General features: G+C 43.9%; 3 protein-coding genes across 17 annotated transcripts; 2 read left to right on the top strand and 1 right to left on the bottom strand.

The window, feature by feature from the left end:
- Nucleotides 1-5,303: 5,303 nt before the first annotated feature.
- On the bottom strand, nucleotides 5,304-31,729 carry RNF113A (ring finger protein 113A). The gene is made up of 10 exons (XM_077460195.1): nucleotides 31,583-31,729; nucleotides 27,516-27,592; nucleotides 26,122-26,232; nucleotides 23,715-23,822; nucleotides 22,175-22,284; nucleotides 21,079-21,185; nucleotides 19,676-19,765; nucleotides 12,015-12,108; nucleotides 8,117-8,223; nucleotides 5,304-5,439 (listed from the first exon to the last, which is right to left on the bottom strand). The coding sequence occupies exons 1-10, from the start codon at nucleotides 31,677-31,679 to the stop codon at nucleotides 5,369-5,371; spliced, it is 972 nt and encodes a 323-aa protein (XP_077316321.1). The 5' UTR covers nucleotides 31,680-31,729; the 3' UTR covers nucleotides 5,304-5,368.
- A 36,194-nt stretch (nucleotides 31,730-67,923) lies between these two features.
- Nucleotides 67,924-83,748, top strand: MYL4 (myosin light chain 4). The gene is made up of 7 exons (XM_077460194.1): nucleotides 67,924-68,105; nucleotides 73,295-73,322; nucleotides 75,853-76,002; nucleotides 78,930-79,103; nucleotides 79,804-79,881; nucleotides 81,728-81,768; nucleotides 83,519-83,748. Exons 1-6 carry the CDS (start codon nucleotides 67,995-67,997, stop codon nucleotides 81,754-81,756), a joined length of 570 nt encoding a protein of 189 aa, XP_077316320.1. The 5' UTR covers nucleotides 67,924-67,994; the 3' UTR covers nucleotides 81,757-81,768; nucleotides 83,519-83,748.
- A 45,671-nt stretch (nucleotides 83,749-129,419) lies between these two features.
- LOC143935951 (microtubule-associated protein tau-like) lies at nucleotides 129,420-246,754 on the top strand. Of its 15 annotated transcripts, XM_077460188.1 has the most exons (15): nucleotides 129,649-129,803; nucleotides 184,164-184,337; nucleotides 196,198-196,284; nucleotides 199,153-199,230; nucleotides 202,095-202,883; nucleotides 214,355-214,404; nucleotides 217,853-218,041; nucleotides 219,175-219,280; nucleotides 222,500-222,544; nucleotides 227,779-228,050; nucleotides 229,891-229,983; nucleotides 232,079-232,160; nucleotides 235,585-235,697; nucleotides 239,412-239,562; nucleotides 245,241-245,469. In XM_077460188.1, exons 2-15 carry the CDS (start codon nucleotides 184,181-184,183, stop codon nucleotides 245,243-245,245), a joined length of 2,217 nt encoding a protein of 738 aa, XP_077316314.1. In that variant the 5' UTR covers nucleotides 129,649-129,803; nucleotides 184,164-184,180; the 3' UTR covers nucleotides 245,246-245,469. The 15 variants fall into 15 exon arrangements, with proteins under 15 accessions (XP_077316309.1, XP_077316314.1, XP_077316313.1 ...); XM_077460183.1 differs by lacking the exons at nucleotides 129,649-129,803; nucleotides 239,412-239,562 and adding an exon at nucleotides 129,420-129,442 and having other exon boundaries at nucleotides 245,241-246,754; XM_077460187.1 differs by lacking the exon at nucleotides 239,412-239,562 and having other exon boundaries at nucleotides 199,156-199,218; nucleotides 245,241-246,754.
- Nucleotides 246,755-255,710: the final 8,956 nt, after the last annotated feature.

The following is a 255,710-nucleotide window of genomic DNA, read 5'->3' as shown; positions in this document are numbered from 1 at the left end:
CCTTAAGAGCCCAGTTCCTGAAAAAACAAGCCCACACCATAATCCACCCTCCACCAAATGATTTGGAGTGGTGGCTCTATACTTTTGGCATTATAGTGTGTACAAGCAAGGTTGGGGGGGGGGGGGCAGGGAGGAGGAGGAGGAACTTGACTGGCCTGCAACCCGATAGCACACCTTTGGGATGAATTAGAGCGGAGACTGTGAGCCAGGCCTTCTCATCCAACATCAGTACCTGACCTCACAAATGCACTTCTGGAAGAATGGTCAAATATTCCCATAGACACACTCCTAAACCTTGTGGACAGCCTTCCCAGAAGAGTTGAAGCTGTTATAGCCGAAAAGGGTGGGCCAACTCAATATTGAACCCTATGTCATTAAAGTTCATGTGTAAAGGCAGGTGTCCCAATACTTTTGGTAATATAGTGTATGACTGCTGTGAGTTGAGGGTGCAATGTGACACCTCAGCCTTCGCATTTAGGCTACTTTCACACTGGGGCGGGCAGGTGCCCGGCGGTAAAGCGGCGCAGTTTTAAGCCCCCGCTATCGGTTGCAAAACTGCCCACATACCGCCACTGCCCCATTGTTTTCAATGGGAAGGGGCGCTTTAGGAGCAGTAAATAACACCGGTCCTATAGCGCTGAAAAGATTCAGCTTGCAGGACTTTTTTTTGACCATCCTGCAAGCGCACCGCTCCAGTATGAAAGCCCTCGTGCTTTCATACTGGAGACATAGGAGAGGCGCTTTACAGGTGCTATTTTTAGTGCTGTAGCGCCTCAGTGTGAAAGTAGCTTGAGTGCTTCCTCTCACACCCCATGCAACTTTGTACAATGGGGCTGATCCTTCCCCTGGAAAGGAGATAATTAGTTGCAGCGGGTTCAAAGAATGGTAAAGTTTTACAGCCCAATTGGATTTGTTAATTAAAGCCTATCATTTCAATAAAAGGGCCCCACATTTTAAATCGGATTTGATGCATAGCCATTTTCAGATTCCTGAGCACAGACCGCTCATCATTGGGTTTTAATTGCTGCAAAGTCCCATCGCCATCCTCTCATCAGGGGACACCTGATCATCACCCCTACCACAACAACATCCATCAGGGGAAAGAATGGAAGTAACATTGCTGCAGCACAAGTTAGGGATGAGTCTTTACACATGGGGCTCTGTATGATCTGTCAAGATTATACTACTACCATGACAATCATTTTCCTAAAGGCTTCACACAGCCAAAAAGTAACCGCCCTCAGAACTCCTTGGATACAGCACCCCCTAAACAAAGCTGCAGCTGGGTTTTTTTTTTTTTTGATTATAAACCTCTTTGCATGTCTACCACCCTCAAGTCTTAACTATGGACAAACCTGTTGTGAACAAGTGCACAGACACGAGTCATCTGGTGTATTATACAATGATATGGAGATTCTCTGTTACACATTCTGTTGCCAAAATAAAAAAATAATTTTAAATACTTTCAACCAATTCTTCCTAATCAGCTGTAATGATCACCAATGGTAAATGATAATTAATATGGGAATAATTGCATGTGACTGTTTTTAAAGCTGAATTCAAGGCAAACTGCTAAATACATAATGACTGTAATAATATATATATATACACATTTGTGTAAATATTTTATATCTTTTCATGTGACAACACTGAAGAAATGACACTTTGCTATAATGTAAAGTAGTGAGTGTACAGCTTGTATAACAGTGTACATTTTCTGTCCCCTCTAAATAACTCAACACACAGCCATTAAAGTGGTTGTAAACCCTTACAACACACTTTGACCTACAGGTAAGCCTAGATTAAAGGGATTGTAAAGTGAATTTTTTTTTTTTTTTAAATAAAAAACATGTCATACTTACCTCCACTGTGCAGCTCGTTTTGCAGAGTGGCCCCGAACCTGCTCTTCTGGGGTCCCTCGGCGGCTGTCTCGGCTTCCTCCCGCAGGTGCTTCTCATGTTCATGCGAGCTCCCTCGCGTGGTGAGAAGCATCTGCGGGCGCACTCCCATGATACAGCGAGCGCTATAGCCGCTCGCTGTATCACACGGCCCCGCCCCCCCGGTGTTCCGCGTCAGTGGATGTGATTGACAGCAGCGCGAGCCCATGACTGCACTGCTTTCCATCCATCCACTCCAGCCAATCAGCGGCCAGGCTGAACGGTGGAAAGGACGTTGGGGGACGAGCGAAGGACTTTCGAGGGGTGAGGTAAGTAAAATGGGGGGGGGCTGGGGGCGCAGGCACTGTCAATGTTTTTTCACCTTAATGCATAGAATGCATTAAGGTGAAAAAACATTCACCTTTACAACCCCTTTAAGGCTTACCTGTAGGTCCAAGAAATATCTCCTAAACCGTATAGGTTTGCCCGAAGACAGGCACCGCTGTCTACTGAGCGCGGCATCGTCAACGGCGAAGATGCCGCGAGTGGTGGCTCCCGTGCGCATGCGCCGAATGACAGTGGCGGAGCAGCGAGACCCACCGAGAAGATGGAGGCTCCGAACTACAGGGGGACAGCGGTGACTTCACTGGCTCCTGTGTCAGGTAAGTGACACATAATGGACTACTATGCGATGCATAGTAGTCCATTATGCTTTGCCTTTGCAGGGAATGAAAGAGGAAGTAAACTCATCAGGGTTTACTTCCTCTTTAAATAATAAAGCCATTAAATTTACTAAATAAATTGTTATAAGGATTTTATATTTGTCTTGTTAATCGATTGTGTACTTTTGATGCGCACTGTAATAGTCCTGTAGCTCCCCTTTCTCTGGTATGTCTGGTTGGGGACCAGACTGTCCAAATGTTTATTGCACAGCCATTAAAGCAGAGTTCTAACTAAAACAAATTTAAAAAAATTAAAAGTTGGCAGCTGCTGACTTTTAATCGCCCCCTTCTTGTCTCTCCCTCATCTCTGCTACGCCGGCATTGTCACTGTGGGCATGCACTGCGCATGTTACGTGTCCCAGATGATTGCTGAGAGGGGAAGAGGTGAACTTAGGTTAAAAGAGGGTTTCTGCCCCCCCCAGAAAATGAAATGCCAAATGTGGCATGTCAGGGGGTCCCCTTGAAGCTGAAGTTCCATTCTTGGGTTGAACTCCAATTTAATTTATAAACTGTTGGCAACAAAAGTGAGTATACCCCTAAGTGAAAATGTCTAAACTGGGCATGGGGTTCACCAGAGCTTCACAGGTTGTCACTGGAGTCCTCTTCTACTCCATGATGACATCACAGAGCTGGTGGATGTTAAAGACCTTGCTCTCCTCCACCTTCTGTTTGAGGATGCCCCACAGATGCTCAATAGGGTTTAGGTCTGGAGACATGCTTGGCCAGTCCATCACCTTTACCCTCAGATTCTTTAGCAAGGCAGTGGTCTTCTTGAAAGTGTGTGTTGGGGGTCGTTATGTTGGAATACTGCCCTGCGGCCCAGTCTCTAAAGTGAGGGGGGATCATGCTCTGCTTTAGGTCACAGTACATGTTGGCATTCATGGTTCCCTCAATGAACTGTAGCTCCCCAGTGCCACCACCATGCTTGACTGTAGGCAAGACACACTTGTCCTTGTACTTCTCAACTGGTTGCTGCCACACACGCTTGACACCATCCAAACAACCAAATAAGTTTATCTTGGTCTCATCGGACAACAGGACATGGTTCCAGTAATCCATGTCCTTAGTCTGCGCTGCACTTTTTGTCTATTTAAATGTCCTTAGTCTGCTTGTCTTCAGCAAACTGCGGGCTTTCTTGTGCATCATCTTTAGAAGAGTCTTCCTTTCTTTGACGACAGCCATGCAGACCAATTTTATGCAGTGATCGGCGTATAATCTGAGCACTGACAGGGTGACAGCCCACCCCTTCAACCTCTGCAGCAATCCTACGTCTATTTCGCAAAGACAACCTCTGCATATGACGCTGAGCACGTGCACTCAGTGGAACAGGCCTGTTCTGAGTGGAATGTGTCCTGTTTAACCGCTTGTATGGTCTTGGCCACCATGCTGCAGCTCAGTTTCAGGGTCTTGGCAATCTTCTTATAGCCTAGGCCATCATTATGTAGAGCAACATTTTTTTTTATTTCAGATCCTCAGTTCTTTGTTGAACTTCCAGTGACCAGTATGAGAGAATGAGGGCAATAATACCAAAATTTAACACACCTCCTCATTTACACCTGAGACCTTGTAACAATAACGAGTCACATGACCCCGGGAGGGAAAGTGGCTAATTGGGCCCAATTAGGACATTTTCACTTAGGGGTGTACTCACTTTTGTTGCCAGCGGTTTAGACATTAATGGCTGTGTGTCGAGTTATTTTGAGGGGACGGCAAATTTACACTGTTATACAAGCTGTACATTCACTACTTTACATTGTAGCAAAGTGTCATTTCTTTAGTGTTGTCACATGAAAAGATATAATAAAATATTTACATAAATGTGAGGGGCGTACTCACTTTTGTGAGATACTGTGTATATAGAGCTGTTTTAGCCATCATAGGAGTTGTATTTCTGCTCATCCAATGCTGGGATTTACATGGCTCTGCCACAAAGCACAGCCCTATCTGGCAGGGTAAAAAGACAGTTTTTCTTTACTGCAGTTAAATGCTTACAGGTCTTGTCTCATTGGCAAGTAAAACAGCTCCCATATATCTGTATATCTAGCAGCTTTTGCCTGGAGCCCAGCTTTAAAATATACCAATCGCCTGAAAAGAAAAGCTTAAAGCAGAGTTCCACCCAAAAATTGAACTTCCGGTTCCTCCCCCCTTCCAATGTCACATTTGGCACCTTTTAGGGGGGAGGGGGGGAGCAAATACCTGTTTAATACAGGTATTTCGCTCTCCCACTTCCGGGCATAGATACCCGAGCCACCCGTGGGTATCTACACCACTTCTGGCACCTTCACCTTCTGGGAGACACACAGGTCCTAGACGACAGCAGGAACAAGTGGGGTTGCGCATGCGCAGTAGGGATCCAGGAAGTGAAGCTGCAAGACTTAACTTCCCAATTCCCTTACCAAAGATGGCGGCGGCAGCATCTCACAGCCAAGGGATAGATCGGCTTTGGCTGCCAACATCACAGGTGCCCTGCACAGGTAAGTGTCCTTATTTTAAAAGTCAGCAGCTGCAGTATTTGTAGTTTTTTTTTTTTTTTTTTTTTTTTTTAAATTGGCGGACCTCTGCTTTAAGTAAATTTAAAAAAAAAGCCTCTAAAAAGGCTCCTTGCTTCTACACATCATCTAACACCTTAACCTATAGTGTAATCCAGACCCATGATGTGGGTGCTGTGGATATTCAACCTCCATTCTAAAATTCAGATAAACAATTTTTATCTAAAGTTTTTATTCATATTAAAAAAAGGAAAAATAAAGTCAGGAAATGGAAGCAGCGTTATCCCTCTTCTGCAGGCGAATCACTTTCATCATGGTCAGCCTTGTGCTTCTCCATCTTTACAATCAATTCTGGAGGGGGAAAAAAAAATGACAATTAGCACATACACTGTACCTAGCAATTCTACATAACGATCATGTAAAGATTTACAGATTTTATTAATTGATTACACACGAAGGGTGATTTAATTTTTTTACAATGCATCCACTTGCTGAAAAGGCCTTTTTCTGACACTTGTAAAAATCTATTTTTTTTCTGGAAAATTACTTGGAACCCCCAAATTTTTTATTTTTTTTGTAGAGACCCTAGAGAATAAAATGGAGGTCATTGCAATTTTATGTTATGTGTTTTTTAGGCATTTTTTTGGGGGAAAAAAAGAATTCAGTTTAATGAATTAAAAAACAAAACACTGTACCCTGATTATTTTGTAAAACATGAAAGACGTTATGCAGAGTAAATAAATACCTAACATGTCATGCTTTAAAAATTGCGAGTGCTTGTGGAATGTTGCCAAACTTCGGTACTTAATCTCCATAGGTGATGCTTAAAACGTTTCTACAGGTTGCCAGTTTAGCGTTACAGAGAAGGTCTTGTGCTAGAACTATTGCTCTCGCTCAGACGTTCGCAGCAATACCTCAACGTGTGGTGCGAACACCATTTACATATGTGGGTGTGACCTACGTATATGTGTACCAGCTTTAAATTCTTTTTAAATTATTTTATTGCTTTTACATTATCCCTTTGATAAAACATTTTTCGATTTCTTTTATTGCTAAACCTCCCTTGCGATATCAATTCAGCATGGAGAGATCTGGGGGGACCCCCCAAAAAAATTAAATTTTTTTTTTTTAAAAGCAAAAGGTCTTGTTTACATGGAGCTGGAACCGGTAGTGACATCATGACGTCGCTCCGGGCCTCCTAGGGCAGGGGTAGGCAACCAGTAGCCCTCCAGCTGTTGTGGAACTACATTTCCCATGAGGCAGTCAGTGCCAGATCGGTTTTGGGGCTCCCCATCCACCAACTAAGTAAAACCACCAGAAAGCGGTGCATTTTTTCCCAGTTAGGCACCGATGTGGACAACAAGGCCTAGCTTACAGTCTCTGCTCCAATTCATCCCATAGGTGTTCTATTGGGTTGAGGTCAGGACTCTGTGCAGGCCAGTCAAGTCCCTCCACCCCAAACTCGCTCACCCATGTCTTCATGAACCTTGCTTTGTGCACAGTCTTGTTGTAACAGGAAGGGGCTGTTCCCACAAAGTTGGGACCATGAAATTGTCCAAAATGCCTTGGTATGCTGACGCCTTAAGAGTTCCCTTCACTGGAACTAAGGGGCCAAGCCCAACCCCACACCATAATCCCCCCTCCACCAAATTATTTGGACCAGTGCACAAAGCAAGGTCCATAAAGAATGGATGAGCGAGTTTGGGGTGAAGGAACTTGAGTGGCCTGCACTCCACCTGATAGAACACCTTTGGAATGAATTAGAGCACCACAGACTGTGAGCCAGGCCTTTTCATCCAACATCAGTGCCTGACCTCACAAATGCACTGCTGGGAAAAAAAAAAAAAACGGTCAAACATTCCCATAGACACAGTACTAAATCTTGTGGACAGCCTTCTCAGAAGAGTTGAAGCTGTTGTAGTTGCAAAGGGTGGGTCAACTCAATACTGAACGCTATGGCCCATACACGCGATCTGAAAATCATCGCTTCCAAATCGATTATATGATAATCTGATCGTTAGTACACAGCATTCGATAGCCGATCACGACAGATTATTCTACTGTACAACCATGAAAACTTTTCTTGTATGATTTTTGTTTAATCCGTATAATTGTCTGAAAATACAATACAAATACAGTACAGTACATGACATTGCGTCAATTTTTATTCTGTTGTAAGAGAATTTTCATAACTTTAGTAACCGATTCAATTTCTACTTGCGACTAGCAAGCGAAAAATGTCGGATGATCTATCGTCCGATTTTCGGATCGTGTGTACGGGGCATTAGACTGAGATGCCATTAAAGTTTGTGTGCGTGTAAAGGCAGGCGTCCTAATAGTTTTGGTAATATAGTGTAATATGTGTGATCTTCTCCGAGTAACATTGCAAAATAAATAAACATTCTGGGACTTTCCCAAATAGTCTATTCTCTATAATGGCATATTCAGCAAAATCAACCTTCATTCATTTGCATAGGCCCAACACTAAGTCAACCTCCCCACTTCAGGAATTCCCTGCATTCATTTTTCTTTTATGTTGTGCCTGTAGTATTAGGTCCCTTTCACACGGGATGGAGGGGGATCGCTCAGTTGATCCCCACTGAGCAGGCGGCTGACAGGTCCGTCTCCGCTCACTGTGCCGACATGGCCCTGTCCGAGCCCCGCTCTCCTCTATAGGGAGATCAGATGAAAACGGGCAGTCTGTCTTCATCCGACTTGAGGTCTCAATATTACACAGGCATTGCTTAAAGTCAGTCAAAATCGCACGACTTTTAGGTCGCAACAAGTGTGAAAGGAACTTAAATCATAAGACAATATTCTGTACTTTCAGAAATATAAACAGGTAAAATGTGCTTATTGCGGAGCTATAATGCTTGTTTTTTTTTTTTTTTTTTTGGCCAGACAGTTATTGTAATACACTTAACAACCTATCCCACAACAAATGTCATTTACTTCTATAATGTGTGGCCAAAAACCACCATCCATCTCCCAAGCTGGTTGTAGCCAGGACACAGAACGCAATGCATACCTTTAGCAGGGTTAAAAACACCATTTGTTTGTGTGTTGCACACGTAGCAACGTTGGGATTTCCGATAATGTTGCAGCGCACAGGTTTCACAGAAATAGTGTTTACACCTAAGAGAGGAGAAATCATTACTTATTATTGGAATCCAATATTTGTCTGCCTTCCAGCAGTAGAAAGAGAATACATGTGCAATGAGTAAACCAAGTGCTTAAAGCTGAACTCCAGGCAGATATAAAAGACACAAATTAATACGACTCTTTATATTATTAAGTGTATTTGTTTAAAGCGGAGGTCCACCCTAAAGTGGACCTTCCGCTCATCGGAACCCTCCCCCCCTTCGGCGCCACAATTGGCACCTTTCAGGGGGGAGGGGGGTGCAGATACCTGTACAGTACAGGTATCTGCACCCACTTCCGGGATAGCTCTCTGCGGAAAGGGGCGTAGATTACGCCCCTTTCCGCAAGTGCCCGCCCCTTTCCGCAAGTGCCCCGCTGCCTGCTGGGAAACACACAGATCCCAGAGGCAGCCGGAACCGTCCTTATTGCGCAGCGCGACTCGCGCATGCGCAGTAGGGAACCGGGAAATGAAGCCGAAAAGGCTCCACTTCCTGATTCCCATACCCAAGATGGCGGCGGCAGCACCCGAGAGACGATCTAGAGATCGGCTTCAGGTGCCGACATCGCGGGCGCGCTGGACAGGTAAGTGTCACTATTTTAAAAGTCAGCAGCTGCAGTATTTGTAGCTGCTGGCTTTTAAAAAAAAAAAAAAAAAAAAAAAAAAAAACGCGGAGTCCTAGCGGACTCCCGCTTTAAGTGCAAATACCTAAATTTGACTTGGTAACAGCCTCTTGCAATCTACCCTGTACAGCAGAACTTAGACTGGGACTGCCCAAAAATTAGGATTTTTTGGGAGGGAGTGGCTAAATGGATAGAGAGGATAACAGCAAAATCAATAGAAATGACACCCTTACAATATCTGTTTCATGGGACAGAAGGATCCATTAAATCTTATAAAAAAGGAGTCATACCACATCTGCTGAATGCAGCCAAAATACTAATACCTAGATATTGGAAGCAGAAAACATGTCCCACTCTATTGGAATGGAAGGGGGAAGTAGATAAAATAATGGAAGCTGAAAAAGGGATATATGATATAAAAGAACAACAAGAAAAATATAAAAATATATGGGCGGGCTGGAAGCATTACTCCCGAGAAATAGAGAAAGAGTAAGTTATACCAGATTAAAAAATTTGATAATCCCTCCGGAATCACCCAGAGATCCCTGATAGGGAGAGGGAGAAAGGAAGGGAAAGAGATAAATCAAAAAGCTGCTGCGCAAGCTCGTGTCCTCCAAAGGTACATCGTAGAAAGGGTAAAGGGGAAATATGAATCCGAACCACAACTTATAAATTTTGTTGTTTGTAGTATGTTTTAAGGTATATGGGAAGTGAATAAATGATGGAAATATAATTGGAGGGGTCTGGGGGAGGGGGGTAGGAGGAGAGACAACCAGTGGGGGAGACACCAAAACAAACAACACAATTATTAGGAAACATAAAGGAAAGCTGAAGACTTTCCTAAGCACAAACACAAACACACTAAGGGGACACAAACGGAATAAAAGCACGTAATAATGATTAAAGGAGAAAAGATTATTATTTTTTTATTAAAAAGAAACTCTCCTTTTTTTTTTTTTTTTTTTTAAATATATAAATAAAAGGAATCACAAGGGCACAAAAAAAACACATAAAGAAGGGAAATAACACAGGGGAGAAATTTAAACCTCCCCCATTTTTTTTTTTTTTTTTTTCCCCCTCTCCTACACACAGGTTGACTCTCCCCCAAATACCCCCACCTCTCGGGCCACCACCTAATATTGTTATAGATATGAAGTGGAAAAGTACGCATGTAAATGTGAAGACATTGGGGGATCTGTGTAAACCTCAATGCTTCAGGATTGAATGTAATTGTTTGCTGAATTTTATATAAGAAAATAATAAAGACGATTTAAAAAAAAAAAAAGACTGGGACAGAGAGAAGCAGAACAAAAAGACCATATGTTGTGTTGCTGTGCTAACAAATCACATACTAATACAGTGCACACGGAAAGTATTCACAGCGCTTCACTTTTTCCACATTTTGTTATGTTACAGCCTTATTCCAAAATAGATTCAATTCATTATTTTCCCTTAAAACTCTACAAACAATACCCCATAATGACAATGTGAAAGAAGTTTGTTTGAAATCTTGCATATTTATATTAAAAAATCTCGTACGTAAGTATTCTCAGCCTTTGCCATGACACTCAAAATTGAGCTCAGGTGCCTCCTGTTTCCACTGATCATCCTTGAGATGTTTCTACAACTTGATTGGGTCCACCTGTGGTAAATTCAGTTGATTGGACATGATTTGGAAAGGTAAACACCTGTCTATATAAAGGTCCCGCAGTTAACAGTGCAAGTCAGAGCACAAACCAAGCCATGAAGTCCAAGGAATTGTCTATAGACCTCAGAGACAGGATTGTATTGAAGCCCAGTTCTGGGGAAGGGTACAAAAAAAAAGGTCTGCAGCATTGAAGGTCCCAATGAGCACAGTGGCCTCCATCATCCGTACATGGAACTAGTTTGGAACCACCAAGATTCTTCCTAGAGCCGGCCGCCTGGCCAAACTGAGCAATCGGGGGAGTAGGGCCCTAGTCAGAGAGGTGACCAAAAGCCTGGTGGTCACTCTGACCATCTCACTCCGGCGTTTCTCTGGAGAGAGGAGAACCTTTCAGAAGAACAACCATCTCTGCAGCACTCCGCCAATCAGGCCCATATGGTAGAATGGCCAGACAAAAGCCACTCCTCAGTAAAAGGCACATGACAGCCCGCATGAAGTTTGCCAAAAAGGCACCTGAATGACTCTCAGATCATGAGAAACAAAATTCTCTGGTCCTGAAACAGAACTCTTTGGCCTGAATGGCAAGCGTCATGTCTGGAGTAAACCAGGCACCGCTCATCACCTGGCCAACACCATCCCTACAATGAAATATGGTGGTAGCAGCATCCTGCTGTGGGGAAGTTTTTCAGTGGCAGGAACTGGGAGACTAGTCAGGATCGAGGGAAAGATGAATGAAGCAATGTACAGAGAAAATCTGCTCCAAATTTGCAAATATTTCAAACAAACTTCTTTCCTGTTGTCATGTATTTTTTGTAGAATTTTGAGGAACATAATGAATTGAATCCATTTTGAAATAAGGTTGTAACATAAAATGTGGAAAAAGCGAAGCGCAGTGAATACTTGTCAGATGTACTGTAGGTGTAAATATCAGAATGATACAGAGGGGAGCACATCAGTCTACTCATTCTCTTTTTACTGTCCAGTCACAGGCTGCAATTTTGTTTGGGAGCCACGTCGCACGACTGCGCAATTGTCAGTTAAAGCGACACAGTGCCAAATCGCAAAAAAAGTGCTCTGGCCTTTGGCCTGCAAAATGGTCCAGGCCTTAAGTGGTTAAAGGGGTTGTAAACCCTCAAGGGGCACTAAAGAAGAGGAGGAGCCAGGAGTGCCACTGAGGGAACCCAAGAAGAAGAGGAGGATCGGGGCCACTCTGTGCAAAACCAACTGCACAGAGGAGGTTAGTATATCTTTTTTTTTTTTTTATTTGCCTTTAGATATCCTTTAAGTTGTACACGATTTCTAAAAGAAAAAAAAAAAGCGAATACTTCTTCCTACATCTGCATGCATTATGGCCTGGCACATAAGTGGCACACTGATGCTATACACAGAATGGAACAGGTCACTTTTTAGGAAAACTGGTCTGCCACAATAATAAAGTGAACTCGGGAAGAGATTTGAGAGAATCCCGTTTTGAAAGGTGGTTGTATTTCTGGTGTGCACTCTATCGAGGGTTACTTACTTGGTTACAATCGGGTTCTTGAAGGAGTGTCTGCATATAAAACATTTAAAGGGAAGGTCCTCCTCATCGCTGCTCACTTCATAATTCTCTTCATCTAAGCAGTACAAGATAAGAGAACAGTAGGATGTTAACTTCATCATTGCTGATTTAGTGGCATCACATTCTGTAAAAAGGGTGTTGCTTCCTACCATCTAATAGGAAAACTAGTAAACTAGTAAAGGCAGAAGTTTTTTTTTTTTTTTTATCTTAAGCCTCCCCAACACCCCTAATACTTACCTGAGTCTACTTTCTGTCCAGGAAAGTGTCAGCCGTCTCATATTCTCCTTCCTCATTGGCTGAGACACAGCAGTGGAGACATTGACAGCAGCGGGGGCCAAAGCCAGCTAGCCAATCAGGGGACAAAGGAGGTGGGGATCGGTGTCTGAATAGACACACGGAGCTGTGACTCGGCTCGAGTGCACTCGACAGGAGGAAGGGGCCAGGATCACAGAAGAGGGACCCGAGAAAAGGAGGATCCGGGCTGCTCTGTGCAATTCCACGTATTCCAAATTCCAAGTATGTCAGTTATTTTTATGGGGGAAAAAAAACAAAAACAAGGACTACCATCACTTTAAACACATTTCTGTATCCAAGATAAAAAGGAAAAAACAAAACAAAAAAAACAGCAATCTTTCCCTAAACTAAGTGGGCTTGGATCCCTGAACCAATAAAAGCTTTCTATCATGTGCTTTATGGGTTAGTAATAATGGCACATAGTGTTAGACACACATACACCATAATCCCATGGTTTGGAAGAGTGACATACAGTTGTGTGAAAAAGTAATTGCCCCCTAAACCTAATAAATGGTTGTGCCACCCAATCAAGCTTTTGTGATAACTGGCAATGAGTCTTTCACATCGCTGTGGAGCAATTTTGGCCCACTCTTCTTTGCAGAATTGTTTTAATTCAGCCACATTGGAGGGTTTTCCAGCATGAACGGCCTGTGCAAGGTCATGATACAGCATCTCAATTGGATTTAAGTCCAGGCTTTGACAAAGCCACTCCAAAACCTAAATTTTGCTTTGTTTGAACCATTTGGAGGTGGACTTGCTGTTGCGTTTCAGATCGTTGTCCTGCTGCATAACCCAAGTGCACTTGAGGTCACAAACTAATAGCTGGACATTCTCCTTTAGGATTTTCTGGTAGAGCGCAGAATTTGTGGTTCTATCAATTATGGGAAGTCATCCAGGTCCTGAAGCTGCAAAGCAGCCCCAGACCATCACGCTACCACCACCATTGATGTTCTTGTTATGAAATGCTGTATTTGTTTCATGCCAGATGCAACAAGATGCACACCTTCCAAAAAGGTACATTTTTGTCTCATCAATCAACAGAATATTTGCCTAAAAGTCCAGGGGATAATCAAGATGTTTTTTGGTAAATGTGAGGTGAGCCTTTGTGTTTTTGGTCAGTGGCTTTGGCCTTGGAACTCACCCATGGATGCCATTTTTGCCCAGTCTCTTTCATATTGTTGAATAATGAACACTGATCTTACCTGAGGTAAGTGAGGCCTGCAGTTCTTTAGATGTTGTTCTGGGTTCTTTTATGACCTCGTTGATGAGTCGTCATCGTCGTGCTCTTGGGAGCAATTTTTGTAGGCCGGCCACTCCTGGGAAGGTTCACCACTGTACTGAGTTATCTCCATTTGTGGATAATGACTCTCCCTGTGGTTCAGTGGAGTTCCAACGCCTTAGAAATGGCTTTGAAACCCTTCCTAGACAGATACTTGTACATTACTTTGTTTCTAACCTGTTCTTGATTTTTTTATTTTATTTTTTTAGATGGTGGCATGACGTGTGGCTTTTTGTGATCTGTTAGTGTGCTTCACTTTGTCAGACAGGTGCTATTTATGTGATTTCTTGATTCAACAGGTCTGGCCGTAATCAGGCCATTTAACTCAGCTTTCCACAAAATTGTGGTTAATCACAGTTCATTCATGATTCAGCACGGGAGGAGGCAATTACTTTTTCACATAGCGCCAGGCAGGTTTTTTCTCTTATATAGTTGGTGAGGTTGAAAAAAAAAAAAAAAAAAAGACAAGTCCATCAAGTCCCTCCTATATGTGTGATTATATGTCAGTATTACATTGTATATCCATGCATGTTGTAGTCCTTCAGGTGCTTATCTAATAGTTTCTGGAAACTATCAATGCGCCCCCCCCCCCCCCGCTGAGACCACCGCCTGTGGAAGGGAATTGCACATCCTTGCAGCTCTTACAGTAAAGAACCCTCTACATAGTTTAAGGTTAAACCTCTTTTCTTCTAAATTTTAATGAGTGGCCACGAGTCTTGTTAAACTCCGTTCTGCAAAAAAGTTTTATCCCTATTGTGGGGTCACCAGTATGGGATTTGTATATTGAAATCATATCCCCTCTCAAGCATCTCTTCTCCAGAGAGAATAAGTTCAGTGCTCGCAACCTTTCCTCATAACTAATATCCTCCAGACCCTTTATTAGCTTTTTTGCCCTTCTTTGTACTCTCTCCATTTCCAGTACATCCTTCCTGAGGACTGGTGCCCAGAACTGAACAGCATACTCCAGGTGCAGCTGGACCAGAGTCTTGTAGAGTGGGAGAATTATTGTTTTATCTCTAGAATTAATGCCCTTTTTAATGCATGCCAATATTCTGTTTGCTTTGTTAGCAGCAGCTTGGCATTGCACGCCATTGCTGAGCCTATCATCTACTAGGACCCCCAGGTCCTATTCCATACTAAATTCTCCCAGAGGTTCTCCCCCCAGTGTATAGATTCATATTTTTGCCACCCAAATGCATTATTTTAAATTTTTCAACATTGAACCTCATTTGCCATGTAGTTGCCCACCCCATTCATTTGTTCAGATCTTCTTGCAAGGTTTCCACATCCTTTGGAGAAGTTATTGCCCTGCTTAGCTTAGTATTATCCGCAAATACAGAGATTGAACTGTTTACCCCATGCTCTAGGTTGTTTATGAACAAATTAAACAGGATTGGTCCCAGCACAGAACCCTGTGGGACCCCACTACCCACCCCTGACCATTCCGAGTACTCCCCATTTATCACCACCCTCTGAACTCGCCCTTATAGCCAGTTTTCAATCCATGTACTCACCCTGTGGTTAATGCCAACAGACCTTATTTTGTACAGTAAACGTTTATAGGGAACTGTGTCAAATGCTTTTGCAAAATCCAGATACACCACGTCTACGCACCTTCCTTTACCTAGCTGGCAAATCACCTCCTCATAGAAGGTTAATAGATTGGTTTGGCAAGAATGATTCTTCATGAATCCATGCCGATTACTGCTAAAGAAACCGTTCTCAATACTATGTATATACATTGTATATAGTCTCTTATCATCCCCTCCAAGAGTTTACATACTACTGATGTTAGGCTAACTGGTCTGTAATTCCCAGGGATGTATTTTGGGCCCTTTTTAAATATTGGTGCTACATTGGCTTTTCTCCAATCAGCTGGTACAATTCCAGTCAGTAGACTGTCTTTAAAAATTGGTCTGGCAATTACTTGACCGCGTTCCCCAAGTACCCTTGGGTGCAAGCCATCTGGTCCCGGTGATTTATTAATGTTAAGTTTCCCAAGTCTAATTTTATTTCTGTCCTCTTATCCATGGAGGTGCTTACTGTTATGTCACAGGAGGATAAACACTGAAGTTTTGGTTACTGAAGCCCTTCAATTCCCTCGTGAAGACTGAGGAGAAGAATAAATTCAATACCTTCGCCATCTCCCCATCCTTTGTAACCAGATGTCCTTCCTCATTCTTTATGGGGCCAATATGGTCTATTCTCCCTTTTTTTACCATTTACATACTTAAAGAATTTCTTGGGATTTTTTTTTGCTCCCCTCCGCTATGTGTCTTTTATGTTCTATCTTAGCCGTCCTTATTGCACCCTTAAATTTCTTGTTGCATTCTTTATAAAGTCTGAATGCCTATGATGATCCCTCAACCTTGTATTATTTTTTGAAGGCCTTCTCCTTTGATTTTATATGCATTTTTACATTGAAGTTAAGCCATTCAGGACTTTTGTTCACCGTTTTAAATTTATTACCCAATGGGATGCATTGGCTAATGCGCTTATTTAACCTCCCTGGCGGTATGATTCAGTCTGGAATTAGGTGCTGAAAGCGGTACAATTATTTTGCACAGAAATCTGGCTTTTATTTTGTAGTCCTGTAATTCTTAGGAATAACGCTCTTAAATCTGTTCAAACCAGAGTCTAGCAGACATCCCGGGTATGATAAAGTTTATAATATAATAAAGAATAATAAAAATTATTCAATAATGTAATCAAATCCAAAAACACTGACAAATTGACACTTTTTGGTTGCTATGGACAATCTCCAAAATTCCAGGCAGTAAAAAACAGTATTTATAATATAAAAGTGGATGCAGGGCACTGCACAGACCACTAGGGACAAAGGGGGTGTGTATTTTTTAATACAGCACTGTAATCTGTAAGATTACAGTGCTGTGTGTGTTTTGTGTCTTTTTACTTTTTTGAATTTGCCGCCGTTCTCCGCTCCTGTGCGCCGTAACGCCGCAGGGAACGGAGCTCGGCGGCATTCGGCACTGTGAATCGAGCGGAGGACGGCTAGATCACACAGCGCGGCGGGCATCGCTGGATCCAGGGGACAAGGTGAGTAACTCTCCCTATGTCCTCCCCTGCATCGAGCGAAGCCATCCCGAGTCTGGCTCGGGGTTACCGCTCCTATCGGTATATTCCTACCCCGAGCCAGACTCGGGATTACCGCTAGGGGGGTTAATATGCTCTTAAAGCAAACCCATCTCTCCTCCATGTTCTTTGTTCCTAAGATTTTATCACAATTTATGCCTTCTAGCAAGGTTCGTAGTTTAGGGAAGTTGGTCTCTCTGAAATTCAGTGTCTTTGTATTGCCCTTATGTTTCCTATTTGTGTGATTTATACTGAAGCCAATTGACCTGTGATCGCTGTTACCTAAATTGCCCCCTATTTCCACATCCGTGATCAGGTCTGTATGGTTTTTAATCAGCAGATCCAGTATTGCTTTATTTCTAGTTGGTGCGTCTACCATCTGACCCATAAAATTGTCCTGCAAGACATTTAAGAACTGGTGAGCCTTAGATCAATGCGCAGTTCCCTCCACCCAATCTATGTCTGGATAGTTAAAATCCCCCATTATGATAACACTTTCCATCCTTGCTGCTAATCCAAATTGTGATAGGAGATCTGTCTCCCCTTCCTCCCTCAGGTTAGGGGGCCTATAGCATACCCCCAGTATTATTTTCCCCTTAGCTTCATCCCTTTGGAGCTCTACCCATAAGGATTCCACCTCCTCCCTAGCTCCCTTTATGATGTCTTCTCTCATTCTGTTGTACATTATTCTTGATATATAGTCATACCCCTCCCCCTTTTTTACCCTCTCTATCCTTGCGATAAAGGGAATACCCTTGAATATTTGCCAGCCAATCATGAAAGCTTCGTCCCTTCTATAGTACCAGTTATCGACTGAGAAGTCAGTCAAGTCCTCTAGGAACCTAAACCCCTCCATACTACACCAGCTCTTCAGGCACTTGTTTAGTTCCCTAATCTCCCTCTGCCTTTCTGGTGTGGCTCGATGTACCGGTAGTATTCCTGAGAATACAACCTTGGGACATAGCTCCTAAGTCCCTAAAAAAAAAACAGGAAGAAGATCTGGACAGCTATGACTAAGCACTACATCGAAATGTGAAACGTGTTAGCTCCTGTCTGGCATTGCCGGCACCTGGGCTTCCAAGCTGGATGAGAAGGTTTTCCACTGTCGCTTGACCTACCTGGAGCAGTGATATCTCTCTTCCTAAGTCCCTAAAATCGTTCTTTAGGACACTCCATCTGCCTCTGAATTTGTCATTGGTGCCAACGTGCACCATGACAGTTGGGTCTTCCCCAGCCCCTCCCAGTAATCTGTCCACCAGATCCATGATGTGCCGAACTTGAGCACCCGGTAGACAACATACTGTTTGGCGATCTTAATAAATGAAATCATTTTAAAACTGCATCTTGGATTTACTGAGGTTATCTTTGTGCAATATTAAACATTTGATGATCTGAATCATTTAAGTGTTAGAAATATGCAAAAAAACAAAAAAATAAAATTAGGAAGGGGGCAAATACTTTTTCACACAACTGTAAATATTAGCAGCCACAGAAAATTACAAATGCTAACAGGTTACGTTTCAAGACCTAGACAGCTCTGTCATTAGAAACTAAAAAATAAGAAGGTGTTGCCACTGGGGATCTCCTTTAAAATGCAGGCAGAAGCAGGCATTACTGAAGGATCCTGAAGCGTATACAAGCAAAAAATGACAATAAAAAAAATAAAATAAAAAAAATGGTAACCATCCTCTAATTTCTATCTTCTGTGTAAAACTGAGCGTACTGTAAAACTTACTGTACAGATTGGTTGACACGTATGCTTTACAGCTTTTGTCGATTAAGGGCTACCCCACCTTTTTGACTAACTGGGAGAAAGACCTTCACAGTGAGGTTTCGGAGGCACAAAAATCTACTTTGTTAATTATGGCTCATTTATCATCTACGGCCTCTAAAACAGCAGAAGTGAACTATAAACTGTTGACGAGATGGCACTATACCCCAGTTGCCCTACATAAGTTGTTTCCACAAATGCCACCTCTCTGTTGGAGAGGCTGTGGGGAATGTGCCTCACACACCCATATCTGGTGGTTCTGCCCACTCATCCAACCTTACTGGCTAACTATCCTACACTGGATGAAAGTCATTTTGGGTTATGAGATACCCAATAACCCATGGGTCATACTTTTTCACTGTGCAGGCTCCCCAGCAGGATCCTATAAAAAATCCTTGACTCCACATTTGCTTAATGCTGCAAAAGCACTTATTCCACGCAGGTGGAAGCAACCCACGGTACCCTCTTTAGGTCAGTGGTTGATGGAGGTAGATCGCACATATCATTTGGAGGATCTTACTTACCCCCTACGGAATAAATCGGACCTGGGGAAAAGGATTTGGTCCTGCTGGTTAGCCTTCAAGTGTACATCTGTGTATGCGGACATTATGTCACAAAATGGATAAGATATTGTACTAACATGTATTTCGTCTCCCAGGCGGGGATAGGACCGAGGCAGACCCTTACTCTCTCTTCCCCTTCCTCCCCTCCCCTTTCTTTTTTTTTTTTTTTTTTTGACCTTCCTCTCTTTATCTTCTCTTTCCATCTTTCTTCTCCCCCCCGCTTCCTTTCTATCAGCTTGGTTCAATGTCATTTGATTGATGCAACAAGGAACTCTGCAGTCATGCAGTTACAGCCCCAATTCTTGGTTGGTGACTGATCTTTCTGTTAGGTTGGGTGGGATTAGAATATAAACGGACGTTTATTGTCGAGTTGCTAGCAATTTGGTGTCCTACGCCTTGACCTATGTCATCTGCAGCTCTTGTCTCACTTTGAAATGTATATTGTATGTGCCAAGCTTCCTGTTATTGTTTCTTTGTTTTCTTTTCAAATAAACATAAATTAAAATAAAAAGATTGGTTGACACGTCTCAGCTGCTGGGTTCAGTGCAAAAACAAAAGATGTGTTATCTATGCCATATCCTTCTGCGAAGACACATCTGTCACACCTAAACATCTATCTCACCATTAGCTCCATATCGGCCCTCTTCCAGTTCTCGCTCCAACTGCCAGCCATGCTTGTAATCTGAACGGTCGTGCAGGAACTTACAGCTGTCTGGAAGAAACATGAAGAACACTGGTAAGTATAAACAGCAGCTAACCTAAGGAGGTAAGAGATAGGAAGAATGATTTCATAGTTACACCCACTTCTAATGTCAGTTGCTAACAAAGTATGATGGGATCCTCTCCTGTCCTCATGGCCTTATAATGAACCTGTGCTTCGCCCATATGCAACATGTTCATATTAAGGACTGGCGTTGAAGGGATTATGTTTGTGTCAGTAGAGCATACAGCATATTTAACGCATATTTAGAGAATATTTAGCATACAAGTCTATGGGAATGCAAAACCCACACAAAGTAGGTCAAATGCAGGTCAGAATCAGGTCAACCGCAAGTTGAATACAAATGTCAATGAATTCTGAATGATCTCGGAAGAGTCTCAGACAATGTCATCAGCACAGGCCCTAATGTCAGTCTTTGCAGCTATGTGAAATGCCAATCTGTTGGCCTATAGGAGGAAGGAGAGTAGGCCAGGTGTATAATCCATGACCTAGACATTACAGTGATGAGGACCCATGTGACAGTACTGGGTGCCTCAGCAGCCAATCACAAGCTCCATAAGAGGAAGAGCTTGTTCAATCAGAAAATGCAAAGCCATCTCTAAAGCCTGGTACACACTATCAGGTTTTTTAATTCAGAAAAAAACAAAAAACCTGAAGCTCTTGAGAGGAGCAGAGTACAGCAACCTCCCCACTGAGCTAGGGTGTTCTGACTAGGGGACACCCACTCCCCCCCCCCTTTCCCAGAACACACCCGTCAGCTGAGAACGCTGATAAAATGTCGATCGGCAGACCTTTTTTTGGTCAGTCCCCTTCGTCAGAAGCCGGGCGTTCGGCCAGCTTCTTTCGGACCAGCTGCTGTACACACAGGCCAAATGTCGGCCAGTTTCTATTGAACCAGCTCATATGGCCCGATATTCAGGTCCACAGGTACGGGGCTAAAATGGTGCTGTGCGGAGCGGCCAACCCCCTGTGTTCAGAATGCAGGCCAGTCACTGAGCACAGGACCCAAAGTGGAGATCACTGGAATAGCTGTATCTCCTTCCAGGGACATCGGCCAAGTATGGTATATGCCTAGTGTGACTCAGAGTATTGTTTAGGGGACCCGCTCTGGAGACCATAATCCTGTCAAGTGGAAGGGGTTTGTGAGGGTGCTGGCTGGGAGGGAGTCCGTAGACACCCTCCAAGAACTGGATGACCGCGTTGTAGCTGTCTTTTGGCTATAGTGTAGTCGGGAACTGATTAAAGAGAGCCTATTACAAAGCAAAATCCCTTTGAGAAATCAAAATTAAATGCGATTGGCTCACCTCCAAACCCACAAAATCCAGTCTCCTTGTAATCTTTACAGATATCAGGCTGATAGTCCCATCGTACGGTAGCTCGAAGATGTTCGGGAGCTCTGATTGGACCTTTCCTGAATTTAAGACACCACAATACAATTAATACTGACAGTCTTAAAAGAAAGAAGGTAACAACACTGTTATAGATAAAAGTTATCCTACATATGGAGTCTAGTTGGCTATCCTAAATCAGGTTTCTGGTTAGCTGATATAGACAACAGACACGCCCTCTGAATTAGATTTATAGACAAGTACCAACATTTTCATGACATAAAAGATTATACGATTTCATTATAATTTATAGATTAGGACACAGTTTTGGACTCGCATATGCTAAAAGAGACTCACTCTCAATGCAGGAAGTGAAGAAATATTCTCCTAACAGAGACACAGAAGGAAATAAAAACATGATAAAAAGCTATAAATAACCCTTCCTCACCCTATACAAAACATGGCCACTGATTAGGTGACTACTGTACATGTCTCCAGAAGTTACGCCATCCCCAGCATCAGCTTCATTCTTGGCATCTTACAGATCCTAGAAATGGGTCAGAAGTGTACACTGCATGGAAACGTGTGCTGTACAGTGTACACAGAAAAGAAAACTTGCTAGGGGAACTGTGCAAAAAGTTTCTTGTCAGAAGACATTCTATGTCGCTTTCAAAAATCTCTACCTCCTAGCATTTTTTGTCCACATTTTTAGAGATGAATTCTGCTTTAACCGCTTAGCAGCCGCCCCATGTACATTTACTGCAGCAGAGCAGTCACTCTGCCAGATCACGTACTGATCTGATACTTCTGGGTCTAGGTTGCGCACCGGCGATTATACACAGTGGAAGCCCATTGAAGGGTACCGCAGACTTGATGGCCGCCGAATAAACAGTAGAGGCAGAAACAAGGCAGGTTGTCATTCTGTCAGAGGGGAAGGTACTGAATCTGTTTCTGCAAAGCAGGAACACAGATCTCTGCCTTCCCCTGGGGGGGGGTAAACCTTCCGGAGCTGAAGTGGGTAAGCAAATGTTACAAGGGCAACCAGAATGTGATCAGTGACTGGCCAGCATACCTCACCATACCAGAGGAAGCATTTCCCATTGATGTGTCTTTAGGCTTTACAAACTTCTGATAATTGTGTATTCCACGATAGAGCTTGTCGTCTTCTTTTCCTTTTAACTCCTGACATCAGGGTAAGAGAAATTCACACGTCACATAAGTCAATTGTGTTTGTGTCAACATTATAAAATTCACTTTTTGTTATGTAAAAATAAATAAAATGTAATCTTGCTTTCAATTGCTGAGCAGCATCATGTGACCCAATCTCTAGGTGATCACATGGCACTCAGCTAACAGGAGCCAAGTCAATTCATGACAGACATAGATCTGTAGCTTTCAATTAAGAGAGATCCTAGTGGGCTTGAAGTGAGAAAAGGAGATCAGCAAGGACCCCCAATACAAGCACAATGGTTTCCTTTCACAGTGTAAAATGAGTAGACAGATAAACTAGTTTCCTTTCCCATCCAAACAGACCTTCTCACATGTAGGCCAGTATAGTGATGGCAAGGACACTATGCTGGAATCTCCTTGGAGAAAAGAAATGAGCTACATTGTCTATGTATGTTATGCTGTGGATTTTGCAGGCTGTATCATCAATACAGGAAATTACAAAACGTCAACAGGTCCAAACTACTTTTAAAAATAAGAATACAAACTAGAGCTGCACAATTAATCATTAAAAGATAGTGATCTTGGTTCGACACACCACACACACAATCTTAATCCAGCATTTTCAAGTTTCCCTGGCTCAAGGCTGTGAAAAAAATAAATAAATAAATAAACAGCCCGCAATGTTTATCAACAATATTGCTCAGAGCTGAGGGTAAAAAGAAACACTGTAACTTATCTGTCCATCTGTTTATTAATTTCAGATCAAAAGGGATGAACTTCAGTCTGCAAATGAAGTCATTTTAAAGCAACCTTGTCAAGTAAAAAAAAATATATAATTTTTTTTTGTTTTTTTTTTTTATTAAATTGTTTCTCTGTTTAACCCATTATAAACCCTTACTTTACACTAATCAGCCCTATTAACTCCTTATTCTCCATTTAATTATTTTCATTTTATTTTTTTTACTTCTATTTTATAAACTATTTTTTTGCTTGCTTTGTTCATTATTATTTTTAGACCTTTCCCAATAAAAAAAGCCCATTTTTTTTTTTATGTATTTAATTTGTAATTTTTCAATGCTTTGTACCATTGCTGACAGCTGAAGTGTAAACAAATAAGTTGCAGTAGGTATCGGCGGGTACTAGAAAAAACCCTAATATAAAACTTGATGATTTTTTTCATTTCTTTATACATTACATTATTTTTCATTACATTTCTTTAAATTTGATTGAAGCAAAGAGTATTATGTCTTATTTTACTGCCATCCTAATGTTCAGGGGTTGTAAATCTTTGCAATAAAAAAAAGTTCTTCATAATCATGAGAGAATCACGATTTTTATTCTAAGCAAAAAAAAAAAATTGTGATTCTCATTTTATCCAGAGTCGTGCAGCTCTAATACAAGCTAGATATCAAAGTCATCCTGAAACAAACACTCTCTCTCACCTCTTGTACTTTCTGGCTCCGCTCAAAAATTGCCTGGGCGTCTTTGTCTTTTTCTGTATCCAGCTCGTATGTGGCTGTGGCCCCCATATCATCAGGCCCCACAGGTTTCTGAGAAAGAAATACACATCACATAAACATATTAGACCCCCTGCATGTCACAGGAAAGTTCAGCCATGCCATGTTTTCCAACACATATCCCAAATTATGAAACGAAGTACCGTATTTATCGGCATATAACATGTACCTTTTAACCCTTAAAATCAGGGGAAATTGTGGGTGCATGTTATACGCTGATCCCCGCTATCTGAGGGGGAGAGGAGCGAGCTCCACCGAAATACACATAGCCGAGTGTACTGCGTATTCGGCTAGGCTCGGCTCCTCCCGCAGTCACGACCAGTCCCGCCACTGGACCTGTGTTATGTCCATCATAGGAGAAGGGCCAAGGGGTGGGACTGCAAGAGGAGCCAAGTACACAGGACACCTGGCTCTGTGTATCTCGGCGGTGCTAATTTTAAACAATTAGGCAGCAATCAAACTGGACAAGGCTGCAGATGGACACTGATCATTCTGCAATGATGGACAAGGCTGCAGATGGACACTGATCATTCTGCAATGATGGACACTGATCAGGCTGCATTGATGGGCATTTAAATGTAAGTTTTTTTTCCTTAAAATTCCCTCCTAAACTTGGGGTGCATATTATACGCCAGCGCGTGTTATACGCCGATAAATACGGTATATGTTTTTAAAATGGTGAATAATAAGAAATAATGTTTTAAAAACTAGAGACTCATATGTTAAACTGGTGTTGCCACCAAAAAATAGTTTAAAATTCTTAAAAAAAAAAAAAAAAAAAAATTTTGGAGAAATTTTTTTTTTTACTCACCTCTAAATGCCTGTTGCTAGGGGGTCCCTCGTAGTCTGCCTTCTTCATTGCCCGGGCTGGTGACATCACTTCCCCTCGCGGCGCACAGTCATCTGGGACCTGTCACGTGTCCCAGATGACTGTGCGGCGCATCACGGTGCCCTGCGCCGCTCACGCATGCGCAGTGGGTGCCCGGCTGTGAAGCCACAACCGGGTGCCCACAGTAAGAATAACAGCGCCGCGGAGTGGGGAACGCTGGACCCTGGGACAGGCAAGTGTCCGATTATTAAAAGTCAGCAGCTGCAGTATTTGTAGCTGCTGACTTTTATTTTATTTTTTTTAGGGGGCAGCCCACTTTAAGTTGTAAAGAATCATGTTCCACTAAATTATTAAGGTCACTACACACATTGCAATCAGATTGTACAAACTCCTTTAGATCTATTTCAATAGAAATAAATGGATTGCATAGTTTATGTAGGTCCTCATACTACATGGTTTTAGAAGAAGGATGATTATAATGTGTATGGTGAGCCTTGAAGTGATATTAAAGTCTGTTTTTTTGTGTGTAAAAATAACAAACATGTCATACTTACCTGCTCTGTGCAGTGTTTTTTTTTTCTCTTCTTGGGTCCCTCGTCGGTGCTCCTGGCCCCTCCCTCTTGCCGAGTGCCCCCACAGAAAGCAACATGCTCTGTGCTCTGGGCACCCAAGCCAATCCGCTGCTCTTTTTGTCCATTCAGACACAGAGCCGTGGCTCGGCCCTGTGCCCTCTCATTGACAGCAGCGGGAGCCAATGGTGCCTGCTGTGTGTCTCAGCCAATCAGGAGGGAGTGTCCTGAACAGCCAAGTCTCTCATGAAACGTCGCTGGATCGAGATGGGGGCTCAGGTAAGTATTAGGGGGGGGGCTGCTGCACACTGAAAGTTTTTTTTATCTTAATGCATAGAGTGGATTAGGATAGAGAAAAACCTTCTGCCTTTAGAACCACTTTAAGCTGCCCATTTACTGAGAAAATTTCTTTCCTGCAACCACGGTCAGTGTTGACAGGTGAATCCCTCCCACCATGCCTTTGTATTCTCCCAGCAGGAGAAGCATCCCAGTTGGGAGAACACAGTGATTATATCAGCTGCTAGTGATAAATGCATGTGAAATCCGGCAGGCTGGTTGTACCCAAACTGATCGATCGTTTAACCTGGTACATTCAGCCTGCCCATACATGGTTCAAATCTCGGCTGGTTCCTGCTGAATTGACTGAGATTGGAACCGTCTATGGCCAGCCTTACAGGTGTGTCAGAGATCACAGACCTGTAGCTAGGTAAATAACAGAAAAAATAAAAAAATTCTGAATTCTTTCATAAGCCCCAACTCTCCAACCACCACAGAAGGAATAGAACCATAGGGAACCCCCTGGAAAATGAAACACTGACATAAAAAAACAGCACAATGAAAATATGTCACATCAAGAATTACAGAGTATAAATGAACACAGAATGTGTACTTGATATAAAGTGGGGTGAGGGTATCAAAGTGACAAGAGACTCACCGCTGATCTTGTAGATTTATAGGACACAGTTATGGACTTGGAGGAGACCTTCTCTTCCTCCTCACTGCTGCTCGCTTTGTGGTCAGCTTCCTCTTTGGTGCTTTGCTTTGTCTAAAAGAGATCACACAAGTTTCAGAAAACAATACAGCGTCACATAGACACAGTCCTGACACTTGTCCCTTATATTACGGTTATGGGGAATCTTTTAGGAAAAACCCTATTTCCTGGCGCCAACACGGCAACATACATGTAGTAGTAGGAAAATTATGGTAAGTATTCGATACAATTTTCCAGGCGCCAAAATGGCAGCATACTGCCACATGTGTTCTTCCATGGATTGGCACCAGGAAAAGAAAATTACGGTAAGTATTTGATATAATTCTCGGTTTTCCGGGTGCCAACATGGCAGCATAATACCACGTATGTTGCCATCGTTTGGCGTCAGGAAAGGAAAACTATGGTAAGCATGTGATCCTATTTTCTGTTTTCCTGGTGCCAACATGGCAGCATACCAACACATGTATTCTGTCATAGATTGGCGCTAGGAAAACTTAAAATGATGGTAGTATTTGATACAATTTTCAATTTTGTTGCCCAAAGCAACCAAACCCATCTATTATTCACAAGATAAATAGCTCATAAGTTCCTATAAGAAACACCTCCATGCTACCTCCATCTCCTTGGGAAAATGCAAACTGGTCTAATATTAGATGTAAACCCAACCACTAAAAATTCTTATAAACTCTGACAAATAAGTGTAATTCACAAAGTCATTTTCAAGGTCTTAAAACTGTATACCTGCTGACCCTGCCATGAAGGTCCTTGTTTAGACTTCTTCTCTTACAAGACGACAAAGCTTTATCCATCTCTCAAATGTCTTCCAGCTTTGTCACCCTTTCACACACTCTCCCACCCAGATTACTACAAGCCACTGTGCCGACATATTATACAGGCATGCCCTTCTGCAGTATGCAATGGCACTGCCTCCCCTCCCAAGTATGGCAAACAGAGGAGTAGCGAATGTCACCACAAAAAAAAAACGCCACACCACCGTGACTCTCCCCAAGCATGGAAAAGGGGAAGAAAATCTGGCACCCCCCCTGCCCATAAAAAGGGGATGCTTAGGGGTCTCACGTGCACCCACACAACCTTGCACAAAGTGGAGCCAGTACTACCAAAGCCATATAAGGGAAAAAGGTTTGGGGGGGGGGGGGGCACATTTCACAGGATAAGGCCAGATAAGAGCAAACACTAAAATCGGAGGATCTGTGGGAAAGAGACTGCATTTAAAGATGAATGTAGCAGGGTTTCCTGTAAGAAGTGGGAGGAGCTACTCTCAGGTGCTGTCTTAAAAGATATTCTATTAGTCATATGACCTACCTCTGAACACTTACCCTCTGCACCATGGGGTTGAGGATCTCCCTCTTCTTCCTCCTGACCACAGGAGCACCCTCATCATCGTCACTGCTCTCTGCGGAGACAACATGTCAGTATGACTTATCAATGAGTGACCCAGCCTGGCACACACAGATCCTCTGACACTTCATCACATATAGGAGATAAGAAACATTTCCTGCCAACTCCTCATACTAAAAATGCTATCTGCCTGGCTGCCATGCTCCCTAACCCAGAACAGCAGTGCAGATAAGGACCTCAGACATTACTTCAGCTTCCCTAGATCTCTGTACTTCTTCCAGATCAGGGAGTGTGAAGGGATTGAAGGCAGAGGACCGGCCAACAGCATTTGCACAGATCAGCAATGGAGGCCTCTGAATTCCTCTAAGGAGAGGAAGTCATATCAAACCCTCAGTTCAGTTCGTAATGTCAGAAGCTGATTTAGGCTCGATTTACATCTATGCAGGTTGTTTTTGAGCGTTTCTGCAGTGCTTTTTACTGTGCTTTCCGTGTTTTTTTTAACTGTGATTTTGCCACGAGCTGCGTTTTTTTTTTTTGCTTTCCATTCACTGTATATAGCTGGTTGCTAAGGAGTGGGCCTGGAAGTCGGCCGCTGTGTCCTTAAAGAGGAAGTAAACCCTGATGGGTTTACTTCCTCTTTTTTTCCCTGCAAAGGTAAAGCATAATGGACTACTATGCATCGCATAGTAGCTCATTATGTGTCACTTACCTGACACAGGAGCCAGTGAAGTCGCCGCTGTCCCCTGTAGTCCGCCGCATCCATGTTGCTTGTGGCGTCTCGCAGCTCCGACGAATCACAGCGGCGCAACCGCGATGACGTCACTCCCGCGCATGCGCACGGGAGTCGCGCCTCGCAGCTCCGCCGCTGTCATACGGCGAAGCCGCGATGACGTCACTCCCGCGCATGCGCACGGGAGTCGACAAATTTGGCAAATCCATTCTTGGATTTGCCGCATTTAGTGCGCATGCGCGCCGCTGTCTACGGCGCATGCGCCGTAGACAGCGGTGCCCATTTTCGGGCAAATATCTCCTAAACCATATAGGTTTAGGAGATATTGCTTGGACCTACAGGTAAGCCTTAATCTAGGCTTACCTATAGGTCCAAGTTGTTTGGAAGGGTTTACTTCCTCTTTAAGAACTGATGAGTCTTTAGCTGTCAGCGGGGGTTCCCCACTGACAGCTGAATGTAAAAAAATAAAAAATAAATAAATGTATCGGCTTAAAAAAATTCAAGAACAAACAAAACAAAATGGCGTGGGTTCCCCCCAAAATCCATACGAGGCGCTAGCGCTGCGCGATTCTGGCTAAAATGAGAATCACAATTTTTTTTTTTCTTAGAAGATAGATCACGATTCTCGCAGCGTAACATCATCTTTCACATTAAAACAAAAAACAATTGGGCTAACTTTACTGTTTGTGTGTTTTTTTATTTTTTTTGTTTTTTATGCATTGAAGTGTATTTTTTTGCGTTTGAAAGACCGCTGGGGGAAAATACAGGTTGACATAAAATATTGCAGCAATTTACATTTTATTCCCTAGGGTCTCTGCTAAAATATATATAATGTTTGGGGGTTCCAAGTAATTTTCTAGCAAAAAATATTGATTTTAACTTAAAGCGGACCTCCACCCTGAAGTGGACATTCCGCTCATCTGATCCCCCCCCCCTCCGGTGCCACAATTGGCACCTTTCAGGGGGGAGGGGGGTGTGCAGATACCTGGATAATCCAGGTATCTGCACCCACTTCCAGGACAAGCTAGCCGCAGCTGACCCCCCCCCCCCGTTGTGTTCTGGGAAACACACAGTTCCCAGGACACATCGGGGACCAGTGGAGACGCGCATCGCGACTCGCGCATGCGCATTAGGGAACCGGGCAGTGAAGCCGCAATGCTTCACTTCCCGATTCCCTGACAGAGGATGGCGGCGGGGGCAGCGGAGAGACGAGCATTTGCTCGTCATCTGCCACCGACATCGCTGGACCCTGGGACAGGTAAGTGTCAATTTATTAAAAGTCAGCACCTGCAGTATTTGTAGCTGCTGGCTTTTAATATTTTTTTTAAAGGTGCAACTCCGCTTTAAGAAAGAAGTGTCAGGAAAAGATTTAGACTTTAAGTGGTTAATCTTCCTGCATTTACACCTTGTTTAAAAACTTGGCAGACTGCCCAGATTATTTTTTTCACACAGAAGTTTTTTCCTTTGATCCAAGAAGGAAGAGTCAGTTACAATGTTTCATTTTAAACTTGGCAGACTGCCTCCATGTTTTCTTTTGACAGCTGAGTGAGCAGAAAAGTCTCTCCACTTGTTATTTGAAAGAATCGGCAAACTCTGCAATAGAGATGGGGGGAGGTTGGATCGAGATCACAATTTTTTAACGATTAATTGTTCAGCTCTACCAGACACTTATCAGAGCATGCAGCCCGGCAAGCCAGGAAGCGGGGGGGTCCAAACCATACCAGGCCACATGCCCTCAACATGGGGGGGGGGGGGGTCTCTGTGGACAGGGGGGTTATCAAAATCTGGTAGCTCCCAGATTCTCCCCTCCCCTCATGTGAAGGAGTATGGGTTACTGTATCCCTAAGCATTCACCCCCCAAAAAAAAGCGTAGTGTGTCAAAAAAAAAAAAAAAAAAAAAAAACACACACACACACACACACACACACACACACACACACGAGACAGCTTTTGACAAATCCTTTATTAAAAACTTCTTCATCTTCCACTTTTTCCTCAGTCACCGAGTATACGGCTTCTTTATATTTTAATCCTTGCCTATGTTCCAGTAATCTACCACGATTGTCCCAGGTTTCCTGTTTTAGGGTGGCTCATTTCTCTTGCAACATTCTATGGAGTCCCCTTGTATGCAGGGCCTAGAGTTGTGTCTCCCGCACTGTATCAATAGAAACACACAACCCTATAGCTTAGAAAGGAAAGGAGCTCCACTACCCCTCCCTCCTCTTCCACACTGACTGCACTGTCCACTGCTAAATCTTTCCTGTGAAGACTACAATTTCAGGGAAGCAGCACTAATGCCTTGTACACACGGTCAGACATTCGGACAACAAAATCCATCGGGTTTTGTCCTAAACTGATGTTGCATACACACGGTCGGACAAAGCTGTCAGAAAATCCGATCGTTTGGAATGTGATGACGTTCGTTCATTATGACGGGACTACATTGAGGCTAGTAGCCAATAGCTTTGGTCTCATAATTTGATCTGAGCATGCGTGGCACTTTGTCCGATCGGAATTCTCTACAAACGATCAAAAAAAAGTCTGATTGGATTTATTTTTTTTAAAGAAAATTAGAGAAAAAAAATTTAGGAAATTCCAATGGAAAAAATTCTGATAGAGCCTAGACATGATCGGATTTTCCGACAATATAATTCGATCTGACCGTTTCCGTCTGAATTTCCGACGGTGTGTACAAAGCATAAGAGAGCAGGAGCCAGCAGCATGGGAAATTTTAAAAAATGCCAGGTGCTGGGGTAAAAATGTAAACAAACAGATTACTGGGGAATGTTTATTTTATTGTGGTCAACGTGTTAGGATAAGAAACCACTGAGGGTTTAAAGCTTAATTGCAGGTTTGTTGCTTCAATCACAAATGTGCGGTCTTCTAGCGTTAGGTTGGGGACTTCCTGGTATGTTCCTGCTACAAAATCAAGTTGGGCTGAGCATAACAGTCACAAGCTGAGGGCGACCCCAGCCGAGGGTGGCGCAGGCCCAGGACCCAGCCTGAGGGCGACTCCGGGCGGGCGCAGGATGGGGGGAGACCTCAGGGCAGTGCTACCAAACCCACACTTCCTCCTACCCTCCCCCGACTGGCCCCAGAGCCACTAAAACCATGCCCTCCAGGTGAAGCCACACATACATCATTAGCCTCATGCCTGTGGACAAAAGATGCATTACATTTGCTCTCCCCCAACACACAGTGTTACACCATCCTCCCATCGCAAACCACTTCTCCTATCATGTCCCTTTAAATGGAGCTCCACTTTAAGTTCCCACAATGCCCCACACGGCCCGGCAGCAGGCAGACCCCGCTCACCCCGGTCCTCCTCTCTCCGTTTCCGGCCGGCGAATTTCCGGTTGCTCTTCTTAAACATAAAACTGCACACCGACTTCTTCTCCTCCGGCTCCGCCATCTTTCTCTGAGCGGGGCGATAGAAGAAGCGGAAGTTGGGATAGAGAGGCCATAAAGAGAGCTGAGCGAGACAGGGCGACACCTGCTGGGCGCCGGGGATATTGCACGGTGTGGTGGGGAACTGCAGGTGATAGTGTTCTATGGATGAGCAAAGAATAATCAAGGGGACCTGTCATTAGACACATACAGGGGATGACATTGCTGGCTTGTATGTGAAGGTGCAGACTGCAGGACTGTCATCTTTATCCTTGCTTTGCTGCTTGCACACCTGGAACTACAATGTGCATATCATATTCACTGGCTACATGCTTGGTGGGGGGAGGGGAGTCCTAAGCAGAGCCATACCTCCAACTTCCTGATATGGTTATAGGAATAGAATTAAAATATAAATAAATGCAAAACTTTTTTTTTTTTTTTTTTTTTTTACTTTTTTTTTGTTTTGGATGGAGTGGAGATGGGTTATAAGCCCTGTCGGGTTGTATTGCTTTCTGTGTCCCCATTAAGGAGATTTACTCTTTCTATTTGCCCTGTTTACCATTATTATCAAAGTGAAAGAAAATCCCAGAACAGGAATAGAAGGGAAATCGTCCAATGGGGACACCCAGGCATTCCTTCACTTTGGCTTTGAGACAGGAAGTGAAGGGAAATCTCCCCAATGGGACACAGATGGCAAAAAAACTTGACCGGGGGTTATAACCCTCCATTATGCTATGAAAAATAAAACCAATTTGCCTTTAGCTCTACTTTAATATGTTGAAAATATTTGGTTAAACCCACAATTCTTTTTTTTTTTTCCCACCTCTACTTTCCCTTTATATCGGCTTTTAAAAATAACAAATGCAACAGTGGGATGAAAGGTGTAGTATGTTATAACACTTATGGGTGGAAATAGAGCTCTGTACATCAGACATAGCCCCCCCCATTCACACTTGTGCGTTTTCTGATGCAGCCACTGTCGTGGTGCTTTTTTGGTGCAGTAGCAGTACAATTTTTGCCCTATACACTTTAATAGAAGCGCACCAAAAACACATGTAAAATGCATGTACATGCGTTTTTATTGTGGTTTTGACAGAATTTTGTGTAGGTTGTTAATAAGCCGGCACCGACCACATCCTAACAACCATTGGCTCATCCATGCACCGCTCAGTCAGCTGTCAGCTGGGGATTCCTAGCTTGGGGGGTGTCCTTTGGCCTTTTTGATTACAGGTGTCTCTTCTCCCATAAAGTTGGAGGTATGACAATGCTAAAGCCTCGTACACATGATCAGATTGTTGGCTAACAGAACCGCAGACTTTTGTCCGAAGGGTGTTGGCCCAAACTTGTCTTGCATACAAACGGCAAGGAATTGTCGGTCAACAAATATGAACATAGTGACGTACTACGTGTTTTTTCAGCTCTTTAGCACCACCCTTTGGACTCCTTCTGCTAATTTTATTTGTTAGTGGAAGTTTGGTGAGTGTTGATTCACACTTTTCAATTTGATTCTGAACGGCAGTTCATCAACCAGCCATGTTTCAGAATCAGAGGAGATAAAGTGTTATTTATTATTGGCCTTGGAGTTATTGCTTTGACCCAAATCCAGTCCAAGAACAGGAGGAGGAGGATTTCTTGGACCAAAAATTGGTTGCTTTATTAATCGTGACCAGTTATGTCATTTGCCTTTGCTGTGGGAGCTCCAGGAGAATAATCCTGATGATTTTCGGAATTATCTCCAGATGACGGACCCCTGCTTTCACCAACTCTTGGCATTGGTGACCCCCTATATTAAGAAGCAGGACACATGCATGAGGCTTTTACTTTATTTTTAGGTTGAATAATGACTTGATTTGGTATATTTTCTATATTATTGGATGCACAGAATGCACTTTTTGGTTAAGTTCTATTGGCAGATAGCATGTCTAATTTTATTTGTTTTCCTTTTTTAATGCACAATAAAAAAAAAAATGTGGAAAATAATACTTGGCTATGTGTTTTATTTCAAATGACAGTTTGGGAGTAGGCAGTTACATTTAAAAAAAAATACAATGTAAAATTGACAAGGGACACCAACATAGTTGTATCTTTGATCTTAAAAACTACAGGATAATGGTGTTGCGGTAACTTGCCCAAATAAAAAAAAGCATAATAATATTATTCTTGAAAAAAGAAAAAGCTTTTGAAAATTTGTTTGCAATAACTCCATCAGTATCACCAGCAAAGCAGCTTCATTATTATCCCATTAAAGAAGAGAATTGTGCACTGCATTTCTAGATTTCATAATTTGCCACGTCACCAATGTTAATTCTCCATTATGAACGCTAGTTTACAAGACCGACCGATTCTGACTTGTCCTTGCTTCCGAGCATGCGTGTTTGTACTTTGGACTTTTGTCCGACGGACTTGTGTACATATGAGCGGAAAATCCGACAACAGACATTTGTCCGCGGAAAATTTTAAAACCTGCCATCCAACATTTGTCCGTGGAAAATCCAACAATAATTGTCCGATGGAGCATGTGAACGTTTGGATTTTCCACCAACAGCCTGTCATCACACATTTCCCATTGGAAAATCCGATCGTTGTTCCCATGTTCATGAGGACAAGATCCTCCTCCTCACAACCCTGGCCCGCTGGCTGTGCTGGTCTGCGGGCGTGGGGGGGCTTATCTAAATCTGGAAGCCCTGTTTAACAATAAGGGGTCCCAAAATACCAGCCTACCCCATGTGAATAAATAAGGGGTAACTCATAAAAAAAAAGTCAAGTAAAAAAAAAAAGCACAGTTTTTGATAAGTCCTTTTAAAAAAAATGTTTTTTAAAAGTGACATCCATCTTCAATCACAGTGTCAATCATGATGAACAATGGCTGCCAACCCACAAAAGCCAGGTGCCAAAACATTACTTCCCTTGTGCCGAATGATATCTCCAGGTCCCCGCCTCTGAAGTAAACAAACAAAGGGGCAGGGTCACCTGGGTGACATCATTGACCAAATATGGTAAGCGCTCCTACTTTCCCAACGATGAAGCCCCTTGCCTTGCCCCCTCTCCTCCCGCAGTCTCCTGGGACATGTCACAAGTCCCTGGAAGCTGCAGGAACAATTCACAAAGCGCCGTGGGAAGGCAGTGCTGGATCCAGGCACTGGGAAGTACCTGATTTTTAGCAGCTATGGTTTATTTACTAAAGCTGGAGAGTGCAAAATCAGCCTCACTTCTGCTTAGAAACCAATCAGCTTCCAGGTTTTTTTGCCAAAGCTTAATTTAAGAAGCTGAGGTTAGAAGCTGATTGGTTTCCAAGCAGAAGTGAGACTGATTTTGCACGCTCCAGCTTTATAAGCCTATAGTAGCTGCTGACTTTTAACCACTTGCCACCCGCCATATAGCAATATGACATCGGCAAAGTGATTGAGATATCCTGACTGGACATCACATGACGCCGCCAGGATATCAAGCCGCGGGGTGCCCCCAGTTGCTGTGATGTGTCAGTCTGACACACCGCAGCTCCATTCTCTGACAGAGACTCTTTACCACGGTTTTTCCAATCTTCAGGGGCAGATCAGCCGACTACGATGTAAACAGGAAGAGCCGTTGATCTGACAGATGCAAGTAGAGGAGAACCGATCGGCTGCTCTTCTGACAGGGGGGTCTGTGCTCATTATCAGCGCAGACCCCCCTGAGGATGTATACTGGACCACCGGGGATGCCACCAGGACCACCAGGAATGCTCACTACTAGACACCACTAGGCAGTGGCGGCTTGTGAAGTTTTAGGATGGGGGGGCGCAAGTACTAGCCTCTCCACTTTTGGTCCCTCCCACTTCTCATAATCCCCACCCCTTATAGAATCCACATCATATACCAGGCTGCACATTATACACAGGGCTCTGCACATCATATACCAGGCTGTACATTATACACCGGGTTCTGCACATCATATACCAGGCTGCACATTATACACAGGGCTCTGCACATCATATACCAGGCTGCACATTATACACAGGGCTCTGCACATCATATACCAGGCTGCACATTATACACCGAGCTTTGCACATCATATACCAGGCTGCACATTATACACCGGGTTCTGCACATCATATACCAGGCTGCACATTATACACAAGGCTCTAAACATCATATACCAGGCTGCACATTATACACAGGACTCTGCACATCATATACCAGGCTGCACATTATACACAGAGCTCTGCACATCATATACCAGGCTGAACATTATACACAGGGCTCTGCACATCATATACCAGGCCATTATACACAGGGCTCTTCACATCATATACCAGGCTGCACATTATACAAAGGGCTCTGCACATCATATACCAGGTTGCACATTATACAAAGGGCTCTGCACATCATATACCAGGCTGCACATTATACACCGGGCTCTGCACATCATATACCAGGCTGCACATTATACACAGGGCTTTGCACATCATATACCAGGCTGCACATTATACACAGGGCTCTGCACATCATATACCAGGCTTCACATTATACACAGGGCTCTACTAAAGCAACCTGTAAATCGCACATATCTGCATTCTGCAACCTGTAAATCATACATATCTGCATTCGCGATCGATCGCGCCACAGAACTAGTTTTTTTGGGGCAAATTAAGCGCCTCGTCTGCAATCTCGTGATTGCATAGACATGGCGCTTCCAATATTGCACTGTGCCCGGCACCAGGACATGTTTAAATAAAAAAACTAAATTTACGGTGGGGGGTGTGGGCGCCCGGGTGCCCCCTATGGACGGGCCGCCACTGCCATCAGGTATGCCACCCATGGCCACCAGGGATGCCAATCATTGCTCATAATGGATGCCAATCAGTGCCCACATCACTGATTGATATCCAGGGAGTGGTCAATATAGGCTCCGCAAGCTGGGTCCTGTGACTCCATTTATTAGGTCTTATCACATACCCCATTTAAAGTCTCAAAACTCCCCCTTGTGTTTCAGGTCCCAGAAGATTGCCCGGCCATTCAGAACGTACAGCGCAACTCACGCATGCGCAGTGCACATCTGGGTGTGAAGGCGCCGGGTGCCCGCTCTTTCAATGCCAGCGCCGGGGAGAGGAGAAGGGCACAAGCGAGGCTTCAGTAGGCCGCATCGCTGGACCAGGGGACAGGTTAGTGTCTGTTTATTAAAAGTCAGCAGATACACATTTTGTTGCTGCTGACTTTTAACTGGTTGCTGACCAGTGCACGACCATATACATTGGCACAATGGCAGGGCTGCGCAAATGGGCTTACAAGTACGTCACCTATGAAACACAGCTTTGTGGATACGCGTGCACACCCGCAGTGTGCTCCGTGACCATGCACGTGGGTCCCACGGACTCGATGTTAGTCGGTGTCCTGCGATCGTGTCACAGAGCAGCAGAATGGGGTAAATAAGGCATTTCCCCATTCTGCCTAGTGACATGACAGAGATCTACTGCTCACTGTCATCGTGAGCAGTGATCGCTGTCATGTCCTAGGTAGCCACACCCCCTCCACAGTTAGAATCACTCCCTAGGACACACTTAACCCCTTGATCGCCCCCTAGTGGTTAACCCCTGCCCTGCCAGTGTCATTTATACAGTAATCACTGCATTTTTATAGCACTGATCTCTGTATAAATGACAATGGTCCCAAAAGAGTGTCAAAAGTGTCAGATATGTCCGCAATAATGTTGCAGTCGCGATAAAAATCGCAGATCGCCACCATTCCTAATAAAAAAAAAAAGAATAATAAAATTTACCAAAAATATGTAGAAGAATGCATATCGGCTTAAACTGAGGAAAAAATTCATATTTTTTTATATATTTTTGGGGATATTTATTATATTAAAGTAAAAAATATTTTTTTTTTTCAAATTTGACGCTCTTTTTTTGTTTATAGCGCAAAAAATAAAAACCACAGATGTGATCAAATGCCACCAAACGAAAGCTCTATTTGTGGGGAAAAAAGAACGTCAATTTTGTTTGGGTGTAACGTCGCAAGACCACGCAATTGTCAATTAAATCAACGCAGTGTCGAATCACAAAAAGTGCTCTGGTCAGGAAGGGGGTAAATTCTTCAAGGGCTGAAGTGGTTAATAAACACAGAAATGGGTGAAGCTCTGCTTTAAAGAGTAACTCTACTTTTGTTGAGAGAAAAAAAAAAACATTTCCCTCTGGGTGATCTATGTACATTGCAGGAATTTTATCTTTGTAGCAGGAGCCTTATGTTGCTCTCAAGAAATAGCTGTTTGTTTCATCATGTCCTGTGCAGACTGATTCTGAATGAGAGGGTCTGGTTCATTATAACCCGCTGGTGCACTCTTGGTGCTCTGATGAGGAAAGCTGCAGCATTTAAACCTTGAGGAGTATTTCACCAAAACTGACACTTATGCTGCATACACACAGTCAGATTTTTTAAAGGAAAATGTTCGATGGGAGCTTTTTGTTGGAAATTCGTGTGTAGGCTCCATCGGACATTTTCCATCAGAAATTCTGACACACAAAATTTGAGATCTGGATCTCAAATTTTCCAACAACAAAATCCATTGTCGGAAATTCCGATCGTGTGTGCACAATTCCGAAGCACAAAGTTCTACGCATGCTCGGAATCAAGCAGAAGAGCCGCACTGGCTATTGAACTTCAATTTCCTCAGCTCGCCGTACACCACGCGTTCTTGATGTTCGGAATTTCCAATAACATTGTGTGACCGTGTGTATGCAAGTCTGAGCCAACATCCGTCAGAAAAAATCCCATGGATTTTGTTGTCGGAATGTCCGATCGTGTGTACGTGGCATAACAGAGGATGCCTAGAATGTGAATCTTAGGCCGCGTACACACGGGCGGACTGTCTATCCAACTTAGTCCGCTGAAACACATTTCAGCGGACAGTCCGCTCGTGTGTGGGCTTCAGCTGACTTTTTCAGCGGACAGTCTGGCGGACTAAGTCTTTCGGAATTTCCGTAATACAGTCCGTCCAACTTTGGTTTCAGCGGACAGTCCGCTCGTGAGTAGGCAAGTTGGACGGACTAAGTATGGCGCATGCTCAGAAAAGATTTACACGGCCGAAGGTTGCATTGCAGTGTATTGGACGTCGTATTTCTAGTCCCGTCGTACGTGCTGTACATGTCATCGCGCAAGCTTTCAGCGGACTGTCTGTTCATCGTGTGTGGTCAAGTCCGTTCATTCAAAAGTAGGACGGACTGTCCGTCGGATTGTCTGACGGACTTAGTTGGCCAGACAGTCCGCCCGTGTGTACGCGGCTTTAATGCAGACTGCTGGGAAAATCAGTGAGCCAATCACACAAGCAGGAAATTACATTTCTGGGGGGGGGGGGGGGTGGTCTGTACACCAATCACGTACAGAACAACTCCAGGTAGACATATTGCATTGCATTTTACAGAAAATGACAACTGCTGGAGATTGGAAAGGAAAGGACATTTTTAATAACATTAAATTACAATATGACTTGTGTAGCAATTGTAACGCTGGCTCCTGACGAGCAGGCGCTATGGTTTTTTCAAATTTTCAAACTTTCATGAAACCACAGTTTGGTTTTGGGGCTAATTTACAAAATTTGTGGTTTCAGTACCAGTCCAGCTGGGTTGCACTGGGTTTCTCCTTAGCTGCAGGTGTCGCTGTCACCGCGGGCAAGGGTAAGAACGCAGTCTAGTTGGGTGTATTGAATGCCACGTTTCTTTCGGAACCAGCCCAGTGGCAGTGTTCTGCTGCTGCGCATTCTGGGAGGTGGTATTTAAGGTACCGACATGATGTGTCCGGGGGTTCCGGAGATTATTTTCTGTCCGTTTGGTTCTGGTCCTTCTGACAAGCCCCATGGCCCTCCTGGCCTGGGGTGCGGAACCATGCATTTCTAAGTCTCGGGGCTGGCTAGCCCGAGGCGGTGCGACTGTAGGGACAGACCTGAATGGATCTCGGGGCCTATTGATTCAAAAGTGGTCTGGTGCCATCTCATCTAAGGGAGAGGCCCAGCAACTGGAGAAACCCCAGGGGAGGACTCTTCAGGAGAAGGCCGTGCGCAAGGCTGGCTTCTCTGAAGGAGCCTGGAGGCTCAGGCCGCGTACACTCGCGGGGACTGTTCGCTCAACTTTGTCCGCTGAACAGTGTTTCGGTGGACAGTCCGCTCGTGTGTGGGCTTTCAGCGGACAGTTTCAGCGGACAGTCTGCTGAACAAAGTTTTTCGGAAATTCCGAAAAACTGTCCGCTGAAACTTTGTTTCAGCGAACAGTTCCCTCGTGTGTAGGCTTGTTCGTCAAACTAAGTTCCGCGCATGCTCAGAAAGGATTTACACGCCGAAGTTTGCATTGCAGTGTATAGGACGTCGTTTTCTAGTCCCGTCGTACGTGCCGTTCACGTCATCGCGCACGGTTTCAGCGGACTGTTCGTTCGTCGTGTGTGGGCAAGTCCGTCCATGCTAATTTTGAGCGGACTGTCCGCTGAAACTGTTTGACGGACAAAGTTGAGCGAACAGTCCCCGCGTGTGTACGCGGCCTCAGTTGAAGGACACTTCATGGATCTTCACTCATACTGTATCGCCGGTTTGGCTGAGAGATACTGGTACCGTATGATAGCTCTTTAAATTTGTCTATGTCCCTCTTTTACTCAAGTATTCTACGCTCAAGTCTGTGGCAGAGACTTTCCTTAGCACCCTACCGGCTGCTAGGCCTAGTGAGAGGAGGTCTATCTGGGGGTTGTAAAATCCAGGTTACTATTCTCCGGATTTTTTCTATAAGAAACTTTCTATTTTTTGAAGTCCAAAGTACCTGAACTTATTGCTAACCCTCTACCCTGTGAGACTCTGTTTCTGTTTCAAATAAATAACCCAAAAGAAGATTCAGTGTCAGTTTCCACATTCTTTGGGCCATCTACCACGGGAACCCCTAGACGGAGAAGCACTCAAGAAGGTAACAGAAGGCCCAATAAAACCAGCAGCTCCTTCGGGGGTCAGTGTGGGTTTAAAGGGATGAGGTGGCAACTCTAGCTACACAATGTTAAATGCTAGATTATTTTTTTTTTATTTGCTATATTTTGTTACATAAAACTGGAGTTACCCTTTAAATAAAGTGGTCCCAGATAAGTCTATTACCTGTATACAGTATATATACTGGTACCAATGAGTGTCCTTGTGTCCTTCATGCTGTGTGAGGGGGGCACATTACACCCCCCCCACCAGGGATCTGGTTTCTTCTGTCTCTCGTGACCGTGTGTGAAGGTAGCTTGGGCTGGCACAGGGGGGGCGGCAAGACATTCTTTAGAGCCTCCTGACATGGCGGGTGTGAATTCCAGGGAGGTCGAACGAAGGGGAAATTATTCTGTCGTCCACAGATCAACTGACACAATGAATGGAGGTACAGTATGTTTATAGATCGGAGCGACGAATCAGTGAGAGGTCGCCCTGTGCCCGAGAAAAGGACAACCGCCAACCTTAACTACTGTGGAACATTCTCTGACCCAGCTTGGCCAGCAAGACTTTCTAGTCTGCCAATCACATAGTGGAGACATTTCCCATCGTGACCTGTCACTCATTGTCATTTCTCTACTGGAAATAAAAAAAAAAGGAAATCTCTACAGTTTATATTTCATTTTTTTTTTTTTCACAAACTTTTTATTAGGTACATAATGGTGGTACAAAAAATTTGACATAAGTCCAGTAAATTACAAAATATAATAATCATCGGAAAATATGGAATATAGTGATTTAAAAACAAAGAAGAATAATAATTTCTTATATTTAATACATATGGAAAACGAATAAACAAGCAGTGATTTAAGTTTTATATTTAATTTTAGGGCGTGTGTTTGTTCTGTTTCATCTCAATAAAATCCTTTTTGAGAAAAAAAAAGGCTTTTAAATTTTTTTTTGAGGTTTGGGAACTGGTTTTGACCCTGAGTCAGCCAATTAGCAGTCCCGCCTAAAATTTGATCCTCCCCTATTGGCTGAAATCACGTGATTGGAGACCATAGCATTGAAAGGGAAGTATATCATGACTTCCTTTAACATCCATGGAAAAGCTCATTTGCACAAATTTTGCCCTCAGAAGAGCGATCTGCATTTGACATGCGCTGAAGAGACAATGAGGTTGATTTACTAAAGGAAAATAGTGCATTTCCGCTCTGGAAGTGAAGTTGCTCCAGAGCTTAGTAAATGAACGGTTTGTAAAATCCATGACTTTTACATCTTTCCGTGAATGTCCATCATGGACATGTAGTCTGTATGTCAGTAACGGACAGATGTAAAAATCACAGATTTTACAAATTGTCCGTGAATTTACTGATGGTTGGGGTGGGGGTGGCTTTTGGGACTATAGCCCTGAATCTGGGGCCCCTAGCCCAGAGTCTCTGCAGGGGTCCACGAAGGGGAGGGGAGGCTCTCTGGGGTCCCAGATGTAAGTGGGGGGCTCTCTGGGGACCCTGATGTAAGGAAGCTCTCTGGGGACCCTGATGTAAGTGGGGGGCTCTCTGGGGACTCTGATATAAGTGAGGGGCTCTCTGTGAAAATATATATATACAAACACATACGCACACACAAATATTACTGTATATACATTAGGGCTGGGGAAAAAATCGATTTAAATCTTGAATCGAGTTGAGAGGTCAAATCGATTCAAAATTTCAGCTTATCAATTTTTTTAGATTTTTTTTTTTTTCACCAGGACCGGCACTGACCCGCACCAGTCCTGAGGTGCTGTGGGCAGGAGTTTTTAGGGGAGGCTGCGGCTTCGGCCTAGTCTGCAGTGTCTGGCCTCATGGACTAGGCCTAAGCCTTGGCCTCGCCTAAAAACTAATGCCTGCAGCTCCACAGGACCGGCGATTTTGAGAGGTCAAATCGATTCAAAATTTCAGCAAATCAATTTTTTTAGATTTTTTTTTTTTCACCAGGACCGGCGCTGACACTGCGCCGGTCCTGAGGAGCTGCAGGCAGGAATTTTTAGGCGAGGCCAAGGCTTAGGCCTAGTCCGTGAGGCCGGACGCCGCAGACTAGGCCGAAGCCGCAGCCTCGCCTAAAAACTCCTGCCCGCAGCACCTCAGGACCGATGTCCATCAAAAAATAAATAAACTTTTTTTAAAAAATCGCCCAGCTCTAATATACATGTGTATGCCCACCCAAGCTTTTGACTTTGTTTACTACGCTGCTATGGGCTCTAGCCCCAGATCTTTTGTAGACCTAGCAACGCCCCTGGCTCCCTCCAAAGGCACTTTGAAATCTCTAAACTACGGTGCCCGATGCGGCAATACCAAAATCTGGAGAAAGCTGTAAGAAAACCGTCTCTGCTCATAATATATACTCTGGAGCCCCAACTGCTGTGCAAACCCAGTGTCCTTTTCTCCTTTTCTTTGTAATCTCACACCGTGGCAAAGTCTCGCACTATCACTATGGGGTTGATTTACTAAGACCGCATACACACTATACATCTTTTGTCTGATTTCCTTTAGATTTACCAAAACCATGTAGTGCAAGGGCCTGCCTGATTGCATGCAAAGTTAACCGCTTGTCGACCGTCGCATGGTGATTTACGTCGGCAGAATGGCACAGGCAGGCAAAAGGGCGTACCTGTAGGTCCCTTTGAATATGCCGCCTAGCGGGCGTGTTCCCGCAGTCCCCGCATACTCAAAAGTTGGCCTGTGGCCTGCGATTGCGGTGAGGAGAGGCAGAACGGGGAGATGCCTATGTAAACAAGGCATTTCCCTGTTCTGCCTAGCAATATGACAGGGATCTTCTGCTCCCTGTCATCCAGAGCAGTGATTTCTGTCATGTTGTAGTGAGCCCATTCCCCCTACAGTTAGAACACATCCAGGGAACATACTTAACCCCTTGATCGCCCCCTAGTGTTTAACCCCTTCCCTGCCACTGTCATTTATACAGTAATCAGTGGCTATTTGTAGCTCTGATCACTGTATAAATGTCAATGGTCCCAAAATAGTGTCAAAAGTGTGCGATCTGTCTGCCATAATATCGCCGCTATTGCTAGTAAAAATAATAATAATAAAAATGCCATAAAACTATCCTCTATTTTGTAGACGCTATAACTTTTGCGCAAACCAATCAATATACACTTATTGTGATTTTTGTTACCAAAAATATGTAGAAGAATACATATCGGCCTAAACTGAGAAAAAAAAATGTTTTTTTAATATATTTTTGGGGATATTTATTATAGAAAAAAGTTAAAAATATTGCTTTTTTTCAAAATTGTCGCTCTTTTTTTGTTTATAGTGCAAAAAAAAAATTGCAAAGGTGATCAAATACCACCAAAAGAAAGCTCTATTTGTGGGGAAAAAAAAGTACGTCAATTTTGTATGGGTACAACGTCGCACGACCACACAATTGTCAGCTAAAACGACACAGTGCCGAATCGCAAAAAATGCTCTGGTCGGGATGGGGGTAAATCCTTCCCAGGGCTGAAGTGGTTAAACTATTAAGGTTTGACCTCATATTATATGGTTTTGGTAAATCTGAAGGAAAAAATATACAGAAAATTGTATAGTGTGTATCCAGCTTTTGGACTGGAGAGTGAAAAATCTGGTACTGCTCTCCACGTAAACCAATCAGCTTCCAGTTTTTTTTTGGCAAAGTTTAATTGAAAAAGCTGAAGTTAGAAGCTGATTGGTCTCTATGCACAGCTGCACCAGATTTTGCACTCTCCAGTTTTAGTAAATAAAACCCAATACACACTATATTGTCAAAAGTATTGGGACACCTACCTTTACACGCACATTAACTTTAATGTCCCAATCTCCTTCCGTAGGGTTCAATAAATGGACCAGTGAAGGGAACATTTAAGGTGTCAACATACCAAGACATTTTGGACAATTTCAATTTCATTCTCCCAACTTTGTGGGAACAGTTTGGGGATAGCCCCTTCCTGTTCCAACATGACTGCTCACCAGTGCACAAAGCAAGGTCCATAAAGACATGGATGAGTGAGTTTGGGGTGGAGGAACTTGATTGGCCTGCACAGAGTCCTAACCTCAACCCAATAGAACACCTTTGGGATAAATTAGAGTGGAGACTGTGAGCCAGGCCTTCTTGTCCAACAACAGTGCCTGACCTCACAAATGCGCTTCTGGAAGAATGGTCAGACATTCCCATAGACTCCTAAACTATGTGGACAGCCTTCCCAGAAAACTAGAAAAAGGAAGTTCGATACCCAGTAGCCAATAGCTTACGTCTCGTAGTTGAATCTGAGCATGCGCAAGTTTTTGCGTGTCGGAATTGCATACACACGATCGCAATTTCTGGAAAAATTGGGAACATGCTCTCAATCTTTTGCTGGTGGAAATTCGGCCAGCAAAATTCCGATGGAGCGTACACACGATCGCATTTTCCGACGAAAAGCTCTTATCAGTCTTTTGCTGGCTGAAATTCCGACCATGTGTACGCGGCATAAGACTGGGATGCCATTAACGTTCATGTGTGTGTAAAGGCAGGCTGTTCCAATACTTTTGGTAATATATATATATATATATATATATATATATATATGTATATATATATATATATATATATATACAGTATATATATATATATATATATATATATATATATATATAGATAGATAGATAGATAGATAGATAGATAGATAGATAGAGAGAGATTCGGAGATGGACCAAAGCCAGCAGCCAGGAAGCCAGTGAACCTAACCGTTGGCTCCTAAAAAAAAAAAATCATTTGCTCCAGAATTGGACAGTATTGCCTTGTTTCCACTGAGCGGATCGGTTCGGTTTGGTTTGGAATGGTACGCTATTTTGAGCGTTTCCATTATGAAAGCGGCGCATACAACCAAACCATACCGCACCATTCCTGGTCCTGCTTCAGATGTGGGGCCATAGAAAATGGTATGGTACTGTTAATGCGGAGCTACTGGCATCACACAATACATTTCGCTGATTGGCGGACAGAAAAACGTCAATGCTCACGTCAATGGCATTTTTTACAAACCCCGTATGGCCCCTGGTGGACCGACTTGCAGTGGAAAGGCTCACCTGAATAGGCCCGGACCATTCTAACCCTTCCAAACTGTACCGCCCTGAACCGATCCACTCAGTGGAAACGAGGCATATGGTTCCTGAATTCCGATAAATGTGTGCACCCCTGGACTTTAACATGTATAAAAATTGAGATATGGCAATTTGCATAGTAAGACGGGCAAAGCTACAGAAAGGCAAGACTAAAGCCGTCCATACATGGATCAAAATGAATCCTGTTCAGCAGGGACCGGCCAAGTTACGATTAATGTACAGGAAACCTGGTTGTACACAGGTTGATCTATTGATCGACTTGTGTAAACCCGTCTGTAAAGTTTTTCCCAAACGACTAGTGCCATCAGCTACAGCTGGCAATGCTAATCCTTGTGTTCTGCCAGCAGGGAAGGCTCCCCGCAGGCAGTACACTATAGCACTTCGGGAGGGATTCCCTCGTCAATACTGAAGCTGTATACACACTATACAATTTTCTTTAGATTTTGTTTCCTTTAGATTTACCAAAACCATATGGCCTGCATAGGCGAGATTGATGAGTGTGCATTGACGGGGTGATTAGGAGTGAGTTATCTCCAGACGGGAGAGAGCGTGTGGAGACAGAGAGGGAGATCTGTAACTGCTGGGGGCAGATGACACTTGTCATTCTCAGCTATGTCCTCCAGGCAGAGGTCAAACTAACCGAGAAATAGTTCCCTGAAAGGATTAGGTGCCCATACACTCAGGGGCCAGGGTGCAAGTCCCAGATCAATAAAGAACGAGGTAAAAGTGGGGCCCTGCAATAAAACATTTGATTTTGAGGTGTACTCGTTGGAGGTCAAAGGACCAGAATATGCAGTCTGACTTCTGTCCAGACGGTCGGACGGTCATACTTATCCTTCCTTCAGAAGCCTGGTATGAACTTGCTTGTTTTAGATCAGGGACTCATCAGGTGATAAGGATAAAAGCCTTGGAAATTGTAGTTTTAAAAACAAGTCAATAATGGCATTTCTGCAGTTGGCCAGCCTGAACATTTTCTGCAATATCTACAAACCAAGAATCAGTGTTTTAACCACTTCAGCCCTGGAGGATTTTACCCCCTTCCTGACCAGAGCACTTTTTGCGAATCGGCACTGCGTCGATTTAACTGACAATTGCGCGACCGTGCGACGTTGTACCTAAACAAAATTGATGTCCTGTTTTTCCCACAAATAGAGCTTTCTTTTGGTGGTATTTGATCGCCTCTGTGGTTTTTATGTTTTGCGCTATAAACAAAAAAAGAGTGACAATTTAAAAAATAAATAAAAAAAAGCAATAGTTTTTACTTTTTGCCATAATAAATATCCCCCGAAAAAAAAAAAAAATAAATTAAAAAAAAAAAAAAAAAAAAATATATATATATATATATATATATATATATATTCAATATTATTTTTTATTTTATTTCCATTTTTAAATACATATATACCACATAACAAAAATATACTACAAAATCCAGAGATGCAGGTACATAATTCTTTCTATGTCACAATTATCAATTAAACCTCTCATACAATATTCTATCTTTGAGCTTTTTATACCCCTTCCTCCAACCCTCCCTTTCCTCCACTCCCCCCCCCCCCCCCCACCGCACCCCTAAAAATATATAAAAAAACTATTTTTTTCCACAGTTTAGGCCAATATGTATTCTTCTACATATTTTTGGTAAAAAAATATTTTTACTTTTTTTTTACTATTTTTTACTTTTTGCTATAATAAATATCCCCAAAAATATATATAAAAAAACAAAAGTTTTCTTAAGTTTAGGCTGATATGTATTCTTTTACATATTTTTGGTAAAACAAAATTGCAGTAAGTGTACATCGATTGGTTTGCGCAAAAGCTATAGCGTCTACAAAATAGGGGATATATTTATGTCATTTTTATTATTATTTTTTTTTTTACTAGTAATGGCGGCGATCTGCGATTTTTATCGGGACTGTGATATTATGGCGGACAAATCGGACACTTTTGACACTATTTTGGGACCATTGTCATTTATACAGCGATCAGTGCTATAAAAATGCATTGATTACTGTGTAAATGACACTGACAGGGAAGGAATTAACCACTAGCGGGTGGTGAAGGGGTTAAGTGTGTCCTTGGGAGTGATTCTAACTGTGAGGGGGATGGGCTTCAACACACAGGACAGTGATCCCTGTTCTCAATGACAGAATGTCCTGTCATTAGGCAGAATGGGGAAATGCTTTGTTTACAAAAACATCTCCCCTTTCTTCCTCTCCGTGACACGATTTCGGGCATACCACATACAAAAAATATACTACAAAATCCAGAGATGCAGGTACATAATTCTTTCCATGTCACAATTATCAATTAAACCCCTCATACAATATTCTATCTTTGAGCTTTTTATACCCCTTCCTTCAACCCTCCCTTTCCTCCACCCCCCCCTCACCGCACCCCCAAAAATATATAAAAAAACGATTTTTTTCCACAGTTTAGGCCAATATGTACTCTTCTACATATTTTTGGTAAAAAAATCGCAATACATGTATGTGGTTTGGTTTGCGCAAAATTTATAGCACCTACACAATAGGGGGTAGTTTTATGGCATCGTTATTTTACATTTTTTACCCCCATCCTGACCAGAGCATTTTTTGCGATTCGCACTGCACCGCTTTAGCTGACAATTGCGCGTTCGTGTGACGTTGCACCCAAACAAAATTGACGTCCTTTTTCTCACACAAATAGAGATTTCTTTTGGTGGTATTTGATCACCTCTGCGGTTTTTATTTTTTGAGCTATAAACCAAAAAAGAGCGTAAATTTTGAAAAAAAATAAATATTTTTTACTTTTTGCTATAATAAATATCCCCAAAAATATATTTAAAAAAATGATTTTTTTTCCTCAGTTTAAGCCGATACGCATTCTTCTACATATTTTTGGTAAATTTTATTATTCATTTTTTTTTTATTAGGAATGGCGGCGATCTGCGATTTTTATCGCGGCTGCAACATTATTGCGCACACATCTGACGCTTTTGACACTATTTTGGGACCATTGTCATTTATACAGAGATCAGTGCTATAAAAATGCAGTCAATTAAAAAAAAAAGCAATATTTTTTTACTTTTTGCTATAATAAATATCCTCCAAAAATATATATAAAAAAAACAAAAGTTTTCTTCAGTTTAGGCCATTATGTATTCTGTTACATATTTTTGGTAAAAAAATATTGCAGTAAGTGTACATTGATTGGTTTACGCAAAAGTTATAGCGTCTACAAAATAGGGGATAGATTTATGTCATTTTTATTATTATTTTTTTTTTTACTAGTGATGGCTTCAATCTGTGATTTTTATTGGGACTGCGACATTATGGCGGACAGATCGGACACTTTTGACACTATTTTGGGACCATTGTCATTTATACAGTGATCAGTGCTATAAAAATGCATTGATTACTGTGTAAATGACACTGACAGGGAAGGGATTAACCACTAGCGGGTGGTGAAGGGGTTAAGTGTGTCCTTGGGAGTGATTCTAACTGTGAGGAGGATGGGCTTCAACACACAGGACAGTGATCACTGCTCTCGATGACAGAATGTCCTGTCATTAGGCAGAATGGGGAAATGCTTTGTTTACAAAAACATCTCCCCTTTCTTCCTCTCCGTGACACGATTGCAGGCACCCGGTGGACATCAAGTCCGCGGGACCCACGGTCACGGAGACCGTGGCGGACGTGCACGCGCCCCGCGACAACGCTTCTTAAAGGGGGCGTACCTGTACGCCCTTTTGCCTACCATTTCCATTCTGCCAACGTAAATCTGCGTGCGCTGGTCAACAAGCGCTTAATGTAAAGGTTTGCCAGAAGTGTACAAGGGTATAGCATAGCATGTAGAGCAGGGGTCTCAAACTGGCGACCCTCCAGCTGTTGCAAAACTACAAGTCCCATCATGCCTCTGCCTGTGGGGAGTCATTCTTGTAACTGTCAGCCTTGCAATGCCTCATGGGACTTGTAGTTTTGCAACAGCTGGAGGGCCACCAGTTAGCTGAGTACCTTCAAGGCCCATGCAGCCATATGCAGTGCAGGAAACAAAGGTTTACCATGAGGTTTTGTGCAGTTACAAAAGTCCAGCCTGCCATACTTTTTGCACATTAAAACAAATGGGCTGTCAAAAATAGAATGCATAAACATGTGCATACCAGTTTACCTGGCCCTGAGGGCCCATACAGGTGTATGCATTGTAGCAACACAATCGCTGCTTATCTAGAGCAATGTTTATCAAGCCAGCTGCCATTTGGGTTCTCCCTGGGTGTAGCAAGCACGGCACCCGGTTTGCCTTGGATCAGAGTCATGAGTTGACACGGTGCAGGCAGGCTGTCCACCAGCAAAATAACAACCAATGACGCCTAGAGCAGTACATATGGCATCATTTGTTGCTATGTTATTGGTGGCTGGCTGCCTGTACCCACTCATGATTCTGATCCAGGGCAAGGTGGCATGCAGAGCCACCCCCACCATTCAGAAAAGGATGGAAGTCTAGTTCCTCCAACTCCCACCCTCTCATAAGCTGCTGCCAAAGGGAAGGATTCTGATGTTACGAGGGGACTTTGTGATTAGGGACCTGTGATGGGTGGGGGTCTCTGATTTCAGGGGGCTCTGTGATAGGGGACTTGATTGTGATGAGAAGACTTGTGATGGGGGGGATCTAATGTGATGAAAAGACTCTGTGATGGGGAGCAGTGACGGGACAAGGTCATCTAGAGCCCAGTGCAAACATGCCAAATTGCACCCCCCCAAGATGTAGAGAGCATTATGTGTTAGCAAAAATCCCCTCTCCTCAAAAAAAAGGAATGGAAATCTGCATGCTTACCTCAAGTCATCTTATTCCACGTATACTCCCAGCACAATTACCCCCTCCCAAAAAAATCCCCCTTCCTAGCACAAATCCTCTATACCTCAAATTTCCCCTCCGGGAACAAATCCTCTATCCCCCACTCCAAATCCCCTTCTTAGCACAAATTACCCTCCCCCAATTTCCCCTCCTAGCACAAATGCCCCCCAATCATCCCCACTAGCACGACTCCCCCTAAAAAAAAAGTCCCCTCCTAGCACAAATCTACCACCATATTACCTTTCCTAGCACAAATCCCCCATCCTAGCACAAATCTTCTTCTCCTATCTCCCCTTCAACACCCCTCCCCCCCCCAATCACCACTCTTAGCACACCTCCCCAATTTCCCCTCCTAGCACAAATGCCCCCCAATCATCCCCACTAGCATGATTCCCCCTCAAAAAAAGTCCCCTCCTAGCACAAATCCACCACCATATTACCTTTCTTAGCACAAATCCCCCATCCTAGCACAAATCCTCTTCTCCCATCTCCCCTTTAACACCCCCCCATCACCACTCCTAGCACACCTCCCCAATTTCCCCCTCTTAGAACAATTCCTACCTCTTTTTGCCTCCCCCAAATCCCCCCTCCTAACACAAATCCCCTCTCTCCGATTTCCTTGAGGTGCCCCCGAACCTCACATAATACAACAGTGCCCAGGGCAGCCGTCCCTCCTGGCCACCCCCTGTGTCCTGGCTCTGATGGGGGGGAATCTGTTGTTATGGGAGGACTTTGATGTAAAGTGGGAACTCCTATGTATCGGGGGTACTCTGATGTGATGGGGGAACCTAGACATGATTGGGGGGGGGGGACCTATGATATAAAGGGGAGCTTTTGATGTAAAATTAATTTAATCAAGGCGGTTTTGTGTTTTATCCCATTCTCAGGTTTCCCATGCATAAGTAACATAAATTTTTTTCTGTTTTAGGTTGGGGTGCCTCTGGATTTTGCCTACTTTTAAAGAGGAAGTAAACCCTGATGGATTTACTTCCATTTTGTCTCCCTGCAAAGCTAAAACATAATGGGCTACTATGCCCATTATGTGTCACTTACCTGATCGATGTCACCTCTGTCCCCTGTAGCACGAAGCGTCACTCCAGCACATGCGCACGGAAGCCACCACTAACGGCATATCGCCGTTAGCAGCGGCATACTCAGTGCGCCTGTGCGCCGCAGTCTATGGCGTATCTCCTAAACCATGTAGGTTTAGGAGATATTTCATGGACCTGTAAGGGTTTACAACCACTTTATTGGGGTGCCTACCCCGCTCTAGAATGATACTTAAATCTACCTTGCGCTACAACAGAGTCTCATAGATATTGAGCAGCTACTACCCCCCAGCATTTAAGGTACCAGAGGGTTCTCATCTGCAACTGGTCCCGGGGTCCCAGGCATCCATAACCAAAATACAAAACAGCGCCTATCACATGAAAGCTTACATATAAAGAGGCCACTAAGTTTTAAGCCTTGTACAGATGTACTAAGTACACAACATGCAACCGGAGCAAGGGTGCTAAATATTGCACTCGCTAATGATCTATGGGTTGCATTACATTTAAAATGTAATTAGTTATTAATAGACAAGCAAGAAAGAGATTGTCACTTAAGTGCTACCTAAGTTGTCACATTGTCACACAGCATTAACAAGGAGTCCGTCCCCCCCTTACAATTAGTGACCGGTCAGGCTACAGGGGGGGGGGGGGTGAGTGCCTGGACTCAACATGCCACCAATGGGAATGATGCTTGGCATTATACCTCTAATAATAGAAGCAGACCTTCGTACGGCTAACCCCCTCCTAGCCGGTAGCCAGCCTCTAATGCCGCACAGATATTATATTTATATAAGCAGGCTAATGGCTGCAGCTGTTCTCAGCAATGACCTTGAAATTCTGACAATAGCCACCGACAGCTGCCACCCCCATTTTTCCCTGGCACCAGGGATGGGCAGAGAGCGTTCATCGAAATTGATCTCGCCGCAAAATTAATGATCCTGCCTACGCCACAATGACGAAACTGGCCTTTGTTTTTTTTTTTGTTTTTTTGCTTTGGCGAAACTGCCTTAAAAAATATCTTTAAGAAAATCTTCCTATATTGCTTTGTAAATTGTATTTTTTTATTTTATTTTGTGTTTTATTGTTATTTGATGTTTATTTTCACAAAAAAAAATAAAAAATGAAATGCAAGAATGTCCTTGATGTTTTTACTGTGTTCTATTTTTTGTCTAGCTAAAGCCTCGCGCACATCATCAGATTATCGGACTAAACATTTTTTGTGGCATGCTAATCTCATACTGAAAGTGAAGAGGTTACTCAATTTATGAAAATTCTCATACGACAGAATACAACTACGGAAGTGATGTAATGTATTGAATAGTTTTGTATGTATTCTTTCGTTTTCAAGTATACGTAGTCTTGCTCTTACGATTTTTTCCAGAAGAAAACTGTACTATTTAACCACTTGCCGACCGCCGCACGCCGTTATGCGTCAGCACAATGGCAGCGGTGGGCAAATGGGCGTACCTGTACATCCCCTTTAAGAGGCTGAGATAGCAGGCCCACGCTCCTGCCGCATACAGCGTGACCGTGCCCGCGGGACTGGCGGACTCAATGTCTGCCGGTCTCCCGGCGATCGTGTCACGGAGCCGCAGAACGGGGAGATGCCTATGTAGACAAGGCATTTCCCCGTTATGCCTTGTGTCAAGACAGAGATCACTGCTCCCTGTCATCAGGAACAGTGATCGCTGTCATGTCCTAGGTAGCCCACCCCCCCCCCCCCCCCCGCACACACAGTTAGAATCACTCCCTAGGACACACTTAACCCCTTCATAGCCCCATAGTGGTTAACCCCTTCCCTGCCAGTGTCATTTACACAGTGATCGGTGCATTTTTATAGCACTGATCGCTGTATAAATGACAATAGTCCCAAGATAGTGTCAAAAGTGTCCGATGTGTCCGCCATAATGTTGCAATCCTGATAAAAATCACAGATCCCCGCCATTACTAATAATAAAAAATAAATAATAATAAAAATGGCAGAAAACTATACCGTATTTTGTAGAGTCTATAACTTTTGCGCAAACCAATCAATATACGTTTATTGCGATTTTTTTTACCAAAAATACGTAGAAGAATACATATCGGCCTAAACTGAGGATAAAAATTGTTTTTTTTTATATATTTTTGGGGGATATTTATTAAAATTTTAAAAAGTATTCAAAATTGTCGCTAATTTTTTTGTTTATAGTGCAAAAATAAAAACCGCAGAGATGATCAAATACCACCAAAAGAAAGCTCTATTTGTGGGGGAAAAAAAGAATGTCAATTATGTTTGGGTGCAACGTCACACGACTGCGAAATTGTCAGTTAAAGTGACGGCTCTCATAGGGAACCATTGATTTTGACATGTCATGCAGCTTGTGCTCACAAAGTCGGAACGTATGTCGCACCAGTGTGTATCAGCCCTTAGAGCCCTTTTTACCCTTAAGTAGTGATGGACGAACTTCCGACGGGACGTTTCGCGAACGCGAAACGCGAACGGACACAAACGTTCGCGAAAACGACCGTTCGCCGCGGGCTCCATTGACTTCAATGGGAGGCGAATTTCGCAAACCTTTAGGTCGAATTTGCGGCCACGGGGTAATTATTAGGGGGTAGCACGTAGTCCCACCACCTGGACAATAGCATAATACATGTATGAGGTGAATTTGGGATCGATAACTACAAGCATTTTTTTTTTATTTGGGAAATTGTTCTGACAATTCAGGACTATGGAGCTAATGAAGGCAATGGAGGAGAGGGAAGGTCAGGGACCAGGGTAGGCAAACAAGAGGGTGCAGGAGATACAGAGCACTGACAGCAGCACCGTAATACAGAGCACTGACATCAGCACCGTGACATACAGCGCTGACAGCAGCTCCGTGACATACAGCGCTGACAGCAGCTCCGTGACATACAGCGCTGACAGCAGCTCCGTGACATACAGCGCTGACAGCAGCTCCGTGACATACAGCGCTGACAGCAGCTCCGTGACATACAGCGCTGACAGCAGCACCGTGACATACAGCGCTGACAGCAGCTCCGTGACATACAGCGCTGACAGCAGCTCCGTGACATACAGCGCTGACAGCAGCTCCGTGACATACAGCACTGACAGCAGCTCCGTGACATACAGCGCTGACAGCAGCTCCGTGACATACAGCGCTGACAGCAGCACCGTGACATACAGCGCTGACAGCAGCTCCGTGACATACAGCGCTGACAGCAGCTCCGTGACATACAGCGCTGACAGCAGCTCCGTGACATACAGCACTGACAGCAGCTCCGTGACATACAGCGCTGACAGCAGCTCCGTGACATACAGCGCTGACAGCAGCACCGTGACATACAGCGCTGACAGCAGCTCCGTGACATACAGCGCTGACAGCAGCTCCGTGACATACAGCGCTGACAGCAGCACCGTGACATACAGCGCTGACAGCAGCTCCGTGACATACAGCGCTGACAGCAGCTCCGTGACATACAGCGCTGACAGCAGCTCCGTGACATACAGCACTGACAGCAGCTCCGTGACATACAGCGCTGACAGCAGCTCCGTGACATACAGCGCTGACAGCAGCACCGTGACATACAGCGCTGACAGCAGCTCCGTGACATACAGCGCTGACAGCAGCTCCGTGACATACAGCGCTGACAGCAGCTCCGTGACATACAGCACTGACAGCAGCTCCGTGACATACAGCGCTGACAGCAGCTCCGTGACATACAGCGCTGACAGCAGCACCGTGACATACAGCGCTGACAGCAGCTCCGTGACATACAGCGCTGACAGCAGCTCCGTGACATACAGCGCTGACAGCAGCTCCGTGACATACAGCGCTGACAGCAGCTCCGTGACATACAGCGCTGACAGCAGCTCCGTGACATACAGCGCTGACAGCAGCTCCGTGACATACAGCGCTGACAGCAGCTCCGTGACATACAGCGCTGACAGCAGCTCCGTGACATACAGCGCTGACAGCAGCACCGTAAGCAGCCCCAGGAGGAAGTCAGCACAGCACAGGGATGGTGTGATCCCCTCATAATAAGAACCCCCAGGAGGAAGTCAGCACAGCACAGGGATGGTGGGAGCCCCTCATAATAAGAACACCCAGGAGGAAGTCAGCACAGCACAGGGATGGTGGGAACCCCTCATAATAAGCAGCCCCAGTAGAAATATGACACCGCTCAACCTCTTCAAAGAGGAGGGTAGGGGCATATAGTACGGTGTGCTTTTTTGGGTCAGGGAAGTGAGCCAAATGAATTAAGAAGGTCTGTGTGCTTGATTCCAAAAATTGTTTATAGACATATACATGGTCTACTGATCACATGTGTTGAATTCCTCCGAGATCCATGCCTCATTCATTTTTAGAAATGTGAGGTAGTTAACACTGTCGTGAGCTAGGCGAGTACGCTTATCGGTCACAATCCCCCCTGCTGCGCTGAACGTCCTTTCGGACAGGACACTGGATGAGGGGCAAGCCAACAGTTCGATTGCAAATTGGGCAAGCTCTGGCCAGAGGTCAAGCCTGCCCACCCAGTAGTCTAGGGGTTCATCACTCCTCAGAGCGTCCACATCGGCCGTTAACCCAATGTAGTCGGACACCTGACGGTCTAGGCGTTCCCTGATGCTGGATCCGGATGACACCTGTCGATGGGTCGGCTGAAAGAATGACCTCATATCCGAAGTCACCAACACATCTTCAAACCGGCCTCTTCTTGCAGGCGCTGTTGGATTGGTACCCGCAAATCCTTCTCTGGGAGTGGGAATTGCTCCTCTGCCAGCGCACGCAAAAGCAGAATGCAGCATTTCTCGAAGCAAGGCCTGGAAGTGCTGCATTCTGACAGCCCTCTGCGACGGCGGTAACATTTCCGCCATTTTGTGTTTGTACCGGGGATCTAAGTACGTTGCCACCCAGTACTGGTCCTTGACCCTCATGCTTTTTATACGGGGGTCCCTATTAAAACACTGGAGCATGAAGGCCCCCATTTGCACTCAAGCGGAAGGTATGTGGTGGTGGTGGTGTTGTTGGTGGTAGTGTCTTTGGGGGTGCACATAGCAGAGAGTGAAGAAGAGGGTGCAGATCGAGAGGATGAGGAGGGTGCAGAAGAATAAGGCTGAGTGAGCCACTCAACCAAGTCTGGTGCGTCCTTTAAAGTAATTGAACGCACCTTCTGCAACTTCCCACTTTGGCTCAAGGCTGTTGCTCCTGCCCTACCCCTACCACCCGTGCGGAAGGGCCTGCCTCTTCCTCTGCCTGTCATTTTTTAAATCACCCTGTGACAAAACTCTTAGTCCCTATACCGCTGAAGGACTGCTGCAGTATAGGGCAGCGGTCAGCAGTAGTGCACGTCAACCCTATGTATTGTGGACCGATAGCGGTCCTTACAGAACAGCAGACTGTACTGCACTCAGGCCTATGTACCGTAGCACCCTATACCAAGTTACCAGTCCTTATAAAAACTTTTGTGGACCAAGCAGGTTGTGTGTTAGTGTTTAGCAGACTGTGCGTCAGTCCCTATACCGCTGAAGGACTGCTGCAGTATAGGGCAGCGGTCAGCAGTAGTGCACGGCAACCCTATGTATTGTGGACCGATAGCGGTCCTTACAGAACAGCAGACTGTAACGCACTCAGGCCTATGTACCGTAGCACCCTATACCAAGTTACCAGTCCTTATAAGAACTTTTGTGGACCAAGCAGGTTGTGTGTTAGTGATTAGCAGACTGTACGTCAGTCCCTATACCAATGAAGGACTGCTGCAGTATAGGGCAGCGGTCAGCAGTAGTGCACGGCAACCCTATGTATTGTGGACCGATAGCGGTCCTTACAGAACAGCAGACTGTACTGCACTCAGGCCTATGTACCGTAGCACCCTATACCAAGTTACCAGTCCTTATAAAAACTTTTGTGGACCAAGCAGGTTGTGTGTTAGTGTTTAGCAGACTGTGCGTCAGTCCCTATACCGCTGAAGGACTGCTGCAGTATAGGGCAGCGGTCAGCAGTAGTGCACGGCAACCCTATGTATTGTGGACCGATAGCGGTCCTTACAGAACAGCAGACTGTAACGCACTCAGGCCTATGTACCGTAGCACCCTATACCAAGTTACCAGTCCTTATAAGAACTTTTGTGGACCAAGCAGGTTGTGTGTTAGTGATTAGCAGACTGTGCGTCAGTCCCTATACCGCTGAAGGACTGCTGCAGTATAGGGCAGCGGTCAGCAGTAGTGCACGGCAACCCTATGTATTGTGGACCGATAGCGGTCCTTACAGAACAGCAGACTGTAACGCACTCAGGCCTATGTACCGTAGCACCCTATACCAAGTTACCAGTCCTTATAAGAACTTTTGTGGACCAAGCAGGTTGTGTGTTAGTGATTAGCAGACTGTACGTCAGTCCCTATACCAATGAAGGACTGCTGCAGTATAGGGCAGCGGTCAGCAGTAGTGCACGGCAACCCTATGTATTGTGGACCGATAGCGGTCCTTACAGAACAGCAGACTGTAACGCACTCAGGCCTATGTACCGTAGCACCCTATACCAAGTTACCAGTCCTTATAAGAACTTTTGTGGACCAAGCAGGTTGTGTGTTAGTGATTAGCAGACTGTACGTCAGTCCCTATACCAATGAAGGACTGCTGCAGTATAGGGCAGCGGTCAGCAGTAGTGCACGGCAACCCTATGTATTGTGGACCGATAGCGGTCCTTACAGAACAGCAGACTGTACTGCACTCAGGCCTATGTACCGTAGCACCCTATACCAAGTTACCAGTCCTTATAAAAACTTTTGTGGACCAAGCAGGTTGTGTGTTAGTGTTTAGCAGACTGTGCGTCAGTCCCTATACCGCTGAAGGACTGCTGCAGTATAGGGCAGCGGTCAGCAGTAGTGCACGGCAACCCTATGTATTGTGGACCGATAGCGGTCCTTACAGAACAGCAGACTGTAACGCACTCAGGCCTATGTACCGTAGCACCCTATACCAAGTTACCAGTCCTTATAAGAACTTTTGTGGACCAAGCAGGTTGTGTGTTAGTGATTAGCAGACTGTACGTCAGTCCCTATACCAATGAAGGACTGCTGCAGTATAGGGCAGCGGTCAGCAGTAGTGCACGGCAACCCTATGTATTGTGGACCGATAGCGGTCCTTACAGAACAGCAGACTGTACTGCACTCAGGCCTATGTACCGTAGCACCCTATACCAAGTTACCAGTCCTTATAAGAACTTTTGTGGACCAAGCAGGTTGTGTGTTAGTGATTAGCAGACTGTACGTCAGTCCCTATACCAATGAAGGACTGCTGCAGTATAGGGCAGCGGTCAGCAGTAGTGCACGGCAACCCTATGTATTGTGGACCGATAGCGGTCCTTACAGAACAGCAGACTGTACTGCACTCAGGCCTATGTACCGTAGCACCCTATACCAAGTTACCAGTCCTTATAAGAACTTTTGTGGACCAAGCAGGTTGTGTATTAGTGTTTAGCAGACTGTGCGTCAGTCCCTATACCGCTGAAGGACTGCTGCAGTATAGGGCAGCGGTCAGCAGTAGTGCACGGCAACCCTATGTATTGTGGACCGATAGCAGTCCTTACAGAACAGCAGACTGTACTGCACTCAGGCCTATGTACCGTAGCACCCTATACCAAGTTACCAGTCCTTATAAGAACTTTTGTGGACCAAGCAGGTTGTGTGTTAGTGTTTAGCAGACTGTGCGTCAGTCCCTATACCGCTGAAGGACTGCTGCAGTATAGGGCAGCGGTCAGCAGTAGTGCACGTCAACCCTATGTATTGTGGACCGATAGCGGTCCTTACAGAACAGCAGACTGTAACGCACTCAGGCCTATGTACCGTAGCACCCTATACCAAGTTACCAGTCCTTATAAGAACTTTTGTGGACCAAGCAGGTTGTGTATTAGTGTTTAGCAGACTGTGCGTCAGTCCCTATACCGCTGAAGGACTGCTGCAGTATAGGGCAGCGGTCAGCAGTAGTGCACGGCAACCCTATGTATTGTGGACCGATAGCGGTCCTTACAGAACAGCAGACTGTACCGCACCCAAGCCTATGTACCGTAGCACCCTAGACAGACCAAGTTACCAGTCCTGATAAAGAGCTTTGTGGAACAAGTGAGTTGTGAATGATTAGCAGACTGCAGCAGAAGGGCAGCAGTCAAGTATAATATTCTTTCTATATTTGGAAGAAAGAATATTATACGTGTACAAGCCTATTACCGTACCACTGATACCAGTCCTGAAAAGAACCTTTGTGGAACTAATAGTAACAGCAAGTCTTTAAAATTATCCTCACTGCCTGACACACTGCTTCCTGCCTGTCCCTATACAAATTGGCAAAAAAGAGTAGGCTGGAACGATTAGCTGGAACAGCTCTTTTGTGGACCTGATAGTAACAGCTAATGATGATGATGATGATGATGATGAAGAAAGACTAATCTGGCTGAGCTGTCCCTAAAATAGCAGCATACAGCGCTCTGTCCCTTTATCTAAACTGACAAAAGAAACTCAGGCTGCTGACCTAACACCTATACCAGTCCTGAAAAGAACTTTTGTGTACCAAATAGCTAGCGTTTTCTCTGTCCCTACTCCACACAGGATCCTTTCCCTACAGTGACAGAAGAAAGAATGTAAAATGGCCACCGGATCGGGTGTATTTATAGGTTAGGGGGAATGTCCAAGTGTCCATGAGCTGTCATGTCTCAATTGGTTGTCCTGTAACACATGATAAACGTGTCACGAAAGGTTAAAGTTCTTGTATACATTAAACACGTAAGTCCGCCGGGGCGAACGACGGAAAAAGGCGTTCGAACCCGCGGACGGCGAAAGTCGGAAATTCGCCGCGAAACGACCGCCGGGCGAAACGTTCGTCCATCACTACCCTTAAGCACCTTCCCTGTTGACTCCAATGCATTTTGATGGAAGAGTGAAATTTTGTCAAAAGTTTTCGATTTTCAGCATAATTATAACAAAGCAAAAATAATGATTTCAGCTCATCCCTACTTGGCACCCCTAGGGGCACAGCTTGCTTTGAAAAGTTTTATACGTTATCCATTGCAGCAAGATTGCAGAGCTCCTAACATGTGCTGGATGGGTCTACTGCCTATATCTGTGCTTTACAATTTCCCCACTCACTTTAATTGATGTATCACAGATCAGATTCATAACTCCAAGGCATGGTTGTTGGATGTAATTAATTTCCCAATAATGACCCAATGATACCCCAGGCTTTCAATATGTAAAACTACAAGGAGCCTGCGGTGGATGTGTTTGGGAACAGTTCACGTGCATCACAAACAGGTGACTGCTGGCTCCTGCTCGCTCTGTGCTGCTGTCCTTAACTTTCGGTCCTCACAGGAAGGAGTTAACAGTCTCCAGCTAGTCTGTTAGCTTGAAGAAGGGAGGGGGAAGGAGAAGGCAGGAGAAGGGGTGTGCTTTGCTACCCCAGGCTATGGGGCTGTGTGTATCTATTGATGTACACATCCCTGCATGTACAGGTGTCTCCTCCGGATGCAGCAGGAGAAATGAGCCACCCTGAAACAGGAAACCTGGGGCTGTGATCATGGCATCCACTAAAACACAAGAGCAGTACCGGTACAAGTTCATCTAGTGTCCAGGGCAAAGATGTGGAACTGCGTCCCCTCCCTCGATGCATGCCAAAAAATGGGTTTACTGCCCTGTGTCCATTCTCTGCCCCCTTGCTCCGCTGTGCCCAGGGCAGCTTCCTCTCCTGCCCACCCCTGGCCCTGCTGGAGAGTGCTTAACCACTTGTTTACTGGGCACTTAAACCCCCCCTCCTGCCCAGACCAATTTTCAGCTTTCAGTGCTGACGCATTTTCAATGACAATTGCGCGGCCATACAACACTGTACCCAAATTAAATTTTTATAATTTTTTTCCCCACAAATAAAGCTTTCTTTTGGTGGTATTTAATCACATCTGGGTTTTTTATTTTTTGATAAACAAACAAAAAAAGCTGAAAAATTTTGAAAAAAAAATCTTGTTTAATAGTTTGTTATAAAATTTTGCAAACAGGTAATTTTTCTGCTTCATTGATATGCGCTGATGATGCAGCGCTGGTGGGCACTGATAGGCTGCACTGATGGGCACTAATAGGCACAGTTAAGGCGGCACTGATGGGGACAGATAAGGTGGCACTGATGGCCACTGATAAGATGGCACTGATGGGCCCTTATGGGTGGCACGGATGGATGGCACAGATGGGTGGCACTGATGGGCACTGATAGGTACCACTGATAGATGGCACTGATGAGCACATATAGGTAGCACTGATGGGTGGCACTGATGGGCACTGGTAGGTGGCACTGATGTGCAGCACTGTTCTTCAGGCACTGATTGTGGGCACTGATAAGTAGCACTGTGGGCACTGACAGGTGGCATTGTGGGCACTGACTGGTGGCACTGGTGAGCACTGGTAGGCGGAACTGTTGCCTACTGCTAGATGGCACTTGTAGGGGGCACAGGTGGGCACTGAGGAGCTAGCGGCAGCTCGCAGTGATCAGGATTGATGTCCCTCTCACTGCCGCCGGTGATCGGTTTTTTTTCCTCGCACTGTCAGAGCGAGCAGAAAAATAGCCGATTACCGGCTGTGTTGACATCACATGATCAGCTGTCATTGGCTGACAGCTGATCACGTGGTAAGGGGTCGGAATCAACCCCTTACTCCGATCTGTGATCCAGCGAGTCTCATAGACACGCTGATCACAGAGCGCCGCACGTGCACGGGTCAATAGACGTCGTCCCGGCAATGCAGGTCCATGCTGTAGCTGTCATTCGGCTATAACGCGGATCTCAAGTGGTTAAAACTTCAGCTTATTCAATTAAGTGTTGACCATAAACCTGGAAGCTGCACTCTACAGTTTTAGTAAATCAACCCATTAAGTATGATATTAAAAATATTGTACACTAATAATAATAAATAATAATTATAATGTTGTGTACTAATGTGAATATATGATTTTTTTGCCTATTTATTACTTACTGATACCCCAGGCTATGGGGCTGTGTGTTTCTATTGATGCTCACAGCTCTAGTCCCTGCATGTAAGGGTGTCTCCATAGGATTCTGTAAGAGAAAGAAGCCTAGCGGAAACAGGAAACCTGGGGCTGTGATCATGGCATCAGCTTAAACTGGAACCTAGGCAAGGATTAGAAGACAAAGAAGCTGCATATTCAGTAAACGATTCAATCAGCTGCTGAAGATGCTTAAAACACTTGCCGACCAGCCGCCGCAGTTACACTGCGGCAGAATGGCAAGGGCAGGTGAATCGCTGCCATGTTACGTCGGCTCCTAAGGTGGCCACTAGGGGCGCACGCGCCCACTGCTCAACCCTGGAGCCGATGCAAGATTCCGGTTCCCTGAGGAGAGAAGTGACAGATTGTCTGTTTATACAAAGTATGAACAGCGATCTGTCATCTCCCCTAGTCAGTCCCCTCCCCCTTCAGGTAGAACACACATTAGGCAACACAATTAACCCCTTGATCGCCCCCTAGTGTTAACCTCTTCACTGCTAGTGACATTTTTACATTAATCAATGCATTTTTATAGCACTGATCGCTGTATTAATGCCAAGGGTCCCAAAAATGTGTCAAAATTGTTCAATGTGTCTAGCATAAAGTCTCAGTCACAATAAAAATCGCAGATTGCCGCCATTACTAGTAAAAAAAAAAAATAATATTAAATATGCTATAAATCTATCCCCTATTTTGTAAACGCTATAACTTTTGTGCAAACCAATCAATATACGCTTATTGCGATTTTTTTTTTTTTTTACCAAAAATATGTAGAAGAATACATATCAGCCTAAATTGAGAAAAAATTGGTTTAAAAAAAAAAAATGGAGATATTTATTATAGCAAAAGTGCAAAATATTGTGTTTTTTTCAAAATTGGCGCTTTTTTTTGTTTATAACGCAAAAAATTAAAACCGCAGAGATGATCAAATACCACCAAAAGAAAGCTCTATTTGTGGGGAAAAAAGGACGTCAATTCTGTTTGGGTACAACGTTGCACGACAATTGTCAGATAAAGCGACACAGTGCTGACATCTGCCGCTATCCGATCTGGTCCTCTCCGGTCCTATTTTCCTTCCGTCTGGTGGATCGGATCAGATAGGATCGGAAGAAAACAGACAAGCGGTCCCTTTTTACCCGATTTCCCCATAGAGGAGAGCTGTACTGGGTCTGCTCTGCTCTGCACAGTGAGCGGAGACGGACCTGTCATCTGCCTGCTCAGCGGCGATCAGTGGAGCGATCTCCCGCTGAGCACGCGAAATTAAATTCATATAACAGAGGCAACCATGTGAAAGGGGCCTTAGGGTTTCATATTACTTTAAATAAGTTAGATAAAATCTATGCAACTGGATGTACAGGTTGTCAATGATGTAGGACTTTCCATTTCAGGAAAAAAAACCAGAGATGTACTTAAAGTGTATGTAAAGCCAAATTCTTTTTTTTAGGTTTGGATTTGCAGGGATTAGAACAGGGTTTTAGTGCCGTCTGTGTCCCTCTCTATAGGTCTGTCGGCTGTACAGAATGTGATGAGAAATCCAACATTCTTGAGTTATCACAGGAACAGGAGGTGAGGGGGAATCTTTCACTGGGGACACCTGTTCTGGTGACACCAAAGAAGGGATTTCCCTTTGCTTTGGTGAGATCTCCTCTTACCCTTCCCTGTGTCTCATGGACAGGGAGCGAAAGGAAATCTTCTTCACAGAACACAGATGTAGGTCCTAATCCTTCCTTACTACATTCAAAACTAGAAGAAAAAAAAAAAAAGTAAGAAATATTTTAAAAAATCTGTAATTTCAGAAAAATCCAAGACATACCTTGAGGAGTTCCAATGATCATGAGAACGATGATCAATCTTGTCAATGATCTCAAGGCAGCTAGGACCATAGTCACCAAGAAAACAATTGGTAGCACATTACACCGTGGATGACTGAAGTACATGTACAGGCCCGTCTGAAGTTTGCTAATGAACATCTGAATGATTCAGAGGAGAACTGGGTGAAAGTGTTGCATACCTCCCAACTTTTTGAGATGGGAACGAAGGACACTTATTAGCAAAAGTATGTAGGCATAGGACACACCCCCCTGCCACACCCCTCTAAAGGCGAATTATACAACAAAATAAAAAATAGTTAAACCCAAGTGCTTTTTTTTTACCACTACTATTCCTTTATATTGGCGTTTTTTAAAACCAAAATCGAGCTCTTTGGCATCAACTCAACTCACCGTGTTTGGAGGAGGAGGAATGCTGCCCCTGACCCCCAAGAACACCATCAACCATGGAGGTGGAAACATTATGCTTTGGGGAAGTGGCGGCTGGTGCTCTAAATGGGGGGGGGGGCACAAACTAAGGTCACCCCACGCACCACGGGAGCAAAACTGAGGCGATAACCTGATTTCTGATTGGCCGGGAGGAGGATCAGTGTGTAAATAGCGAATATTCATTCGCTATTGTCACACAAGTGGGTGTGCTCGGGGTACAGTGCTCTATGCCCCAAGCCCCCCCCCCCCCTTTTTTAAGCCTATTAGAGCCCCTGGTTCTAATCACGTGCATAAAAAAAAAAAAAAACTGGCCATTGGAATCCATAGTCTGGCACACAGGCACCCTGTATGTAGTTCAGGGGCCCAGACGCATGGATGGGGGGGGAGGCAGCTACTGCTTTGGGGGTGTTTTTCTGATAAGGGGATAGGACAACTTCACCACATCCAAGGGACGATGGACGGGGCCATGTACTGTCAAATCTTGGGTGAGAACCTCCTTCTCCCAGCCAGGTCATTGAAAATGGGTCGTGGATCGGTATTCCAGAATGACAAAGACCCAAAACACATGGCCAAGGCAACAAGGAAGTGGCTCAAGAAAAAGCATATTAAAGAGGAACTGCAGACTGCTCACATAATTTATCAAAAAAACATATTTGCCATTCTGAAGCTTCCCTCCAACCACTTTGCATATTATTTTATATATACTGTGATTCTGTACTTGCCAAATATGCTGCTGAAGTTTTCACTCCACTAAGTCTGGCTGCAACAATTTTATCTGTGGGCAGCTGAAGCTGCTGCCTGTTCACTTCCTGGATTTACACAGACACACAGAGGCACACCTCCAGCTCTGCAGCCCTGCAGTTCTCATTAGCTCTATTATGACTCATCCCCCCTCCCTTCCTGGCAAACACTCACAAGAGTGAGAAAGAGAGCTGTGCATGATGTCATAAGCCTAGGCCAGTGAACCTTGGCACCCCAGATGTTTTGGAACTACATTTCCCATGATGCTCATGCACTCTGCAGTGTAGTAGAGCATTATGGGAAATGTAGTTCCAAAACATCTGGGGTGCCAAGGTTTTCCATCATTGGCCTAGCCTAATGACCAGACAAGAAACAGGAAGTGGGCTGTATAAAGTATTTACTGGCAGAAAAAAAAACATGTTTTACTATCCAAAGTTAGAATAACAAGGACAGAAAAGTTAATAGATGGAAAGTTGAACAAATGACTGAAGGCCCAGCTTAAGGTCCTGGAGTGGCCTAGCCAGTTTTCAGACCTTAATCCCATAGAAAATATGTGGTGGGAGATAAACGTTCGAGTTACCAAACGTCAGCATGGAAACCTTAATGACTTGGAGAGGATCTGCAAAGAGGAGTGGGACAAAATTCCTCCTGAGATGTGTGCAAACCTGGTGGTCAGCTACAAGAAACTTCTGACCTCTGTGATTGACAACAAGGGTTTTTCCACCAAGTACTAAGTTATTTTTTGCAAAGGGGTCAAATACTTACCGTATATACTTGAGTATAAGCTTTCCAGCACATTTTTTATTCTGAAAAAGCCCCCCTCAGCTTATACTCAAGTGAGGGTCTCCAGTGAGGGTCTCCAGTGAGGGTCTTGAGTGAGGGCGCAGCCTCACTGTGCCCATCTGCAGCTGTACCTTTGATAACCAAAACAATGGCTGTCTCCCGCTGTGTTATGCAGTCTGTTCGGTGGCCGTTCACTGTAAAAAAGCCCCGCCTCCTCCTTGCCCTTGATAAATGGAACACTGATACAATGCTGGGAAACGGAATCAGTGTTCCGTCTATCACGGACGAGGAGGAGGTGCTTTGTTACAGTGAACGGCCGAATGAAACAGCAGAAAATACCCGCTGTTTTGGTTATCAAAGGTACAGCTGCAGATGGGCACAGTGAGGCTGCAGATGGGCACTGATGATACAGGTGGGCACAGTGAGGCTGCAGGTGGCCACAATGAGGCTGCAGATGGGCACAGTGAGGCTGCAGATGGGCACTGATGATACAGGTGGGCACAGTGAGGTTGCAGATGGGCACAGTGAGGCTGCAAATGGGCACAGTGAGGCTGCAGATTGGGCACAATGAGGCTGCAAATTGGCACAGTGAGGCTGCAGATGGGCATCGATGATACAGGTGGGCACAGTGAGGCTGCAGATGGGCACAGTGAGGAATGAGGCTGCAGATGGGCACAGTGAGGCTGCAAATGGGCACAATGAGGCTGCATATGGGCACATAGAGGCTGCAGATGGGCACAGTGAGGCTGCAGATGGGCACTGATGATACAGGTGGGCACAGTGAGGCTGCAGCTGGGCACAGTGAGGCTGCAGATGGGCATTGTTTACACAGTAGCTGCTGCATTTCCCACCCTTGGCTTATACTCGAGTCAATAAGCTTTCCCAGCTTTTTGTGGTAAAATTAGGTACCTTGGCTTATATTCGGGTCGGCTTATACTCGCGTATATATGGTATATTTCACTTATTCAAATGCAAATTAATAACTTTTTTGAAATGTGTTTTTCTGGATATTTTTGTGTTATTCTGTCTCTCACTTTTAAAATAAACCTACCATTAAAATTATAGACTGATCGTTTCTTTGTCAGTGGGCAAACATACAAAATCAGCAGGGGATCAAATACTCCCCCCCCCCCCCCCCCCACTGTATATGGTATTGAATTGTATTATAACTGTACTGTCTGCCCTCATGTTGTAAAGCGCTGCACAAACTGTTGGCGCTATCTAAATTCTGTATAATAATAATAATATCTATATACTATATACTATGGGTTATTGCACCATGCAAAGTGCAATAATCCAATCAGATCAGAGAATGATACCTTTTGACGCTATTAGTGCACCTAGTCCTCTGAACATGCACAGCTGTGACTGCATGGAGAATGAATGACAGCCTGCCAGCAATGCTGAGGGTGTGTGGCAGGGCTGGTGTTAATACGTGAGCGGAGCCAGGGGCTGATAACAATGAATACTTGTGTCCTGTAGGGCATCTCCCTGTCAGGCTTCCTTTTATAGTAACACAGCTCCCAGTCCTTGCATATAAGAGGGAGCAGAGTGACCACCCTGGCTCTGTCATTCCTGTCCTCTTCTCCTTCTCATCCCCAAGCTGTCCTCACTCACATATCATGGCCCCCAAGAAGCCTGAACCAAAAAAGGAAGCCCCCAAGGCGGCCGCTGCACCGGCACCTGCCCCAGAGCCCCCAAAGGAGATTGCCTTTGACCCCAAGAGTATCACGGTGAGTACTGATGAACGAGGGGTGGTGCAGATATTTGGTAAATAGCAGAGTTACCATCACTTTCTGATTTCCAGGGCTTTAAAAATTAGGATAAGCAAAGTGATTTCTGATAAATTGATTTCCCAACAAAATTTCCAAAATTCTCAATTTCGCTCAGGTGTTTGCCTAGGCAAAAATTTGTTTGGAAAGCAAAAAAAAAAACTTTTTTTTAGTTAAGTTTATTTATTTATTTAATTTTTTTGTATGTGATTATTATTTGTATACTTTAATTTTACTTTTTTATTTTTATTTGCTTGTTTATGTTTTTCTTTCTGTGAAAAAATGTAAACTAAAGATGCTAAAGATGAGGAGTTCTTTTATTTTTTTAAATTTTTTAATTTTTTTTACAAAAGAGCAAGCCCAATAGCAGAGTTACCATAGCTTTCTGATTTCCAGGGCTTTAAAGACTAGGATGAGCGAAGTGATATATATATTTTTTGGGTGTGTATGTGTTTTTATTTGTTTATGTTTTTCTTACTGTGAAAAAAATGTAAATTAATGATGCTAAAGAAGAGATGAGGAGCTCTTTTTTTTTTTTCACAAGAGCAAGTCCAATAGCAGAGTTACCATCGCTTTCTGATTTCCAGGGTTTTAAAGAATAGGATGAGCAAAGTGATTTCTAATAAATTGATTTCCCAACAACATTTCCAAAAATTCTCAATTTCACTCAGGTGTTTGCTTGGAAAGCAAAAAAAATAAAAATACTTTTTAGTTTTTTTAAGTTTATTTATCTTTTTTCCTTTTTCTGTGTACGTGATCATTATTTGTGTACGGTAATCTTACTCTTTTATTTTTATTTGTTTAAAAAATAAAAAAAAAAGTAAAATGATAATCCTAAAGAAAAGATGAGGTGCTGGTCCTTCTTTCTTTTTTTTTTAATACACAAGAGCAAGTCCAGGATAGTTGGATGGAGCTTCTGTAACCTGAAGAAGCCATTTAAAAAAATACAAAACATTTTTTAAAGAAATAAAAAAAAACACCAAAGGCCACCTTTGCTTTGCCTTCTCTAATGACTCCAATACATCTTACCAACTTTGGCTACAATCTCTGAGTTTCCGATGAGATTTAGGGGAAATTACAACTTTTAATTTCTCTCATTGCTATTTGAAATCTGTCTCTGGTTTTACCACCAATATTTTTGTATTTTAGATGTAATCCCCATCATCCATTAAGGTGCTAAGGCCGATAGCTACCAATATTTAAAAATGACTTGGGGACTGTTTGCTATTGGAACACACAAGTCTGTAAAAGAATCAAAGAAAAAGGGTGGAAGTCCTACACTTCTAGCAATAATGCATGTTATCTTGTACTTTAAGGCGCAATGCATTCATTTTTAATGGGCTGCCAATGCACCCTAACATCCTTAAAATTACCATTTGTTTGCAAGTGCATTGTCTTACTGCATTGGGATGCCATTAAAAATGATTGAGATTATCACGATTTGGAATTGCGAATTTTTACATTTAGATGTATAAGAGTTCAAAACAAAAAGGAAAAAAAAAAAAACATGACCTCTCTCTCTTTCCATCATGCATTCCTTCACACTGATCTCACAATCTGTTCTGCATGTCGTGGGCTGGTGACCACACACACAGCATTAGCGTCCCGAATGATGGGATCAGCAGGTCCCAAATGAAGATTAGAGAAGTATAAACCTATACTATACATGAGAGGCTACAACTGGGGCATATATAGACATACAGGAATGTGCAACAGACTGGGAGGAAATTCCAGGCTTATCAAGAAACACTTGCTTTACTATTTATAAAATTGTTAGTGGGCTTTGATTCTACAAGTATCAGTAGGAAAAAAATAGCAAATATAATACCTAGAGATATTCAGATGCTAGCCTTAGTTTCATTATTATTTTAGCAAACAATAAATCAACTACTGAAGCCTATCCTGTAACTATAAAAAAAAATATGTTTTTTTTGTAACCTGTACAGATTTTTGTTAAAGTGTATTTAAAGACAAAACTTTCTTATTATTATCATTATTATTTCTTCTTCTTCTTATTAATGTAATTATTGATTTAATAAAAAAAAAAAAAAAAATTATATATATATATATATATATATATAAAATATATATACACTATATTACCAAAAGTATTGGGATTGCCTTTACACGCACATGAACTTTAATGGCATCCCCGTCTTAGTCCGTAGGGTTTAATATTGAGTTGGCCCACCCTTTGCAGCTATAACAACTTCCACTCTTCTGGGAAGGCTGTCTACAAGGTTTAGGAGTGTGTCTATGGGAATGTTCCAGAAGCACATTTGTGAGGTCAGGCACTGAAGGTGCTCTATCAGCCTGAGGTTAAGACTCGGCCAAACTTGCTCATCCATGTCTTAATGGACCTTGCTTTTTGCACTGGTCCAAATCATTTGATGGATGGGGGGGGGGGGTTATGGTGTGGTCTAGTTTTTCAGGGGTTGCGCTTGGACCCTTAGTTATAGTAAAGGGAACTCTTAAGACCTCAACATACCGAGAAATTGTGGACAATTGCATGCTCCCAGCTTTGTGGGAACAGTTTGGGGATGGCCCCTCCCTGTTTCAACATGACTGCGCACCAGTGAACAAAGCAAGGTCCATAAAGACATGGATGAGTGAGTTTGGGTTGGAGGAACTTGACTGGCCTGAGTCCTGACCTCACAAATGCGCTTCTGGAAGAATGGTCAAGCATTCCCATAGACACACTCCTAAACCTTGTGGACAACCTTCCCAGAAGAGTTGAAGCTGTTATAGCTTAGTGGGCCAACTGAATATCAAACCCTACGGACTAAGACTGGGATGCCATTAAAGTTCATGTGCGTGTAAAGACAGGCATCACAATACTTTTGGTAATACAGCTTCAACTATTCCCAGAAGAGTTGAAGCTGTTATAGCTTAGTGGGCCAACTTAATATTGAACCCTACGGACTAAGACTGGGATGCCATTAAAGTTCATGTTTGTGTAAAGACAGGTGTCACAATACTTTTGTTAATATAGTGTATGATGTATCCCCGTAACAAAGCCATTAAGGGCCCCCATCTCTCCAACCTTCATCTCAAATCCAGGTCTTCCAGCAGGGCTGAACAAGAGAAATCTTAACGTGTATGTCTAGACATACTCTGGTACTGTCCTGGAAATGCTCAGTCCAATAGAGCTAAGCACATTATAGTCAAGAAAGATGTCACAGAGAGGGAAGACCGGTGACACAGAAAGTGCTTACTAGCTAGCACATCATCACATAACCAAATTAAATACTCAGCATGCACTGATCCCGCTGCTGACTGATGCCAATTACACTTCCAGAAAGGGAGAAACTATTAGCACTGCACCAACAGAGAAAATTCCATGTAACCCATTACTTCAGACTTAGCAAGGAAGGTGCACTTAGAAGGGGCAATTGACTTAATGTTTCAGCACTTTGTGTCCCCCAAATTTAGCCCTGCCAGCAAAGAAACCTAATAAAAGTGTTTGTTAAATCAATACTTTTTTTCCGTTTAGGATAGGATGTGGAAGAGTTAGAACCCATGTCAGGTTTTTGATGCTATCTATGTCTCATCTGGGGAGATTAAGACTCTTTATTGGTCCAAGTGACCACTGTTTTCAATAAAGGAACTAATAGAAATCCAAGAATGGGGAGTTGTCACAGGAACAGGATGTGAAAGGAAATCTTCTATTTGAGAAAATTGTTCTGGTGATAACTGTCCTGGAAGAGATTGAGATGTCCTCTTATTTCCCGATGTGTCCCTGGGACACAAAGTTGAGGGGAATCTCCCCTAAGGTGCACAGACAACAAAAAGAATCTCTATAAACTATACAAAAGTGGCAACCAACATCTCCCTTGTTCAGCTCTCGAAATTGTGATTAAAGTGTCAGTCCATCCTAAATTTATATTTTAGCTATATGTCAAACCTGGTGGCCTGAGTTAGCCCCTAGCTTCTTCTATGTCTTAGATCATGGATGCTCAACCTATGGCCCCCCAGCTGTTGTGAAACACAAGTCCCCAGAAGCTTCGCAAGGCTGACAGTTTCAAGCATGACTCCCAAAGACAAAGGCATGATGGGACTTGTAATTCCGCAACAGCTGAAGGGCCAAAGGTTGAGCACCCATGTCTTACATACTGCAACAATGAGAGAACTCCTGACTCTGTTCCTACCCACCTAAGAAGTTTAGGGTGTCCCCACCCAACCTTGTGTGTTTCATCTCCTCTTGGTACATTCTCCATAATATAAACTAAACATCAAGTAGGTAGGGGGGGTCACTTGTAATGGGCACAGGAAAACTGGGGCAGATAACAGAGAGCAATGTTAAAAATATGTTGATGACAGTCACCCGATAGACCTATGATGTTGACCTATTATACCGCGCGCGTACACATGGTCGAACTGTTTGACGTACTTAGTCCGTCATACAATCCGACGGACAATCCGTCGTACTTTCCACTGAACGGACTTGACCACACACGGATGCACAAACAGTCCGTTGAAAGCTTGCGCGATGACGTGTACAGCACGTACGACGGGACTAGAAATAGGAAGTCCAAGACACAGCAAAGCACCCTTCCGCCGTGTAAATCCTTTCTGGGCATGCGCCATTCTTAGTCCGTCGAACTAGCATACTGACGACCGTATTGTCCGCTGAAACCAAAGTACGACGGACAGATTTTTGGAAAATCCGAAATTCTTAGTACTCCAGACTGCACGCTGAAAAAGTCCGCTGAAGCCCACACACGAGCGGATTGTCCGCTGAAATGTGTTTCAACGGACTAAGTACGTCAAACAGTTCGACCGTGTGTACGCGGCATTACTTCCACTTAGGGTCTGATATAACCTACCTGGGCTCTGAAACACTCACTCCCCCTTCCCCACTCCTTTCTTATCCGTTTCTCACTAACACCTGTTCATTTCTAGCTGTTTAGGTTTAAGATATTTCCAAATTTCTGATTTGGTTAGGCTCTCGCAAGCATTTTGTATGTTGCTCTTCAATGTAACTGAATGCTATGTTGTATTCCTGTATAATGTTATCAGTGGGTTTCCAATTGTCTGTGTACTCTGATTTGGACAAACATATTGGACAGGAAACCCATATTGATTTAGTATAGTGTTGTCTCTTCATTTAATACAATCAACTAACAGTCATAACTTTCTTTTGTCTGCAGATTGAGTACAGCGCTGACCAGATTGAAGGCAAGTCCTTTTTTTATAAGCGTTTAAGCATTTGCCACAATTTACAACTGTGCCCTTTGGCTTCCTCCAGCTTTAGGTTCATCTAGGTCAGTGATGGTGATCCTTGGCACCCCATATGTTTTGGAACTGCATTTCCCATGATGCTCCACTACACTGCAGAGTGCATGAGCATCATGGGATATGTAGTTCCAAAACATCTGGGGTGCCAAGGTTCGCCATCACTGGTCTAGGTTATAAAAATTAATTATCCATGTTTTAACTCTTTAGGAGGTTTTCTGTTATATAACTAGGCTAAAGGGGGAATTGGGCTCCTTCATAGGGGGAATTGGGCTCCTTCATAACAACAACAGCAGGTGTGTGTTAATATTTAGGTATGGTAATACTTCAGTTGCCAGAATTTGGTGGGCTTCATCCGAAAAGGAGCTCCCCGATTACCCTCCAAACTCTCTCATATAAACAATCCTTTGAGAAAAAAATGTCTCAGGGCCTAATTGGATTTATGTGTGTGCAAAAAGGTGCACTTTATAGTGTTGGGCAGGTGTGTGTTTTAATGTGTTAACATGCATTTCCTTTGTATGTTAACTTGTTTTAAATTTCCTAAAGTTGTTTTATAACCTCTTTAAATATGCATATTTTCGTTGTGATCCTGCCTTGAAGGTCATTGCTCAGGCACTTCCTGTTATAGGATGACAACTGAATCCCACTTGGTTTGCTTTGTTGTCACCCTGCCACATTCACCCCTGGTAGGGACTACAAGCTGCCATGTCAATACAAAATACATGGCTGGAGGAGGTCAGCAGGAATTGAGATGCCAAAAGGGATAAAAAAGGCTAAAAACAAAATGTAATTTAAAGGATAACTCCACTTCCATGTGGAAAAAAATAGCAAGTTAAAAAAAAAAGCATATACAATTGTGACACAAGTCATATTGTAGTTGAATGCTATAAAAAATGTCCTTTTCTTTTCGATCTGCAGCAGTATAACTCTATGTAAAATGCAATGCAATATGGCTACTCAAGGGTATTCTACAGAACACCCCCCCCCAAAAAAAAAACCCATAATTTCCTGCTAGTATGATTGGCTCACTGATTTTCCCAGGAGTCTGCACTAAGATACACGTCAGATATAAGGCATCCCCTGCAACAAAACTGTCATTTCTGGTAACATACTGCCAATAGGAAATCATGTCTGAAGGGACGCAGACCCTGCAATTTTCCTCATTAGAGCTGCAGGTGCAGCAGCTGATTGATAATTATGAAACCACTCTCATTAGATTAACATTCCACATGGGCACAGAAAAACACACAAGGATTTCTTAAGAATAACAAAAGGTAGGAATCTGCAACAAAATTTGTTAAAATCCTACATAGATCACCCAGAGGGGAATGTTTTTTTTCTCAACAAATATAGAGTTAATCTTTAATTATTTTAATTTAAGAGTTAATAAGACATGGTGCTTTAGCAAATGATTGTCACCTAGTTAGACTGTAGATGTCCGTTAATTGTGGATACTGTAGCAGGAATAATGGCACAGCCGACAGACAAATCTCCAGCAATGTCTGGGGATTAAGGGGCTAATGAAGAAGCTGGAATGAAGAGAATGCCCAATGGAATAATTCTACTGCATGTATAATGTATATTGTAGTAAGATGATACTATAGAGTCTAATTGCCGTGGCAAGGAATACCTCTCAGCTGTCTAGGGTATTCCATGGAGGTCATGGTGTTGACACAATGCAACTTGTTTTCCTAGAGTACAGTCCTTGGCATAACGGAAACTATGTATTGAAGTGGATATGTACTTTAAAGAAAGAGACCAGGTTCTCTTGAAGTCCATTCTCCAACAGCTTGCATGGACTGTTCTTCTGCTGGGTCGAGTGTAGGTCTAAATAATGTGAAAGCTCCATGACAGACAGTGTCAGAGCTTACACAGGGTTAATGGCATCCCCACCCCCCTCACATGGCAGAGATTAGATCTGGTGATTGGTCATCCAAGCGAAAGCACTGCATCCTGGGAGGAAGAAAAGGATTGTCTGATGCACTAACTATTTGCAATGGGTCTAACAGATGAATGAAACAGCAGGGAAGAGCAATAAAGATGAGTAATGGGGGCAGGAGGAGCTTTTAAGAGAACCTGTTGCTTTAGCCTTGATGTCAAAGTGACAGATTCTCTATGAAAAAGCATACCAGCATTTTGGAAGCAGGAACCATAAGGGTGCCTTGTCCTGCTTGGTCCATATTACCCCACTGTCTATTACACTACAGACCAGGCACTTCTAGGTCACAAGACACCCCTCTCCTAGCTGCCTCCCACAGCTCAGAATCCATTCCCAAGACCCAAGTCCTGTTAAAAAAGGAATGGAGAAGCTTTCTTAACTCGTAGGTTCAACTTTTAAGAAAGCCAAACCTTGCATAGGAATTCTTTTGGGAGCTGTGATGGCCAAGGTGGTGTAACTACCTACCATATAAAAGCTGCACTTGTTCTGAGATCTATCAGTAGCAGTTATACTTTTCACTCCTCCTATTTCCAGAATTCAAAGAAGCCTTCCAGCTGTTTGACCGTACCCCTGGAGGAGAATTGAAGATCACCTATGGACAATGTGGAGATGTATTAAGGGCTCTGGGACAGAATCCCACCAATTCAGAGGTGTTGAAGGTCTTGGGAAGACCCAAACCAGAAGGTGAGTAAGTTGTTTGCTGTGGACGGCAGGGGGCTTTCCGAAAAACAAGCATTCATAATACGGCTGTGGTGCAATGTTTGGGTCAGGTCATAGACATTTACACCCTTATTGGTCTATTACACTTAATGCCTGGTGTATACCAGTCAAGCAAAAATATTCCATCCAACCAATTAACTGAAGGGTTGAAGCCTGGTAGACACCACTAGCTTTTTTTTTCATTTAACCCAGCGGGTTGAACAAAAAATAAATAAATAGATCCGGTTGGAGCCACTGTACAAACAATTTGATGTTAGTACAACCATCTCCCCTGCTGTTCTATTGTGTTCTGACAGGGGGATGGCCCCCGTTGGCTGAGAGTGCTGATCGGCTGCTGGTTCTCCGGCATGCACGTTCCGACAGAAGCCAGCTGACACACACACGGGGCGAATGTCAGCTGTTTTTTTTAATGACCTGGCCCATGTCGCCCGACGTTCGGCCCGCTTGTACTAGGCTTTACAGAAGTATTGTAGTTCAAGGGTTTCATAAGCATTTCCATAATCACCTGAATAATTAGTTAATGTGTCTCTTGAAAAGGGTGTAGATCCATTGAATGATACCAGTAGCTGAGACATCCAGTGACTGGATTCTAATGCTTTAGTTGTCATTTTGGTTACATATCTGAAAAAAATAACCAAAGTCATGGATCTAGCCGTACAATTGTATAAAACAAAAACATGAATTGCAACCATTTCAGAAGCAAAATAACTTTGTAGTTAAGAGGGTTAGTTCAATGTTATAAACATCATTTCATAACCCTGAACTAATGAACACTCTGGGAATTATCTTTTTGTTTTTTTTAATTTACATTGGTCCTGTTTAGTTAAATTAAATTTGTAATTTCTCACTTCTGAATGGTGATGCAGAAATTCACTGTAGTAGTTTGCGCTTTCATCATGCTTTGAGTGACCTATCTACTGTATACTGAACACAGGGGATCACTCACTTGCCATCACCACTACCAATCAGAGAATGTCTTGTATTTTTTTGAATGAATTCAAGATGTAGATGATGTCACAATCTACACCTTGTACAACCAGCGAATGCCTTGTATTCATTGAAAGAATACAGGATGTTCTCTGCCGAGTGAGCGACCAAGTTCAGTATAAAGATGGCAACTCTACTGGGCAGCGCCCGGAAGAGACCAGTGCTGACTGCATGTAGCACAGGCTCCTACAGCGAATTTCTGCAGTCCTCTGGATGTGAGATATGAAGAATTAGATGTAATCCAGCTGGACCAATGGCAGTTTTAAAAAAAAGAAACAGATAATTCCTGGAATTCAGGTTTAAGAAAACAGAACAGCATGTGTTTGAATTAAGTTTTTTTTATAAATCACAGCCATAGAATGGACAGCAAGGAAGGGCACAAGACCTACCATATAAATAGTATTGCTTTTGTAAAATGATATGCTGGTCCCGAGGATTTCTGGCTCAATGTGACATACCTTCCATGTTGAACAAACGCTCAGCCTTGCCCACCTGGCGTTAGGGCTCTTTCTATTTCAGCGGCAGGGATTAATGCACCCTCAAGGCCTGAGCACAGAGGGAAGGGTGGGCACCACGCCGAGAGGCCTTTATAGAATTGTGGGTATTTCACTCAACCTATTTGTAGGAGGTGTAATCATTGCTATACTCAGAGGAATTAAATTCCCAGTATTAAGAGTACAGACCAGGCCCATACCATGAAGAGCGTTACATTCCCAATGAGGACCCAGGGGAGGGCCAGTGACATTTCAGCAAGCTGTGGTATGTGTGCTATTATCTGTGAATGCAGTCAATGCCGGAGAACAGAAAATCTTAGGAGCCGAGGTCACAAATGTTCACTTCTAAGACTTTAGATTTAGTGACTTAATACCCAGAGTCCGCCAGTTGTCTCGCTGTAGATCCCAGTCAGATATCCAATACTCTAAAGCATATTCAGAATACAATACAGCTTAAATCATAGCACTTTAAAGGACTACATGAATCTATCATGGCAAAGACTATAGAAAAGGTGGATCAAGGCCAAGACAACTGCCTTAAGGCAAACCTGTAATGTGAAAAACATGATGGCAGCCATTGGTGATGTCTCCTTCTGGAAATGCTAATTGCCTGGCTGTCATGCCAATGACTGTCACTAACCCAATATAAGATCTTTATACTTGTTCAAGATCAGTGGCTCAAAAAATATTAAATCTACATGTAGATGCCAATTTTTGGAATCTTTCGCTGGCTTTTTAATTCTTTTGTGGCATTTTCTGAACCTGGATTTCCTGCCCTTGGTGCCTACTACAGCCATCATAAGAAGATCTCAATATTCTTCCTGAATTTTTCACTTTTAATTTATTGGAAAGTGCAGCAAAGTGATCAAGGCTCCTCCCAATGCAGTGGGTTAATTATTAAAATAATTATTTACTATTTGATTATTATTATTATTTTTTTTGATTGTGGAAAATGTTTTCATTGCTGTCTGTGTTCCCTTTAGAGAGATCTCCCTCACTTTTCAGTTCAGGTGACCAAAGAAGAAGTAGGGTAATTTGCCTGTTGGGAACACAATGTCTATTCACATTATTGCACAGTTCTAGTCCCGTTAACCACTCAGGAAGCGAGGGAACATCTCCCAGATGGCTACAAAAACTGTGAAAAAAAACCTGTTTAAAATTTTAGCTCTTCAATGCTTTTTGTATTTTTTTTGGAAAGGGTTTTGGCTGGAATTATGCTTTAAGTTACAAAAAATATTAAACAAAAGTAAGCCACTGGGTAATTTAAGTTATTGGCATTCACCCAACAGCAAAATATCTGTTTTAGGTGGACTATATTTTTATCTATTAATTCAAATGTATTTAATTCTAATTAAGCGGTACTAGTGATTAGTAGCAAGTAAACCTCAGACTTGTGTTTCTGCATTTCAGAATTAAATACCAAACTCTTGGACTTTGAGACCTTCCTTCCAATGCTCCAGCACATCTCCAAAAGTAAGGACCAGGGCTCTTTTGAGGACTTTGTGGAAGGACTTCGTGTTTTTGACAAAGAGAGCAATGGCACTGTAATGGGAGCAGAACTGCGTCACGTTTTGGCCACATTGGGTGAGTCACGGCCACTTGCCTCCTCATAATAAAAGGACAGTTAAAGAAATTGTAATGGGTCAATCTGGTATATGAAAAACACAATTTTTAGTTTGAAAAAAAGTGAAGTACCAACGAAATTCAGAGGCTTGAAAACACTTCCTTCTTCAGGTCCTATGAAGAGGAACACGGCCTAGGACTGCTTATTGTAGATAATTCATTGCATGCATGTAACGTGTTCTAGCCAGTTTGCAGATGATAAATGTAAGCAATGTGGTGGCAAGTGTAAATTCACATTAACAATGTCAAACAAAAGCTTTTCACCAGACTGCTTGCAACTATTAAATGTCTAAACCATGTTGGAACTTTTTATCTGAATACAAATGGATTTACCATATACTGGTTTGACCAACCATTTTTTCTATGGTTCTCCATATGTCTTCTCTTTTTTATGATTGCACCCAAGTTTCTTTGGTTGGACCATGGATTCTTTTGGTTTTGAAAACAGCCTTGCTAAAGATTTATCCACTTCTGGGACTTTAGAACATTTTAGCAGAATGTACCTCGGTATCAGCATCCAGTTTTTTCCACATTGCCCTTTGTTTGTCTTCTCATAACGGCCAACATCAGTCATGTCAATGTACCCCCACTAGATGCAACATGTGCTAAAGCTTGTATTCTTCAGAAACCACCAGGGTTTTCTTTTCTCTGTCCCATATAGGCGAGAAGCTACAAGAGAGTGAAGTGGAGCAGCTCCTAGCAGGGCAAGAAGATGCCAACGGATGCATCAACTATGAAGGTAAACCACCACATACAGGCCTGCCACTGGCCCCAACAGACATCTTTATAGTCTTTGTTTTGCTGCAGTGTTGGTTATTGTTTCTGAATAAATAAAAAAAAAAACTTTTTCAGCTGTACTTACTTTGTGTCTTATGCTGGCCATACATTATACCATTTTCTTATTCAATTTACTTTAAAGTTACCTTCAACTATGTGTCAGAAACCATGAATCAGACCGAGACAGAAGTACAGTTAAATCACAACTGTTTAATATTAAAAGTTAATAGAACAAACGCAGTCAAAACATAGCCAAAGTTCGGTAACCGGAACGGATAATCAGCCAAGCCAGAAAGTCAGGGATCAGTGTAGTGGAACAGCAAGCAGGGTGTGGAGCCAGAAGGGATGTCAGCCAAGCAAGTCTTTAACAGGAACGCAGGAGATAGTCTCTGTGATGTTGACCAAGGCAAAGGCAGAGATACTCTGGGCTGGATGGTTTAAGTAGGCAAGACTGACGAGCAGGATATCATCAATAGGTGAGTAACTCTGGAGAGATAGGAGCTGGCAATAAGCTGACAGAAGAGCGGCCAGCTCAGAGAAGGAAGGGCTGAGCCCAGACCTGATACTATGTAGTGCAAGGGCCTGCCTAATCGCATACAAATTGAAAGTGTTTAGGTTTGACCTCATATTATATGGTTTTTGTAAATCTAAAGGAAAATTGTAAAAGAAATTTGTATCATGTATTGCCAGCCTTAAGCCCCATACACACTATTAGATTTTTTGCTGATTTTTGTCTTCAGATTTACCAAAACCATATAATATGAGGTAAAACCTTAAGGCCTCTTTCACACCGACGTCCCGTTCAGGCCCGCCTGTCAGTTTTTTAGGCGGACCTGAACGGGTGCTCCATAGAGGTCTATGGAGCGTCGGATGTCAGCGGTGACATGTCCGCTGACATCCGACCCGCTCCGATCCGAAAAAGTGTAACGGAGGAAAAAGCTATTTTTCCATCCGTCTGCGGATCGGATCGGATGACGACGGGCACTGCGGTCCGTCGTCATCCGATCTCCCATAGGGGAGAGCGGCGCTGTGACAGGTCCGTCCCTGCGCAGTGTGCAGAGACGGAGCTGTCATCTCCCTGCTCAGCGGGGATCGGCGGAGTGATCCCCGCTGAGCAAACGGACATCCACGGGGCGGATCAGAACTGATCCGCCCCGTGTGAAAGGACCCTAAGAGTTTCAATTTGTATGCAATCAGGCAGACCCTTGCACTACATGGTTTTGGTAAATCTGAAGGCAAAAATCAGCAGGAAATCTGATAGTGTGTATGGGGCCTTACTCTTCATCTAGGAGTTGAGGTGTAGAGTCACATTGCTGCTCCATGAACTGCCTGACATCATGCTTATAATACACATTGTAACAACATTAAATAACAGAGCCCCAAGGTTATTTAGAATTCCAATTGAAATGTGTGTGGGCACCTAGAGGCGTACATGCCTGCAGCAGCCTCAAGAAGACTACAGATACAACCAAATACTAGACCAAAGTGCAGACAATTTTGTTGGTCCATAAACAGTGTTTCTTTAATGGTGGGGCTGTTATGCACACTCAGAAGTTGGAAGTTATCAGCAGGAAGTCAGGCAGTAATGACTATCAGACCTCAGGTGGCGCCTCACTCTTGACTCCCAGCTTAAAAGACAGACACAAGCAAGGTAAGTAAAAATACAAGTCAAGACTGATTATTCAGTTCCGACAGCAGCCCTGTTGTAGATGATCCACTGTAAGACAGTCTAGCATATTTTATTAATACTTGTGTAAAGAACAGAATTGATACATCATAATCTCACATTAATTTTTATTTTCTCTTAGCTTTCATCAAGCACATCATGTCAGGATGAAGAGACAATATGGTATGTGTTCCCAAAGTCCCTACTTGGTGTGACGTTCCATACTATTAACAGTAACATTGCAGAGGGTGTGTGACACTTGTAACTCCTCAAACATCTGATATTGCCTTTTCTAAGCCCAGTGGGAATTTACAGCAGGACAGTAGGATACATTATAATACCACCAGTATACTACAGTGTTATAAATTCTGTAGGGTACATTAGGTTTTCAGCAGTGTACTATAGAGTTATAAACATCTGTAGGGTACAGTAGGTTCCCGGCAATGTAGCATAGAGTTATAAACATCTGTAGGGTACACAAAGTTCCTTCCAGTGTTCTGTAGGGTACAATAAGTTCCTGGCAGTGTAGCATGGAGTTATAAACATCTGTAGGGTACAATAGGTTCCTGGCAGTGTAGCATAGAGTTATAAACATCTGTAGGGTACACAAAGTTCCTTCCAATGTACTGTTGAGGTATAAACATCTGTAGGGTACATTAGGTTCCCAGCAGTGTGGCATAGAGTTATAAACATCTGTAGTGTATGTTAGGTTCCTGGTAGTGTATCATAGAGTTATAAACATCTGTAAGGGTACATTAGCTTCCCGGTAGTGTATCATAGAGTTATAAACATCTGTAAGGGTACATTAGGTTCCCGGTAGTGTATCATAGAGTTATAAACATCTGTAGGGTACGTTAGGTTCCAGTAGTGTATCATAGAGTTAAAAACATCTGTAGGGTACATTAGGTTCCCGGTAGTGTATCATGGAGTTATAAACATCTGTAGGGTACATTAGGTTCCCGGTAGTGTATCATAGAGTTATAAACATCTGTAGGGTACATTAGGTTCTCAGCAGTTTAGCATAGAGTTATAAACATCTGTAGAGTACACTTGATTCTCAGTAGTGTATTATAGAGTTATAAACATCTTTAGGGTACATTAGGTTCCCAGTAGTGTAGCATAAAGTTAGAAACACACGTAGGTATATTAGGTTTCCGTCCGTGTAGCATAGAGTTATAAACATCTGTAGGGTACATTAGGTTCCCGGCACTGTAGCATAGCGTTATAAACATCTGTAGGGTACATTAGGTTTCTGCTATTTACTACTGAGTTATAAACACCAAGGATTCCTCAAAAAGTGTCCAATTCTTTATTATCATGGTCACATGGTAAACATTAAGCAATGTTTCAGAGCCAGGCAGGGCCTCTTCTTCAGGCCTGACAAAGAGCCTTGCGTGGCTCAAAAACGTTGCCTGATATTTACCATGTGACCACGAAAACAAAGATTTGGACCCTTTTTGAGGAGTCTTTGGTGTGCTGATGATATTTCTTCACTTGGATTGTCTACGTTTTGCAGTCTGTGGTCATTACCGCACCCAGTGTTACCGAATAGCCATTTTCAGGAACATGTACGTGGGGAATATTGTGTATAAACATTTGTAGGGTACATTAGGTTTTCACCAATGTACTAGAGAGTTAAAAACCTCTACAGGATACATTAGATTACCCCAGATTTACCATAGCGTTCTAAAGATTAGTAGGGTACATTAGGTTCACACCAGTGTACTATAGAGTTACAAACATCTGTAAGGTACATTGGGTCCCCCACAATATACCAGAGAGTTTAAACATCTTTAAGGCATATCAGGCTCTCAGCATCTACCCAAAAGGCTTTATATATATAAAGTAAGCATAAAATACATATAAAAAGGCTTTTAAAAAAAGGTAATTAATCACATGTACTCCAAAAAATAACATTATTCATGTTTTATAGGTTCCTGCAGATTAACCCCCAGTCCCAATTGCCCTACTGACCCTTCTGAGAAGAGCCAGAAGATGCATTACCCGAGCTGTCTGTAACATGCCTCTCTGATGTGGAAGTCCTGAAGTCCTTGTAAATAATCTCATCCTTTGTTGAAGTGCCATATGAGATTGTAAATTTATTTGGGACTTTTGTTTTCTCCAGTGGTGACTTTTCTCCAAATAAATTTCACAGGAAAACAAGCTTGTGTCATCTAATTCTTTGTTTTTAGTAGTCCATGTTAAGATTTAAGGTTCCCATGCACTAAGACCCCTTTTAGACCCCTTTCACACTGGGGCATTTTTCAGGTGCTTTTGGGCTAAAAATAGTGCCTGTAAAGTGCCTGAAAACCACCTCCCCTGCAGTCCCAGTGTGAAACCTAGAGTGCTTTCACAATGGGACGCTGCACTGGCAGGACATAAAAAAAGTCTTGCAAACATCATCTTTGGAGCGGTGAATACACTGCTCCTCCACCGCTCCTGCCCATTGAAATGAATGGGCACTGCTGCCGAAGCACTTACAAAGCGATTCGGCAACTGGGCTACACAGGCGCATTGAACCCCTTATTCGACTGTTAGCGGGGGTTAAAAGTGTCCCACTAGCGGACGAATAGCGACGCTTAAATGACGGTACAGCGCCGCTAAAACTAGCAGTGTTTTACCGTCAACGCCCGCCTGCTCCAGTGTGAAAGCAGCCTCACACTGGAATGTTTTTCAGGCGCTTTTGGGCTAAAAATAGCGCCTATAAAGTGCTTGAAAAACTCCTCCCCTGCAGTTCCAGTGTGAAAAAACTCTGGCGGTGCGCTGGCAGAACGTTAAAAAAAGTACTGGAAGCAGCATCTTTGGAGCGGTGAAGGAGCAGTGTATACACCGCTCCACCGCTCCTGTCCATTGAAATGAATGGGCACTGCTGCCGAAGCGCCTGCAAAGCGCCTGTAAAGCGCTTTGCCAGCGGCGCTACACAGGCGCATTTAACCGTTTATGCTTTCACCTGTTTTATGGATCTGCATTTTACCCCCCTGCTAGTGGGGAATAGTGCAGCTAAAATGACAGTAAAGCACTGCTAAAACTAGCTGTGTTTTACCATCAACGCCTGCCCACCCCAGTGTGAAAGGGGTATAAGAGCAAGGGCAGATCCATAAAACAGGTGAAAGCAATTTTTCATTTGCTTATGGTATGACAAAAACACCATGGCTCTGCCAAAATCAACATGTTCATTCAGTTTACCTTGTTCTCTGTACCCCTTCACACTCTGGTCATACAACCAGTATGTTGTATGTCATCTGCACCATCAATCAGCACCTCACCTACTAATTGTTGGTCAGTTTTTGCTGATCATGAGGAGAGAGGTTTGCCAGGTCTTTTGGCTAGATGGACCCAGGGCGGATGATAATGTAGTACAGCCGACCCTCCTGTACCAGGCTCAGGCCCCATTAGTTTAAAAGGGGGACAAAGACACCTGCTGAACAGGAGGGCTAGCTGTACTGCCTTATTGCTGAAACAGATCCTCTTGTGCCTCCCCCTATAGCACTGCCGGCTTCTACTCCTCTCTGCAGGGGGATTGATTCTAGTATCTGCTGTAGGGGACTCATGTGTGCCCCCGTTCCACCTGCTTTCTGAGCCCCCTCTTCCACCTGCTGTCTTGGCCCCCCTGTGTGCCCCCTTCCACCTGCTGTCTGGGGCCCCCTGTGTGCCCCTCTTCCACTTGCTGTCTAGGGCCCCCTGTGTGACCCCCTTCCACCTGCTGTCCGGGGACCCCTGTGTGTCCCCCTTCCACTTGCTGTCCAGGTCCCCCTTTGTGCCCTTTCCCCCTCAGCGCTGTGGGTTTCCCTCCTCTACTGCTGGCAGCTGCTGAGGGAACATGGGGGGATTGTTCTAGGTTGCGGAGTGGGGGGGGAGGGTGCTGCAAATATGTCATATTTACCAGCCCCTTCCTTTCTTGAATGAACAAAATGAGAGATCAGTATGGATCACTCCTATGTCCATTCACCACTTGAACTGTAATTGACTGTGCTTCCCATCTATGTCCTCAGTCCCATTGTCAGACTTATATATTAGACATGATGGGTCTGTGTTAGACCTCTGACATTTCACCAAAATCCCCTCAACAGGGAAGTAAAAAAAAAATGAAATTCTATTAGTTAATAATAATAATAAAAAAATTAGAACTAATTCACATTTGCTTTGCTCTCTGAAGAGCAGTCAGCATTTGTTCGCTTGTCAGAGACAATCTGGCAGGCAGTGAGGAGGCATCCTCACTGGCTATATTAACCCTGCACTAGTGTGCATTGCACGCAATTGCTGGGCGTTTGCAGAGCTGTCCTATTCACTTGAATGAGTCTTGTTCAATGGGGGTAAAATTTCTGCCTGTGGAGCATATCATTGCGTCCGTGGCATGTGTACATGGGTAGTGGTTGGTGGACTGGGGTTTTTATTGCTCCCCAACCTCACGTGTAAATGAGTGGATTGTTCATGCAACTGGAGCCATCTGTTACTCTACTTGGGGCCCTCCAGCTGTTGTGGAACTACATTTCCCATGAGGCATTGCAAGGCTGGCAGTTACAATTACAGAGACATGATGGGACTTGTAGTTCTGCAACAGCCGGAGGGCCCCAGGTTGCCTACCCCTGCTATAAGGGGACACAGCAGCTGTATGAACACAGCCATAGGTCCTAGTTTAGTAGGTGTGGAGGAGTGGCCCTGAATGCACACTGTCTTTGTTTGGGGCCGTACACCTACACCCACAATGGCTGTTGATTAATGTTTGAATGGCGATTGATCTACACTTATGACCATCACCCCAACATTTCTTATTAGTCCTGTCCCGGGATCAACCGATCCACCTTCACTGGAGGATCAAGCCGGAAAACCTCAATACAACAAACTACATACGAAGTTCCTGGGGCTGTCCCAGGAAATCACAGACATTTGGAGACATTTGTGTCATTATAAAGATACAAGAAATAGCTAACTTTGATTAATAAAGAATTGAACTCCAGGCAAACAGCTAAATACATGTAAGATAGAGGAAGGATTTGCATTTCTGTTCATTCAGACCTGAGATTTACACAGCCTGATCACACAGCACAGCCAAGAGGATGACACCACTTAAGGAATACAGTGGTGTTCTCTTTCCACCCGCAGCCTGTTGATTGGAGAGCTAAAGAGCATCAACAGACTGATGAGGTCATCTTCTGCCATCTCTTCCCATCAGCATTTTCCTTGTCAACAAATTTCCATTCAGAACACCAGTTTCGCTCCTGGTCCCTGTCCTTCCTCTCCTAGCCTAAGTGCTGCTGTATAGGGGATAACCAGAGAAAGTTAGATTACTGACTGCATTAAAAAAAAAAAAAATTGAAGACTAACTCCACTTCTGTTGAGAAAAAAACAATGCCCTCTGGGTGATCCCCTATTGCAGGAGGTGCCCAAAATGTAACCCCTCTGGGTGATCATCATTTCTCTCTGAGTGATCACCTATTGAGGCGGGTGCCAAAAATTAAACCTTGCTGGGTGATCATCAGTTCTCTCTGACTGATCACCTATTGTGGGAGGTGCCCAAAATGAAACCCCTCTGGGTGATCATCAGTTCTCCGAGTGATCACCTATTGCAGGGAGGGGGTTGCCCATAATTAAACCCTGCTGGGTGATCATCGGTTCTCTCTGAGTGATCACCTATTGCCGGAGGGAGTCCAAAATTAAACCCACTTTGGGTGATTATCTATACTATCTGGGTGATCACTTATTGCAGGGGCTGCCCAAAATGTAACCCCTTCTGGGTGATCATCGGTTCTCTCTGAGTGATCACCTATTGCCGGAGGGAGTCCAAAATTAAACCCACTTTGGGTGATTATCTATACTATCTGGGTGATCACTTATTGCAGGGGCTGCCCAAAATGTAACCCCTTCTGGGTGATCATCAGTTCTTTTTTAGTGATCCCTTTTTGCATGGGGTGTCCAAAATGTAACCCCCTCTAAGTGATTATCTATCCCCTCTGGGTGATCACCTATTGCAGGGGGTGCCCAAAATGAAACCCCCCTTTGGGTGACTATCAATCCCCTCTGGGTGATCACCTATTGCAGGGCATGCACACAATTTAACCCCCTCTGGGTGATTATCAGTTCTCTCTGAGGCCGCGTACACACGCGGGGACTGTTTGCTGAAACTGTCCGCTGAAACCAAGTTTCAGCGGACAGTCCGCTCGTGTGTGGGCTTTCAGCGGACAGTTTCAGCGAACAGTCCGCTGAACAAGGTTTTTCGGAAATTTCGGAAACAAGGTTTCAGCGGACAGTCCCCGCGTGTGTAGGCTTGTTCGTCAAACAAAGTTGCGCGCATGCTCAGAAAGGATTTTCACGCCGAAAGTTATAATGCAGTGTATAGGACGTCGTATTTTTCGTCCCGTCGTACGTGCCGTTCACGTCATCGCGCACGGTTTCAGCAAACTGTTCGTCCGTCGTGTGTAGCCATGTCCGTCCATGCTAATTTTGAGCGGACTGTTTGCCGAAACTGTTTGACGGACAAAGTTGGGCGAACAGTCCCCGCGTGTGTACGCGGCCTGAGTGATTACAGGGAGTGCCAAAATGTATCCCCCTCTGGGCGATCATCAGTTCAATCATTAGTTCAATCATTAGGGAAAAATACATTTGTAAATGGATAGAAAATTGTCTAAAAGACATAGTTACATAGTAGGTGAGGTTGAAAAAAGACACAAGTCCATCAAGTCCAACCTATGTGTGTGATTATATCAGTATTACATTGTATATCCCTGTATGCTGTGGTCGTTCAGGTGCTTATTTAATAGTTTATTGAAACTATTGATGCCCCCCGCTGAGACCACCTCCTGTGGAAGGGAATTCCACATCCTTGCCGCTCTTACAGTAAAGAACCCTCTACATAGTTTAAGGTTAAACCTCTTTTCTTATAATTTTAATGAGTGGCCATGAGTCTTGTTAAACTCCCTTCTGCAAAAAAGTTTTATCCCTATTGTGGGGTCACCATTACGGTATTTGTATATTGAAATCATATCCCCTCTCAAGCATCTCTTCTCCAGAGAGAATAAGTTCAGTGCTCGCAACCTTTCCTCATAACTATTATCCTCCAGACCCTTTATTAGCTTTGTTGCCCTTCTTTGTACTCGCTCCATTTCCAGTACATCCTTCCTGAGTGCCCAGAACTGGACAGCATAATCCAGGTGCGGCCAGACCAGAGTCTTATAGAGCGGGAGAATTATCATTTTATCTCTGGAATGAATCCCCTTTTTAATGCCTACCAATATTCTGTTTGATTTGTTAGCAGCAGCTTGGCATTGCATGCCATTGCTGAGCCCATCATCTACTAGGACCCCCAGGTTCTTTTCCATCCTAGATTCCCCCAGAGGTTCTCTCCCCAGTGTATAGATTGCATTCATATTTTTGCCACCCAAATGCATTATTTTAAATTTTTCTACATTGAACCTCATTTGCCATGTAGTTGCCCACCCCATTAATTTGTTCAGATCTTTTTGCAAGGTTTCCACATCCTGCGGAGAAGTTATTGTCCTGCTTAGCTTAGTATCATCCGCAAATACAGAGATTGAACTGTTTACCCCATCCTCTAGGTTATTTATGAACAAATTAAATAGGATTGGTCCCAGCACAGAACCCTGGGGGACCCCACTACCCACCCCCTGACCATTCCGAGTACTCCCCATTTATCACCACCCTCTGAACTCTCCCTTGTAGCCAGTTTTCAATTCATGTACTCACCCTATAGTCCATGCCAACGGACCATAGAGTGACAGAATTCAGAGAGTAGTTGTTAATGACTTTGAATGGTCTAAGGTTATCAGTGGTGTACCCCAAGGTTCAGTGCTGGGACCCTTACTTTTTAATACCTTCATAAATGATATAGAGTCTGGGATTAAAAGTAACATTTCTGTCCTTGCAGATGACACCAAGCTATGCAGTGGAATAACGCCCTTACAGGATGTCTCCAATTTACAAGCTGACCTCAATGCTCTGTCTTATGCACTTGGGGGCTAAGAATATGCATTCATCATACATACTAGAGGGAGTATAACTGAGGGAATCAATGGGGGAGAAGGATCTGGGGGTTTTGGTAGATCATAAGCGCAATAATAACATGCAATGCTAAGCTGCGTTTCCAAAGCAAGTAAAATGCTTTCTTGTATTAAGAGAGGTATGGACTCCAGAGAAAGAGATATGATTTTGCCCCTGTACAAATCATTAGTAAGACCTCATCTGGAATATGCAGTTCAGTTTTGGTCTCCAGTTCTCAAAAAGGATATTGGGGAACTGGAGAAAGTGCAGAGAAGGGCAACCAAACTGATAAGAGGAATGGAGGAGCTCAGCTATGAGGAAAGATTAGAGGAACTGAATTTATTCACTCCTGAGAAGAGGAGATTAAGGGGGGGTGGATATGATCACCATGTAAAAATATATAAGGGGTCCATATAGTGAACTTAGTGTTGAGTTATTCACTTTAAGGCCATCACAGAGGACAAGAGGGCACTCTTTACGCCTAGAGGAAAAAAGATTTTATCTCCAAATACGGAAAGGTTTCTTTACAGTAAGAGCTGTGAAAATATGGAATCAACTCCCTCCAGAGGTGGTTCTGGCCAGCTCAGTAGATTGCTTTAAAAAAGGCCTGGATTATTTCCTAAAGGTACACAATGTAACTGGGTACTAAAGTTTATAGGTAAAGTTGATCCGGGGAAAATCCGATTGCCTCTCGGGGGATCAAGAAGGAATTTTTTTCCCGGCTGTAGCAAATTGGATCATGCTTTGTTGGAGTTTTTCACCTTCCTCTGGATCAACTGTGGGTGAAGAATTGTTATGGGATTGTATTATTTTTTTCTTTTTTTGGTTGAACTAGATGGACTTGTCTTTTTTCAGCATGACTAACTATGTAACTATATTATTATGTAACTATGTAACTATCAGTTCTCTCTGAGTGATCACCTATTGCAGGGGGTGCCCAAAATGTAACACCCTTTGGGTGACTATCAATCCCCTCTGGGTGATCACCTATTGGAGGGGGTGCTCAAAATGTAACTCCATCAGGGTGATCATCAGTTCTGTCTGGGTGATGCAGATTGCAGATCAGGTGACCCCGATGCGGCATCAATGCATGCGCCCGTAAAAATAGATTGCCGGTGACCTCATTGCCCCGCCCCTCCTGGGAGAGCGCTCCGAGCGTATCCCCTGTTGTGTACAATGCATGCCGCTCATGTGACTGTCCGGCCCGCCTCTCTTCTCTCACTTCCAGTTCTCCTCTCACATCTCACGTCTCTCCTGACGTCAGCAGAGAATTCTCAGCCCTGCCCACTGACTGTCACTATCAAATCAGAAGAGAGGCGGGCGGGACTGAGAATTTCCCACTAATGTCAGGAGAGACGAGAGATGTGAGAGGAGAGCTGGAAGTGAGAGGAGAGAGGCAGGGCAGGCATTCACATGGGGTGCCTATGCTCGTGGCCGAAGGTCACGATGACCGCTGGCCATGAGCGATTGCGGGCACGAGAGGCAGAACAAGGACGTGTGTGTGTAAACACACAAATCCATGTTCTGAGAGGAGAGACAGATCGTGTGTACCTAATAGCTAGGAGCCACGCTCTGTCATTTCCTCTAGTCAGTCCCCTACAGTTAGAACACACACTAGGGAACACATTTAACCCCTTGATTACCCCCTAGTGTTAACTCCTTCCCTGCCAGTGACATTTTTTACAGTAATCAATGCATTTTTATAGCACTGATCGCTGTATAAATCCCAATGGTCCCAAAAAATGTGTCAAAAGTGTCTGATGTGTCCGCCATGTCGTCGCAGTCACGATAAAAATCGCAGATCGCTGCCATTACTAGTTAAAAAAATTTAAAAAATGGTATAAATCTATCCCCTATTTTGGGGATGCTATAACTTTTGCGCAAACCAATCAATATACACTTATTGCGATTTTGTTTTTACCAAAAATATGTAGAAGAATACATAACTAAGCCTAAACTGAGAAAAAATTTGCTTTAAAAAAAATATATAAAAAAATGGGGATATTTATTACAGCAAAAATTATTGTGTTTTTTTCAAAATTGTCCCTCTTTTTGTTTATAGCGCAAAAAATAAAAACCGCAGAGATGATCAAATACCACCAAAAGAAAGTTCTATTTGTGGGAGAAAAAGGACATCAATGTTGTTTGGGTACAATATCGCATGAACACGCAATTGTCAGTTAAAGTAACGCAGTGCCTTATTGTAAAAAATGGCCTGGTCATTCAGCAGCCAAATGTTCCAGGGCTGAAGTGGTTAAGGAAGTGAGGTTATTTTTAATTCATAGCGGAGTTCCAGTCAATTCTTTGTTTATTAAAAGTTAGCAGCTACAAAAAAAAGTGTATCTTCTGACTTTTAATAAAAAGACACTCACCTGTCCCACAATCCAGCGACATAGCCACCCAAACCCTCCCTTCTCTCCCCCGCCTGTGTCCATGGTGTCGGCAATACTACTGTGGGCATCAGGCTGTGACAGCTTGCAGCTTCACAGCCGGGTGCGCGTGTCTCACTGCTCTGTCCTGAATGGCCGGGTCATCTTCTTGGACCTGCGATGTGTCCCAGAAGATTGCAGGGAGGAAGGGCCACCTAGGTGTCCCAAGCGGAAGTGTAAGTTCATCGGTAATCGTGATGCATCGTGATGTATTGCAGAATCGAATCGTTGACCAGATAATCGTAATCGAATCGAATCGTGAGACCAGTGAAGATGCACATCTCTAGTTTCCATACACCACTGGTGTCCAGAATGCCTTCAGGTTGACAAATTGCATTGAGTTTACAGAAAATTAGAGAATTGCAGATTGAAAAGCAACGGTCATTCCTAACCACTTGGCGTCCGTGCTATAGCTGAATGATGGCCAAAGCGCGGACCTGAATTTCCGGAGGCCTACATATGACCGCCTCCTCTTTGCATGCTCGCTGCGTGCGCCCCGCAGTCACTGAGGCTTGGGTGATCACAGATCCGAGTATGTGGCCGATCCCGGCCCATTTCCACGTGTTCAGCTGTCTGCCAATGATAACTGATCACATGATGTAAATAAAAGCTCAGCAATCATTTTTTTTTTCTCCTCACACTGTGTCAGCGCGAGGAGAAAAAAAAGCCGATCACTGGCTTATGTGCAAGGGACATCGGTCCCGAAGAGGAAGAGGCAATTCTGCCTCATCTGTGCCCACCAGTACCCCCTGCCAGTGCCACCTGCCAGTGCCCACAGTGCCCACTAGTGCCACCTATCAACGCCCATAAGTGCCACCTAGCAGTGCTGCCTATCAGTGTAATCAACCAGAGCTGATCAGTGCCCATTATTGCCACCCATCAGTGCCCATCACTGCCACCCATCAGTGCCCATCACTGCCACCTCATTAGTGTACATCAATGAAGGAGAAATATTACCTGTTTGCTAAATTTTATAACAAAATATAAACAAATATAAAAAACACTTTAAAACATTCTGTCTTTTTAATTTTTTTTTACAAAAAATAAAAACCGCAGAGGTGATCAAATACCACCAAAATAAAGCTCTATTTGTGGGAAAAAAATGGCAAAAATTTAATTTGGGTACAGTGTTGTATGACCGCGCAATTGTCATTCAAAGTGCATCAGCGCTGAAAGCTGAAAATTGGTCTGGGCAGGAGGGGGGTTTAAGTGCCCAGTAAGCTAATTACTTTAAGGTTAATAACATTAAATTACAAAATGGCTTGTGTAGCAATTGTATATGCAAAATGTATTTTCCACAAAAGCGGAGTTACCCTTTAAATATTTAAGAATGAATACATACTGTAGCTGCATTAATTGTGCTTTCTATGCATCTACCTGGAGTTCATCTCTAAAGTTCTAAATTCCAACCCACCCAGCAATAAAAAGTAGTAATTGGTTTTTACAAGATCCAAAATAGACCCAGATAGTTTGGGTAGGAGCTAAACTTTAGGAACTTTTTATTGATATTTGGAGATACATAATGGAGCTGTCCTTTAAGAATAAGAATTTAATTGGGGATTTTTCTCTAGTTGACTGAAGCATTGAATACTCCCTATGAAGAGACTGGTAAAATCTATCTGTGGTTTGTACCGTACTCAGGGACATCACCAGGGCCCCCATGGACCAGATAAATATAACCTTCCATTGTCATAACATAGGGAAGAGCATCTCCTCCTGTTGAGATAAGAAAAGCATTCATACCAAAGAAGGTATGGTGTCTGCATGGTCCTCCAGTCACTTCTGATAACTGCTCCAAGATTAGGCCCCTTACCCAAGGGAGAGCTCCGCACTTTCACAAAAAGAACATTATCACCCGGCTGGATAATTTTAGCAAGGGTTCTAATCCACTAGATGGATCTACAGTATCTCTGTGTAAAGGGGAAAAAACATCATAGAGTCATTTCTTTCCACAACACTTTGTATATTTGACCACATTGGATGGTTTATTCTCTTTTGCATTGTTCTCTTGGTTATTTCCAATAAAAATGTATAGAACAAAAAACATTAAACTAAAAACAAACAAAAAAAAAAACATGAACACTATGATGAATCTATAGCTTTTCCTTCATAATAAACTCAATGCAACCTATCTTTGTGTAGCTCAGGGGTCTCCAAGCTATGATGTGATGGGGGCTTCTGATGTAAAGGAGGGCTCTGATTTGATGGGGGCTTCAAATGCAAAAGGGAGAATCTGACATGAAAGGGGGAACTCTTATGTGATGTGGGGGGGCTTCTTATTTCAATGGAAGATCTGATGTGAAATCTTGACTCTTTTAGAAGGGGCCTCCTATGTGATGGGGGTGGTTTCTTATTTAAATGATCTGATGTTAAATTATATCACTGATATAAGGGGAGCTCTGATATGATGGGGGAACTTCTAACATGAAAGGGGGACTCTTATTTGATGGGGGGGGGGGGGTATCTTATTTCAATGGAAGATCTAATGTGAAATCTTGACTCTTTTGGAAGGGGGCCTCCTATGTGATGGGGGTGGCTTCTCATTTAAATGATCTGATGTGAAATGATATCACTGATAGAAGGGGAGCTCTGATGTGATGGGGGAGCTTCTGGCATGAAAGGGGGACTCTTATTTGATGGGGGGGGGTCTTATTTCAATTGAAGATCTGATGTGCAATCTTGACTCTTATGGAAGGGGGTCTCTGATGTGAAAGGGGGAGGGCTTCTGATATGAAAGGGGGATTCTTACCATATGTAATGGGGGGGGGGGGGGCTTCTGATTTAAATGATCTGATATGATGGGGGAGGCTTCTGACATGAAAGTGGACTCTTGTGTGATGGGGAGTGGCTTCTGATATAAATGATCTGATGTGAAATGATATGCCTGATGGAAAGGGAGTTCTGATGTGATGGGGGAGTTTCTGACATGAATTGGGTTTGCTGATGTGATGGGGGAGCTTCTGACATGAATGGGGGTCTCTGATGTGATGGGGAAGCTTCTGACATGAATGGGGGTCTCTGATGTGACGGGGAAGCTTCTGACAGGAATGGGGGTCTCTGATATGATGGGGGAGCTTCTGACATGAATGGGGTTCACTGATGTGATGGGGGAGCTTCTGACATGAATGGGGTTCACTGATGTGATGGGGGAGCTTCTGACATGAATGTGGGTCTCTGATGTGATGGGGAAGCTTCTAACATGAATGGGGGTCTCTGATGTGATGGGGGAGCTTCTGACATGAATGGGGGTCTCTGGTGTGATTGGGGAGCTTCTTACATAAATTGGGGCCTCTGATGTGATGGGGGAGCTTCTGATGTAAAAGGGGGACTCTTATGTGATGGGGCAGGGGGCTTCTGATTTAAATGATCTGATATGATGGGGGAGCTTCTGATATGAAAAGGGACTCTTGTGTAAAGGGGGGGAGGGGCTTCTGATATGAAAGGGGGACTCTTGTGTGATTGGGGGGGGGGCTCTTCTGATTTAAATGATCTGATATGATGGGGGAGCTTCTGACGTGAAAGGGGACTCTTGTGTGATTGGGGGGGGGCTCTTCTGATTTAAATGATCTGATATGATGGGGGAGCTTCTGACATGAAAGGGGACTCTTGTGTGATGGGGAGTGGCTTATGATTTCTTTTTTTTTTATAACTTCTGTTTATTGAGTTTTCAATTTATAAGAATAGTTAAAACACAAGTTGAGTCCTGCCAACATAGCAGTATCCCAACCGTTGGCCTCGCAGGGCATAACATAACAACATTTCAGCTAACTATCCCCCCCCCCAAACCCCCTCCCCCTGTTTGTCACGACTCAGCCCCCCAAAAATTCTCGGACAATTATCTCAGATCTAGGTTCCTGCAGTTCATCAAAAACTATTATCTATGCGCAGGTATACCGGCAGCCCTCTACAGCATACTAGTCATAAGCAGGATATCATTACATTACACTCCCCATTTCAATTTTTCAGACCAACCTCCATGCCGTGATCCACAGGACCCTGTTGCCTTAGTCATCCCTGTCACAGTGAGTCCCCCGGGACTAGCCCGCAGTACCCTCCGCTTCGTACCAAGCTCTCCAGACCCTATCAAATTTGTTCGCAGTTCCCCGCACCCTGTAAGTCGTTTTATAATAAGGCAGCATAGCATTGATTAGATGTTTCCAAAAACCTATGCTCGGAGCCTGTTTGTTCTTCCATTTAAGTAGAATGGCCTTTTTGCCATAGAATAGCAGGATGGTAATCAATGTTCTTAGTGCCCTGGACGGCACCACCTCCTCTACCAGGCCCAACAAGCAGACCCGCACCGTCAGGGGGATCTGTACCTCCACTACCTCCGATATACAGGAGACAATCTCCTGCCAAAACCTCCTAATGTGAGCACAGCTCCAGAATACATGGTCGGCATCGGCCGGAGAAAAAGCACATCTCCAACACTCCGCCGTCGTCAATCCATATATCCTGGCTATTCTGGCCGGTGTGTAGTAGCTTCTATGTAAGAACTTAAATTGTATTAGGCGATCCCTCGCTGACACAAGATGCCGAAAAGGTTGAGCCCATAGATCGTCCCAGTCCTCTGTCTGTATATCAGGGACTTCCATTTCCCATTTAGTCCTGCACCTAGTGACTGCCTTAGGCGAACATTTAAAGAGTTCCTTATAAGTTACGGAGAGCGTTTTAGACAGGTCCTCCCAGGATAGCAATAATTCGAGCGTCGGAGGCAGAGATGCCACCTTCAACTCCTCAAATTGAGCGTGATACGCGTGCCTGAGTTGGAAAAAACGGAAAAAATACGAGTTAGGCAGATCATGCCTAGTTTGTAGCTGCGAAAAAAACTGCAAATCCCCCAGGTTTGTAATGTCCCCGAGCGTTTTTATGCCTTTAATCTCCCATAACATGGGATCAGGTAGACCATAGAAATGGGGGAGCTTCCGTGGCTTCTGATTTCTGATGATCTAAATCTAATCTAAATCTAAATGATCTGATGTGAAATTATATGCCTGTTGGAAGAGGGTCTCTGATGTGATGGGCGAGCTTCTGACATGAATGGGGGTCTCTGATATGATGGGATATGATGGGGGAGCTTCTGACATAAATGAGGGCCTCTGATGTGATGGGGGAGCTTCTGATGTAAAAGGGGGACTCTTATGTGATTGGGGGGGGGGGGGGGGCGTCTGATTTAAATGATCTGATGTGAATTTATATCCTTGATGGAAGGGGAGCTCTGATGTGAAAGGAAAACTGATGATTTTGTCCCTCAAATATTATATACATTGCGGCCTTCGTGCTAAAAACATAGGAGACCCCCGCTCTAGACCACCACATAAAACTTTAATAAAGCTTTTGTTATGTGTCCATAAAATTCTCTTACGTTAAAGCAGATCTTTCGGTAAATGTATGCCGCATGAGCCTGCAGAAAGATGAATAGAAGGCAGCAAAAATGGGAGGCTCAGCTGCACTTTTACTGCTGCCCACCAAAGTGTCGCAATACAGCTGGACAGAGCGATACAATGCCAAGGCCACGATGCTTTACTTTGTGGCTGTGGCATTTTTAACCCGGAGTGTAGAGTTTGACAAGCGGCACTGGTTGTCAAAAATACCCCTCGAGTTCAATGGGACCACGGCGCATCTGCGTGCAATGGACGCGATAACGGCATGGCAGTCGTGTAGCATCATAGGGTTAAATCAGGTGGTGAGGGCGGTTTACACCATGGCCGCATTAAAAATCGCACAGGAACGTGTTGTGCGTTTTCAAGCCCATTCATTTTGAATGGGCTAAAATCGCACCATGCCAAAAGTAGTGTATGCATTAATTTTTAAAACACACTGTAACTGGATCCCCATTTTGGGTGTAGTTAACATTTTATTGACACCCACAACAGATTGCAAAAGGCACTGGGGGGGGGGGGGGGTAATACAATAGGCTGTTTCTAACACAAGGTGTAACAGTTCCATAACTTCCACTTCATTCACTTCTTGTAGTTCTTCAGCCCACTGAGCTCCCAGTCTCTCTCTCACTAGACTAGATGATTCACTACCACTGAATCCCGTGAGCTCCTCCGATCTTCACGGTGGTATGTTCTTCAAGCGTCACCCCGCTTCTCTGCTGGATCCCTAGCTTGGTACTCCATATACAGTGGTGTGAAAAAGTGTTTGCCCCCTTCCTCATTTCCTGTTCCTTTGCATGTTTGTCACACTTAAGTGTTTCGGAACATCAAACCAATTTAAACAATAGTCAAGGACAACACAAGTAAACACAAAATGCAATTTGTAAATGAAGGTGTTTATTATTAAAGGTGAAAAAATATCCAAACCATCATGGCCCTGTGTGAAAAAGTGATTGCCCCCCCCCTTGTTAAAACATACTATAACTGTGGTTGTCCACACCTGAGTTCAATTTCTCTAGCCACACCCAGGCCTGATTATTGCCACACCTGTTCACAATCAAGGCATCACTTAAATAGGAGCTGCTTGACACAGTAAGGTCCACCAGAAGATCCTTAAAAGCTACACATCATGCCGAGACCCAAAGAAATTCAGGAACAATTGAGAAAGAAAGTAATTGAGATCTATCAGTCTGGAAAGGGTTATAAAGCCATTTCCAAAGCTTTGGGAATCCAGCGAACCACAGTGAGAGCCATTATCCACAAATAGCGAAGACATGGAACAGTGGTGAACTTTCCCAGGAGTGGCCGGCCGCCCAAAATTACCCCAAGAGCGCAGCGACGACTCATCCAAGAGGTCACAAAAGACCCCACAACAACGTCCAAGGAACTGCAGGCCTCACTTGCCTCAGTTAAGGTCAGCGTTCATGCCTCCACCATCAGGAAAAGACTGGGCAAAAATGGCCTGCATGGCAGAGTTCCAAGGAGAAAACCACTGCTGAGCAAAAAGAACATCAAAGCTCGTCTCAATTTCTCCACAACACATCTTGATGATCCCCAAGACTTTTGGGACAACATTCTGTGGACCGATGAGACAAAAGTGGAACTCTTTGGAAGGTGTGTGTCCAAGTATATCTGGCGTAGAAGGAACACTGCATTTCATAAAAAGAACATTATACCAACCGTAAAATATGGTGGTGGTAGTGTGATGGTCTGGGGCTGTTTTGCTGCTTCAGGACCTGGAAGACTTGCCGTGATAAAAGGAACTATGAATTCTGCTGTCTACCAAGAGATCCTGAAGGAGAATGTCCGACCATCTGTTCGTGTACTCAAGCTGAAACGAACTTGGTTTCTGCAGCAGGACAATGATCCTAAACACACCAGCAAGTCCACCACCGAATGGCTGAAGAAAAACAAAATGAAGACTTTGGAGTGGCCTAGCCAAAGTCCTGACCTGAATCCTATTGAGATGTTGTGGTATGACCTTAAAAAAGCCGTTCATGCTCGAAAACCCTCTAATGTAACTGAATTAGGACAATTCTGCAAAGATGAGTGGGCCAAAATTCCTCCAGGACGCTGTAAAAGCCTCATTGCACGTTATCGCAAACGCTTGGTTGCAGTTGTTGCTGCTAAGGGTGGCCCAACCAGTTATTAGGTTTAGGGGGCAATCACTTTTTCACACAGGGCCATGATGGTTTGGATTTTTTTTTCACCTTTAATAATAAACACCTTCATTTACAAATTGCATTTTGTGTTTACTTGTGTTGTCCTTGACTATTGTTTAAATTGGTTTGATGTTCCGAAACACTTAAGTGTGACAAACATGCAAAGGAACAGGAAATGAGGAAGGGGGCAAACACTTTTTCACACCACTGTACTTCTCAAGCGTCACCCCACTGGCCTGCTCGGTCCCTGGCTAGATACCCGCTGAAGTTTCCAGATTCTTCACCATCCCCGGTTGGTGAGAATACTGCTCCGGTACTTGCTTCAGCTACTCACTGTGGTCCCTGGTAAGAAGGTGGTTGGCCCCTTAGTGACAACAACTTCCCCTCTACCTCTGACCTCGACAGGTTCTCCGTCCGGCAGAACCGTCACTTCTGGTTGGACTGCAAGCCACAATCCCAAAGCTGCTCTCTTGCTTATGGATAGGCCCTTCAGACAGCCTAGCAGCCAGATGTGCCCGGGATAGGCCAAAACTCCGGCCTAGCAGCCTGGGCAATACAACACATCCACCCAGACAGCCATCCAGGTAGCGCAGAACATAGATCACCTGACCACCCAAATATATAGGTTCTCCCAGCAGGACAAGAGATTTAAGAAAACCCCTGCCCATTGGCTGAGATACCCCATATACGCCTAATCTGTCCTTGCTTTTCCCTTGTTGTATCTAATGTCATCAGGTACCCGGCCTCCTAGCGACAGAAGAGAGAAGTGCAGCAATTTCAGACTTTGGGTGAACTCAATTGATCCCCAACAATGAGCCAAGGTGGCAGGTAAATTTAGGAGCAACCCTGCCTAAACATCAGAGTGCTACACATCTGACCACCCATAGAGAAGAGCTGTGTCTGTGTCCACCCTGCATAAACTGAGTGGAGATGGACCTGTCATCTGTCTGCCCAGCGGGGGATGAATGGACAGATCCCCTGCTAAGCAAGTGGACTCCTGGCGGAGTTCCCTGTGTGAGAAGGGCCTTATTAAATAAGCTGAAGGAAGAAACTCATTGGTTGCCATGCTCCAGTTCTGATACATTTCTCCAACAGTATTTATATATTCAGGTAAAAAGGATGAAGCAATGACTGGTCACCCTGGTGGACCCGAGAACCGTTGTACCCTTTGCATGCCCTGTAGTCGCTGTCATATTAGTATGGTGATTAGTGCAGCAAATATACAGTATACATCAGAAAACTCAGTAACATGTTTAGGAGCAAAATAAAGTCGGCCTGCCTTTTCATAGAACACCAAGGCAGTTCTGCCCCTCCCCCACTTCTCACGGTGATAAAATATTTTCCCCATTGTTAATAATTATTCACCAGCTGGTCTAATTGGCACCTGCTGCTCTGTAGGAGGAATTCAAAGAAGGTTTGGTTATTCTCTGCTAGCCCATGTCAGGGGATCCATTCACAGCCTATGATCAAAGGTAAGATCACAGTCTTTCATCAACGTGAAGAAAGGGGGTGCCCTGTACCCTATATGGTCAATATAGACTTTGAGTGGGTGTAACCGGTACTCTGTCTAATCAGTTTAGACGGGGGGGGGGGGCGACACCCTCTACTCTATATGATCAGTCTAGATTTGGGGGTACCCTGTACTGGATCTGGACAGTCTAGACTTCAGGGGGTAATCTGTACTCCATATGATCAGTCTAAATCTGGGGGTTACCCTGTCCTGGATCTGGTCAGTCTAGACATCAGGGGTAACCTGTGCTCCATATGATCAGTCTATATTTTCAGGGTACCTTGTGCTGGATCTGATCAGTCTAGAATTCAGGGGTAACCTGAATTCTGATTAGTTTAGGCTTAGACCCTGCACTTTACCATGGTCTACCTTTTATGGCCCATTTACATGGCATTTATTATGGCTCCCAACTGTCCCTGATTTTGAGAGACTGTCCCTGATTTGGAGCAATGTCCCTCTGTCCCTCTTTCCCCCTCACTTGTCCCTCATTTTGGTCTGATCTATATAGATGTATATAAAATGTACTTTTTATCTTTCAAAAAGCGTTTCCCAGTGCTAAACCTTTCTTCCAAATTCTAAATTGCTGCATTTGTCCATTTTAAAAGCCAATATAAAACAATAGTAGTGGTAAAAAAAGCCCTTGTGGATCAACTTTTTTTGGGTTAATTCTCCTTTAAGGGGGTGTGACAGGGGGTGTGTCCCATGCCTACATACATTTACTGGTAGGTGTCCCTTATTCCAATCTCAAAATGTTGGGAGGTATGCATTTATAAAATGCAGGCCATGCAGGTCTAAGACAAAGATGAAGGCTTAGGCCTCATTTTTCCCCCTCTGCCTCTAAACACCCAGAAAAAATGCTTCAATGTGTCTAAAAGTGCAGTAACGCAAGGCACATTTAGCACTTGAGCGTTGAAAATTTTATTTCAGTGGCCAGAATAAATGATCATTCTAGCCAATGAAATGAATTAATGCCCAAGTGCTTGACATGACTAAATGCATCATTACATGCATATACAATCGGTCGGTTGATCGACATGTCAGGTGCTGGCTTGCAGGTTTAATGGTCGTTGAGCAGCCCAGTCTAAAGTATTAAATAGCAGTCCATCAGTTATTCCCAACTACATTGAACTGGGGCTAAACTCACTGAGGTGTGTTGTGTTGCTGACTGATGCAGACTGGATATGTCTGAAATCAGTCTGGGGGAAGTCGCCTACACAAGGCTGTATGTCTGGAGAAAGTTGATGGGGAGGAGAGAGGGGGGGGAATGAAAAACAGGGGGGCTGCACCGCTTGTACAGCACTCTCAGCTTCTACTGGTGTCCTGTTGTTATAGACCAGAGTACTTGAAAGATCTCCGCCGACTCTCACTCCTTGCTCTGCTTCACGGACCAGTACTTTCCTCCAAAAACACTGCGCTGGATACCACGGTGTCACTGCCTCCAATTTAGCCCCCAGGGGTCACTTCACCTCTGCCTCACAAACCGCATTTGCCGCGGGCTGCGATCCCAAGAATGTCACATGCGTGCTGCCGTCACTTTGACGCATTTCGCTAGCTAATCACCGCTAACTTCTTCAGAACAAGGAGGCGTTGGCTAGTGGTCAATTAAAGTGATTTTAAAGCTCCATTATTTATTTTTTGAAATAACAAAAATGTCATACTTACCTCACTGTGCAGTTTGTTTTGCACAGAGTGGCCCCAAACCTTGACTTCTGGGATCTCCCGGCGGGGCTGGTAGCTCCTCCCTGCATTGTCTAACCCCCTAGGACAAGGGGGCCCAACCTTTTGAAGAGAGAGGGCCACTTAAGTGACATGGTAGCTGGTCGCGGGCCACAATGAGCAGAGCGAGCGTTTGACAGGTCCGTGTTGACTCCCCATATGCAGAATAGACACAGTCTGCTCTACTCTATGGGCCCTCCAATCCAATCAGACGGACGGGGACGGATTCACCTTTTTAAAAAAAAAATTATTTTGTGGATCGGATTGGAGGTAGGGGGGTGTAAATGAATACAAGTTAATTTACATCTGCCGCTCCATAGAGGTGAATGGAGGGTCCGATTGGGTCAGACCCATCAAGGCTGCTTTCACATTGATTTGCTGAGGTTTATCATCACCGTGGGTGCAGTGTAGTGCAACTGTGGCTTTCCTGTGGGTTAGCTGCACTTTGCCATAGAATCCTATTATATTCTGCAGGTATGGTTCACTTTCTGAAAGCACACCAAACCTGCAGGTAATAACAGAAGTCTATGGCTCGGTCCAGGTCAGCCGCAGGCGCACTGTGTGGATCAGTTTGAAAGTAGCCCAGTAACCACTGCAGACAGATATTCCCATAAACACACTCTGATTATAGTAATAAACTTACCTTTAATAACAGTCTTTCATTCAGGTATTTCTGGCTGTTGCTGTCCAGGCGGATGCATTTGGTCACTCCATCACTCATCACTCTGTTCAGGAAGCATCGGTTTATGCGGCTCTGCAGCTGCTTGCTTCCTCTACCGCCAGCTTCATTCATAACACTGATGCTCTCGGATGGCAGATCGGCAACCCGCCATCCCAGAACATGAGGTCACAGGGCACATCAGAGGGCTCTGCGGGCCACATGTGGCCCCCGGGCCACTGGTTGGGCACCCCTGCCGTAGGAGAAGCACTCTCCCGGGGGGTTACCTTGCGGGCGCATTCCCGAGTCCAGCATTTGCGTCCATACATCCATGCAGAACGCCGCACTCTTCCCCCCTCCAGCGCCCGCACCATTGGATTTGATTGACAGCAGTAGGAGCCAATGGCTGCACTGCTATCAATCTATCCAATCAAGAGCTGAGACAACGGGAAAATGTGAAGAGCGTGTCTCTGGCGAAGGAAATACAGGGCTCAATGAGTAAAAATGGGGGTGTTGGGGAGCGGTCAGTGACAGAAGTTTTTTCACTTTAATGCATAGGATGCATTAAAGGGGTTGTAAAGGTAAATGTTTTTTCACCTTAATGCATTCTATGCATTAAGGTGAACAAAACATCCGACAATACCGACCCCCCGTTTTACTTACCTGACCCCTCAAAAGTCCTGTGCTCGCCCTCGACATCCTCTTCGCTGCTCAGCCTGGCCGTTGATTGGTTACAGTGGATGGATTGAAAGCAGAGCAGCCATTGGCTCGCACTGCTGTCAATCACATCCAATGATACGGCGCGTCAGGGGGGAGGGGGCGAGTGATACAGTGAGCGGCTATGGCCGCTGGCTGTATCACGGGAGCGCGCACGCAAGCACTCCACACCATGCGAGGGAGCTCGCATGAAGGTGTTCAGTCCTTGCGGGGGGAGCTGAGACAGCCGCTGAGGGACCCCAGAAGAGCAGGTTTGGGGCCACTCTGTGCAAAATGAGCTGCACAGTGGAGGTAAGTATAACATGTTTGTTATTTAAAAAAAAAAAAATGATCTTTAGTGATCCTTTAAGGCAAAAAACATGAGGGTTTACAACCCCTTTAAATACCCGGTTTCCCCTAAAATAAGACCTAGTGTGATTGTCGGTGATAGCTGCAATAAAAGCCCTACCCCCCAAATAAGCCCTAGTTAAAGTCCTTGTAGGTCTTCTTTTCAGGGTAGGGCTTATTTTTGAGGAAACAGGGTCGGGCTTATTTGGGTGGTAGGGCTTATATTGCAGCCAACACCGACAGTCAGGCTAGGTCTTATTTTAGGGGAAACAGGGTATCTATGGTAGAGCTGCAGTACCAGATCTTAACCACTAGAGGTCTCAAAATCATTATCTTCCTTATATCATTCAGCACGCTGAAAAAACTCAATTAAAAATACCATTGAGCGCAATTAGAAGCCACTTCTCTCTCTCCAACACAGGGGACAAAAGGATAATTTTGAGATGTTTTACAGAGCATTTATCAATCCCCAACCACCCATCGTCATTATACTTCGGCATGTTGGCATGGCAGCGTAGGTGTACACCGGCCGCTTTAAGGTCAATCACAGGTTGCATGACCATAGCGTGTCGCAGGCGGCCGATGTGTCCGCCTGCCAACCACAATCGATCCACACACTTGCACAGTTTAGGAGATATTCACTGTATCCGCATGTGCCAACGTGATCAGCACATGCGCACTGAAGAAACGGCCCGCTTGTGCCGTTTCTTTAGTAGCCGTGCCGTGACTGGCAGCTCCCATGAGTGGCGTCATCGCGGCTTCAGCCAATCACAGCGCCGAAGCCCGCAAACCCGGAAACCACTCCGGGAGACATGTCGCCGGTCACAGCAGTGTGCATGGACCACTGCAACAGCTTCGATCTAAGGTAAGTATTTCATAAGGAGCTGCATACCATGCGATGCATACTAGCTCATTATGCCTTTGTCTTGCAGGTTTTTTTTTTTCCTGAGTTTACAAGCACTTTAAGTCAATGACCTAAAACCAACATGTACAACGTAACAAACATGCAACCTTACCCAAGGTAAGAGCCATTTGTTCACTATGATTTTTTTTTTATTATTCTTTATTATAGATTTTACAAATTTACAAAAAAAATCGAAATAGCTACAAGGATAATACAACAAAGGTCATGCAGTCCAATGCAGTGCAGTTATTCGATATGATTTTTACATAATTTTTCCAAGTTTTCCTATATGGATCGAATTTTAAACCTATAGCATTGTAACATGTTGTTAAATATTTATATATTGCTGACATACGGCACATGTGTGCAAAATACACCTGAATTGAAGGTGGTTCAATGCTGCCCCCTTCTGATTCCTATAAGTACAACAAGCCAGCAGTCAGTCTGCTGGGTAGAGTGCAGTACCCCTGAGCAAACACATTTTATTGTATTGCTGTCAAGTTAATGAAAGATCATTTCTGATTGGCAGAACTTTTTAGGGTGGCAATGCTGTTTACGTTGCCTTTATGACATGACTCTGGATATATTTCAGAAGCATGCTGCAAGTGTTTGATGCAATAATGGAAAATATTTAGCTGTCAGTACTTCATACTGTAAAAGAATCAGGTTAACCAGGTAATTAAATGCATCTATTTCCGCTATAGATTTTCACATTATCTTGACAGTGTGTCCTGGCTGAGTGTTTGGTGCGTATAGCAAGACGATCAATAAGAAAGTCTCTAATCACAGCCAGCCAATACAGAGTCATCAGGATATGTTCGATTGTAATGACTGACACCATAGTCTTCAACAAAAATGCTAATTTCTATTTTACTACACTCCTAGTTGTCAGATCCCTCTCTCCTTGTTGTCCGATCCCTCTCTCCTAGTTGTCCGATCCCTCTCTCCTAGTTGTCAGATCCCTCTCTCCTAGTTGTCAGATCCCTCTCTCCTAGTTGTCAGATCCCTCTCTCCTAGTTGTCAGATCCCTCTCGCCTAGTTGTCAGATCCCTCTCGCCTAGTTGTCAGATCCCTCTCTCCTAGTTGTCCGATCCCTCTCGCCTAGTTGTCCGATTCCTCTCTCCTAGTTGTCCGATTCCTCTCTCCTAGTTGTCCGATTCCTCTCTCCTAGTTGTCCGATCCCTCTCGCCTAGTTGTCCGATTCCTCTCTCCTAGTTGTCCGATCCCTCTCTCCTAGTTGTCAGATCCCTCTCGCCTAGTTGTCCGATTCCTCTCTCCTAGTTGTCCGATCCCTCTCTCCTAGTTGTCAGATCCCTCTCGCCTAGTTGTCCGATCCCTCTCTCCTAGTTGTCCGATCCCTCTCGCCTAGTTGTCCGATCCCTCTCGCCTAGTTGTCAGATCCCTCTCGCCTAGTTGTCCGATTCCTCTCTCCTAGTTGTCCGATCCCTCTCTCCTAGTTGTCCGATCCCTCTCGCCTAGTTGTCTGATCCCTCTCTCCTAGTTGTCCGATCCCTCTCGCCTAGTTGTCAGATCCCTCTCGCCTAGTTGTCCGATCCCTCTCGCCTAGTTGTCCGATCCCTCTCTCCTAGTTGTCAGATCCCTCTCTCCTTGTTGTCCGATCCCTCTCTCCTAGTTGTCCGATCCCTCTCTCCTAGTTGTCAGATCCCTCTCGCCTAGTTGTCAGATCCCTCTCTCCTAGTTGTCAGATCCCTCTCGCCTAGTTGTCCGATCCCTCTCGCCTAGTTGTCAGATCCCTCTCGCCTAGTTGTCCGATCCCTCTCGCCTAGTTGTCCGATCCCTCTCTCCTAGTTGTCAGATCCCTCTCTCCTTGTTGTCCGATCCCTCTCTCCTAGTTGTCCGATCCCTCTCTCCTAGTTGTCAGATCCCTCTCGCCTAGTTGTCAGATCCCTCTCTCCTAGTTGTCCGATCCCTCTCTCCTAGTTGTCCGATCCCTCTCGCCTAGTTGTCCGATCCCTCTCGCCTAGTTGTCCGATCCCTCTCGCCTAGTTGTCTGATCCCTCTCTCCTAGTTGTCTGATCCCTCTCTCCTAGTTGTCCGATCCCTCTCTCCTAGTTGTCAGATCCCTCTCGCCTAGGTGTCAGATCCCTCTCTCCTAGTTGTCCGATCCCTCTCGCCTAGTTGTCCGATCCCTCTCGCCTAGTTGTCCGATCCCTCTCGCCTAGTTGTCCGATCCCTCTCTCCTAGTTGTCTGATCCCTCTCTCCTAGTTGTCCGATCCCTCTCTCCTTGTTGTCCGATCCCTCTCTCCTAGTTGTCCGATCCCTCTCTCCTTGTTGTCCGATCCCTCTCTCCTAGTTGTCAGATCCCTCTCTCCTTGTTGTCCGATCCCTCTCTCCTAGTTGTCAGATCCCTCTCTCCTTGTTGTCCGATCCCTCTCTCCTAGTTGTCCGATCCCTCTCTCCTAGTTGTCAGATCCCTCTCTCCTAGTTGTCAGATCCCTCTCTCCTAGTTGTCAGATCCCTCTCGCCTAGTTGTCAGATCCCTCTCTCCTAGTTGTCCGATCCCTCTCTCCTTGTTGTCCGATCCCTCTCTCCTAGTTGTCCGATCCCTCTCTCCTTGTTGTCCGATCCCTCTCTCCTAGTTGTCAGATCCCTCTCTCCTTGTTGTCCGATCCCTCTCTCCTAGTTGTCAGATCCCTCTCTCCTTGTTGTCCGATCCCTCTCTCCTAGTTGTCCGATCCCTCTCTCCTAGTTGTCAGATCCCTCTCTCCTAGTTGTCAGATCCCTCTCTCCTAGTTGTCAGATCCCTCTCGCCTAGTTGTCAGATCCCTCTCGCCTAGTTGTCAGATCCCTCTCTCCTAGTTGTCCGATCCCTCTCGCCTAGTTGTCCGATTCCTCTCTCCTAGTTGTCCGATTCCTCTCTCCTAGTTGTCCGATTCCTCTCTCCTAGTTGTCCGATCCCTCTCGCCTAGTTGTCCGATTCCTCTCTCCTAGTTGTCCGATCCCTCTCTCCTAGTTGTCAGATCCCTCTCGCCTAGTTGTCCGATTCCTCTCTCCTAGTTGTCCGATCCCTCTCTCCTAGTTGTCAGATCCCTCTCGCCTAGTTGTCCGATCCCTCTCTCCTAGTTGTCCGATCCCTCTCGCCTAGTTGTCCGATCCCTCTCGCCTAGTTGTCAGATCCCTCTCGCCTAGTTGTCCGATTCCTCTCTCCTAGTTGTCCGATCCCTCTCTCCTAGTTGTCCGATCCCTCTCGCCTAGTTGTCCGATCCCTCTCTCCTAGTTGTCCGATCCCTCTCGCCTAGTTGTCAGATCCCTCTCGCCTAGTTGTCCGATCCCTCTCGCCTAGTTGTCCGATCCCTCTCTCCTAGTTGTCCGATCCCTCTCTCCTAGTTGTCCGATCCCTCTCGCCTAGTTGTCCGATCCCTCTCGCCTAGTTGTCAGATCCCTCTCGCCTAGTTGTCCGATCCCTCTCGCCTAGTTGTCCGATCCCTCTCTCCTAGTTGTCCGATCCCTCTCGCCTAGTTGTCCGATCCCTCTCGCCTAGTTGTCCGATCCCTCTCTCCTAGTTGTCAGATCCCTCTCTCCTTGTTGTCCGATCCCTCTCTCCTAGTTGTCCGATCCCTCTCTCCTAGTTGTCAGATCCCTCTCGCCTAGTTGTCAGATCCCTCTCTCCTAGTTGTCCGATCCCTCTCTCCTAGTTGTCCGATCCCTCTCGCCTAGTTGTCCGATCCCTCTCGCCTAGTTGTCCGATCCCTCTCGCCTAGTTGTCTGATCCCTCTCTCCTAGTTGTCTGATCCCTCTCTCCTAGTTGTCCGATCCCTCTCTCCTAGTTGTCAGATCCCTCTCGCCTAGGTGTCAGATCCCTCTCTCCTAGTTGTCCGATCCCTCTCGCCTAGTTGTCCGATCCCTCTCGCCTAGTTGTCCGATCCCTCTCGCCTAGTTGTCCGATCCCTCTCTCCTAGTTGTCTGATCCCTCTCTCCTAGTTGTCCGATCCCTCTCTCCTAGTTGTCAGATCCCTCTCTCCTAGTTGTCAGATCCCTCTCTCCTAGTTGTCAGATCCCTCTCTCCTAGTTGTCAGATCCCTCTCTCCTAGTTGTCAGATCCCTCTCGCCTAGTTGTCAGATCCCTCTCTCCTAGTTGTCCGATCCCTCTCGCCTAGTTGTCCGATCCCTCTCGCCTAGTTGTCCGATCCCTCTCTCCTAGTTGTCTGATCCCTCTCTCCTAGTTGTCCGATCCCTCTCTCCTAGTTGTCAGATCCCTCTCTCCTAGTTGTCAGATCCCTCTCTCCTAGTTGTCAGATCCCTCTCGCCTAGTTGTCAGATCCCTCTCGCCTAGTTGTCCGATTCCTCTCTCCTAGTTGTCCGATCCCTCTCGCCTAGTTGTCCGATCCCTCTCGCCTAGTTGTCCGATCCCTCTCGCCTAGTTGTCCGATCCCTCTCTCCTAGTTGTCTGATCCCTCTCTCCTAGTTGTCCGATCCCTCTCTCCTAGTTGTCAGATCCCTCTCGCCTAGTTGTCAGATCCCTCTCGCCTAGTTGTCCGATTCCTCTCTCCTAGTTGTCCGATCCCTCTCGCCTAGTTGTCCGATCCCTCTCGCCTAGTTGTCCGATCCCTCTCGCCTAGTTGTCCGATCCCTCTCTCCTAGTTGTCTGATCCCTCTCTCCTAGTTGTCCGATCCCTCTCTCCTAGTTGTCAGATCCCTCTCGCCTAGGTGTCAGATCCCTCTCTCCTAGTTGTCCGATCCCTCTCTCCTAGTTGTCCGATCCCTCTCGCCTAGTTGTCTGATCCCTCTCGCCTAGTTGTCCGATCCCTCTCTCCTAGTTGTCCGATCCCTCTCTCCTAGTTGTCAGATCCCTCTCAGATGCAGTCAGGCCTTGCCTACTTTTTAAAGGAACCTATAGATCCGGCTTTTTCAACGTTTTAACCCTAGAGGAACCCCAAAAATAATCTTCATGTCTCGAGGAACCTTTACTAAAATCAAATCATCAGGGCTCAATAGGAACAATGCTCCTTATATTAGTGGTCAATAGGAAGAATGTCCCTCTTTAAAGTGGTGTTTAGAATGCCACCCTTAAAGACAGTTAAAAAGATATTTGGTGTCATGCTGCTGGTTTTGCTAAGTGGTGCTGAAACTTGAACCCTGTAGGCATCATCAAATAGGTGGTTCATCAGCCACAGCTCAAGGAACCCCTAGCAACCTCTGAAGGAACCCCAGGGTTCCACAGAACCCTGGTTGAGAATGGCTGCTTTAGATGTTATCTATTAGGGTCAAGGTGCAGGTCTGCTTCAATTTCTCAGTCTTCAAGAAGCTCTAATGTGGAAAGTTTCTGGTGTTTTTTCATCTCATTGCTACTGATCCCCCTGTATCCATTTCCCAGAGTGGGTTTCCCGGTGATAACAAACATGTCTGATTAACATGTGTTGAAATGGTCACTTGTAGTCTCCATTGAAACCCTATGTGACAGGGTGACAACCACAGAAAGCAATTCGAAAACAGGCATAGAGTGTTGTCACCCTACAACAGAAGGTACCTAAATAAGGAGCTGCATGGCAGGATCACCAGTTATTATTTTAATTCAAGCTGCAGAACAAAAAAATATATTTTTGAAATGGCATTAAAGCTTCTAACAGAATCTAGTGATTGGATCTACATCTACTTTTATTAGAACGTGTTTACAAACAAGTGTGACTTGATTGATGGCGGATTCTTCTTTCCATTTACTCTAACTAGGCTCTTTCAGCGAATGAACCGGTTGCTTTGGAGAAGACTATGTCACTATTTTGGCTGCATTACATGGAGTTCGGAGCGTGATAAACAAAGAGGGGTATTCATGACAGCAGGGGACAACATGGAAGGAAAGGTCAGAAAATGTTATGTAATTGGGAATAATGAGTAAGGATTTTGGATGAGGATTTAAAGGGAAGCTCCAGTTTTATTGTTGGAAGTACAATCTCCCGACATGTGAAATCTTTAATGCAAGGATTTTGTCATACTTCATTGCAGGTACTGAGAGAGCGAGAATGGGAGAGAGAGAGAATGGGGGGGGGGGAGAGAGAGAGAGACAATGGGGAGAGTGAGAGAATGGGGAGAGTGAAAGAGAATGGGGGGGAGAATATGGGGAGAGAGAGGGGGAGAGAGAGAGAGAATGGGGGGAATGGGAGGGAGAATGAGGGGGAGAGAGAGAGATAGAATAGGGGGAAGAGAGAATGGAGGAGAGAGAATGAGGGGAGAAAGAGAGAATGGGGGAGAGGGAGAGAATGGGGGTGAGAGAGAGAATGGGGGGGGAATGGGGGAGAGAGAGTGGGGAGAGAGAGAGAGAATGTGGGAGAGGGAGAATGGGGAAGAGAGAGAATGGGGAAGAGAGAGAATGGGGAAGAGAGAGAATGGGGAAGAGAGAGAATGGGGAAGAGGGAGAATGGGGAAGAGAGAGAATGAGGGAGAGAGAGAATGGGGGGAGATAGAGAATGGGGAGAGAGAGATAATGAGAGAGAGAGAGAGAGAGAGAGAGAGAGAATGGGGGGGAGAGAGAGTAGGGAGAGAGAGAATGTGGGGGGGAGAGAGAGTAGGAAGAGAGAGAATGAGGGAGAGAGAGAGTGGGGAGAGAGAGAATGGGGGAGAGAGAGAGAATGGGGGAGAGAGAGAATGGGGGAGAGAGAGAGAATGTGGGAGAGGGAGAATGTGGGAGAGAGAGAATGGGGAAGAGAGAGCATGAAGGAGAGAGAGAATGAGGTGAGAGAGAGAATGGGGAGAGAGAGATAATGAGAGAGAGAGAATGGGGGGGAGAGAGAGAGTAGGGAGAGAGAGAATGGGGGGAGAGAGAGAGAGTAGGGAGAGAGAGAATGAGGGGGAGAGAGAGTGGGGGAGAGAGAGAATGAGGGAGAGAGAGAATGGGGGAGAGAGAGAGAATGGGGGAGAGAGAGAGAATGGGGGGAGAGAGAGAATGGGGGAGAGAGAGAAGAATGAGGGAGAGAGAGAATGGGGGGAGAGAGAGAGAGAATGGGGGGAGAGAGAGAATGAGGGAAAGAGTGAATGAGGGAGAGAGAGAGAATGGGGGAGAGAGAGAATGGGGGAGAGAGAGAATGGGGGGGAGAGAGAGAGAATGGGGGGGAGAGAGAGAGAATGGGGGAGAGAGAGAGAATGGGGGGAGAGAGAGAGAATGGGGGGAGTGAGAGAATGAGGGAAAGAGTGAAGGAGGGAGAGAGCGAACATATGGGAGAGAGAGAGAGAATTGGGGGAGAGAGTAAAAGAGAGAGCTGTGCATGATTTCATAAGCCTAGACTAATGAACAGACAAGAAACAGGAAGTGGGCTGTATAAGGGATTTACTGACAGAATTTTTTTTTTTACTATTTAAAGTTAAAACAACAAAGGCAGAAGATTTAATAAATGGAAAGTTGAAAAAATGACTGAAGTTCCGCTTTAAGTTTGCTTCAAAAGAAGCTACAAATACTATAGCTGCTGACTTTTAAAAATCAGGTACTTATCAGTGCCTGTGGTCCAGCACTGTCTTCCCACAGCCGGTTCTTCTTATCCTTGCAGGTCCCCAGTGCTGCCATCTTGAGTATGGGAGCCAACTGTGCCTTCCTGAGGAACGGCAGCTGGCTCCCCACGTGCAAGTTTGTGAATGGTCTTGCAACCTCCTGGGATGTGTGACGGGATCCAGGGGGCTGGAGAAGGAGCGGGGCAAGGGATGTAGTCCTCCTGGAAATTGTGACGTGTCCCAGTGGGCTGCGGAAGGGGAGGGAGCAGGGCAAGGGACGTCATTCCTAGCCTAGGCAAGAATTTGGGGAAGTGGGAGCAGCTGCTTTTTAGAGAAGGACCAGTCATGGAGGATGATGGGGAAGGATGCAGAGCTGGCCTACTATGACTGCTTTAATTTCTTTTATCATATACTATGATGTCATAATTGAGAATATTCTACTATTGGCATCTATTACTAAACTTCTGTAATGAATGCAGTGTGTATGCCTGCCAAATGTCACATTTCTGCATTGTATGCTTCAGCAATAGAAAACTTCTAACAAGCTGAAATGTTGCTGTTGTCAGCCATATAGAATTTGGGCTTTCTAAAATAATTTGTTCTTTTTATTTGTATGAAGCAGTTGATTGGGTGTTGTGCCCTTTGTATACTGTAATGTTCTGTGGTATAGTTTGCAACCACAGTATATGTGCATGTGGTGGCCGTCTTTCCTTTATATATACACCGATCAGCCATAACATTATGACCACCCACTATAAATCCTTTGAGGCATGGACTCCCCTAGACCCCTGAAGGTACGCTGTGGTATCTGGCACCTAACAAGTTGTCAGTAGCAGATCCTTTAAGTATGTTGTGAAGTGGAGACCAGTGACGGCCCGTCCGCATGGATTCCAATGTTTTTTTTTTTTTGAAGCACGTGATTAGAGCCAGAGGATCTAATAGGCTTCAAAAAAGGGTGGGCTTGGGGCGCAGAGCACTGCACCCCGAGCCCACCCAGTTGTGTGAAAATAGCGAAATAATATTCACTATTGTCTTCTTGATTGTTTGCCAACCCCCTCAAAAAAATATAAACTACCAGCCACCACTGAGGGATACTTGTTATTCCCGCACATCCCACAGATGCTTGAATTGAGATCTGGAGATTTTGGAAGTCAACACCTCAAACTCCTTGTGTTCCTCAAGCTATTATTGAGTTCATCAGACCAGGCCACCTTCTGCCATTGCTCCGCGATCCAGTTCTGATGGTAATGTGCCCATTGTAGTCACTTTTGGCTGTGAACACAGGTCAGCATGGGCACCCTGACTGGTCTGCAGCCATACACAACACTCTGAGATGCCCTATGTTTTCTGACACCTTTTGTATCAGAGCCAGCATAAACTTTTTCAGCAATTTAAGCTACAGTAGCTCTTCTATTGGTTCAGACTGCACAAGCCAGTCTTTGCTCTCCACGTGCATCAATGTGCCTTGACCGCCTATGACTCTGTCACCAGTTTTCCTTCCTTGGAGCACTTTTGGTCAGTCCTGACCACTGCAGACTGGGAAAATACCACAAGAGCTGCAGATTTGGAGTTGCTGTGACTGAGTTGTCCAGCCATTACAATTTGACCCTTGTCAGAGTTCCTCAAATCCATATGTAGTGCTGGACGAGCATGCACTATATGTTTTTCAAGATTAATATTCCTGAAACCACAGTTGGGTTTTAGGGCTAATTTTACTAAACTATGATTTCATTACCAGTCCAGCTGGGTTGCACTGGGTTCTCCTTGGCTGCATGTGTCGCTGTCACCACCGGCAAGTGGTAGAACGCAGTTTAGCTGCGTGTAATGAGTACCACGTAGTCTCTGAACCAGCCCAGTGGGAGTGTTCTCCTGCTGTGCATTCTGGGAGGTGGTACTTAAGGTGCTGAGATCACGTCTTACAGGGTTCTGCACCAGAGGATTTTCTGTCTGTTTGGTTCTGGTCCTCCTGACCAGCCCCCATGGCCCTCCTGGCCTTGACATTTCCAAGTCTCGGGGCTGGATAGCCCGAGGCGAAGCAACTGCAAGGACAGGCCTGAATGGATGTCGAGACCTGGTGATTCAAGGGTGGTCCGGTGTCATCTCATCTAAGGAGAGGCCCAGCAACTGGAGAAGCATCCAGGGGAGGACTCTTCAGGAGAAAGCTATGCACAAGGCTGGCTTCTCTTAACCACTTCAATACAGGGCACTTTCGCCCCCTTCCTTCCCAGCCCAATTTTCAGCTTTCATCGCTCTAGCGCTTTTAGTGACAATTGCGCGGTCATGCTACACTGTACCCAAATGAAATTTTTATCATTTTGTTCGCACAAATAGAGCTTTATTTTGGTGGTATTTATTCACGACTCCGTTTTTTATTTTTTGCGATATAATATTTTCTTTTTTCTATTTTAAAAGAAATCCAATAAAATCAAGTTTTGTCATAAATTTAAGCCAAAATGTATTCTGCTACATGTTTTTGGTAAAAAAAATTCCGCTAAGTGTATAATAATTGGTTTGTGTGATCACGGAGATATGTACGCAAATGATCATGTACATATGTGTGCAGGTGATCACGTACATATGTGTGCACATAATCATTGGGACATGTGATTTTAGTGGGACATATGTGGGGGACATTTTTTTATTATTAGTGGCATGTGTTTTTATTATTTGGGGACATGTATGTTTTGGGGACATGTGTGTTATGGGGACATATGTGGGGACTATGTTTACACTGTGTGGTGTGTTGTGTGTTTACACTAGACTGATGATCAGTGAGTAAAAAGCTGTAAAAACAGCTCATACTCACTGATCATCAGCTGGCTGCAGCGATCTGCTCTCCTCTCCTCAGCGATGACTTCTGTGTGAGGAGAGGAGGAGCCGATTGCCTAGCAACCGGCTGTTTGTTTACATCACATGACGGCCGTGATTGGACATGGCCCTCATGTGATCAGGAGGACCAATCACAGAGCCCTCCTGCCGATCTGAAATGTGCCGTGTCCGGGTGACACGAGCACATCGGGATCGCGCCGCTGCACGGGCACACGCGCGCGCGATCCCGCTCCTTCTGAAGGGCGTTCCTGAACGTCCTATCAGAAGTAGACGGCTCCCACCCGGCCGTATATATGCATTGGCCGGGTGGGAAGTGGTTAAGGAGCCTGGAGGCTCAGTTGAAGGACACTTCATGGATCCACACTCATAAGGTATCGATGGACTGGCTGAGAGATACTGGTACCATATGATAGCTCTATAAATTTGTGTAGTGGCCATAACCCATTACAGGGCGGCCTTGAATTAATGGGCTTACCGGTTACCTTCTCTCGGCCTGCTCTTTCACTTCTAGGGGTTCCCAGGGTTGATACCCAACGACTTGTACACTGACACAGATAAAGTCCTTTCAAAAAGGTTTTATTTTGCAGTAGAATTTTCAATTAACACAGTCTCTTAGGGAACAGAGGGCACGGGTGAAGAACTCAGGCACCTTGAACTGCAGGTCTAGCAAAGTCTCTATTTCCACCCAGAGAGTAGCCACTCGCGGCTGGGTACTTCAAGGCTGAACAGATCCCTAGCCAGAGATTATGGCAGTCAGCACGTTGACTCAAACTTCAACAAACAACTGAGGGTAAACGGGAACCTTTTTCCTCCGTACCTGCAACGTTTCCCGTCTCCTTTATGGTACTGGAAAAATGTGAATTTGTCAATGTCCTTCTCAACTCAGTAACCAGGCACTTCTCAGGATGCCACTTGCCGGCCTTCCTCTGAAGAGTCCTCCCCCGGTCACTTCTACGAGCTGCGGTGTCCCTCCAAGTCGAGAGCACATCCGGACACTTTGAATCCTCCCTTAGTTACTGCACCTCAGCCCAGCAGGTTCTGAGACTCGGGAACAGACGGATCCCTACCCCAGACCAGACAGGTCTATCAGGGGCCACTAACAGGAACATGTTGCAGGGTGTCGAACACCCCGTGACCGGCTACCCCGGTCCTGGAACCAGACTAGACCACACGGGTCTCTTGAACAACTCCGGAACCCCGAACACGTGACCCACACCCCTTTAAAGAGGGATTCCACCAAAAAAAAAATATTTAAAGCCAGCAGCTATAAATACTACAGCTGCTGACTTTTAATAAATGGACACTCACCTGTCCCGGGTTCCAGTGATGCCGGCAGCCGAGGCCGATCGATCGCTCGGCTGCTGCCGCCACCATTCTAGGTGAGGGAATCAGGAAGTAAAGCGAATCGGCTTCACTTCCTGGTTCCATACTGCGCATGCGTGAGTCACGCAGCGCAATAGGAATTCTACGCGCTGTCTCTGAGACCCGTGTGTGTCCCAGCAGACAGCGCGGTAGGACAGGAAATGGCGTAGACTCCCACGGGAGTCTATGCCCGGAAGTGGGTGTAAATACCTGTCTTTGACAGGTATCTCCACCCCCCTCCCCCCTGAAAGGTGCCAATTGTGACACCGGAGGGGAGGAGGGATCCGATCAGCGGAGGTTCCACTTTAGGGTGGAACCCGGCTTTAAGTGTCCCTTCCCAGACTCCTCAGCGGGCCCCCGGCACTCCCACTGATTGGCTCCGAGAAGGCCGATACCTGTACATCCAACCAGACTTGGTTCTAACCTGTCATGGGCACCTCACCGTCCACATGACCAGGCAAAACTTCCAAACACAGCCTGGCCAGACTGGTGTTAAGGCCCACCTACATAATTAACCCTCAGAACCTTTACTGTTCTGAGGCCAAAAACGAAAGTCTGTGGCAGAGATTTTTTCTCAAGTAATCTATGCTCAAGTCTGTGGCAGAGACTTTACTTTACTTAACACCCTACCGGCTGCTAGGCCTAGTGAGCGGAGGTCTATCCGGGGGTTGTGAAAATCCAGCTGTGAAATGGTCATTCTTTGGATTCCTTCTATAAAGACTTTCCATTTTTGACAGTCCAAAGTACCTGAACTTCCTACTAACCCTCTACCCTAAACTGAGAGATCTTGTTTCTGTTTCAAATAAATATACCCAAAAGAAGATCCAGTGTCAGTTTCTGCATTTCTTTGGGCCATCTACCACGGGAAACCCTAGACAGAGACGAGGCCAAGAAGGTAACGGTAAGCCCAATAAAACCAGCAGCTCCTTCTCGGGTCAGTGCTACACATATGCTTAACTTTTTTTTCTGCTTTCAACACATCAACCTCAGGGACAACATGTTCACTTGCTGATGAATATATATGTAGCACTGCCTCCAGAGGAGTCACTGAATTGTTTTGTGATTTCCCTGCATAACTGAGGAGGACTCGCCCAGCACTTACCAACACCCCTTGAGGTATTTTAAAGAGTTTATTAGGCCAAGTATAGCCTTAAACTGGTTGTAAAACCTCTCATATACCCGGTGAAGTGACTGGCCTCATGTTATACACAGAAATTAAAAAAATCCTCCTACATAAGTTTTACTTGCTTAGCAGCACTCTTCTCTTTCCTACATCCCTTCAAAAGGGCGCAACTGTGTTAAAATCCTTTTCCATCTTTTAGTATCACAGAGGTGGGGGTGGAGAGCTTCAGTTACCATGTGTTAAAGAAAAAATTAGCTAAGGAAGGATACAGAGTCTGAATAAGACAAGCTGTGTGTTGAGCTCTTCTGCCCATCACAAATTTATCTCATGTCGAGGAGACTTCTCAAAAGGGACTCGTGCTGATAACAGAGGAAAGAAGCACCAGAGAGAACCCTCACTTAGAGCTTTGGAGAACACTACGGATATTTGCTTTGCTCAGATGTCACGACTGAGGTTTACAACCACTTTAACTACTTGCCTACAGGGCACTTTCACCCCCTCCTGCCCAGGCCAATTTTCAGCTTTTTAGCATGGTCACACTTTGAATGAGAATTGAGCGGTCATGCTACACTGTAACTATGTGAAATTGTTATCATTCTCTTGACACAAATAGAGCTTTCTTTTGGTGGTATTTAATCACTGCTGGGTTTTTTATTTTTGTTAAAAAAAAGACCGAAAATTTTGAAAAAAAAAAAGTTTTTCTTAGTTTCTGTCAGTAAATGTAAATAAGTAATTTTTCTCCTTCACTGATGTGTGCTGATGAGGGAGCACTGATAGGCTGCACTGATGGGCATTGATACGGTGGCACTTATGGGCACTGATTAGGTGGCTCTAATTATGACTGGAGTCCCTAAAATGCCACACTTATGGGCACTGATAGGTGGCACTGATATGTGGCACTTATGAGCACTGATTGGTGGCAATGGTGGGCACTGATAGGCAGCACGGATGGGCGGCACTGACGGGCATTGATGGACAGCAATAGTGGGCATTGATAGGTGGCACTGATAGCCAGTACTGACTGGCATCACCAATGGGCACTGATTGCTGGCACTGGTGGGCACTGATTGCTGGTACTGGTGGGCACTGATTGCTGGCACTGGTGGCGCTGTATTGTAATCAGGGCACTGATGATCAGTGCCCTGATTACATGTCTGGATGTCCCTTGTGAGGAGATGCCGCTGATTGGCTCTCCTCGCCACACACTGTCAGTGTGAGGCGATGATAGTCGATTACCAGCATTTCTGTGTTTACATATGACTGGCTGTGATTAGACACAGCCGATCACAGAGTGATGTCAAAGCTGTCTCGGCCAATCAGATGGCCGAAGCCCGCAAACCCGCAAAGAAGACTGGGTGATGAAGAAGCTCCTTCAGCAGTGACAGCACACCGCCAGAGGTAAGGTAAGTCTGTTATAATGTGCTAGTATGCCATGCATTCTAGCACATTATGACTTAAACTGCCCGGGGCCCAATTTATTTTTTTATTATTTTTTGGATGTGTTTTACTACTGCTTTAACAAAACTGAACTTCATTTACCCAGTAACAGTATATAAAGACAGTCCTAACTTCCTATAAAAAAATCCCGGTGTTGTCACTGTGCCCTGTAAATAATGAGAAAAAAAAAGTTAGCTGGCAAAGTTGGGGCCCTTGAAGAAAGCACAACAGTTCCCAGCAGACAACATATTAATTTGTACAATGTTTATCTCTTACTAGACTCAGGGGTGCCCTATGGTATGTCTCTGGACACATGCTCTGATTCAGTTAGACCCCTTTCACACTGAGGCGCTTTTCAGGCACTTTCATGTAAAAAAAAGCAACTGAAAAGCTCACAAAAAACGTATTTCCATTAAAATCAATGAATGCTTTCACACTGTGGGCAGTGCATTGATGGGGCGGTGTAAAAACATTCCTGAGCCTCCACTCTGCTGGTCCATTTACACACAGAGCTGCGGCTCAGTCCCACCCCTTCTCTCTCCCCATTGGCTCACTGGCTGTGACAGACAGCAGCAGGAGCCAAGGTCTCAGCCAATGAGGAAGGAGAGTCCCTGGAGAGCTGAATCTCTTGTGCACATTGCTGGATCACAATAGGGTTCAGGTATGTTTTAGATGGGGCTGGGGGGGGGGGGGCTTCTGCACAGATAAGGTTTTTTACCTTCATGTGTAGAATGCATGAAGGTAAAAAACCTCAAGCTTTTAAAAACACTTTTAAGATGGCTGCTGCTGCACTTTTGCATTAATGAATATTCAGTTTAAACCTGTCCAAACTGCAGAGGGATAAGACAGCAGTAACAAAGAAAGATGATCAGCAGTTTTAAGCTTCAGTCCAGGTTACATAGCCCACCTATTTTCAGATGCCATTTAGAAGCTACTCTTTGGTAGCTGTAGCTTCTATTTCCCTCTGTCGGTGTCTTTGGAATTCAACGCAGTGTTGGATGCCTGTACCCCCCTTCCATGTGCTGTGGTTCCATCCACTGACCCCTACAAAGCCAGGGTACTCTGCTGTGGCATAGGGGTCAGAAAATAGCGCACAGTGGCACATGGGTGGGGGGGACGGGTGGCGGATACAGGCTTTAGGGTTGCCAATTGTCCGGGATTCACCTGGACAGTTTGGGTTTAGAATCATGTGTCCAGGTTTCAGGCAGTCTGAAACCTGGACAAATTATTCAGACTGGACTATGGCTTCCCAGCAGGGTTGCTGGTTGCATGTGTCTAAACCGAGAGTTACACTCTCTTTCACGCTGCCCAAAGCTAGCACTAACAATTCCCCCACACACAGACAGATAGACAGGAGAGAGGGCTCAACCTGCTCCATTTTCTCCTGCCCCTACCCCTCTGTGTCCTCCTACACTCCTCAGAAAACAAGAGGGGGCCCGAAATTTGAAGTCCAGCAACCTCAGGTATATCTGGATGAGAGGTGCTGACTGCCAAGGGGTGAGTGAGCTCACCATCTATCCCTGACTGTGATTGAAGTCTACCCCCTTCCCTGTCCTGCCTCTGAGTGAGTACACTAAAATAAATCAGGGTCCTCAGAGCACCCCTTACATCAGTTTCCCTTTAAAGCAGAGGCCACAGTGTTCCCCCTTACATCAGAGACATCTCAGTACATCAGAGTTCTCAGTGTTCCCTCTTACATCAGAGTCATCTCCGTACATCAGAGTTCTCAGTGCTCCCCCTTAAATCTGGGTTCCCAGAGCATCCCTTACATTAGAGTCTGTAGAGTCCCCCCTTACAGTGTAAGGAAACTCTGCGAGTTCAGATTTAAAAGGGGAACTTTGTGGATTCATATGTACTTAATTGGAAAATATATGTATAGTTTATTAAAAAAAAAAGTGCTGTGTGCCATTAGTGTTCGAAGTTTTCAGGTTTGACTTGAAGGAAAAGTGGCAATCCTAATGCCGTGTACACACGACCGGACTTTCCGGCAGACTAGGTCCTACAGTTTTCCCGACTGACTTTCGGCGGAGTTCCAACGGACTTTCTCCGAACGAACGGACTTGGCCACACACAATCGCACCAAAGTCTGACGGATTCGAACATGATGACGTACGATGGAACTAGAATAAGGAAGTTCATAGCCAGTAGCCAATAGCTGCCCTAGCGTCGGCTTTCGTCCATCGGACTAGCATACACACGAACGTATTTTTTGACCGGACTCAAGTCCGTCGGAAAAATTTGAAACATGTTCTAAATCGAAAGTCCGTCTGATTTTTTTCGACAGCAAAGGTCTGATAAAGCCCACACACGATCGAATTGTCTGCCGGATTCGTTCCGTCGGACCTTTGCTGTCGAAAAGTCCGGCTGTATGTACACGGCATTACAGGCATCACTCTCCAACAAGTGTCTGATGCCGAAGACTCTCACTAGCCATCGGAGAGCTGAGGATACACTCTTATAGCACAGAGCTTTCATCTTTATTTTTTTGGAACCTGCAAAGGGTCACTTTAAAATAAACACATAATTCAAATTGTACAAATACACTATAGGAGACCTACATCCACATTACACATATCTAACAAAGCATTCTTCTTTTCATTGATCTGATGTTTGCTGGTGCTGACAGTATGGGAATGAGAGTGAGAGATACATGTATCTGTTGATGGCAGACATTGGCTCAGGCCTCCTTCACTTCTCCGATCTCACACCAACTAATGGGCTTTCACCCATTCCTTATCATGCAGTATAAGAAAACCCACATTCCTGGAAAGTATGACTTCTATGTCAGTCTGCTGTCAGTAGAGCACATTATCTGAACAGTACTTTGTTGCATACATCACTGGGTACTATGTAACCCCTTTCTGGCCAGTAATGATATAGGATGGACCTGTGCATCCTATGAGATATTAGAAGGTCTGGGGAAGAAATCTACTTGTTAATTTTTTTCTGTTTTATATTATGTAATGTTTCATACAAGACGTATTCATCAAAATATGTAAGCTGTCCCTGCTGCCCTCTCCTGGATGCCTGGCTGTGGCTGGATTCGCTACTTAGTATGCAGCCAGGAGCGCAGGTACAGGGGTCACCATTGCGCTACTCCAGGGGGCCCATGCAGCTCCTCTGTATACCTGGATAAAATGGCGGTGGGGGCGGCAGGTCTCAAACTGTCGGTCCTCCAGCTGCTGCGAAACTACATGTCCCATCATGCCTCTGCCTGTAGGGAGTCATGCTTGTAACTGTCAGCCTTGCAATGCCTCATGGGACTTGTAGTTTCGCAACAGCTGGGGGGCCGCCAGTTTGAGACACCTGATGTAGAGGAACGGATCCCTCCATGCAGTAGTGGAACCCTCCTCTCCCTCCTGCAGCCATTCAGTGGCTGCAGAAGGAAAATGGAGGGCATCAGCTCCTCCGCAACTTGCTCCCTGGCTCTGTTCTGCTTACCCAGGGCTCCTGTGTCCCTGGCGCAAAATTAAAAAAAAAACTACTGACAACAGTGGCAGAATGCCAGAGCCCAGTGGCAAATGCAACCCTGCTAGTTTTGCCACTGGTGTCAGTATTTTTCTTTTTTGTTGTTGTTGTTTTATTTATTTTTTTAAATTTTTACCATTTAATTTATTTCAATTTCTTTTTTTTACAATTTAATATATATATATATATATATATATATATATATATATATATATATATATATATATATATATATTTTTTTTTTTACATATTCATTAGGGGTATTAGTGAAATATCAGGGGTCTGAACAGACCCCTGATGTCTCACTTTTGAGGACAAATTAATCAGTCCCTTTCTCTGCAGCTTCAAATGCACAGAATGAATGAACAGGAACAGCTCTGTACAGAGCTTCCTGTTCATTCATAAACAAATTCAAATATCCAATATCCAAATTAAAATATCCAATCACTGACTCTATTCATTAAACAAGGAAGGCATCACTCTCCCCATCCTGACACATCCATCACAGCAGCTAGGAGGAGGGGGAAACCCGGCAGCGCTGCGGGGACCCCAAGATGGCAGGACGGTGGCCTGCTGTGGGACCGTAATAAAGGGTCTCACAATGGGAGTAAAGAGCTCTGGGATCAGTGGGAAGGACCCCGGTCAGGGCCCAGGGGGGGGCTTTTTTATGATGTCATGTGTGACGGACTGGGGTTTATATGGTCACAAAACAGACACCCCAAAGCAAAGTACATATTCATTTTTTTTTTATATTTCTAAACATCTCCCTTCTATTCTATTAATAACCAGTAGATGGCAGAGAAGGTACACAAACAGAGTCTATATAAGGCCACACACCATGTGACTGGAAATTAAACTACTTCCAGCCATAAAGTCAGTGGTCATATCTCATGCTGTTTGTGTGATTCTTTGCAGGTATGTACTCTAAATTGTTCCTAATCTGTATTAACCTGTGATAGAAAGATTCCTAAACATCTTGAGCAGATGCAGAAAAAGTCTCAGCAGATTTTATGCTATAGTTTTGCTGTAATTAGAAGTTTAGAACAGCATGTGGGAGAAACAAGTGAAAAGTGCATAAGAACATGAAAATACTGCATTAGTCAGAACAAATGTCTATGATAAACACTAAACCTTTCTAAATAGGTATATTTAAACCTGATTTATTGGAAATTGCATAGATTTATAGAAGCACATGTTTTCTGTTATTTAATATAGAAAAAAACCTATTGTATGTAAAGCTTATGTATTGCATCATACAGACATGCAATGTGCACCATCTAGTGGTTAAAAAAGAGTACTACCATGAAAATATTTGTATTAAAGCAATGCATTGCTAGTATGATTATTGCACACTTAAAGTGTACCAGAGAGATAAAGATAATTATCTATAACACTGAATAACAGGGATATATATGTTATTAAATTTAGTAATGTTCATTGTTATAACTACGTTTTAAAATACTTTAGTTAAAATCTGTATTATATATATTGTTAATGGTTATAAACATGTGACTATAAAAATGTAAAAGATGTATTGTTATGTAAAAATTAAACTACTTCCAGCCATAAAGTCAGTGGTCATATCTCATGCTGTTTGTGTGATTCTTTGCACTCCACGCCAAGCTGATCACCTTATCTCATCGCGTCTACAATCATCGGCTCTCTTAATTCACATTTTGAGGCCGGTAACACATGCCCTGAAGGTTCTAGTTATGCCTTTGTATGTAGCCAATGAAATCAGATCTCCTCACCTATATACTGACATAGGATTAGTGACTTAGGAAGCATTGAAACCTGAGGAAAAGTATGATAGCCAGGCAACAGGAACCTGGATCAGAATCTCCATCTTCCTCATTGCTCTCTCTCTCCCCCTCTCTCCCCGCTGCACTAGGCCATAGACTTCTATTACATCCTGCCGGTTTGGTGCACTTTCTGAAAATGTACCACACTTGCAGGATATAATTAAAGTTTATGGCAAAGTGCAGCTAACCCAGGAAAGTCAAAGGTAAAAAGAGCAGCGCATCAGTGTTAAAGCAGCCTTATGGGGGGGGGTTAATTTACATTTGAATTTTGTGGGGTGGTAAAACCCTGTGTTTTTAAAACCCCACCCCAACCACGCCACCCTTTAGCTGCAGTGGCCAGGGGTGTACACATGTTGCAGCAGGAGTTATACGCCCTGTCATGGTTGGTGCCAAGCATGACCCATTCAAGTAAACGAGACCACTCTGCAAGTGCCCTGCAACCTTTTGCAGTAAAGCACAGAAGGGGTTATACCGGCAGCATTGTGTTGCTTTCTCACCACTTGCTTTAACCCCTGGAACACCGCAGTAGCCTGCAGTTGCAATTGGTTGAACTAGATGGACTTGTGTCTTTTTTCAACCAGACTAACTATGTAACTACTATATATATATATATATATATATATATATATATCGATTGGTTTGCGCAAAAGTTATAGCGTCTACAGTCTACAGTGTATACAGTGTCTTGAAAAAGTATTAATACACCTTGAAATTTTCCAAATTTTTGTCATGTTACAACCAAAAACATAAATGTATTTTTTTGAGATTTTACTGTATGTGATAGACCAACACAAAGTGGCACATAATGGTGAAGTGAAATAAAAATTATAAATGGTTTTAATTTTTTTTTTTTAAATATACACATGAAAAGTGTGGCGGGCATTTGTATAGCGCCCAGACCCCCCCCCCCCCGAGTCAATACTTTGTAGAACCAACTTTTACTGCAATTACAGCTACAAGTCTTTTTGTGGATGTCTCTACCAGATTTGCACATCTAGAGAGCAGTGGAGGCCCGTCCATAGGGGGCACATGGGCGCTGCCCCCCCCCCCCCCCAGCTGTAAAAGAAAAAAAAAAAACCTGCTCTGCGGCGCATTCCATCACGCCAAACAACTTCCGCCTGTAGTATCAGTATGGACGGGTGCTTTGTTGTTCTAGTTAAGAGGTCACTTTCAGTTTCCCTGTGCCAGAGGGAAACCGGAAGTGATGTCTCAAGCTCCGTGGAATGCACAGCCTGAGTGAATCTGGTAAGTAAGGCTCTAAGGTTGCAAAATAGGTGAAGGCGCTTGCAGTCCACTTAGCTGTTAGGAAATCGAATGACTATTTGCTTTCCTAACACTGAACCGCCTCTCTGCCAATTAGGTGCTCAGGTCTGTTAACTGTCACCTGATTGGCTGAAATGACAGACTCCACTATTGGACGCCTATGGAGGAAAGGACAGGAGTTGAGGTAGGCGAGAAGATGCACGAAGGACCCCGCTCGTCGCTATCATCCAATGCCCCACATTCGAGCGGGCACACTGACAGGGTTTGATGGATAGTTGGGCACAGTGGCTGGATTTGATGGGCACAGTGGCTGCATTTGATGGCACAGTGGCAGCGTTTGATGGGCACAGTGGCGCTTTTGACACAGTTGCTGCGTTTGATGGCACAGTGTCAGCGTTTGATGGGCACAGTGGCACGTTTGACACAGTTGCTGCGTTTGATGGCACAGTGGCTGTATTTAGTGGCTGTGTTTCATGGTATGGTGGCATTATTTGATGGGCACAGTAGAAGCGTTTGATGGGCGCAGTGGCAGCGTTTGATGGGCACAGTGGCTGTGTTTGATGGCACAGTGGCTTCGTTTTAAGGCAGTGACTGCAATTGATGTTTTTTTTCCAAAAATGTTTAGTTTGTTTGCACCCCCCCCCCCCCCCCCCCAATTTTGAGCACCAGCCGCCACTGCTAGAGAGTGATAATTTTGCCCATTCTACTTTGTAAAATAGCTAAAGCTCTGTCAGATTGGATGGAGAGTGTCTGTGAACAGCAATTTTCAAGTCTTGCCACAGCTTCTCAATCGGATTTAGGTCTGGACTTTGAACCATTCTAATACCTGAATATGCTTTGACCTAAGCCATTTCATTGTAGCTCCTGCTAGAATGTGAACCTCCGCTCAAGTCTCAAGTCTTTTGCAGACTCTAACAGGTTTTCTTCTAAGATTGCCCTGTATTTGGCTCCATCCATCTTCCCATCAACTCTGACCAACTTCCCTGTCCCTGCTGAAGAAAAGCATCCCCACATGGTGTGTTCAGGGTGATGTGCAGTGTTAGTTTTCCGTCACACATAGTGTTTTGCTTTTAGGCCAAAAAGTTCAATTTTGGTCTCATCTGACCAGAGCACCTTCTTCTGCATGTTTGCTGTGTACCCCATATGGCTTCTTTCAAACTTCAAATGGGATTTCTTATGGCTTTCTTCCAACAATGGCTTTCTTCTTGCCACTCTTCCATAAAGGCCAGATTTGTGGAGTGTAAGACTAATAGTTGTTCTGTGGACAGATTCTCCCACCTGAGCTGTTGTCTCTGCAACCCCTCCAGAGATACCATGGGCCTCTTGGAAAATATAGTATCTATTTGGGACTTTATATGAGGTAGGTTAGGGGCTATGCTACTACTATTAAAAATTGTTTTGTACTGTACCAATCATGTTTACTGTATACCAATAATTAGAATTGCATCATTATGATTGATAGTAGGTCCTCCCTGGGGTGATGTACCATATATATATGCTTCGGCATTCTCAGACTCTTCCCAGAGGTTACAGTACCACTACCACTTATCTATGTAATTTTATGGAACATGGTCTCATTGTATACTTTCTCTAAAAATTCTACTTTTGATAGTTGGTTGCCCCTGGAGACTACGTGCTTCATACAAAGTCCCAACCTTTCCCTTGTCCCCCTTTCCCTCATGACAGTCACCATGGGCCTCTTGCCTGCTTCTCTGATGAATGCTCTCCTTGCCCGGTCTGTTAGTGTAGGTGGACGGCCATGTCTTGGTAAGTTTGCGGTTGTGCCATACTCTTTCCATTTTCAGATGATGAATGGATGGATTGAACAGTGCTCCATGAGATGTTCAAAGTTTGAGATTTTTTTTATAACCTAACCCTGCTTTAAACTTCTCCACAACTTTATCCCTGACCTGCCTGGTGTGTTCCTTGGTCTTCATGAGAATAAAGAAAAAGGAGTTTGGTACTTTACACGTGACATACAACTGGGTAAAATTGTCAATCCATAATAATATATTTATTATCAAGTGACCCAGATTAAAGCTTACCTGCATGTCGGCTCCCGTGCGCATGCGCGGGAGTGACGTCATCGCGGCTTCGCCGCATGACAGCGGCGGAGCTGCGAGACCCCACCGAGAAGATGGATGCGCTGGACTACAGGGGACAGCGGTGACTTCGCTGGCTCCTGTGTCAGGTAAGTGACACATAATGGACTACTATGCGATGCATAGTAGTCCATTATGCTTTGCCTTTGCAGGGAATGAATGAGGAAGTAAACTCATCAGAGTTTACTTCCTCTTTAATCATATTATTTACCATATGCACATACACAAAATTGTAACATAGTGCGGTACCTAAGTTTATAAAGTGAGCATCGTGGCACATAATAAGATAAGGTAACAAAAGCCAATGTGTACTTCATATCATAAGATAAATGAAAATTGCAAAAAATGGATATCAGTATTACTGCATCCAAATTAGCTACGCGTTTCATGGATTTGTTCCACTTCCTCAGGAGAAGATACATATCATGTTTGCAAAAAATTTGTGTGTGTGTGTGTATATACATATAATATATATGTGTGTGTGTATATATATATATATATATATATATACACACATATATATATATCATATATATATATATATATATATATATATATATATATATATATATATATATATATTAATACAATACACAAATTATATATGTATGTGTATATATATATATATATATATATATATATATATATATATATATATATATGTGTGTGTGTGTGTGTAAAATATTTACAGAAATGTGAGGGGTGTACTCACTTTTGTGAGATATTATAATTATATAAAATGATGGAGACAGTATAGTAGAGCAGAGGGACCTTCTGGTTGGTTGGTGTGTAAACCATGCAGTGTCATATTTCAGTATATGGTGTGATGATGTTGCACATATCATACATGTAGAGGGGGAGGTGTTTTGTAGTCAGGGGTCACACTGCCATAGAAGCATAGAATAAAATTGGAGGAATAGTCCTCTATCACACCCAGGGAGAAGAGGGTCTCCCATTGGGGAGGAGGGATCCTCACACACAAAGGAAGATGGAGGGGGGAGGGAGGAGGAGAGACTGCTGCTGATCCTGTCTCCATGGCAACCCGCCGCAGGACCAGGCGGCTCTTTGCTCTGCCGCGCGCGCGCACCCCACCTACCCCGCCCCCTCCGGGAGCAGAACGTGCGGCCACGCGCACTGTCTCGATCTCTGTACAAAGTCTGAGAGGTGTTTTCCTCCAGTGGCTGGGGGCGCGCAGGCCACGCCCCTCGCCATTGACTTTGCACGGCGCAATAGGGTGAGTTAGCGCTGCAAAGCTGTGCCAAGTATCTCGTGTAGAGTGTATGGGGAGGGGGCTCAGTGCTGGGACCCTGGGAATGCCGCTGTCACTGTGTTATATGTAATAAGGACTGTCAGTGGGACCTGTGCAGTGCTGGGGAGTGATCAGTGCTGGTCTCCTGTCATTGTACGATCTCTGTCCGTACCATGTGTCCTCCTGTCTAATCCATCCCCTCCCCCTCTCCTCACGTGACCCGACTCTCCTGACAGCTCCCCCTGCGCGTCCCCGCCGCTCGCTCCCGCCTCCCTCTTGCTCCTCCAGCTCTGCGGACCGAGGAGACACCGACACCGGCCAGCACCAGCAGGATAGCAGCGGCCAGGTACCGGGGATGGGGAACGGTGTGCACCGGGCATGTGTGTGTCTGTGCGGTGATCTGCATCTGTGGGTGGAGTGTACTGTCCTAGTATAGAACAAGGGGTGATGTGCAATGTCCCCCTCTGGTATTGGGGGGTGATGTGCAATTCCCCCTCTTTAGTATTGGGGGTGATGTGCAATGCCCCCTCCCCCTCTTTAGTATTGGGGGTGATGTGCAATGCCCCCTCCCTTTAGTATTGGGGTGGGGGGGTGATGTCCTCCCCCTCCAGTATTGGGGGGGTGATGTGCAATGTCCCCCCCTCCAGTATTGGGGGGGGGGTGATGTGCAATGTCCCCCCCCCCCTCCAGTATTGGGTGTCCCCCCCCCCCTCCAGTATTGGGTGTCCCCCCCTCCAGTATTGGGGGGGGTGATGTGCAATGTTCCCCTCCAGTATTGGGGGGGTGATGTGCAATGTTCCCCTCCAGTATTGGGGGGGTGATGTGCAATGTCCCCCTCCAGTATTGGGGGGGGGGGGGGTGATGTGCAATGTCCCCCTCCAGTATTGGGGGGGGGGGGTGATGTGCAATGTCCCCCTCCAGTATTGGGGGGGGGTGATGTGCAATGTCCCCCTCCAGTATTGGGGGGGTGATGTGCAATGTCCCCCCTCCAGTATTGGGGGGGGTGATGTGCAATGTCCCCCCTCCAGTATTGGGGGGGGTGATGTGCAATGTCCCCCCTCCAGTATTGGGGGGGGGTAATGTGCAATGTCCTCCCCCTCCAGTATTGGGGAGGGAGGGGGATGATGTGCACTGTACCCTCCATCCCTCCATAGAATTGGGGGGGGGGGGTGCATGTGCACTGTCCCCTCCATAGAATTGGGGGGGGGGGGGTGCATGTGCACTGTCCTCTCCATAGAATTGGGGGGGGGGGTGCATGTGCACTGTCCCCTCCATAGAATTGGGGGGGGGGTGCATGTGCACTGTCCCCTCCATAGTATTGGAGGGGGGTGCATGTGCACTGTCCCCCCCATCCCTCCATAGAATTGGAGAAGGGGTGCATGTGCACTGTCCCCTCCATAGAATTGGAGGGGGGGTGCATGTGCACTGTTCCCCGCCCCCATCCCTCCATAGAATTGGAGGGGGGTGCATGTGCACTATCCCCTCCATAGGATTGGGGAGGGGGGGTGCAAATGCACTGTCCCCTCCATAGAATTGAGGAGGGGGGGGTGCAAGTGCACTGTCTCCTCCATAGAATTGAGGAGGGGGGGGGGGGTGCAAGTGCACTGTCCCCTCCATAGAATTGAGGAGGGGGGGGGGTGCAAGTGCACTGTCCCCTCCATAGAATTGAGGAGGGGGGGGGGGTGCAAGTGCACTGTCCCCTCCATAGAATTGAGGAGGGGGGGGGTGCAAGTGCACTGTCCCCTCCATAGAATTGAGGAGGGGGGGGGTGCAAGTGCACTGTCCCCTCCATAGAATTGAGGAGGGGGGGGGGTGCAAGTGCACTGTCCCCTCCATAGAATTGAGGAGGGGGGGGGTGCAAGTGCACTGTCCCCTCCATAGAATTGAGGAGGGGGGGGTGCAAGTGCACTGTCCCCTCCATAGAATTGAGGAGGGGGGGGTGCAAGTGCACTGTCCCCTCCATAGAATTGAGGAGGGGGGGGGGTGCAAGTGCACTGTCAATTGAGGAGGGGGGGGGGTGCAAGTGCACTGTCCCCTCCATAGAATTGAGGAGGGGGGGGTGCAAGTGCACTGTCCCCTCCATAGAATTGAGGAGGGGGGGGGTGCAAGTGCACTGTCCCCTCCATAGAATTGAGGAGGGGGGGTGCCAGTGCACTGTCCCCTCCATAGAATTGAGGAGGGGGGGTGCAAGTACACTGTCCCCCTCCCCTCTATAGAACCTCCATAGGATTGGGGAGGGGGGGTGCAGGTGCACTGTCCCCTATATAGGATTGGGGAAGGGGGGTGCGCAAGTGCACTGTCCCCTATATAGGATTGGGGAGGGGGGTGTGCAAGTGCACTGTCCCCTATATAAGATTGGGGAGGGGGGGTGCGCAAGTGCACTGTCCCCTATAAAGGATTGGGGAGGGGGGGGTGCGCAAGTGCACTGTCCCCTATATAGGATTGGGGAGGGGGGGTGCGCAAGTGCACTGTCCCCTATATAGGATTGGGGAGGGGGGTGCGCAAGTGCACTGTCCCCTATATAGGATTGGGGAGGGGGGTGCGCAAGTGCACTGTCCCCTCCATAGGATTGGGGAGGGGGGGTGCAAGTGCACTGTTCCCTCCATAGGATTGGGGAGGGGGGGTGCAAGTGCACTGTTCCCTCCATAGGATTGGGGAGGGGGGATGCATGTGCACTGTCCCCTCCATAGGATTTGGGAGTGTGCATGTGCACTGCCTTCTCCATATGATTGGGGGGGGGTGTGTGTGTGCATGTGCAATGTCCTGGGGGGGGGAGGGGTGCATGTCCACTGTCCCCTCCATAGGATTGGGGGGGGGGGTGTGCATGTGCACTGCCTTCTCCATAGGATTGGGGGGACATGTACACTGTCCCCTCTACAGGATTGGGGGGGGGGGGGCAATGTGCACTGTCCCCTCTACAGGATTGGGGGGGGGGCAATGTGCACTGTCCCCTCTACAGGATTGGGGGTGGGGGAGGGCAACAATGTGCACTGTCGTTCCATGGGGGGGGGGGGGGGTGGTGCTGTCATCACTCTGGGAGAGCATGGGGCACGTGAACATTCTATTGTATGTATGTATGTATGTATGTATGTATGTATGTGTGCATCTGTCTATCATCTCCATACATATAGATTTATAGATGATTCATGACTGTATGGTCATACTACTACTCTTTATGCACCTTCCCACAACCATCACCATGTGCACCACTACCGACTGCCGTTGCAAAGCGAGAACAAAGAATAGGATCTCCAGGAGCCCCCCACCCCCATCCTCATCCTCCACCATGACCACCTTCAATATCTGGGGAAAAAAAAAATCTTCCTAAGACATATCTAACATCCCCCCCCCCCCCCTTTCCAGAAATGTAGAGGCATGTGGTGGCACTAAATGGGTTAAAAGCGCTGAAGTGAGGCGGCGGATTGTGCTGCTGCTGCGAGGTGTGGCAGATCCAGCTTGGCTGTCTGTCATGGACATAGAAGGGGTTAAATTCTGCTTATCTGCATCACACTCCCCCCTCCCCCCCCTTCCAATCCATCCCATCGTGCACATACGTGTTTTGGTAGCGGCACCATGCATTGTGTGGTAGAGGTGAACACAGGAGTGATCGGGGGCTCTTTAAGCCATGTATTGTTCCATGATGCACCTATGTAATGGGGTTGGGTCTGTTCCTATGTAATTCTATAGAACACAGAGGTCGTTTTCCAGCACTGGGTGTAATTTAATATCTGATGTCCATTCTTATATAATGATATTGAATGTGGGGGGGTCATTTTACAGCGCTAGGAATGGGTTGATATCCTATGTCCATTTCTATATGATACTATAGAAATGGATCATTTTCCAGAACTGTTTAATGTCCAGTGCCCGTTCCTTTGTATTACAATAAAAAGTGGGGGTCATTTTCCAGCACTGGGTATTAGGTGATGCCCTACATCCATTTCTATATAATGCTATAGAAATGTGGGTCATTTGCCAGCACTGGGCATGGTTTAGTGTCCATTCCTTGATATTGCTATAGAAAGTGGGGATAATTTTTCAGCACTGGGTATAATTTTAATGTCCAGTGCCCGGTCCTTTGTATTACAATAAAAAGTGGGGACCATTTTTAAGCACTGGGTATTGGTTGATACCCCACATCCATTCCTATTCTATAGAAAAGTGGGGGTCATTTTTCAGCACTAGGGATTGGTTGATTCCCTATATCCATTCCTTTTATATTGCTATAGAAAGTGGGGATCATTTTTCAGCACTGAGTATAATTTAATGTCCAGCGTCTGATCCTATGTAATGCACTAAGTAGTGGGGATCATTTTCCAGCACTAGGTGTAATTTAACGTCCGGCTTATTCCTATGCTGGTGGACATGCAGACGGGATGCTGTGGCACGCAGTGTGCAGGCACGGTGACATAATCCTGATTAAACGCAGAGCATGCTGAATATAGATGGGTCATTTGCGCTCTGCTAGCATCTGGCACCAGCAGCATGGCTCCTGAGGGGCGTTGGCGTTGCATGCCCTCGCTGTGCGGTAGGTAGGACGCAGGAATTTCACGTTGTGCTCTCGTTCTTCCATTTCCAAGTATCCCATGCCTAATTTTTATTTATTAGACAATGTGTAATTGGATGTTCCAGTGTTATAATATCAGCAACAGTGCTTTTATATATATTTTTTATTTTTTTGTATAATTTTAAAATAATTATTATTGGGTATTATTATTAAACAATACCCACATGCAGCAACAACAGTGTTTTTTTTTAAATGTATTTTAATTTTAATTTTTTTTATTTTTTATTTTTTTATGAGATTGTGCGTGGACACACCCCTTGCAGCACAATGTCACTCCACTTTGCAGATGTTCGTCTATCTCTCTCGCACAGCAGTCCGCGCTGCGCCCTCGCTGGCTGTATCAATCCCGGCTTTTGTCTCTCTCCCAGCCCCGAACGCTCAGTCCTACAGAGCCCCTCCGCCACATCTGTTGGTAGTTTACTTTCCAAAACCATTTCACGTTTTTTTTTTTTTTTCTTTTTGTTCCTGCCTCCCTCCCCCTTCTGGAATACACAAGGGGGCCGACAGTGTCTCTTGTCCCTGGCTTTGGCAATGCTCCTCTCCCCCTCTCCTCTCTCTCTCTTTGTGTTACACAACAGCCAAAGCATTTAATTCTAGGTTTTATATCCCGCTATCAAAGCATCAGATTTGTTGTGAGCGCACCAATAATATCCTTTTGTCTTGTAGTCGGCCCTGAGCGAGTGCATCCATATCCCTCTGCGAGAACACACGCTTGCATTATATTGTAGTGGAATATATATATATATATATATATATATATATATATATATATATATATATATATATATATATATATATATATATATATATATATATAAATTATACATTTTTTTTTTTTTTTTTTTTCTTATTAAATGAAACCTTTTCTATTTCGATCATCCTATATAGAGAAGAATTTATTCCTTTGGAGCAGGGCCATGCTGGCATTGCTTGTGTGCAGCTATATCACTTTATAAACTAGGTTTATTTTTTTATTTTTTTATAGCTGAAAGATCAAATTGGATCATGGATTAAGTTATATTGTAGGCCATAGGACCCTGACTGTGAGCTCATCAGATTATCTGTGCGTGCGTTTTATTAATGGACTATAATATAAGCCTGAAGGCTCATCACTACCAGCTTCCAGGATATGCAAGGTCATATTCCATAAAGTGTTACCGCAAAATGCAAATCCTTAACAGTAACCCATAGCAACTAGTCAGATTCCATCTTGTACTGGACCATCTTCAGCAGAGTGATCTTTGATTGGTTGCTTTGGGTTCCGTATAGAGTCCACGTGGTTGTTATGGTAATTACACTTGCTTTTCAAGCGTCTTCACGTGGGTGGCTAGACGGTTGCCACTCTGAAAAACAATACCTTTGCGTTTGACGGTGGCGATGATGCAATATGTTGTTTCCTCACTGTTTGCTTAAACCCTTAAAATGGTTGCGGCGTGGCCCCATTGACTGAAAGTGGCATTCTGTTTTAAGCTGGTCATACATGGATCGGCATTCCCCCGGTTCAGCCGAGAATTCAATCTATCTATGGGCAGGCTGAATTTTACCCAAGTCAATCAATCGATTGACTTTGGTACAACTAGCATGTCAGATTTTTTACATGCGTTTACTACCAGTGTCTATAGCCGCTAGCAGTAATCATTGTGTTCTGCTGCCATTTTTCTTTTTAAATAATAAACATGTTCTACTTACTTTCTGTGTGCCATGCTTTTGCACAGAGCAGACTGGATCCTCCTCTTCTCAGGTCCCTGCTGGCTCTCCTGGCTCCCCGCCCCCCCCCCCCCCCCCGCGCCACTGAGTGCCCACCATGGCAAGACACCTGCTATGAGGGCACTCGTGTGGGCTTGCTCCCGAGCTGTCTGTTTGTGGCAGCAGCTCTTCACTTTTTTCCCCACATTTTGTTATGTTACAGCCTTATTCCAAAATGGATTAAATTAATTATTTTCCTCCAAAATTCTATAAATAATGACAATGTGAAAGACGTTTGTTTGAAATCCTTGCAAATTTATTTAAAAAAGAAAAAAAGATCACAAGTACGTACTGTAAGTATTCACTGCCTTTGCTCAATACTTTGTTGAAGCACCCTTGGCACCAATTACAGCCTCAAGTCGTTTGAGTATGATGCTACAAGCTTGGCACACCTATTTTTGGGCAGTTTCTCCCATAGCCATTTTCAGATCTCCCGAGATACTCAATGGGGTTCAAGTCTGGGCCACTCACGGACATTTAAAGAGTTGTTCCATAGCCACTTCTTTGTTATCTTGGCTGTGTGCTTAGGGTTGTTGTCCTGTTGGAAGATAAACCTTCGCCCCACTCTGAGGTCCAGAGCACACTGGAGCACGTTTTCATCAAGGATGTCTCTGTACATTGCTGCATTCATCTTTCCCTCGATCCTGACTAGTCTCCCAGTTCCTGCTGCTGAAAAACATCCCCACAGCAGGATGCTGCCACTACCATACTTCACTGTAGGGATGTTATTGGCCAGGTGATGAGCGGTGCCTGGTTTACACCAGACATGATGCTTGCCATTCAGGCCGAATAGTTTAATCTTTGTTTCATCAGACCAGAGACTTTTGTTTCTCGTGATCTGACATTTCTTCAGTTCTTTTGGCATACTCCAGGTGGGCTGTCATGTGCCTTTTACTGAGGAGTGGCTTCTGTCTGGCCATTCTACCATACAGGCCTGATTGGTGAAGTGCTGCAGAGATGGTGGTTCTTCTGGAAGGTTCTCCTCTCTCCACAGAGAAATGCTGGAGCTCTGTCAGAGTGACCATTGGTTCTCCTCCCTAAGGCCCTTCTCCCCCGATCGCTCATTTTGGCTGAGCGGCCGGCTCTAGGAAGAGTCTTGGTGGTTCCAAACTTCTTCCATGTACAGATGATGGAGGCCATTGTGCTCATTGGGACCTTCAATGCTGCAGAAGTTTTTCTGTACCTCAATACAATCCTGTCTCAGAGGTCTACAGACAATTCCTTGGACTTCATGGCTTGATTTGTGCTCTGACTTGCACTGTGGGACCTTTTAGACCCCTTTCACACCACACCGCACCTTGTGTTGGTGGTAAAACGCCGCTATTTTTAGCGGCGTTTTACCGCCGGATTTGCGGCGCATTTCGGCCGCTGGCGGCCCGCTTTTACCCCCCGCTAGCGGCCGCGAAAGGGTTAAAACCGCCGGTAATATGCCGCAATAGCGGCGTTTTGCCGGCGGCATTACAGCGCCGCCCCATTGATTTCAATGGGCAGCAGCGGTGGAGGAGCGGTAAACACACCGCTCCTTCACCGCTCCAAAGAAGCTGCTGGCAGGACTTTTTTCTGACGTCCTGCCAGCGCACCTCTGTAGTGTGAAAGCCCTCGGGGCTTTCACACTACACACAATGGTGCAGCTTCTTTAGGGCGTTTTGCAGGCGCTATTTTTAACGATATAGCGCCTGCAAAACGCCCTGGTGTGAAAGGGGTCTTGTATAGACAGGTATGTGCCTTTCCAAATCCTGTCCAATCAACTGAATTTACCACAGGTGGACTCTGGTCAAGTTGTAGAAACATCTCCAGGATGATCAGTGGAAACAGGAGGCACCTGAGCTCAATTTTGAGTGTCATGGCAAAGGCTGTGAATATTTCTATACCTGGAATTTTTTTCGTTTTTTATTTTTTAATAAATTTGCAAAGCTTTTAAACAAACTTCTTTCATGTTGTCCATTATCGGATATTGGTTGTAGAATTTTGAGGAAAATAACGAATTTAATCCATTTTGGAATAAGGCTGTAACATAAATAATGTGGAAAAGGTGAAGCACTGTAAGTATTAGGGGGGTTTGGAGGGGTGGGAGCTGCTCTCAGGTGTGTGTTGTGTGTTGTGTGTTTTTAAATTTTTTTTTTTTTTTTTTTTTGGTAAAAAAAAAACCTTCTGCCTTTTTAGAACCACTTTAAGGCTGGGTTCACACTGCTGCGGTGACCAGATCGGATGTGATTCGCACCGCACTGCAGTGCGACGCAAGTTCAGCCATACAGATAGTATGACTGAATTTGCATCACATCCGGCCGAAACTCACACAGGACCCTTTTTTTTTGGTCTGCAGCAGAATCGGATCGCATGGGTGTTCACACCATGCGATCCGATTCCTGTCCGAGTTTGCAGATCACACTGCGATATGCGAACTGATCTGGGGGTGTCATTAACGTTTCACTGACAATCCCAGCAGTTCGCATAGGGCAGTGTGAACTGCCGCCGGGAGGCATGCGATGCGGGAACCCGTAGCGGATTCGCAGCGTTCCCGCATCGCTGCAATGTGAACCCAGCCGAAGAGCTGGTTCACACCACATTAGTTGAGCTGCGTTTATCTGCACAGATTAAGGCATGCTTGACACCAGGGAACTTAGAATACAATAGTTCCCTATACGTCCTGTTCACACCATAACACTGCGTTGAGGTAAGTTGCATCAGGCGCAAGGCGTGGTTTTGCACCTCATGTTACTACATACCATCGCTTCACAGCGGAACTGTGCAGTCCACCACCTCAGTCCATCCCTGTTAATCCACTCGGCGGTTGGCGGGGAATACGGTGCATCTTGAGAGGCTCTCTTCCTTTCAGATAAGGAAGTAAAAGTCAAATTGATTTTGCAACATTTCAATAAAATAAAAAATAAAACGATAAACGGTGCCTTGCGTTGTGACAGCGCAAATCACCCCCCTTTATCGATGTACACCAACCTTCTTTTTAGCATGCAGGCTAGTGTAGAAGAGCTCTCATTGCTTTTTTGAGCAAACAGAGCTGTTACCCATAGCAACCAGTCAGAAAATGCTGGATTGTTTCGTAACCTATAGCAACCAGGCCTCCGTTTACTGGAGCTAGGTAGTGCCAGGTGACCGCACATTGCAGTTTTTGCTTAATTTTTTCTCAGCACAAACAGGATGAATCCTGATTGGCCTTTTAGAACACAGGGCCCCGTAGACTAGCGTTCGTTGTGTGACTGGAATCGTTATGCTGGAACTTAAAAACATTGGGAGATTTTTTTGATGATTAGGTTTACATGTGTGTGTGTTTTTTTTTTTTTCTCTCTGTGGATTTCCCATCATCCACCTGTCCATGCACGGTTTTGTTTTGCTGCCCTTGTGTGTCGGCTTTGAGGTGGAAGGCCATTTGTCTCGCTTGGCATTGACGGGAGCATTTTCTATCTCTGCTGAAGCACCAGCTTTGTCTGTCGGGGATAAATACCCCTTTTTAGCAGGAATGCATGTCAATGGATCATCTCCCTTTATCCATGACACGGCAGACATTGGTGTCACTGGATATTTTTAGTTCAAAATAAGGGATTGGTGATTGTTTTTTAGTGCTGTTGTCTATAAAATCTTGAACTCAGCAGGATTCATTAGGACAAGGCCTCATCTCCATGGAAACAAAGTGCTGGGCCAAAATGTTAAAGTAACACAGAGATATTCATTCTCTACAGCAGGGGGCGCAACCTACAGCAATCAAGCACATGATGAGGGTAATGTATCAAATCTGGAGCAGCTGTACATGGTAACCAATTGGTTTCTAGCCTTCATTTTCAAAGTGTAACTGAACAAGCTGAAGATAGAAGCATGCATAGTCGCTCTAGTTATAATAAATTCCCCTTCGATACTGTACCTGCATGGGCTCAGCGGTTGCTGTAGATGTTCGTGTATGTTGTGCAGAAGTTGGCCCGCCTATCCTTTTCCTCCTCTAAGTAAAACTTCTGGTTGCACAGATATACATGTGAAGGTGCAGGGATTGGATTGGGACTGATTTGAGGGGTGAAGGTGCAGTAATTGGGGGTGTGAAGGTACAGTAATTGGGGCTGGTCCACTGTCTGAAAGTACAGGAATTGGGACTGATCTGAGGAGTGGAGGTGCAGAGATTGGGGGTGAAGGTGCAGGAATTGGGAATTATCTGAGGGGACGAAGGTGCAGGGATTGGGAATTATCTGAGGGGACGAAGGTGCAGGGATTGGGGCTGAAGGTTCAGGAATTTTGTATGATCTGAGGGGTGGAGGTGCAGGGATTGGGAATGATCTGAGGGGTGGAGGTGCAGGGATTGGGAATGATCTGAGGGGTGGAGGTGCAGGGATTGGGAATGATCTGAGGGGTGGAGGTGCAGGGATTGGGAATGATCCGAGGGGACGAAGGTGCAGGGATTGGGAATGATCCGAGGGGACGAAGGTGCAGGGATTGGGAATGATCCGAGGGGACGAAGGTGCGGGGATTGGGGACGAAGGTGCGGGGATTGGGGACAAAGGTGCGGGGATTGGGGACAAAGGTGCGGGGATTGGGGACGAAGGTGCAGGGATTGGGAATGATCTGAGGGAATGAAGGTGCAGGGATTGGGAGCGATCTAAGGGGACAAAGGTGCAGGGATTGGGAACGATCTGAGGGGACGAAGGTGCAGGGATTGGGGCTGATCTGAGGGGACGAAGGTGCAGGGATTGGGAGCGATCTAAGGGGACAAAGGTGCAGGGATTGGGGCTGATCTGAGGGGACGAAGGTGCAGGGATTGGGGCTGATCTGAGGGGACGAAGGTGCAGGGATTGGGGCTGATCTGAGGGGACGAAGGTGCAGGGATTGGGCCTGATCTGAGGGGACGAAGGTGCAGGAATCTGCCATTAACAGTACAGCTATGTTTAAAAAAAAATAAACCATACAACTACGGTAGACTATTGTTCTCTGGAATGCATGTTTAATGCTTGTAAATTGTCAGTTAATGTGGAAAAGGTTGCTGAGCAATGCTGACCCCAGTTCTTCAGTATGGCTTACAGCACTTTACACTCCTAGAGAATGGAGCTGGTTATGAAATTAGTGCAGACTCATCATTTTTGAGAGTTGAATGTTTCATAACAAGTGACTGTTGGTCCTTTGCTGCTCATAACAATCTCATTCATCCTTCCCTTCTAATGTAGTATTAGCGGTTGTATTGGATCATCTAGTTGCTGGAAACATAGACTGTATGAGACAGCACTTTCTTCAGACATACAGGACCTTGCCGTGCATAGTACAGGTACAAGCAGGACCTTGCATCATTTAGAGCAGGTTAAGTATTGATGTTCTTGCACAATCCTTTTACAGGATATCTTCTTGAGTTATTCAGAAACCTTTTTAAAGCTGACCTCCTGGCAAACGCTAAAAACACATACAATATATATTTGCAATATGATGTTTTACTTTACTGTCAATCCTGTCCTGAGAGTTAAACTGCTCTGCCACACAGCCCAGCTTTGCTTGGCAGGGCAGGGAACCATTTTTTTTTCTTTCATACAGTCCTTAAATTGTAACAAACTGTAGGCCTTGGAACACCTTTTTTGTTGTGATGTACCTGAATGGATCTAAATCAAAGCTATACCTGAACTCGTCGCTTTTTTTCTTTTTCTTTAGCTGTTAAAACAACATTCAAGCCAGGTATGCTGTGTGTTCTCTTGTGCAATAACCACATATTAAAAATCTATTGAAATATTTAGGTTTGGGGTATGATAGATATGTTATGGAGAAGATTCGGGGGAGGTGTTTTGTAGTCTTGGGGTGACAATGCTGCTCATCCAAGATGGAGAGGGAGCCTTGTCTCTCTAAGACAGAAAGTGTGTTACTGGCAGGATCAGTGGGTGCTTCCTGTGCCCCTGTTGGAGGTCTGTCCTCACTTAAACGTAACGGTACCCCAGTGAAGACTGCTGATTGACTCTATACCCCACTGGCTACCCCGACTCCACAGATCCTCTGACACCTTGGGTTCCATTCTGTAATGGGATGTTATCAACGAGAAACTCACACAATGTCACTGAACCATTCAGAAAGTTTGCTAGCGTGAATATTAAACACAATAAACTATGTGATTAAACACAAACAATAAATGACAGTTGATTACAGTCAGTATTTATATGAAAACTGTGGATTCAATAATCACCGTAGGGGGTATATGTGGACAGGTGTACAATGGGACAAATGTTCAATATGCTCCAAAACATATATTAAACACCTTCCCACTGAGGCCTCAATACACACACACACACACACACACACACACACCAAATTGCAAGCGATCGGGTCACAGAACTGAAGAACGAGGAGAGGTCTGTGTAAACAAACTTCTTCCCGTGCTTCCTACAGTGGCTGTCACCGATTGTCTGTTCCCTTTTATAGGGAAAGACTATCGGTGACGTCACATGCCAGGCCACGCCCCCTACAATAAAAAAAAAAACACATAACATCATACATAACACACTACCCCCTAGTGGTTAACTGCTTCACTACCAGTGTCGTACACAGGAATCGGTGCATTTAAATAGCACTGATTGCTGTATAAATGACAATGTTGTCAAAAATGTCTGATGTGTCCGCCATAATGTAGCAGTCACAATAAAAATCGCTGATCGCCGCCATTACTAGTAAAAAAAAATTTGTAAAAATGCTATAAAACTATCCCCTATTTTGTAAACGCTATAACTTTTGCGCAAACCAATCAATAATCGCTAATTGCAATTTTTTTTTTTTTTATACCAAAAATATGTAGAAGAATATGTATCGGCCTAAACTGAGGGGAAAAAAATGTTTTTTTATATATTTTTTGGGGATATTTACTATAGCAAAAAGTAAAAAAGATTGCATTTTTTTTCAAAATTGTTGCTCTATTTTTGTTTAGGGCGCAAAAAATAAAAACTGCAGAGGTGATCAAATACCACCAAAAGAAAGCTCTATTTGTGGGGAAAAAAGGACACCAATTTTGTTTGGGAGCCACGTCGCACGACCGCGCAATTGTCAGTTAAAGCGTCCCAGTGCCGAATCGCAAAAAGGGGCTTGGTCCTTTGGCTGCAAATTGGTCCGGGGCTTAAGTGGTTAACCTGCACCCAAGGGCTCCCCCTAGGTTGTAATACAATAGTCAAACTACAAAATAGAACTGTGATGCTTTGCAAAAGATGATAAAAGTTCCTTGACTCCAGATATCTTCAGCTAGCCTGTAGTTTAACCACTGGAGATCCGCGCTATAGTCAAATGACGGCTACAGCGCGGATCTCCTTTTCCGGGACTACGTCTATTGACGTCGTCCCGTGCACGAGCGGCCTGCGCGCCCCCTGAGGGGCGTGCGCGGCGCGCTCTGTGATCGGCGAGTCTACGAGACTCGCCTGATCACCGATCCGTACAAGGGGTCGATCCCGACCCCTTATCACGTGATCAGCTGTCAGCCAATGACAGCTGATCATGTGATATAACGGAGCCGGTAATCGGCTATTATTCCTCCTCGCGCTGACAGCGCGAGGAGAAAAAAAAAAGCCGATCACCGGCGGCCGTGATCGGGACATTAGTCCTGATGACGGCCAGCCCTGCTAGTGCCCACCTGCCCCCTGCCAGTGCCCACCTGCCCCCTGCAAGTGCCACAAAAAAAAGTAAGTGCCACCCAGCAGTGCCCACAGTGCCACCCAGCAGTGCCCACAGTGCCACCCAGCAATTCCACCCAGCAGTGCCCACAGTGCCACCCAGAAGTGCCCATAATCTGCCTTAACAAAGGTGCTGCACCCCAGTGCCACATATCCGTGCCTATCAGTGCCCATCAGTCCCATTTATCAGTGGTACCTATCATTGCCCATCAGTGCCGCCTTATCTGTGCCCATCGGTGCTGCCTTATCTGTGCCTATTTGTGCCGCCTTAACTATGCCCATCAGTGCCCACCAGTGCAGCCCATCAGTGCCCACCAGTGCAGCCTATCAGTGCCGCCTCATCAGCGCACTTCAATGAAGGAGAAAAATGACCCGTTTGCAAAATTTTATAACAAACTATTAAACATGATTTTTTTTTATTTTTTTGCATCTTTTTTTGTTTGTTTAGCAAAAAATAAAACTCCCAGCTGTAATTAAATACCACCAAAAGAAAGCTCTATTTGTGGGAAAAAAATGATAAAAATTTCATTTGGGTACAGTGTTGTATGCCCGCGCAATTGTCATTCAAAGTGCATCAGCGCTGAAAGCTGAAAATTGGTCTGGGACTGAGGGGGGTTTAAGTGCCCAGTAAGCAAGTGGTTAAACTGCAGTATTTGTAATCCAGCAAGGCAAAAGAGAGAAAGCAAACTGTAGAATAAATGGTATGTTGATAACTGTTTAACTGAAGAAACTGAAGAAAAAGGGCACTTGTAACTTCCTCCTTATGTGTGAGTGTAATACAGTACTGACCTTACAGCACAGGGAATATCAAACCCCAGAGTTCAGTTGTATGTTGCCTGTGAATAAGTAGAATCACTCCTGTGGAACTACAAGTCTCGCCAGCAGTCTGTAAATAACTCGCTCAGCAAACAGTGCACTTTACTGTAATGGGCAGGTGCCCTCTCACCACAATAGAATCAGATACTTTGAGGCTCTGTCCGGACTCCCCTCCTGACGTCTCGGTCTCATGAAAAGATGGCGCCGCTGCGCTGTACCGCTCCTCCGGATGGCTGAGATGCAGGAAAACTTCCTGTATAGGCCGCAGTCTCCTGGTCACACACACAGACCTCCTGCTGGTAGGTATGGAATGGCGCCCAGAGAGCGTGAAAGATGGCCGCGCTGTTCCTTTTATTACTACATCCAGCAGTCTGTATTTTAGTTCAGGGCTGATCCAGCTAACGGTCCTTTCCTCCTCCAAACTATATCTCCCACAATGCTTTGCAGCTCTGCTTCTCAGGAATTAAAAGAAAGTCCTTACAGCATTAAAAGGACACTAGAGGGAGCCAAACTCCTTTGCAACCCCAACAACTGTAATGCCTTATATTAGCGAACCCTTGGCGACATAAAAAAGAGGCTCTAACCTTCTATTCTGTATCAAAAGCAAAAAAAAAAGTAAAGCTGTATGGATGGAGAGCCATAGACAAGTAATGTGTGTGTAAAGAGGGATTGGGGGGGGGGGGGTTCAGCTCACAGCTGGCATTCAAACCTTCAAGTCCTGCTGCTCATTGCTGTCAGCTCTAATAATGTGTGTCTATGGGGAAATCACCTGTCGGAGACACTTGACTAGGCAGCGAGATCTGGAGGAAGATGTGCCAAGTGTATGTCTCTTCCATCACTGGACTAGGACCCAGAGGTGACTCGAATGAAACCCCTCTCCCCCCAGGTGCATTAATTTCTTTTAAATTTAAAGGTGAAATGCACTTTTTGAACCACTTGCTGACCGCTGCATGTACATTTACGTCAGCAGAATTGCACGGCTGGGCAAATGGGCGTACAGGTACGTCCCTTTGAATTTGCCTCCATGTGGTCATGTGCGCGTGCGACCCTGCCGGGAGCTCCGTGAGTGGGATCGTGGGTCTGTCCGCGGGGATACCCGTGATCGCCTCACGGAGCTGAAGAATGGCGAGATGCTAATGTAAACAAACATCTCCTCTTTCTGCCTAGCGACAGTGTCACTGATCACCACTCCCTATGATCGGGAGCTATGATCAGTGATGTGTCACACACAGCCCCTCCCCCTAACAGAATCACTCCCTAGGACACACTTAACCCCTTCCTAACCAGCTAGTGGTTAACCCCTTCATGTCCAGCGTAATTTTTACAGTAATCGGTGCAATTTTATAGCATTGATCGCTATAAAAATTACAATGGTCTCAAAAATGTGTCAAAATTGTCCAACATGTCCGCCATAATGTCGCAGTCCCGATTAAAAATCGCAGATCACCACCATTACTAGTAAAAAAAATAAAAATAAAAATGGCATAAAAATATCCCCTATTTTGTAGACGCTATAACTTTTGCGCAAACCAATCAAACGCTGATATGTTTTTTTTTTGTTTTGTTTTGTTTTTTTACCAAAAATATGTAGAATACGTATCCTAAACCTGAGGAAAAAAATTTTTTTTTGGGGATACTTATTATAGGAAAAGGTGAAAAATAATGCTCCCTTTTTTTTTTTTTTTTCTAAATTGTCGCTCTATTTTTGTTTATAGCACAAAAAAAAATAAAAACCGCAGAGGTGATCAAATACCACCAAAAGCAAGCTCTATTTGTGGGGGAAAAAAGGGACATCAATTTTGTCTTTTGAGCCACGTCGCACGACCGCGCAATTGTCAGTTGAAGCGATGTAGTGCCGAATCGCAAAATGTGCACTGGTCTTTGGCCAGCAAAATGGTCCGGGGCTCAAGTGGTTAAACAGCAAAGCTCCTTTAACATATGCAGGCAAACAAGCAACTTTGCAATGAAACCTTTTTATTGTTTCCCTTTCCTCATGCTGTCCTTGGGGACTTATTAGAAGTCTACCAGTTCAGATTTTGCACTCCCGATGTCGTATGCAGACAGAACTATCCATGACGCCCTTTGCTCAGTCGTCCTGGTTGAGTGGTACTAGGTGTCATTTGGTCCAGTAGACTGATGACATCTTGTGGCAAAAAAGAGGTACTGTAGGGGACTGTTCTGGATTAAAGACAAGTAATGCCCCACAGCTAGGCTTTTACTATAGCCACCCATGAAGTAACTTTGCAAAGTCTTGGACGCAGTGTAGGCAGAGACTGATCTATCTTATATACAGGAGCGCTCGTGCAACTTTTTTTCCTTTTTTTTTTTTTTTTTTTCACCTCACATGTGATTGCTTCCATAAGACTGTTATCACCAACTGACTAGTGTTTGGATCTCTGCACCTTTACTGGTAATGTGATGGCAAACTTTCGGCGTGTGTTTGTGCACATGTTGTGGGGGCTTAATTTGGTATACGAAGAGGCATTTGCACTGTTGTGCAGGTACTTGTGAGCGCTAGCCAGCCTGGACATGTGTTCTGTAAATGGTAGAAAATGGCCTATCCTGACATGGCAGATCAGGCAGTGTAGGTCTGTGTTGTGTGAAATTTGAATTAACCAGATGTGGGGAACAGTGGAGGGTGCACTTATTTCTTTAAAAGTGCTCCTTTAAGACATTGGCATGTTGCAGTGCCGTCATGTATCGCCCTTCCCTAAACATGTAGGGCATTCATTTTGTCTTTCAGATAGAAAGGTACTCTGGGGACATTCTGGATTACAAATGTCGCTGTAATCCAGTGCTTAAAGCAGTCAGGTTTGCAGGCGTTGTTACTGGGAGCACAGCCCAAGACCGGGACCCAGCTCATCCGATGGGAAAAAACAGCCTCCTATTTCCAGCGTGTTGTGACTGTTATACTAATGGGGGATCCTAATTATCATGGTGTGTGTTCCTGCCATATTTTGTGGGATAACTGTAGTTTTTATTTGAATGTTATGCAGGAGAGAACATCTTGGTGTGTGTGGTGTTTGTTTTTTTTTTTTTTGTTTAATTCTTTGACCACTTCAGCCCCGGACCATTTTACCCCCTCCTGACCAGAGCACTTTTTGCGATTCGGCACTGCGTCGCTTTAACTGACAATTGCGCGGTTGTGCGACATTGCACCCAAACAAAATTGACATCCTTTTTGCCCACAAATAGTGCTTTCTTTTTGGTGGTATTTGACCATCTCCCTACAGTTTTTTTATTTTTTGCGCTATAAACAAAAAAAAAAGCAACAATTGTTTGAAAAAAAACACTTTTTTTTTTCACTTTTTGCTATAATAAATATCCCCAAAAATATATAAAAAAAACGTTTTTCTCAGTTTCGTCTGATCTGTATTCTTCTTCATATTTTTGGTAAAAAAAAAAAAAATCGCAAAAAGCGTATATTGATTGGTTTGCGCAAAAGTTATGGCGTCTATTTTTATGGCATTTTTATTATTAGTTTTTTTTTTTTATTAGTAATGGTGACGATCTGTGATTTTTATTGGGACTGCGACATTATGGTGAACACTTTTGACACTATTTTGGGACCATTGTCATTTATGCAGCGATTAGTGCTATAAAAATGCACTGATTACTGTGTAAATGACACTGTCAGGGAAGGGATTGACCACTAGGGGCGATGAAGGGGTTAAGTGGGTTCTAGTTTTATGGCATTTTTATTATTTTTTATTTTTATTAGTAATGGCGGTGATCTGTGATTATTTTTATTTTTTGGGACTGCAACATTAACGCGGACGCTTTTGACACTATTTTGGGACCATTGTCTTTCATACAGCGATCAGTGCTATAAAAATGCACTGATTACTGTGTAAATGATGCTGGCAGGGAAGGGGGTAACCACTAGGGTGGCGATTAAGAGGCTGAGTGTGTCCTAGGGAGTGATTCTAACTGGGGGCTTCAAGTCACATGATGGTGATCACTGCTCTCGATGACAGGGAGCAGTGATCTGTCATGTCACAAGGCAGAAAGGGGAAATGCCTTGTTTATACACGCACTTCCCTGTTCTGAGGTTTCGTGACATGATCGCCGGTAGACCGGCGGGCATGGTCATGCTGTATGCGGCGTGCGCCTGCTATTGCCTCCTTAAAAGGGACGTAAAGGTGCACCCATTTGCCCACCGCTACCATTGTGCCAACGTATAATGGCGTGCAACGGTCGGCAAGTGGTTAAACTCCACTTTTGTTAAGAAAAAAAACATTTCCCCTGGGTGATCTATATACAGTGCAAGAATTATAATAACCTTTGTTGCAGATTCCTATTTTTTTTTGTTATTCTGAATAAATCCATGTGTGTTTGTGCTGAGTGAGTCTAAGGCGCCTTTCACACTGGGGCGGAAGGAGTGTCAGCGGTAAAGTGCTGCTATTTTTGACAGTGCTTTACCATCGGATTTGCGGTGCTATTCGGCTGCTAGCAGGTTTACCCCCCCCCCCCTGCTAGCAACCGAGAAAGGGTTAAAAACCACCACAAACTGCCTCTGCAGAGGCTATTTGCCGGTGGTATAGCTGCGCTGCCCCATTGATTTCAATGGGCAGGAGTGGGGTATACACCGCTTCCTCACCGCTCCAAAGATGCTGCTAGCAGGACATTTTTTTTTTTTTACAGTCCTGCCAGGGCACCGCTCCAGTGTGAAAGCCCTCAGGGCTTTCATATTGGAGAGACAGCAGCGGCTGTTTCAGGTTGGTTTGCAGGCTCTATTTCTAGGGATGTAGCGGCTGCAAAACGACCCAGTGTGAAAGGGGTCTAATGGGAGTGGTTTCATAAATATCAATTGGCTGTGGCAGCTGCAGGACACTAATGAGGAAAGCCGCTGGGCCTGCATCCCTTTAGACGTGTTCCTATTGGAAATATCTCACAAAAAATTACAATCTTGTTGCAGGGGATGCCTGAAATCTGACTTGTGTCTTAGAAAATTGGTGAGCCTTGTATGAGTCGGGATCAAGATTTAAGAGAAAAACTGATCTAGTGCCAGCTTTTTCTTGCCGGAGGAAGTTGCGTACACCAGATTGTATCTATATTTTATCTATCCCTCTTCCCCTTTTTTTATTTTTTTATTTTTTTTGTGATCAATTTTATATGTAGTTTGTGCAGCCATGTTTGTTCAGTACATAGGCAGGTTGCGCTTCTTGCTTAGTTTATCTGTGGAGCCCTGCTGATCCCCTTATCACAGTGAAAGTCTACCAGACAAGGGTGTGTCTGATGGAAAATGGTACATTCTCTACATTCTGTAATAAGGTGAAAACAATACTAGGCGGCTTTTAATGAGGACAAATAGCCTCAATGCTCATAGTAGACCATGCAGTTTAGGGTAAAGTGGGTAGGGTAAGTGACCATACAGTGGGTAAAGCTTGGCTATAGATGGATTGAAATTTGACTGGTTCAGCAGGGACCAGCTGAATTTTGATCCTTTGTGTGGTTTCTGTCAAACGGATTTGTTGTAAAATTATTTTTATTGATCAGAGGCTGCTACCAAATGGGCTAAAGCCACGGATCAGCGTATTTTTCAGGGTGGATTTGATTTAAATCACCGGTAAAAAGGCTTGATTTAAATCGACTCCTAAAGAGCAACTGTGATCTCTGTCCCGCAGCGGCTCCTCCTCTGACACCGACAGTCCCATTCACTTTAATGGGGCGGCTGGTGATGTGGCAGTGACACAACAAGGTGAGGGACGTGGCGGCAGCAGGTGATTGAATGCCCACTAACAGGTGCTGCCATGATTGATCTGAAATGACACTTAAATGTAAGGACTTATTCTTGCTGGTAGTTAGAATCTTTAATATTTGCAAACAAAATGAAGGTTTCCTATTTAGAATAATAAGCTGTCAGGTCAGTAAAACAGCGATATCAGAACCAATTCAATCATACAGTTTGTAGTGTACATAGATTTGCAAAACAATGGGATAAAGGAATATTCCTGAACTTTTGTTTTAGCTCGTGAATACTGTGAAAATTGTGTGAATGCATCAATGCAGTGCATATTATCTCATCTGGCAAAGCTTGGGTTCATTGAATGAATTTACCAAAAATGTAACTATTGCAGAATATACAGCCTCGTGCTGAATAAACTAAATTATTAATGCATCTTGAATAGAAAACTCTTTAGATAGATATTTACTCCAAATGCTTTTTATTTAAAATAAATTTAATACAAATTAAAAAAAAAAATCACACCCTTTTATAACTGGGGATGTAGCCATGTTCAGAATTAAGCAATCACATTAAACTCATGTTAAATGGGAGTCAGCACACACCTGCCATCATTTAAAGGGCCAATGATTAACCCCAAATAAGCTGTTCAGCTGTTCTAGTAGGTATTTCCTGACCTTTTCTTAGTTGAATCCTACGGCAAAAGCCATGGCCTGCAGAGAGCTTCCAAAGCATCAGAGGGATCTCATTTTTAAAAGGTATCAGGAGAAGGGTACAAAAGAATTACCAAGGCATTAGATATAATATGGAACATGGTAAAGACAGTCCTCACCAAGTGGATAAAATATGACACAACAGTGACATTACCAAGTAATGGACGTCCCTCCAAAATTGATGGAAAAGACTGCCAAGAGGCCTACAGCAACATTAAAGGAGCTGCAGGAATATCTGGCAAGTACTGGCTGTGTGGTACATGTGACAACAATCTCCCGTAATCTTCATGTCTGGGCTATGGGATAGAGGGGCAAGACGGAAGCATTTTCTTGGGAAGAAAAACATCCAAGCCCGGCTAAATTTTGTAAAAACACATCTGATGTCTCCCAAAAGCATGAGGGAAAATGTGTTCTGGTCTGGTGAAACTAAGGGGTTGATTTACTAAAGGCAAATCCACTTTACACTATTATTATTATTATTCAGGATTTATATAGCGCCAACAGTTTGCGCAGCGCTTTACAATATGAGGGCAGACAGTACACTTACAATACAAATCAATACAGGAGGGATCAATTGCACTTGGAAGTGCAGTCGCTGTAGATCTGAGGGGGGACGTAAGGAAAAGAAAAAACAGCATTTTTGCTTGTACATAATTGGATGATAAAATCAGCAGAGCTTACCCTCATTTCATATCTTACCCTCGGATCTAAAGCGACTGCACTTCCAAGTGCACTTGCAGTGCAAAGTGGATTTGCTTTTAGTAAATCAACACCTAAGGTTGAACTTTTTGGCCATAATTCCAAAAGATATATTGGGCGCAAAAACAACACTGCACATCACCAAAAGAACACCATACCCACTGTGAAGCATGGTGGAGACAGCATCGTGCTTTGGGGCTGTTTTCAAGGGCCTTAGTCAAGGTAGAGGGAATTATGAACAGTTCCAAATACCAGTCAATATTGGCACAAAACCTTCCGGCTTCTGCTAGAAAGCTGAACGTGAAGAGGAACTTCATCTTTTAGCATGACATCGACCCTAAGCATACATCCAAATCAACAAAGGAATGGCTTCACCATAAGATCAATTTTTTTTTAAATGGCCCAGCCAGAGCCCAGACCTGAATCCGATTTTGAAAATCTGTGGGGTGATCTGAAGAGGTCTGTGCACAGGAGATGCCCTCGCAATCTGACAGATTTGGAGAGTTTTGTCAAAGAAGAGTGGGCAAATATTGCCAAGTCAAGATGTGCCATTCTGATAGACTCATACCCAAAAAGTCTGAGTGCTGTAATAAAATAAAAAGATGCTTCAACAAAGTATTAGTGTAAGGGTGTGCACACGTATGCAGATATATTATTTATGTGTCTTTATTGATTTTTAATGAGGACGTACTAGAGAAGGATAACTTCTGAATAGTATAAGCCGCAGTCTGGGGTATAACCTTATCAAAGGGAGGGTCACACTAAAATAAAACAAATACAGGAACATCATAGGAATTTTATTATCATAGATTGCCTACATTAACCCTAAGCCCATAAAGCTTTGCAAATATAGGGTTGCGTAGACCTGCGTAAGTTCCAATATATTGTCCACCTTTTTAAAGGGACTTGTCATTGCAAATCTGAGAGCAAAGTAATCATTTTTCCTAATTGTCCATCTCATCTGCTGCCCTGTTATGCCTTGTACACATGATCGGACATTCCAACGGAATGTTGAGGTACAACATGTACAACGAGCCGAAAAAAAATGAAGTTCAATAGCCAGTGCGGCTCCTTCTGCTTGATTCCGAGCATGCGTGGACTTTTGTGCGTCGGAATTGTCTACATACACTCGGAATTTGAGAACTTGCTCTCAAACATTTGTTGTCAGATATTCCGACAGCAAATGTCCAATGGAGCCTACACACGGTCGGAATTTCCGACAACAAGCTCCCATCGAACATTTTCTGTTGGAAAATCCAACCGTGTGTACGAGGCATTAGACTTCCCTAACCCAAAGTTTTAAGACTTGTGTTAGATCGATGCCTACACACAGTTAAAGACCTTCACTCCTGGCCACATGTGACCCGTGCTTGGGCCTGGCATTTGGTTGCTCAGGCAATAAGTCATGATTCATTAGAGGAAGGAGAGCGGGTGCCATGCTCCCCTATACCCGGAAGTACTGTGTATTTCTAATGCCGCGTACACACGGTCGAACTGTTTGACGTACTTAGTCCGTTGAAACACATTTCAGCGGACAATCCGCTCGTGTGTGGGCTTCAGCGGACTTTTTCAGCGTGCAGTCCGGAGTACTAAGAATTTTGGATTTTCCAAAAATCTGTCCGTCGTACTTTGGTTTCAGTGGACAATACGGTCGTCGGTATGCTAGTTCGACGGACTAAGAATGGCGCATGCCCAGAAAGGATTTACACGGCGGAAGGGTGCTTTGCTGTGTCTTGGACTTCCTATTTCTAGTCCCGTCGTACGTGCTGTACACGTCATCGCGCAAGCTTTCGACAGACTGTTTGTGTATCCGTGTGTGGTCAAGTCCGTTCAGTGGAAACTACGACGGATTGTCCGTCGGATTGTATGACGGACTAAGTACGCCATACAATCTGCTTGTGTGTACGTGGCACAAGAGTTCTGACATGCAAACATAATGGTGAGGGAGCACAGAAATGGTAGGGAAGCACAGCAAAGGTGAATATCGGTGATGAAATTGGCTGTGCCGACTTCAGCTGGAAAATGTCTCTGAACCTGGGAGGTGAATTGTTGCTGCTGTGATTTATTGGGCTTTATATACATCCTCGTCGCTCTTTGCGTTTCCTTGTAAAATAAGCTGGTTGGCACTGACTTTTCACGGCAGTACATAATTACCTCCACACAGTACGTGTCCTTTTTACGTATTTTTATATATATATATTTTTTTAAGAAATTGCAGAGCAGCAGCTGTAGAGCATAAGGTATTGATTTTCTTCCTTTGTCCTTTATTGTAGCCCTTAACACAGCAGAATGTGTTGTATTGTTGTGTTGCTTCGCTTTACGCCATCCTGGATACATTGTGTTATGTTTTTTTATTTATTTTTTATTTTTTTGTATTTTTTTTAAAGCTGTATGTTAAATATTTAAGGGCCCATTTACATTGATGCATTGCAGTAATGACTATATTGTACAGTTGGGAACCATTCATGCTTTGTGGTGCAGGGTGTTGACAAAATGCTACATGTATGCTAAAACCTGAGCTGAGGCACATTGGTAGCTCATTCACAATTCATGAAAAACATACACAAATGGGTGCAAATCTGTTGTTACCATCTGCATTTTTTTTGCAATTCAGTCATAAGACAGCCAACGCATTGCTGGAGGCAACAACGTCCCCCCCCTTCATCAGGTCTTGGAATGAAGACTTGCACTAGACCAGAAGGACCTGTATTAAAAATGTATATGCACTCTGGTCACTGTGGTTTTACTGCCGCTGACCAAAGCGCATGTCTGGAGTTTAGAAGGATTATCGGAGTGAATATAGATTCTTAATTTATATCTCCCCCAGTTCAGTTTTGAGACCTTTCAAGTCTTCATTCCTTTATTCCAAGCCCTGATGAAAGGAGCGGGTTGCCCCGAAGACGCGTTGGCTATCTTTTAAGCACTATTTACACCTGAGCGTAGTGTTTTCAGGCAGAAAATCGTGTGACTTTACCGCAATTTTGCTGCGTTTTTTACGATGTTTTGCCATGATTTTGTGCAGGGCAAAAGGTCACCAATGTAAAAAGAAGAAAAACGGCCAAATCTGCCCGATTCGAGCGACAAAAAAGGGTCCAGAACTTGTTTGAGCTTCTGGCGTTCGCCTTCAAGCAACTTGGAGTGGAGATGTGAACCATCTCCATTAAGTATAATAGATTTTTTCCCCTCCAGCGTTTTGTAGCTTCAAGCTACAAAACGCTCAGGTGTGAATGGAGCCTTATGGTTGAATTGTGAACGATTAAAGTGAAAAGTGATACTAAAGTGTAATAAGAAAATAATAAAATTAACAAAGGACACACTTACCTGCTCTGTGCAATGATATTGCACAGGAAGCACCGTCTTTTGCTTTTCAGGAAGTTTCCTGCATGCGATGTAACCTGCTCTCTGCTCTGGGTGCCTACTTGGCAAGCTAGGTGTTAAGGAGACACCCACGTGTGCACGCTTCCTAGCTGGGCCGTGTGCATCCATAGATGCACACCACACCAGAAATCCACACCCTGGTCCCTCCCAATAGGAGTTTGATGACAGAGATAGCCTATGGCTCCTGCTGCCCGCAATCTCTGAAAAGCAAGAAGTGAGGGGAGCGGTGCTGTAGCCAAGACGGTGCTGCAGAGGTGATAGGAGCCAGTGGTAAATGTGTAAGGACGGAGTGGGGGGCTAGGAAAGATGTGTTTTGTTTTTTTTCCTTCCTTTAATGCAGAGAATCTATAAAGATATATAAAGTCTACATGCCTTTTTAATGTGACCTATAAACTGTACTACTCAATTGAAAAACAAACTGAAGTCTTTTGGGGGTGGGGGAGAAAATTTTTAAAACTAAAATAATGTGGTTGCATACGTGTATACAGAATTAAGCAATCACATTCAAACTCATGTTAAATAGGAGTCGGTATGCACCTGCCATCATTTTAAAGTGCCTCTGATTAACCCCAAATAAAGTTCAGCTGTTCTAGTAGGTCTTTCCTGACGTTTTCTTAGTCACATCCTACAGCAAAAGCCATGGTCCGCAGAGGGCTTCCAAAGCATCCGAGGGATCTCATTGTTAAGTTATCAGTCAGGAGAAGGGTACAAAAGACTTTCCAAGGCATTAGATATACCATGGAACACAGTGACGTCAAGTGGAGAATATATGGCACAACAGTGACATTACCAAGAGCTGGACGTACCTCCAAAATTGATAGACGAGAAGAAAACTTGTCACGGAGGCTGCCAAGAGGCCTACAGCAACATTTAAATATCTGGCAAGTACGGGCTGTGTGGTACATGTGACAACAATCTCCCGTAATCTTCATATGTCTGGACTATGGGGTAGAGTGGCAAGACTGAAGCCTTTTCTTGCAAAGAAAGAACATCCAAGCCCAGCTAAATTTTACAAAAACACATCGGATGTCTCCCAAAAGCATGTGGGAAAATGTGTCCTGGTCTGATGAACCCAAGGTTGAACTTTTTGGCCATAATTCCAAAAGATATGTTTGGTGCAAAAACAACACTGCACATCACCAAAAGAATACCATACCCACCGTGAAGCATGGTGGTGGCAGCATCATCCTTTGGGGCTGTTTTTCTTCAGATGGAACAGGGGCCCTAGTCAGAGTAGAGGGAATTTATGAACAGTTCCAAATACCAGTCAATATTGGCACAAAACCTTCAGGCTTCTGCTAGAAAGCTGAACATGAGGAAGAACTTCATCTTCTAGCATGACAACGACCCAAAGCATACATCCACATCAACAAAGGAATGGCTCCACCAGAAGAAGATTAAAGTTATGGAATAGCCCAGCCAGAGCCCAGACCTGAATCTGATCTGTGGGGAGATCTGAAGAGGGCTGTGCACAGGAGATGCCCTCATAATCTGACAGATTTGGAGTGTTTTTGCAAAGAAGAGTTAGCAGATATTATTGAGCATCTGTGGGGCATCCTCAAACAGAAGGTGGAGGAGTGCAAGGTCACCAACATCCACCAGCTCTGTGATGTCATCCAAGGAGGAGTGGAAGAGGACTCCAGTGGCAACCAGTGAAGCTCTGGTGAACTCCATGCCCAAGAGGCTTAAGGCAGTGCTGGAAAATAATGGTGGCCACACAAAGTATTGACACTTTGGGCCCAATTTTGGACATTTTTACTTGGGGATGTACTCACGTTTGTTGCCAGCGGTTTAGACATCAGTGGCTGTGTTGATCTATTTTGAGGGGACAGAAAATTTACACTGTTATACAAGCTGTACACTCATGGTAAACCTCACTTCTGTGAGTTACTGTGCGAATGTGAGTTAGGGACTTTAGATTGTAAGCTGCTTGAGGGCAGGGACTGATATGAATTTACAATAATAAAGAAGAGTGTCAGAATATGAGATTACTATACTTAAGCGGTTGCTATGATCCCTTATCTTTTTAACATGTCTGTTATTTGTAATTGCTGTGCTATAATATGTGACAATAATAATTGTATCTTTATAAATTAATAGTCTGGATTCCTGTGAAATCCCAATCCATTGATTTTTTTTTTTTTTTTCTATTATACATTTTCTGGCACAGTTAAAGTGGAGGGCCACCCTGAAAAACAAAAATACATAAAAATTTAGAAAAAAATCTGAAAAAAAAAATGATTTTTTTTTAAACTTACCAGAAATGCCTGTTGCTAGGCACATCGTCCTAATCTGCCTCTTCCTCCTCCGCGGTGATCTTTGGTCTTCTCTCCTCCGTGCGGCGTCTTCTGGGTAATGGGGCTCTGTGTGTTCTGGGAACTGTGTGTGCCAGAACACAGCGCGCCCCATTCACAAAGTGCTGCGCGACTCGCGCATGCGCAGTAGGAAACGGGCAGTGAAGCCGCAAGGCTCCACTGCCTGTTTCCCATAGTTAAAATGGCGGCGCCGGGACCCGAGAGCCGAGGGACGGGTCAGCCTCGGGCGGCCGACATCGCGGGTGCCCTGGACAGGCAAGGCTGCTTATTAAAAGTCAGCAGCAACAGTGTTTGCAGCTGCTGACTTTTAAAAAAATTTTTTTAAAACTGCCTCTCCTCTTTAAGAGTGATCTGTTCTCTTCGGATGCTGCATTCATACATGCTAGAAAGATTAAAATTAATTGAGAATTCCTTCATTTATTGGTTGAATAAGTATAGAAATCCCAGCACCTCATAAATATTTCATCCTGGACTTCATTTAAAATTAATGGCCTGCTTTACTATAATGCACATTATGTAGTAATGCACTGTAACACAGTGGAACAATGTGTACGCATGCATAGAGGGATCCCTATTCAAAAGAAAATAGTGCCCTGTCCAAGATCAAACAGCGAGTGAGCCATAGGCTGCCCAGAGTGGATCAAGAAGAGGGTGGGATGTGATTTTAAAGGGCAGGTTTGGAGAACTGCACATAGGAAACATTGCTAAAACAATGTTGACTTTGCATTGAGGTGCATATATAACTCGGTCGTGGCCATCTCCTCCTTGGAACTCCTGCTGGCCTGCAGCTATTTCACAGATGACAACTGAGGGCAATTTTCAGTTTGGTATCGTGATTGGAAGTCCCAGATGAAGATTATTTCTCCCAGGAAATTCTGCATAACACATAGGATCAGAGGGTTTCCCTTTCTACAGTGGTAAAATGCTGGGATCGTGAACTTGCAGCTATCTGACTTGCCCTTATCACTGAACTTCTCAACTGTAAGTGTAGCTGGAGCAGAACCAATTACCCAGCTATTTTTTATAAATCATTGCATTGCTTCCCATGATAAGGGCCAACAACTGCAGCAGGTCAGAGGTAGCCCAGCAAGCACAGATAGACCTCAGTGGGAGTTCCTGGCCGGGATGATTTATGTAGAAACATTAATTGGTTTATTGCATGATAATTAGTCTAATCAAAATCCTGACAGCATTGTCAGTAGCCTCCGATGTTTGATGGACATCTCTGACCTTAATAGCTCTGCTGGTGCTCAGTGCAGATTGTCCCTTGAAGATCACAGCTTTCCATGACCATAGTTTGGGAAATCCTGGCCTGGTATTAAGTGGAAACAAAGTGAACTGTCAAAAATCTATTATAAAATAATTTTTTTATGTAGTCTGGTGACCCAGATCTCATATTATCCCTATTGTTTTACAGTTGTCCAGTACAAAAATCTGCCAGCGCATGGCACTGATTAATTGGGGGGGTTTCAAGCATGTTTGTGTGTTTTTTTTTTTATTTTTATTTTTTTTGGGTGAGAAAGGGGGGGAAAAAATTACTGGTCTGATTAAGGTTGGCGGTGCTCTCATCCTTCTGATGCTTTCTAGACTACTCCCAGGGACAACCCTGCAGACGCACAAAGAGGGAGCTTCCTTTTTGAGCGTAAGATTTTAGGCCAGGTCCTGAAGACGTCGCACAATTATGATGAAATGCGTTGGGTGGAAACTCCTGGCAACGTCCCATCTGGTACCAGTGGGTTATTCCAGCAGCCATCTTGGATGAGATATGAGAGATATGTTTTAATCTATTGAAACCATTGTGCTGTGAGCGCATAATAAATTTAATTATATATATTTATTTTTTTACAACTTATTTTTGAATTAATGGTGCTTTCACTATATAAAGCCATGTCTTCTCCTAATATATGCCAATAAATAGTTAATACTCCAGAGTTCCTTATTGGGATTGAATCTTTTGGGGGAACTATTTGAGGAGGAGGATAACAGCACCTTACCAGGGGGAGACCTAAAGAGTCTCACCGACTCGCTTGTTAAATCAAGGGGTCAGTATGATCTGGTGAGTGCTTTGTGTTGTCCTTATCCTCCAGGTTCTAATTTTGGTTGGGGCTATCCTGCCTAGAAACGCTATCTTCGCCATCGCTTTTTCTTTCTCTTGCACCAAACTGAATCTGGAATGCTATGAACACTGAGCACATACACATGTGGAATAATGTACAATTATTTTTATATGGTTTTGTTACACATTGAATTGCTGTTAGTAAGTGCTGCCATTCCTTGCTATTGTGGGATATTGGTTTTAAGATATTAGTTTATATTTCTTGGCCCACTCTGGGGTCGTACCTCCTCCAGCACAAACATGTTGGTATAGGATCTCTATCTCCTCAAAATTTAGGGCTATTTAAAACTTAGAAGAGAAATACAGTAGTTGTCTTGCCCAATGCAAATTACTTTTTGTCTGGTTGTGATAAACTATTCCATTTTACACGTTGCACTTTGTCTTTTTTTATTATTACGCTAGAACACAGGCTACGTCTGGATAAATCTTACTAGCTGTGTAGCAGAACATATTTCACTTCGCATACAGTGGTCATGTATACAATATTCTCCATTCCTACCGCCCCCCCCCCCCCCCATGACAGAAGCCCGTAAATACAGTTCTTCCAATTCACTTCCTACAGCAGCCATATATATATATATTTCTTCGTGCAATGCCTCTGCACCCCACCTCACTCCAAGAGCTATAGTGATCATTCTTGTGGGCCTGTTTCTAGGGTAGCAGGCCAAGAACCCAATGTACCAACAGAAGTCTTGGCTGGCCTCCTCTCTGCACTCGTACATGCAATATTTATGATGCTGTTAACTAAATGAAGGTGTAATGAGATCTGATTAACTACACACTAGAAGCTTTTATTTTTGTTGGGGCTCAACACAGTAGGCTCTCCATTCCATCCCATGACCTCCCCCCATCCAGCACATGATCTCAAATGATCGAATTCCACCCGTAATTGGCCTACAATACCTTAACAGTCAAAGCTGCTATCAAACATATTTCAATTCTGAAGGACACAGAATACTGGAGTCAGTGCCGTACCAAGTTTACTGTAATCGACAATATACACACATTGGGTAACCATGTCCATTTAGTGGAAGCAAAATTTCGCTGTTGCTAGAAGTGCAACCGTAATACTGTTAGGAGGGAGTAGGCTGTGTCTCTGGTTAACGTGGAAGCCCCTGAAGAACAAAAGCCTGCCATTTTTATTTTTGGCTTCTAGCTAAGTCCTGCCGATGTGTACTGCATTTGTAAGTAGCGGAGGAGAGGATGTGATCGGCATTGCTCATTAGCGTGTAACGGGAGCAGAGGCTGCACCTTTTCCAGTGCTGGCTCAGCACGATTTCAGTACTCTGACAAATAACACATTAAGTAGAATATTACCTAGGGGTCTGTGAGTGTTTACACACCTCTGGGAAGTGATTTCATCCCTCCAAGCGCCATCCGCCGATATTAAATATTAACACGAAGATGTGGGAGAGGGGAAGATGTAATGATGTCAACTGTTAAATCCCGGAAAGGGGTCCTTACTGGTCTTGAGCAGGTTTTCTAGAAGCATCTCTGTAGATGTTTGCTGATGGAATTAGGAACATTTTAACACCTTGTATAAAAATTATTCACCTGGATGTAAAATGTTCAAAACGCGGTTGGAAATAGGTCACCGGGGAAACGTGTGGTTTTGGAAGGTTGTCTTGCTATAGACACTTGTAGATGTAATACAAGATGTTCATCTTATCCTGACTCGAAGGGTTGTTTTTGCTTTTTAGCAGTGTATTGGAAAGGCACCACTTGTGTTAGGGAGGTGAACACCTGCTTTACCTTCACTCAAAGCGGCTTTGGCATTGATGGTAACCCTTTGCAAACAATGTTAAGCTGCAGGGGCTCTGTGCTAAAAAAATAAAAAATAAATAAAAGAAATGCTCTTACCGCAACATTACCACTAAGCCCTTGTACACACGGTCGGAGAATCTGTCGGAATGAGTCTTATCGGACCGTGTCGTCAGATAATCCGACTGTGTGTGGTAGGCATCAGACTGATTCCGTCCGAATCTCCGTCCGACCCAATTTTCCAACATGTTGGAAATATTTCCCGACCAACTGGGCCGGACGGACCTAATCCGATCATGTGTAGAGGATTTTGATCGGACCAAGTGCCACGCATGCTCAGATCAAATTCCTACATCAAAGCTATTGGCTACTAGCCTGAATGTAGTCCCATCATAACTAAATTACGTCATCACGTTCTGAAAGATCGGATTTTTCGCCAACTTGGCTCGACCGTGTGTATGCAACAGTTTCGGACACAATCCGTCGGACTAAATCCGACGGGCAAAATCCGACAGATTTGGTTGCCAAAATCTCCGACAGTGTGTACAGGGGCTAACAGCTGTTCAGCTGGAATCCATGCTATTCACAGTGCACCTATAGTCTCAATTTTTATATATATTTTTTATTTTATTTATTTTTTAAGGAGTAGGGATTGACTCAGACCCTTGTCAGGTTTTCCTTTTTTATACATTTTTTTTTTTTTTATTAAGTTTGTTTCATTTTGGAGATTTCTGTTAATTCTCTGCTCTGGAGAAACCATACCAAAAGAAGAAATCTTCCCAGAATTATTTAAACAAATGTTTGTTGCCAAAGGAACAGGTTTGCCCTGTATTTCCTCTTCATTCCTGATCCAGTGGCAATCCTACATTGTTGACTTTTCATCCCCGTCTATCCTGGTGACAGTGGACAGGAAGCAGGTGAATACAGACAGTTATAAACAGCTGATGGGGGTTCTAACCCTTCCACAAAGCTTAAAGTTTTTAGCTAGCACCATCCCTTTATGTATATGTAGCATTTCTAAATAACCAGCTGTTGAAGCCTGCTTTAAGAAAAGTAACAATCTTATTGCGCAACTTAACTCCTTCAAATCTGCCATTTTCACCCCATCCAGCACTTTAAGCCCTGATGAAGGGGGTTCTCTAAAACCTCCTGAAACACGCTGGCTAGTTTTTTTCTTGATTTTTTTTTATATATAAATATTTCTAAACTCCTAAAATCATGCGTGGTACTCTTGTGTTCTTCAAACTCTTGGACCTTGTTAGAGGTGCTCTTCTGTTTCCTTCATATTTAGGAGCTGCCTAACCAGAGCTATTGTTGTTTACAACATTAGTCTCTGCTCTGTATTGTGAAATGAAATAAGGGATACAGCCTATCCTGCCCTGTAATCGTATATGTATACGTGGTAGCTCTAATCACAGCTGTCAGCTTGGCACGTTTTTGTGGTATTCTTGTTGGTGAATGCACAACATAGGTAATAGATGCGGTACAAAGGGTAAACCGCGCTACTCAAACAGCAAAAGAAAGTAACCTATAAGCAGCAACCCTAATCGTAATACTCCGATATCAAACTAAATAGGTGAACAAAATGAGCTGCGCTAAAAACAAAAAATTGTATACCTAAAACCTAATCCAAAACTATACCGATAGACATAGAAAAGAACAATGTTGTTCTTTTCTATGTCTATCGGTATAGTTTTGGATTAGGTTTTAGATAGGTAATAGATACTCCACGGTAATTGGGATTAAACCATCACAAGTCCAGAGTGGTGTCCCAGTAACCTAGTAGTCGTGTGACGTCAAATTTTGCTGTGACATGGCCATGTGTTTTGAAATGGGAATGCTAGGATGGGGAAAACCGCTGTGTGGGGGCCAAATGCACTTTGCAATGTTTTAATTGTAAATGTACACTTTGGGTCATGGGTTGGTTTTTAGGTTGGTTCTTAGATCATGGGTTATGTGTCGCTACCTTCAAGTATTTGGACACTGGCAAAAGCTTTAATAGGACCTGCCTAAGCTCACCTGCTCTGTGAGGCTCAAGTTTTTTGCCATGCCCTTTGGGTGATGGACCTCCTTGGAGAAGAGAGAGATAGATATATAGATAGATATATCTCTATCAAGATTTTTGGATCAGCTGCCCTAGATGTACATCTTGGGAACCATATCCATACCCCTTGCCCGCTGTATTTTCTATCTAGAGGAAAGGGCAAGACCTTCTAGTAAAAGCTGCAGCAGGTGGGGAGAAAGACCTGACTGCTGGAGTCCTTGAGTCCAATCGGGGCACTACCTGCCTTGCATGTTTTCCCTGTGCCTGCGTGGGTTTCCTCCTGTGTACTCTGGTTTCCTCCCACGCTCCAAAGACCTGCTGGTAGGTTAATTGTCCCCTGTCTAAATTGCCCCTTGAACCTTAGATTTGTAAGCTCCCTGAAGCAGGGACTGATGTGAATGCACAATATATATGTAAAGCACTGCGTAAATTGATGGTGCTATATAAGTACCTGTAGTAAGTTAATAAGAGATCAACCCCATTGACCTCCATCCAGAAGTAAAGTACCAGTTTTGGGTGAAGGCTTTAATACACTGGTCTCTATCTAGTATGAAGGAAGAGCATGGGTCTTTGGAAAACATTGGTAGGGTAGACTGATACCTCTGAAAATTAGATAGTAATTTAATCAGTTTAACAAAGTGATGGACTTCAGCATAAAGTTAATAGCAATCCCAGCATGGCCTGGTCTCATGGAATTGCTGAAGCTTGTATTTCCTCGGCAGTAAAGAGTTGAAGGCTGCCCTAAGTGGTAGAACATCCTTGCCAGCTTTACACGGAGGGTCATGAACGTTGGAAAACAATCCAATCCTAAGATGTCACTATTCTATGAAGTTGGCACTGGTCTTTAGAATGATGACCGATGAAACCTCATTTGATTTTTAAGGATTGTGCCTCCATTTTTTTTTTTTGTTCTTTTATGCTTCCTATATCCCATAGCATGCATGACAGGGTGTATTGGGCTTGTTGACATATTTTATTGCTATGTGCTCATCCTGTATTATAGCAAGGTTTCTTTATAATTCATGGATTTGGTTCATTCAAAGAGTTGTCATTATGGAAATGAGCTTCCATTAGTAACACTCTCACTAACAACCTAAATGTCCCTCAACACTCAAAGCTGTATACTGGCTTTCAGCTCTTCCCCACCCTGCTTAATTGGGATTAAGGAGGCTCAGTGCAGAATGGGAGCGAAGCATTACTGCTTCCCCGTATACAAAGGCTGGTGTGTGCTATTCTTCTCTTTTTAAGGCAGTTACATTCAGTTTTAGGGTGACTACAGTCCACTTTTTGTCATTAGACATGGACCTGCCAACAGATTGCCAATGGCAACCATTACAATTTAGGGAGAAAGAAAAGTGGGTGGTTGTCATGCTTACCCAGTACCTTCAAAGCTTGCCAGTTCACTGGCTGCATGCTTTTTGCTGATCAGTACTGCAGCCTTGGACAGCCAGTCGGTTAGGGTTTCCAGAAGGAAATAATGCAATTGCAACCTCAATATTTCTGTTAGCACAAGCTTCCTTTTTAAAGTTGAACACCATCTAATGAATGTGTGCATTCCCTGAAAAATAGCAAAATGTATTACTACATAGAATCAGAAGTACCTGAATTGCTCTTGATATTAACCTCTGGTCATCTTCTGCACATCGGCACTTGTACAGGGAGAGGGACCACACTAGAATCTAATCGGACTCTGCATGAGTTGATGACACATTAGGGTGTTGTTTCTCCTACTGTACATTACCCAGTTGGCAGGATGTAGACTGGGAGGTGACACCAGTGTATTTCTTAACTCTGACAGGACAAGCGGCGTCACCTTACTGGCTGTTCTGCCTGGCAGATGTGTAGCAAATACAAAAATGGCTGGACAGAATTAGAAATCTTTTGGCAGATAAGAGAATTCACATCTGTGTCTTCCAATGGTGTATTTAGCCATTTGCCTGGAGTTCAGCTTTAAACTCATCTGTGATATTGGATTGGATTCAGTGTCTCTATGTTGGCTTGTCCCCTTTCCTGTCCATTCAGTGTGCTCGGGGGCATTGCTGCTCAGTGCTTGGCACAGGCTGGAAATCCTATGCTTAAAAACCCAGAACAAGGTCATAAAGTTCATGTGGCTTCTAGTTCTAGAAAAGGCAATGAAAGTTTCACATCCTACCCACTGCAAATGTGCGTGCTCATTCTCCTGTATGTGCCCCTCTCCTGTGTGACGTTTGTGATTTCCAGGCTGTGTTGTGCTCCCATGGAAGTGACAGTTTTTGGTAGGTCTGTCTGTAAAGCTTGCCCCCCTCCAGCGCTGGAGCTATTAATAGAGGAGACACAGGAAGGATTGATGTAACTCAAGCTGCTCCACTGCCGGCTCATGTAACTGCACATATGACACACAGAAAGTGCCTGCGCCTTCTGCCACCATCCATACAGAGGAGAGACCAATGAATGTACTCATCCAGACAACAAAGGGTTAGACAGACTGCTTACAGGTAGGTAGGGGCATGCTGGGCTCCTTGCCTCGCTTTGTTGGGACCTAGAAATCCTGTTACACTACACAAGTACCAATAAACGAAAGGCATGAAGTTATCTTCTAAAATCACGAGTCGCATAGAACAGGCACATAAGTTACAATTGCTTATGCACTGACCATAATTGCACTGCAATTCTTCCTCCGTTTTTCCTTTATTGCGTTTAGAAATTATTCAACTTGCATTTGCTAGGATAAAACAGACTGTTGACTGTGAAATAACTTTACCCAGCAGAAGTACCCCCTAAGTACCACCCCCCAGGGGTATATATAATACTAGATAGAATATGTCCTAACCATGGGGCTACGTTTCCTTTCTTCTGTATTGGTTTTTCCTCTTCCCTTTTTTTTTTTTTTTTTTTAATTCCTTTATTTAACTATAAGTTGCATTATACAAAATAAGAAAGGGGTAACGCAAGATACATATACGTAAGTTTGTTGGTAACTTAAACATCATCAGAACTACAAAGGCAGCTCAACCAATCGGAGCATACACAAAACAACGAGTTCCAAGTTGGGCAGATTTGTCTTTTTACATGTTGAGCACAAATATACTTGACGGTTACTAAAGAGATGCATTACAGAATTTAAAGCAGAACTCAATTCTGCATGGGTTGGGTGGGATCTCACCATACTGTCCACAGCATACTTGCACATTATTGTACACTTACCTCCAAGTGTGCCCTGGTCTAGTCTTGACTGGTCCACGCTCCAGTTGCTGATCCATCAATCGCTATCTATCCCCTGCTGCTTTGTCCAGGTCCTTGCAACACTCCTTGTGGTGAAATCCACTGATGTGTATCTTTTCTGGCACCTAGCTCTGTTCTTGGCATGCCAAGAATAAGCTGTGGGGTTAATATGATGCATGGGCCATACAGCGCACATAAGAACTGACTCCAGCCACAATTTTTTGGCAGAGGAGACTTTGCATGCTTCTTTTTTGTCCAGAAACTCTAGCTTCTTACAGTTTTCCACAGAAGGACTTTTTAGTTCTTTACTTTAAGCAAGACCTGTTGGGAATTATCAAAGAGAAGAACCTCACCAACCCAGTGCATTGGTATGTAGATGAATGTGGCCTCAGCCAGCACCTCTCCAGCCATACTCACCTGACATTTTTTTTACACTCACCTGACTTTTGCCCTGCTCACGGGGCTTGGTCACAGACAAACATGTTCGGGGGTGCGGCAGGAGCGGCATTGGCTGAGGCTACATTCATCTACATACTAATTGATTGGGTTGGTGAGAGGCGCCTTTTCTTCTCTTTTGAAAATGCTCTTATACCTCCTGGTGCACTGACGCCAGCTCTCTTCACTGCAACCGGAGTCGAGATATCTGTCTCGACTTTGAGCGGCACTGCAAGGTCCATTTGAAACCTGTAAGGAAAACAGAATTCCCAACCAAACCCATGTGGGGCAACCTCTGGTGAAAATACTTTATTTTTTTTATTTTTTTTGCCTCTCCCGGTTTCTCCAGTTTTCGCCAATATCCGCCAAACGAATGATTTAACCTTTGACCGAACTGGACAATACAGGGGGTTTTAGGTATACAACGTTGGGTCTATATTCTGAAAAGATCCATAACACTTCCGTTTTAGCTTTGGAGTAGAGTAGTGATAGATAAGAACCTCTGTCATGTTTTTATTGTTTGCCTGCTGGAAAAATACAATATCCTTTTAGTTCCTGGTGGCCATTGTTACCAGAAATCCAAAATGTTAAGTTGTTCCCCAGAACAGGAATAGAGGTGAAATCTTCCAAAGGGAAAGCTTGGCTATGAGGACAGCTGTTCAAGGGAGAATTTTCTGTTCATTGAAGAGATTTAGAGGGAAATCTCTCCTGTCACAACTTCCTGTTGTCTACTGAACAGGAAGTGAAGGGAAATCTGCCCATTTGGACACAGATGATAAAAGAATACGAATACCTAGACCAGCCTTTCTCAACCTTTTCAACACAGAGGAACCCTTGAAACAGTTCTCTGGTCTCGGGGAACCCCTGCTAAAAATTAGAAATCTACAACTCATGATACATTAGTGTGATGGTCAGTGGGAAGAATGCTCCTTACACTTGTGGTCATTGGGAAGAATTACCTCCTTACAGATAGCTAAAAAGATCAATGGTGTCAGTGGGAACTTATCTGAGAGGCAGAAATTGCCCAATGCTGAAGGAACCCCTAGCAACCTTTTTGGAGGAACCCTGGTTGAGAATCACTGACCTAGACTAAGGTTTGAACAATTCCCTTCTCTTTGAAAATGAGATAAAGAATATTTGACTTTTATATATACTTTGCGTTCATCCTTTACTAGGTGCTCATTATTTCATAGAACACTGGGGCTCATCCGGTAAGATGGACCATAGTGGCGTGGCCCTGATCAACTAATTAGCTGTTTGTTACTTTATTAGTGCAATGTAAATGCTTAAATCTGACCCCTTAATAGTTTTTACCTGTAATATTACTGTTTTTCCATTGCTGATAAAAGTCCTGTGGCTTTCCCCAACATCCCACTGACAGATCTGTCTTGTTAGCATTGTATTTTAATATTGTACCGAGACAGCTGCATGGTGATTCAGAATGATGGGAACACATCTCATCCATTAGCCTTAGACAGGGAATACGATGTACAGAAAACAATTACAATCCTTGGTGAGGTTTGTTAACATCGTAGTTTCGATATCCATCATTTGACTTGGAAAATGTAAAAGCAGCTTGAAGCTTTTGTGCAGGAATGAATGCCTCTGCTAGTAAGCTTCTCATCTTTTTCAAAAAGAAAGAGGCACGGAAACCCCAATTCACAAAACTGTATGAGCTATGGTACAGAACCGTGTTTTTATCTCATAAGAACCCCATTGAGGTGCTTAATTCACAGTAATTTAAACTGTATACAGTGAGGGAAAAAAGTGTTTGATCCCCTGCTGATTTTGTACATGTGCCCACTGACAAAGAAATGATGTCTGTAAATTTAATGGTAGTTGTATTTTAACAGTGAGAGAGAGAATAACAAAAAATATCAGGAAAAACGCATTTAAAAAAGTTATCAATTGATTTGCATTTTAATGCGTGAAATACGTTTTTGATCCCCTATCAATCAGCAAGATTTCTGGCTCCCAGGTGTCTTCTATACAGGTTATGAGCTGAGATTAAGAGCACTCACTTTGAGAGTGTTCCTAATCTCAGCTTGTTACCTGTCTATCTCTCCACCATGGCCAAGACCAAAGAGCTGTCCAAGGATGTCAGGGACAAGATTGTAGACCTACACAATATGGTCTACAAGATCATCGCCAAGCAGCTTGGTAAGAGGGTGACAACAGTTGGTGCAATTATTCGCAAATGGAAGAAAGGCAAAATAACTGTCAATCTCCCTCGGTCTGGGGCTCAATGCAAGATCTCACTCGCCTCATGGAGTTGCTTAATAAGCCTGCAGGCGGACTATCAGGGCAATAGTTCTCCTATAATTGCCTGGTCTGCATTTCCAGAGATAGAAGAGAGAAAAAAAGTAGGGGGCGATTGAAAGAGGAGGAAAAAGTATATAGAAAAATAAATCCAACCAGCTAGACTCGTCACTCCAGGATCCCACAAAGACTCGGGCCACACATGGCAGGGGGTGCCCCAAGCAATCAAGGGGGATTCCACCAGGAGATACCAGCCCTCCCAAATTGCCGTATATCGAGCCATACGATCTTCTAAGCGGGCCGACAGACTCCATGAACTCCACATCTTTAATTCTGGCATAGAGGTCTGAAAGTGTTTGGATGTTGATTTATTTATTTTTTTCCCCAGTGTAGGGCCACTAAGCACCTTGCCGTTGTGAGTATATGTGTGGCCAGTTTTCCGGGGAGTTTAGGAGGCAGAAGGCCGAGTAGAAACAGCTTAGGGGAGAGGAGGATATCTACCTCAAACAGCCGATGGAGAAGCCCCTGTGCCAGTTTTGTGCTATTCATCTATATGGACACTTTTTGAGTTGATTGATCGTATTTATTTAATGTACATTGGAGTATGTATCTTTTTGTGAGATACCTGTGGTATCATTAAGCACTAGAACACTTTTGTATCACTTAAGGTTTATCTTAATAGCGCTTCCTTCTCATTTACAACCCACGTGGATGGGTATTCCAGCATGTCCATGACCCAAAACAAGGCAACAAAGGAGTGGCTCAAGAAGAAGCACATTAAGGTCCTGGAGTGGCCTAGCCAGTCTCCAGACCTTGATCCCATAGAAAATATGTGGAGAGAGCTAAAGGTTTGAGTTACCAAACGTCAGCCTCGAAACCTTAATGACTTATAGAGGATCTGCAAAGAGGAGTGGGACAAAATCCCTCCTGACATGTGTGCAAACCTGGTGGCCAACTACAAGAAATGTCTGACCTCTGTGATTGTCTGTCTCAAGGGTTTTGCCCCAAGTATGAAGTCATGTTTTGCGAAGGGGTCAAATACTTATTTTGCTTGTGAAAATGCAAAATGTACAAAATCAGCAGGGGATAAAATGCCTAGTAGTAGTAGTAGTAGTAGTAGTAGTAGTAGTAGTCTACTTGGATGAGTGGCAGAGAATCGTCCGTGTTGCACAACAAGTCCAGATGAATGTGACTAGGTATACCATTAACCAGGATCAGGGTGCTGCAAGTTCTCACTACTGACCAGTAGTTTTCTGCATCTTACTCATACCTTACTCATACCTGTGAAACCCTTATGGTACTTAATGTACTCCTTCAGATGTGGAATGTAAGTATTTGGTGTTCTCTCTCCCAAGTGGCTCTGACAGGTCTGCCTGGCATGGGGCCAATAGGAAGCCTCATAGACTTGGTGTTGTACAATCTTTACTACACTTCCCTTCTTGGGAAGCTATATAATTTGGGGACAGGAATGCTAAAATCCTATGCAAAGAGAAGTATGTATCATTTTCACAAATGTATAAGTAACTATTCCCTTATCTGTGCAGTCCTTGATTTATTTTGTAATCTTTCATTTAATTGTATATCAGAGTTCAAAATATTGTATTTCAGCCATTTTAGGCAAGGCGAGGCTTAGTGCAATATTCTTCAGGGGGATCAGCGTGCATGCAAATTAAAAGGAGAGAAAATGTGAATGTTGACCGTTGTAAAGGTACACCTTTAAAGAGGAAGTAAACCCTGATGAGTTTACTTCCTCTTTCATTCCCTGCAAAGGTAAAGCATAATGAGCTACCATGCATCGCATAGTAGTCCATTATGTGTCACTTACCTGACACAGGAGCCAGCGAAGTCACCGCTGTCCCCTGTAGTCCGGCGCACCCATCTTCTCTGTGGGGTCTCGCAGCTCCGCCGCTGTCATTCGGCGAAGCCGTCACTCCCGTGCATGCGCACGGGAGCCGAGACGTGCGGCATTGCGCGGCATCTTCGCCATCGACGATGCCACGCTCAGTGCGCATGCGCCGTAGACAGCGGTGCCCGTCTTCTGGCAAATATCTCCTAATCCGTATAGGTTTGGGAGATATTTCTTGGACCTACAGGTAAGCCTTAATCTAGGCTTACCTGTAGGTCAAAGTGGTTTGTAAGGGTTTACAACCACTTTAAATACAGCTTCCATCGTGTATTCTTGTAATGATGGTGGTTCTTAGAAGGTTTAGGCTGTGGGAGTATTTGGCACAGTGTATATTGATGTCCTGAAATGACGATGAACTGTTAATAGCTGTACCATCCAGCTATCCCGCAATGTTTCATCGCTTCTACTGTAGCGTTGGGTAAGAGCCGGTTCACACAGGGGCGACTCGTCAGGCGACTTAGCCGCCTGACAAGTCGTGTCCCATTCTGTGCAATGGAACCGTTCTAATCAGAGCGACTCAAGTCGCTTCGACTTAGAAAAAGGTTCCTGTATGACTTTTGGGGCGACTTGCATTGACTTCTATACAGAAGTCATTTTGCAAGCCGCCTCTAAAGTCGGATCCCGGTCGCCTGAGGCAGTCGTGCTGCCTCAGTGTGAACGGGGGCTATGTCCCCTCTCCAAATGTCACAGTACTTAGGCACCAGGTGTTGCTATGTTGTGGGATGCAGAATGAACTTGCTTGTCCCATGTCCTAAAACACCAAAAGTCTACTTAAACGGTATATAGAGATAAGCAGAAGGTAAACTTTGACACCAGATGGTGACTGCAGTGCAGCAGTGTGTTCAACTGATGGAAGGTGGGCTGTAAAGCAGTTCTCCTCACTTAATTCATAGCTGCCCCCCTCAGTAATTCCTCTTTGCCACTAGATATCCTCAGTCTTCTGGTTTGAATGACATTCAGCATCTTTCGGTCCACTTCCTCTGAACCCAAGCTGTAATGGACCCATCCACCGCTCTCCAGGTTGAATGATAGCCAGCATTATTTGGTCCACTTCCTCTGAGCCCAGGCTGTCATGGACCTGTTCTCAGTCTTTTGGGTGCAATGACAGCCAGCATCATTCAGACTACTTCCTCTGAGGATGAGTCCATGACAGCTTAGGCTTAGGGGAAGCAGTCTGAATGAAGGTGGCAGTCATTCAAGTCAGACTGAGAACACTTCCATGACAACCTGAGCTCAGAGGAAGTGGACTGAATGAAGCTAGCTGTCATTCAGTATGGAAAGTGGAGGACCTGTCCATTACACACTGCTTCCCCAGAGCCCCAGTCTGTCCCTTTTATCCTCAGTTTTCTGAGTTGAATGACGGCCTGCATAATTCGGACCACTTCCTCTGAGCCCAGGCTGTCTTGGATCTGTCTTCTGTCTTCAGGGTTCAATGACAGCCAGCATTATTTAGACCACTTCCTTTGAGCTCAGGCTGTCATGGACCCATCCCCTTTGTCCACAGGTTCACCACAAACAAGACACTTCCGGTGTACACTAAAACCTTCATTGTAAGGACCCAAGTACAAAATCTCCCTGGCCTAACCTCTTTCTTCAGTGTGATGTTTATTGCTGTATTACGGGTGCACTTCTAGCTCATATATCTCTCGTGTTGATCCAGAAGAATGCAAACATTGCCTGCTGTTATGTGTCCATATGACCCCCCCGATTCCCTGTGTGCAGTCAGTAACTGAATATAATTCCCAATATTTGCTAGTGTGCCCATTCTGCCAGAGAACTTCCCCTAGATAAACTGCTGACTCTCTGAAGTGTGAGAGCGAGAGGGGGCCTGCTGCCTCTAGATAAAACATTTAGCTCTGTCAGGAGGATTCCCTGTGGGACAAGATAAACCGAAGAGGCCTCCCTTCCGAATTTATCTCTGCTGAGCCTCGTCTGGCCACATAGGCGTATTCTGGTAGCTGGAACACGGGTGGCTTGTAGCAAGGGGCCTCTATAAAGAGGTAGGTATGTAATCACACTTGTTTTTTTCCTTTTTTTTCCCCAAAGGTTTATATTTCTATCTGTTTAATTTCTGTATAAACATAGTACTTTTATAAATTTTGGTTAATGGCCACCATAGAGTTTTTTTGTGTATCGGCAACTACCATGGGCTGAGGCGTATTCATTTCTCCCATTGGTGTATTCTTTGTCTTCTTCTTCGTCGTCGTCGTCTTCTTCTCTTTTTTTCTTTTTTTTTAACAGACGTCCTCTATAGCATGCACGTGCATCTCTATATTAGCTGAGATTAAACATTGTATATCGTCTGAACATACTGTCAGATGTAAGGGTCTTTGCCTTGCACAGTTCTGGTGTTGTCCCCAGAAGGATCCGATCTGTTTGGGAGTTTGTCTCCCTTGTGCATGTGTGGGTTAAAAACAAGCTCCCGATTAACCCTCACAACCCAAAAACCTATTTTTTGGCTATTCGTAAAACGACCTTAGGGTAGACGTGTGTGTGACTTTGGTAGGGACATCCGACTGTACTCTCTTTCTAGCACGGGGACTTGTAAAAATGGTTTGGTGTACTTTGTAATGTGGCCGCCCCATATATAAATACTACAGCCAGATAACTGGAGCTAGTACTTGTAAGATGCATTCTTTCTTCCTCTTCCTCCTTTATATATGAATGTTAACCAACAAGACAATCCGGGCATATCCAGCCACTTCATAGAACCGATACACAGTGCAAGAGTGAGAGAATTGCTTCATCCATCAGAGCCTGATTAATGACCGCTCTGGTGGGAAAGGTTTGATAAAGCAGCTTGACTGATTTTAGTTAGAATGGTTGTAGACTATTATTTCAAGCCTTAGATTAGAGCAGGGATATGCAATTAGCAGACCTCCAGCTGTTGCAAAACTACAAGTCCCATCATGCCTCTGCCTCTGGGTGTCATGCCTGTGACTGTCAGAGTCTTGCTAAGCCTCATGGGACTTGTAGTTCTGCAACAGCTGGAGGTCCGCTAATTGCATATCCCTGGTTTAGAGGATTATTTGCTAACATCGCTAAAAGCTGCCGCTTTGTACAAAAACCATAAAAAGCTATTTATATTTCACAAAAATGTGATGGGACCAATGTATCATTTACGACTCCAGTGCTTTACTTGGGGTCCTTTGGTACTTATTGTGCGGCTCTCAAGCCCCCAGCAGCCAGTGTTTCCTCTGCACACTTGTTACTCGGACCTGATCAGACCATGACCTGGAACAGTAGAAGTGTCCCTGAATGGGCTCTGTGTCATGTCACAGTTATGTAGGGAGAGCCCGGGAACACCTCGTCTCACTGTTCAGAGTCCCACGCTAATGACGAGGTCAGAAAAATGTTCTGTCTACCACCATATGTACAGTATCTCACAAAAGTGAGTACACCCTCACATTTTTGTAAATATTTTATTATATCTTTTCATGTGACAACACTGAAGAAATGACACTTTGCTACAATGTATAGTAGTGAGTGTACAGCTTGTATAACAGTGTAAATTTAATGTCCCCTCAAAATAACTCAACACACAGCCAATAATGTCTAAACCACTGGCAACAAAAGTGAGTACACCCCTAAGAGAAAATGTCCAAATTGGGCCCAAAGTGTCAATATTTTGTGTGGCCACCATTATTTTCCAGCACTGCCTTAACCCTCTTGGGCATGGAGTTCACCAGAGCTTCACAGGTTGCCACTGGAGTCCTCTTCCACTCCTCCGTGACAACATCACAGAGCTGGTGGATGTTAGAGACCTTGCACCCCCCCACCTTCTGTTTGAGGATACCCCACAAATGCTCAATAGGGTTTAGGTCTGGAGACATGCTTGGCCAGTCCATCACCTTTACCCTCAGCTTCTTTAACAAGGCCGTGGTCGTCTTGGAGGTGTGTTTGGGGTTGTTGGAATACTGCCCTGCGGCTCAGTCTCCAAAGGGAGGGGGATCATGCTCTGCTTCAGTATGTCACAGTACATGTTGGCATTCATGGTTCCCTCCATGAACTGTAGCTTCCCAGTGCCGGCAGCACTCATGCAGTCCCAGACAATGACACTCCCACCACCATGCTTGTCTGTAGGTAAGACCCACTTGCCTTTGTACCCCTCGCCTGGTTGCAGCCACACACACCTGACACCATCTGAACCAAATAAGTTTATCTTGGTCTCATCAGACCACGGGACATGGTTCCCATAATCCATGTCTTTTAGTCTGCTTGTTTTCAGCAAAGTGTTTGTGGCCCTTCTTGTGCATCATCTTTAGAGGAGTCCTCCTCTTGGGGCTACAGCCACACAGACCAATTTCATGCAGTGTACAGCGTATGGTCTGAGGACTGACAGGCTGCACTCCCACCCCTTCAACCTCTGCAGTAATGCTAGCAGCACTCATGTCTATTTCCCAAAGACAACATCTGGATATGATGCTGAGCACATGCACTCAACTTCTTTGGTCGACCATATGAAAAGGTATAATAAAATATTTACAAAAATGTGAGGGTGTACTCACTTTTGTGAGATACTGTATACTGCTAGAACTGCTATACCACACCACCGTACCTAACTGCTGACTACTATCTACTGTATTCTCTTTTCTCTTTGCAGTCTCTGACAAATCCTCTGTAGTAGGTCTGCAGTCTGACCATTCTCCTGTAGTATGTCTGCAGTCTCTGACCTATCCTCTGTAGTATGTCTGCAGTCTCTGACCTATCCTCTGTAGTATGTCTGCAGTCTCTGACCTATCCTCTGTAGTAGGTCTGCAGTCTCTGACCAATCCTCTGTAGTAGATCTGCGGTCTCTGACCAATCCTCTGTATTATGTCTGCAGTCTCTGACCAATCCTCTGTATTATGTCTGCAGTCTCTGACCAATCCTCTGTAGTGGGCCTGCAGTCTCTGACTACCCTCTGTTATAGGTCTGCAGTCTCTGACCAATCCTCTGTAGTAGGTAGGTCTTCGGTTTCTGACCATCCTCCTGTAGTAGAGCTGCAGTTTCTGACCATCCTCCTGTAGTAGAGCTGCGGTCTCTGACCATCCTCCTGTAGTAGAGCTGCGGTCTCTGACCATCCTCCTGTAGTAGATCTGCGGTCTCTGACCATCCTCCTGCGGTCTCTGACCATCCTCCTGTAGTAGATCTGCGGTCTCTGACCATCCTCCTGCGGTCTCTGACCATCCTCCTGTAGTAGATCTGCGGTCTCTGACCATCCTCCTGTAGTAGATCTGCAGTCTCTGACCATCCTCCTGTAGTAGATCTGCAGTCTCTGACCATCCTCCTGTAGTAGATCTGCGGTCTCTGACCATCCTCCTGTAGTAGAGCTGCGGTCTCTGACCATCCTCCTGTAGTAGATCTGCGGTCTCTGACCAATCCCCTTTACTAGGCCTGCGGTCTCTGACCATTCTCTGTAGTAGGGCTGCAGTTTCGGACCATCCTCTGTAGTAGGCCTGCAGTCTCTGCCTGACAGATTTGTTTAGCTGAAGGTCAATTTCATAAATGACAAATGCACTTTAAACTGACAAATCAAAATACCTTTTGCTAGAAGCATCAGGTAAAATATACCAGCCTTTGACTTTTTAAGCTGCAGACTAATTCAAGGCCACAAAGCAAAATGGACTCGGCCTCACTGCTTCAGGGTCTGTATTTGGCTGAAAGTCTGAGCATGTCCGAGGCTTTTTCCACAGGTATTTTGCCATGACAATTTCTTTTTACTCAAGGCCATTGTTCCTGAACCCCATCCGTCCTCTCTAAAATATTCATAGAACAGCTTGTCTCATACATAAAAGCGGCTCTGTACAGAATGGAATCTGGGTCACAAATTGAAGCAGAGTTTCCCTCTAAGCACTTAAGTTTCTTTTCCACTTCACAGAAGAAAGGCACCATATTGTTATGTTGTCTCCTGTGGTGGCACGAGGTTCATTACATCTCCAAGCATAGAATTGTTTTTCTCTGTGGCTGACAGTAAATTATATTAACCTGTTGGAGTGAATCCTGAAAAAGGCAGGCAGCAGTCCAGCTTCACTTTTCAGGTCAACCATGAGCACCGATCAGCACCTTGTTAGAGTGCCAGATAATGCTTTGACAATTCCATTCTGGCATGTGGTAATGCGCACTTTTAGAGAAGGTGCCATATTTGTAGCTATTTTGTGAACTGAATGAGAACAGTACGATTGTACAGACAGGTACACTTTAAATTGGCTAATTCGGTGATGCAGATGTAGCGGTGGCTCCTGAAGAGCATGCGCTATGCGTTTTTAAAGTTAGTGTTATACCTAAACTGCAGTTTGGTTTGGGTACAATTGTCTAAATTTGGACTTCAGCATCGGTCTGACTGGACTGTGAGATGTTCCACCTGACCACAGGGGGCACTGTCTCTTCTGGCAGGTATGGAACTATGGTCTGGGTGCCTAAGTTACTCTCTCGGAGCCTGCCCAGTGGGAGTGGCGCTCTTGCTGTGCTTTCTAGGAGGGGGTATTTAAGATGCGGATGTCACGTGGTTCGGTGTTCCGGTCCAGAAGGATGTACTGACTTGATGGTCCTGGTCCTTCTTACCAGCCCCAGGAAGGCTATGGCCTGGGGTGCGCATCCACCCGATCTTGAGGTCTCGGGGCTTTCTAGCCCGAGGCAAGGAAACTAAAGGAGGATTCTGAGGTGGTTGAGTGCTGTCTCCGGTTTGGGAGAGACCCAGCGACTTCAAGCATTCCAGGGGAGGTCTCTTCAGAAGAAGACCACGTACGGGTTGGTTTCTTAGTAAGAGCCTGGAAGGGCTCAAGTACCCAAGAGAATCCGGTCTCGTGGATATCGCCAAGCTGGCTGAAAGATCCAGGTATCCCACAAGTGTTTTTCAAGATTAGTTTCCCTACGTGTTCTACAACAATGTCTGTGGCAGAGACTTGTTCCTGAGTAAGCACCTTGTTGGCTGCTAGACCCTGTGAGAGAGGGACTGTCCAACTTGAGTGAACATCCAGTTGCGAATGGCTATTCTCTGGATGCAGTCAAAGTAAACAAGTTCTTCAATATTGAACTTTGACACTAAGAGTACCTGAACTTTCCTTTCCAACCCTCTGATCCCAATTTAAGAGACTGTTCCTTGCCTACGTTTTGCAAATAAAATCCATTCAAGTGTATCTGTTGTCAGTCTCTCGAGTTACTGGGCCATCTACCACGGGACACCCCTAGACGTGAAGTGTGGATAGAAGAAGGTAACGGTAAGCCCAAATCTAACCAGCAGCTCCTCTGGGGGTAGTGCTACACAGAGGAGGTGGTCTCACAGCTTCAAATGTACCAGTGAGTGAGAGGGCCCACCTAAAATAGTTAAATTTAATTTTTATTTAACCAAGAAGGCCCTGGAATCAGGTGGTAAATATAAAGGAGATTGTTCCATCAGATTGTAACTTGTGTGGTCTGTAACCTTCCAGTGCACCCCCCGGGAGCACCCCACTCTGTATGGTTTGCTGTTTTTAATTTGCTTACCCTTTTCCAAAATTCAGCAGTGACCGGTCCTCAGTAATGCAGAGAGTAGTGCTGATGTGATGAAGTCTGCATCATTAGAATGGGCAGGGCAACCCAGCACACTCACAGTATGTACAAAAAAATGATCCGCACTCCAGTTATTGCTCTTAAAATTTCTTCATTTTATTGAATAGCCACAGTGAACAAATGCAAATTAAGTCAGTTGATGTGTTTCAGCCTAGAAGGCCTTAGTCTTAATTAGTGGGTCATGACTAAGGCCTTATAGGCTGAAACGTGTCAACTGACTTAATTTGCATTTGTTCACTGTGGCTATTCAATAAAATGAAATTTTAAGAGCAACAACTGGAGTGCGGATCATTTTTTCTACATTCCTCTACTCAGCCAGTGACTGGATCGAGCACTTTGGAGCTCTGCTATCTATGTGTTGTATGGGTAGTAACACTGACTTTTCTGTTAATACTTTGCACTTACAGTATGCCCTCAGTCTTTCAGATTAAAGCAGAGGTCCGCCCAAAAAAAATAAAAAAAAATAAAATCCAGAAGCTACACATACTGCAGCTGCTGGCTTTTAAATGATAGGACACTTACCTGTCCTGGAGTCCAGCGATGTTGGGACCGCAGCTGATGTTTCCATCAGCTGTTGGGTGCTGCCACCGCCATTGCGCGCGAGGGACCCCAGTAGTATAGCTTTAGGGCTTGATGCTGAGAACACTACTGCGCATGCATGAGGCCCTGCTCCTCTCTCCTACTGGCCTGGCGACAGGGGAAGGAGCCCGTGGTGACACCGGCGCGTACTCCCGGTAGTCAAAGACTGGTATTCTGTCCCCCCTCCCCCCAAAAGGTGCTAATTGTGGCACCGGAGGGGAAGAGGAGACAAATGAGCGGAAGATCCACTTTTGGGTGGAAGTCCACTTTAAGTGATACCGAACATTATTGGACCCAGAAAACTGAGGCCATCTAGTGGTGAAATGGGTTTACTGCAGAGGGATGGTGCCAGAGTGGAGGTTTATGGCAGCTGGAAAGCTTTTCTTTATTTTAAGCACCGGATAGATTAAAATGTTCCCAGGAGTTCGACTTTAAGGCAATTTTAAAATCTAGTAATCAAAGGCAACCTATCAAAAACAATTTAACTGGTCTGGCTGCAGCAAACTGAAGCCTGATTGGTTGTGGTGTGTTATTGCATCTCATGATTGCCCCAATGAATGAGTCCCTTTTTATGGGTCTGTAAAATCTTTAACTCTGATTCCAAACCGATCACAAATCAGGTTTTTATGGGCGAGTGACATCTAATTGAAGCACATGACGACGATAATAAAACAGAGGACAATAAATAGAATCACACGGAGAAGTGGCATCTTATTTACAGCGCAGACATGACTCATGAATATCATCCTCTGGGCACTATAAATACAAGACTGAAGAGGAATGTATCTGCTGTTACGAGACACACTCATCATCATGTCCTTTTTCACTGCCATTTTGTCTTTAATTGTGTTCTAAATAAAATCGCTATCCTTCCGTTTTAAAGTATGGCGGCACCATACTTTAAATAAATCATTAGTTAAATAGTTAGTAAGGTTGAATAAAGACACCAGTCCATCCAGTTCAACCTGAGTGAGTGTCTACAATTGTCCCTATCCCTGTACATCGCACACTCACATCGGTCCCTACCCTCAAGGAGCCCACAATCCAAGGTCCCCATCCATATACTAAGGCCAATTTTTTGGACAGAAGCCAATAAACCTACCTGCATGTCTTTGGAGTGTGGGAGGAAACCGGAATACCCGGAGGAAACCCACGCAGGCACAGGGAGACTATGCAAACTCCAGGCAGGTAGTGTCTTGGATGGGATACAGATCAGCGACCCTTTTTTACTGCTAGGTGGGAGTGCTAACCACTACACCACTGTGCCGCCCATAAGTAAGCCCGGTAAGTTCTATATATTGGCAGTCCAGGGCCCCCAAATATGCAAATTCTGGCATATATTTACAAAGTAAAAACCAAAAATAAAAATTCCCTGCGCTACCACTCAGTTTATCTAATACGAAAAACGTTGATTATTGCTGCTATACACTGTCCCCATGTCATTCCAAAGCGTGTCTGCGATATAATGCAGCGCAATAACCTAAATGCGATGATCCATGTTCAAATATGCCAACTAAACCCAAGATTTATAAATTGCATATATACTCCAACTATCATATAATGATGTGCTCTACAATTGTTCAATAAATATTATAAATCATTATATGTCATTATATGTCATCATATCAAAAAGATAACATAAAACAATGTTTGTATATTTTGTATTTTCAGTTATTTATATATGTATATTTATCGCCAAATACATCAAATTTGTTTATATTAAAAAATATATATATATATATTTTCATAAAGTGCTAAAAAAACAAAAAGAAAAAACAAAGCGGTGTGTGCGTGATTTCTGGTCCAAATGCCACCTCTAAAGTGCTCTGTAACCAATCACACCACCTGCTCCTTAAAGTATTGACCTATAGTATGAATAGGTCAACATGTGCCTTGCCCTTTAATTAGAGCTTTACAGCTCCATGGGGTTCTCCAGATGTATTAAAAACTATCCTCTTAATTAATCCGACTCTAGTCTCCAAAGGACACAAGTGAACCTCTTCCTCAATCCATACAGCTGAATTAAAAAAAACATCATCATGCAGTATGGTTTTTAAAGCTAATGCTCTCTTTTATATCAACGCCTAATAAAACCCATAAATTTACTCTCACAATGAAAGTGCACTTCAATTCTGTGCACTTGCCACCTTAATACATTGCCCCCTTAAGAGGAATCCTTGGCATCACATCAAAAGAAAAAAACACTGAGGCCTCCAGTTTCTGGCCATAGTATGGCGACGTTGCGTACCTCCACCCCAATGTGTTTTGTCACACCCCCACTTCACATGGCTTTTTTTTTTTTTTTTCAACAAGTTTTTATTGAAGTATACAGAAAAATACAACTGAAAGCCAAAGTAACAGGAACCGTTTTGACAAGATATAACATTACAACTTGTGCAAACATGAAGTAACAACCGTGTGTTATTTATGCTAAGTTCAAGACTTCATTAAACAGCTTGAGGAGTATAAGGTCACATACTATAAATGGTGCATGTAAAAAATTCGTTTTTCAAATGGGTGGAGGGGAGTGGCTCCACCCAGACACCCCGACAGGGAGCTGGACTGTGTCCAAGCGGAGGCAGACCCAACCCCCCACCATAAATTCCTGTTAGTCTTATTACGGCTTGTTGACCTACACATAGGTTTCACATGGCTTTTTTAGATGTTTTTTTGGCAAAGTCTAATCTGGCTTTTCTATTCTTTAGGCTTATGAATGGTTTGCACCTTGTGGTGAACCCTCTGTATTTGCTCTTGTAAAGTCTTCTCTTGATTGTAGACTTTGACAATGATACGCCCGCCTCCTGGAGAGTGTCCTTCACTTGTCTGGATGTTGTAAATGGGTTTTTCTTTACCATAGAGAGGATCCTGCCATCATCCACCATTGTTATCTTCTGCAGATGTCCAGGCCTTTTTATGTTTCTGAGCTCACCAGTGCGTTCTTCTTTCCTCAGAATGTACCAAACTGTTGATTTGGCCACTCTAATAATGCTGCTTTTTCTCTGATGGATTTATGAAGCCTGGGCTTCGTGTACACAGGACATTTTTACAACCTCTCCTGAATGATTTAACTCCTGACAGATAGTAACCGACGTTTACATGCTGTGTTTAGCGGCATTTTCAATTTTTTTTTTTAATAGCCAAAAATGCAAAACGACTGTAAACGAAACGAGGCTAAATGTGAGTTATCAAGCTTAGACGCGTTTTGCGCTTGAAATGCCTGTAAACTCCACTTTCTAGAAACTACTGTAAACGACCCTGTGTACATGGACAGATAAGTTAACGTAGAGAGTTCGGGGAAGTTGAAAAAAAACCACCCAACTACTTCTAAACGTCCATTTAGCAGCAGCAGTGTACATGAGGCCTGGCCTGTTTCATTTGCATGGACAGCTCCTTTGAACACATGATGTAGGTTCACAGCAAAAGATTCCAAATGCAAATACCACACTTAAACCTCGCACACAATTCGTTTGTTGGCAGGGGATTGTCTGTTGACAGACTGTTGTCCTAACATCTTACGGTTAGTACGCTCCTTTTGACAATTGTCCAATTTTCAGCCAACAAATGTTGGCTGACAGGCTAGTAAATTTTCGGTGGACAATGGCTTGACATCTGATTTTCGTATGGTCGGTACACAAATCTGTCACACAAAAGTAGAAAGTACAAACACGCATTCTCGGAATCAATGCTCACCACACCTGAAATTAGCAGAAGGGGCCCAAAGGGTGGCCCTTAAGAGCTGAAATTCCTTGTAGTACCTCACTACGTTTGTGTTTGTGGCACGAGGCTTGTGTAACGTTAGTGTGCAATACAAGATCCTGGTATATGCCCTTTTGACAAAAATCAGACGCTCGGTTGGCCAACAATCGTACCGTGTGTACGAGGCTTGAGAACTAACTCCAGACCTTTTACCTGCTTTAATTGATGAAGAAATAACGAAGTAGTAGCCCACACCTAGTCATAAAATGGCTTTTGATGATTCAATTGTCCAATTACTTTTGGTCCCTTGAAAAAGGGGGGATGGTTATTCTTAAGAGCTGTAATTCCTAAACCCTTCCTCCGATTTGGATGTACATACCCTCAAATTAAACCTGAGAGTGTGCACTTTCACTCCTCATCCACACACAGGGGGAGTCAGGAGGGCACACACCAGGGGAAGGTCAGGAGGCACACACTAGTGGTAGGTAGGGGTTTGCAGGGCACACACTGGGGGGGGGGGTCAAAAGGGCGCACATTGGGGGAGTCAGGAGGGCACATACCAGGTAAGTCAGGAGAGCATACGCTGGAGGAGGGGTTTGGATGGCACACAGGGAGTGCTCCCCCCCCCGTATCCGCCCCTGTATAGTGCAAACCTACACTCTGTACACAGTGCATCCCTGAACCCTGCACTCTGTACGTAATGCACTCATGAATTCGGCTTTCTGTACATGGCGTAATCCTAAACTTTGCTCTCTGTAGGTAGCTTAATCCTGAACCCTGAACTCTTTACTCTGTGCATACAGCACCCCTGGAACTGTACTCTGTATGTAGTGCACACCTGAACTGTGCACTCTGTACACAGCATACCCCTCTGCACTCTTTATGTAGCGTACTCCTGAACCCTACACTCTGTACGTAATGCACTCTTGCAACTCTGCACTCTGTGCGTAGCTTTAATCATGAACCCTGAACTTTGTACATAACGTACACCAGATACAACCAGCCCTTTGAGGACAACCATACTGCTGGTGCGGCCTGTGATTTAAATTGAGTTTGATTGTAAAAGATTAACTGTCAGTAAAGCATTCAGTCAGATTCTCTGGTTTATGCTTCCCATGCATGAATGGATGACATGTTCCTCCCATGAGGTCCAGGTTATTGATCTTCTCTAAAGGTGTGACCCTCTTCTTAGTTGTTAGGTCAGTTCCAGGACTCGTTAACCTTGATCAGAGTGTGGAACGAATCTGCAGTTTATGAACCAATCCTAACAGGAGTGTCCACATTAATAAATCTGATGGCTATGTTAGGTTTTGCAGACGCTGCGAGTGTTTCCTGTCTGCGCTGTCTATCCTAGCACAGTCATTGTACTCCTTCTGCTCCTTGGCAGTGCACCATAATTGACGTTCCCCTGCAGGGAAAGGAACAATTGCTCATAAAAGCACATTAGCATCTTTGAGATTTTCCTGATGCCAGCTTCTGTCAAGCAATGTAATGTCAAAGTAAATTCTGAATATTGTTTATATGATCACAGTGCCTCCTGGTTGACTGTGCTGGTAGTGCACCACTGCTTGGATGGCTGTCACTGTGTTGGTTGATGTTGTGTAACTCTACATTAATAAAACATTTCTTTCTCACAGGTTGACCTTGCTCCAGGATGTCTGATCATTACCAGGACTACGATGCAGTGGGGGACCATGTTGCTGCTGACGGGTCCCCTCATGAGTTCGGCTCCGGAGGCTCAGCCATAGACTATGCTGACCATGGCCAGGAGGGTGTCATCCGGCTGCCATCTGCACTACAACATGGAGAGGGTGAGTTGAGATCTTGTGGCCAAGGCACAATAATTGTAACTGTAACTGTCCACACTTATAGAAGCTGTCAGATAATACACCTTCTATTTGTACAACGTCTGTGGTCATCTTTATATATATATATATATATATATATATATATAGAATCTCTCTCGATATATAGAGATATATATATATAGATATAAAATCTCTCTCTCTCTATATATATATATATATATAGAGAGAGAGAGAGAGAGAGAGAGAGAGAGAGAGAGAGAGAGAGAAAATCTCTATTAGGGGTGCAACGGATCAAAAAACTCACGGATCGGATCATTTTTTGGATCGGCAAATAATTGAATTTGCAAAAACCTGTGAAAATTCCACCGCCATATAGTTTCCACTGTAATATCCACAATCTCCCCCACTGTAATATTGGCTGGGTATGGCAGAGTATTGGCAGGGTATTGCGGAGTAGGCTGTAAAAGAGCAGCGATGTGGGCACTACAGATGCAGCCCACAGCGCTGCATCCATCTGATCTCTCCCCCTCCACTGTACAGAGAAGGGAGAGAGGAACTGGTGTCATGACATGACGCCGGTTTGTTTACAAGTGATCCCTCCATCGTTTGACAGAGTGATTATATTGTAAACAGCCTGGGTGTAGAAAGATGGCCGCCGCTTCGGAGCTAGGCCGAAGCCGCGGCCTTTCCTAAGTCTCTCTCTCTCTCTCTCTCTCTCTCTCTCTCTCTCTCTCTCTCTCTCTCTCTCTCTCTCTCTCTCTCTCTCTCTCTCTCTCTCTCTCTCTCTCTCTCTCTCTCTCTCTCTCTCTCTCTCTCTCTCTCTCTCTCTCTCTCTCTCTCTATCTATATCTATATCTATATCTATATATATATATATATATATATATATAGGAAGTGATCAATACTTGATGTTGTATCCCAACATTGTCATTGGGAATTTCCACGGACCAGTTTTCATATAGCTCTAGTGATAAGATCATATACATAAATCAATGGTCATTCTTACAATTGCAGCAGGTAATAACAATTACATATTATGACTCATTCTGTCCAATCACCCATCAAACTCGCCAAGGAGACATCTGAGGAAATAACCAGGTAGGTCCACACAAATATGGAGAGGAGGTTCTGTGCGATCACAGGGAATATACAGGGACCAGGCTACAAAAATACAATGGTGTCACCCACCTGGCTCTGCAGTGTAGCAGGGGCGCATTAATCACAAAACGGAGATAGATTTTTGGAAATAAAAATTATCTATTTACCTATCTATTTAATCTAATCTATATATCCTGCTGTGACTCCTAAAATGTGTGTTTGGGGGGAGGGATTGTCTTTTTTGCACTTGTTCCATGCTGCTTTTGTTAAGGTGCTACTTTAACATTTCTATCCCTTTTCACCCTCTCCTCTTCTAATTTTCTATACCTAAACATGTCTTGTTTCATTTCCATTTTGCTGGCGCCCCTGTTTGTGTGGCAGCACTGCTTTGTTGCTCACAACCCCCCCCTACACATAACCGAATCCCAATGGCCCCTCTCGCTGGCATTGAGGAACTGTATGATTGTGTGAGCCTTTTGGAGCCTTATGACTGTAGTTTGCCAGGTAAGGTATTCCGTTTAAAAGTAGGTGAGAGCCGTGATAGAGAACCCGTATGTAATAGAATCAGTGATAGATCTAGAGTGTACTTGTGGGACTCCAGGCAAAAGACATACGTTCCAGATCTTATCCTTTTTTATAGCCCAGGTATATGGCCTTCCTTCTATTACAGCTACCAACACCCTCCATGATCACTGTTCAACACCCTCTTCTCAGCCTTCCCAAAATTCTAGTTATGGTACTCGCCGATCTGCCAGAATCTGCTTCGTTGGGTACCTCCCCATCCCATCATGCTAATTGGACCAGGATTAGAGATGGCATTTTTTTTATCATTGTGTCGAGCCGGTGATGGACTTTAGCGGGAATTTGGATTGCTCGCACAAGCACCTGTTTATATTTTTTTAATTACAGTAAAACCTTGGATTGCGAGCATAATTTGTTCCTGAAACATGCTTGTAATCCAAAAGCACTTGTATATCAAAGCAAATTTCCCCATAAGAAATAATGGAAACTCAAATGATTCGTTCCACAACCATTTATTCATAAGTCCTTAAGGTTTATAGTCCATATAAAAAGACTGACCAGGTTGTGTACCCATAAAACGTCCATCCACAAATTGAAGCCTCCATAAGGGGATTAGAAGCAAAATCCAGCAGGAGCTACAGAGTATAAAAGAGAAGAGAGGCGCCTCTAAGTGTAGCAATATGGTTACATTTACTGAAGATACTGCAGGCTTAAACCACTCGTGTAGCGCAGCATGGAAAGGATGACGTCGATGGTGAGGAGGACGGTCTATGTGGACATCTTTACCCCGGATGCCTGCATACTTAGAAGTGCCTCTCTTAATCATCAACCATGTAAGTTGCTAAATGTTGTACCTTCATTAAATGTAACCATATTGCTACACTTAGAGGCGCCTCTCTTCTCTTTTATACTCAGTTGTGACATGAAGCTACTTGTATATCAAGACATCGCTTGTATAGCAAGTCAAAATTTATTTAAAAATTTTCCTTGTCTTGCAAAACGCCCTCAAACTAAGGATTTACTGTATTTCAAAACTGGATGCGGGTTTGAAATCGTGTGAGGTGAGCTGAACTCGCACGACCTCAAACCTGCATTTCAGTGCGAGTTCTGCTGTGATTTGAAAACATCTGTGCAGCTTCTCTGCACAGATGTCTAATGAAATTGCCCCCGAAGTCGACAAAAGTAGTGTAGGAACTACTTGTGTATACCAGTGCGGCAAAGTTGGCATCACATCAATTTGGACAATGCCGTTGCCGGCAATAGGCTGTGATTTGGCATGCGATTTTCATGTCAAATTGCCCCGATGTGAACGGGGGGGGGGGGGGGCAAAGGAGTGTTTTTTGCTTTGCCTGGAGTTCTTCTAGTACGTAGAATCCTTTCCCAGTATTCACAGAATTAAACAATTTTCTTCTTTACAGGAACATGAAGCCATTTCAGCAGCTTTTCATCCTGTTTATTCTTATCTGTATTTAATTTTGAGCCTCCGTTATTGACCCCGAGGGTTTTTATAGTTTTTTTCCAGGGTCGTGTGCCTCCTGGGAGGTAAATGGTACAGCACAGTTTTTTTTTTCAAATAACAATTTATTAAGTTTTCGTGGTCGCATAACAAAAGTAGTAGTGCAGGCATACAGCAATAGTAACATGGCTTCCAAAACACAGGAGGCCCAACGTAAGTGGGCAGTGCAGAAAAGTACAGTACCGGGAAATACAGCGGGATCAGACCAACCGGCACAGTTTTATTTTAAGTGCTATTTCTGCTGATGGTTTTCTGGGGGTGACAGACACCTTGAAGTTTGTGTGTCAGCATGATTCAGATTTAGAGTGACATTGCATCTTTCATTGCTGCAATGCATCGCAGTTCATCCTAAAACACAGCAGTGTAACGTGCAGGTAAAGCCTCGTACACGCGATCAGACTTTAAACTTTCCTGTGGATTTCTGCACAAAGGGCGTTGGCTGTGAACTTGTTAAGCATGCACACGGCAGGACTTTTTCAGCCAACTTTCACCAAATCACGTGGTTTTTCTGCACTTTACCGCCACCCTTTGATTAACTTCTGTATTTTTGTCTGGTCTTTTGCATTGGTTCTGAGCATGCGTGCTTGTACTTTGGACTAAAGTCCTATCGTTTTCTGTACACACGATCGGACTTTGCGCCATCTGACTTTTTTGCCAAAAAGTTTGTTTGCAGAGCGAACTTTTGTCTGATGAAAACTGAAAAAGTCTGTCTGATGGAGCGTACACACGGTCGGATGTTGCCTTAAAACAGCTAATTTGTATGTGTGTTGTCAAAAAGTCCGATCGTATGTATGGGTCTTTAGAATGACATCCATTTGGATATACCTAAAAAAGGTGGTCTACCCAAAACCAATATTTTCTGTATGGAGATATTGGTTGGCTTAAAGTGGTAATATATCAATTTTTTAATTTATTACATTGAACACGATTAAATAAACATTCCCCAGTAATTGTTAAATCTCTTACCCCAGGACTTGCAGTTTACGTTTTGCAATGCTGCTGGCTCCTCTCTGTGCTGCTTTCCTGAGCTTCCAGTCTTTACAGAAAAGTGTTAACAGTTGACAGTGTAACAAGTCTGTTAGCTTGGAGGAGGAAGGAGCAGGGGAATGCTTTGCCATCCTAGGCTATGGGGCTGTGTGTTTCTATTGATGCACACAGGATAGGTACACAACTGTAATCTCTGCATGCAAGTATGGCTCCATAGGATGCTGCAAGAAAAAGGAACCACCCTGAAACGGGAGCTTACTGGAACATAGGCAAGGATAAAGACGCTGCATACTCAGTAAGTTGATTGATTGAATCAGCTGCTGAAAGTGCTAAAAAAACTAAAATAAAAATAAAACTGAACTGAAGGTTAAAGTGGTTGTAAACCCTTACAAACCACTTTGACCTACAGGTAAGCCTAGATTAAGGCTTACCTGTAGGTCAAAGAAATATCTCCTAAACCTATATGGTTTAGGAGATATTTGCCCAAAAACAGGCACCGCTGTCTACGGCGCACTGAGCGCGGCATTCTCAACGACGGAGCTGCCGCGCGTGTCGGCTCCCGTGCGCATGCGCGGGAGTGACGTCATCGCGGCTTCGCCGAATGACAGCAGCGGAGCTGCGAGACCCACCGAGAAGATGGATGTGGCGGACTACAGGGGACAGCGGTGACATCGCTGGCTCCTGTGTCAGGTAAGTGACACATAATGGACTATTATGCGATGCATAGTAGTCCATTATGCTTTGCCTTTGCAGGGAATGAAAGAGGAAGTAAACTCATCAGGGTTTACTTCCTCTTTAATGTTGCATACCCATCAGTTTGTTTCTCAAGGACCTCTGTGAGGCCATTACATTGGTTCTAAATTCAAAAGGTCTTTTTAGCCTTATGCATTCTGTGCATTAACCACTTACAGACCTCCCGCTGTCATTTTACGTCGCTACTTTGAAGAGGAATATTGTTGTTATGGCAGCAGCTAGCTGCTATAACCCCGGTATCCTCTTCTTCAGCGGGCGTTCGGCTTTCAGATAAAAGTGAAAAAATAAAAAACCTTTACAATCACTTTAAGGTAAAACCTTCTGTGTGCAGCCTCCCTTCAGCCCCTCTTTATTCTTACCTGAATCCGATCTCAATCCAGCGCTTTGCATGAGAGCTCAGAAACCATGCAGCACTCAGCAGGGGGGAGGAGCCATGAACGTGGGCGTGGGCCTGAGAGGAGAAAATTACAATATCTTTAAGGCTGGGTTCACACTGGTGCGATGCAGGAACCACAGCGATTCCTATGCAGGTTCCCGTATCGTATCTGTCTCACAGGCAGTTCGCTCTGCTTTCTGCGAACCACTGCAGGTGTCGATATAAAGTTAATGACACCCCCAAATCGCAGTGGGAGAGGTGAAATCAGATGGAATCGGAACGCATGAACCTGAACACCTATGCGATCCAATGCCAGTGTGGACAATAAAAGGTGTCCTGCACGATTTTGGTGCAAATACGATGCAATTTCAGCCATACAAACTGCATGACTGAATTTGCATCGCACAGACATCTCATGTGATGTGCACAGGGATTTGGTGCGAATCACATAAGTATGAAACTTTCTTATCAACTTTTGTTCCTGCAGCTTGGGAATGGTTAAGCTGATTCTGATGTTAAATTTAAAATATGACTTATTTTAGTTTTATATAGAGAGGAGAGGGGTTATAACACCTAATTAGGATTTTATTACTGTTTGTGTTCCCATTAGGGAGATTCACCCCCTCTTAGTCCTGTTTACCATTATCATTGAACGTAAAAGAAAATCCCAAATTTTGGGTTGTCCCCAAAACAGTAAAAGAGGGGAAATCATCTGGTGACCTGGGGACCCCCAAAGTATCCCCTTAATCAGCAGGGATTTCCTCTTGCTTCCTATGAGAGGATTGATAGATCTATACAACTACCGCCCTGTCTGATTTTCCCCACTCAATCAGTGCTGGCGGGCTATAGCCTGCTACACTAATCCATGTATTCTGGAAGTCTTCTCGCTGTTAGAATACAATAGCTCAGCGGGAAGGATTCTCCCATTCACCTTGAATGTGTAAATGGGGAAATCGGGTCTTTTTTTTTTTCCATTCACCCCAATGGTTCAACAAAAATAACTGATCCATCTATATGGGCTGCCTAGTACACCAATTTTGAATAGAAAATAAGTAAGCCTTTTAATAAATTGTATTCTTCCCATGCTGTAAAATGAAGGCAGTACCCTTCACTACCAACCAGGTATGTTTGATGACATAATTGTTCTTATTTGATCTCTTTTGTAGCCCTGCTGGTATTGTAGGGTAATAACTAGGGGAACCTGCTTCAGTTTACATGTGGGGAATAATTGGTGCAATTCTATGGCTGTTCCTTAAAAAATACAGTCTACCAATAGTCTAAAACAGAGGTCTCAAACTGGAGGTCCTCCAGCTGTTGCAAAACTACAATTCCCATCATGCCTCTGCCTGTGGGAGTCATGCTTGTAACTGTCAGCCTTGCAATGCCTCATGGGACTTGTAGTTTCGCAACAGCTGGAGGGCCACTGGTTTGAGACCCCTGGTCTAAAATGATCTTCTTTATTAGGTCAAACACAACATCAAACTTGCTATTTCGGTCATGCCGCTTCATATACGAAATAATGGACCCTAACAAACTAAGTAGCATATATAAGGACTATAACGGTAACTCAATTTATGTAAAAAAAAGTATCAAAAAATATTTATTATATGATAAACATTACACATCAAATAAACAAACATACAACACACACAAACTGCACATAAAACATAACCAAAACCATCTAGTACTCCTTGAATACAGATTCTCGGTGGCTCCTCTATAGTAGAGTTGCAGTAATTTCGACGCAGTTTGTGTTTCGCAGGAGATAACCCGCTTCTTCAGGAAAAGTTTCAGCAAGAACGGTTAATAGTCAAAAACATCAAAATAGAAAAACATCAAATGGTCATTGTGACCCATATAATGGCAGAGGACGGTCCTCCTCGTTTTCCGAGATAATCATTAGTTCCTATGTAGTTGGAACTAGGTGTCCATAGTCCACTTGTATGGTGTGCACCTTGTGATATACAAGGCATTATATTAGATAGGTAAAGAGATTCCCATCATGTCGTTCCTCGGATCCACGTGGAGCGAGATAGTCTGCTGGTTTTAATACGCCAATAATGTGTTTCATGAACCTTCCTGGGAATCGGGGTCACATTTCAGAGCAGGACCGGATGACATTCTGTGCAATTCTCACACTCTCGGTTACTAGGGCTGAGCCAAATCTAGAAGAGAGACGGTAACCAGCTCATATTCTTCTGTATATTTCAGGAATAACTCAACAAACCAGCTTTTGTATGAAAATAATTACACATTTATTAAATTGTAAAATATCCGACCCTTAAAGATCTTCTTCTCCCAACATGTACCATGTATTGTGTATCATGGAAGCAAACCAAAAGCTGGAGAACCGAGGCGATTCCTGAACAAACGTTTCCTGCCCATCTAACAACTTCTCATCTGATATTGGCGTCCCAATAAATGTTTCTTGCACTTTTTCTTGGTAGCCCCTGTCCAGAAAGCACCGGAGTGTAACCAGCCTGCTTGGTGGACGCCATAATCTAACAGGCCTGGCCCCCCTCTTCCTCTGTACTACTGTCTGTCTTAGGACACTTGTGATAAAGGTTGGGGCTCTGTCAGCATAGTAGGAAGCACATTTCTAGTAAATGAAAAGGGTATTTAAGGCATAACCAAGCAAAAACATACTATACAGTACTTTAAAGAGGGTAAAAAACTTTAGTTGGGCCACTTTGTAAAATGTGCTTACATAATGAGTTAAAGTCCAACAAGGTGCATGCCACTCCTGGACTTATCTCCTTAATTTACATCTGACAGTTTTATGGAACTCTGGGAAGATGGCCTTCACTGCACTCTGGCGCGCTATCTTCTCTCACACAGCATCTTTGCCCGCCCTCCCTTCTCCTGCCTATTCACAGAAGCCTTTGTATTCTGTGAAGGAGTTTACATAATACAAAGAGCTCCTATAGTGTGATAGCTCTTTCCTGGTGCTCCATAAAACTGTCAGATGTAAATTAAAGCAAGAGAAGTCCAGAAGGTTGCAGTACCTGTTGACTTTAATGCATTGTATGCCTGCACATTTTATAAAATGGCTGAATTTCTAGAGTTCAGCTTTAAATTGGTTGTAAACCTCAGACATAAAATATGAACAAAGCATAGCCCTCTGTAGTGTGTATTTGTCCCAATTAAAAGCACTAGGTGTCATTTGTGTCTACTGTCTTCATCTCTCAACTATCTGCATGAGTTCTGAGAGGTTTTTCTGATGGCAAGAGAAAAAAAGGTGATACAGGAGGGAGCTCCAGCACACAGCCTGTGATTGACAGCCTCAGCTTGTTCCTGTGTGCTGTGTGAAGGGGTGTGCTCCTTACAATCAGCTCTTAGAGCCCTTCTCACTGAGATCTGCAGTGTGTAACTTCAGCTCCCGGTCCCCTGTTTTCTGAAAGCTTAGACAAGCCATATACAGTGGGGAAAATAATTATTTGATCCCCTGCAGGTTTTGTAAGTTTACCCACTTACAAAGAAATTAAGGGTATATAAATTTTATCATAGGTGTATTTTAAATGATAGAGACAGAATGTCAAGCAAAAAAACAGAAAAACACATGACACAAATGTTATAAATTGAGTTGCAGTTCAGTGAGTAAAATAAGTATTTGATCCCCTACCAAGCAGATTATTCCTGTTAATTTAAGAAGGTGCTCCTAACGAAAGCTCGTTATGTGTATAAAAGACGCCTGTCCACAGAATCTTACTTTCATTCAAACCTCACGATCATGGGCAAGACCAAAGAGCTGTCATAGGACGTCGGGGACAAGATTGTAGACCTGCACAAGGCTGGAATGGGCTACAAGACCATCAGCAAGAAACTTGGTGAGAATGAGACAATTTGGAGTGATTATTTGCAAATGGAAGAAATACAAAATAACCATCAATTGCCCTCGGTCTGGAGCTCCGTGCAAAATTTTGCCTCATGGGTTAAAGATGATCATGAGAAAAATGAGGGATCGGCCCAGAACTACACGGGAGGAGCTTGTGAATGATCTCAAGGCAGTTGGGACCACAGTCACCAAACCAACCATTGGTAACCCAATACGCTGACCTGGATTGAAATCCTGCAGCGCCAGCAAGGTCCCCCTCCTCAAGAAGGCACATTTGCAGCCCCATCTGAAGTTGGCCAATGAACATCCAAATGATTCAGAGAAAGATTGGGAGAATGTGCTGTGGTCAGATGAGACCAAAATTGAGTTCTTTGGCATTAACCAGACTCGTCTTGTTTGGAGGAAGAAAAATGGGGACTATCACCCTAAGAACACCATCCCTACAGTCTAGCATGGAGGTGGAAACATTATGCTTTGGGGATGTTTCTCTGCTAAAAGTACAGGCCGACTTTCCCACATTGAGGAGCCAATGGACAGGGCCATGTATTGTAAAATCTTGGATGTAGACCTTCTTCTCTCAGCCAGAACACTGAAGATCGTCATGGATGCCTGGATGTCTTCCAGCATAATGACCCAAAACCTACCAAGGCAAGGTGTGGCTCAAGAAGAAGCACATTAAGGTCATAAAGTGGCCTAGCCGATCTCCAGACCTTAATCCTGTAGAAGATTTATGGAGGGAGCTGAAACTTCGAGTTGCCAAGCGACAGCCAAGATACCTTAAGGATTTTGAGAAAATCTGTAAAGAAGAGTGGACAAAAATCCCTCCTGACATGTGCACAAACGTGATAACCAACTACAAGTAATGTCTTACCTCTGTGATTGCCAACATTTGTATTGTGTATTTTTCTGGATTTTTGCTTGATATTCTTTATCTATCATTTAAAATCCACCTATGATAAAAAATATAGACCCTTAATTTCTTGGGCAAACTTCCAAAATCAACAGGGGAACAAATAATAATTTTCTCCACTATACGCTCTGCACCTTGAACAGATGTAGAAAAGAGAAGACCGCAGATAAACAGGTGCAACTTGTATGGGAGGATTTGTGTTAACCTCTGTGTATCACTTGAGGCTAGTCACTTCACTGGGTATAGGCAAGGGTTTACAACCACCTTAATGACCCAAGGTGGCTTCAATTTAGGTCACTGTACTTGAGTGCCGCATAACATAAGTAAATATATTTGTAAATGTTCTCCTATATATTGAGAAGGTTTTGACATTGTATCTAGCATTGTGTTTCATAGTTGTCTGCCATATTGCACGTTTCAGGCTAAAGTAGAAAGTGTGATGGTAATGGGCAGCCAAGACCACTTGGGCTCAGACTTGGGGAGACCATCTTTACAGTTTAACATTCAGCTGTATTGCTAAATTTGCACTGTCTAGTCATTTCCACTCCTATATTCCTATAAAAAATAAAATAAAGTGAACCTGACCTAACTTCAAGGTTCTTCTAAGGTACTAATCTGTGTTGGCCTTCATATCTATCTCCCTGTTGGGGCCCCTTGGAGCCTACACCCAAGTTAAAAATGGTGCCTTGACACTAATGCCCCCTGAAGTCCTAACACTTGTCAAGTGACTGGGAGTGGGATTAGCATTGGGGGGAGGAGGGGTTTGGTGTCAATTTTGGAAGATGACACGACCCCCAATTACAGCCTGGGTCTATAGGGGTCCACAGGGATCAGTTTTAAGGGTACTTTCAGGCGGCACAAGGAACCAGGTCTTCAGTGCTGTTTTAATGCCAAGTCATGATCACTTCTAATAGTAATAGGGTCTTCATTATAATGAAAAAAGATATAAAACAGCCTATTCTTGTAGAGGAAGCTCTTCATTTCCTGGATGTTAATTCAGATGGGTGCTGGACACAACTTAGTGGACCACCCTGAGACACAGATTTGCAGTAATGTTTGTAAAAGTATAAATAAAGGAGAAAATTGTTGGCGAGCACAAGGTCGGAGTCAAACTGGCTTGTAAAAATGGCCAGCCTATCACAGACCTTGGTGCCATGTTCTTGGCTCCAAATAGGTACCCACGTACAGTACTGAGAATATACAGTAAACACTGTACAGCTTGGGCAATGCGGCAACAATACACAAACCGGGTACAGAAATTGCCATACTTACAGCTCTCAGTCCTGGGTTCAAATCCAATGAAGGGCATGATATGCAAAGGGTTGTAGTAAAATTGATCCCACAGATTAAATATCGGTGTCATAAACATTACCTTGCAGGATCAGACCATATTCAGACCGATTTTGAGGTACCCAAGACTAGAGCAGGTCCAATCAACAAAGCTGTGTTGGATTTTTTTCTGCTAGTGTCCTCTTGCACCCCTTTCCTTCTCCAAGATAAAGCATATCAGAGTATAGAGAACATGGCAGAAAATAAAATAGTTTAAAGGTAAGGTCCTCTCCTGACCTCAAACCACCGCATATGACCTAGGCCTTGCCTAATAGATAATACATACCAAAAAGAGGCTTTATCATATCATTATGTGCTACAGGACTGTGAGTATTGTCACTTTTACACTTTGTATATAAGTAATCCCCATTGTTGGGAACAAATCCTGTCAAATTAGAATCTTGTCTGACAGTCTATGAAAGCTGGCGACAGGATAACGACGCAGACTTGCAAGGGCTTATAACGGGACGTTCCGCATATTTTAGGATTATTGCTCGGCTGACATTTAATGCCTGCTGTCTTATCATCCTCTTACAGACGGGGCCACAGTGCTAGAGGAGGATCTAGCCAATGGAGAAGCACTAAAAGAACAGGGTCACACTGAGATCCCTGAGGCTACCACCGGTAAGGCAGAAGTTGGGCAAGTTAACCGCTAATTTGCCAAGGTTGTGCTTGGGAGCGCCATGTTCCTCTGACTTTGGCTTGTGTGGCTGTGCTCTGCTCTGCTGATCTAAATCCTTGCAAAGGGCATGCTTCCAATTCAGGCATTAAAAGCTGGTTTTGGATCAATTATTTGTTAAAAAGCAGATTATTAATTTATTGAACAAAAAGCTCAATTACAATGACATACAATTTTTCCTGCTTGGAAATTCCTTTTACAAGTGAACCTCTAACACTCACAATTACCATATTCGTGAATAATTATTTTTTTTTTTTACCTTTTTTATTCCAAATTTTTTTTTTTTTGTATAGTAATGCTGGTGATCTGTATCAGGCACTCCGCAGCCATTTCCTGTCTACATACATCTGCTCCAGCAGCAGCTGCATGTCTTCCCTCACGATAGGCTTCCTGATGCTGTCAGTGCTGGAACATGCTTGCTGTATAAACGTTGAAAAAGACGTTTTTCAGTCTCCACCAGAAGCACATGTAAAAGGGTGACGACACAGTGGGGGAGACTGAGACAGAACATTGTCACCCTATCGCAGGAAGTGCCTGAACAGGATCCTTCATGGCAGGATTATCATACATTCGTTTTATGAAAAGCTGCAATTTTAAAAATATTAGAAACGACTATCCATTTTTTTATATTTTTAAATTAAAAAAAAAAGTGTAATCAAATGATGTCATTGGGTTTTTTTTATTTTTTTATGTTTAATTTTTTTTTTAATCTGTGACCTAAATATTTTCAGTTTTAAATATTGAAAATGACTCACTTCTTCAATATTGTTCAATTTTTTTAAGTAAAAAAAAAAAAAAAAAAAAAAAAAAATATATATATATATATATATATATATATATATATATATATATATATATAAAATATAGAGAGAGAGAGAGACCTCTCTCTCTCCCTCTCTCTATCTATCTATATATATATATATATATATATATATATATATATATATATATATGTATGTGTGTGTGTGTGTATATATATATATATCTATATCATATAGATATATAGAGATATTGAGATATATATATATATATGAGAGAGATAGATAGAGATATCAGTCTAAAAATATATATTTTTTTATATAAATTTTTTATCAGTATTTAAATATTTTTACAATTTTAAGTATTAAACTGATCCCTGAGCTTAAACGCAGGCAGAGGTGCCATGCCGATAGTGAAAACTCTGCACCATTATGCAAATAATGACATCTTGTAGGTCTTTTGAGTCTTTGGCGTCTAGCTACCGGTTAACGATTTCATGGATGGCTTTACTGGCCAATAGTGAGACATGGGGGGGATAGCAGGTCTAAGGGATGACTTCCATGTAAAAGTCTGTATTTGCATATTAATGCACCTGGGTATGAGAAAGTATGTCTAGGTACCTGTGTTTACATTCGTGGATCAGTTTAGTCTATTTTGGTATAGGTAGAGTTTAAAGCGTATCCAAAGCCATAACTTTTTTGTTACATTTTTTTTGGATAGAGTATAAAAGGATGGCAAACTTGTCCGGTTTTATTGCTCCTTGCTGGGGAGATTCCACCTCTATTTGTCTTGGTAAGACCTGTCAAGGGGACCGAAAGTGATGAGTAAATAAAAAAAAAAAAAAAAAAAAAAACAGAACAGAAATAGATTAAATTTCTCCCAACACTTGATGTGGTGACATTTGTCTAAATCCAGCCATAGATGGATTGAAATGTTGGCTGGTTTATCAGGGACTGGCCAAATTTGATCCATCTATGGGGCAGGCTGGTTGTACAGAAGACTATCTCTTGATCGACTTCAGTACAACCAACCTGTTGGAAATTCTTTGTTCGATCCGTGCACCGGCACTCCCCCCGCTGTCAGAATACAAGAGCACTGTGGGAGGGATTCCCTCATCCAACTTGAGTGTGTGAATGGGGGAATTGGTTAATTTTCTTTCATTCAACCCACTGATCGAACAAAGGAAAATGAATCATGTATTGCCTGTCTAAAAGGATTTCCTCTTACATCCTGTTGTGTCTCTGGGTCAGGAACTGAAAGAAAATTTTTAGGCATGAATGCTTCCCTACTCTATCCAAAACTAAAAAAAAAGTTTTGACTTTAGATCTACTTTTTTAGGAGAATATAATACAAACAGTCTCTCCCTACCAGCACTTTTTTAAAACTAATTAAAAATATATTGTTCTTGATCCTTAACCCTTTTTTACTGCAGCCCTGCTTCACTTTGCCACCTTCTATCGCCTTTGCCGATAAGTCGTCCTTTAGCCTGATCTTGCTTCTTTTGCACACTGTGCATGACCGCTTTCCTCTTTCTGGAATGGCCATCTCTTCTGTCTCTGATTCCTCCTTTAATATTCTAACCCAGGGGTCTTCAAACTATGGCCCTCCAGTTGTTCAGAAACTACAATTCCCATCATGCCTAGTCATGTCTGTGAATGTCAGAGTTTTACCATGCCTCATGGGATGCGTAGTTCCGCAACAGCTGGAGGGCCGTAGTTTGAGTATCCGTGTTCTAACCCCCTCTCTCTGTGTGCTTGCACTGATTCTCGCAGCATTTTTCTGGTACCCCGTTATACTTTTCTTTTCCTGCTGAGATCTGGTCACATGACTATGCTGTGTCACCAGACTTGCCCCAGCCAAGTATGGCACTCAGCAGTTGGCTTAGTGCTGGAATCGTTCATAATGGGTATCTTGCTTTCAAGGCGCTCTCTAGCCTGCATTCTTCAGCATGTTCAACCCTTATCGGCAGAGCCTGGTTTAATCTTGGTGTGTGTGTGTGGCCAGCTTATGGGCACCTAGAGCCATTTACTTGATGTTCTGTTTATGTCCTTCAGCAGAGAAAGCTGGTGTTGGAGACACTCCCAGCCAAGAGGACCAGGCTGCAGGGGATGCAGCCAAAGGTACAGTCACTGGTGCGTGTTCATTCTACAGCTAAGTATGGAGGATTATTGAATGGTCTGATCATGCTGAAAAGGGTTGTTTGAGAAAAATTTGGCATCTAGGTAATGGCATCGTCTTTTTCTCACCAACGGAGAGAATCCAAGGATGACTCTGTTGGAGACAAACCCAGTATACAGGCTGTGCAAATGCCATTGTGTAACCTAGTTATGTAGGATGGTGGAGAGAGCGTGCAAAGCACAGAACTTGGTTGGTTTCCACCCACAAATTATTATAATAAAACAAGGACAGGATCCATAACCAGGTCCATAACAAATCAGAATCCACTTAGTACTGGTAACTTGAGTAAAGTGAATTTTGATAGCACTCTCTGCAGTGTTAATACATATGTTGCTGAATATTATGTAATATGGCTATATTTTACCAAAACATGACTGGTTTGAAATGGGTATCAGTTTTGTTCATTGATTAGTAAGCAGATTGATAAACTTTAATTTCTGATTGGTTGCTAGGAATCGCAGCCCACAAATGCTATATGTGTCTGTGGTTACAGCCATTTGTTTACTGCTGTGAAATGAGATGTCGCAAGCAATCCATTGTACTAAAAAATGTGTATATATGTTTGCAATGTCACATCAGTCAAGTAAGCCAAAGTTTCAGGGCCATGCATGGTCCCTTCCTTAAGGCGACTTGAGGAAGGGACACTGCATGGCCCCAAAACTATGACTTATTTGACTTATGTATCATTGTACAGATAGAAAAAGAGTGTAAATGTTTGCAATGGAGTGCTGGTGATGTCTCATCTTTTCACTGTGATCTGCATGGCACCAGGGCTTTTTTTTTCTCAGAAAACAGGTGCAGGAACTCAACCACAAGCCACTCTCCTGCACACACACACACCCTCCAAACTGCATCAAGTGGTGAGTGTGGTCAAATTTAATGGACAGTGGGAGGGTCATAAAGGGGCATTAAATACCAGGAGTGCATTACGTGCAGAGCTTGGGGGGGGGGGGGGGGCTGTCAAGTGCAGAGTTCAAGGTTGCGCTGCATATAGAGTGTTGAGTTCAGGGGTGCGCTACACACAGTGCAGTATTTAGTCTTCTTCCACAGTTGCCTACATCTGCATTCCCCATCCACATCTCACTTTCACCCCTCTTCAGCTCTGACCTCTGCATGCAACCCCCTTTACTGCCTCCATATTCTCCCCCTTCCTTTAAAAGCTTCAAAATCTCCCAGCTTACTTTTGTTGCTGTATTAAGTTGAAGGACCCAGCCGGCTCTAGTACCTCCCCACACACTGTAGGTGGCTCTACCTCTCTCGCTTGCAGGGAGATCATCTAATGGGTGTGTCGGCATCTTCATTTTACCCTGGGCACCTGCATCTTCCTTGTCCCCATCCTGTACTCAGTGGGAGCCAATCAGGAGATCAGATCTATGGGAGCCGTTGAGTCAAGCTGTTACTTGTAAACATAGAAGCTGGACTTCTGTGTTTACAAGTGATAGTGGTGAGCTGGGAGTAGAGGGCCTGAGCCAGAGATGGTGGAACTGAGTTCCACCAAGTTCCAGCTGAAAAAAAGCCCTGCATGGCACCATCTGCTGCAGTCACTATGAGCACTAATTGATTACCAAAGTTGAATGCTGGAAGAAGTGCAGTCCTATTCTATTTATTTGTTTATGGCTGCTTCCATTTTATTATTATTCAGGGTTTATATAGCACCAACAGTCTGTGTAGCGCTTTACAGTATAAATGGAGACAGTACAGTTACACTGCAATTTAATACAGGAAGCTTAGGAGGGCCCTGCTTCTGTGAGCTTACAAAATATTCAGCAAAGATTGTTTAAAGGGAACCAGTCACTAATGGGCATCTGTAATTGGTGACAGGAACACAAACAAGTCCTCTCCCTCTTGCATCTCTTATGTGTAATCAGAATAGGGTGCATTGTAAACAGAAGAGGGGTTCTGATGCCAAGAGGTTGATTGGAGGAAGTGAGGACCCCTCTGTGTTTCTCGAAAGGTCTCAGATTGGGCATTGTTACTTAGTCCAAAACTTCCCTCAAAGGCCAGAGTAATATGTCTAATATGCAGACATGAACCCTAAAGTTTATGTAAACCCCAACAACGAAGGTCCCTCATTTTCTCCTTTTTGTTCTATTAAATACTGTATACTATTAAGTGTTTTGTTGTATCTGCCCAATATGTGCAAACAATGCCAGTTGACCAGTGAAAACCTGTAGAGACCCAAAAGCATAGTACCTTTGCTGCACTGAAATCCCTAGAGTCTTATCGACCATGCACCATTCACCTTTGTGAACATAGTGGGAGGTGTTACATCCTCTCTTGGGTGTCAATGCTTCTTCTCCTATGTTATATATTATATACAGTACAGGGAATGAGTGTTGCCACCCCAAGAAGTGTGTTACGGGCAGGATTTCACTTTATTTTATTTGAAAATTAAAAAGGAAAAATGGAAACTAATGCAATCACCAAAATTTAGGACTTGGTAAGCTGCAATATATTACATTGTCCTTCATAGGTTTATAAACACTTTAATCATCAATGCATGGACAATGATAATCTGCAGCTTTATATTTGGCCATACAGCTGTAGATGTAAAGTGTAAATGTATCATCTATTGCATACTGTAACGCAATATCTAAAGTTTGTTCGGCACCTGATACCTTTCATATTTGGGTTTCATAGATCAAGGTTGGACATATTGGTGCCATGTATAATGTTTTATGCACGTTTGCTGTATAATTCTTGGATCTCAGCCAGCCCTGAGTTATCCGTTTTTTGATTTGTATAGCAGTCATTGACACACATTCATTACATGTTTCATTTTACTGCATCAAACTTGCCATTTTTACCCGAACCCCAGAAATTAAACCCTCAGCAGCCACAGGAGAGACAGAGGCACAGGAGCTTTCTGGCAGCACTCCAGAAACAGAATCGCAACAGGAATTGGCGGACATTTCTGAAACTTCCGATTGGACCGAGAAGGAAACCCACCCACAAGACTATTGCGTTGTTACTGGAGACACATATGAAGATATCAGTTCAGGGTGGACTGCCATAAGTGGTGAGGTTACAGAACCTTCAGAAAGGCTGGATAAACTGCATGACTTATCCAGGGGAATTAACGGCAAAGAATATGATCAAGATGGTTATGAAGGCAACCACATCTCATGGGAGGAACGTAGCGATGAAGGTGGAGAGTTGGAGCAGGACATTGTTTGTTCTGGAGGCATTGGGGAAGAACCACCTCGTGTTCTAAAGCCTCAGATAAATGGTCTAGTGGTTGAAAGCTTTACGGCAGTGGATGCCAACAAGCTGCTTGATGGTTCTGCTTTCACTGAACTGAACGATAAACAGGAGGATGGAGAAGAGAAGCCATATGTTAACTTAGCAGCTGATACTTTCTCTGCAGAAGACCAGTTGGTCCTCCCTCGCCCACGGCCTTCTGTGTCTGTTTACCAAGTGGAGGTCGATGCCAATAGAACTATAGACGGTGAGAACAAAATAGAACCATGTGAAGCTGCAGGCACACCTAGTGAAGAAATCTCTGGACCGCTTTCTGCAGTTAGCAGTGAGACTGTGGTGGCCCCCAGAAAAAGAATCTCTCCACATGGGTCTGGAATACCTGTCAGCCGTGTTCCTGTTTTCAGAGGTGTGTTTCCAGTTGACTTCTAATATGGCTGGTCTACTAAAGCCTTCTGTGACCTCCCATGGCTGCCTTCTGCTTTTCTAACTTGCTTGAAGGACGCACATGCGGGTGTGCACATCCCGTACCTTCCCTTTTCACCCTTCCCCAGTATTGTTCTAGATGGTTGGTTTTGTGTCGCCCATAGAGCATGACATAATTGCATGGTCTCTGTCTATCCCTACCTCACTGCATGTCTGCCCACTGTGCACATCATGTGTGCTCATCTAACACTGAGAGGCACTTAGACATTGGGTTACCACGGCTCTGCTATAACAATGAACTTCGGGAAAATGGCATTTCTTCTTTTTTTATTTTTTTTTATTTCCCCTTTTCTCTGGTTTTCATATTAAGCTTGGTGCCCTCTCCGTTCGATGATGAATCACTTGGTGTTTTAGTTAGATCCTCCTTGCTTGAAGCTGATTATTTGATCTATAGAAATCGACGAGCCCTTTTACTCTAGATTAGCTGCCTTTCATTTAGATTAACTGTGTTTTTGCAGTAGTGTACATTCTAGATGTTTAAAATCATTTATATGATTATTTTGTTGTCAGTGGTATGTTAACGTTTTCTACAGATATACCACGTGAAGGAAAAAACATCAAGTTAAGCAATGTTCCCTGTGTCATGCTGCTCAGAGCTATCTTCATTGTGACCATCTGCTGCCTCTCAGCAATTGTTCAGTACCTGTTGGTCTAAGTCAGTGTTTCTCAACCTTTTTCCAATCAGGGCACCTTTGAAAAGTATTTTCAGTTTCGGGCACCCCTGTCCAAGGCTTGGTTCACGTTACTGCGTGTCGTGGAATGTTCTGCTCTTTAGGGATGCCATTAATTCTTAATGGTACCCCACACATTGGCAAATCCGGTGTGTAGCGCAATAAAAAAAAAAAGGGGTCGGGGACTTCTTTCTCTGCATTTCTGTGGGTAGGGCAGCTCACTGAAATGAATGAGCTGCCCTACACGCAGCCACACAGATGTGAACCAAGGGCTTGTTCACATGTGAGGTTGGGGAGCGGTAAAACCACGTGGTTGAGCTGTTTTTACAACCCCAGCTGCTCCCACTTTAGTTGCAGAGGAAGCAACTGGGGGTGTAGTGTGTATTGCTTTTCAAAGGAGTGGCAATCCTTGCTGCTATTACAAACCTGCCCTAAAAAAGCAGTTCTGACAGTATAGGAATAAGGGTTCAGGATTAAATCATTTATACACACATATATACAGTGAGGGAAAAAAGTATTTGATCCCCTACTGATTTTTTACGTTTGCCCACTGACAAATAATCAGTCTATAATTTTAATGGTAGGCTTATTTTAACAGTGAGAGACAGACTAACAACAACAAAAAAATCCAGAAAAAACGCATTTCAAAAAAGTTATAAATGGATTTGCATTTTCATGAGTGAAATAAATATTTAAACCAGGGCTCGACAAAACCCGGGCGCCAGATCGCATTTGCGACTAGAAATAGTGGCCTGGCGCCTGGGGCATAACAGCTGGGGGTATCCTGTCACCGCGGACCCCCCGGCGTGATCGCATCGGGCCGCGCCGCCGGCGGCCGGTAATTGAGCCCCCGGCTTTGAGGCCTTCTACGATCCTATGGTTCCTTCTGGAATCTGGCGCCCTCTTGTGGTGGCCGTTGGAATTACAACCAGCAATGCTAATAGGCTGGCAGGCAGGGGAAGCTCCATCTCCTTCACTTTACTCAGAACCCCCTAAACATTATATATATATTTTATTCTAACACCCTAGAGAATAAAATGGTGGTCGTTGCAATACTGTCTGTCACACTGTATTTGCACAGCGGACTTACAAGCGCACTTTTTTTGGGAAAATGTATTTAATAACAAAAAAAATAAGAAAACAGTAGTTAGCCCAATTTATTTTTATATTGTGAAAGATAATGTTACGTCGAGTAAATCGATACCCAACATGACATACTTCAAAATTGCGCCCGCTCATGGAATGGTGACAAACTTTTAGCCTTAAAAATCTCCATAGGCGCCGTTTAAAAAATTCTAAAGGTTGCACGTTTTAAGTTACAGAGGAGGTCTGGGGCTAGAATTATTGCTCTCTCTACCGATCGCAGCGATACCTCACATGTGTGGTTTGAACACCGCTTTTATATATGCGTTCGCTTCTGCACGCAAGCTTGGCGGGACAGGGTGCGTTTAAAATAATTTTTTTTTTCTTATTTTATTTTTATTTTTTTCACTGTTCTTTTAAAAAAAATAAAAAATAAATAAAAAATAAAAAAGTGTGTCACTTTTATTCCTATTACAAGGAATGTAAAAATCCCTTGTAATAGAAAAAAGCATGACAGGTCCTCATATATGAGATTTGGGGGGGTCAGAGAGACTCGCATCTCATATTTACACTAAAATCCAATTTAAAAAAATAAAATTGTCATTTGAAAAAAATAAAATGTCCCTCTAAGAGCTATGGGCAATGACTTGGAGACAGGTGGGGGGCTGGGGGCTATCTTCCCCTCACTCGTCTCCATGTCAGGCCAGGGACAGGTCCAGATCGCCGTCACGGACCTGGCTCCTAACTTTTTTAGCTGGCTCCTAGATTCCAAACAAATTTGTCAACCCCTGATTTAAACCCTTCGCAAAACATGACTTGGTACTTGGTGACGAGACCCTCGAGACCATCAGAGGTCAGACGTTTCTTGTAGTTGGCCACCAGGTTTGCACACATCTCAGGAGGGATTTTATCCCACTCTTTACAGATTCTCTCCAAGTCATTAAGGTTGACGTTTGGTAACTCGAACCTTCTGCTCCCTCAAAATATTTTCTATGGGATTAAGGTTTGGAGACTGGCTAGGGCACTCCAAGACCTTAGTGTGCTTCTTCTTGAGCCACTCCTTTGTTGCCTTGACCATGTGTTTTGGGTCATCAACATGCTGTAATACCCATTTTCAATGACCTGGCTGAGGAAAGGTAGTTCTCGCCCAAGATTTGACAGTACATGGCCCCGTCCATCATCCCTTTGATGCAGTGAAGTTGCCCTGTCCCTTAGCAGAAAAACACCCCCAAATCATAATGTTTCCACCTCCATGTTTGACGGTAGGGATGGTGTTCTTGGGGTCATAAGCAGCAATCCTCCTCCTCCAAACACGAGTTGAGTTGAGTTGATGCCAAAGAGCTAGATTTTGGTCTCATCACAGCACTTAAACCCAGTTCTCCTCTGAATCATTCAGATGTTCATTAGCAAACTTCAGTTGGGCCTGTACATGTGCTTTCTAGAGCAGGGGGACATTGTGGGCGCTGCAGGATTTTAGTCCTTCACAGCATAGTGTGTTACTAATTGTTTTCTTGGTGACTATGGTCCCAGCTGTCTTGGAATCATTGACAAGATTCTCCCCTGTAATTCTGGACTGATTCCTCACTGTTCTCATGATCATTGAAACTCCACGAGGTGAGATCTTGCATGGAGCCCCATGCAAGACCGAGGGAAATTTACAGTTATTTTGTGTTTCTTCCATTTGCGAATAATCGCACCAACTGTTGTCACCCTCTCACCAAGCTGCATGTCGATGGTCTTGTAGCCCATTCCAGCCTTGTGCAGGATTACAATCTTGTCCCTGACATCCTTGGACAGCTCTTTGGTCCTGGCCATGGTGGAGAAATTGGAATCTGATTGCTTCTGTGGACAGGTATCTTTTATACAGGCAACAAGCTGAGATTAGGAGCACTCCCTTTAAGAGGGTGATCCTAATCTCTGTTCCTTACATGTATAGAAGACTAGGAGCCTGAAATCTTGCTGACGGGCTCAAATACTTATTTCCCTGATTAAAATGCAAATCAATTTATAACTTTTTTGAAATGTGTTTTTCTGGATATTTTTGTTATTCTGTTTCTCACTGTTAAAAAAAAAAAAAAAAATCTACCAATAAAATTTGAATGGTAATAAAATTTGAAAAAACCATTAAAATTAAAATCTACCAAAAAATTATAACTGATCATCTTTGTTAGTGGACAAAATCAGCAGGGGATCAAATATTTTTTCCCCCACTGTAAACACACACACATAAAAACATACATATGCAAGCACATAGAAACGTGTACACGCATACAGGCACATGTATACATCCTTTTTAAAAAGTTGCAGTACAGTACCTTCCCTTACACAGCCGGGCTACTTCCCTGTAGGGGGAGGCAGAGAGTACAGCACACACTACCCCTCTCTTTGCTTTCACTTTGCTGAGTGTATTCAAGAGTCTGATCGAGCCCCAGTGCCGATGTACAGTTCGGCTGGGGATCGGGAGCTTGGTCTCACCCGACAGCTTTTCTCTACCAGGATGCCATGGCACCCCAGTTGAGAAAGGCTATAGAAAAATATTAGAGAACAAAACTATTTAGAAGCTAATCCTGAGGGTTCTCACCACATCCCAAAGAAATATTTGGAAAAAGAGAAAGCCCCAAGGGATAGTATGGGCAAGGAACCATCAAAGGATGAACGGAAAATAGTACAAAAAGTGTAGAAAAATATAAATGAATTTAATTTATATTTTTCTACGCTTTTTGTACTATTTTTCGTCCATCCTGTGATGGTTCCTTGCCTATACTATATATATATATATATATATATATATATATATATATCCCTTGGGCTTTTTCTGTTTTCCAGTTGAGAAAGGCTGGTCTAAGTTATGCAGTTCCAATGAAGATTACGCAGAGGTTTCATCATTTTTATATTTTTTTTCCATCTCGGAGAGCCATTCAAAAGGCATTACATTAACCATGTTACTGATACTGTAACCTGCTCTCAGTGGTGCATTATACCACGCAACAAATACCTGGCTTGGTGCTTGTGTATTGAGCCCGGTGGCTTATTACCCCTGGATGTCTGGGATCTCCCAGCATAGACTAAGAAGGTGTGTCCAAACTCAGTGGTGCTTAAAACATTTAGATGTTGCTCACAAGCTAGCAAGGTAATACCAAGTCCTAGCTCCTGCTCACCCATTGGTAGCCCAGAATTTATTGGAGTGACCTCAACAGCCAGTAGAAAGGAGCCCACATTGGTTTCTAAGATGCCATGTGAGAGGAAAGCCTGATTCTTCACTTAAAGCTAGAGTTGAGGCCTGTATACAATGCATGTTGGGGTTCTGGTGGTTTCATGAATACATAGAAGGCATTTTGGTGACTAGTAAAAGTATGTTCAGACTTTTTAGTGCCTGCTCTTAGAGGAATATGTTGGTTTTAAATGTTTTGGGCCATGTCATGTTTACTTTAATCGCTTCAATACTGCCCACTTTCACCCCCTTCCTGCCCAGGTCAACTTTCAGTGCTGTCGCACTTTGAATGACCATCGCGTGGTCATGCAACACTGTACACATTTTTATAATTTTTTTTCCACGTAAATAGAGCTTTCTTTTTGTGCTATTTAATCATCACTTTTTTTTTTTTTTAATTACTAAATAAACCAAAACTTTTGGGGAAAAAAACACATTTATCTTAGCTTCTGTTGTTATATTTTGCAAATAAATAATCTTTCTTCATAAATTTAGGCAAAAATGTATTCTGCTGCATTTCCTTGGTGAAAATAACCCAAGTTAGTGTATATTCACAAACTAGTCCACAAACTATGGCGTGTGTATATATACACTATATTACTAAAAGTATTGGGACTCCTGCCTTTTACACCCACATGAACTTAAATGGCATCCCAGTCTTAGTCTGTAGGGTTCAATATTGAATTGGCCCACCCTTTGCATCTATAACAGCTTCAACTCTTCTGGGAAGGCTGTCCACAAGGTTTAGGAGTGTGTCTGTGGGAATGTTTGACCATTCTTCTAGAAGTGCATTTGTGAGGACAGGCACTGATGTTTGATGAGAAGGCCTGGCTCACAGTCTCTGCTTCATCCCAATGGTCCTCCATCGGGTTGAGGTCAGGACTCTTTGCAGGCCAGACAAGTTCCTCCACCCCAAACTCTCTCATCCATGTTTTTATGGACCTTGCTTTGTGTACTGGTCCAAATCATTTGTTGGAGAGGGGATTATGGTGTGGGGGTTATTTTTCAGGGGTTGGGCTTGGCCCCTTAGTTCCAGTGAAGGGAACTCTTAAGGTGTCAGCATACCAAGACATGGACAATTTTGTGCGCCCAACTTTGTGGGAACAGTTTGGGGTTGGCCTTTCCTGTTACAACATGACTGCGCCACCAGTGCACAAAGCAAGGTCCATAAAGACGATGGATGAGCGAGTTTGGGGTGGAGGAACGTGAGTGGCCTGCTTAGAGTCCTGAAGTCAACCTGATAGAATACCTTTGGGATGAATTAGAGAGCAGACTGTGAGCCAGGCTTTCTCTCCAATCTGACCTCAGAAAATGCGCTTCTGGAAGAATGGTCAAACAGTCCCATAGACGCACTCCTAAACCTATAGTGTATATCTGAAAATCGGTCAATCCTGGTGTACTGACTGCCTATCTCATTTCTTGAGGCCTGAAAATGCCAGGACAGTACAGATGTTCCCCAAATGACTCCTTTTTGGAATGTAGATAGTTCAAGGTATTTAGTAAGAGTCCTGACAAGTTTTTTTTGAAGTTGTAATTTTTTTCACTTTTTTATTTTTTTACATACTGTCACCATTGCAGTACAGCATTATCATATAATGGGTGTGGTGGTGATCAGGGACACTGACTGGTGAATGTATGTACAAAAATCACACTGACCAGAGAAATATAGTGTTCTCGTAGTAACACACTACTACTCTGGGGAAGTGATCATGATTTGTTTTGTTTTTTTACACATTGTGATTGTTTATACCAGTGAATTTCACTGTTATAAGCAAGCATTTTTTATTGAATGAAACGGATTCATTCAGTGTGTTTTGTTGTGATTAGCTGATTGGCCACAGCTAATCACATGGTACAGATGGGCTGGGATAGGCCCTGTTTGTACCATGTGATCACTATGACCAATCACGGCTAGCAACACAATTGTACACATTGGATGGCATTAAAGGAAACAAGCCATTATTTACAACTGTCATGTGATCTGCTGTGAGTGGTCACATGATACCGGCAGTGGGCGGCGGACACAGCCGGTGACAGATCACGCTGCAGCGTGGCCTATTCTGGGAGGACGTCATATGACATCCACCTGGAACGACTAATGTCCCGCCCAGTAGTCATTCAACAATAGGCTGGGTTGGAAGTGGTTAAAGCCCACTTGAACTTTGTTACAAATTTCTAAATTACATTCCAGGGACATAAAAACAAAAGGTGTTTATGTCTTATGTTTAATTTTCTTAAAGCAGCCACAGCATGAGTATAAAAGCCTGTTCCATGACAGCATGCTGCAGAGAAGGACCCTTTTTCTCTGTTAAGGGTCTTGCTTCCACTCCGAGAGCAAGGGTCCTTCTCTGTAGTGTGATGGTAGTAGACAGGCTCTCTCTTTATTTTTTTCTCAAGCTATGGCTGCTTTCTGAAATAAATAAGCTGTAAGACCTTGCGCACCTTATTGTTGTAGGTGGAATGTATTTAGCTAATTAAACTAAACGTTTAATTGGGCTTTGAGGAAGCCTCACGCTAATTTCCTCAAGATTATTTGCTTGTTTCCATAGTTGTAGTCATGTAGCCTGAATGGAGGAAGCAGAGTCAGGTTGGTCTAGATACAAACACCCAGAGGAGAACACTTGGGTAGACCCAGGAAAAGTCTGGATGTGTGTCCATTCATAGTTTTTGGGGGGGGGGATGTAGAAACCTGATCTCCCTGTTAATCGTCCCAGCACTGCCACGTCCCCTTCCCAGTGGAGTCCAGTGCTTCTCCTTCATTCTCCAGTAGGTTAAATAAAAGAAATAGATGAATGGAGCTCAGGATCTCACCTCTGGGGGTCCTCAAAAAATAATACAATGGCTGTATAAATAGGAACATTTTGGGTGGACGATCTTCACTTTATAAGTCAATAAAAACAATAACAAAAATGTGATGTAAATGTACAATTGTGTATTTCTGCAGTAAATGTCCAGCAGCAGTGAAAGTCATGAAATGGGTTAATCTTGACATCTGCCATGATGTCACCAGTTAAACTTTTACTGTATGGGGGCCTTGGCCTTTAAACTATATTTGAAGAAGTGTATATCCTAGCAGGATGGAAAATGAACATTCCACTGGTTCTAAACATGAGGCATACATTATATAAAACATGATGACTGGATAGACAAATAAAATAGCACTAGCATAATCCAAAAATACACAACAGCTTAATCGTGCTAATACATCGACCCACCAGTGAGCATTCTGCTATTTATGCTGCTGTTCCTCTGTCTGGTTACCGGATATATACTCGAGGGGAGACGGGCATACAACAACATCAGTATGGTTATTGCTTTAACTTCAGCCATTGCATTTGGGATTTTAATAACTGATTTGGAGATTTTTCTTCTAGGACAAAATGGCACTGCAAAGTCCTATAATGTATTCTTTTGTGCTGATTGGCTTATCTTGGTAATAAACAATAGGATCAAATCACAAAGATTTAACACTCGGATAATCTATAGATCTATAATTTAATTATGTGACTGTAATTTACAAATCTCATAGGACGTAGCTGAAAAATAACTATCATTTTTTTAAATAACTATCCTGTGACTGCTTTCTAAGGAATATAAATTGTAAGACTTTGCACACCTTTTTTTGGTTTTGCTGTACCTGAAATGTAGATTTAAATTGAAAGTTCAGTTGGGGTTTAACATGTGTCTGTTATGGCTATAGGGAGCACCTAAACTAGTGTTTCCCAATCAGGATTCCTCCAAAGGTTCCCTGGGGTTCTCTAAGGGTTCCTTGAGCTGTGGCTGGATGACCTTCCATTTGATGGTGCCTGCATAGTTCCCAGGTACTTGTCAGAGCTGGTGGTATGACACCTATGATCTTTATTTCTGCCTGTAAGTGGGGCATTGTGACCACCACTGGTCACCAGTGTAAGCAGGACATTCTTCCCACTGACCGCCAATGCAAGGGAGGACATTTTTCCTACTGACCGCCAATGCAGGGAAAGACATTCTTCCCACTGTCCGCCAATGCAAAGGAAGACATTCTTCCCACTGTCCGCCAATGCAAAGGAAGACATTCTTCCCACTGGCTACCAGTGTGAGGGAGGACATTCTTTACAATGGCCCGCCAAGGTAAGGGAGGACATTGTTTTCAATTGCTGCCAATGTAAGGGAGTACATTCTTCCCAATGACCACCAGTGTAAGGGAGGACATTTTTTCCATTGGCCACCAGTGTAAGAGGTCTTTTTCAACTTGCCTCCTATGAATTGGTTTTAGCAGGGGTTTCCAAAGACCTGAAATTGATTTCAAGGGTTCACCTGGGGGTAAAAAGATTGAGAAAGGCTGACCTGATTAGTAGATTTATTTTTTCCAGCAAAATGGCTGTTTTTTTCAAGTTCCTTAAAATTGAAAGGCATTGTGTTACGTATTCAGTTTAGGTGTACATAGTGCTTACTTGAGTTTCCTTTTAAACAGTTGTAAAGATGGATTCTGATTCTGGTTTGGTGTAAAGCGGAACATTAAACTGTAGACCATTGTTTGTCTCTCGATCTTCCTGTGACTAACAATTATTTGCATGACTGAATATTCCCGGGCTTCAGACGCTTTGGCTTCCTAGTAAACAGAGCTCAGTACTAATAATATGAAAAAAGAAAGTGTGCGTTTCTGATCATTATAAAATGGCATTGTATTTGAGGAGCATTGGAATAGAACACCCTTGTAGATGATAATTTGTAGTTTTCTGAACATATTTATTAAGACTATACATAACAACAATGGTGAAAGAAAGACCATAAATTAATACATTTCCATTCATGCAGGCAACATTGAAGCTTTATTCTGATTGGTTATCAGGGGTTAGCACACTTCACGCATTGCCCTATGCCTTCTAAATATGCTTGAATTGCGAGCCATTTTGTGGGCAGCCTGAATGTGCATCAGATTTAGTTTACTAGAAAGCGGTGACACCAAAACACATTCTGGGGCTTGTGTATTAAAGCATGGTAGGTTTGATGTAAATCTTTTACTTGTCTTACTGTGAGTCAGGCCTGGAGCCAACTCCATTACGTTAGGAACCGGCAACAATGCAGCTTTGTCCTCACAGTCAGGGTAAGGAGGAGATGACATTTTAAAGGTGAGTTAAATGCTAAATACACAGTTGAAACACATATACGTGGAAGTCGTTTGAGTTGCCAAAGAATTTGTATTTCTGTCCGTCCAGTCCTGAGGTTTATAAAGCTGTGTCAGAAGACACAGCTAGGACAGTCATTTAACTTCTACTACTGTTAACTAGTACATGTTCAACTTGGTCACCTCCTCGCCCTTTTGTTGTTCAATTTCCTTTTAGATTTACCTTCAACTATGTAGGGCAAGGGCCTGCCTGATTGCCTGCAATTTGAAAGTGTTTAGGTTTGGCCTCATATTATATGGGTTTGGTAAATCTAAAGTAAATTTGTACAAGAAAATTGTATAATAGTTGTATAGTGTGTAGCCAGCTTAAGAAGCAGCTCTGATCAATGACATGAGTTGTTAATGAGAACCCCACTGGGTAACGTTGGAAAGAATGGCCAACAAATGTTGATGCGGGAATCTCTTCTGCTGGGCCATTGGCTTCTCCCAGCGGGGGGGGGGGGGGAAGCCATCTCCGCTGGGAGAATACAGTGGTTATTGCTATTGGCTATAGAAGCCACCAGCGATTTAATTGAAAGAGAAACCGGTAGGCTGGTTGTACTCAAGTTGATCAGTCAACTTGGTATATTCAGCCTTCCCATCCACAGTCTAAATCTCAGTTGGTTCCTGCTGAATCGGCCAAGATTCGAACCGTGTATGGTCTACCTTCGGTTGGCCATAGGTGCATGGGCTGAACATTAGAAATAGTATAGATTTTTTTCACCATAAACAGTAAGGGTCCCCCTTTTGTAGATGAGATCCATTATGTGCAGTACATGATTTGGAGACATTTTGATTGTGGTTTGTGTTAACACTTTCAGATGTGAGTTTCTATCAGGCTGGCTGACGAGACTCAGCTGAATAGGATTTATCCATGTCAGATTTCCTGGCCGGAGACTGCTCTTCCTAGATAAGGTCAAATATACCTGCACAAAGCTAGTATCTTCACATTGTATTGAGATTAAACCTATGGTAAAGGTTGCATGGAGCTCTCACTGTGTGATGCACCCGCCACATTTACTTATACCATTACCTGTGTTTTACTGATTTGATCAAGAACACAAGAATGCTGGAGTAACTTTACTATTGTAGCTAGATTTGTTTTGGAAGCATCATTGCTAGTGATAATACTATTTCACCACAAAAAGGATTCCGTTTTATTTTTTGAACTGCCCACAAAATGGCTTTGTGCTCCAGGGTGCAGGGTACCTTTTTATTGTCTCTCCGGGGCATCCTACATTGTGAGAGCCTTCAATGACTTTTTATATATTTGATTCTTGCAGCTCACGATCAAGAAAAGCACGAACGTGATTCCCAAGAAAAAGCAGGACAGGTAAGAGAATTTCTAATGTGAAAGGTAGGCGGGGGGCACCTGACCATTCAGATCAGCATTTCATAGTGGGTCACGTATAGCTCCTGAGACATGGCACTTAGTCCTTTCATAGCCTTTGTGTCATCTGCTTCATTATAAACCATAAGCATGAAGCTATTCAGAACATATGTGATCTACATGATTTTATTAAAATGTTTTGGGCATATAGAATTGAATTTGTTCATTTAAATGTGGCTCACATGCTAAGAGACTTTTACGTGTAAAAAGTGTCTAAAGTGAAAATAATTCTGCAGTGGGTACATTCTTATGGACCTATGGAGTCCCCTGGACACACAGGACGGCAACGTCTCTCCAAGTTGAGATTAAAAAAAAAAAAAAAAAAAAAAAAAAAAACCTTGCCAGTTCATTTAAAAAAAAAATATTTTCCCTGTTGAGGTTTTTAATTCCCCTCCTGTCCCAGAGATCGAACAGGAACTGACATCTCTACTGAGTGATAAGTATTCCCCACTCGGGCATGTGTCACCTTTTTGTTATGGAGACAACCGTAACATTTAGAATTTCTGTCTTGGTGACAGTGGTCACCAGGGCAAATAGAGAGCAGAGAGACAGCAATGAAAAGCAGATAGGGGTTCTAACCCTTTTTCTACTCTTGATCTAAAACGAAGGAAGAAAAGATTTGCAAATACATACGTATTAATAATAATAATAATAATACATTTTAAGCCCCTTGTCTCTTTGCACTTAGTTCCACTCCCTGTCATTCAGCTATCAATTGTCGGAGCATCTTCCTGCCCTATGAAGGGGGTCATAGTGCCAGGATGGGGTGGGCATAACCATCATGCACTTGGTTTTGCCCAATTCAGCAGTGAATATGAAATTAAAATGTATTTGTTTTGAATTGCAGAGATAAATTTCACATTGGGCCCCCCCAACCCCTTCTACTTGCCACGTATGTATAATTAGTATGACCAGCGTTCACATTCTAGTGTCATTACATCTCCCTCCTGAAATGAATCTCCTACAAAAAGCAGAGCTTCCTGTTTATAACAGAACATCCCGGGGGCTCGTCAACAGCCGGAGTGCTGAAATTTGCCAGACGCAGATTGATGCCTATTACATCTGTTGCTGTCAGTGAAGTTGTCTCCACCCAGAACCATACCAGAAATACAGGGCTCCTCTTTTCTTCTTGATGTCATGCTTTCATACTTGTCATTTTATTTTGTTGGTTTCCTGTTTAATTTGTCGAACATGAATTAAAGTGCACTGTGACGCATGTCGGATGCTCCATAGGTTGAGGTTCTGCTTTGTCTAGCTCAAGTTGTAGGGCAGTCATCCTGATCCTCATTACAATGCTGCCATAGATAGCTGCATTGTTAAAAAGGATTAAAAAGACCAATGAACCTCCTAAAACTCCTTTTAGTCTATGGAGCATCCTTTGACAAGGAAGGGAAAATCAAATATGCTTCCTGGATCAAAACCCCTTAAGGTGCCTCATTCACTCCATAATGCTGTGTACATGTGCAGTGCAACATGATTTGAATGCAACGCACATTATCGTATGTAAATGCAACACAACGCATCTGAAAACAAAAAGAAAAAAGATATAGAAAGGCATGCATCTTCAGTTTAGCTCTGGCCTGTTGTAAAAATGCATACAGTATGCATGTTTTCGCACTGCACTGCTCAACACCAAGGGAGCCCTTGCGGTGACTGTTGATCAAATGCAGGAAACCCCAGTACCGGACCTAGTGTAAAGGAACCCTAAGGGTTTTGGGTGGAGTTTGGGGGTAACAAGACTGCAAAATGCTCATCAACACATGTAGATGCCATGCAACACACATACAAAAAGCATGCAATTGCAGGTTACTGCACATGGATTTTCAGGGCATCACCATGCATTTAAATGTGCAGTATGGTGTAAAAGGATCCTTAGGCTGGCCATACAGGGAGCAAATTTTTTACCTGCAACCATGGGATGCAGGAAAGAAATTTGCTAGATTTCCCTATCAACACAGACCGGAATCCCTCCTGCTAAGCCATTGTCTTCTTCCGGCGGTGGAAGTCACCCCCTCTGGGAGAAGACAGTGATTTATTGCTAGCGGCTACAGCAGCCACTAGTGATAATTGCAAGAGAATCCAGCAGGCTGGTTGTACCCAAGTTGACCAATCGATCAACTTGGTACAGTCAGCCTGCCCATTTGAACCGTGTATGGCCAGCCTTAGTAATTGCTACCTTATACGTCACCCATTGTAAGAAAATCACCCAACTCTTTGTTTTTAATATGGAATATATAATCCATCAGGTGCTAAAGGGGTATGACCACGTTCCAACGAAAATTCTTACTTAACTCATTGCACTCTGCTATACACCCTTATGTATAGGTGTATAGTAGTGTGCAAAGGGTTTCTTCAGAATTTTTAGAAATTAAGCTTTAAATCTTAAACTCTTCCCTCAGGTCTCTTATGATCCCAAAATATAAACAGTGACTGCATGCACTACAACAGAGGTTCTCAACCTCAGTCCTCAAGTACCCCCAACGGGCCATGTTTTGGGAACTTCCCGTAGATAGAATAGCTCTTATCAATACCATGTCATTGATTTTGATTTAAAGCAGCTATAAAAAGTAAAGGAAAACCTGAAAACATGGCCCGTAGGGGGTACTTGAGGACTGAGGTTGTGAACCACTGCACTAAAACACGCAACTGCACATGGAGAACGGTTGTTTTCTATGTGCCATTGTGTTGACCGTTGTTGATAAATGCAGGTCAACCAGCCTGGTGTAAACTAACTAGCCTTACTAGTAATAGTAAATCAGAGGTGGGAGAGATTGGAGCAGGGATCCTCAAACTACGGACCTCCAGCTGTTACGGAACTACACATCCCATGAGGCATTGTAAAACACTGACATTCACTGACATGACTAGGCATGATGGGAATTGTAGTCCCTGAACAACTGGAGGGCAATAGTTTGAAGTCCCCTGGATTGGAGTCCTTGTATTGTGTGCCTAAAGATAAATCTGGCCCAGCCAAGAATCAAGTTCCGTAACATAGTAATTACGGTTATAGCACTGCTCACACGTTTATCTTTTCCCAACCTGGTTGCTGCAAGGTCAATTGAATTGCATGCAAAGGTTAGGCTGTGTATGGTGGACTGACAGAAAATGTTATCCAGTTAGATTTGTTGTGTGAGTCACAAAATGACTCCCTGCAATCTGTTTTTGGGACTGCACAAGTACTCTTTGCTCTCCTTACAAATTGCCCCAAGTGTCTTCCAGTCACTAGCAAGTAGGGGAGCAGCCAAATGCTCTTATTAAAATATTGACAGTCATGCTTTTAATTCCTGGTCGACATTCTCATACTTCACAGAAAGCTTTGGTTTGTTTTTGCCTTTTTATTTTCACCATTTTATTTTTCTGTTCATGTAATGTTATGTTTTACATTCTGAAGACATCCTCAACTCCATCCCTTGCCAAACACTCTGCAGCCCGAAGCTCCACCATCCCCAAACGATCCCCTTCCGCTAGCACAGCCACCCAGAAAAAACCTTCCAGCCCCACAGTCCCTCCCACGAGGAGCCTTACCCAGAGGGCATCCCCAGCCTCGTACCGCCCGCTGAGCACCCCTTCACGGGCAAAGGTAAGGAATGATTTAGCGTGAGCTAGTGGCAGATCTGATAACAACTGCTTGATTTGCCTAGGGCTATCCTCTTCATTCTATTAACTCCACTGCTAACATTCATTCTGTCATTTTTTTCTTTCATTAATTTACTTTTCTTTTTGACTTTTTTTGTTTGATCACCAAAATGCTTTTGTGCAGTATTCGACATGTGAGGAGACTTAGTTCTTCTAAAGAAACAAATGTAAATTTGGGAGCACAGTTTACACCTATAAAATGGGAAAATATGGTTTTCACTGGAACCTTGCAGGAGAATTCTAGATGACACTGTAGCTACTTGCCCACCGGTTCCCATCCATGATTTCTGGCAGGTTAAGTCAGATGCTGGCTTATTTCTCAGACTTCAATGGTGAATGATCCCCATCAGTATTTATTGTCCTGTCCAACTTGCTGCAGCCAGTACAAAACCAGATGATAGTGTTGGGCTCCCTGGATGGATCCTACATAATTGTGGTAGGGTCCAGCTGTAGTGTATGACACCATTGTTGTGGCTAGAACACTGGACAAGACTGGAACTGTCATTGTTGGAGTCTCCAAAAGATATAATAAGCAAACAAATAGTTTTAGTCTGTTGGTGCCCATTCATAACTGAAATATCAACTTTCGATGAAGCAGGTTTTCATGAGCCTGTACAAATATAAGGGGCCTAGGCAGGTTGGCATCATCCACGAAGACCATGCAAAGTCGGTGTCTGTTGAATGGTCCCTTAAAAGGAATTATGGGAAGGCATGTAGGAGTAGAAGTCATTATGGTTGAGTATTTTATACTCCTCCTGGGCAGTCATGGATACGATTCTTTCCTCTCCAGCCAATCTGAAGTGACATAGGTGAAATGATTGGTTGTATAGCCTGTTTATACACTTGAAATGGCTGCACTGAGAGAGACCCTCACACATCCAGAGTGCCAAGTCTCATACAAGAATAGCCTGGGGTATGTCTACTCCACTTACTTTCCCTGTGTGAACAAACTACTTCACACTAGGACATTGGATGTAGATGGTAAGCAGATCTCGTAAAGCAGTTTTGAGTGTCCCTTTTTTTATGAACATTCTCTAATGCTATTGATTGCTAATTTCTGCATTTTACAAATAACAGGATGGAGTTGAGAATGCAGGGGGTAAGCCGTCTCCCAGAGGACCCACCAACACATCCAGAATTCCTTCAAAGACACCCACAGCGGTCCCAAAGACCCCCCCTGGCGGTAAGTCAGCTTGTTAGTGCCTACAAATGTATATACACCCAAAACAAAATTGTGCAAGATCACACACCCCTAACAACTAATTCAAATCCATTTCAGTTCTGATTGGTTGCTACAGATTTCTGCGCATTGTTCTTAAGCCATTCAAAGAGGGCTTCTCATAAAATGAAAGGTCTACAGTAGAAGCTCTTCATATACTCCAGTAGTAAAGTCATTTTGTTTATCTGTATGCCTATAGATATTCACAGTGCCTTGAAAAAGTATTTATACCCCTTCCAATTACAGCTGCAAGTCATTTGGGGTATTTCTCTACCTGCTGTGCACATCTAGAGAGTGAAATGTTTGCCCATTCTTTTTTGGAAAATGCTCAAGCTCTGTCAGATTGGATGGAGAGCGTCTGTGAACAGCAATTTTCAAGTCTTGCCACAGATTCTAAATTGGATTTAGGTCTGGACTTTGACTGGGCCATTCTAACACATGAATATGCCTTGATCTAAACCATTCCATTGTAGCTCTGGCTGTATGTTTAGGGTCAAAGTCCTGCCGGAAGGGGAACCTCCGCCCCAGTCTCAAGTCTTATGCAGATTAACAGGTTTTCTTCTAAGATTGCCCTGTATTTGGCTCCATCCATCTTTCCATCAACTGACCAGCTTCCCTCTTCCTGCAGAAAAAATGCATTCTCACAACAGGATGTTGCCATCACCATGTTTCACAGTGGGGATGGTGTGTTCAGGTGTTAGTTTTCCACCACACATAACATTTTGCTTTTAGGCCAAAAAGTTAAATTTTGGAGCACCTTCTTCCACATGTTTGCTGTGTCCCCCACATGGCTTCTCGCAAACTGCAAACATGACGACTTATGACTTTCTTTCAACAATGGATTTCTTCTTGCCACTCTTCCATAAAGGCCAGATTTGTGGAGAGCACGACTAATAGTTGTCCTGTGGACAGATTCTCCCACCTGAGCTGTAGATATCTGTAGCTCCTCCAGAGTTACCATGGGCCTCTTGGCTGCTTCTCTGATTAATGCTCTCCTTGCCCGGCCTGTCAGTTCAGGTGGACGGTCATGACTTGGTAGGTTTGCAGTTGTGCCATACTCTTTCCATTTTCAGATGATGGATTGAACAGTGCTACGTGAGATGTTCACAGCTTGTGATGTTTTTTTTTTTATTTTTTTATAACCTAACCCTGCCCTTCTTTAAACTTTTCCACAACTTTATCCCTGACCTGTTTGGTGTGTTCCTTGGCCTTCATGGTGCTGTTTGTTCACTAAGGTTCTCAAACAAACATCTGAGGGCTTCGCAGAGCAGCTGTATTTCTACTGAGATTAAATTACACACAGGTGGACTCTATTTACTAATTAGGTGACTTCTGAAGGCAATTGGTTCCAATAGATTTTAGTTAGGGTTATCAGAGTAAAGGGAGCTGAATACAAATGCACACCACACTTTTCACATATTTATTTGTAAAAAATTGTTAAAAACAATTTATCATTTTTTTCTTCCACTTCACAATTATGTGCCACTTTTTATCACATAAAGTCCCATTAAATACATTTACATTTTGGTTGTAAGATGGCAAAATTAGGAAATTAAGGGGTATGAATACTTTTTCAAGGCACTGTAGAACTGGAGATTTCTTCAAAGGTTGTTTGATTGAACTTTTCTGTGGGATTTGCGTATCCATTTTATCTGGTTTGGTATGGGTGCTTTGTTGGTTATGGTCAATGTATATGCAGACTGGGCCTTATTTAGCAAGGTGCCTCGTGTAGGAACTGTCTCTCTTTTGTTAGAGCCACCAATCTGCACAAAACATTGATAGTAAGAGAATATGTCTGGGATTGGTGACTATTGGACGTTTGTAGACGAGACTGGTTAGATGTCCAAGGTTTGTATAACTGGGTTCCTCTGACACCTATGTTGTTTATAGGCTCACCTGCATGCAGCAAGTGCTGCCTCCTGTGCAACAAATGACGGGCGAAAATAGGGAAGTTATATGAATAGATGGATTACAGTATGGAAATGTCAGCATTGTGTAATAAAGAGGGCCTGCACTATGGAAGCTGCACCCAAAAATAGTCAGAGGACAAAGGACTAATCAGTAGTGTTCCCTGTGGTTTCCCTGCATTGATCTGTTCCCAGTGATTGACTCACCATACCTTGTTCTGCACAGTGTCTGTGTGGAGGCTGCCATCTTGGTAGAGACGAGGCTTTGCTGCCTCATGCCAGCGCTTCCTTGTGATGACTGGAGATCGGATGACTACTGGGGTAGTGATCAAGGGGTAGGAGATGCTAGGAGATGCTTGCACTGCAAACAGTGAGCAGCACATTAGTGACATTACCAAATCTCACTCCAAATATCCTGAGACTAGCAATCAGATGCGCAGTGCCTTAGATGATCTCACACAGCAGATACACAGCTGGGAGGCAGTGGGCATCTGGTTGAGGTTCACTGCAATTTATCAGAAGAAATTCAAAACAAAACTTAGATTGTTTAGGGCACAGCTTAGGCACAAGTAATATGTCTAGACCAGCCTTTCTCAACCTTTTCAACACAGAGGAACCCTTGAAATAGTTATCCGGTCTCAGGGAACCCCTGCTAAAAATTAGAAGGCTACAACACATGATACATTAGTGTGATGGTCAGTGGGAAGAATGGTCCTTACACTTGTGGTCATTGGGAAGAATTACCTCCTTACAGATAGCTAAAAAGGTTGATCGTATCAGTGGGAACTTATCTGAGAGGCAGAAATTGCCCAATGCTGAAGGAACCCCTAGCAACCTCTGACGGAACCCTAGTTGAGAATCACTGGTCTAGATGTTCCCTACAAGACCGCACATCTTTACTGCCCAGAGCTAGTGTGCTCCATCCCCCTCCCCAGGGGTGGAGAGTGCCCCTGGCAGCCTTGAAGCACCTTCTGTCACCATGGCAGGAGAAAAAATGATGGGGTATTTTAAATTTTGTGTCTATGTTCACTTATTGTATTATAACAATATAATTGTACATGATGTTCTATGTTTTGTTTTATCACAATTTCATCAATAAACGGTATCACTAAATGTGTCTAGAAGAGGCTTTCACGACCACATAGCTGTTGTACGGTGTCAGACATTTGTTCTTGCTGCTTATCATTGTGGATCTCGCATCAGACTTGGCCTGCACCCTGGTGGCAGGCGTACAATGGACTGTACATTAATTCGAAAAATGTTTTCCTGATTACAGGTATAGGAAAAGATCAGAAAAAGGTGCCATCCGGCATGGGAAAAGGTGAGCAGTTAATAGAATGGGTGTCTTTGTGATGAAATATTGCAATCACCTTTTATTCCTATTGTTCTGTTCCTCATCAATTGACACTCATTTAGTATACCTTTTGGTGACCACACACACACACACACACACACTCTGATATGAACTGTGATCATTCAGTGCTAATAAACAGATGAAACGTGATAAAAATCACAAGCTTAACCACTTCACCCCCGGAAGGTTTTACACCCTTAATGACCAGGCCATTTTTTGTGATACAGCACTGTTACTTTTAACTGACAGTTGCACGGTCTTGCAACAATGTAATTAAATAAAATTAATGTCCTTTTTTCCCCACAAATAAAGGTTTCTTTTGGTGGTATTTGATCAACTCTGTGGCTTTTTAATTTTTGTGCCATAAACAAAAAAGCGACAATTTTGAAAAAAAAAATTTATTTTTTTACTTTTTGCTATAATATCCCCAAAATATATATAAAAATCCCCCCCCCCCCCTCAGTTTAGGCCGATACATATTCTTCTACATATTTCTGGTAAAAAAAAATTGCAATAAGCGTTTGATTGGTTTGCGCAAAAGTTATAACGTTTACAAAATAGGGGATAGTTTTATGGCATTTTTATTAGTAATGGCGGCGATCAGTGATTTTTATCGTGATTGCGACATTATGCCAGACACATCGGACACTTTTGACAGTTTTTATTTTTTGCGCTATAAACACTAAAAGAGCGGCAATTTAGAAATATATATATATATATATATATATATATATTTTTACTAATATCCAATAAAAGAATGTAAAGTTTAGGCCAATATGTATCTGCTACAAATTTTTGGTAAAAAAAAAAAATCCCAGTAAGTGTATATTGATTGGTTTGTGCAAAAGTTATTGCGTCTACAAACTTTGGGATAGATTTAAGGAATTTTTATTTTTACTAGTAATGGTGGCAATCTGCGTTTTTTTTTTTTTTTTTTTGCTGGACTGCAGCATTGCAGGCGGACAAATCTGACACTAAGTGACACTTTTCGGGGACCAGTGTCACTAATACAGTGATAAGTGCTATGAAAATGCACTGTACTAATGACACTGGCAGGGAAGGGGTTAACATCAGAAGTGATCAAAGGTCTGTTCTCTGTGAGTACTTGCTAACTGCGTGAGGAGGGGGTGCTTTGACTGGGGGGGATGGAGATCCATGTTCCTGCTTAGCAGAAACGCAAGATCTCCATCTTCTCCCATCAGAACGGTGATCTGCCTCTCTAGGAAACGATAGTGGGTGGCCGGCGGACACGCTGATTGGACAGAGGGGGAGCCAATCAGTGGCGGCATGCGCATGACCCCTACAGGCTATTGTAGGAAATGACATGCAGGTCCGTCATTTTGCGCAATAGAGCTACTTTGCCGCAGTACATGTATACATTACTCAGTAGGCAAGTGGTTAAAGACCCTCGAACTTAGTGAGCTCTCAATCAATTTTGCCAATGTGCGTGTGTGGGGGAGAACCAATTGTAATTCAGATTGATTAAATGATGTGTTTCATAGATTGTTTACATTCAACTGATATACATTTGATTGTGAAATACTGAATTATATCTCTCCTCTGTACTTTGCATCTTTTGATATTTTAATTGCTTGTTTGCAAATGCTTGGCTCTAGCTCAATTATAAATTGCTACGTGTATGACTGTCACTTTGGGGTATCTTGTATGCCATGTCTGTTGTAACTTCTGAGTCTAAAGTGGCTGTCTGGCCATTGTGGCAGTTACTGAAGACCATATTTTTGGGATTATTAGTAGATTGGTCCATTCCCATGCATAAGCTGTTATGTACAATAGCTTACCTAACTGCTTGGGGAAAAAAAAAAAAATGAATGCATTGCCTATAAACCAACATCTAATTCCTAATTGGCAATTGCCAGCACAGTGGCTAAGTGGTTAGCGCTTCCCCCTAGCAGCACTAGGGTCGTTGGTTCGAATCCCAACCACAGCACTACCTGTCTGAAGTTTGCATGTTCTCCCTGTGCCTGCGTGAGTTTCCTCCCACACTCCAAAGACATGCTGGAAAGTTAATTGGATCCTATTTAAATTGGGCCTAATATGTGTGTATGTACAGTGGTGTGAAAAAGTGTTTGCCCCCTTCCTCATTTCCTGTTCCTTTGCATGTTTGTCACACTTAAGTGTTTCGGAACATCAAACCAATTTAAACAATAGTCAAGGACAACACAAGTAAACACAAAATGCAATTTGTAAATGAAGGGGTTTATTATTAAAGGTGAAAAAAAAATCCAAACCATCATGGCCCTGTGTGAAAAAGTGATTGCCCCCTAAACCTAATAACTGGTTGGGCCACCCTTAGCAGCAACAACTGCAACCAAGCGTTTGCGATAACGTGCAATGAGGATTTTACAGCGTCCTGGAGGAATTTTGGCCCACTCATCTTTGCAGAATTGTCCTAATTCAGTTACATTAGAGGGTTTTCGAGCATGAACGGCCTTTTTAAGGTCATACCACAACATCTCAATAGGATTCAGGTCAGGACTTTGGCTAGGCCACTCCAAAGTCTTCATTTTGTTTTTCTTCAGCCATTCGGTGGTGGACTTGCTGGTGTGTTTAGGATCATTGTCCTGCTGCAGAACCCAAGTTCGTTTCAGCTTGAGTACACGAACAGATGGTCGGACTTTCTCCTTCAGGATCTCTTGGTAGACAGCAGAATTCATAGTTCCTTTTATCACGGCAAGTCTTCCAGGTCCTGAAGCAGCAAAATAGCCCCAGACCATCACACTACCACCACCATATTTTACTGTTGGTATAATGTTCTTTTTATGAAATGCAGTGTTCCTTCTACGCCAGATATACTTGGACACACACCTTCCAAAGAGTTCCACTTTTGTCTCATCGGTCCACAGAATGTTGTCCCAAAAGTCTTGGGGATCATCAAGATGTGTTGTGGAGAAATTGAGACGAGCTTTGATGTTCTTTTTGCTCAGCAGTGGTTTTCTCCTTGGAACTCTGCCATGCAGGCCATTTTTGCCCAGTCTTTTCCTGATGGTGGAGGCATGAACGCTGACCTTAACTGAGGCAAGTGAGGCCTGCAGTTCCTTGGACGTTGTTGTGGGGTCTTTTGTGACCTCTTGGATGAGTCGTCGCTGCGCTCTTGGGGTAATTTTGGGCGGCCGGCCACTCCTGGGAAGGTTCACCACTGTTCCATGTCTTCGCCATTTGTGGATAATGGCTCTCACTGTGGTTCGCTGGATTCCCAAAGCTTTGGAAATGGCTTTATAACCCTTTCCAGACTGATAGATCTCAATTACTTTCTTTCTCAATTGTTCCTGAATTTCTTTGGGTCTCGGCATGATGTGTAGCTTTTAAGGATCTTCTGGTGGACCTTACTGTGTCAAGCAGCTCCTATTTAAGTGATGCCTTGATTGTGAACAGGTGTGGCAATAATCAGGCCTGGGTGTGGCTAGAGAAATTGAACTCAGGTGTGGACAACCACAGTTATAGTATGTTTTAACAAGGGGGGGCAATCACTTTTTCACACAGGGCCATGATGGTTTTGATTTTTTTTTCACCTTTAATAATAAACACCTTCATTTACAAATTGCATTTTGTGTTTACTTGTGTTGTCCTTGACTATTGTTTAAATTGGTTTGATGTTCCGAAACACTTAAGTGTGATAAACATGCAAAGGAACAGGAAATGAGGAAGGGGGCAAACACTTTTTCACACCACTGTATGAATGTGAGTTAGGGACCTTTAGATTGTAAGCTCCTTAAGGAATGTGTGTATGTGTAAAGCAATGCAAAAATTTATAGCGCTATATAAGTACCTGTAATAAATAAATTGTCCCGATGCCCAACTGCTGATCTTCACTCTCTACCAGTGCCAAAAAAAATTCTGCATCTAGCATACTTCCAGGTGAGGAGTGTCTGATACCAGATCCTTAAAGCAGAGGTGCCCAACCAGTGGCCCGGGGGCCACATGTGCCCCCACTCTGATGTGGCCCACGACCTCCTGCTCTGGGATGGTGGGTTGGCAAGCCCAGATTGCAGGTTGTCTACCCGCCATGCCAGAGCATCAGTGTTGTGAATGAAGCCAGCGCTAGAGGAAGCAAGCAGGTGCGGAGCCGCATAAGCCAATGATTACAGTATAGCACTGGCTCCTGTCATAGGCGGAGTGATAACAAATGCACTCTGCCTGAGACAGCACGTTTATTACTAAAATCACAGTGTATATAGGGACATATCTGGTCTGCAGTGATTACTGGGCTGCTTTTAAACTGATCCGCAGGTGTAGCGCAGCCCATCAGTGTAAAAGTAGTGTTAGGCCCCTTTTAACATCATCTGACTGACCCAATCGGACCCTCCATTCACCTCTATGGAGCGGCAGATGTCCGTGTGACTTGTGTCCATTTACACCTGCCTCCTTACTATCCGATCTGCTAAAAAGTATGGAAAGTAGATCAGTCCCCTTCCATTTGATCAACTGAGAGGGCCCATAGAGTAGAGTGGGCTGTGTCGGCTTTGCATACGCAGAACTGTCATCTGCTCATTGTGGCCCAAGACTGGTTACTAAGTCGCCTTCACTCTTCAGAAAGGTTCGGCATCCCTGCCTTAAAGTTATTGTAAGGCTTTTTTTTTTTTTAAATAACAAACGTGTCAAACTTATCTCCACTGTTCAGTTCGTTTTGCACAGAATGGCCCCGATACTCGACTTCTGGGGTCCCCCCAGCGGCTCTGGCAGCTCCTCCCCACATCGTATAACCCCCTAGGAGCATTGCTCTCCTGGGGGGTTACTGTGTGCTGCTTTCAATCCAATCAAGAGCCGAGACAACAGGCAGGAGGGGAAGAGCTCGCCTCTGTGTGAATCGCAGGACTCGGATGAGAAAAACGGGGGGGGGGGGGGTTGTGGTGTCAGCAGTCAGTGACAGATGTTTTTTCACCTTAATGCAAGGGATGCATTAAGGTGAAAAAACATGAGGGTTTACAATTCTTTTTTACCTTTCACTGCATGGGCATTTCAACAAACTCCTGCCCATTATAACAGCTGGGAATTAGTTAACCTGTTTACTCTCAGCTACATAGTAGAGATGAGTCAGGCAGCCATAAAGCCACCCTGGTCACTTCTACATGGCTGGGGAGTGCTAGGACAGTGCTAGAATATTTTAAAATTTTGTTTTTTCAAAATAATATTTAGAAGCTGTAAAAAAAAAAAAAAACCTTCCAATTTTTCTTTTGCTCCAGCTGAATCCCCAAAGTCTGGCGACAGAAGCGGATATAGCAGCCCCGGATCTCCTAGCACTCCCACAGGTCGTTCCCGCACATCTTCATCACAGATGGCATCCAGCCGGGAACCCAAAAAGGTTGCCATTGTGCGTACTCCACCTAAATCTCCTGCTTCTGCCAAAAGCCGTCTTCAGCCAGTCCCAACCACAGCCCCAATACCAGACCTGAAGAACGTCCGATCCAAGATTGGCTCCATTGATAACATCCGACACACGCCAGGAGGAGGCAAGGTATCTGAGCATTGTCAGGGGTCTGTTGAGGAACATTTCATGCCAGTTGAAGGATGCAGAATACAGAGGGGTTGGGTAGAAAGGGCTGTATCAAGGTGGAAGTGTTGGTGATAATTGAGGCCATTAGGTATTAAACTGATACTAAAGCTTAAAATATTTTTTTCCCCTCATGCATTGCTTGTATTAGGGTAAAAAAAACGTTTTCTAATTCTCTAATGAAATCCCAAGATGTGTTGTCAGCCCTGTTCAGTTGTCTTCTGCTGGAGGGAGAGTAGTCCAGCAGGGGAGAACTTGAGCAAGGCTGACAACACTGCTTGGGATATCGGCGCAGCAGAGGAAGCTTTGTCAGCTCAATACAGGAAGTTAGGAACTCCCTGGATTTCTAGGAGAGCAAAAAGGAAGTTTCATCCCTTGCTGATAAAGAAACATGCATATATAGCAGAGATTTAATGTTTTGTCCAGACATATCCTGAAAAGGAAACCTTTCCTGTTAGAAATGGAGGCTGCCATTCTTCATTTCTTATTCTTTACATTTTTTTTTTTCTCTGGCCATCATGCTTCCATACTTTGAGTCACTGACCCGGAACAAGTATGCAGATAAGGCTGTCATGACTTTCCTGGTCTACCTACTTTTTTCAGGTCAGTGCCTTAAAGTAGTATTCTGAGATATACCTCTCAAATCTTAAAACTGCTTCCTCCCCTTCCTAACACCTACACTGTATAAGAAATATCTGTATACTAACCTATTTTCAGGCTGCTGCTCTGGGTACGATCACGTGATTGGCTCACGTGATCTTTCTTCCCCAGGTAGTCTGTATAGATGGTAGGAGGGAGCAGTTTGAAGATTAGTTGGAGATATATATATATATATATATATATATACACACACACACACACACACACACACACACACAGGAATTTACTTTAAGTCAGGGAGTCCGTGTAATATCCTGGGGTACTAGCAATTTCAGAAAGTTCAGCAATGGCAGACTCCATCATTCTTTCATGAAAGGCTTACCATTAGGAATTTTAGACAGCTGCGTATCAATTTTCTTTGTCAAAGCAGATTTGATTTCTGTTTACATCCTTTTCTTTTACAGATACACTAATTTAAAGTTGATTTTTTATTTTTTTTTGCCAACACTTCTTCCTGTCTTGTCCTCCACCTGGATTGGTGGTCAGGCCACATGGGCCCATGCCCAATGATACTTCGGTAGCATTGGCTACCCTTAAGCCCCATTCACACCTCAGCGTTTTGTAGCTTGAAGCCTGAAGCTACAAAACGCTGGAGGGGAAAAAAAATCAATTATTCTTTATGGAGATGGTTCACATCTCCACTCCAAAACGCCCGAAGATCAAACAAGTTCTGGAGCTTTTTTTTTAAGGCAGATTTTGGTGTTTTTATGCTTTTTTACATTGGTGAACTTTTGTCCTGTACAAAATCGCCGCAAAACGCATGAAAATCTGCAGTAAAATCATGCGCCTTTCTGCTTGAAAACGCTACTCTCAGGTGTGAATGGGGCCTTATAATATGAACTAGTACAATGGTAAAAGTACTCATCCAGCTGTCAGTTTATTACTATAGAAGATGATGAAAATTAAAAGCTTTAACAAAGACCACTAGGGAGGAGGGAAGCAACTTTGTAAAAGACATGCTGATTGCCATATTTTTTTGTTGTCCACCTTCTCTGCCTGTCATCTCATTTGATTGCTACATTTCCACATCTCTCTGCTTCACGCCACTCCACTCCACTCACTCACTCCCGCTTCATGCCATCTGCTGCCCGTTTCTTTTTCTGCTCTGTTTTACCACCTGCACCTACCTGGTTCCCTCCCGCAGGTGCAGATTGTCCACAAGAAAATTGATGTCAGTACTGTTCAGTCCAAGTGTGGATCCAAGGACAACCTGAAGCATGTCCCTGGGGGAGGAGCAGTGAGTGACACACTCTCTCCGTACAGATACACTGACCACCAACCAATCCGTCACCAGCCGCGCCATCATGGCGTCCTTTCTGCTTGTTTGCTGCACTTTAATTTTTCTCATTCTGGCTGCATGCACCCAACACTGACACACTGTAATAACTTCCTACTGAAAGCAGAGATTATAATTTTTACAAGATTAACAAGTGTCTTGGAATAACAGATAACGTTTCTGTATATACTGATTCTGTATGCTGCATTGCATGCAATTGCGCATATGGTTTACAGTGTAGAGAGAGCAAAAAAAAAACGAACACCATTTATTGTAATACAATCTAATGCCATTTAAAATCATTGTTTATGTGAGGAGCACATTTTTAGAAAACTATGAATAGAATGGTGCTATCTTCAGAGCGCAATGCTGCTCTCTCTCTCTGCATGAGATGCCGCTGTATTCTGCATTGTATTAAAGAGTAATAATACCTAGTTCTGATTTCATCATTTGCAAGCTTTGGTGTAAGGCAACCTAGAGAGAGGTCATTGGGGTGACTGTCTCACATGCCCTTCTATCTAGAGCAGGAGTCTCAAAATGGCGGCCCTCCAGCTGTTGCGAAACAACAAGTCCCATCATGCCTCTGCGGGAGTCATGCTTGTACTGTAAGGCCCTCTTTTCACACATGCAGACCTTTCAGATCCGTCTGTCAGTTTTTTCAGGCAGATCTGAACGGTCGCTCCAAACAGCTCAGCGGTGACATGTCCGCAAAATCCAGACAGATGGATGGATGTACTATTTTCCACTTGTCGATTGGATGAAAACTGACGGGGGGGGGGTCTGTAATCATCCGATGCCCCCATAGGGTAGAGCGGACTCTGACAGGTCTATCCCTATCATCCGCTGGCTCAGTGGAGATCAATTGAGCAAGCGGAGTAGTGAAAACTGACAGCCCCGTGTGAAAGGAGCCTGTCAGCCTTGCAATGCCTCATGGGACTTGTAGTTTCACAACAGCTGGAGGGCAGCCAGTTTGAGACCCCTGATCTAGACAAATTTTGACCACCGCTCTGACATCCCTTTAGTTGTCAGGAGGTGGCAGCTGTTCCCCTTTCTCTGAAATCTCTTAATGGGCTCTCTTGTTTATTCTTTTTGTAGGCCAGTAGTTAAGTCTCCCTGTTTCTATCAAAGCCTGTTCTTGTCTCCCCCCTGTTCACAGTGATGGGCTCATTCCTCTATTGAAGAATCCCTCACTAATTTTGGTAAAGTTTCACATCCTATTACATGTTGGGGGGGCTTTTTGTCCTCAAAAGAAAACCATGGTTTTGATGGAGTTCTAGATCCTGTTAGGAGACCCTAAGGCAGTGATGGTGAACTTGGCACAACAGATGTTTCGGTACTATTTCCCATGATGCTCATGCTCTCTGCAGTGTAGTTGTGCATTATGGGAAATATAGTTCAAAAACATCTGGGGTGCCAAGGTTTGCCATCACTGCCCTAAGGCATCAATAATACAGGACAGTAACCTGACTTCCCAGGTTTTACCTAGAGCAGAAACTGCCATTGCAGATTTACGCTGCAGTAACTGCTGATAAAATCTGGTATTGCAGCATAATTTACACAAAGGATCTCTTAAATACTGGATTTTATATGAATGGTTGCGGGGTGAATAAGATTAAAGAATCTCACAGTTTGCCTGCAATACAGGGACCAGCATCCAAGTCAAGAGATTTCCACCTAATATTAACACCTGTTAGATTTTACAGCTGCTTTCTCTAACCAAGAGCTAGCATTTAATGGACTTTATAATTGTTACAAATGCATCTAATCTTATCCTGTAAATATAACTCTTGATTTTATTGCATTTTTTTTCCCCTGTAAATGCACCTGTGGCCTACACACTTTTATGCATGTTGCCATTATATGGGCTGGATCCATGACTAAATCTCTGGAGAGGGATTGATGATGCTGCAGTTACACCACGTCTGTGTTCAGAATGGCTGCTTTCTGTGTTTAGGTGGCAGATGCACTTGGATGCTGGATCGGACTCTAAATTCTTGAATAACTGCTGACATTTGTTTGGGGTTTACATGTAATCTTGTCTCTTTGCAATCCTCAGGTGCAGATCACACACAAACCAGTTGATCTCTCACGTGTTACATCCAAGTGCGGATCTATGGGCAATATTCATCACAGGCCAGGTACAGCCCTCTTTTCAGAATACACTTGTAAAAGTTGAATGCCAATCCAAAACCTTTTTTTTTTTTTTTTTTTTTAGATTGGAATAGGAGGAGGAAAGGGTTAGAACACAGAAGACAAAAACCTGGTAGAAGTTCTGTTTAGGGACATTTCACTTCCTGACTACATCGGCAGTTGGGGCAAAACTGTCCTTTATAGGGGTGCAGCCAGCAAGAAGCATCTGCTAGAGCAGGGATCCTCAAACTACGGCCCTCCAGCGTTGCGAAACTACACATCCCATGAGGCATTGTAAAACTCTGACATTCACAGACATGACTAGGCATGATGGGAATTGTAGTTCCTGAACAACTGGAGGGCCATAGTTTGAAGACCCATGTGCTAGAGGTTTAACCACTTGCCGACCGCCGCACGACGATGTACGACGACAGAATGGCACGGGCAGGCATATGGGCGTACATGTACGTCCCTGCCTTCCCGCGGGTGGGGGGCCCGATCGGGCCCCCCCCCCGGTGCCTGCGGCGGTCGGTATTCGTTCGGGAGCGATCCGGGATGAGGGGGCGGCCATTCATTCATGGCCACCCCCTCGCGATCGCTCCCGACGAATGAAAATCCTCCGTGACATCACTTCCTCTCCTGTAATGTAAACACAGGAGAGGAAGTGATGTAATCTCTCCTCCGTGTCGGTATTTTTCGTTCCGACACCGAGGAGAGAGGATCGGTGAGTTGCACCAACACGACACTTCACAGTAGAACATGCCAGGCACACTCACCCCCCCCCAATCACCCCCCCAATTACCCCTGCCCCCCAGTCACAGTGACACCAATGTCATTTTTTTTTTTTTTTTGCATTGGTGTCATTTGTGACTGTAATAACTGTTAGGGCAGTTAGGGTTAGCCCCCTTTAGTTCTAATGTACCCCCCTAACCCCCCCAATAAAGGTTTAACCACGTGATCACCCCCCGTCGCCAGTGTCACTAAGGCTGGGTTCACATTGCAGCGGTTTATGAGAACAGATGTGATTCGCACCGCACTGCAGTGCAAATCACATCCGATCTCTGTGCGATTCGAGTTCAGCCATACAGATAGTATGGCTGAATTCGACCGCACCCGCCGCAAATTCGCACGGGACCCTTTTTTTGGTCCGCAGCAGAATCGGATCGCATGGGTGTTCACACCATGCGATCCAAGTTTGCAGATCGCACTGCGATATGCGAACTGATCTGGGGGTGTCATTAGCATTTCACTGACACTCCCAGCAGTTCACATAGGGCAGTGTGAACTGCCGCCGGGAGGCATGCGATGCGGGAACCCGCCGCGGATTCGTGGCGTTCCCGCATCGCTCCAGTGTGAACCCAGCCTAATAAGCGATCGTTTTTCTGATCGCTGTATTAGTGTCACAGGTGACGCTAGTTAGGCAGGTAGGTATTTAGGTTCGCCGCAGCTTTTTATAGCGCCAGGGACCCCCATATACTACCGCATAAAGCCCCCTGATTGCCCCCTAGTTAACCCTTTCACCAGTGATCACCATATAACTGTTACAGGTGACGCTGGTTGGTTAGTTATTTTTTTATAGTTTCAGGGCACCCGCCATTTATTACCTAGTCTCACTAGTGTACCCCTAAATTTAGGGGTGTCTACTTTCCAAAATGGGGTCATTTGGGGGGGGTTTGTGCCATCTTGGCATTTTATGGCCTTCAAAACTGTAACGCCCTTAGAAAGCCTGAAGGCGGTGCTTGGTTTTCGGGGCCCCGTACGCGGCTAGGCTCCCAAAAAGTCCCACATATGTGGTATCCCCGTACTCAGGAGAAGCAGCAGAATTTATTTTGGGGTGTCATTTCACATATGTCCATGGCATGCGTGAGCAATATATCATTTAGTGACAACTTTGTGAAAAAAAAAAAAAAAGTTTGTAATTTTCCCGCAACTTGTGGCAAAATATAAAATATTCCATGGACTCAACATGCCTCTCAGCAAATAGCTTGGGGTGTCTACTTTCTAAAATGGGGTCATTTGTGGGGGTTTTGTGCCATCTTGGCATTTTATGGCCTTCAAAACTGTAATAGGTAGTGAGAAGTGAAATCAAAAATTTACGCCCTTAGAAAGCCTGAAGGCGGTGCTTGGTTTTCGGGGCCCCGTACGCGGCTAGGCTCCCAAAAAGTCCCACATATGTGGTATCCCCGTACTCAGGAGAAGCAGCAGAATTTATTTTGGGGTGTCATTTCACATATGCCCATAGCATGTGTGAGCAATATATCATTTAGTGACAACTTTGTGTAAAAAAAAAAAAAAAAAAATTTTTTTTTTTGTCATTATTCAATCGCTTGAGGCAAAAAAATAAAATATTCAATGGGCTCAACATGCCTCTTATCAATTTCCTTAGGGGGTCTACTTTCCAAAATGGGGTCATTTGGGGGGGTTTTGTACTGCCCTGCCATTTTAGCACCTCAAGAAATGAGATAGGCAGTCGTAAACTAAAAGCTGCGTAAATTCCCGAAAACGTACCTTAGTTTGTAGATGTGACAACTTTTGCGCAAACCAATAAATATACAGTTATTGACTTTTTTTTTACCAAAGACATGTGGCTGAATACATTTTGGCCTAAATGTATGACTAAAATTTAGTTTATTGGATTTTTCTAATAACAAAAAGTAGAAAATATCATTTTTATTCAAAATTTGCGGTCTTTTTACGTTTATATCGCAAAAAATAAAAATCGCAGAGGCAATCAAATACCATCAAAAGAAAGCTCTATTTGTGGGAAGAAAAGGACGCAAATTTTGTTTGGGTACAACATTGCATGACCGCGCAATTACCAGTTAAATCAGCGCAGTGCCAAAGTGTAAAAAGACCTCTGGTCATTGACCAGCAAAATGGTCCGGTCTGAAAGTGGTTAAACTCTGCCTTATCTTGCAACTTGTAGGAGAGGCTAAAAACATATGTTTGTATTATGGGTCTAATTACCGCAAAACTAGCAAGAGCAAGGCCAACCGCACAGACTTAGCCAAACTCAGATTCTGCATATAGAACTAACTGTAGAAACATGGTCAAGAAGTCTCGTCTACACTGCCTGCTCATCTTATAGACCTAAAATGGGCTATGCTTGCAGCATTGGAATAAAATCCCCCACTCCAATCTATGGAAAGTTACTGTTTAGGCAACAAGAGCTGAGCATCGGGGTGGTAAAAACTGCAGGCTCTTGCCTCCGTATATGAGTAGGTAGGTCCTTAGGGAAAGTTTAGCATAGATTTGGGGGTGGGACAGTGTTCGGTTGTTGTGTTTATGGGAAGGCAGTGCAGTTTTGGTTTTTGTAACGATCTGCTAGACGTAAACTTTTACATTTCTGTTGTAGGTGTCACAATGTTGACAAGCTACCCTTCAGAATTATGTCCCAATTTTCTCATCACTTGCCCTTTTTCGTTGTTACAGGTGGAGGCAACATAGAGGTGAAATCAGAGAAGCTGGATTTTAAGGAGAAGGTCCAGTCTAAGGTTGGCTCACTGGACAATATTACTCATACACCTGGCGGAGGGACCAAAAAGGTAATGCGTATCCCCCTTCCCACCAGCAGAATGAGATTGTCCACTGCTGCTCCCTTTATCATGTGACCATAGGCAGAGATCCTATGATGTGATCCCCCTTCCAGGCTGTAATGCTGTTGTGAGAGCTATGACAACCATTTACCAAGGCGTTTGGTACCTTGTAAAATCCTTATCATTACTAAGCTGTTGCACTTTAATCTCTATCTCATTCTTGCACAACCCGGGGCCCTCCAGCTGATGCAGAACTACAAGTCCCATCATGCCTCTGGGAGTCATGCTTGTAATACATCATGGGACTTGTAGTTCCGCAACTGCTGAAGGGTCACAGATTGAGCAACCATGTGCTAATCTATGCTTTTCAGCAGGAGGTGGGTGTTTTTATTTATTTATTTATTTTCTCCTTTCTTGTGGAGCAAAAATGGATCCTTCTATACATACCCACCTGCAGCAGTCCCAATTAACAGCTACCAATATCATCCACACCAGTATCTGAATGATGTGTGGTGTGGACAGTCTACTTAAGGAAAGCTATAGTTTGAACCAAAACATAATGTGGTGGTGGCTTCATTTCTGTAAAGCTGATGTCAAGAATTAAAATTAAAGCCCACTTAATTGATGGTATAAAAGGAGGTTCTTTTCTTTTTGGTTGCAGTTCCTAGATAGGAAATTACCATTGCAAAGTTCTTCTATTGAAAGGAAACAGGGCTAAGAATTACTCATAGTTCTCCACCTCAGCACTAGTATAGAAGACTGGTGATTTAAGGGCAATTATGGTAGTATTCTTTGTTTTTGGGATGTATAGTCACAGCAGGGGGGCATCCACTTCCCCATTGTGAATATAGACCTGGTGTGTGCCAAGCTGGTATCTTACAATAATAATAATAATAAAAAAAAAATAATCAACAATTACCACTACTTAAAAATTGAAGTAAACGCTAGCACTGTAACTAAGGCTGGCTATAACATGGTTTGAATTTTTGCCAGTTCAGCATGAAATGACCAAGCAACTTGGGTACGACCCAGCCTGCTGGATTCTCTTACGATTATTGCCAGTGGCTTCTATAGCCGCAAGCAATTATCACTGTCTTCACCATCCCTGCTGGGTGCAGACAATGGGTTCCCCCCCCCTGTCAGCACTGTCTGTGTTGATATGGGGGGGGGGGGGGGGTAGGTATTGTGCACATTTTCCTGCAACCAGAAGGAAATTTGCAGTGTATTGCTAGAGTAAGATGATTATATTGGGGGGAATATTCCTTTCTTTACTGTCCTTGGATGCAATAACATTAACATGATGGTGGTCAGAAGCAGTGCAAAGAGCCCAAGATGTCTCCCCTGAGATAGTACAGCCAGAAAGACATTTTATCCTGGAGCTGGCATTAGAAGCTGATTTCTTAGGGCAGCAGCCGTGGACATCTCACTGCAGTGTTCTTCCAATGTATGACTAACTGGTGAATCTTGTGTGTGCTGATGCTTCTAATAACAGTTTGTAAGCACTTCTCTCTGGCTGCATTGAGCAATACCTGGCTTTACTTCACACTTTTTCTGCAGAACCAAAGCTATATCTATTCTGCTCCTCGCCACAAATACTGGTCTTACTCTTCATTCTACAGGAGAACCGCTTTACTTTGTAGGGTAGGCCTCATTGCTGGGCCTCCGATCTCTCTGAAATCACTTTTTCCCCCTGACTATGCAGAACTGTTTGGTTTTTCTTCAGTCTGTGCACCTTTTCACCCATCTGCAAAACTATTCCTGGGCTCCACTCTGCCCACCCAGCTTCACAAAAATGTTGCCTTTCTCTCTCACCAAATTCTTTTTTTGTTTCCTCCCTTCTTAAGCTGTAATGTGAGAGGGAAGTCATGGCATTTAATATGGACTATGCTACATAAAAGGAATAAAGTGCAGACTGCACCACCAGTATGCAGGACTTAGAATCTGTACTCCAGAATTAATTGGCCTTACTCAAATTAGGCAGCTTAGTATGTCTTTAGGAATAAATCCTCTTCATATAAAATGCCAATTACTTCCTTCTAGGATACAGCCACTCTTTGCATATTCAGTTTACATTTTTTTTCCATATTTCCTCATCTTTGTACTGTTACCTTCTCACATTATTATTCCTGATCTATCCTATTCCACCAGTCATCAGTGCCAGCAGAGAAATGAGCATTTCTCATTTACAATCCTATAATTCAGTGTAAGGTTGACATAGACAATAATAGAGCCATCTACAGTAGTGGTCATCAACCCTGTCCGCAGGGCCCACTAACAGGCCAGGATTGCAAGATAACTGAAATACATGACAGGTGATCTCATTTGCTGCTCAGTGATTACAGTATTCTAGTCTCCATCTCCCCAAGGTAATACATAAAACCTGGCCTGTTAGTGGGCCCTGAGGACAGGGTTGATGACCACCGCTCTACATGGTTAAATAATGGTAAAAGGTTTAGCACAAACAATGTACGCATACAATTGTAAAGTCATACATAGTCAAAGCCAGGGCAGTTGGTTTGATCTACCCATCTTAGAGTAGCAGCTGACGCCCACAATAAATATTGGCACCTATAACCTTATACCAGTGATGGCGAACCTTGGCACCCCAGATGTTTTGGAACTACATTTCCCATGATGCTCCACTACACTGCAGAGTGCCAGAGCGTCATGGGAAATGTAGTTCCAAAACATCTGGGGTGCCAAGGTTCACCATCACTGCCTTTTACCATAAGTGGCTCTACTCTGTAAGTTCAAGGGGTAGGCAAGCTTTGAGAGGTAGCAATCTACTTGGACAACATGGCAGAGCCCCACTATCTACCTGTCACAGGTTGATGGGTAGATCACAGTAGACCAGTTGCCGACTCCCACTGAAAGGTCCAATTCAAATTTCAACCAGAGTCTTTAAGATGTTTTTTTAAAAGCATTCAAGCCAGATTCCAGCACCTCTGTAAAATCTAAAGACTGGGAGAGCAGGAAAGTGGATTTCCTATGGATCCCGCCAAATACAGAATTTTTTTTATTAATCTGTCTAATTCATCCTAATATTAATCCTGTGAGGTCCAAACTTTCTGTAGTGAGCCAACACCACCATTCCAAACCGTTCTCCCGTGTATGGAGATCAGAAGTTGTTCTGTAGTCCAGCTAAGGCACTTTATTGTTAGCTGGTGATTGGACAGAAATACACTCGGCTCCTATGTTTTGTTTTGAGATCAAACCATGGGAAGGTGTTCATGTACTGCAGAAATGCACTCAAATCGTGATTTATTTTGGCCATACATACTCAAAATCCAGCATAGATCTCATGTCCACAGTGGAGCATGTGTACATTTCTTGTGTGCTCTACTACTGACATATTAGCTTCCTTTAGCTTCCTTAGGCTGGCCACACATTATACAATATTCCTTTATATTTACCAAAACCTAATTTTAATAAAATGAGGTCAAACCTAAACACTCTCAAGCTGTATGCAAGCAGGCAGGTCCTTGCACTACATAGTTAAAAGGTAAACCTAAAGGAAATTGAATAAGAAAATTATATGGTGTAAGGCCAACTTATGGGATTGTAATCAGGACACAAAGGCGTAGCAGCAATTAGGAAAAGCTGAACCCTGATGGCACTGGTGCTCCCCTCTCTCTAAGCCAGCTACTACTTTACTTTCTCCATCCTCCTCTGTGTACGTTCCATCCCCTTCATCCACCCCCAACTCATCTTTTCACCCCTCAGAGAGAGAAAGGGAATGAAGACAAGCCAACGGGGAGCCTTTCCCCAAACGGGTTCCCCAACCTTCCTCCACCCCCCCTGCCCGAGGAGCCAGATTTACTACCCCCCCCACCTGAGGAACCAGATATACCTGAACTACTAGCTTTGGAAAGGGGTAAGTACCGGACTGTTTGTTGTCAAGCATCCAGTTGCAAATATGTTATAACTAAGATCCAGTTATTTTAGAAGGTAGACTGTATATTTATTTTCAGAAACAATCATGCAGCTGAACACCAGAAAATAATCACTTGGCTGAAGATGGAATGTTTAGCACATAACCTTTTACAAAGAGTAAATAAGTGGGAGCAACTATATTATACAGGATTTATATAGCGCCAAGAGTTTACACAGCGCTTTAACTAGACTTGTTTATGCAATTTCCAAGTAATGCAGCGTTTGTACAGTATCCATTTCAAACAATAGTGCTTTACTTATTTTGTACTACCATGCGTTTTCCATAAAATTGAAAATGCTCCAACAGAAATATGGCCCCTTTTGTCAAGCCAAAACACATGTACTGCAAGACCTTGCCTGTAAATAAGGTGCTATTAGTTAAAACCGATGCTGTACAAACCCTTGCGGCAGATCACTTTGCTGAAGAATTGGGACTCTAGTCCAAGAAGTATCCTTGGGATGGAGACTGGTGCACATGCTTAGTGTCAATTCTTATTACTACTGGCTAAGGCCTTGTTACCACACCTCTGAAAAGCAATCTGTGGTTGATAATTGCTTTTCGAGTAATGTTCAGGGAGAGCTATTGCTGCTTCTTGCTTGCCTCCCCCCTCAAAATGAAATTTTGTATTGCAATAGTGCACGGTAATTATGTGCCGGCCAAGTGGTTGACAAACAGTTCTTGGTCTATTGATTTCAATGGGTGTGTTTGGCAAGCAGCAGCGTCTGCTAAATGTGACATTTCCAGTTAAATTGGTCAAGCCACAGCAATGTGAATAGACCTAAGCGCCACCGCCCCTATATTCTTTTGTAGGTGGGTTAAAAAAAAAAAAAAAATGCATATCAATCACCTGTTATTTTCACTGCCCCATTGCCACCTATGTGAACTAAAGCCCCCGTACACTTGTGTGTATCATTTGTCTGTTCAGCTGGTCCAACAACCAGCTTCTGTCCAACATTTTTGCTGGAAAACCAGCATTCAATCAGCGCCTGCAGCCAGTGGGCTTTTTACATGCATACAGGATTCAGAAGAGCGCTAACAATGTTGACAGGGTTTTTTCTTTTTCAAGCCCCCTAAGGCACTAGAATTTTATGACTGATCTAGTATGTTTCCAGTATTTGCGCATGCTGTAGCTAGTCATATTTAACTGGAAATGTTCTGGAAGACGTACTAGTTCTCTGGAATACTACAAGCTATTTACCAATGACCTGGATCAACAAGAACCTTGAGACATGCTCTCTATGCATTGTGATTTCAGTCCAGGTGCTATTTCATGCATTCTCTTATCTAAACAAATTAAATTGGTTAGTTTGGTGTGCACTAATAAAAGGGTTTGTCCCTACAAAAGTCATATTTGGCAGATTTTTGATTTAATGGCAAATTTTTTGCCATTAAATTTGTATAAAACATAGCCCATGAGCTCCTTTTAACTGGGTATACGTGTTTATATATATATATATATATATATATAAAATTACCCCCCTTCAACTAGACCAGAGATAGGCAATTAGTGGACCTCCAGCTGTTGCAAAACTACAAGTCCCATCATGCCTCTGCCTCTCTGTGTCATGCTTGTGGCTGTGTCATGCTTGTGGCTGTCTTGCTATGCCTCATGGGACTTGTAGTTCTGCAAAAGCTGGAGGTCCGCTAATTGCATATGCCTGAACTAGACGATTTGGGAGTTCCCCTCCATGTCAGAATACAATAGAGCAATGGTGGAGATTCCTCCATCTACATCACTTGTGTTGATGTGGTGTTCTGTAATTTAAAAAACAAAAAAAAACAGACAGATCCAACATAAGTGATGGAGATGGAGGAATCTCTCTTGTTACTCTATTGTGTAAATGACAGGGAGGGGGACTCAGTATTGTGTAGTTGAAGGGAAAAAAAGCCCCCACAAAACTAGATATGTGTAATACCTAGTTTAACCTCCTCATGACAGTGCTATAGCCGAATAACAGCTACAGAGCGGAGACACATTGCCAGGAGGGCATCATATGACGTCCTCAGGCTTCCCGAGTGGCCAGGCAGTAATCGCTGTGTCCTTTGGAAACAGCTGACCACAGACTGGGGTAAAGAGCCAATCACAGCGGCTTTACCATGTGACCAGCTGTGTTCAATGACACGCATGTGAGGAGAGACGATAACAAGCAAATCCACACAGGGGACATCCACACTGATAATCAGTGTAGCCCCACCAGTGCCGCTTCATCAGTGCAGGAGAAAAAAATTGCGTATAACATTTTCTAAATAACAGAAACGGTCTAAAAAAACAATTTAGTTTGGGTACAGTGTTGCATGACTGTGCAATTGTCATTCAAAGTGTTACAGCGCTGAAAATTGGCCTTGGCAGGAGGAGAGAGAAAGTGCCCATTAGGTAAATGGTTAAGTGAACTCATGGGATACAAATCTAACAGGAAAGACATCAGAAATCGGCCAGATATGACTTTGCTGTGCATGAGTAGTCCCCATAAACTAACTACAGTTCAATTTGTTTAGAAAAAGATACAAAAGAATACATGAAATAGTACCTGGACTGAAATCACAATGTGCAGAGCGTGTCTGAAGGTCCAGGTCATGATATAGTAAGTATTCCAGAACATATCCAGCTAAATATGACTAGCTACAGCAGGGGTAGGCAACCTTAAAGAGGTGGCGATCTACCTGAACAATACGGGAGAAGTCAAAAACCACCAGGCACCGTGTTGCCTCCTCACACCTGGTTTAAACCTCCAATTGCCTGCTTTGCACAGCAATCATGAGGCGGCGAGGAAGCAACATATTGCCTCCTCACCACCTGTCAAACACACTTGACGCTTTTCAGAGGAGCAGCCATGCCTGCTACCCTTGAGTTGAGTTTACCGCCCCTAATCCCTACACCTGTTAACTGCTGAGGTAGCAGCCAAAGTTGTACAAATGCTGCAGCAGGAATTTAACCCCCTGTTGCTTTTGGTGGGTGCTACCGCCTGCCAAATGTGTTCGAGGGAGGGTTCCGATGAGGGGAAGTTACACTTTAGGGTGGATCTCTGCTTTAACGTCAGCTGTACTGCATAAGGTTGCAGGGCATTTGCAGAGAGGCCTCATTTATTTGAATGGCTCATGCTTGGCAGGAGGCTACACCAACTATAAGGCCTCTTTCACACGGGTGGATCAGTGATGATCTGCCTGCTCAGTGGGGATCGCCGGAGCGATCTCCGCTGAGCAGGAAGATGACAGGTCTGTCTCTGCACACTTTGCAGGGACGGACCTGTCACAGTGCACCTCTCCCCTATGGGAGATCCAATGACTGATGGAAAAATTGGTTTTTCCTCCGTCACACTTTTTGGATCGGAACGGACATGTCACCGCTTACATCCGACGCTCCATAGACCTCTATGGAGCATCCGTTCAGGTCCGCTTGAAAAACTGACAGGTGGACCTGAATGGATCGGCCGTGTAAAAGAGGCCTAACAGGACATATGACTTCTGCTGCAAGGTGTACACCTCTGGCCACTGCAGCTAAAGATTGTCTGGGTGGGGTGGTAAAAACATGCCTTAACTATGGGGTTTTACTAAAAACCATTAAACTCCATGAATGGCAATACATTATAAAACTTGCTTTGGGGGCCAGCTTCTTGCCAACAAAATCCTGATGTTAATTTGAATTTAGTGTTGTAGACTCTTCTTACCATAGGAGGTGGCATCCTCTTCCTGTGAGTACTCCTGGGACTTCTCCACACACTAAATATAGCATTGCTTGTTCTGGCACCTCTGCCACTCAGGAGAAGCCTTGCGTCTTTTTTTTTAAATCAATGAATACAATGCTTCCTCTGATTGGCTGATAGGAGAAGGAGATAACATCTCATCTCGTTATCTCTGATTCAGCCAATAAGAGAAACATTATATTCATTTCCAAAAAAAAAAAAAAAGTTGTGAAGGTGCCAGAACAGGTGATGCTCTATATTTAGTACAAAGATGGAAGTAATAGGAGCATCTGCTGAAAGACGACACTGCTTCCTGTGTACAGCATACACTACAACACTAATTTAAAGATTAACCATTTCCCACATGGAAGTTACTTCAGGATAATTTATAAGAGCAAAGTTGGCCCAAAGTGAGAGTAAAATGTATTAAAATTCCTGGAATTCTAGAGCATTCCCTGTTCTTGTCAGAGGGATATCCACCTGCTATGAGCCCAAGCAGACACAGATGACCTTCACCTGCAATGCAAGCATCTAAGATGAACCTAGATGTGTGACCCTCTCCTCCACAGCCAGAGGCTACCAGTTAGGAGAAACAAGTTCTCAGAGGGACTATCCTTATAGGTAAAACAGACGCATAGTATTGACCAGCACAGGAACCAGACTACTTCTCCCAATGATAAAAAGGACGGGCATTAGTTCTCAGAGGTAAAGACATAGCAGTACCTAGATGGTGTCCAACAGATACAAAATTTAGGAGACCTGCCCAAAGCTGGACCCCACGATTTAGAAGGAATCACCTGTCCTGGAACACCAGAGTGCAACCCCAGAACTAAAAGATTCTCCAAGAGGAAAGAGTGTTTAAACCAGGTAATATCTGGTCCAAACAAGCAGAAACGTTAGACTGCACGGAACTAGACCTTCAACAGCAGAGAAGGTGGCTAAGGTAGACCAAGAAAAGGTAGGTTCCGTCAATGGTCAAGGCTCCTTGCAAAGGAGAGGAGAGGGGTAAATACCTATCTAATGATGGTGTGGGCCTGGAGATAAACATGCTGTGAACCTTTCCAGTGAGGGACCATTGTTAGTTACCATCTGTACCATTTCCAGTGCTGAAACCTGAAGCTGCTTGTGGAGGTATATATAGTCCACTAGAATACATGATGGCTACTCTTTAGCTTGTAGCTGTGTCCCACACAGGGGATGTCAGACACAGGTATCAATGCTCTGAAGTTACAGGGATCTGAATCCTCAGAATCAACCCATTGCACACCTATCAGGGTGAAGGACAGTCAAAGCTGGTCCCAGCTGACCTAGCAGGATGGAGGGTTCCTCTGCAGAAGGAAGACACAGAGTACCCAGTAACACCCGAAAGGCCTTGTTTGCCCACAGGTAGAAATAGAACATTACAGTATCTGAAGGTTTGTCTCCATCAATGAACCAGAGAAAAAAGGTTTTTTTTGTTTAGGGCTGTTAAAAATCCCTCTTTAAAATGCATGACATTGAGTTCCATTCACATATGTACAGCTAAAAAGTTGAAAGTTCTACTCAATTCCTGACCCATACAAGAAGTAGAGGTCCTAATCCTTCAGCACAGGAGTTTAATAGCTCTGTCAATATCTTTGCACTGAGATTAGGGAAGTAGTAAAGCATAGTGCTGAACAGTTTTTTTTCAGTGGCTCATTAAATGTTCCTGTGATTCTCAGATCATGAAAATGAATGATCTATAATAGCTGAAGTGAAAGAAAATGACTCATACCAAACTTCCTAACAAACCCAAACCAAGGGCCATGCTCTGTAAAACACGCAGCAAACCGTTTCAGCCATTTCTTAGTGGTCACTATGGGCTGTAGCACAGGGTTGCCTTATGTACATGCTGTTTTTGGTGGTGTCACTGGTACATTACAATCCCCCTCTAATTTATTTTGGTTCCTGCCCCCCCAGATTGAGTCCCACAAACTGTCTTTCCGGGAGAACGCAAAAGCCAAGACGGACCACGGAGCAGAGATCGTGTACAAGTCTCCCAACCCATCCGGGGACACCTCCCCCCGCCGTCTCAGCAACGTCTCCTCTTCTGGCAGCATAAACATGTCCGATTCCCCGCAATTGTCCACACTGGCCGACCAAGTCTCCGCCTCCCTCGCCAAACAAGGCTTGTGATCTGTCCCTTCCCTTCCCCAAAGAAGAAGGATGATGGGAGCTGGAGGGTGCGAGGGACACATTTAACGTAAAATAAAAGGGAAAAAGTAACAAAAAGAAAATCCCACACTCAATTGCATAATTAAACTGGGCCTCTTGTATACTTATTTATTACACTTCCCATCCTTGGAAGACCATCTCCACCCACTTAGTAGCAGAGGGGAGAAAATCTTAGGTGTATATTCTTTTCATTGCTGCAGAGGCAAAGATGGTATTAAACAATTTTTATGTATATTTTGGTTTGCGTTATTAAAATGGGTGTTGAAGGAGAGTGTTGTTCCTAAGTGCCCACTTGCATTGGTACCCGATAGGCTGAAACAGAACAGTGTTTGGATCTAGAGCATACGACTACCCCATTACTACTTACAACATTTGACAGTACCCAAAGCTCACCACTAGAGGGAGCAGGTTATGACATGTCCTGCACCAGTTTCTGTTTCCTACCTAGGTGGTCATTTGCACCTTGCAGGCTAAGAGGGCTTCCTTAAGTCAGCATCTGCTCAGTTTAACACCTTTTTATTGTTTATTTTTTATCTTCTAGAATTAAGATTGTAATGGATTGATCTGAGAGCTGTTGTGTGTTCTTCAGATGAAGGCACAAAATTATTGTTTGGGGCCGCCTGGCACTTCCTCTCGCCAAGTTTCTTCTCTCAAACCCCCCCCCCCCCTCCCAGCTGTAGTTAGGGACAAACCAAAAAATAAATAAAAACCTGTTGCAAGCATAGTATGGCCAAAATAGTGCAAAGGGAGACTTCCATTGCAGGAGATTTCTAATCTAACACCTCACACCCAGCACCCTCTGCAGCTCATTCCTGGAAGGATAAGGCCTTTGCATTGGCAGTGAGCGGGTTAAGTCCATTGTAGAAGCATGTTGATCATTTTCATTGTATCCTGCCAATGATTAACCACACATCTACCCTGTTTTGCCTTTTAATAAGCTAAGGATCTCTGCAAAAGTCTGCCAAGCTTTCCTCTATCTCTGACCTCGCTGCGTTAACAAAAATACAGGATTGAAGAAGTTGCAGTGGCTGCTAGTTTTCAATGAAGCAAGTCGTCTGATCTCAGCAAGCCCCACCCCCTCCCTAATTTTCAGTATTGCCTTCCTTTCTCCCCTCTGTTAACGTCATTGATAATCAATTTCCCCCATCCCCACCCTTGTGTCTGTAGCTGTCCATATTCTGTGTCGTGTCTGACCAGCTGGTTCACACGGTCTGTTGCTGTAAAAGTGGATTTGGAAATAAAGTTATTAATACAAAATATCAGGGTCTCTGGGATTTAGTCTGTTACCTATTGGGGGCTAATTTATCAAGTCTTTCGGCGTATAGGTACGATACACTAAACCTACAAGGGAGAAGGGTTATGGGTGAACTAAAGCAGAGCTTTTCAACAGCAGTCCTCAACGGGCCAGGTTTTCCTTTTCTTTGTACAGCTGCTTTAAATGAATATCAATGACATGGTATTGATAAGGGCTGTTTTATCTAAGGGAAGTTCCCAAAACATGGGTACTGGAGGACTGAGGTTCAGAACCACTAAACTAAAACACCTGCTGGCATCTTATACGGGTTGGGGGTGGTGGGCTACAGTGCCGATACCCAGGTCGAACACCAAGTAGCACCAGGGGGCAGAGTGACAACTTTGTAATAACCTTGTTGGACGGGGTAGAGCTGGACTACGGGGGGAAAACCTTCCCCACTAAAGTCTATGTGGAAACAATACATTGGCAGTAGCAGAAGCCGCCACCAGCAACTCACCCAAAATTGTATTCAGATCAGATAGAAGCAAAGTTAGAAAAATAATGGAAATATCGTCTCATCAAATGTAGCCCATTAAAAGAAGAACCAGTCCTGATCGGCTTACTCTTAAATAACGTTAAACATGCTGGGAATATATGCAGTTCAACAACAACTTTAAACATGCTGGCAATAGAACTACATATATTCCCAGCATTTTTAAAGTTTCTTTTGTGGGTCACAGGCGTGTACCTATGCTTTCCTTTGACCCAGAATCAGCCTAAAGCCCGCCATCACAGAGACACTCCAGTCACTGGAAGGATCCCGACCATGTTGTCGGGATTGACCCAGCTGTCCCCGCTTCTCAGCATGGCTAAGAGTTGGAGCCAGCTGCGCCAGCTCCCTCTCCAGCCTGGCACTCTAGAGAGCGCTGGAGGGGCAGAGCAGAGAGCGGTGAATGACAGTGGCCGCTCTCCACTCTAAGAAGACTGAAAACTGAGTGATCAGCAGCCATGTAATTTTCGGTCTTAAATCAGACATGGGACAACTGCAGCATCACATTGGTAGATGCTGCAGAACTGAGAGGAGTATAGAGGTTTGTTGTCAAGTCCTTGCTTCTCTTTTATGGGTGGACCACTGCCCTTTTTCTTTTATACTGAGCATTCATTCAGGCTGGGTTCCCACCATTGCAAATTCGCATAGCAGGAGATTGTGACTGGCTCTCTATGGAGTCGCTTCACGCATCTCCGGAGTGGCTCTGGTGCGAATTGTATAGGAGTCCTGTGTGTCTCTTCATCCATTTCAGCCAAAAATGTGGGCTGAAATCAGACCAGAACCGGTGAATGGGAATCCACCAGACCCCTGCTGTGAGCCGCTCCGTACTCTAGTGTGAACCCAGCCTAAAGTATTCAGACCCCCTTTTTTTCCCAGTTTTGCTCTGTCGCAGCCTGATACTACAGTTTATATTTTCTCATACATCTACACTTAATACCCATCACAAGAATTTTAGAAATGTCTGAATACTTTATGAACGCAGTGGAATAACTTGCGGAGACAGTACACATCTCCAGTCTGGCTGGCAGCCCTTCAGCAGGATTGGTGGGGACAGAGACATCATGCTCTGTACTACACACTGCCATGCAGTTCCTCACCATACCACTGGAGGGAGGCTTTTTCCAAAGTGCTCATGCTTATAAAAATCTGAAAAAAAAGTCATCTAAAACCTTGTTGCATTATGGAAGATTTGCACATAGAATGCTTACAATGGCCTTTCCTGGCCTGTAAAATTATGACTGAGTAATTGAAGTTCCCAGATCACCAGATTCTAGAGAGCATTAATGGATTCAGAAATAAACATACGTAGTCCGGCTGCTGTGTACAGTATTTATGTGAATGTAACCATCAAACTGGCTCATGGTAATAAACACACACTTGTCAGCCTTTCTAACAGTTCTCATCGCAGTATAGAAAAACCCTTCCCGACAGTTTTTTTTTTTCATAACTCCCATAATGTCTATACTGTGCTGGGTATTAACACCACACTCCTTCATAACATAATAAAAAATAATACTGCTACAGTCACTTGGAATTCTGGGACTGCTTGGACCATTTAATGCCAATCAATCCCACATGAAAAAAAAAAAGAAATAAATAAAAACTTACACAAATGTTTCTATCCCATTGGATGGCAGGGAATGCTGGGCCTTGTAGTCCTGTAGAAAATGTAGGCTGTCTGAACTAGTATTTCATGAATATTAAATGAAGAAAAACCACAGGCGAGCCATCCGGATTGAGAACAGTTCATCTCTGACATCGATGAGGTCACCGATTGCAGTCATCTGATCCACCACAACGCATGGAAAAGGTCAAAGGTTAGAAAGCAAATGGATACGCTAAGAGTTTGTGAATATAAGACCCCATCCATACAGGGATTAAATATGCCACATTTAGAGGTGTTTTTTTTCCCCCCTGCTTTTAAATGCCCTTCTATGTTGTCCTTGCACACATAGGTGTTTAGAGGCAGCGCATTTTGAACAAAAAAAAAAAGCCAGGCTCCCATAAACATGTGTAAACGTGCTTTTAGGGCCAGGCACATTTAGCGCTTGGGTTAGTCATTCATTCCAATGGCCAGAAAATACTAAACCCTCTTTTTATTGACATCTCATACTAACCTCCACTGTGTCGCTCGTTTTGCACAAAGTGGCCCCAATGCTCATCTTCTGGGGTCCCCCACTGGGGCTCGCGGCTCCTCCCCGCATCAGGAAACCACCTAGGAGAAGCGCTCTCCCTGGGGGGTCCCCGTGCAGACGTGCTCCCGAGTCCAGCATTTGCGTTCAGACATAGAATGCTGGACACGGCCCTGCCCCCACATCACTGGATTTGATTGACAGCAGCAGGAGTCAATGGCTGCGCTGCTATCAATCTATCCAATGAAAAGCAGAGACAACGGGCAGAGATCGCGTCTCCAGCATGTGAATTTCGGGGCTCTGGTGAGTGGGGGTCAGTGACAGAAGTTTTTTCACCTTAATGCATAGGATGCATTAAGGTGAAAAAACATGAGGGTTTACATCCCCTTTAATATTCTGGCCATTTGAATTAAAAAAATAAAAACACCCAAGGCGCCTAAACAAGTTTTCAAAATGCGGCTTTAGGTGCGTTTAACACTGCTTTTTCCTCCCCATGGGCATAGGCAGTAAAGGAAAAAATAAAGGCCTGTGTGATTGAGGCCTTGGTGGAAAGCATGCCTGCCGTAAGTCCCAGAACATACATCACATACAGTATTTGCAGTACCTGTGTCTGATTGGCTGTACACCATCCAGGCTCACATAAGGAACTCGCCCTTTCCTGCTCATCTAACAGGTAAGCAACAGCAGTTCACAGATCAGCAAAAGGGAGTGACTGGCATGCTGCAGCAATGCACAGATGAAAGACTGACATTCTGCTATGTATACAGTATATTTCATCTACACCTGCCACCGAAAAAAAAATTAATAAAAAAAATAAAAAGGAGGCTTTTTTTTATATATAACTGTAGAGTTTATGACGCCTCTCAACATTCTCTGCACCTCCTTCCCCCTCTTTGTGAGTTCAGACAGGCGTGAGAAACGACCTTCATCACAATTTGTAAACCACGGCTCAGTGGTCTAAACCGGTTACCTTCAGCCCTGGGCCCAGGATTACTATAGAGCCCTGCTGAACAGTTAGGTTGTATGCCTTGCAAGCACTTCAAGACTGCATTTTCAGGTAGCCCCAAACGCCACAATATTATAATTTCTAAATTCATAGCCGTACTGAAAGGAGCTGGATATTCGTCAGGAGTTATGCTTTGTAGTAAAGACTTTTAGATTACATGGGATGGCAAAGATATTCAGACAAATCTCACTGGCACCATTCCCCAACCACATGATATATACTGTATATGAGGCTGGGAGTTGCCTTTAGGTTATGCATTCCACCTACAAAAGAAAATTAGGCGTTGGTTTACCCACAAAATTAATATAAAATTAACAAAATGAATAAACTAATTTTTATGACACAAAAGAGGTAAAATATGAGGTTTGCCCAGCAACAGATCTAGTCTCATTATGCCCTTTACTGAAAAAATAATAATGCGTTTGCTATGGAAAGCTAGGCCTTTATAAGTCCTAATTGAGAGAAAAAAAAAAAACACACACACACACACAATGGTAGACCATACAGTAAGGCACACAGGATCTGTAGTAATAGAGGATGAGATGCCTTCAAGCAATAAACAGAGATAGGCAACAATTAAGTGATAAGCAGGCCCTCAAGAAAACAAACCGAAGTGTGCATCAGCAGAGGCCTGAAGGTCCATCCACCCAGTAGAATTTTGAGAAGGTATTGGTGTAGAAACTTCTCAAGCAGAGAAGAGGTCCATCACCTTAGGACACTAGCAAAAAACTGGAGTCCCACAGAGAAGTTGGGTTACACAAGGGTGCAGACGGGGACATTCCCAACCAAGCTTTTGCTAGTGTCCAATCAATCACCTGAAGGTAGAAGCACCTAACCCATGGTCTATGATTACAGATCCTTTCTACAGTACAAGACAAATTATAAAGTAAGTGTGTGTGTGTGCATGCATGCGTGTATAGAAAGACAATGCACACCCAAAAAATTAATCTAAAAAATAAAATATTAAATTATGTGAAGTGAATAGGAGTCAGTACACACCTGCCATCATTTAAAGGGCCCCTGATTAACTCCAAATGAAGTTCAGCTGTTCTAGTAGGTCTTCTCTGACATTTTCTTAGCTGTATCCTACAGCAAAAGCCATGGTCCACAGAGAGCTTCCAAAGCATCAGAGGGATCTCATTGTTAAAAGTTATCAGTCAGGAGAAGGGTACAAAAGAATTACCAAGGCATTAGATATACCATAGAACACAGTGAAGACGGTCATCATCAAGTGGAGAAAATATGGCACAACAGTGACATTACCAAGAACTGGATGTCCCTCCAAAATTGATGAAAAGACGAGAAGAAAACTGATCAGGGAGGCTGCCAAGAGGCCTACATCAACATTAAAGGTGCTGCAGGAATATCTGACAAGTACTGGCTGTGTGGTGACAACAATCTCCCGTATTCTTCATATGTCTGGGCTATGGGGTAGAGTGGCAAGATGGAAGCCTTTTCTTATTAAAAAAAGCATCCAAGCCTGGCTAAATTTTGCAAAAACACATCTGATGTCTCCCAAAAGCATGTGGAAAAATGTGTTCTGGTATTTTGAACTTTTTGGCCATAATTGCAAGAGATATGTTAGGCACAAAAACACCACTGCACATCACCAAAAGAACACCATACCCACAGTGAAGCATGATGGTGGCAGCATTTCTTTGAGGCTATTTTTCCTCAGCTGGAACAGGGGCCTTAGTCAAGGTAGAGGGAATTATCACCAGTTCCAAATACCAGTTGATATTAGCACAAAACTTTCGGGCTGTGAATTGTATGCAGGTTTCCCGCATTCAATTCGCATAGCAGGAGAATGTGACCGTCTCTCTACGGGGCCGGTTCACATACCTCCAGGGTGGTTGGGCATTGCTAAGAAACACTGTGCGTCTTTGGCTCCGTTCATTCTTTGCCTCCCTGTTATTCTTTTCAGGGCTGAATCTTTGGCTGAATTCGGCCCTGAAAAGAATAACAGGGAGGCACAGCATTCCTGTGCGTTCCGCAGCTGGTTTAGGTGTGAACTGAGCCTAAAGCTTCTGCTAGAAAACCGAACATGAAAAGGAACTTCATCTTTCAGCATGACAACAACCCAAAGCATACAGTGCCTTGCGAAAGTATTCGGCCCCCTTGAACTTTTCAACCTTTTGCCACATTTCAGGCTTCAAACAAAGATATAAAATTAAAATTTTTTGTGAAGAATCACCAACAAGTGCGACACAATTGTGAAGTGGAACGAAATCTATTGGATAATTTAAACTTTTTTAGCAAATAAAAAACTGAAAAGTGGTGCGTGCAAAATTATTTGGCCCCTTTACTTTCAGTGCAGCAAACTCACTCCAGAAGTTCAGCGAGGATCTCTGAATGATCCAATGTTGTCCTAAATGACTGATGGTGATAAATAGAATCCACCTGTGTGTAATCAAGTCTCTGTATAAATGCACCTGCTCTGTGATAGTCTCAGGGTTCTGTTGAAAGCGCAGAGAGCATCATGAAGACCAAGGAACACACCAGGCAGGTCCGTAATACTGTTGTGGAGAAGTTTAAAGCTGGATTTGGATACAAAAAGATTTCCCAAGCTTTAAACATCCCAAGGAGCACTGTGCAAGCGATCATTTTGAAATGGAAGGAGTATCAGACCGCTGCAAATCTACCAAGACCTGGCCGTCCCTCTAAACTTTCAGCTCAGACAAGGAGAAGACTGATCAGAGATGCAGCCAAGAGGCCCATGATCACTCTGGATGAACTGCAGAGAACTACAGCTGAGGTGGGAGAGTCTGTCCATAGGACAACAATCAGTCGTACACTGCACAAATCTGGCCTTTATGGAAGAGTGACAAGAAGAAAGCCATTTCTCAAAGATATGCATAAAAAGTCTCGTCTAAAGTTTGCCACAAGCCACCTGGGAGACACACCAAACATGTGGAAGAAGGTGCTCTGGTCAGATGAAACCAAAATCAAACTTTTTGCCCACAATGCAAAACGATATGTTTGCCGTAAAAGCAACACAGCTCATCACCCTCAACACACCATCCCCACTGTCAAACATGGTGGTGGCAGCATCATGGTTTGGGCCTGCTTTTCTTCAGCAGGGACAGGGAAGATGGTTAAAATTGAGGGGAAGATGGATGCAGCCAAATACAGGACCATTCTGGATGAAAACCTGTTGGAGTCTGCAAAAGACCTGAAACTGGGACGGAGATTTATCTTCCAACAAGACAATGATCCCAAACATACAGCAAAATCTACAAAGGAATGGTTCACAAATCAACGTATCCAGGTGTTAGAATGGCCAAGTCAAAGTCCAGACCTGAATCCAATCGAGAATCTGAAAGAGCTGAAAACTGCTGTTCACAAACGCTCTCCATCCAACCTCACTGAGCTCGAGGTGTTTTGCAAGGAAGAATGGGCAAGAATTTCAGTCTCTCGATGTGCAAAACTGATAGAGACATACCCCAAGCGACTTTCAGCTGTAATCGCAGCAAAAGGTGGCTCTGCAAAGTATTAACGCAAGGGGGTTAAATAATTTTGCACGCCCCACTTTTCATTTTATTAGTTAAAAAAGTTAAAAAAAATCCAATAGATTTCGTTCCACTTCACAATTGTGTCCCACTTGTTTGTGATTCTTCACAAAAAAAAAAAAAAAAAATTGATATCTTTATGTTTGAAGCCTGAAATGTGGCAAAAGGCTGAAAAGTTCAAGGGGGCCGAATACTTTCGCAAGGCACTGTACATCCAAATCAACAAAGGAATAGCTTCACCAGCAGAGGATTAAAGTTTTGTAATGGTCCAGCCAGAGCCCAGACCTGAATCAGATTGAAAATCTGTGGGGTGATCTGAAGAGGGCTGTGCACAGGAGGCAAGTGTCAAGGGAAAAATAGGTGAGTTTGTCAGGGCTGCCACCAGGGAGACCAGAAGAAAGTTCCAGTAGAACTAGGAAGAAACAAGGAGATTGGTGCCCCTGAGTATAGATCATAAATAATTTAATATAAAAACAATGTCCACTCACATGGAAAGAGGTAAAGGAGAGTTTGGGTGCATCTCTATGGCCAGAGCAGGAACACAAAAAACATCACACCAGGGTGTTCTACCATCCAAGGAGTGGGCAAGGAGTCTGATTCTATATTGTTTTACCATATGTGGGTCTCAGATACAACGTATCGGTCTATCCAACAGGTCAACACAATTTTCAGGTTGTGTGTTAATCACAAAATTGATGGTATTCACAGTGCCTCACCGTTATGGTATCCACATGTAGAGGCTGTTTTTCACCACATGATCCTATCCTGCAACTCTCCAATGTGTTGTCCACTTAAACCCAAGCGGACAACGCATTGGACAGTTGCAGGATAGGATCATGTGGTGAAAAACAGACTCTACATGTGGATACCATAAGACCCCTTTTCACACTGGGGCGTTTTTCAGGTGTTTTAGTGCTAAAAGCCTCATCTGCAATCCCAATGTGAAAGCCGGAGTGCTTTAAGAGCCCTTTCACAATGTCAGTGCCCGAAAAACGTTCGTAAAGCGCCGCTTGAACTAGCAGTGCTTTACCAGCTTTTTGTTCGAGCGCTATTGGGACGCTTTTAACCCCTGCTAGTGGCCAAATAAAGGGTTAAAAGCGCCCACAAAGCGCTGCTGCCAAAAGCGATTTTCAGGCGCTTCCCATTGATTTAAATGGGAAGGGGCGCTTTAGGAGCGGTGTATTCACTGCTCCAAAAGTGCTGCAAAGAAGCTGCTTGCAGGACTTTTTTGATGCCCTGCGAGCGCAGCGCCTCAGTGGGAAAGCACTCGGGCTTTTACATTGGGATTGCAGTTGTGGCTTCTTTCAGGTGCTTTTTTTTAAAGCCAAAGTGCCTGAAAAATGCCCCGGTGTGAAAAGGATCTCAGTGTGAAAGCACTCGGGCTTCACATTGGGATTGCAGATGAGGCTTCTTTCAAGCGCTTTACAGGCGCTTTTTTTAACGCTAAAGCGCCTGAAAAAAACGCCCCAGTGTGAAAGGGGTCTAATGGTGAGGCACTGTGAATACCATAAATTTTGTGATGCACACAGCCTGAAAATTGTGTTGACCTGTTGGATGGTCCGATACATTGTAATTGTATCCGAGACCCATATATGGTAAAATGAGATAGAATCGGACTCCTTGGATGGTTAACCACTGTTAGAACATCCTGGTGTGATGTTTGCTGTGTTCCTGCTCTGGCCAGAGAGATGCACCCAAACTCAAATTTGCTTCTTTCCATGTGAGTGGATATTGTTTTTATAATAAACGGTTTATGATATATACTCAGACGCCCCTCTCCTGGT

Source organism: Lithobates pipiens, unplaced genomic scaffold, assembly GCF_037356315.1.
Source record: "Lithobates pipiens isolate NorthernLeopardFrog02 unplaced genomic scaffold, aLitPip1_a1.2 Scaffold_28, whole genome shotgun sequence".
Classification (NCBI taxonomy): Eukaryota; Metazoa; Chordata; class Amphibia; order Anura; family Ranidae; genus Lithobates; species Lithobates pipiens.
Note: the sequence above shows the minus strand (reverse complement) of the source record. Positions and strands in the feature narration are given on the sequence as shown.

What these genes read in the sequence shown, in the direction of transcription:
- RNF113A (XM_077460195.1), bottom strand. Translation starts at nt 31,679, where the DNA reads ATGGCGGAGCCGGAGGAGAAGAAGTCGGTGTGCAGTTTTATGTTTAAG. An exon ending in ACGGAGAGAGGAGGACCGGG is followed by an intron (nt 27,593 to 31,582) that starts GTGAGCGGGGTC and finishes TTGTCTCCGCAG; the next exon opens with AGAGCAGTGACGATGATGAG. An exon ending in GCTTCCTCTGGTATGGTGAG is followed by an intron (nt 21,186 to 22,174) that starts GTATGCTGGCCA and finishes TCTTAAATTCAG; the next exon opens with GAAAGGTCCAATCAGAGCTC.
- MYL4 (XM_077460194.1), top strand. Translation starts at nt 67,995, where the DNA reads ATGGCCCCCAAGAAGCCTGAACCAAAAAAGGAAGCCCCCAAGGCGGCC. An exon ending in TTGACCCCAAGAGTATCACG is followed by an intron (nt 68,106 to 73,294) that starts GTGAGTACTGAT and finishes TTTTGTCTGCAG; the next exon opens with ATTGAGTACAGCGCTGACCA. An exon ending in CAGCGCTGACCAGATTGAAG is followed by an intron (nt 73,323 to 75,852) that starts GCAAGTCCTTTT and finishes TCCTATTTCCAG; the next exon opens with AATTCAAAGAAGCCTTCCAG.
- LOC143935951 (XM_077460183.1), top strand. Translation starts at nt 184,181, where the DNA reads ATGTCTGATCATTACCAGGACTACGATGCAGTGGGGGACCATGTTGCT. An exon ending in CCCAAAGACCCCCCCTGGCG is followed by an intron (nt 219,281 to 222,499) that starts GTAAGTCAGCTT and finishes TCCTGATTACAG; the next exon opens with GTATAGGAAAAGATCAGAAA. An exon ending in CAATATTCATCACAGGCCAG is followed by an intron (nt 232,161 to 235,584) that starts GTACAGCCCTCT and finishes TCGTTGTTACAG; the next exon opens with GTGGAGGCAACATAGAGGTG.